The 288358-nt window shown below is 40.1% G+C and overlaps 3 protein-coding genes across 7 annotated transcripts; 1 reads left to right on the forward strand and 2 right to left on the reverse strand.

The window, feature by feature from the left end:
- Positions 1-1515: 1515 nt before the first annotated feature.
- On the reverse strand, positions 1516-39762 carry MOSPD2 (motile sperm domain containing 2). 2 transcript variants are annotated; one of them, XM_054849893.1, is made up of 15 exons: positions 39564-39762; positions 39330-39396; positions 30468-30623; positions 29375-29461; positions 26769-26923; positions 21478-21538; positions 20221-20259; positions 19098-19222; positions 13742-13912; positions 10975-11087; positions 7426-7522; positions 6534-6630; positions 5823-5952; positions 4130-4232; positions 1516-3614 (listed from the first exon to the last, which is right to left on the reverse strand). In XM_054849893.1, the coding sequence occupies exons 1-15, from the start codon at positions 39570-39572 to the stop codon at positions 3468-3470; spliced, it is 1557 nt and encodes a 518-aa protein (XP_054705868.1). In that variant the 5' UTR covers positions 39573-39762; the 3' UTR covers positions 1516-3467. The 2 variants fall into 2 exon arrangements, with proteins under 2 accessions (XP_054705868.1, XP_054705879.1); XM_054849904.1 differs by having other exon boundaries at positions 39330-39393; positions 39564-39756.
- Positions 39763-39833: 71 nt separating this feature from the next.
- FANCB (FA complementation group B) lies at positions 39834-55334 on the forward strand. 2 transcript variants are annotated; one of them, XM_054813441.1, is made up of 9 exons: positions 39834-39967; positions 40895-41937; positions 42936-43088; positions 43609-43701; positions 47962-48090; positions 48973-49139; positions 51159-51613; positions 52436-52673; positions 54914-55334. In XM_054813441.1, exons 2-9 carry the CDS (start codon positions 41002-41004, stop codon positions 55332-55334), a joined length of 2592 nt encoding a protein of 863 aa, XP_054669416.1. In that variant the 5' UTR covers positions 39834-39967; positions 40895-41001. The 2 variants fall into 2 exon arrangements, with proteins under 2 accessions (XP_054669416.1, XP_054669415.1); XM_054813440.1 differs by lacking the exon at positions 39834-39967 and adding an exon at positions 40226-40342.
- A 37286-nt stretch (positions 55335-92620) lies between these two features.
- On the reverse strand, positions 92621-226878 carry GLRA2 (glycine receptor alpha 2). 3 transcript variants are annotated; one of them, XM_054838929.1, is made up of 9 exons: positions 226096-226878; positions 223812-223945; positions 203311-203378; positions 196019-196242; positions 181763-181845; positions 180438-180575; positions 177597-177811; positions 125730-125879; positions 92621-94017 (listed from the first exon to the last, which is right to left on the reverse strand). In XM_054838929.1, the coding sequence occupies exons 1-9, from the start codon at positions 226161-226163 to the stop codon at positions 93739-93741; spliced, it is 1359 nt and encodes a 452-aa protein (XP_054694904.1). In that variant the 5' UTR covers positions 226164-226878; the 3' UTR covers positions 92621-93738. The 3 variants fall into 3 exon arrangements, with proteins under 3 accessions (XP_054694904.1, XP_054694915.1, XP_054694925.1); XM_054838940.1 differs by lacking the exon at positions 203311-203378 and having other exon boundaries at positions 226096-226807; XM_054838950.1 differs by lacking the exons at positions 223812-223945; positions 226096-226878 and adding an exon at positions 223044-223122.
- Between the last annotated feature and the right edge of the window lie 61480 nt (positions 226879-288358).

Raw genomic sequence — 288358 nt, forward strand, 5'->3', positions numbered from 1 at the left:
TACGCTGCCAGTCCAGCTAGAGAGAAAGGACAAGGATCCCCAAGACAGCACAGTGACTTCAAATGCTCTCTACAAAACCCCACACAGTCCACTAGTACCATATAAAACAACACCTGGAAGCAGGGACAAATGTTTGAGAGAACTCGAACGCAGACATTAGAGACAATTCAGTTATGGCAGGGAATCACTGATAAAATAGAAAGGCAATTAAAAAGCCCTGTTCCTGGCTCTGTCTTTTTTTTTTTTTTTTTTTAACAAAATTTCTAAAATATATTATGCTCCTCTGTGTCTGTTTCTAAAGAAGTGGGAAAATTATGTGATATGTTAAAATATTATAATCAAGATTTTTTTTCCAAATAAGCCTACTCCAATGTGCTTTTTCCAAGATACTTAGTTTTGCATCTAATTAAAAAACCTCAATATGACTCTGTCCTTACGCAAAAATTCCTGTTTTCACTATTAAAAAACCAGGATGCCGATGCGAATGATGTCCTGGAGCACCACCTACCCCTACAGTAAGGCTCTGCAAGTAGAGAAGAGGTGATGAACAACGCACTAGCTATTGAGGTCTTGAGTCTAATCTTTTACTTTATTAAGTAAAAAACTGAACCTAAGTATAGGGCACAAAAACTGCTTGCTAGGAAAAAAGTATGTGCTCTTTTGAAGTACAAATTGCAAATTTTTAGGATTCTGTCTCTTAATTGACTGTAAAAGCCAAGATTAACTGCTAATCTACAATGAGGGAAAGGAAAAATAAATTTTTTGTCTTGATGGTTTACATAGTGTATAAAGCTGGGGCATTTTATAACTTGGACAATTCACAAAATAGGATTTGACTGAGTTTCATGTACTGTGAAACAAATAAAAATTGAAAACAATCTTTTGTCTATTCTCTCAATTTTGGGTGTCATGTGAAAGTCACATTACTGCTATGCACTGTAACATCAGTGTGTTCGACACAAAACCTTCCAAAACGGACTGGCTGAAATGTGTGTTTGCACATTGTTGCAAACAAGCCTGAACCTACTAACAACTGAAGACTGGGAAAATACTGATTGGTCACCATGTTTTGCAATGATAGAAACGATGAAGTTCTCTCAGAAGAAAAATACAAAATAGACTACTGTCAATTTCTATTTAAGTAAAATGCTGTTACTTTGCCTTTTCTTTTTTAGCTTTTATATATATATATTTCCATTTACTGTGTGATGTTTAAATAATAGTTTTACCAAAATATACATATATATTTGTATTGTGTGGATTTGCAGTATTTGTGCCACAGTAGTGTTTACATGCCAGTATTATGTGCTATCTTATTATGCTAGGTACTCTGCCTAAGAATTTATGATCATCTATTTTACATTTGTCTGACAAGTATCATCACAACTTCTATTACACAACAGGCTATGGGCCATTACCATATTGACCTCTCCTTCATATTAAGTATCCGCAGACTAACAAGAGAACCAAACCTCAGGAGATGTAGCTATTTTTAAAAGACTAAACATTCAAGACTACATATTTCCTCATATTTATTCTGTATCTGTATTCTTCTAAAACATATTAAAATAGAAAAGATGTTCATCTGATTCATCATACAAAGAAAATACCAACATAGTAATAAAATACTGAAAATATATGAAAGCACCCAAACATTAAAATATTCATATTGGCAAAGACTCTAAGAATATATTTCTTGCAATTTTACAGTAAAGTGCTATTCAATACACTCAAATTAAGGAATTGGCATTTTAATAGCATGGTTATTATTATCTTGAGGTTACAAATTACTTTGTTACCTTTCTCAACAAGAAGACAACTCATTTTGTTGGAAGCAAAGCATTTGAGTTGCATGCACATGAAAATAACCTAAGTAACACAGAAAGCGGTGAACAATGTAAGTTGCCAACTCATGAAGAAAACAAAATACTGAGAAGCAAACTGAACACAAATGAGATAGTGAAAAATTAAGCAAATGTAGACATGGCAAAACATTGTATAAATTAAGAAAGGACAGAAGACTGTGCACCAAACAGTTCTGTAGAGTTGCCTTTTACATGGTAATTTTTTTTAGTAATCAGATTGAAATATATGCTACTTTATTAATCAGTTTACTAATGCGTTTTTGAAACTGCCCTTTTCTATTTCCTACTAGTGATACTACACCTACACCTCAGTGAAGAGATACTGTAAGCAAAAAGACAGAAAAGAGTATGACCTTTACTTTTCTTCAATAATCTCTTTTTACCTATTTAAGTCAGACGAAACTAAATGATCTGTTACAAAGCCAATCTGTAGCAAAAATTAATTCTGGTAAAGAAATTATTTTAAATTTTTAGACCTTATCAAGAGTGAAAATTTTAAATGTATGAAAGATACCATCAGTCTCCTTTTAAGTGTTTATCATTTTAATATAAATATTTACAGTAATGAGTACAAAGAATCTTTGTTAGCAGAAGTTCTCACTAGCTTCATACACCATTTCTACAAGTTTCTGAGAAATGGCAGATATAACACTTTTACATTCCCTTCAACAATATTTAATCTTGCTGACTTGACTTGCTTTTCTCAGACTCCTCTGTAATTTACGCATATTGCACATCTCAAAATAAGTTCTTACTTATTTACTATTTATCAGCCTTTTTATGAACCAGTAATAGGTCATCAAAAGTCAACTCTTATGCTTCTTCCACAATTTGAGTAAGAGTTGCTTAAAAAAAATAAAAAAGGAAAGAATAGGAATAGTGTCTCGTCGTGATTATTTCATTACTATCTTTGGAATCAAACAAGGGTTATATTCCTGGTCAATATGGCTGTGTCTATGTTATTTGGTAGGAAATATTTAAAATAACTTTGCGTTCAGGAAAAGCACAAAAAGAAAGGAATTTAACCAATGAAAGCAATGAGCTTGAATTAACAAAATAATTACTAACATCAAATATCTTCCTTTATATGTCCATGTACATAGATTATATAAAAAAAAAATCTACCGGTACTACATAATTTCCATAAATTTTCCTGAATGAACAAGTTAAGCTTTAGAATACACTTAAGGCCTGCTTGCACCTTCCATGAGAATAATTCCGGATGTAAGAATGAATACGATGAAAAAGAAACGAAATATTGTATTTAAAGTAGTTGAATAGAGGGGAAAAAACACTACACAGTTTTAAATTATGTCATTGTATTTGGTTTCCTCCTTCCAGTTCAGTAGTATTTATGGAGTTGAACAGTGAAAATAGGTCCTAGCTCTAACATCTTCCTCATGCACTGTTTTAAGTGTCAACTTTTGGCAATTTCCTTTGCTGGTCATTCATTTCTTCTTTGATTTCAGCAAATTATATCCTTGTTCATTGTTGTGGGCTCACAAACCTCATTTTGACAGTTCCAGGATCCAAGCACAGCACTGCAATCTCTTCCACTCCAACCAACCATGATAGGCAGCATATCCAGGGCAAAATAATTTTTTAGTGTCTCTGGGTATACACCAGGTAGAAGCAGAAGGCAACAACAGTAAGTGACAGTAATGATAAAACAACTGACAACTGCTGGAACCAGAGGCAACGATCAATCTGCTCTTGAAGTCTTTTATTAATTTGCAGTAAATGAGTTAGCTGAAAATAGAAATAGCTTCATTAAATTAGAATTACTAAACATGAAAGTACTTGTTAATTTACAGCTATTTAGTCAATAACTAAACACCGTAAAAGGAAAAAAAAAAAAAAAAAAGAAAAAAGACTTCAAGTGATGCCTTTTCTATCACTACATACTTAAGGAAACTGTTCCACTAAAGAAGCTTTGAATCTTTAAGAGTTATGCATAGCCTATATTGCCTATATCAAGCAGGTGACATCTTTACACTAGGAAGCAAAAGATATCACTGAGGCTCATTGATACCTCGTATCTGTAATACGCACAAGAGGAATGAGCAAACTGCATTGCAAGTAGTATTTTATTAAACATTCAACAAAATAATGAAATCACTGTCACTGAAATGTTACTTTCAACTGCTAAGCTTTTCAAATAGTGTAATTTGTGAAGTACTAAAGAGGTTTAGTACAAATTCTTTTGATCTCTATCATATCTTATACTTTTGTTCACTATTCAGCACAAAGGAATAAACTATTACCTGTATATGTAAATCTTCATTGGTTTTTGCTGGAATATTAAATGCATTCTCTTTTAACGTCAGAGAAGAAGGCTTACTACTTTCTACAACATGACACCTGAGCCTGTGAAAGGGGAAAAAAATTACGCACCAAAATTTGTAAATTTAATGTAACATTGTATAATTAATAGTAAACAGTCATATGCACTTTATAATCTGTTCTGGTTTAGTAATTTTCTAAATGACTATTAAAAATCACAGAATTATAGAATTATTTTGGTTGGAAGGGACCTTAAAAGGTCACCTAGTCCAATCCCCCCCTGCAATGAGCAAGGACTATTGCAATGATAGTCTGAAAAAGCTTCGTCAGTCCATCAATTACATTTTGACAGCTTTTGATATAGAAAGTAAATCAAAATTATCTGCATGCTCAGTTAAAATACATCTTCATTTTTAATTCATAGCACAGGATCCACTGGATTATTCAGTTGAATACTTACTACCAAAGATGCAATAATCTATTGAAAAGCAAAACAAAATCTAAAGGTTTTCTTTCCATTTTAAACCTTAGCAACAATGTTTTTCACGTACTCCACCTCTTCCACAGTTGAATATGCAGGAACAGAATTTCAAGCCACAATTGAAGGTAGTGGAATCCTACACAATTTATAAAGTACAGCAGAAGCTCCTTTGATAACATGCAAATCAATTAGTGTGCGAAAGAATTTATTTGCTAAAGAAATGGTTAAAATAGAAAAATACCACAGCCTCAAGGAAAGAGAAATGCTAAGACAAAACAAGAAAGGGACAATTGAGTATAATAAAATCCGAGTAGATTCCTCAGATAAAACACTTGCACATATAATATTAAAGAGAATTATATTTTCCACTACTTTTAATCTAGGTTTAGTAAAAAATAAAGGTCAGTTTTGTATTGATCAGTAACATATATAACATGGCAGACTTTCCAGGTGATAAATTTAATGTAATAAAATAATCTCTCCCTATTGTTCCAGGGTCTATCTTAAAAAGAAACAATCCAATATTTATGCAAGGAAGCTTATAGTCACTCACATGATGTAGATTTTGTTTAATAGGGAAGTAAGGGATATGCATTTGAAGCAAAGACAGAGCAAGACTTAGGCATCAAGTCTCAAAAATACTTTTTCCATGTTATTTTTGGCCATGTGAGGGTAAAGGCAGCTCCAAAAGAAAAAAAAAAAGGAACAATCTAAAGTAAAAATACAGTTAAATTACATTTGTTTAAAGATGAAACAGCATCTTGATATCATGACTAAGACTTCTAGATGAAGGAGAACTCCAATGAACTTCTAGAAATGTATAGTGATAGAACTAGATGTGAACAGGTAATAGAGAAGAGTAACAAGTATATTTAAAAGAGTGTATTGGGTGATATATTTTTCTAGTAGTATTTTTTCACCATTAAATATGAAATGCACATGTTTGAACATGTGATAGGTTTTACAGAAATCTTCTACAAAATTAGGATTTTCTGTAGGTGTCTTTTATACATTAAGAACACCTCTCATCAGTTAAAACAGAGTGGAGGCCTCAGCAATATACTTCAGTCAGTAAACACACAATTGGGTTTGAAGAGCCCTTCACTAATTATGAAGTGCAAGTGCTATATAAATCAGCTAAATAATAATGGCTAACCTCACCCCCCCCCATCAACAGAAAACCATATGCTCACCTATGTTCCATCACTTTGGTCCTAGGGACTTCTTTCCAAAACTGAGTCAGTTCTGGTACACCTGCTGCAGAAGACTGGTCCATTTCTGCTGCCATTATAAGGAAACGATCCTGCAGGGAAGCTGCAAAACCTGCCCTCAAAGAAAAAACAAAAGTATGCATGGATAAAGTGACAATATTACAAAGTATGTAGAAGCATTTTTGAACAAAAGTGTTTTAAAATGGGAGCTTGTTTATTGCAGGACATCGGACACTGACTTACTAGAAATAAAAATAATGAAATCATTCTCATCTTGAAGGACAACCCAGAATTTTGTAAAGAATGCATTCACCAAATTCACTTGTCCTTGCAACAATTTAGAAAACCTGATTTTCTCCCACTGTAACAGAGCACCAGTGAGACAGCTGCCACTACAACTTTTTTTTTTAAGACAAGAAACAGAATGGGCTGCAGACAACAGCTGCTTATACTTAAGTGGAGTAGTAAATCAGTATGGGCAGTTACTCAAATGCTGTCTGACATGCTTTTTTTTTTTTTTTTTTTTTTTTTTTTTTTTTTTTACAAATAGTAACACACTCATGCAACAGTCAAGCAGACATGGGTGTCAGTCTTACACCTCAGCAAGCACATACAATGGTTAGTATCTAAAGCAGTCAGCCTGTTAATAAAACCTGTCCAGACTTAAAAATTCTATTGTAAGATTTTACTTACCACCATGAAGAGAGACTATTATATCTAATGATGTGCCAGGTTCACAGCTGCTGTTACTGGGTTTAACTCTATATTTTTCAGGAGCAGTTGTTCTCACCTATAAACAAGAAATACCAAGCAATCATATAGCAAATACATGCATAAACTATGATTGTTTCATAACCTCCCTCATTCTGCAATAACTAAAATCCCCAAAACCTTAAATATTTAAGGACATGGTAATACATGCAGTCTTTGAAATCCTTTATTTTATAGAAGTCATCAGACCCTAGTATTTCACTTTTTCCTCTCTCTCAACCACTTCTTTTCCAGCATACATGATTTTTCTCTCTTATATATGTACATAAAAAGAGCCAAGAATATCAAACAGACTACTTTTTAAAACTCATAGAAGTATGGAAACTTTAGCTATTTGTGTGTGCAAAGAACACAAAAGATGTGGTGGAAAACCAAATCAAGATGCAAGTCAACTCAGTATTTCTAAAACAAACATAACTGCATTCATTCCTTTGATGGTGACATTTGCAGATGGAGCTGCATCGTTTTGGTGTGCTACTAACTTGTTCCCAGCCAAGATTTAACAAGGAGAAAAATTCTAGAGATCACTTTTCAATGCTCAAGCCTTTCTTTTTCAGGAAGTATTAGATTTTCACTAAAGAACTAACTATCCCCATAGCTCTTTTTCAGTCAGATTTCTATTACTGATTTTCCCCTTTGGGATGGCACATAATAGGCATAAATTCAGCTAGAAGATTTATTTGATCTGCTTCAAACATCACAGGACAATAAAAAATTTAGACTGAAAAGTGGGTTTCATAGTATTTCTTCCTCCTTACCCAAAACAAGGAAGAGTTACACATTTAGTAAACCAGGCCACACATAAAATACTCACCTTAAAAGCCACTATGTTTTTAGTGACATTTGTGAGAGCTATCAAACATTTTTTCTCTCCAGTTTCTTTGGATCCAAAATATAGTTCTTCTGCTGGGCTAATAAGAAATTTAAAAAGAATTAGTTTATTCAAATTATCTTTACAGCATGTCATAGAAAAAACCTGACCTCACCTACAGGAAAACAATACTTTCAACCCTGCCACTGCAGTCACTATAATCGGTTTTCCATCAAAAAAGCTGTGAAAACAAAATGCAGAAATTTTGCGGTGAAGCTCAGGGTTGACTCATGACCACAAGTGGACCTAGCTGTATCAGCTGATTACTACCCTTGACTTTTTCCATCTGGAAGACCACAATTACCTGCAACAGCAGAAAAAGCCAACGGATATATATACTCACTTCAGCCACTGCTCTTATAATGGTATGTTAAGGAAAAGCATTATTAATTTTAATTTACGCTAATATTGAAGACCATAAGGTGATACAGACAGTAATTTCCACCTCATACATCTGTTCTTGTAATGGGTATAGTGCACACATAAGAGAAGCAGGCATATATCTGGGTGGCAATAATTTCAACTACTAAATTCACTTGTAGTTATGAATCAGTCTTCACATACTTCTGGAGACACATGCATAAAGTTTTTGCTTGTTTTTAATATTCTTGTGCAATTAACAAATCCATGCATGAAAGTTTTTAAACCATATCAAACTAAGCATTGGAATAAGCATTCAAATGAACACTACTAGAAAAAAAGTACGGCATGCTCATATACTACAAGTTGAGAGGAAACTCAAGTAACAAGTGAAGAACTGTTTTCTTTCAACATCCCATTAGGAGCACACAAAGAAGCACCACACTACGAAGTACTACAGAACTGCATAACCTTTTGACAGGAAGCTTTTTAAAAAAGTTACATTTTATTTTCCCCCCCTTCTCCCCTTTTTAGAATGCAAATTTCACCTTAGTTTGACCTCCTCCTCAAAAGACCTCTTTTCATAGTACCATTTCTTTCTTCTCTTACTTAAACCAGTGTTAATTGCAGAGAAAAAAATCCTTGGTGCTGTAGGGCAAGCCTGAACACCCATGCTAGAAGCAGAGTCCAGCAGTGACTGTGTGTGCGGGAGGGTGCCTATTATTTTACAATGCATTAGACAGTCCGCATGACTACAATTTTTTTTTTCTTTTTGGTGGGGAAGAAGTAAGTGTGCTAAGTGAAGTAGAAAGCAAGAAAATGATGGGTTTAAAACAGATAAGGTAACTGTATGCCCTTCTCAGCTTTTTTCCTGTTCCCAAATTCTCACCTTAAGTAAACAATAGTAGAGAAAGGAAGGATTGTAATTACAAGGCATTTTGGTTATCTTAATACTGTACTACTGCAGATGTGGTGGGTTAAAGCAATTACAAGATGAATCATAAATGAGATGGGAAAGCATTAATTAGCATCAAAACAAGCCCTACAAAGAGCTCAAGGAAAGGAACATTCTGCCAGAGCCTGATCTTTCTTGTTCCACCACCAACTGTGGCTACCAACAGACACAAAAAAATTAAAATGGACCTTGAAGGCCACTGCTGTGTGCCTGTCATCTGTGAAATCAACTAGTCCCATACAGCTGGGGGTGGGTGGCATGTAGCTGTTGGGCAGGTGGGGTGTTTTATTTTAAATGAGTATCCAAGCTTTTTACGGAAACACTACTTCTACTACCCTGATGTGTGTGGGGTAACCACCTTGGCTTGTACTAGAAGTTCTTGTCTCTGAATACACTGAGCTAGTCTTCTGCCAGACAGTGCAAGTGAAGAGCTGCTTTTTGTCTTGCCAAATAAATTAATTTGTTAAGGATGAAGGTCAATAAAGACCCATCTTTCATAGCAAGATATGCAAGGCAAATGCAATGGTGGTCTAAAACAGGAAGACAGATGACTTGAGTATCCAGCTTTGGTCACAGACCAGAGCCAACAAGTACGAAGCAGTGACAGGTAAGGAATATCCCTTATGCAGTTCCGAAGGCACAGAAAGGCTCCTGGTTCTTGGTGATTTCACGGCGCCAGAGCTGCCGTGCCTCAGCTTCCCAGTCAGGCTCTAGGCTGCTCCCTTCACAGGGCAATGCTTGTATCAGCAAAAACACCAGTTAATTATACTGGCACAGCCAGTCTTTGAGATAGATGCCTGTGACTAGTTATAAACGGCACAATGTATTATTTAGTTCGATAGATTTCAGTTTAGTGTCTTGAAAAAGATTCCAGGGAAATAAAAACTAGTTCTAGCTTCTACAGAGTTACAGCATTAATGCAGATCAACAACTATGCACTCTCAAGAGCTGACTTAAAGAAAACCAAACAAACAGCTGACACCAGTACTTTATTTTCCAGGAGAGCAAGACTACAAGTATTAGCACCTCTATACTTGACAAAATTTACTCTTTCATGTAATTTACATGAACTCCAACACTTTTATTAAAAAAATTTCAAGTTCTACCATTGGAAGAGAAAAAGGTACCATTTGTGTGGTGTTTTGGTTGTTGGGGTTTTTTTTTAGTTGGTTGTTTTTGTTTGGGGTTTTTTAAGAAGTGGATAGAAGAACACAACTTTTGTCATGGGGACACAAAATTTTCAACATTCCTTTAAAAATCACAACTCTGCAGTCCATGCCTTTGTCCCACCATACAAGAAACTAAGTCTATACAGAGGAGGTTTTTGCACATAAAGGACTATAATTTTCATTTCAAACCCAGGAAAATTTGACACAAAAAATATTTATGCCAATGAGCATGTCATTATTCAAATTCATTCCAAAACTAATTCAGTATAGCACAAAATTAGCTAAGGAATTACCTATAAATTAGATATTTTCTTCATTCATCTAATAGCAAACTGGAAGTGAAAATAAAAGTAAACACCTAAATCAATTGCTAAACAAGCATCTTAACCTGAAAGGCAGTGAAAAGAAAAAGTTATATTGGCTAATCCTTTTTTTCTAGGTTAATGATAAAAAGCAGATTAACTGAAAGACATAAGCATCTTTGACAACAAAATTTTGAGCAGATATGCCATTTATGCAGAGCACTTCCCACACAAAATAAATTGGACCATTAAGTTTAATTGGTGCAAACCACTAATGTAGACATTTACACCATCTTAAGTTAAAAGAATTTAAGCAAGATTTAACGGTGAAAGCTGTCTTAAACACATTGGTTTTTAAGCCAATGAAATTAATGTCAAACCACTGCTCTCATTAGATAAGCACAGGTTTAACTAAAACCAATGATAGACAGTTTATCAATATAAATGAAACCATGTTTCTACAATTCTATGAAATATACACCTACTAATTAGTACAAAAAGCATGCCAATAGTGACACCAAAAGATTCACTAAAACACATAAAACCAGAAAAATTCTTTGATCTTTGTAAAAATAATTCTTAAAAGGATGTTTATAGCTATTGTTATCCTCTAATAGTCTGAAAAATAGTTTAGTTTGAAAGCTAACTAGTTCAGTACACAAGTGTCCAAGGCACATTGTAAAAAATAAAAGAATATTATTATTACCTGATATGTAATAAAGGTCCTTTAAAAGTGGTTAATGCTTTCTTTGCATTTTTTGGTTTGAATTCTGTTTTGTCAGTTTCCTCTGATTTGGAAATTTGTTCTATAGAATTCATCTGAGTAAAAATGATAGTTATAATGATTAACTAGAAACCTGGGTTACACGTGTTACAGAATCATGCAGGTATTTCAGAGAATACAAGGAGGCTTATTTCAACAATTTATATATTGCAGACCAAGCTTAAAACATATTAATTCCCTGAAGCTGCTTGAAGTCCACTGAATAGAATGATTTGTTCTAGAAGCTTAATATATTAAACATGCACAAAATTCCTGCTTCACTTTTTTCCATGTATTTTCCTGATGCCCAAGTTGTTTATTTTTGAAAACTCCAGACATATGGTTATAGTACTTCAAATATTTGAAGATTATAAAGCACTGATGCTATTCTTCCACTGCAAAACTTTTCAATTAAAACAGACACTCTAATACAATCACCGCAACATTGCGCAGAAAACACAGTAACAGTTCCACACTTTATTGTATTGCAGAGTTGCTAAACATATCTTCAACTGCTTTTAGATGGACCTCTGAAGTACGGAGAGCTTAAAAGAAACAATGCTGAATGAACTGGTGCATTCAAAACTGCAGATACCTTGGGTTCTGAGGGTTTTTCTCTATTACATTAAGAAAATACATGTCAGCAGATCTGGTCATCTTATAAAAAAAATTAAAGAACTCTGGAATTAAATGCAAAACAGAGGATGGGGAGGTTGATATAGAAGACTGAAAGAATTAGTGACATGACTCAAGATCAGCTAGCTGAACAATTTCCTTGCCTTGTTTTTATTCCACTTAAAATATAGAGAGAAGACATGAAGATAATTCAGTTTATGTAAATTTGAAGTATGGGAATGAAAGGAATACAAAATTTTATAGAAAATAGGTTTTATAAAAAGAAACCACACAGCAATTTGATTTTTTTTTAATGACAGTTATAGTAAAAGGTTACTATAGAAAAGGCACTAGTTATGTGTTGGGCTTTATTCTACATAAATCTAATTAGAATTACCAAGAAAATATTATTGTAATACACATTAAAGGTGGAGTCCTTCTTGCCATATGCAGGCATCTACAGGCCAGGCACTTACTAACCAAGTTTATTAATCATGGCTCTCTCCTGTGGAAAAAAACAGGCCCTTCTATGTGATAAGAAGAGGCATACATATGTAAAATAAATCAGATGAATCCTTAGTGATGACAAGAGTCTGCATATAAACAATAAAGAACAGTAAATAATAATGAAGACAACGATATCTCACAGATCACTTAGTTTGGAAGCTGGTCTTAAAGTATTTGAATAATTATATTTAGACAGTTATGTAAAAAATAATTAGCTTAGAAATAAGAAATGCCAACAATTCTGAGACAATAAGGGATATTACTGAAAAACACATTTTGGGAAAGGACATAACATTGAAGTGACAAACAATGGTGTACTTGCTGTGGAAGAAATAGCAAGTATTAATCTTAAATATATGAACAGAGGAATAGCAAGTTGAAGCAAAATAATAATCCACTTTTTACCAAAATAGTATCAACAACAGTGAGATATGGTCTGAAATTTTAGAAGTATGTTAAAGGTAAGGCCTTAAACATGCCTTAAAATTAATAAATACATGATAAGCATAGATGTCAATCTTAGCTCATTGGAAAGACTGAGTAGCAGCTTACACTGTATAAAACAGAACACATGAACCAAATCATTATTTTTAAGAGTTAAAAAAAAAAAGTAAAAACACCCAAACCATAAGTAGAAAGCTGAAGTCAGCCAAGCAAATCAAAAACAAACACTGAGGCTAAGAAGCACCAAAGCCAACTCACACACTGAACAGGAATTCTCCACATTTCCGTATCTGAGAATCAGAGCTTGGAAGATGTGCTACAACCAAAACAAGCTACTGAGTCTAATGCTCAGGAAGTCACCATGGTTATGTAATGATTCCTTTTTAAACACAAGCTTTGCAATACATATTCCAAAATTAAGTATGGCACTTATGTGGTAAACTTCCGATTTTTCCTGCTGTTTTCAAGAGTGATATCCCCACTGACTATCATTGCATATTCTTAAATATCACTTCATATGGACTTGTATAAAACAATGACATTATATTTCTCGCTAAACATCACTGCAGGAAAGTTATATTGTAAAACAGCATTGATGGATTAAGGAATACAATTTCTCCTGAGGATAAATGAAACCTCTTATATGTTGAAATTTTTATCAGTAATTTAAGAAAACAAATTAATATCCAGTAAAGTAAAATATTTAAACCGGTAACATTTTCTGATATGCATACCGACTTTAAAATACATTCATTCTCAGATGTATAAGATGTACAGTGCTAGATATCCCAAGATTAAAAATAAACCAACTAGAAAGACATAATCTTCAAAAACAAAACACAGAAACCTTTTAAATTTTACTGTACAATTCCTATATTCCAGAAAGATATTTAATATTTGGTGCACATTTTAATCATTCAGAAGCACGAAACTCGTCTTAACAGATTAAGCAGCAAGGTTCAAACTGCAAGGGTAATTCTCAGCTTTACTGGGTTCTTTTGTCAAACTAGAGGGAAGAAAAAATTAAGAGAAAAAAAAAATCAACACACAAAGTAAAAGCCTGACAAGAAACAAAAACTATACACCTCCTGTCCCACTTCGTAATGATTTAACTACTTTTACCTCAACCTTCAGAGTTAGATACCTTTTTCTGATTAAGATTTTGTTCTTCATTCAGCTCCCCAGTCTCCTTGGTGTCCGTATCTATCTCTTCTTTACTTTCATGCTCATCTTCACTAGTAATGGGCCCATTTTCACATAAAGGAGTTTGAAAATCATCATCAACCAATGGAGGATAACTGTACTTAAAAGAATCCTAAAACATAAGGAGAGTTTTAAAGGACCAGTTATTTAGGAGGATGAGAAGTGCCTTCTCTAGTATTTTTTAAAAATGAAAATACTATAAATTAGGGGGTTTTTTTTACCTGACTTGTTTCATTTATCCATTTTAAGTTGGACTCCTGTGCAGAAAGTTGACACTACCAATAGTTTTTATTTTATCATTAATAGACAAATATAGTCACCCAATGAAGCCACTGAATTGTAGCTACTGTTGTTATTTATAGTCACAGCAGAACTGTAGAATCTGGTCTATTGAGGATCAGCCTTCAGAGTCTTAATGCTGAAGTTTCGTTCTTAGTTCTAAGAAATCTGGTTTAAAACTTATGACAGCTATTTCTAAAGAATGTTCCAAGAGTGATGAAAAGCTTCAGTTGTTCTTTGTGCTTTAGCTTCATAATAGTCACAGTTTAAAAATCAAATCAAAAGCAAAGCCACAAAACAACCCAAACAATCCGTCAAGTTTAACCTAGTGTACGGACCTTTAACACGTCCTGCAACTCAGACCTCAGTCTTTGGAATGCCAAATCAATTTAAAGACGATATTCAAGACAGAGTAATGCAGAAGCAGCATATTTAAGTTCCTGCTGCTTCTACAATAAAGGTATCTTTTCTGTTGGAGGATGAGTAAAAAACTGTTTCTGCTAACTAGAAATACTCTTAACATTCTCAGAATATTTTTATTTAATAGTTTCTAACATTAGATGTAAACAGGGGTGTCTGTTCCTATTACAAACAGTTTTAAACCCCAAGTGAATTAGTTTGTCAGCTTTTCCAGTGGAGGAGGAAAATAACACAACTTAGACTCCTGTGACACAGACTTGCGCCATGTCCACAGTTCCCAAACTATGCTACCAGCAGGGAGTTTAAAAAGAAGTTTCAGGAGAGCTCTCCATAAGTAAGTATGCTTTCTCAAAACAAAAATGTGATGTTAGGAGAGGGAAAAAAAAAAAAAAAAAAAAGGAAAAACCTTAGAGCGAGCCATTTGAAGAAACCACAAGCAAAATAGCATACTTCCTACTAGTCTATAATCAAGAACAAATCTCTCCTATTCTTCAAGCTGAAGCAACAGTCACAGACCTTTAGGTGAATGAAACAGGTATCCACTGGCTCAAGCAATATCCTATTAAGGGCCTAAAGGACAAGCTTTAAGTATCAGTAACACATTGATTCACTATTAGAAGAAGAGACTCCAGACTTAGAAACATTGCAGTAGGCTTGCAGAATACTGACATCCTCCATTTGCAAATACAAGGCAGAAATAGCCAGCTTACCCTTAGCCACACTGAAAAAAGCCTTTTCAGTCCCTTCCAGCATATGACAAAGGGCATGTGACAAAGTGATCTTAATAATCAAGTGCTAATTTTGCTGCAGATTTCACTTGGCCACATTAATCCATGATGTTGGATAGATTCAGCTGCTGAGCAGAATCTCACCACTGGAAGAACTCAAAGTACCAGACTTCCCACCCACAGTCCCTAAGTTTCAGTGACATGGGCTTATCTAACAGGGTGAAAACCTCAGGTAAACAAGTCAGATTTATTCAATGGTTGATATATGATCCATTCTATAGACTAATGGCTTTCTTTTATAGCAGATGCAGAGACTTCACTACGTTTGGCAATTGTGGTAGAGACGCTTTAATCATGGTAGCAGTTCTAAGACTACATGTACACAGTGACCATGAAATTGCATGCAAAATGCCTAGTGATGTCTTGACTTCAGGTCGCTGACCTCTAAAAGGTCCTACCAAGAAAACAAGCTATGGGCTATCAATTCAGATATGTAAGTAAAGAGCACAGCATTCTAGTTGCACACATTATTCAGTATTGGCACCAGTGGAGGGAATCTTGGATTTAACAAGTATCAATTGTCCATCGCGTGACAAAGAAAAACGGGGCAAATACACAAATTAAAACCCTACCGTATGTATGTGTCTTTCATCAATGTATATACTATATGTACATCAATCTTGCACAAAATGTTATTGAAGAGGCAACGAATCTCCCTGGCCAGCCAGAAACATGTATGCCTTAAGATTTGGCCTGTCCCACCATTAATATCAACAGCTGCAACTGGCAGAATGCAGGATACAACAGAATGGGAATCCAGGAAGACACTGACATAGTATATACATTTATTATTAAACAAAAACATTTAGCAAGTGGCTTTTGAGCAGCTAATCCTCATTTTCCAGACCGCTTATTATAAGTTTGCTCCTAAATCTGTTTTGGGCAATTCCAACAAGTTGTCCAAGACAAATCTACTATGGAGAGGGACATCTGTGCAGTGTGGACAAGAACCACTCAAAGCCAGTCAGGTACATGGCATGCAATCCCTCTTGATTAGTAGTATGGCAACAGTCACAGCCACCAGGCACTGACGGGGACTTGAATGGAACTTATGTTTATATTCCAGAGTCCTGCAAAATCCAAGCTTCTGTTTTCCATAATTGGTTTTAATGCTTTTGATACTCTGGAAACACTGTTATCCACTGATTTTCTAAAACCAAGCAAGTTATTTTCCTCCTTTCACAGCTGGCTGACAGTTCATTGAAGGTTTTTCATGCTAAGGAAAACCTCAGATTCATCCTTTGAATGATCCTGAGCCACAGTAAAAACAAAACATACTTAAAGATAATTTCACTGAGATATTGAAGCTTCAAGGCCTCTGATGGAGACACAGAACAGTTCCCTTGATTAAGCAAAGTAATCACTGACTCCAAGTTCAACATTATTAATTCAATTTCAAAATGGATTTTTTCTTCATTCCAAAACTACTAACATTCTTCTTGGATACCTAGATTCCACTGCACTTACACTCTCTGTATCTCCCCTAAGTAACTAGCCAAATGACCTGCTCCACTAGTTATTTACACCTGGCAAAACCTGGCTCTTCCAAGATGGATCCTAATAGGGGACAGAGCAGAAAGAGGATGAGAGTCTACTTATGGCTACTGTATTGAGTACAAAGGCTGAACAGATATGCTGTGCTCTTTACCTGTATTATGCCAGTTGCAAATATGATTATCTCTTCCCAAATATGTGGGAAATCAGAGACAACAAAGAATTGGAAGGAGGCAAAAAAAACCCAAAACACTTCAGTGGACAGTGGAAGGAATTTATTTGTGCAAGTCAGACACTGCTTAAAAAATAACAGGTCTGACAACACTAATACTGGTGAAGTCCTCTATCTTCAGAGACTCCAGTTGCCTCAAGAGGAGCCAAAGTTAACCACATCAAGTAAAGTTAAGTTCTGAGAAAAGATCAGTAAGTCATCTGTCTTCTGGTTGAAAAAATTCCTTGCTGCCAGAGAGATGCAAAATCCTGCTTTACTGTATGCACTGAAGAAACCTTTGGAAGGAGTATCAGGAGCACAATTTTTAGCCTGAGTATTTGCTAACAATGCTTCGAGATGATGACAGTTCTGAGGTTAAAAGTTCAAAACACCCACCAAGTGGCTAAATACCAAAGAGACTCAGTAGTTAGACAAAACATCTGCTGGTTCAAAATACAGAGCTTTCAATATGCAGAGATATAGCTGTTTTTCTGAAATTGTCAAAACCCTTGGAGTCCTTGTCAAGCAAGCTTACTCCTATTCTACTAGTTTATTTCTGTCATGGCATCTTACTACCACAGACAAATGATTTGGATAAGCTGCCTCCATGATTATGGAACTTAATGCTCCTAGAAGATGGGCAACATGGAGCACACTTGGTCAACAATCACTAAGTGGCAACAAGACCTTGCAGGACCAAGGCAGGATGAAGGATAACTCTAAGATTGTGTGCTCAACCATGCACTTCAGGAGGATATTTAGCAATGCCACAAGCTTGCTTCTTTCTTTAAAGACGTAATTAGCTATCAGGTAAGACTGTCTAAAGCACAGACAGGATACACAGGTCTAAGAAGGCGAAAAAGAACTTCCCCTCTACTGCAACAATAGGACAACACCGTGGGAGCTAGGCCCAGAACCACTGCTATACCCCAATTCAGATCCTTACTGAAGCCACTTCAGACATCAGCCTTTCCCTCAATGCCCACTCCTGAAGTTCAGCAATTTCAGCTTTCTCTAACATGAGAAAGTTCTTACACGAGACTGGGGAGTTTGGGTAGCAATTTTCCACGGAGAAAGAGGGTATCGTCTTTTCTTCAAGCGTCTTACGCAGAAGCGCTTTTTAAAGCCTGCTACTTTCAGTTGAATTAAAAAAAAAAAAATACAAGGCAACTTAGTCTTTATGTTCCCAAAACGCTCTGGCTACCAGAACTCTACTTTGAGTTTATATATAAAGGAACATGCCCTCTCCTACTATTGCTGAATCAAAGTCTGTCTTCTCTATACTGTTACTGTCATAACACCAAAAACACTTCAAGAAAAAAAAATTAAAAAGAAAAAGTAAAAATAACTCCTCTACAGTGGGCTTATTCTACTACCATAAATAGTCTACAGAAATGTTAAAGGACAAACATCCTCTTTCTGCAAATTCTATTATAAATATTATGCAAATTGATTTACTAGTTTTGTGAAAAATGACATCTTTTGTACACGATACTTGTGCTGTTTAATTATTTAGATTGCACTAGAATAGGATCCAGTTTCTGTCAAAGTAATACTGGATTGTAGCATACTCTTTGGAGCTCTAATATGCTCTGAAAAAAGAATCTTCTACAGCCCTCTCAAAATGCAGCACTACAGACAAAGGAAAAATAATTGCAATATGATTGTCTTTACTGAATTATAGCTTTGGAGTGGGATGAAAAATCTCAGAAGGCCACAAAACCTATTTTCTGTTCACAGAACTTGTTTCATAAACCAGCACAATCTCTAATTCATCAGGTGGGAAAAAAAAGAGTACAAAGAAGAATGACACTTAAAAAGTTTTTTTTTGTTTATTTTTAAATGTCTGAAAACCAAAGTATTTTCTAATGACTTGAAAGCAGATGAATGATTCAGAAAAGTTATTTCTGTACTTAAGACTACCAGATATCAAATTCTCATGAAGTTAACCCATTTTATCTTATTGTGATTTATAAATTATCATTGGCAGAACAATTTCAAGACACTTCACATCCACGAAGTGCCAACTCTCAACCCCGTGTGTTAATTTATATAGCCATGTCTCAATCTATCACAAAAAGACCATGAACTGTTAATATACTTACAGTTCCACCCATGTGAGGTGGCAGATACTCTCCACTGATGTATTCCTGCACATCGCTCTTGTTCGTGAACTTTAACATGCTTATTGCATCTGGGCCAAGCCAACCCTTCACAATTTTAAAAGCAGCTTAAAAAAAAAAAAACCAACAGGTAGACATAAATTGTCAGGAAAGGTTTTTTTGCAGTGCATTGGTAAACCTTATGGAACACAAGTGAGCTACATCCCATAGGATATGGCAGGATCTGCTCTGAAAGTATCTATTATAATGGGGATAAACAGTGCAAGGAAAAGTGTTCTATTAACAGAGAAAGTGTTTTATGGGCACATACTTTTCTATAGACAAATGCAGATAGACCGCAGACTTTCATGGAAAGAGCATCTTTGATTTAATAAGTTACCATTTTGTTGTCTTGAAATTTAGCCCAGGAAGTACTGAGGGGGTAAAAGCAATTTTATTTCCAAATCTGAGTGATGGAGTTTGGGAGAGATATGTATACACTCCTATTATTAGAAGTGTTTTGCTGCCTTAAAGGACACTTGTTTGAAACTACTCTGTAGATCTAAACACCATAGTTCTTTCTGTGACAGTAAAACAAATATGCAGAAAAATATAAAGCCAGCATAAAAATATATATTCATATGGTAAATACAGGAACATGTTATCCTGTAGATTATAATTAAAGATAATTCTTGAAGTACACACATCAAAACATACATAACTATCAGTGTCAGGCATCTGTCTTAAGTTGTGTATTCTAGTTTTTGACTGGTTATGTATCCATCATTTGTTGATGATAGTATTCCTAAATCACAAACAGATCTAGCTTTGAAAGGATTACAGTTGGAAACATTCAAGGAAAAGACTATTTATCAAGGTATCCCAAGCTTTAAAGACAACAGGATGAATATGGACTCCATTTAAAGTGTGATTCAAAATACAATACTAGAAGGAAAACCATAAAGTATGCAACCTACAAACTGACAGATTTAAAGATGCATGGTTAACAAATTCCACCATTCAGGTGTGCCTGCACAGAGCAGAAAAACCACCTCCTATCAATGCTAGTATTTTTAAAAAGTTACCATGATCAAAAAACCCAAAACCAACAAACCAAACAACTCACCATTCATTATCCATGGCATTTCAAAGATCACTATCTTTGCTGAAAAGACAAAAAGAAAGGGAAATAATCTGAATATCAAGTGTTACATATTTCTCTGTTTAAGAGCAACTACAGCAATAATGGGCATGTAAAAGTGTGAATAGTTATTTTTAGAAACTTCCATGTTCACTTCCTTGTAGAAGCAATTTTGTATAATTGTTTTTAACATGTATAAACCTATTTCCATTAATTATAAAAACATTAGGTGTCCATTTTATTAACTGTTTTCCAAGCAAAGTTATATGCTGTTTATATACTTCTCTGGGATACTACTCTTCTGACATACTGTTAACAATAAGTAATCACCCCAAATAAGGTGGAGAAAGGTAAGATCTCAACTTGACCTAGAAAAGCAACTATTGAATGAAAAAAAGTTTAACACATATTCACCACCTCTTCTTCCCAAAGAAGCAAATAGCAAGAGTCTTTGTAAAGCTACATTTTTTCAAGCTTTCAGACTTCTTTGCTAAAACAGAGTTAGTACGACTCAGAAGAGTCCCAAAATTTTTCTCTTGAATGTCAAAAAAACAATACCATAATGTTGCACTTGCCTTTGTTTGATATTTGATCAGAGTTTTGAACTCTGATCAGCAAGCTGAAATCTAATATTCAGAGTTTAAGCAGTTGCTGTACAGAGTTTCAAGGTTCACAGACACATTTTCACCTAGAATTTTAAAGTCTGTGAGATAAGCTGGCAAAAACTATTCAGTGTTCGCCTATCCATAAAAAAATAGCAGGCAAGTATACAGGTTTTTCCAAGTGTGCACATAAACATGCCTTAATCTGTTCAGACTAAACCATTGCTCCCTATAATTTTCCGTAGCAATTCATTTTTTGTCCCCTGAAGACTCCTAAACGATACAGACTGTCAAGCAAGTCTGCAAAGCTCCTACCCAAGTAACAAGGAGCAAAAGAAACAAACCAGTTCAGCTCTACTAGATGTTTATATCCATTTTTAATCTGTAAAAACAGGTCTTAGATTCTTATTTCATGAAAAGACAGTTAATTTTTGATGAACATAAAGCTTATTTACAATACAAAGTTGTGCTGACTTATGAGCACAAAAATATTCTGAATCTGTAACGTCCATGTGTTCCATGTGGTTACCACATAAAGCATATGCAAAAAGACTTAAGGTCTCCCCCACAATCTGCAACTTTATTAAGTCATCTTATTACACAAATCTACAGTGCTTAAGATGCAATATACAATACTTACTGAGAAAGTTTGGGTAATAATCTGTAAAACAGTTGACAATAAACCGAACAAAATCCAAGTCCTAAAATAAAAGCACAGAGTAAATGCAATGTAAATCAAAAGATTAAAAATACAAGCTTAGTTAAGCTAAGGCATTTATTGAATAACACAAGATACTTATATTGTAATCCTCTATATTCAAATTTTACACAGACTACAAACATCATCCAAACTCAATGCAATGCTTTTCACTTCATTAAATGGCTGCAAGATTGTGGTCAAAACTTAGCTTTATGATGTAAGAAAGAAGTCAACAGACCTATTATCAATGCAGTAAGTTAAGTTTCTAAACTACTGCAGAGTATCAACAGGATATAAGCTGTAATGGAAAGAAATAGGAAAAATACACCGTTAACCCTAGAGAAGCTTGATATTATCTTAAAGCCTTACAAGAAAGAACACTAAACATACTGAAGTTTCCCTTCAGTAATTTGTCACACATATTGTTCAATATAATACCGCACCCAGGATCTTTGGGAGGAAAAAAGTTCCTTTTAAGATATTTGTTGGTTTTAGTATTAGTTTGTGGTACGCAGAGAAATTGCGGGCAGAGGCAGCACCCAAAGAGCTGCTTGCATACCACCCATTTTCAGGGTGCTTCCATCCAATAAGCAGCTGTACAGAAATAGTACAGCCAAGTCTCCACTGCAAAATCCAGGTATAACAGAACTGACTACACAGTAAAGGGCAAAAAAGACTTTTTATGAAACAAGTATAGATAAAGAGATACCTTAGCACAATAAAAGTACTTTGGTTAGGTGGGAAGCCTGCCACAAATACTCATACTTTCCCCAGTTCTTCTAGCAGGAGCGACCACTACTACAAAGGAGACTTTCAGAAATAGTACAAACTATATTGCTGACGGAGGATCCAAAGCCTGTCGTAACAGTTGAAACGCTATGGGGAACAGGCTCCTAAAGTGATGTAAACATGCTGTAACATTTGCAAATAGAGAGAAAAAACTAACACCTTGTATAAGAGGATTACTCACAACCTGAAAGCTTTATTAGTAGCTTCAGTAACTTGAGACTAACTGAAAGCTTGGTTATGTCCAGAGGCAGAAGGTAGCCTTTAATAGAAGGCATTTATCTCAACTAGCTGTTACTGGTATCAAATGCAGTATCTTTCATTTAATAGCATAAACATAGTGATAGATTTCCAAGCAGTGATTAGAATCTCCTGTGCATTAACAAGGACACTGCTCTTTATTCCACTGCCTAACCAAAAGCGGCACTGTCAGATATTAGGAGGATGGATCCATTATTTTGATGGAAGCCTGGAATTAGAAGTACAGATTTCAGCAGATCATTCAATAACTGAATCTATTCTAGTTACCTGAATTGGTGCAACAAGGCATAAGCTATCAGAATTACCTGGCTATATACCAGTAATAAAAGCTGACGTAGTACGTGACCATAGCGATGGAACAAATAAACGAGCCATGTTCTGCAAAAGGACTCAGAAATCCAAGTTCTTTTAGGATAAAATTTGTCACTTACTCTACATGGCTACAAACAGCCATTAAAAAAAATATTCCTGTTCTGTGATAAACATATTAACTACAAAGCAAGACTGCACAATGGGACCCTTAGGGATAGCACTTGCTGAGATTGTGTCTCTGGAGTCTCAAAGACACTGGAAAGAAGATGCTTCAGGATATGCTCCTTAAAAGCCAAATCAAGTTGCTCCTTCAAATCAAGGAAATTATTACAATCCTTTATTCTTGTTATATAAGACTATGGCTCCAGTACTATCTTTAGGAGTATGGATAGGCAGCTCTCAAGGCACAGGTAAGAGCACCAATCCTGCCTTGCAAAACTGAATTACACCATATTCATCTGTCAAAATATCTTCTCGAACGCTTGTGGCCCTGTACTGCACAGCTTCAAGGTCCTAATGCAACATCAACCATCTTGTCTGGAAAAGGAAGAAAACAAGCTTTTTTTTTTTTTTTTTTAAACTTATATTTAAATGCATTCCTGCCACACCACCAACAAAAAAACCCCAAACAAGATACAAGTTTTAGCCATTCCTGTAAGAATAACAGGACAGCATGGCATTTCCTAAGAAAAATTTCAATATTCTATAGAAATAAGGGGGGGGTTTTTTAACCTACAGACAATCTATGAGATTTTTAGTTATTAAACCTATAATATGTAACAATAGACAAGGTCTCCATCTTGTAATCTAAACCAGCCTAGATTCTTCTCCTGAAGGTAGGTGCTAAAAATGTACTGTTATCTGCTGAACTCAGCTGAGGAGAATGATTGAGAACTTCATAGATTTTCATCTACCTACATTAAAATTACTGAAACATCACCTCCACCCACCCCTCCAAAAAAAAAAAAATATCCTGATTTTAGGTTAAGTTGATGGTCAGTAAAAATGCAGGGGGTGATATTGTTCTAAACAAGCTTCTACAAAGCAAATCTCAAAGATACCTGTAGTAAACTATGGGTATGCATTTATGCTTTCCTTATAAAGTTACTAATAGGTAGAAAACCAGACCTAAAGGAAAAGATATAACAACATACATTCACTCTTAAATCTATGTAAGTTTAAAAAAGGCATTTCCAAATTTCAGAAGAGGACCTCAACTAATAGGTAAGCTGCAGCTTCATTCTCTGCCTTTAACCAGATCCAGTTCTACTGGTAGTGTTAGTGTATCATTCAGACTATATTAACAGCAACTGTAGATAAAGCTGTCCACAAGCTGATGCTCAGATTCATACCAAAAAGGATCACCCCCACCCCAACTTGCTGAATGTAAAGACTTATTGTAAAGATAACATAAAACAAAGATTGCACCTGGTACACTTAGTTCTAAGTAAATCTAGTGGTCCAGATATAGAGCAGAACTTCTGCCCTGTAACAGCAGCAGCTTTTGAACCAGGAGATTTTAATAAGACATAGCTAAATCCAACTAAGGAACAATCACAGTAGCAAAATGTGTATTAAAAAGTTTCTAGAAAATATACAAAAAGTCCAGATGACAGCATGCAACTAGTCGATGTACTGATGAGTTTTGAGAAGGGAAAAGAAAATATTGGCATCAAAAATTCCATGTCAAAGCAAGGGAAGTGAAAAGGAATTGCAAAAAAGAAAACCCACAGCATACAATTGACAATTCTGTCTTCAACAGCAATATATTTATAAAAACTCCACAAGGAGCAGTTTGTCATTTTGGTCCTCATTGATGTGCTGACACATATGACATGAATATCAATGGACATCAGCAAGAGATCCCTATTTTTTAAAGTAAATACTTAAGGGAACCAAATGTATTTCTTGTTTCATAGGTTAAAATCCATCATCTCAGAAAAACTGTTCACAAGGAATATGTACTAAGGCAATTGCTTGCCTCCTGAAACAAAAAAAATAGCATATTGAACAGAATCTCTAGCTCAGACTAAGAGAAACCTCACCCTACGTGCTACAATGTTGATGGTCTCACACTACCGACTCAATATAGTTTAGCATCTTTCAAAGAAATGCAGGTGTATGGATGCCAAGTTACAATGGGTTCGGATAGTGTGCAAGAATCACTGAAGCAAAAGCAAACATGGAGTGTCCTTGAACACTATGAAATTCCAGAGGTCATGTAAAAAGATACTTGTGTGCTTTGTGAAAGCTTTACTGAAAATGAAAGCTACTCAACTACCGGTTTTCTACAGTAAGAACATTCCATGGGGAGGAGTTTGGGGTAAAAGTTAACATTTTACAATGTCTTCAGTGTCAGTTATGACCAAAAAGGCAATATAAATAAAGTTTTGAAAATTCAAAACCCCACAAATCACATTCTTTAAATCTTCCATTTTTCCATATAGGCACAGAACTTGAGAACAGTTAAGGCCACCAATTCAGGAATAGTTCTTAAATACATTTAAGTTTCATGTTAACATATATGAACAATTCACTAAATTCCAATTAACATTTAAACTTAGACATTGCCTGAAGTTTACTTCAGGCAGGGAGTTAATCTAGTGTAAAACTACAATAAATCTCTAAGTAATTCTCAAAGTAGACTACTGACTTGACACATGACTAATTGGTATGGAATTAAGTTTTTTTTTTCCCCCATTTATTTCAAAATACCTAGAACATGGATTTTCAAGTACTTAATTCTGAAATGTTTTTTACATTAATGCAACTTTGAATTTTGTAAATTATTGTACAAGCAGGAAAATGTTTTTCAGAATAGTTTCCAAAACTAGTAATATTCCTCTTGGCCTCTTTAATGACTCAGTTCTACAATTATGTCCAAGGCAAAGGTGAAATCCTACTCTTAAAATCATTAGTTTTCTTATATAAATGTAACCTTTCGAATAATTATCACTTTTACAGAAGTGATTGAGCTACGCTGCTCCTCCTTGATTTTGCAGTCCTCAGGAACATCTAGAAATACATAAAAACTTCTGCTAAGAGAAACGTCTCCTCTTCTGAATGAAAAGTTGGAATCTCTCATTTATGTAAGGTCAAGCTTGGAGGGAGCAGTCTTCAGTAAAGCTGAAAGGTTGGGCAAGTAACTGAAAAAGGGGGCAAAGATATTATTCCTTAAGTATAAACTTGAATCTGATAGACTTCTGGCTTGTAGGCCTATATCACATCTGTTCAGACACACTCATTTTTTCTGTATCTCTACACAGCAACAAATACAGATTTCTTCACCATATTAGTCTCATCATTGTAATAACATGTTTTTTTACTAAAAGACAGACTTGGGCTACATTTGGTCAAGATGAATACTGGAAGCAATGTCTACTTGATGAACTGCTTTTTTGCATCCAGCTAACTTCTCTTCACAACAAAATTAAATGAGTTGAGAGAGATGCATGCAGGGACTTAAGAAATGAACACAATTTAAATATACAGCATACATAGCATAGAGGAGAGAGAGGCAGGACCAAGATCAGAATTGTCAACTGAAGATGCTGACTTGTCAGAACAGATCATCATTCTTAAAGATCTCAGCCACTGCATCTAAGGGTTTTAATGCTTCACCATCACCCCATTTTTCCATCCTTCAGTCACCAAACTAAAAGCAAGTTTTCAGGGTGCTGTACAAGACTTAAGTTTAATATGTAACAAAAAGTTTTGTAAACTGCTTATGTCACAGGAAGAAGCCCTACATATCACTGATGTAACTAATTGTTAACTAGATGTCAGGGACTGCACAAGGACTCCCTTTTTTCTGGGGACATAAGTTAAACAATTCCGAAAGCAAATCATAAAAACGGAATAAAAATACTTACTATGTGACTGATTCCAGTTTCAGCCATATCAAATACTACTGTTAAGGGCTTTCCATGATCTCTCTTGGCATAATGTTCTAACCAAAAAGCTACCAGTTTCTTTTTCTCAAGTTGCTGTTTAGGATCTCTTACATGATGTTTCACTCTGAACCAAACTTGTGAGAAGAAAGAAAAAACAAAACACACACAACATTTGAAACAACAGATTCAAATCAACAGAAAACATTATGCAAATAACCATACAGGATGAACTTAAATTTGTTAACACCTCTGAATTTCTCTTACATTTTTACTGATTTTGTGGCCACTGAACAGCCAGGAAAACAACTGCATACCTTTCCACACACTTACCTTTTTCCTTGCTCACATTTTTATACCAGAACTTTTTCAAAATTGAAAATACAAATAATTACAGCACAGAAGAAACAGTAGAGTAGAAAAAACACTTATGTATTTAAAGACTACTTATCTAGATTATCACTTCATAATTTCAAATTAAATCACATAGTCCTCATATGATATTATGTTCTGCATTATTGTAATTATTGTTGTGATTGTGAAATTTATGTTTCTTTTTCTACCTAGGTTTTCTAAAGCATTGTAATTGATGTGTTTTGAAAATTTACTTATACTTTTTATATAATTCATAATGTGTGTAACAGACCTTTCTAAAATAAAAGTAAAAATCCAGATGATGAGCAACATCATGCAAGTGAAAGCCCAATACATACCCTTCTGGAATAAGAAATGAGATATGCAGAGACAATTTTTCCATGAAAAGTATCATATTTCAAAATAACAGATTTTATAAAAAATGTCTGAAACCAAATTACTGATTATACAATGAAGTGATAAAAGTATTATTCGGGGCAGCAATATAAAAAGCAACCTTCATTTTGGGTACCTCCACAAAATCAAAGTTAGACAATCCCTGAAAATAATTGTAGATACACTCTAATGTTTTTCTCCCTGAAACCTGGAAAGTCTTACTAAAAAGAGATTTCTTCTCCATGTCTTTTATTTTTTTATTTGCAATTGGAAGTATTTTATTTCTTGTGTAAAGAAACAAAACCTTTTTTTTTTTTTTAAACATAGCATATTAACTAGATGCTCTAAGTTCAGAATTTCAAAAGAAATACCCCTGTTCAAACACAGGACTCTCATGAGAGTAACCAATAATTCTTGAAGAACTTCTTCATACTTTAAAAAGTATATTTTACATAATAGAGTATGGAGCATGTGGCCCAAGAAACACATTTCTCAGATGTTGACTAGCCAGGAACTCTTAACTAAAATACAATCTGAATTTGCATACCAAGTCAGATATTCTGACCCAATCAACATTCACAGAAGAAACACTTCAGGTATGGAAAAATGAGACATTAGTTATATTTCAGTGACAATAAAATCAGAAATCATTATTTGCCCAACTTACATGTTCTTGTCATGAAAATTGCATAATTTTCTCAGTCCAAGCACTGATGCAAGAAAGTACCCCCACCCTCAATCTCACTAAATTGAGCCACCCAGTATAATCATGCTCAGCTTTCTAAAGGCTATAAAGAGGCATCACCACTGCTCATCCCTGAATACTTACCTTGCAGGCTAGAAGAAAATCATGGAGCATAACAAAGCAACAATTTTTCATACAGCACTGATATCTTACAAGGATAAGAAAAGGAACAGTTTGAGAAAATACAGCCATAGAATAAAAGCTGTATTTTTCTGGTCAAGATTTTTTTTTTTTTATTAAAACTAGCACATTGGTGTTTAAAGCACAGTCATTTCAGTAAAAGATTGGATTGGTAGTGTATTTCTGGCAGTACAAACTAGCCCTTGTAAACTAAGGAAAAAGCAGAATTTCGGATTTAAATGTTTGGTTTTTTCCAAGGTTCAATATTGTTGTTTGGAAAGCCTCATGAGTGATTTGTTTTAAAAGCTTCTTTTGCCTCACAGGATTTAAGTAAATACATGAGATGTTATATCAGAATCATTTACAGAAAATAGCGCCCATCAATTACACACTGTTAAAGGACTTCAGGAGTATTTCAGGCAATATTTACTGTTTCCCTACAAATCTTGCTCTTTAGTTACTAAAAGTTAATTAGACAACTTGAGTTCATTCTCCAGCAATTCTTCGCTGTCCATGCTGTTACTGAACATTCCAATGACACCAGAAAAAAATAAAAAACCTAACACCAAAACAAGATAAGAAAGCCATTGCAGACATCCTATGAACCACTGCAAATATGCAAGAATGTGGGCTGCTAGAAAAGCCATGACAATGCACTGTAATAATGAACATTTATACTAGTCGTATACTCATCACAGTAGATACAGAAACAATGCAGTTCAACAGGAAAGTTAAAAACTGCATTATAATTAGGATAAAGGTTAATGATTCTTAAAAACTGCTGATAAAGTGTCCTCATTCCACTTCTGTGATCCAAAAAGATACTCAAAGTTACTTCTCATAATTTTTAGTAAAAACAGTTGCCAATATGTACCTACTATTTTTAAAATGTTTATTTTTCAAAACAGATGCTAAAATGCTGGAAACAAAATAATGATTGATGACTGAAAATAATATATTCTGTGTAACTTACATAATTTATAGCCCTCTTTATCATATCCATGCAGAAAGAGAGAACCATTTTCAAATAACCATTTTGGAAGGACAGATTCTGTCAAGTCTGCAAAGCCAAATGAAAGATTATTTCAGTAATCGTATTAATCACATGGTAACTTAACAGAAGTCACTAAAAATGCAGAAGTCTAGCAACAAAATACAAAAATGTCTTATAAACCACCTTCCAAGGCCTTTACTAAATGAATACAAATATTGAGCTCATTTGAAATCTTTACTATCTTCTTCCTCTCATGCTGTAGAGTAGGATCTATTTAGGAAGAAATAAGAATAAAATATTGATGTAAAAAATGCTGCAAATGTTTATTTTTGCTCATATCTGCAACCCCCCTTGCTCTATCCCTTAATTCAGATTGCTCACCTACAATATACAACAGGACAAGGGGTAATGGGTTTAAGCTGAAGGAGGGTCGATTTAGATGAGATGTTAGAAAGAAATTCTTCACTGTGAGGGTGGTGAGGCACTGGAACAGGTTGCCCAGAGAGGTTGTGGAGGCCCCCTCCCTGGAAGTGTTCAAGGCCAGGCTGGATGGGGCTTTGGGCAACGTGGTCTAGTGGAGGGTGTCCCTGCCCATGGCAGGGGGGTTGGAACTAGATGATCTTTGAGGTCCCTTCCAACCCAAACCATTCTATCATTCTATGATTGATTCTAAAACATTCTCATAGCACAAAACCCAGATCTATTCTACCTTGGGTGTCAGACCAGCACTACTATGATAAACAACAGAGCCCTGGTTTTTTGTGGGGTGTTTTTGTTGTTTGGTTTGAAGGACTCCATTCAAGTAAATGCACAAAGACAAAACAAGAGACAGCTGCCTGCCTTCCTGTTAAACAATCTTTCAATAGACATACAAACCACAACAAAACAGTGCGGCAGTGCTGGTCAACATAAAAAAAATTATAACTATTGCCTTTTAAGTGAATAGTAAAACTTTTTCTAAGCTCTCTGTTGTACCTACAAAAGGGGCTTAATGAAGCTACATATAGAAGTCTGGTTTAGATCAACAGGAAAGCAACAAACACCATCAAAATCATTATATAACATAGCTTACCATTAACTGTATACTCTTTCCTCCACTGAAAGCTTTCATCAATCATCTTTAATGTATCATCCACAACATCGTGACGCCAAATCAGGAAATTTTCAACCCATTTATCATCTTGCTGAAGTCTTTCCACATCTCTAGAATCGTATTTATCTGATTTATCTAGCAAATAAATTGTAAGAATATAGCATTTGCTATGAAAACACGAAAAATATTTGTCAGGTTTCAATATTAGCATCTACTAGGTACATAGGATTTCTTTTGCAGTCTCAAAGTTAAACAAAGCGTAGCATGAGAAATTGATTAAAAACATCCATCTACTGTGATGATATTTAAGAACACTACAAGATTACTCTCAAAAAAACATTTTATGTGATTCTTAGTCAAAGAAAAAACATTAGAAAACAGGAAGGTGTGTGTAGGGCAGGTGTAATTTGTCTAAAACCAGGTTTCTATAAATAACATAAATTAGCATATAGTCTAAGAAAAAGTATAGTGATGAATGTATATATTAAGCATCACTAGTTCAAGCTGGAGTTCTCAACTAATAGGTACCAGCATGCCAGACCATGAAATGTAAGAGAACACATGTTAAAATAACTGGGTTTGACCACACACTATCACAGCATTAAACAATTGTCTTCTTTAAAAAGGTTACATATTCTACACTTTTTATAAAGCATTACCTTACTAAACAAAAACTACATGCAACTCCAGAGCAGTACAAAACCCCCAAGCCTCAAACTCTTCTTGTATCAGGTTAGCAACAGGATAACAGGTTAACATCCTTTAGGAAGTACTTCAGATGAAACAGGACTGGCTGCTGCTCCTTTTTCTTTTTAATTATTTTTTTAAACAAGATAGTTTGTAAAATACAAATACCTAGTGGATCTATTTGTACTGTAGATATGCTTAAACAAGGCTCCATTTTTAGATCAATGCTCCTTTCTGAGAAATCTGCATTATGGGGATGTAAATCAAGTAAGACCCCATGATAGAAACAGGCTTCTGAAAGCAACAGACACTGATATACTTTTTTTTTTCTCCAAACTACTAAAAAACCATAAGTTCTTAAAACTATTCACTTGAATTTATTTGTGATTAGCATAAAAAAAAATAAGGCTGGTTGTTAATAAAAGTGTTAATTTTCACATCCTGACAGAGGAATAGTCTTTCCAGCAGCAATAAATTCAAAATAACTACTTTTAGGGCCACCATAATTAAAATAACTATTTAGAACTGTGACTGGATGGTTTAGGTATGCATATTTCAATCAGACCTCTGAACTGAGGAAGAAAAATACACTATTAAATTCTTCTAATATTATGAGTTTTACTGTCCTACATACAAAAATATAACTTATTTTACTTGTCTTTCAATTTATACTGTTTCCTGTCACAAATTAGTCAATATAACTGTAAGAATATATCCATTTTAAATGTGCCCATCCGCTATGAGTTACTATAGTTGCACTCCCCTAATGCAGCCCTTTGCATCCACGTGCTTCTCACATGCATTATCGACTCAGTTCCTTCACTGGGTTTCAAATTTCTCCTTCCTTTGATCCTGTCCCACTACCTTATCTTGTTCTTTAGCCAAGCCTACAGTCAAGTCCCACTTTCCTTAATCTTAGCCCCTACTAGCTCCTCTATGCCCACAAGCCTCCAATCTACTACAAACTCTGTTACTCTTTCAGTTCCTTCTCTCATCATTTCCATATTTGCAGACTGCTCATTCCCTATATTCTAAGCCCAGAAAAGTGAACACTCAGCACAAGACCAAAATGCTACTTAACTTCTCTGTAGCTCCAGGTCAACCACAGAGGGAACAAGTTGCAAAGATTGAGTATTAAGTTTTGTAAAATCTCAACTGCTGATTTGAAGTTTGATTATTCCCCCAATGATTTACAATTTGGACAGTTTTGGCTGAGAAATGCTAGCAGTACCTAGTTTCAAGTTAAAAATAAAAAAAAAAAAAATTAACATTGGAGAGGATTTCTGCAGGTTAATTCAGTCCTAACTCCTGCTCACAGCAAGACTAATTTCCAAGGTCAAACAGGTTGCTAAGTATCTTTTTCAGTCAAGTTTTGAAAACTCAAAAGGCCTCTCTGTGTAACACGCATTCCAACCCAAATCCCCTTCAGAGATACTGTCATGTACAGTAACTAAGCCGGCACATCCACAGTCTGCTAAAGTGAGAGAAAAGCACTGGATTCTCTTAGCCATCATATACCAGTTATTCTATGCTATGGATTATTCAATATGGCACAATGGCTATTCAAGCCATTTTAACTACTCATAGCCACAGCAAACTAGGACTTTGCAAGAGCAAAGATTTACTTCAACATCAGTATTGCATGTCTCTAGCACCTGAGCTACCTTACTTCAACTTGGTTTAATAGTCCCTAACACATACTAGCTTCCAGCTAAGCGGTTAATCAATCAGCCAAGTACTTCTCTGAAATCAATCCCATGTATATCCTATTGGTATAAGGGATTTGAGTATTGTGTCATTAAAGAGAAAAACCACACACCACGAGGTAAAAACTAACAGAAGAATGTTTCACACTGCTTTTTGAGGCTCTCTTTGCTCTCAACATGTATTTGAAAGCAGAACTGCCAGAATGACAGAACAGTGCATCTTGTATCAAACAATAATTTTAAAAAGTCACATACGTGGGACATACCTCAGAACACACATTTCTGGGCCACTAACAAGTTTTCCCAAATTCTGAACTTAAATTACTATTTTTTAAATAATATCTAACTTATTAATATTTTAAGGAAGAGAGGAATGGGAGAAAATGTTTTATCCAAACTTCCAACATCAATGAAAAGCAAGCTGGATTCAGAGATAGGGAAAGTTGAAGAAAATTAAAGTATTTTTCCTCTCTTCAGCAACTAAATTCTCAACAAGATGACACATGTAATCTAAATTCACATATATACTACAACACACACTAAACTGGGAACAATTAGTCAAATTCTGCCTCCACGGGCTCTTGCAGGATGCCAGTATTTCAATCTAACAAGACTGACAGAACAGGAGTACTGATTACTGTTTAAACCTTACCTGATTTATCCAATTCTTGCTACAAAATAAACCGTAGAATGAGATTGTGAACCCAAAAAAAGGTGTTTTCTCTCACACATACAAAGCAGAGTGATATGAAATTGCTGGAGTCCTCCCAATAATCCAGTCATTGAAAGTATATCAATTCAGAGGAAGAATTCCTCTTCAAATTTGTGCACTTCCCATAATTCTATGGACATCTGGAAACTTGTTTTCAAACTATGCTGTGAAATAATCTGAATGTTTCTAATTTTAAATCACTCGTGGAACACTTGACTGCAGTTACTGGATTATTAGAAGTTTCTGGAGTAAAACAGAGTTAGTCGAAAGAAATTAGACCTTTGAGGTTCTCAACACATAATTTAAATACATCCTGCACAACAATTAAGAAGCCAAAAGGAAACAGAAGTTGAGGGGCACCCAAATGGAAATTCAGCTGAAATTATACACTGAAGTATCTTACCTCAGTCTCCAAGCTTAACCACTTCAGATACCTCTAAACATATAGCGATGCTTTTCTCACTAGAAAATTAAGCACCTGTTTCTTCACACCTGCAGAACTGCCACTAAGATGGCGAGACCCCATCTACTCAGGGAGATGGACATCTCTATAATTAAGTCCATAACAAACAGAATTTCATAAGGTATTTGGAACACACCTCACTCCAAAAGTAACACAAGGAACAGCATTCACAGCTACTTCTGTTCAGAAAGAGCTAGTGAAAGCCACATATGTACCAGCAGTGCCACACTTTTGTGAAACAATTGTTAAGACAACTGTCCAGAAGCTAGGAAACCTGGTTCCTCCCTCAGCCCAAGAAATTAAAACCTTACTATAATCCCAGAATAGTTCCACAGCCAGAAGAAGAGGTGAAACTGGGACACTGCAAGTGTTTTCTATTGAATTGATAAGCTGTGTAGAAACTGAACAAAACTCAGACAAGCAAGAGAAAGCATAATCTGCCTAGCAAATTTGATATTTACCAGAGCGCATTAAAACCAAATTCTAAGTTATATATGAGGGAGTAACAGTGACAACAGCAAGGAGAAGATGCCAAAATTAGCTCTTCATTCCCACAGCTAAAAGGCATCCAGGAAAATCTGAGTGAGCAAAAAGAGTGAAACCTTCAAAGTTCTGTCTGAGATCTGGTCAAAGTTCATCATTTTATTTAACCTTATTTTTAAAATAGCTGCTTAAAGATACTTTCATTTCCTCATTGAACATTTGGGGTCAAGGGAAAAGACAGAAAAAGTTCTGTTTGAACAGCAGCTTCTTCCTATTACTTGCCTTCCTTTTCTTCTTGTGTAAATGAGGAATTCTGTTCTTTCTATGACCACGTTCTGTCCTATTAATAGTTGCCTTCTTCAAGCTGAGAAACTTATGGTGAAACTCTGACTTAATTACTGTCTTCCAACATAAAGCAACCTGAATAACATAGGACAACAAAAAACTAAACAAACACAAGTTTCATGCAACACTTTCAGTGGAAGAATTAATTAAATTCTTTGACGCATAAATTGTAACATCCCCTCTCTTCACATTTATTTTTTTTTCGGTGCTATCTACATTACCAGGAGATCAATGCTGTACTGCTGTGTTTTCTTCTGGCATTCACAGAAATTTGAGAATATTCAACAATAATATGGAAGACAGACTACAGGACTGGAAAACATGCAGCACAGCTAAGTCCTGCACTAAATTAATCCAAAGAAGTTCACAATTCACAACCTGTAAGAACGACTCCTCCCTTCAGGAAGAACTCTTATCTAGAAAAGAAACATTACAGAACAAGTCATACACAAAGCTAAGTAGAGATAGTAACTATATACTTGTGAATAGAGGAAAAAAACCCACTTCATTGTACAGAAAATTGGAAAAAAACAACTTAGCATGTCAAGTGTCAAAAGTCTCTCAATTTAACTACTGCCTTAAGCTATTTCAGCTAAGAAGTTTCAGTCTGAAACAGTCATAATTATAATCTGACCTTGGCTAGAAAGAGAAAAAAAACATTTTAATTGGCTGTTGATGCCTAACATGTTAAATTAAGTACTATAAGCATTCAGGTATGTGTCTTCAATTGTTAGATGAGGAACTTGGCAGGACTGAAAACAATTTAAGAAGGTCAGTAGCCATACAGGGAAAAAGGATGAAGAAAACAAAACTATACCACCCTACAAGGATTTATTATTTCAACAAAATCAAAAGACAATAAGCAAATAAACTATGTGTCTCTACAAGATGCAATAAATTTAAACTTTTCACAAAACTGAATACTCTCAGTGACAATAAACTACTTTCAACAGAAGCCTCCAACATCAATATCACATTGCTTTCTATAAAAGTATTTTTTTATCCTATCCATGTTTCCTCTCAGCCTGAAAGCCAAGAATCAGGGAAAACAGATTTTTCAGAGCATAAATAGACATAAGCAGGTATTCAAAACATTACCTTAAGAGTTTTCTACAATAATCATAGCATTATGGTTTTTTGAGGATGTCCCATATGTCTAAAGTTTTATTTGCAATTGGCCAATATGATTAACAAAACACATTTTGCTACTAGCTTAAAGTCATGATGAAATTTAATCTTTTAAATTGGAGTGGGAAACCTCTTTTGCAAAATCTTTTTCTGAAAATTAAGCTTTGCCTAAAGGAGAAAGGAAGAGGATGCAAATGAGGAGGGGCAGGGAATACAGGCAGTAAGAAATGGTAAATATGCAAAAGGAAGTGTAGAAAAGACTTGTTGCACAAAAAAAAGCATACCAATATTTGATTATAAATAATTTCCACTGTAACACCAAAATGGAAAGTAATGGCCCAGAAATAAAAGCTAATTTTAGAAATCATCTAAGGAATGAAAATGCACTGAAGAAAAAGGACAAGACTGTTTGCTAGAAAACATTGTTAGTACCAGTCAGTACTAGAAAATAATCTTTTGTTTTCATTGTTCCTGTCACCACCCAAACCATTTACATCACCAACTCTCACAAAGAATCCAAACAGACAAAACAGAAATTAGGCCCTAAACTGCAAAGATAAAGTGCTGTCTGCCTATCACATCAGACAATGTCTGCTAGTCTACTGGACTAACAGGAACTTTTAAAAGGTGTATTTCCAACCCTGAAATGCAAGCAGTTTAACTACTAGGGAATATACATTACTCATAAGAGCTGAAGTTGTCTTTCAAATGCAGCTAGAAAATTTACTGAAGAGGAAAAAACCACCACCACAAGATTTCAGTTAACTTCAGCAAGAAAGTTCTCGTGCAAACTTCAGGGAAATGAGCCATTAAAGTTCACTGACACTGTTTTCCAAATTGTATCTATTAAAACCGTTATTTGATTTAGTCACATAAGTGAAATAACTGGATACTTCAGAAAACAGATTTCTGGTGCTTTCAATTGCTGAACAAAACTTTTCCCATCCTACCTTGACAACTGTCAAGACTGTAATGTATTACTTGGTTGTAACTTTTATGTGAAACATTCCAACATGTATTAGATATCAGAGTAAATATTAGATTTTTTTTAACCAGTTATATACATTAATATATTTGTGTATATTCTCCTTTAATCTAAAAATTGTATTCTGACAGTAGATAATTTTAACCAAAATCAGGATTTCAAAGCCCTCTACATTTTCATTGCACAACAAAAATAAACATTACTGCAAGACCATCACAGCATTTGTAATTCTTATTGCATGGAAGGGAAACCATGTAACTATGAGTTCCATAATATGGAAGAATCCCTTCATAAACACAAACACCAAGTTTCTAGAATAATCAGGAATACTGTTTTCCTCGGAGGGAGAAAAAAATGGTGGCTGCTGCACCCCCCCAGTAACAAAACTGCGTGAAAATTTTACTCAAATTTATCTCACCTCTAAATTGAATTAGGCTCGTTCTGTAGAGGATCACAGTTCTACAACCACACTAAACTTTCACAGAAAGTATCAGTTTCTCAGTGTGCCTGACAGTGCCCTCAGTTTTGAAAGCAGACTAAAATTGCTGGATATGAAGAAATCACTTGTACCTTCACAACACAAAGTCACATGTCTGGGGGTGTCTACATACATGCACCTCTGCACCTCTTTTCAATTAAGCAGAAACAAAGTAATACATTTTAGAACATATAAAGTAAAGGCTTATGGACACGATAAAACTAAAACCTTGCGTTTTTCACGCTTGAAGTGCGCATGACAACATTACTTTGCTTGCAGCATTCCTAAAGTCAAGGGAGGGACTTAAGAATGTAAACTCAAAAAAAATCCTCATCCTATTTTCTCTAGAGGGCTAAAAGCCCTAAACCATGACCCAAAAATGAACTTACTGCAGGATTTTGAACACATTTTCTCAAACAGGATTACAGCGTACCTCGCAACAGTATTCAATTACTTTAATGGCTGTAACAACCAGCCCAACAGAGGTTTCATTACAACTAGAGAAACCTGTGGAATTCCAAGATCGTCAGGGATAGTTCAATTGAAAAGGTAATACACTCTTTCAACAGCAACTATCCCAAAACACTTCTAGGCCTTCCAAAATCATTTTTTATGAGTGTGGTTCTGGGATAATAGAATATAAAGCAAGATGAATTCCTATCATAGGAACTTCTATTTTCTATCATAGGAAAATATAGACACTAACCGAAAACATTAACAGCCAAAAGAATTTATAATTTACGATGATCCTCCACTCTCCTGAGCCTGAGCTTTAAGACTGCCAAAGACATCTTTAGTCACATAGAAATACTGAATGGTAAAATAAGCTCTCTCTTCTTCAGGATGCTATTCTAATAGTTTTGTCAGCTTGCCAGAAACACAGGTCATCTCTAACCATGGCCAAAGTAATTTCCTTTACAAAAGTTAGTAGGGCAACCATATAAAACAAAGTTGTACCATCCTCAAAGTTTGCAAGAAAAGTGCTATAGCCAATCACAAAGAAGTCATAGAAGCATGCAACCCTTAGCAAAAAGCTAGTAACTAGGTAAGCTCAATAATTCCCATCAGGAACAAAGCAAGGCATGTATTTGCAGGATTGAGGCTTATATTAAAGGAGATGCATGCAGCTTCTACTGTGCTCTTACTATATTTGCATTAAAAATTGCAAAGCAGTATGTTTTTAATAGAAAGTATTTAGACATTCATAATAAAACATCCTGCTTACGGCAGCTGTTAGCATACCTTACTACTATATATTCTTGTCATAAGCAATGCAAATCAAACTTGAAATGAAAGAAAACCCCTCTAGGCTTACCATGGTATTCCCTTTCCCATAGGCACCCCAGCACCTCCTGGCCCTCATTTACAAGTTTAAGAACATCTGCACTTAAGAACCGAGTTGGACACACAGCATAATTTTAATTAAGGACACAAATGCAAAGTGCAAGTTACTCTAGAAAAACAACTCTTTCTTTGACAAACTGGTTAAAGTCACAATTTTTTTTCTCCCCTCCATGTTTTATGTCCAAAAAGGACCAAGTACAGCAGCGTCCCAAACACCATGCTACATCAAACAAACGTAATTGAGAGTCAAAAGGACCCAGACCTCTGCCCAAGACAGCAACAGAGAAGAGCACCAAGAGCCAACACTGAAAACCTCCTGCTTTGAGCACCATATCCACCCGGTAGCATCAGCCACCTGAAGAAAAGGCAGAAACACCCACTCACTGGGCCAAGCGTAGATACAGGAAGCCCACAGGGGGAAAGCGACACCGGGCAAGCCCCAGAGACCACATCCACGGAGTCGGGCCCACGCTCCCAGCCCACCCCCGGCTCCGCCACAGACGCGCTCACCTGGTAGGTACTCCGCCTCGAAACGCCGCCTAGTCTCGCTTATCAGCACGGCCTTGTCCTGTCGCTGCTGAGGGAAAACGAGAAACGGGAGGGGCGTAAAAGGAAGGGACAGGCCGGTGCCTGAGACAGCCCCAGCCCCTCACCTGCACGGTGGGCCCGGACACCCTAACCGCCCGACCCACTATCAGTGGGCCAGCAGGCAGGCGGGTGGGTAGGAGAAGGGCAGGGACTCACCTCAGCCATGATCCGGCGAAGCCGCCCGCAACGGCCGCACAGCTACAGCAGGGCCCGCCAACGCGAGGGGCAGAGAGAAATGGGGATGGAGGCGTCGCGTGACCCCGGCGGAGCGCTGGGCGAGGGGGCGGGGACTGCTGGCCACCCGCCTCCCCCGCAGCAAGAGCGGAGGGGCCGGCGCGGCCAACCACCCCCCCCCACCGTCCTTCCGGCTCCGCCCCATTCCCGGAGCTTAGTCCCTGACCCCGCCCCCGTACCAGCTCCGTTCGCGCTCTCTCCTCCGCTTCCTCTCCCGTCGTGCTCTCTGTGGCGGGAGTTTCGGACCAGGAGGCCGCTCCTTTCCCTTCCTTCTTCCCCCCGCCTACCCTCAAGCCGGGGCGGGAGCGGGGTGGCTGCGGAGCCGGGTAAGGCCTTGCCGGTGCGGAGCCTGCCAGCGCTGTTCCTCTCTGGGCCAGCTCTCTCCGCAGGAGCTTGTTCGGACCCGCGCCGCCTCTGCCGGGCCGGGTGGGGAGGGCGTTAATGACTGTCAACGGCTTTCAGAGGCGGAAGCCGTGCTGGGGCCCGCTGCGGCCTCGGCCCTTGGGCCGCCGCCGTGGGAGCCGCCCAGCCCGGGGAAGGGTGTGGGGAGGCCCGGCTGAGGCTGTGAGGGGTGCGGGGCCACTGCTGCGCCGCCTCAGCTGCCCGGGCCCCCTCAGCCGGCCGAGGGGGGCTGCCCTGCCGGGGGTGTCTGAGCCAGGCGAGGGGCGTCGCTTCGGACCCCAGAAGTTGAGTGACGCTTGGTGAGGCGGCTGCGGTTCGCGCTGGGTCCCCGGGGTCTTCTCTGGGGGAGGGAGGGAGCCTTGGCGGCAAAACGACTGGGCTTCAGATAATTTTTTCCTTAAAGAGACTTTATATTTTTTACAAGAGTTAATTATATTTATTAATAAAGTCTACACCTGAGGGAAGGCTCTTAAATTTGATAATTCAAAGCACCGTTGCTTTCCTGTCCACTGAGTATATTTGTGAAGCTGACGTCTTGAATTCAGTCACACAAAGAGTGTGTGTGGATTGGCTTCTTTTCTTTTAATTTATGTTATGCTATGTAGCACTTGATAAGCAGTGAATTCATGCTTTGGTAAATAAATGCTAGAATACATTTCTGAAATATGTTTCTATTACTTATGTCTCTCAGTACAAAGTTGCTTAAATTCATTTTGATCTGTGAGATTAAAGCACGTACTGACCTCATATTCTCAAATTAGTCTGTCATTGCTTGCAACATACAGATTTTCTTAAGGATCAGTTCAGCAAGTCCCAGAACAATTTATCTTCTTTGTTGTTCAATTTTGTAGATGGAAAACATCCAGATTGGTTAAAATTTCTGCAGAGAAATAATCCTGACAAAAATGGAGTTGCATACGGTTTTCTCATAGAGGAATATACATAAGGATAAATAAAGATGCTTCTAGGAGAGGAAGAACAATTCTTGTCCTACAATGGAGAAGTCCTTATATTTCATCTGTCAAAAACAAAACATGTGGAGGGAGTAGCTGATAAAACAACGAACTTATGTGTCAGAAGAATGGTATTCGATAGAGACACTAAGCTATTTGTTCAGAAATCTTCTGGAGTATTCAACATGCGTGCCAGTCACTTAAAAATTGAAATAGTTTGTTGTAGCTGCACAATGGATTCCAGAACAGGGATTATTCTTCCCTGCATTTTGATGAAAAAGAAAAAACGGAATAATGTTGTTAAATATCTTCTATTGTTGCTTCACAGCTCAAATCAATTTGAGCAGTCCTTTCATTTTAAATTGGATTATGAGATGAAAGAAGACATCAGGTTGTTTACTGGCCCTTCAGTCTTGTGGAGGCATGCCAGCAAGTTGTTCTACATCTCTTCCGATACTTGCACAGTTCTAAGTGCTCCTGTTCAGCTTTCTTCTGTTGTGTGGACAGGTGAAATTGAGGATGAAGGCACTGTTGTCTTAGGGATAAGAACTGCTTGCCTGCCAGAGAGTGAAGATGAGGATGAGTTTTCCACTTCAGACAGAGCCATCTGGGGTAGAGAATTCTTTGGATACGCAGTTGAAACACAAAAAATGCTAACTGGCACATGCTTTATGCCTCATGCTTACAGCAGAGTGGTATCTTCTGTCTATGTCTGCAAGAATGAAATATTGAAAAAACAGCTCCGAATATCACTTGTTGCCATAACTCACAAGAATCAGCTTATTTGGTTCCAAGATGGTCTCCCTAAAGGTGTTTGTGAGCTTCCTTATGAGAAACCGTGTTCAGTAAAAACAGCTGTAACCAGTAGCAATGGTTTGCTATTTATTGTGTCTTTTGCCTCCGGAAATATCTGTGTTGTACAGAGGAGAGACAGCTTACAGGTATTTGTGGCTTTAAACAGGTCCCTTTTACTACTGTATCTTTCTTTTTCTGTATACATTGTCTAATTGGAAGTTTCTGCAACTGAAAAGCTACATGTTTAAGTTCTATAGATTTTTTTTTTTGTTATTGTTTCTGTTGAAATACTGTCTAAAGTATGAGATTGTTTTGCTTTCATTGCTTGCTTATGTATCTGAAAATAAACCCTGGATTCTATTATTTAAGTAATACATTTTATGAATCTGAGCCAAAACTTCTGTTGCTAATTGAAAACTTCCATAGTATGAGAACTTGAAGTTGTAAGATAGTTAAGAGTGTGCCTACATAATTTGTGTTAAAGTGAAAGTAAACTGATATCATTGCAAAGCCTAAACTTCTCATTGGAATTCAAAAGCCTTTTGAGTGTCCCTTCCTAGTAACAAAAAGTATTGTTTGATGGAAACAAGAAGAAGAGGCATCACTTTTGTTGCCTAAAGTCAGGAGAGACAAAGTTAACTGCTAGGGTTAACTGATGGGATCTGTCAAGAACATGTAAGTAACTTGGGAAATGAAAGTGTGTCCTGTTTAGAAGTCAGCATTATTGTACAAATTTGTCTTTACCTTTCAAACATATTTAAGTGTGCAATGCAACAAAGACATTTCTGAATGTCAAAGGACATTTCTGAATGTCAAAGGTATAATGTCTTTAACTGATCTGCAAGTATTACTGGTTCTAAATAAACGTTACAGCATTCAGTTGTTTTGAGTATGCTGAAAAGCTGTCATCATCTCTGCAACCTGTATTCTGGAAAGTGATCTTTAAAGACAAATGGCTAGTTTTTCCCCAAGTTACATAGGCTTTAAATGATGGAGTAAGAGTGAGAGCTTGAAACTTGTTAAAATACTGTATTCCACACACCTGAATAGGATACCTCTTTATAAAAAGCAAGCTTCACCAAAACGAAATCTCAAATACCAGATTTATTGAAACGTATGTATTTTAAAACCTCTTCTACTGTAGGTGGCTTCCAAATGGCAAAAAGTTAAGTCTGTTCTGGTGGATGATTTTATTGGCTCTGGAAGTGAGCAACTGTTACTGCTTTTTAAGGATGACTCCAATACAGACGTGTTAAGTACATTCAGAATAACGGATCTTGGAGAGGTCAACTATGCAGTAAGTTCAGCTTGCCTTTTCTCAGCTACGCAGTCTGTGCTTACTAAGTTAAGAGAACCTCAACAAATCATTAAAGTATTGGTGCAAAATGAAACTGGATCTGTGCTGTGAAATGCCCTGAAGTTTGAATACAATATTCCTCACTGTAATCATAAAATAAGTTATCCGAAGAGATTATTCTACTTCCTTGATAGCATCAACATTCTTTTGGGAAATTAAACTAATACAGTTGAAAATGCTTCACATATGTAACAGGTTTGCTACAATGCTTACCTTTTGGCTAAGAACTCTTGATTAAAAAGGCCATAGTGCTTGTTAATTATATTCTCATAATTGAGTCTTTCCATTATGTACTATCGAACTAATTGCTTTCAGAAGATAAGATTTTTCTTTTAAAATGCATATTGTGATTCTGCTGCTTTTCTGTATTTTCCCCCAGATTTTTATAATGCTGTATAATTACTTTCAGCTTTCTCATTAATTCTGGGGTTTATTTTGTTTGGCTTGTGTTTTTTTTTAGAGTGATATTAATTATAAACGTGATGTTCCTACTGTAGAAGGCTTGCAAGAGAATGGTTTGCTAACTGTCCAAGCCCTTGAAACAAGATTACAGGTTTGTACTCAATAGTTCTGCCTCCATATTTTGTCCAAATTACTTTTCTGTATCATCACATTATCCAAAGGGTGAGGTTAATGATACTGTTTTTTATTGGAGAAGTGGTTCAGAAAGTAGACAACATTAGAATCATAGAATGGTTTGGGTTGAAAGGGACCTCAAAGACCATCAAGTTCCAGCCCCCCTGCCATGGGCAGGGACACCCTCCACTAGACCACATTGCCCAAAGCCCCATCCAACCTGGCCTTGAACACTTCCAGGGACGGGGCATCCACAGCTTCTCTGGGCAACGAGTTCCAGTGCCTCACCACTCTAACAGTGAAGCATTTTTTCCTAATATTTGATCTAAATCTACTTTCCTTCAGCTTAGGGCCATTACCATTTGTCCTATCACTACTTGCCCTTGTTTGTTTGCTAAGAGTGCTTTAAGTGTGAGATAGGAGGTAATTATTCCCATCATTTGAGAATTAGTGAAAACTTAATTAGGATATTGTGGCAGTTTTACCTTTAAAAATGAAGCAAATTAACTGGTAAAAGTTTAGTACTGGAAGAAAAGGAGGACTATGACCCATTAGGAAAAGACTGAAAAAGACAAGACTTTTCTAGTTCTAATTACAAAAGAGATGTTTAAAGAGATTATACATCTTCCAAAAGATAAAAGCTGTTGTTTGGAGAACACTGGACAAGAGTTTTTTCTTTTTTCCTTCCTGGAAAGCATAAGAAGGTCGAAGTTGGATTAATTTTGAGGGCCTCTTGAGGTCCCTTCCAATCCTGCATTTTTACAGTTCTTCAGTTTGCACGTTGGAGGCCTATTAGCTTTTACATGCCAATGTACAAGCTTCCTTCCAAATGCATTTTTTTCTGGTTTTGGATTCTTTTGGGTAGTCATATATTTTAAAACAGATTTCTTTGCTGCTGCATTCTTTCCCTACTCATTACATTACTTTCCTCGTCTACAAAACAGAAATCACTTTCAATCTCTCTTATTTGTTGCTCCTTCCATGGTTATAATGAAGATTATCCACCCTGCTATTGACAGCTATATGTCCTATGTAACTATGTTCTATGATATTGTTCTTTTAATACACTACAGCTGTCTTTCAGCCGTACAGCTCTGTGACTGTGTTAGGATCAAATGAATAGTCTGTTTTGCACATTCTACTGGTTCTGCTGGAAACAAGCTCACTGGATGGAGATTTCATGTATCCTCTGCTGATAAAGTTCTTACAGACACAGAATCCTTCTAAGACATTATTTTTTTATATATTAAGGTCTTTTTAATCTCTAATTTTCAAAGCACATGCTAGCACAAACATTGTAAGCAAGTTTAAAATCTTCCTATGTTTTAATGCTGTAAATCTTTGACATTGTAACGCTGATGAATTTGGAAGTAGGTAGAGATATTTCTTTCTAACCTTACTGTTACTTCCTTGTTGAGATCTCCATTGTTCTGTATGTTTCCCTGAACAGTGAAGTGCTCTTGCTGGTTTTTGTCATCTGATGATTGATTTGATGCAGTAGTGCATGGATCCTGCTTAGCTTGGGAGTTTCCAAAGGTTATTTAGCCTTGGAGTGGTTCCTCTTGATATTTATCATCAACATTCAGGTCTTCTAGCAATTTGCAATCAAATCATGTTTTGACAGTCTCTATGGAATCTCGTCTTTTAGGGCAAAATGAAATAGCAGATGCAGCCCTTTTTCATACCTCTGTTGCTTACCTCTTATTTCGCATCTGTGTAGCTGTTTTCTAGCCACGTGAGAACTTCAGCAGGACTGAATTATGGTCTCTGCATATAAGTAGGCCGCATTTAAGTTATATACAGTAATACATATAAGTTGCATTTTGCAGGTAGTGAAATTGAAAAATGTATCAGTCTGTGCATTTTTTAAGCCTTCTATATTTATCTTGTAAACAGTCATTTGGACCTGAATCCAGCCTTTTCTCCTCTGAAGACTTTTTTTAATACTCGTTTTAGTATCTTCTGAAGAAGACTTCCTTTGGCAGAGTACTGCAGTTACATTACAACAGCTGAGGTTACAGGGTTTCTCATGGTTTTAGTTGGCTGTTCTGGCAGAAATACCACGAGTCAGAAATGTCTTTTTATGTCCACTGGCCTGTTCTCCCCCTAAGTATTTACCAGTTCTGTAAGGATTATAATGCCTATGATTAACTTGTTTCCTTTGACTTGTTTTGCCTGTTGTGGGGAAGGTATTTTTTTCAATCCTTACTGCTGATTTGTTGAATTGCTGCAATGTCTACTTGTTTTGTCCTCATTCTGATAATGCTGATTTGGTGGCAGGTAGAAAGTTATTTAAGAAAAGTTCTGTACATTCGATTTTTATTAGTATTTTTAGGGTAAGTTTTAAGTATTTATTTTCCTATCTGTTGCTGTAGATTGGCCCATTTTCTTTTTGATGTGTTTTCTAAGGGATTTTAGTCACTTGAAAAACATAGATCCAGTTATTTGCCATATGAGCAGCTTCAGCCTATATATCTCTAAATTATGTTTCCCCTCTGGCTTTTTTGTCTACTTTTTCCATTTTACCTTTGATTTTCCCAATATTTTTTAGTCTTATCAATCATGAATCTTCCTTTCTACTTTCTTTCCTTTGTAAAAGTGCCACAGTTCTTGGCTGAGTAGTTTTAACTCTGTATGTATGGGTATTTATTTATTTATTTATGAATACTGCAACTTTAATTGCAATATGTCAAAGCACTTGGCTGTTCTACTTACTACTCAGCCTCTGCCTTGATTTGCTTTGCTTTTGACAGTGATTGATCTGTTCTGCTGTTCATGCTGGATTTACTCACAGCTCTGTTGTGTTCGACTGTGGACTGCCTTGTTTTTATGTTGATGTTTATTTTCTATTTCAAGGTGATCTGGTTTTATTTTCTTAGTTTCACAGTGAAAAGTTTGTGACTTCTGTTGATGCTTGTTGGTCAGTGCATCTCTGCATATGGCAGAAAGGATGTCCATGTCACTTGTTCCAGAGAAAGTTGATGAGGGGCACTACCCAGTCTTGGGTTTGCCGTGTGGTACATTTCAGGTCTCTTTCTTGTGTTGCTTTATGAGGAAAGAGGGTTTGCAAAAGTCAGATTGGTCAGCAAGCATACATCAGTGAATCTTTGGCCATTTTAATTGCTTCTCAGTCTGTGCTTTCCTGTTTGCTTTCTGTTCCTCAGTTGTTTATTCGAGAGTTGCTCACCAGTGGGAGTAAGTAATGGTTTGGTATTCTCATGACCTCGATTAGGAAGTTATTATAGAAACATCTCTGTTCTAAACTCTTCTTTCTCCTGATCCAAGTCAGGCACTGGATTATTGCTTCGAATCTGGTACTTAACGATGCATGGTTTGATAGGTGGCAAATAATTTTTTTTTTTACAGAACTTATTATATGATGAGTGCTACTTGCTCTAAATGCCCTCTGTCATTGCAGCTTGAGCAGTGGGCATTGCTTTGCTTACATGAAGTGCTTTTTATTCAGGCTTGTCAGTTGGTTATGATTGATCCTGAATTGGTTTTTTTGTTTGTTGTGGGGGGTGGGGAGTGAAGTTTGGTTTTGCATTCCAATGGTAAGCATTGTTCTCTCTTTGGCAGCATTGGACTTCTCAGGATCTTGCTTTCCAGAGAATAGCTTTTGTGGAGCTTTCTTAAAATCTTAGAAACTGATGCTGGGATCCCCCCTTTTCCCCCCTTTTCCCCCCTTTTCCCCCCTTTTCCCCCCAATTTTCCCCCATTTTCCCCCCTTTTCCCCCATTTCCCCCCTTTCCCCCAATTTTCCCCCCAATTTCCCCCCTTTTCCCCCACTTTTCCCCCCTTTTCCCCCCTTTTCCCCCCTTCTTTTTCCCTGAGACTGGCTTGCTGTAAAACTGTCAACTCTTCAATATATTTACTTGACCAATAATCAATACAAGTCTTGAGAAGAAATCAAAACTAATATCTTCCAATGGAAGAGTAGAGAAGGAACAATAATGAAAGAGACAAATATGTACATAATTTGATAAAGTTAACCTTAGAAATTTATCTGAAACTCTAGGTTTAATATTAAGAGTCTAAGGCTTAGATTCATATTTTGGCAGCAGAATAGCCTGACGCAAACATTTTTTGGAAGCATTACTTGAGAAATGCCAGGATCTTGGTTTGTGATACTTGCATAAAAATGGAAAGCTGAAAAGATATCTTGGTAGCTTCAATGTAATTTCTTACTTGCAGTAGACCTAAGCATAAGTCTAATGATCATTTTTATCTTTTACAGGCTGGTTGCACCTCTGTTCGAGAACTACAGCAGCATTTAAGACTCAAAAAGAGGGTTATTCTTGAATCTTGCAGAGCATTAATAGATCTTGTTGAAGAAAGAACCCATATTCTACCAACTGCAAAAAAGGTAAAATGCAAAAGAGTACAGATCACTTCTGAATTCTGCTGAGCCATTTGTAGAGGGTGCTTTCCTCAACCACTTGTTATTTTCACTGGCAGGGGTTGCCACTATCAAAACTCATTAATCTGCTTTTTAATTCTGGTTCATTACCTTAACCTATCAGTGTAGGTAGATAAGAGTAAATTTAGTTGTCTTTACTTGAAATTGATTTGCATGATACTTCCTGACAACTGAGTTGTATGGAGGAGTAATCTCTAACAAAGAGTTAGTGACAAACAGTAAGGGGGAGTGTACAGTCTTAATTGGCACAGTTGCCTAGATATTGAATATCTGTCTGTGATCTGACACATTACAAAAAATGAGCTGTCATAGATCTGTGTAAGTAAAATTGATTTTATAATGGAGGCAGAGTGAACTGTGGGCTGAGAAGGTGATGGAGGTTGGGAAAATGTTATCTTAGTAAGTTGCTCAAAATAAGCCTCCTAATTTGTTTGAAATGGAGTTGATCTCCCTTTCAGTTAATGTTGTGGTCCCTTTCAAATCAGCCTGGTTTAGACAACAAAATTTCAAGCAATTAATGCAGTAATATAAAATAAATTCTAGTACCTTAAATCTTCTTTGGACAATTAATCATATGGCAGTTCAAGATGTATACACGTGATGTTTACAAGCAGAGAATGAGTTGTGCTTTTCACGATACCATGTGTTTTAAGAAAATGCAATTCTGTCTTTTTAATCTATGGTAGAGAATAAATTAGTTTATATAGATTTCATTTTAATTGTCTTAAAAGCAATTCTGGCAATCATTTGTGGTAGAACACAAAGTAATGCAGTATAAAAAGAACTAATATCTCCACTTAATTTATCTAAAAACCATTTTTCTGTAAGGAAGGTCTTGTGTCTCTATGGGATGATGTAGAAAATCCTCCTCATTCTCTTACTAAAGAGACATCGTTGGCGTCTAAAATCCCAGAGCACTTCATAGAGAAATTGTGGCAGCGTGTTGTGGGTGACAGCTTGGTAGTTGGAGTAAAACTGACTGAATCATTTTACTTGTAAGTATATGAATTTATCTAATAATTTCATTGAGTAGTTTTATTGAAACTGAATTTGCAGTTTAAGCTTTGCAGTAGCAAGAGTGGATTTTTGAGCTTTGAACTTTCTCATTTTGAACAGCTGTATGTAAAGTGTTTCGAGTGTGTATCTTATAAAAAGTCTCCAGTAATGATGTGGCTATGACAACAGAGTTTTCTTTGACAAAAAAAATGGTTGTTATAGACCATGTTGACATAGCTATGCTGACATCAGTATGTAGTGTAGGTAAAGCTCTGTCTTAGCTATACAGTTTCTGATGCCCTACTGTTAACATCTTGCCATTCCTAAAGAGTGATTTGTTTAAAGTGCAGAAGAAAACATTTTAAATTCTCTGATCAATTTAATAAATACTCCACTTTTGAATTGAACTATGCTACAGTCAAGTATCCAATCAAATAAAATTTTTGCTAAGCTTATGTATTGTGTAAATGATGTGGAACAATCAGCCATGCACTACTTTAACCTTCTTATTATTGTCTTTAAAAATATTTTTTTATGCTGTTCATTTTAATTGCTCAGTTCTAGTTGTAAATACTCCTTATGTCATTTCCCCCTTACAGGGAGGTAGCTAATTTGGAACACAGTTGGAAAAAAAATACACAGGGTGACACAAAACAAATTTATGATGTGCATTGTGTAATGTAAACTTTGGTGGAGTCAGAACTTACCTTTTGACCTATATTCCCACAAGCAGTGTAGCTGAGACTGTGTTAGGGTAAGCTTAAAGACTATTTATGCCACTGAAAATCATTCAAGTGGTTGTGAGGGAGCTGACCTGTTACGCCCTTTGGCTATTCCGCTGGAGCTGCGGGTATATTATTTCTCAACTGCCAGATTGCTATAACTTTACAAGAAAGTTGACCTCATCTTCTTGACAGCCTCTGTTAAGAGCCACTGAGGCAAGAGATTGTTTTTGCCTTTCTAGTGTTTATTCTTTTAGCTTTGATGATGATGACTTTGTTTTTGAAAATGAAATACTGAATTCCTGTATAGCTTCAGAAATCCTCAGAAGATTTGGAGCCATTCTTTAAAAACCAGCAGCGTTAGTGCCCTGTTGCCCATTTTTATAGTAGAGAAAAGATCTGTGAAGATGAAGTCATTTGTCAAGGGTTACCTGGTAGGCTAGCAGCAGAACCTAGCTCTTCTGAGCTGCAGTTGAGTACTATATACAACCACCTGTGGGTTTGGGGAAGAGGGTTTGCTTTGTCTCTACCCCCAACACTGTAAGTCTTTATTGATTATTTTTGTGCTTCCTACTAATGCAAGATTGCAGTGATGTTTTAGATTGCGTTGTGAGGTGGTGATAATTCTCCGCACAGAAAATTAGACATTCATAAGACTTTGAGATGTCAGTGACATCCTGAGACTGAATTGATTGACAGCATAAAATATTCATTAAGAAAGGATCTGAAATAGTAATATTAGGATTTCATTGAAAGAACCCTGTGTGGAATAAAGTACTTCATACATTTCAGGAAATTACTGCATGTTTAAGGTTTAATTTTAAACCTTTTATTTTACTCTCTACATTCAATTTTGTTTGAATATCTATAAAACAATATAGAACATCAGAAGAGCTTTTAGTCCTCAAAGATAGCAGAATTGATTCTTTCTGGGTTTTGTTATTAAAAGAAAGTTAAATCTTTAAAAATGTCATAGAGTTATCTGCATGGGTTATGTGGAATTTTCAGCATTTTCTGGGTGAATTAGACATCCAAATTCTTTCAGTTGAAATGAGGCATCTACCTCCTAGAAGCTCTTAGAAAATTCAGTGCACATTTTGAAAATCTTAATACTAAGCTTAGATGAAATAGTCATTTGAAGGACTTATACTCTTTGCACAATCTATGACTTAACCTGGAATGATATTGGAGTTTGTGGTAGTCTTAAATGTTTGTATATATCTGCAAAGTTCTGGTTATTTGTCAGAAGGCAAAATACAAACTGGGAGTGCAGTCATCTTGTATGGATTTTCACAGGTCCCTGAGTGATGTCAGTTTATCTTTAGTGATGGATCAAGACTTTTCTTTGATTTCTCCGATTATCAAGTGTCGAAATAAAATCATTAAGCTGAACAAAGCCTTCTCAGCATTGTCTGTATCCTCATGCCAAATTGAGCCTCCTCCAAAAAAGATGAAATTGGACTTGCATAGCAAGAATGATCTGAAAAAAGAGTTTCCTAAGAGATGTTCGAGAGTTCGGCTGGACGGAGCAAAGACAGTCATTGCTGTTACCAACCTTTCACCATTATTGGCATTTCATCATGTATGTTGCATAGTTCTTCTACATGCAAAGAAACAAAATCGTCAGAATGATAGTTTACAGGAGAGCAAAAAGATTACTGTACTCTGTGGAAAAATTTTATTAAATCTGGAAGATATATCAAATGAAAAATATTCAATAAAGATGCTAAGGGATAATAATTACTTTACAGGTAAATGGATTGATATAATTTGGATTCATAAATATATGATTGATTCTTCTGTTTACTCTTAAGTGATGCCAAACTAAGTTTTCAAGATGTAATCACATCTGTCTCTGAACACAAACTGCATAGACCTGTTGTGAATTAAAAGCGGGGTGAAATACAAGATGGAACAAGATGGAAAAAGTGTTAAGTGAGTTGCTCTAAGGTTTTGTGCTAGCATTGGTGCTGAAGTGTATCTGGAAAGGTTAATTTTGAAGATAAGTCTGAGTACAGAATGCTGAAGCCTGCATTTTTTCTATAAATAACATATTTACTGTTGATTAGATATGTACATTTTTTTTCTGACATAGTATTACCTCTTAAATAATACCAAAGTAATTGAAGCTTTTCCTCATGTACATGTCTATTAAGGTCATTTATTTTCCTTTCTTTTAATATTCCTGATTGAATGGATTTTGAACCGAGCATCTGCTCATGTAATGAAATGTCATTTGATTGTTTGCAGTGAATTTTAATTTCTTTCTTCCTTTAATGCAGCATCATTGGCTAAAGCCAACATGTCATCCTGCTATCACAGGAGACTTTTTTTGGCAAAGTGACTTTTCTCTTTAGAGCTTTCGCTATATAGGCGGGGCTATCAGCTATTTTGCTTGACAGAAGTAGGTATAAGAATTTATGTGAGAAGAAAATTCCCAAAGAATCCCTGAATGCAGGTGCAGAATCTTAAAGTAAAACTGAGAGTGCGAACCAAAAATCTAAGCACGTTTAATGCATGCAACATGATGAAAATATTTAGGTCAAATATCCTTTTACCATATTTTCTTGTAGGTTCCTTGGAAGATATAGTTGCTGTCCTTGCAGTATCTGTCAGATTCTCCTTTCAGATTATGTCTTCTGACTGCACGCTGACTCCAGTAAATTCATGGTTACTGGGAGAAATGGAGTGCATACCATTTAAGGAATGCCATGATAACATGTTCTGTCATAAAGCAGGAAATGTGTATGGTACAGTTTTTAACTGGACCCTGAAAAATCCATTTGAAGGAGTGCTAACGTTGTTTTGCAGGTAAAATTGCTGAACAAGTGTAGAGTATATTTATCTTGCATACACGTTTTATCTTTACGCTATTTCTTACTGGTACCATAAACAAGGGCCAAAATTGTAACCAGTATGATTCTAATATTATGATATGATAACCATCAGCAATAACAGAATTATTTTCAAATCAGAACTATGGCAGAACCTGAAATGCATTGTTTATTTTTGTCTAGGCTAGAACATTGAATTACAAATAAGTCTAGTATCCATTAATATCTGCTTGGTACTATTTCTTTTGTTCATTTCATTGCATCATAACTTTATATTAATTTTTCTTAGATTATTCATAGTATAATATATATTTTTTCTTTAACATTTGTTGATTTAAAAAGGTAGTCCTTAAGGGGATGTTAAAAAAAAACCCAAACAACAACAAACCCTAAGTTATACTAAATTTAAATTAATTTCTATGTCATTTTGTAGTTAGTACTGCAACATAAATTTAGTCTAATTTTGTACATATTTCTGATATATTTATTTCCTATCTTCCATGACTTTGAAAAGGAAATGATCTGAAGAGTCTCGGTTATTTCCTTTTCTTATGTAGATTCTTGGACAAATGTCTATAAAATTTCCTGAACCAGGCTAAACAAGTTAGTAATACTGCCATAATTTATGATTTAGCTGGATAAGGCTCACAACATAAAAAGTACTTCTCAAGTATTGAGAATATTGCCTGTCCTGAAGCATTCAAGCTAAAAAAAAAAAAAAAAAAGTATGTATATCTCTTAAGAGTCTCTAATTTATAGTGAGGTGCAATCTTTTACTCAAATTAGGAGTTGATTTCCTTCTTTTAGGACAGGGGGTAATGGGCTTAAGCTAAAGGAGGGTCAATTTAGATTAGATGTTAGAAAGAAATTCTTCACTGTGAGGGTGGTGAGGCACTGGAACAGGTTGCCCAGAGAGGTTGTGGAGGCCCCATCCCTGGAAGTGTTCAAGGCCAGGTTGGATGGGGCTTTGGGCAACGTGGTCTAGTGGAGGGTGTCCCTGCCCATGGCAGGGGGGTTGGAACCAGATGGTCTTTAAGGTCCCTTCCAACCCAAACCATTCTATGATTCTTTTATGTAAAAGGAAAGGCTGAAGTATTTAAGAAATCAATCATTAAAATTTTAAGCTTCAAGACTTTTGGTTCCTTTTGAAAAGTTAGGTTACTTGATACTATTCACTTTTGATCCAATTTTGCATTAATAGTTAGTGAGCTGCATGTTTATGGTGTAACTATGATTGTATTTTCTGTATCTTTTTTTTTCCCCATCTTTGGATTGATCTTTTATCCAGCTAGGATATTTCTGTGATAGGTGGGAGCTACAGACTAATTTTTTTCACAGCCTTTCAGAACCAAAATAAATTATCTAAGTAGTGGAATGTTAAGATAACTAAATTGAAGTAGAAATACTGTAAGTAAAAATGCCTTTCTGATTTGTGTGAGAAAACTGGCTACTTAAGGATGCTTGTGGGGTTTTTTAGTTATTTTTTGTTTGGTTTTGGTGGGTTGGGGTTTTTTTCCTCAGATTTTTGGGTGTTTTTTCCATCAAAAGACATCTTCCAAGGAGTTTATCTGGCCAAACACTGGAAATAAGACTTTGGGCAAACTCTATATTGCTCTTAGAATCACAAATGTGTCACTGTGTCATATATGCTACACTGGTATCCAGGAGAGTAGGTTCCCTGATGATTGTTTTTCAGTAATTTTGAATGTCTGATTTTTAAGTGCAACTTTCCCTCTCCAGTGAGCATTTAAAAAAGACAAGCTGCGGGCCACCTAATAGCCATGCTGTACATACCTATTGATAGTGACAATCTATGAAAATAAGTGACTTTTCTGCCCCTAAATGTAGACCAGACAACATGTTTCCTTTGTGCTATTACATGTGACCTTCATATACAATGAAATGCTTCTTAAAGAAACAAGTGATGCATATGTAACCCTAAGCAGGAACATATATTTTAGCATAGAATATTTATGTTGCGGAAGTTTGCTTAGTGTCAGTTCTTTTGATGTACAGTGGCCAGTGTGCGCGCCACTAGAAAGCCCTTGTTTATTCTTATATGTACAGTACACATAATAGTTAAAGCCATAATCAGCCTAAGTTTTTGCCTGTTTGATATCAAGTAGCTTTGTTTTATTTTCCACTATAGAATTTATAGTAGGTAGCTTTAACAGCAACGATAATAATAATCATAATCATCGTCATCTTATTTTACAGAAATCTGACTGTCTTGTTCCAGTGCCTTCATAGCCTTACTAGATTTCTCCCACCAAGGTGCGATGTAAAACTCCTGAGATCTGGAAGCAAAGGTGTGCTTACTGAACAGTTAGCACTGGCTTTGGAAAAAGAAATTCTCACCTTGAGGAGTTCTTTCTTCTCAAAAGAAAGTAAAGCTGAAAACAGTCTGACATGGGGGAATGAGCCTGGCAAGAAAATCAGTGATTCTCCTGTGGCTTCTTTACTTGACAGTGAGGAAGGAGTTCAGCAATTCAGAAAGAAGCTTCAGAATGAACGGGAAGAGTGTGTGCTAAGTATGAATCAAACAATGAATGGTGCCCTTTACCAGAAAATTGCTTTCAAAATAGCAGAAGCTCAGCTGAGTTCAGATATGATTGTGTGGAGACTGATCAAGTCCTAGAAACTATTCACTAAATTTATTTTGAATAAAGTTTTATCAAAATTATACTATTAAATAATATTTATATTTTCATGAGTGCTTATATTACTTTTTATTCTACAGCTCAGGTATTTCTACAGATGAATACTGATTTTTTGTTTGATGACTTGGAGCTGGTTTGGCAAGACTTTAATACTAACAATAGCTGAGGTTTGAGAGGTCTGTTCCCACCTGGAATCCAGTGGTAGGGCTAATCTCATTGGTAAATGCTGGAGGAAACTGTCCTTCCTTGGATGTTAACCTGGCTTCAATGTCAGAAGATTTGGTGGTTGTTTCCCTGGGTCATAAATGATTGCTGATACTAGCTGCTCAGTGCTATCAAGTTTTCTTTAAACAATGGGCAACTCTTTGCCTATTCTTCCCTTCTCTGGTTTGAACGAGATATCGCCTATGCATCCAAGAAGAGAACTGCCTGTGATTGTACAGGTACTACTTGCTGAAGTAGTTACTTTTTAATAATTTTTTCCCACCATTTTTCAGCTTCATGAGTGGCAGAAAGCTTAGAAAAAACCCAAATCACAATATTTTGCTTCTTTTTGTCTCTGCTTTATGTAAGCAAAACATTCCTTGTGTTTGTCACCATTTTTCTAAAGTTGTCAAAATTTTGCTTTTCAGTTTTCCCGTAAACAAAGTTTTAATAGTTAACATCTGCAGCATGCACTCTGGCAGTAAAAGCGTGGTAGCGAGAATGGAAGATATTTATTGACTCAAAGGAACACTGACACTTCAGAATAATTCTGTATCTTTTTCTCATCAGAAAGTTCAACTTCTGTATGTATGTCCTCCAGAAGTGTTAGAGCAGTGGTGTTTTTCAGTCTGAGGCATCTTCTGATATTGACAACAGGAGTAAAACAATGTGCATCTAAAGGCAAAATGCTAGCTAAAAAACCAGTGAGAGAACACTGCTTTATAAGTTCAACCCAGTTTAGTGATGTAGTCTCACTTCTGAGATACTCAAAGTATTAAATGTCTCTATATAGAAGGGAAATCTTGCATGAAGATGTCAAGAATGCTTTAAGAAATTCTTACGGGTATTTTAAACTCATTATGTACTGGATGAGAAAGAATTGTTAAAAAAACCCTTTCTTTGTTAACCCACAGTTCTGTTCAGCCAAAGCTTGGGAGCTCATTGTCAGGGCTTGGCAGCCAGTTGTCAATGGAATTTCCAGAAGAAAGTTCCTGATTATAAACGCTTAAATGAAGCAAAAAATCTCAAAAGTGCAATCCTGTAGCTTGCAGCTAAGGCCAAGACCTTGGTAAACTAGCTGAGCAGAAACTTTCAGAGCTACAAAGCTACTATTCAGCTCAGGGCACTTGAAGGAGTTTATGCAAAGCAGCGTAAACAGGCCAGCAGTTGATTTTTATTAGCACTGCTATAGCAGCCTGGTGGCATGTAGTGAATCATCACGCATGTCTGTCTTTAAAGAGAAACTTCCACTTGTGTTTGCATCCCTTTACTGAACTAGTAGAGTGGGACAAATGAAGAGAAGCTGCTAAGGACAGAAGTTTCCCGTTTCTAATTCCATGGAGTTGTTACTTAGCATTATTTAAAAGCAGCAAACAGAAATCACAGGAGTGTGCAAGCGTAATTAGTAGAGTAGAATAATAACACATACAACATGTTCCTACTAAAGAGTCCTTCCAGAGGCATGAATGCTTACTTTGCAGATCATCAGATGAGATCATTGAAAGCTTTCCTAACAGCTCTAAGATTCCTGGGAGTAGTTCTTCAGCTGACTAGTAATGTATAATGACGTGGCACAACTTTCAGTAGTAGTGATGCAATTGGTAGGTGTGTTGCATATGCAAGTGCATTGCATATGCACTTTTATCTGCCAAAATTTAAAGGTCTGCTGGAAATACTTAGAAGGTTTATGCTGGTATGGGGTTTTTTGGCCAGGATTCATGTAAAAACGGAGCAGATTTGAACAAAAGTTCGGGCTTTCTAGAATCTTATCTTCAAGTGGCAGCAACAGGAATTTTGTTTAGAGATAGTTGCTTTCCTAAATTTGCCTTTCAGAAGTAAAAGCAGCTAAAAGTGTTAGCTTTCAGTTTATTTAGTCTGTCGTGATGGTTAATATCAGCACATGCTGGTGTCCAAATGGAGAATCCAAATTGCACTGACTAGGAAAACTGGTTAGGTTGGTTCACTGTGTTTCTGTCATGAACAGTTGGAGTCTCATTTTCTGGACTTCCAAGAAAGTCTTGGAAGTGCGTTCTGCAAGTTCTTTTTTGGGCAAATCATTTGAGAAATGAAATCAGTGGCAGCAGCAGTCCTAGTTACTGGGGATTGGTATTGCCAAGAAATAACTGATAAAATAGTTGGATGCTTGATTCTGTAAATTCCCTTATCCATGATAGCAGATCAAGTTGGGAGGAATACAGATCACAACCAACGGAGGGCTTTTTTGTAACTGAAGCTGTTACTAATAGCAGATAACTATTCACACAACACATTCACTTACACACAGTTACTCTGTAGAAGCCACAAGTGGGAAGCCAATCCCAAGCCCTGGGACCTCCAGCTCCTAGGTAGGTAGTTTAGAAAGTCCTTCAAAGAGCCCTTTGCTTCATCAGGTGTGTATCTGCAATTCTGTAGTTTTTTGTCTGCATATAGCAACCACTACCTGCTTACACGCGATCCAAGTTACGCAACCTGTGGTTGATACTAGTGTGGGTAGTGGCTTTGCACACAGCCAGCAGGCTCTTGTGTTCTTAATTTATCAGTTGTGGTGGATTTAACAAGTCAACTGGTCTCCAGAGATGACCAGTTCCTGGGAGACTTTCACATGCTACTTCTCACCATATAGTTTTCTTCTCAGCCTGCTGCCTGCTGGTAACCATTCCTCTACCCAGAGCTGTAGAACCCCTTCACAGAAACTCGCACAGAAGGGGCCTTTATCACATATAAACTTTTGACAAGGTAGTAAAATTATGCCTGGAACTAGTTTGTCTTGACCCCAAAGGGTCAAGAAAACAGTTTTGATTTCTGAAAAACAGCAGACATTGTGGTTTCTGGCAGGTATCTACAGGAGTGGTTCCAGTTCTCTGGCCAGGGCAGTGATGAGCATGTAGACATGTGCCTTGCCTCTTACCACCTGTTTCAAAAGCCTGGGATGCAAAAGCAAAGCCTGGCATAGGAAGCATGAGCTGTCATGCCTAAATGCACTCTTATGTCTGGCTTAGCACTTCTAAAGGCAGTGTGATTTAAGGCCCTAATAAGAAGGACTGTGTGTCAAAGAACTCTCTTTTTTTCAGCCAAGTTGATATAATAAATAAAATTATTTATTATAGTGATTTTCTATATCGTTCTCAGGCAGGAGAAACCTGTCTGCTCTAGAGTAGTCTCTGTTGGACAGTAATACTTCCTTTTTAGGTTTGTGTGTGTGCTTATGTATGCATTTTAGAGCAACCAACAGGCTGCTGGGTTGTTCGTGGCAGTGAGAGTTAAGCCTTCTCTCAGTTACTAATTTTTGTTTTCCCATGGCTTTTGACAATTTGGAAACTGTGACAGTCTTATGACTGCTCTTTTCTGAATCATGCTGACTCTGCTAAGACAAAATAATAATGCTTGCATGTTTATCCCTGAGTTATTCATCAGAGACTATTAACAAAGATGATAGGGTCAGCGAAAGGACTGTCCAACTGGTGGTACTTTTCTTCTCCTCCCTTCACTACTTCCCAGGGAGAGAGGAAGTTTTAAACAAGTGGAAGGTAAGTGTCGATGCAAGGATTTAAAATCTTGAATGGATGTAAAGGCATGGGTTTGAGCATTTTGTTGTCATCGTTTTTAGTTTCTTTTGGGTTTTGGTTGGTTTTTTTCAGTACTCTCTTCTCTGCACTCTAGGCATGCCCCTGGTAGGAACAAGGTGATCATCTTGATCAGTACGTAGTAGGAGTTTCCAGCCAAGAGAAAAGCTGTCCCAAATCCTCCCAGGGGAAAGGCGAAAGAGTGGGAGGTTTAATACTGCTGCTTAGTCATATTAATTATTGCTTTAAGGCGGTGATACTACCTTGGTCTTTTCTGTGACCTCAGGTCTCTGGTATGTGACACTTTACCCCTTGAATGTATTGAGAAATTCATAGTTCATAGGTGCAAGACAGCAGCTGCATGTTTATAGATCACCTGGTTAGGGCAAAGACTGCCCAAGCGTCAGGTTTGTATCAGTCCAGATCCTGCCTGAAGTCCTACATTCACAAAACCCTGTTGCTTAACTGTGGTATTTAGGTCAGATCCACCACCGGTTGGTAAAGCAGTTTCAGGTTAACTAATCCTCCTCCTTATTGTCTAAATGGAGAGGTAGTGAATCATTTGCCCGGCCGCCATCCTTGCCTACGCAGAGAGGTATAAAGGTGAGTGCTTTGTAACGAGTCCTTCAAAGCAGCGTGCGCTGCCGCTGCACCTGCCCCCTCTCCCCTCCCCGGAGCCCCGCTTACAGTTTCGAACCTAACACGTGATGTCTTCTTTTGTAATCCTGCCTTTGAAATGTTCTCGAGCGTGAGGGGAAAAGCAGAAGCTGCCAAAAAATTTCCAAAATTCAAGGTTGGTGGGAGTCTGCTGTTTCTGTACGGTCTGTACTACTCCCTCCCCGCAGGCTCTGCCCATGGTGCATTTTGAGGTCCTTCGTGCATCCCTCCCCCTCCTGCCCCAGTGATCAAATACTGAAGACCGAAAAGGCAATCACTTCTAGAATGCAAAAATTAACTTTGCCATGCTTTATTATGTACGAAACAGGTATATTTTCTTTTCCAAGGGATATAACTCTACTAAATCAGATAATCTGCAGATAAAAGTCAGGTCCCTGATGCAAAGAGCACCTTGATGAAGCTTTCAAGTGCCTGGGGCACTTGAGCAAGGAATTGTGTAACAGAAAAAACATTTCCTCTCCACACCCCCGACACTCCACACCCCCCCAGCTGAGTACTTCGTGACTGTTTATGATAATAAGCTGCTGGATTTTTTTTTTTTTTTTTTAGATTTCTGCAATTAAGGCTCATTCTTAATTCAACTCTACTTATTGGAAGTGGATTTTAATGCTGCCTACAACATTTTAAACCTTTGCTTTGATTTTGCCTCTTCTCAAGCTCTTTTAAGAAAATTCAGCACTCGTCGGATGTGTTAGTATGCTACTACAATTTTTAATCTATATTTGGATGTGAATTCTTAATACAAAATCTTTGTAGAAATCCACAGAGGAGTGAATTTCTGGGGGGTTTGGCAGAATCCTTCTCCTTTTCTTTTTCCAAAGTAGTATGAAATTTCTTAATGATCAAATCGTCCGGGTGTCTCCAAATGCAGATAACATGTACCAGCTTCTTTAATCCCCTCCCACCCCCTGAATGGGTTGCACAAGATAGTTACATCAGAGCATTCAGAGTAAATCGTGTAGCATTGTAGATATGTGTATTTTTCAACACAACTGTAAGAAGAAATTATACAAGACAGTCAGACCAGTTCAGCACTCTTCCCTGTTTCTCAGCTTTTTTTTTTTTCATTTGTCAACATAGTCTAAAATAATCATCAAGAGCAGCTGTTTGATTTGAAGATCCCATGAACTTTCTTAGAATATGCAGCGCGGATAAGAATTAATTCATATTTGCGATCACATTAATTAGATTATGAATTCTTACCCATGCAGCATAGTCAGTGTCATATCGTATGTAAAAGAGGTGTTGTTTTTCACCATCCCATCCAAAGGCTGTCCGTGAATTAATGTCAGGAAGATAAATACAACCACCATCCTATGAATAACAGTAATTGCCACCTCAGCAGGAACAGAGCCAAAATTACAGGTTCCAGCAGGGGATAATCACCTATCACCTAATGATGATGGTTTCACTGGGATTATTTTTCCCTAATGATGTCCCTAACTTTCTCAAAGTACATGATTTATATTTAGTTACCCAAGCACAGCATTTCAGTTGTGATTATTTAACTAAAACGCTCACGAATTTATAATTTCCGTTTACTACATGTGGTTAAAAGTCATGTGCACTGCAGCATACTTCACCTGCCGCTTGGCCGGAGGAATGCCTGTGTAAAGGCAGAAATGAAAAAAAAATATATTCCTGAGGTAATATCTTAGAGTTTCCATCTCACTGCAAAACTAAGTGAGCTATTCCAATGCAAAGTACCTCAGTAGTGCACGACACCTTCTCAATAATCGTGAGGTTTTTTAGCTAGAGGTCAGCATTTAGTAATTTCATGGAAAGAATGTATCAGTTTCATTCTTTTCAAAGTAGCTCACTTTTTTAAAATGAGCTCTGAAAGCATATATTATTACCTGATGAATGATACATTTCACCCAGAGTCTGTAAAAAATATGATACTTTATTACTGGGGTGTTTTACTTCAGAAATAAATTGCTAATTTAAAACATTTTCTTTTTTTTTTTTTTTTTTTTTTAGGATTGGACAATGAAACAGACTTGGCAGAAATAATCAAAGAAGATGAATAAATGATCCCTGTTTATTGCATTTTCCCCAAACTCGAATATATTGTCTTCTGAAGTTGTAACTAGATAATCCACTGAAATAATATAAACTGTATAGTTTTCACTGGGGGGGGGGGGGGGGAAGTACTGAAAAGGCTTGGGGAAGGAATAAATCCCTACTCTATTTTCCTGCCAAAGAGAGTGGAATTGGTACAAACTAGTGTATTTTCTTGATAAATTGACATGTTGAAGGCAAAAAGAGGATGAAGAACAGAGGAGTCCTACATTTTGAAATGGAGTCTGTCTACGCTAGGTGCTCTTTCTTACTGGCTATTGCAAACACTTGGAGTAAATTGGATTCTTTAAAAATCCACATTAACCTTCTCTAAATTAGTAGCATCTGAACAGTAGCACATTAATGGTATCAATGATCCAGAATTTGAATGTATTAAGTGACTGTGTGTTGCCTGAGGTTATAATAATGACGACTTTAACACCATCTGAAGTGCATTTTTTTTTAAGTTACTTTAATTTGTGGCATATTAGACAGCTCATGCACGTGTAAATCTACCCTAGTAGTACAGCTAATCTGGGGAGAACTTGCTTCTCACACAGCCATGTGCTATTCGTGGGCCATCACCTTGCCCAGTGCTATTTCTAATGCCCTTAGCATGGGTTGTTCAATCCATCCCACGTACTTCGGATGCTAGCATTGCAGCTGTGGGGTTTAATTTTTGCTATATGCTTAAAAATAAGAATCTTTGCTTTAAAAAAAAATAAAAAATCACAAAACCTTTGACACATCTGTATTTTGTTTTCATATGGCCGGGAGGTGGCAATTCATCCGTGTACAGCTGTAACTCTCCTTCCCCCCCTGAATATCAATGTTTAAATCTCTTGGGATCCAACACAACGCCTTCTTTTCTCCACTGCCTCCCCTTTCCCCATCCTGAACTCCTTTTTAGACCTCGTACACTCTTTGGGTTAAATTCTGGCCTCATCCAAGACAACATCAAGGCTTTCTGAGAGTTTCCAAGGTCTGGACATCCCCGTCATGATTCAGAACCCACTTTTCATCTCAGCAGGGGGGATCAGTGGGTTTCACAGACCCAGCTTTACAAATATTCCAGCCCTTGCCCAGGTTTTTATCAGCAGTTAGTGTAATTTTTTAGTAGGTACAACTTAGCTGAATTTCCAAAGTTAAAGGCAGAGAACTGAGAAATTATAAACACAGCAATAAATTTAGACTTGCATTTATTTTGCAGTCACTTTTTATTTGAGTCTCTGTTCTTACTTATTTTTTATTTACACTGGCAACAGATGTGATGTTTCAATTTTATTTGAAATCGTTGGTAATAAAGCTGGCCAATAACGTGCTCATATTCAACAAGGTAACAATACGGCTTGTTGTAGTCATTGGTAATGGTATTTCAGGTTGTAAATCTTCATGGCAAACCACACATTTTGAGGGTTGAATGAACAAATATTAAAGTACATGTGCTTTGACTAGCAAAGGTGTGCCAGAAAAGAAAACCAGATTTCAGTCATGAACTATGAGAAATCATTAAAGTTACATATAATTTCAGGGCAAGCAAACACCATTCCTTTTTCAAGTTATAGTAGAAATACTATATAGTGTTTTTTCCTTTTAGGTTCAAGTTCTTTTAATATCACAGCAAAAGAATAAAGATACGCTTAGGAGTTCAGAGAAGTTTCCAACTTCTAACATAAAGTTTTAGAGACACAAAGAGTAATTCAGAAACTAAATAGTCCTTACTGTTATTTGACTAAACATCTCCAGAAGGAATTATCAAATTGTTTTGTTTTGAGTGTGCCAACCAAAATATAAGGAGTTTTCTGGGCATTACCCTCCTACTCAAAAAATCATGCAACTTCCCTGTGACAGTTACTATTAAGTGAAATATTGTATTGGAATAATTAATGTAGTTAAACTATTTCTCGTATGAGCTTGAAAGATGAAGAACACAAGCATTAGGCCACCAGCGAGCTACCAGTGGAGTACTCTGAGGTGATTTTGGTGATTTGCGAGACTGCAATTTGGGACCCAGCTCGCTTGCATTGAAGCATTCTTTATATACCTCTGTGGTCCTGTCTAGATAGTGATGTTAGTACAGAACCTGTTATTTATCTTAAGAAGCTTCTACAAGACAGCAATCGTGATAAAATGCTTCGAAGACATCTGTTGGTGCTAAACAACATTGTTACCTTATATCACTTACTGAAAAAAAAGCAGCATACAAATTACTCAGCTGTTTCTTATACATTTAAACAGGGTTTATCTTTTTCCTTTTCAGTTTACAAGTCTTATCTTTATTGCAGGTGATGTGCATTGATTTACCTCACCTTTGCACTGGAATCCCTTATCAATCTATTCTGAATCAGAGCAAATCTTACCTCGGTAAACTGTGTTCAGCTTCTCCATTTGTAACATACTTCAGTTACAAAACCATTTGCAAATTTGTGTTTTCCAAGGAAAAAAAAAAACAGAGTTGAATTTGTTTTGTCTTAAAAACAAGACTGTATCACGGAAGAAAGAATAGTGAGGTTCGTTTGGTACTTGAAAAATGAAGTATTACTTCCAAAAGAAAAAGTGATTTCAATATATTATCTGAAGTTGGCAAAATATGGCCCTTCAAATAGGGAAGAAATAAAACCATATTTAAATCTTCCTGTGACATTTACTTGAATTTAGCCTACAGCATATCTACTGATTAATAATCAATGGTAGAATTAAGATGCTGTTTCCTGAAAGCACGAGTGTCTGCAGTTGGCCTTTGTGGATACGTAACATAGGAGATGATGCCATAAGTGAGGTTATTTGTGTCTATATACAGTCGATGTCTTTCTTAACACTACACAGAGAATTTTTAAGATGACCTTTTGTGGCTGCATTTATTGGTGGGGCAAGCAGGAAGTTTCACATCACCACGAAACCACTTCCCACATCTCAGCTTGCGGGCACGATCTTGCTGCGCTCCCCCTGCGGAGCTGGTGCTCTGCTAGGGAGGGGGTGGTCGGTGCCGGGAGCACCTTGCAGTCACTCCCCGGCGGGCGAGGTTGGAGGAGAAGGCTCCCCGGGATCCCCAGCCATGGGGACGGTGCTTGTCCAGGGTTGAGCATGGGTCAACGCTTCCCTGCACGGTTTTGGCCAAGGTTTTGGGTGCTCCTCACCCGTGGTCCCAGGGCATGGGTTGGGGGGACTGAGGGCCAGTCCCGGGGTGCAGTTTAGCTGCGGCTCTGCCAGCCTGGGAGGAAGAGGGCTTATCGATGCAGAAGCAAGAGGAAGCCGTGGGCCTGTCCTGGTTAGCATTGACACGGTCTGCGTTGTCGGAGGTGGTTCGCTCTGGCGCGGCATGCAACCAAAGCACTTTCAGTGACTGGCAGACCTAGGGTGACCTCTCTCTGTGGTTCCTGTTTGCTTTGCCCAATAAGTGTTTTGCAAGCTGCCAAAGGAGCAGGCAGGATGGCTTCAAAAGGAAATCAAGTGCAATGCTGGCGGGGCTGAGATCTCTGCCCTGAGCAAGCAATGTTTCTGGAGTGCCTCACTGCTGGACTCGAGCTGGAGGGTACCGTAGGGCCGGGAGTACCGACTACTGAGCACCCAGTTGCTTCTCTGCACCCTTCCAACCCCTGCCTAAAAGGTCAATGAAAATAAAGTTGTTATGGAGTGATCACAGCAGAAATCGGGGAGGAGCGTTCCACCTGGGGCTTGTCGAACCTTGACAGGCTTTGTCAGCCCAAGCCTTTTTGCATCCTCCCTTCTCTGGGACAGAGTCCCCGTGATTTTGGACTTGGTGGCACTGGGGATGCTCTGTACTTCCCCAGCAGCTGCCACAGGCTGCATAGCCTGGAGTGCTCCCTTGTCCCCAGCCCGCAGAGAGGTGGCTCTCACTGCGGCTGCGACATCACGGCTGGAGGTAACACTTCGGGAATGTGGTGGCGGAAATAGTGCTCTCGTGCATATAAATAGCTCCGTGTACTGCTAAAGTGACAGTGGCAGTGTACTATACCACTGGTTTATTTATATCTCTGGAAACACCATGAGCTTGGTAACAGAGCATCAGGTTTGTGCTGTGAGTTATTTTTATTCTTTTTCCCCTCAATACAATCCAATTCATAAAAATCCTTGGTTTTCTCCATCAGTCTCAGTTTCTTGCCTGCAGTGACAGCTACCAAAAAAAGTTTGCCAAATTAATGGGCAGATCCCAGTTTGGGAGTACTTTACTGGTGGCCCGAGTAAAAGCTGTATTCATCTGTTTACACAGGGAGGGCAGGGATGCACAAGCCCGTGTAGCCCCGGCACGCTCGTGCTTTTCAGCTGCTGCTGGGCTGGGAATGACCCAGCTAAGAGATGTCGTGATTCCAACCTGAAGCAAAATCATTTTGTATGAGGCAAGTGATTAGGTGTCACTCTGCAATCCTGAAAAATAAACATCTCCATTTCCAGTTTGAACACAAAGTGCCACCATCTGACTTTCTGTTCCCAGCACTAATTGACGGACCCATTTCCAAAGTACTCTGCTGGCGGTGGGTGGATGCAGGCGGCAGACCGAAGAGCAAACACACCGGGAAGGGACTATTTCTGACATGGTGGCTGGAGATTGGCAGTGTGTGTGTGATGATTAGGATGCAGATGAGGAATCATTTGCGGTGAGTAGGTTAATGCATTAGTCTCATGCAGCTGTCTCACCTTTAGATAGACCTCATGTTTCAATTCTTGCTTTTTGCTAGAGAAAGAGGCCAGCGTGAGGGAGGTGAGGCAGTGTGTAGCAAATCACCGCAATTCTGCAGCTTCCCTAATCCAACAATTAGTGTTTGTGGTCCTGACGGCACGTTTATGAGCCTTTGGGAAAAGGGGTGCAACACTGACAGGGGCAGAGGAAATAAATGGCTCAATGAAAGGCTTGTAAGCCAGACTTTTTCTGAGAAACAGCCTCCTCCTCAGATATAAAATATGTTCCTTTATAACATGTGCATTATGGAGATAATATTTCTGATGGAAACCAACAGAGAGGCTGCTCTCTTAAAGCATACTAATAAAGTCTAGTATTTGCTCAGGTGAATAAATACACCGTGACTTAATTTGCCTACACCCAGTAGTTCATTTATTTGCTTCAGATTTTTTTCAAATATTGGGAAAAGGGACATCTCAACCATCATATGTCTACAGATGACTGTATAGGGAAATAACTGGTGTGACCTATGTACTTTTATGTCTTTGCTAGTACTTTGCTGCTCAGCAAAAAATCAAGAGGCTTCCATATTAGAGATGAGGGAGGGACTCGGTACATTTGTGTGTAGGAAAATGTTTCTTTCCCTCATAGCATTTTATTTGCCCAAATCTTTTTCTCTAATGTTTCACAATTTTATTATAAAGCATGCTTGTTTTTTCCTGGTAAGAACTGCACACATTGCCAGACTGGCATTTAAATCAAAAAAATTCCCAGCCCCTCATATGTGCCCAGGTAGTGTATGTCTAGAAGTAATTCTAGAAGCAAAGGTGAGGAGACAGTTTGTAATCAGTTTTTCTACTTCCCAAAGGGCAGACTAAACATTATTTTTCTTGCCAAAAGATTGTTTTCCTCCTTGATCGTGTCCTTTGAATGACAAACAAAACATTGACCTCTTTCTGGATGGTCTTTTTAATCCTTTGCTGGAACTGGAAGGCAACAGCGTTAGCAGAAGATTTGAAATGCATGTTCTCTTCAGCTGACAGCAAAGCTGTGCCCAAGGCACCTCTTAACACAATGAATTCACACGGCCACAGACCACGAGGACTCAGCAACACTTACATCTCTGTCAGTACGAAGCACTGATTTGTACAACAGAAGGGAGGAGAGGAACTTGCTGCCTGGCTGCTTCCTAACTAGCGGGGCCTGCTTCACTCTCATCTTCCTGGATTTGGTGAGACAACTATATTTTGGCGAGGCATGACCCAGCTGGGTGCGCACCTGCCTGGAAGGAGGGACACCTGCACGGGAGCAGCAGCGCAGACTGACGCAGCCGCCCTGGTGCGCTGGGGGTGCCCGGAGTCACCCCCGAGGGAGTCCAGTGGTTGTTTGCTTTCCCCTGTCTCACGTCAGCCAAGGGATGAGCCGAGCCACGTGCCTGGATCCCACCCGGCCCGTGTGGGCTGATGGCCGGGACACAGCCACAAGGCTAATTGTTACTATTCTCTCAATAACAAGCTTAACCTGAGTTAAGCCTTAACGCTACTTATCGTCAAGCATCTTACAGTAATCTTTAAGTATTTTAATGACCTATATATAGCTCATATGTGACCTTTCTAATATTTATTCTAGATTTTTTTATGAATCTATATCTAGCATCCATCCACATCCTCATTTCTGTCACAGAAATGTTGTTTACGTTTCATTACTCTGTATAAAATCCAGTACTCCATTTCATTTGACGTCCAAAATTGAACTCTTCCAACACAACCAAATGCCACCTAGTGATTACAGCAGGAATTGCACTTAATCCCTTAGACTGCTGTATTGCGTGCGACAGACTTGCTGCTAGAATAATTTTTAAAGACAGCTAATTTATCTTCATGATTAGAGAAGTCTGTTATACAATCAGTGTTTGCTGTGAGTAAATCAATTTGTTATCTCCTAATTAGAGCACTATATAGTTGTGAATCATCATTTAATTGTGGTGAGATGAATTTTCCCAAAGAAAATGTTTCCCACTTCATTTTAACTATAGTTTATATACATAATATATATTGTTAGCATTTCCCAAGATACCTCTTGACTGATTCAGTGCCATAGACAGGACAGAGGGACAGCTGGATAGTATGGGAGGTCTGTTTTGCCCCCTACATAAGTGACATTTTGCCACTTCTGAAAATCCACCCAGAGTTCTGTTATGGAAGACCATGACTTATCTGTTTGTGTATTCTTCAGTGTGTTGGGTTTGCGTGGCAAGGTTTTGGTAGCGGGGGGGCTACAGGGGTGGCTTCTGTGAGAAGCTGCTAGAAGCTCCCCCTGTGTCTGATAGAGCCAATGCCAGCCGGCTCCAAGACGGACCCGCTGCTGGCCAAGGCCAAGCCAATCAGCGCCTCTGTGATAACATATTTAAGAAGAAAAAAAAAAACAGTTAGAGAGAGCTTTTGCAGCCGGAGAGAGGAGTGAGATGTAAGAAACTCTGCAGACACCAAGGTCAGTGCAGAAGGAGGGGCAGGAGGTGCTCCAGGCCCCGGAGCAGAGATCCCCCTGCAGCCCGTGGTGAAGGCCATGGTGAGGCAGGCTGTCCCCCTGCAGCCCATGGAGGAAGGATGAGGGGGTGTAGAGATTCCACCTGCAGCCCGTGGAGGACCCCATCCTGGAGCAGGTGGAGGCACCTGAAGGAGTGGTGTGAGGCTGTGACCTGTGGGAAGCCCACGCTGGAGCAAGCTCCTGGCAGGACCTGTGGCCCCGTGGAGAGAGGAGCCCACGCCAGGGGAGGTTTGCTGGCAGGACTTGTGACCCCGTGGGGGATCCCACGCTGGAGCAGTTTGCTCCTGAAGGTCTGCACCCCGTGAGAGGGACTCCATGCTGGAGCAGTTTGTGAAGGACTGTCTCCCGTGAGAGGGACTCCATGCTGGAGCAGGGGAACGATGAGAGGAGTCCTCCCCCTGAGGATGAAGAAGCGGCAGAAACAACATGCGATGAACTGACCGTAACCCCCATTCCCCGTCCCCCTGTGCCGCTGGGAGGGGGGCGGAGGTAGAAGCCAGGAGTGAAGTTGAGCCTGGGAAGATGGGAGGGGTGGGGGGAGGTGTTTTAAGAGTTGATTTTATTTCTCATTCCTCTACTCTGTTTTGCTTAGTAATAACTTAGATGAATTCCCTCTCTCAGTTCGGTCTATTTTGCTCGTGATGATAATTAGTGAGTGATCTCTCCCTGTCCTTATCTCGACCTACAAGCATTTCGTTATGCCTTTTCTCCCCTGTCTAGTGAATGAGGGGAGTGAGAGAGCGGCTCTGGTGGGTACCTGGCCCCCAGCCAGGGTCAACCCACCACACTCAGTTATTTTTATGTTTTGAAAAGACATATTTATTCCAGTGTTGTGTCATTCTACTTGCAGAGATAAAGGGAAGACAGAACCCATTTTGTGGAGAGGAATTGCTTTGTTTTCCCTGTTAAGATTTCATACCAGGAGCTCTCCTCTTGCAGTCCCAAACCCTGCATTTTTTTACTGAAATCTCCCCTGTTGGATGGTACCCTCATGCCAGCTAAGAGCGTCTCCTGCAGGAAACAGCCTTGCAGGTTAGCCTGCCTTCACGGGGAGCAGCGTTTGTGCAGGGACCGGTCTGGATGCTCCTGCTGGGTGCTGAGCCTCCTCTTGGGACCGCTATGTATGGGCGTACTGTGTTGCTGTCAGCCCCGAGTGAGGCGGGACTGTGCAACCCAACACTTGGAGCCCCCCCTCCCCGCCTGGCAAAGCGTGCCCTGCAGTGTGGGGAGCGAGGCCCTGACCCTTGGAGAGCGGGCAAGGCACCGGGCGCTTCTGCCTGTGCCCCTGGGAAGGGTGCTGTGGGGAGCGGGCACAACGGCAGCGCTCCTCTGTGCTTGCTGGTGGTCGGTACCCTCTAGCACTGCCAGCACGTGGGGACAGTATTGCCCTGCTAAGGGAGGATTCCATCACGTCAGCGCAATGAGTGAGACAGATGATGCAATTTTTCCTCCCTTACATAGCTTTCTGCGATGCTTTACTAGTCACGACCTGACGCTCGCCCTTACTCAGCCTGGAAGACAAATTTCACGTGCGTACAGTGTGACTGCTGCGGTGCCAGCAAATCCAGCGCCTCTCCAGGCGTGAAATGGCATCGCTGGTCCTGGCTTGGCATGAGAAGTGTTTTTGAGAACTGTATCTGGTGGAACCTGACTCTTCACTTGCTCAGTCTCTCTTGATGCACCACAGTTCCTGATGCAATTTCCTATTGCTCTGCACTCACTTCTCTTGCATTGACCCACAGAACGATGTTAAGAAAGGGAATTGTTCATCCACCTTTGTATGAAATAGAGCTCTATGGTAAAGATTGCAAATAGAAATAGCTTCTGAAAATAAACTAGTACCCAGAATGCAATAGGCGGTCTCCACCCACAGAAGAAAACAGTGCCTGGTATGAAAGGTGTAAACTCCTAAAATAAACAGCACAACTTTTAACAGAGAAATACATGATTTTTTTTCAAACTAATTTTTAGATTTATATAATTATATTCACATAGAAAAGAGAGAAAAAAATAAATTGATTATTCTGTCCAAGCTCTTCTCTGTGCAACATCTCTGATGTGTGTGGAGTTACAGGAGGAGAGGGTTAGGCCTTTCATCTTGGTAGTGTGAATGTGCTAGAGCAGAAACAAAGAATTTATCAAAGCTGACCAGTACACTGTACATCTATTTATCTATTTTTTTGCTACCTTTGTTTTTAGTGAAGATATCGATACAGAAGATTGAAAGATGATTGTGATTAAGGTTTCTGAAATTCTGGTTTACTTTTAAAAGGTGCATTAAAAAGGCCAAGGGAAAAAAAAATCCTTTTTACAGGAACTGATAATCATTTATAAGGGAGCTGATCTCACCCAACAGACTTTGAAGTTGACAATTAACCAGAAACAAGAAGGTTCATCATTTGGTAATGAGCTGCCTACAAACCCATCTGATGAATAAAGGCTGTCAAACAAAATCTCTTGGCATGGCACATCCACCTGCAGGGCTTACTACAGATGGCATGACAGTGTCTGACCATCTGATTCAGTCCAGAGACGCCAATGAAAAAGCAGTGTGTGCTCCAGACAATATTTTCTAATTCTTCAAATGCTGCAGGAAGAAATTATAGAATTTCTATATCCTTGACCATGAATTTCAGGGTAGGAAAGGAAACATGGTCCCAGTCCAGTATTAGAAGCAAAACACAGCATAAAACAACAAAATTACATATGTATTATTTAACACCATTACTGGAGAGGATGCAGTGTTGGGGAAAAAGCTACTATAAGAGGATGAGATAGAATCCCAGAACATTTATAATATCCATCTTCCCTGTGGCACAGACTGGCATACATACAGCTAGCTGTTATTTGTTGCAATTTGCACAATTCAAAGCTGTTTTTCATCCCTTTTAAAAGGCCTACCCAGTAGTCTTTACTCAAAGGAAAACTGTAAATGATAGTTACTGAAGGATGGAGCTCCATTCATCTAATAATATAGAGCTGAGTTGTACAATGAAAACTGTCAGTTCTTTAATGCTGTGTTGCAGTGCTGTAGGCACCACAGATGTTAAAGCTTTATGGAGCTTATAGGGTACCATGCATGTGGATAACAGCTGATTGGATAGAAATATATGGTGATAAAGAAACGTACCTTCCCTGTCTCCAAACCAAAATGTGTCCTGGTCTTCATTCAACCACCGTCCTCATGGTGAAGAGCCTCATCAGCACTTAGCCCAAGATGAGTCGCTCAGAGCTAAGCCCAGGCAAGACGTAAGAATGAACAAAAAGCGCCCACCACAGCCATGTGCAGCGGCAGCTGGTGTGCAGCTGGCCACGTGGGTCTGCAGGAGCAAACATAGCTGTGCAGTTCCCAGCGCCAGCTTCTCCGCGCGGGAAGGGATCAGTGAGGGAGTTTCTTGGTGACCAGCCCAGGTCTCTCTGGTCAGCCACGGTGACCAAGGATCACGGGCCGCACCGTTCAGAGGGGACAGGGCAGTTGCTCTGCAGAGACGCCCTGCATTGCTAAGGCTCAGCATAGCTCATGGTGTATGAAATACCTGTAAGCACCCTCAGATTGCTTTCGATACAAAGTGCCTCCCAAAGAGCAGGCAGCACAAGCAAGGGTGTACCGCTCGCTGCCATTACCTGCAGATAGTGTTGCCTACATCATTTAGGCAAAACGGAAGCCAGGTATACAGCTGTGCCAGCCACCTCTGTGCATGCATCATACCTCATCTCAGGTAGGGAGTCTGCCAGGACCTCAAAGGTTGGGGATATTTGTTACAGAAACATTAAGATTGGTAGGAACAAAGTACGAAGGGAAGCAAGTGTGTGTGATTGAGCACCATAAGAACCAGCAGAACAAAGGATTAAATGCATAGATACTCCCCCCCAAAGACACCTTTTCCAGCAGTAAAATGGAGGCAAGAGTTGTTATACCAGGCCAAGAAGACCTGCACTATGAGAAGACCCCAGCCGACTCTCCAGCGGACCCTGCAGCCAAACAACAGGTGGGTGGCACCAGCATGGCAACATATAACATATAGCACACATGTTTTTTCCCATTAGCCCAGGAGGAAGACAGACATCTTTTCCAAACAAATAAAAACAAGCAATGGGCAGCAACCTTGCCTAAGAATTAGAGATCTGAAGCCAACACGATACTCAAACTAGGGACCGCTCCATAAAAGCTGATAGTTGCTAATGGATATGAGAGATCTGTGTCCAAAATGTCATTTTGTCTGGCCCTCAAGAGGAACCCCAGGGACAAATGGAGGATTTGGCAGCTGGTGTCCTTTGTTCTTGGTGTCATACACAAGAAGCAATCCAAGTCAGATCTGAGCACAGACGTCTTGGTGCTTGTGAGTATGTTGTATAAGAGAGTGAGCGAACAAAATGTATGAGGGAATGGCTGCGAACAGGTAAAATTGACTTTCCTGGAAATGTTTGTAATGAAATATCACCTGCCCCTCTATCATATTGTACACTGAGTTTTGTACCACTAACTTCCATCCAAGTAGACATATCTGGCCAGGTTTAATAACTCTAGCTGCCTCCCAGGCAAGCTGGATCAGGGTGACTCGTGCTTTGCCCAGCAGTAGGAACCAGGTGCTGGCAGACCCCGGGTGGCCCTGTGTGCGGTGAGCTTGGGTTTGGCAGGTTGGGTCCAGTCTGCACATCCAGCTGAAGCAGCATAGCTGTTTCCCAAGGCAGCCTTGGAAAAACATAGTTGTGTTCATACCTAATAAACCTGGCTCTACATGATCTGCCTCTGATGGAGGAAGCCTGTGCGTCACTGGTGCCAAGGGGTGGGTGATGTGGGACAGGATAAAATGCCTGTAAGTTTTCCCAGTGGGCTGATTAGCTGACCAGCAGAGGTTACTGGCATGTGGAAGGCAGGGACAGTGTGTGGTGTTCACGTTCCACATCTGTGGGATTTCCTAGAGAGGGTTATCAGTAACATGTTGACCTGCTGAAACACATAATGGTCTATAAATACAGATTAACCCCATACAGAGCAAACCAAGAATAGATTGACTGGTTGGTATTTGTTGGTTTGGTTTTTTTTGTAGATTCATTTCAAGGTAATTGAGACTAATGTTGCAGTGAGTAGAAAAAATATTTCCCATTCCCCCAGTGCCTGCACATACAAGACACATATGGCTGCTGTGGTGACACTGTCCATTCTGAATGTAATTTAACTCGTGGAATTTCATACGTGCAGCAGTAAACAATGTGCTGACTGTATTATTTGACTGAACTCACAAACCTTCATTTTAATTGTATTTTAAGATATTTTTTGACATTTTAGATATAGTTTAATTATGAAGGTTAGGAGCAGCTCCACAGGCAGAGTTAAAATTAATTTTGTACTCAAACAGTTTCATTTTCTTAGTATGTGCCCTTCCCAAATTACATCAATTGTATTTTCCAAGGCTTTACAAATTAAACATACTGATTAGAAATTAAAATTAATTCATATTAGTATGCCAGAGCACGTAACAACCAATGTATGATTTTTTTTGTGTGTGCGCCCTTTATCTCCCTAGCAAAAGCACACAGTGTTATCTCTTGCTTTGTACATGGCAGCAACATTACAAAGGAGCTGCCTCTTCCCCTTCCCCCCAGCTGAACTCAAAATGACTGTGTTTACTTGCAAGACACGAAGGCTGCAAGCTGCACAAACCCTGCTGCGTCACCTGGTCTCTGAAACGCCAAACCAGCACCACGCTGAAGGAGTTGCAAAGCACTTTGAGTTCCAACCTGCTATTTGGCTGCACAGAGCAGAGGGACACCTCACACCTATGGAAGCCTTATGCCAGTGTTAATTTCCGTATGAATGCCCTTTGGAAGGAGCAGTGATCATCTGCAGCTCCTCTTCCTCGTCACTGACCGTCCCTCAGACACCAGAGACGGTTGGTCACCATAGTTTGCCAAAACAGCTCTGCAGAGGACCTGTCCCCAGACGTCTGCCTCTGCGCTCAGCAGAGCTGAGGCCACGCAGCCCTAAGCGGGGGCCGTTTCCAGGAGCACATCTCCGGTGCCATGCTTTGGTCATGGCTAGAGAAAAGCCTCTGCAAGGGCTTGTATATACGACCAGGCAACAGATAAACTCACAAAAGCAAAGGCTGGTGAGGGGGAGAGGCGCGAGAGCCGGTTAGCCCCCTGCAGCTGCAACCACCAGGCTGACCCCACCGCCAAATCTGCCAGACCAGACTCCCATGGGGATGCCACCTCCGGGTCACCCTGGGGCGTTTCGTTCTCTCCAGGAGGCTGAGCAATTTCTTCTAACGACACACGGAATAAGAGGTTGCCTCTTCTGAAAAAAACCAGTTTTTCGTGGAAGATAATTTTCAAATGCGGAAATAATAAGGTCAAAATGAGTGTTCCAAAACACTTTCTGAAAATCACAAGATACTTGCTGTGTATCTCCTCTGGAGAAGAAGAAAAAGGGAAAAGAAAATTAGACTGTAGAAAAATGAGATGGGTACAGGAGAAGTTGAGAGGTGGTACGGCTTAACAGAAAGGTGTTTGGCAGGAGCGGTGGTATAAAGCCCCACATTGTCATGAGTTGCTCTGGGAAACCAGGCAGCTGTCTATCCACGTGGCCTTGTGGTTCCTGTTTCTTTAGCATTGATTTGAAATGCATGTTCTGGTTATTTATTTTTAATGTTTTCCCCTCAAGGTGTCACTGCAGGGTAGACGTAAGGCTATTTACAAGCGCCAGCTGTATATTTTCATTCCTAAAAGTGTTTGCCTTTCTTTGAAATGCAACCTTAACTACAAAAACCTTGGGTAAATAATGCATGGTTTGAAGGTAATGCAACGTCTCCATATAACGTCAGTCTCCCTTAAGTTACTCTTCTTCACTTTTTCATCTTTTTTTCCATCTTTGTGTGGTTGACCTGGGAAGAGGAAGAGTCGTGAATGGCTAAGGCATTGGGTCTAAGCCCATTGAATAGAAGCTCTTTTGCTGGTGCTACAGAAATGCTGCTCTGGGACACCATGTGTCCTTCCCGTCCCGGCGGTAAGGCTGCTACCCGCATTAGCGTACTATTGACAGCCCTTTCCAGCAGCCCTTTAGTTTTCTGTGCAAGTCTTGAATCCAAGGGGCTGTCAGCACCAGCTAACTCTTTACCTGGGATCTCAGGTGATCAAAGGCTTAGGGAGAACAACACCGTCTTACTTCAAGTGCTTGACGCTTTGTTGAACAGGAATTGAAGCATACTCCTTCTTTATTATTTACTCTCAAAGTGGTGCAATTGGTAGGAGCCTTCAGTAGTTTGTGAGAGGAAAAATCAGTTATTCCACTGGCAGTAGGAGAAAAAAAGTCTTATATTCCTAAGCCTTCCCTATTTTACTGTAATCCAAGTTGCCTTGTCTGGCCCCTGTGACACCTCCATCTAATTTGGATTTGTGAGGTCCACCTGCCACAGAGGGTGCCTGCATGCATAAAGGCAGGAGGGAGAATGTCACATCAAATGTGCTGATCGTCCAGCCAGCGGTTGTTAAAAAGAACGTGTAATGCCTGAAATCTGCCTGTCTTTCTGTCAGGAAGAAGAAGGGATTAAAGAAGGAATTAATTTTTTTTTTGTTTTTTTCCCCCTGAGAACTGGGTTTTCATATATCTTGTAGGGTGTTTTAAACATGTAACTTACATTTGTTTGCAGCTAGCCAACGAGCTCAAAAGTGATGGTTCATAAGCATTGTATTCTTAGGAGACTGTGGTGGGTTGACCCTGGCTGGGGGCCAGGTGCCCACCAGAGCCGCTCTATCACTCCCCTCGTTCACTAGACAGGGGAGAAAAGGCATAACGAAAAGCTTATGGGTCGAGATAAGGACAGGGAGACATGACTCACTAATTATCGTCACGAGCAAAACAGACTGAACTGAGAGAGGGAATTCATCTGATTTATTACTAAGCAAAACAGAATAGAGGAATGAGAAATAAAGTCAAATCTTAAAACACCTCCCCCCACCCCTCCCATCTTCCCGGGCTCGACTTCACTCCCGGCTTCAACCTGGGTGTCTGCAGAGTTTCTTACATCTTCTCACTCCTCTCTCCGGCTGCAAAAGCTCTCTCTAACTGTTTTTTTCCTTCTTAAATATGTTATCCCAGAGGCGCTGATTGGCTTGGCCTTGGCCAGCGGTGGGCCCGTCTTGGAGCCGGCTGGCATTGGCTCTATCAGACACATGGGGAGCTTCTAGCAGCTTCTCACAGAAGCCACCCCTGTAGCTCCCCCCCCCCCCCCCCCCCCCAAAACCTTGCCATGCAAACCCAACATGGAGACCAAGCTACTGGATAAAAAATACCTGGTAGATGAGCTAGGCAAGTTTATTCTACTGTGACTTGGATCCTGCAAGATCACTTACCTACTTGCTTATGCATGGGTTGTAGAAATGAGTGAGAAGATGAAACTGCTTATTTAAGCATCTTCTACAAAGGAGTTAGTACTTTCTATAGGCATGGAAGTGAATAGAGTGTCTACTAGCACTTGGGTTGGTTCCTGCCCTGCTCCCTGGTTATTCTGTGTCCTATATATAATGCACCCAGCTGCTAGTGACAAGTGTCTTCATCACAGATGATGCTTGCAAATAATGTTCACCTCAGTCTTAGCAGATACTGTGATGGAGCTGATGAGCCATGGAAACTGGTCCATCTTCTTAGCCTGGAGTGCCTCATGCACGTCAAGTTCAAACGTGTCTTGGTAGAAGAAGGTAGCTCTCACTGGTGGTCCTCATTCCACTTCTGTTTTGTAGATATTTTGACTCCAGACTTTCTTGAATTTTTTCCCCAGTCCCATCTGCTTAGCCCAGTACTTGGTCAAGCATCCCTACGATGGAATGTAAACACACAATGAGGATCAGCAAGTGGAGTCTAGCTTCTATCTCACCTCATCCCCCGACTGCATTTTGTCTTGTGCCCTTCATCTCTTTCTTGTGAGATTTTCCCATTGTTGAAAACAATAACATATTAACATTGCCACTTTTACTGTCAGTAGTAGCACATCAGAGCTACCTCTCAGAAAACTGATTGAGTCAACAGTGGGTAGTATGGGGAGAATCTGAATTAAAGCATGCCTGGCAGACACGTAGACAGATATGCAATTAGGGGCCATTAAGCTGAGCATCTCTACTTGTGATGCAGTTGTGATGATGTTTTAAGCCAGCCTCTGCAGTCTAATTACATTCACAAACTATATTAAGAGGGTGTTATAAGGGTGATAATTCAATCACTCAAAATTTAGAAAATACCAGCATTTAAGTTATATCTGTGATCCAAAGATCTGTGTGCATATTATACAACAGTCTCCAATTACTTTTAAATATATTTTTTAAATCCCCTTTAGAAAATGAAATTTGAACACAAGAAGAGGACTTGGGGTCTAGGTGTGGGCTAAAATCTTCCTTGTGGTTGCTACCCTAGCTTTGTAGGGTGTATGTGGTTTGCAAGAATTCGCTTGCAGCCTCCAGTTCACATCCCTGTCAGCTTTCAGATATCTCCAGCCACCTCTTTCCTCACCCTCTGCTGCTGCTGCTCTCTAAAATAGCATTGCTCTTTTCCAGCAGGACAGTGGTGCACTGAGCTCAACAGCCTCTTTACAGAAATCGGCTCCTACTTGCAGATTTCTGTTCCAGTAGATCCTAATCAGGATTTCTCCCTCCTGCCTTTAAGCATGCAGGCACCCTCTGTGGCAGGTGGACCTCACAGCCATCATTTAACACTGGGCGTTTGTGAAATTTGGTTGCTGTCTAGTAAAAGGATAAAAATGACGAGTGGAAAACCCATGATGTGCAGAGCCTGGGGCCTGGCTTGCTCAGAGTGACAAGTCTAGAAGGGCAGTCACCACCAGACCAAGGTGGCGGCAATGTGCAAATCATTCAGAGGAAAAATCATCACAGATTACTATCCCTGAACTCACAAATGTTATGTCTACATTGCAGCCACAGGTGCAATTGCTGTATATGCTGGCATATCCAAGCAGGCTTAACCGCACTAATTCAATAATAATAGCAAGTTCAAGCAATTCAATAACAGTACAAGCTCTATCACAGTAACAACAGCAGTGTAGATATAACAACATGAACTTCATTTCCCTGCTGTTTCCCAGGCAGCCAGGGTCTCAGATGACCTGGACAGCTTGAACATCAGCGCATAGGTTTCAGTACTTTGTTATTGTCATACCCGTCAACTAAATTAAAGCTAGTTTGTATGTGAACTACAGTCCATACCTTGGATTTTATCACAGGTATAAGAAACAGCATGATTTAAGAGTGGCATATACCATTTACCAGTCCCTGACTATGATTATGACAAATCAAATGTGAACACTGCTAAGCAATTAGATAAGTTGTGGTTTAATTTCTTCAGGCACAGTTAAGTGCCAGATTTCAGTAAGATACAACTATGTGAAACAATTGAGGAGTCTATACCATTACTTTATCAAGCTCATTAGAGCTAACTACTATGAAGTAATTATCACTGAATTTAAAAAAGAAAATAAATTAAAAATATTCTCTTGGAAACAGGAAAAACATCCTAACCCATGAAAACTCCATATGTCTCTGGAGAGAAACCGTGTTGTATTTTTAAATAAAGTCCCTCGGAGCAGCCCAGACTTAGACCGCAGGGATGCAAAGTAGGAATGCTTTTTCATTTCAGAAAATAAAGGCAGACCACTGAGTTACCCAGACCTGTTCAGCTCTTCAGCATTCATTAAGCTGCAAATGTTGAGGTTCAGAGAACACAGCAGTCACCTTGTAGTCTAGGATATATAATTGCTCTATCCAATTTTATTTGCCCTGCTTAATGCAGTATGTCAATTCCTGACATATTGATTCAACTTATAGAAGGTTTGTTTGGGGGTTTTTTTCCAGTTCATTTAAATTATAGTTTAGGCTGAACATGCTTGAAGGAGATGTCTATAAATTATGTCAGCTTTCAGTAAGTCTACATTCACAAATACAATTTAAATCAAAACTGCTAACTAATTTTGTTTAATTATTGATTTAAGCCTACTCTGCTTCTGGAAAATGTAATTACCAAAGTTTAATTTGGCCAGATCCACAGAGGATTATATGGATTCAAGTGGTAAAGGAAAGGATTCAGTCTCCTAGATCAATGATGGAAATGTGTCCTTTGATAGTGGCTCCAAAGTCCAACAGTGTTTCAGAGTGTCTGTTTGTCCTTCTAGCTATTCCCCAGAGTACAGCAAGTGTCAGAGAGTTTCTGGGTTCTTTCCAACATGGTTTCTCATCAAAATACTGACCAGGGTGATGCTGTTTGATTGAAAAGGAGGTCAGATTAGATATCGACATGAAATGAATGTCTGTGTATGTGTGCCTTATACACAAATTATACCTTCCCAACTCCGTATTTATCACCCTCAGAGGCTGTTTCACTTCTCCTGTACACCCCAGTATGAACTCCAGCAGAAGGACAGGAGGAGTCTTCTCAGGAGGCTCTCAAGAGAGAAGCATCTCCTGGAAGCATCTCCGCTAGCCTCAAACCTGTGAAGTAGAGAAGGGCAGAGTCCCGGGCCCTGGTGTGAGAGGAGGCCTTAAATGAGGATTGCAGTTTAAATTGTGATTATTCAAATGATTCCTGCAGGAGGTGACCCCCTGAGACTTTATATGCCTGGGAATCAAAGAGGTCCTTGGGAGGTGCTTTTTTGACCAAGTTGTTCCCATCCATAGTGTTTCCTATGAGATGATTTTGCCAGGCCACCAGGTTAAAAAGTTTTAAACTAAAAGTTTTTAATGTAACATTTTTGGACTACCAAAACATGAATTCAGTTGTCTTTAATGAATGCCATAGTACTCTTGAAGGTTAAATTTGTTAGTCCTAAAAGATTTCAGCGCTGATCAAATAAAAATCTTTTGCTGATACATTCCTGAAGGATAACATTACGTTTGTAGGAGGATTTGAAAGATTATGTGAGGGATTGTGAAACAATTTCAGGATAACCTCAAATTCAGGTTTTTGAATGACAGCAGCCTCAGTGCAGAAACCACGGTGGGATGCTTTCCTTTCATTACAAATGTTCAGCTCACTTTCTATCAGGAAAACGTGAGTCTCTGAAGGGCTTCTCTTTCCCAAATAATTTAGGTATGCTCGCAGTCCTCCCTCCAATAGAAACTGTTTGTTTTCCACTTGTTTGCACTGCTGAGCAATTTAACAGTTTGAGAAGTAAGTCAGGGCTGGCGAAGAACCCAGCTGCACTTGCTCTCCTCTGTCCGCTCAGCTTCCCCGACCCTTGCCAATCTCAGCAATCTTTTTGGCAGGGCACTGAGAAGATCAGGAATCTTTGGACAAGGATTCGAAGGTCGGCCAAGGAGAATTAGACTGGGAGCAAATGTCAGGCTGCAGAGATTATTTGCTGCTAAAGGAAGGCTCATATTTATTCAGGACTGACCAACGAACCCCGTGCTCCTTGCGAAGTCAAGAAGCTGGGATCTGGTTGGGTTTTTTTTCCAGGCTGTACATTTGATAACCTTTCCCTCTGTAAACCCTTGCCTCACGTAGTATCTACAGGAAAGAGATTCCTGTGAGGAGCTGAGATAAAGTTGATGCATCTCTGCCGGGACTTCCCTGCAAACAAAAAGCAAACACGTGCTATTGCCCCGCTCGGTCGGCGGCAGGGGAAGATGTCCCTGCTCACCAGGCAGCTGGGGTTACCTCCCTCCGAGCTCTCGGCCAAGAGGAAACAGCTTGCAGCCCATGTGGCACTTCAGCGCGAGCAGTAAACATCACATTAATGTTTGTAGGGACCCAGTGACCTGTCACTGCGGGTTTGGCAGCGCTGCCTGAACTGCCCCGGCATCTGCGAGCTGTGAGGCCGAGGCAGCTGGGAGCACTTAGGGACAGCTTGGGCCTGCTCCTGGGGGCTGCACGGGCTCAGGGAGGGGGCGCAGGGGGATCGCCCGTGGCCAAGCCGTCTCTGCACCCACCTTGCGAAGGAAAGCCAAAACTGAAATAAGAAGCGGCAGCCCCCGTGAGCTCAGCCTTGCCCTGGCCCAGGGAAGCTTGGACCAAAAGGGGGGATGTTGGTGTTACCGAATGTGCGCCCGTGGGCTGGGGCAGTAAGGAGGAGCAGGGGCAGATTGGGCAGGTCCTACGTAGCCATGGGCTGGCAACCCCCTCCCCGAAGCGCAGCGGAGACTAAAAGCCACTCCTGGCACTCCAGAGACTCGGTCTCTGTAAAGCTGCCCTGGGGCTGTAGCTTTGTAAAAATACGGGCTTTTACCCTTATTTCCTTTTTATTCATTCCTTCCATTCTTTTCTTAAAATAGGGACTCAGCGTCTTGCACAGGTGCGTGGGCTGGAAAACTGTTCAGCCAGAGGTCTGCTCAGAAACTACTCTTTGGGAGAAAAAAAACAAAGGAAGGAGTTACAAATCAATGACTGGGAAAAACTCCAGGTAAAAGTAGTTTGACCGTAATATTTAAGACCGAGATTTCCAAAAACACTTAATGGTTTTTGAGTGCCTCACTTCTTGGGTTTTCCACCAGAGAAGTCTTTGGAGGCCGTACAGTCAGAGAATAAGTGCTTGGCATTTCCTGAAAATTATGTCTCCGTTAACATATTTCAAGTGGTGCATGAAGAAAGGGAACTATTGAAAAATCACAAGGCCAAGATGTTCTTTAGTGACTTAAAATGGTCAGACAAAACACATTGTCATGCTGAGACACAGCTCTTCAAGGATTTTGAACATTTTTTCTGTTTCTCTGAGAGATTAAATAATAGTATATCTGAAATCTTACACTGCACTTCAGTTGTGTCATGAAAGATAGAATTCATATTTGATATTAATGGAGCAGGTGAAACGTGAAATGATATTTCTTTAATCTTTAATGAAATTTCTGGTTTTAGCATTTAGCTCATCTGTTCAATGACACAGAAGAGCTAATAATATCACTGTTTTTGAAGGATTCATTCACTACAGGCAGCCTGATTTTCTGAATCTGTAGGAGACTGCTTAGGTGCTCCAATGATGCATGAAAATAATAATAATAAAAAAAAATAATCCCATGTCCTTGAAGCCCAGTGAGCAGAGTTTGAAAGGTATAATTAAAAAAGAAAAAAAAAAATCTCCCAATAAGCCACCACCCTGGAACAGGCATGCAGTAGTTTAGAAAATAACAGTTCTCTGGGAATTAACAGGAGCAATGCGGTCTCAGGAAGTCTTCGACTGAGTATGCTCTATAGCTTGGATAAATACCTGTATATTCAACACTGGAAAGTTGAATGGTACACTCCGTAGCAAACTGTTTCTTTGCTGAATGACTTTGTTGATTTAAAATTTAATAATTGCTTCTGTAAAACCCCATGAAATTGGAAAAGTTACTAATGAAGCCGCAAATTTTTGTGGGGACAAACTGAATTTTTCTCACGAGGATGTATAAACAAGAAAACACTCTGCATGACAAAAAGTTTTCTATCAGTTTGTCTTTTGATGCTTCCCTCTTAATTTCTTTCCAGGTCCTAGCTGCTTATCCTTCACCAGATGGTAGTCCCAGGGCAGGGCAACTGGAAGAGCCTCTTGACTGAAGAATAAGACAGAGCAGAAGCAAGAGGAGGTTCCGGGGTGGGGGGCGGAGCAGGGGAAGGTCCCGTGGCTGCACGACCTGAGTGCTCACCATGGGCAGCGACCACGAAACAGGGAGTTACTGAGGCAAAAGCAAACGTACAACTTACTTCTTACAGTTCCCCAAAATCCCTCCCACAGACCCCTTCCAGTCTCCATGCTGAGTGATATACACCCAGTGTCCCCTCTCCAGGCCAGCCTCTTTGGGGCTGAAGTAGATTAGGCAATCTCTGAAGGTCATTCCCACCTTGATTTTCCATGATTTCAGCCTAGAAATTTTACTTTTTTTTTTTTTTTTTCTGAGGGGGCAGTGCTGACCTTCTTAAAACAGAGGAACTTTGGAGTTGTGTCCAATAGATGCAGTTATACTTCCAAAAATCAGAGATGCTCTCCAGTACCCATTAAAGCTAGCCGGTAATGGAGCTAATATAAACCTTGGCCATTCTCCCAGCTGACTGTCCTAATAATAGAAATTCCCCTCTGAGTGAGTAGCTGATACTGAGGATCTGCCAGGTGATTTCCATTAAAAAGAGCAATTGGTGACAATATCCTTGGTGGAGTCCTGCTTGTCTTCCTCAGAGCACCACTGGGATAAGCAAGAGGAGACCCTTTCTCCACTCCCTGTATTCACTTCTCCCTTTGTCATTTGCACTTTCCTGAAGTCTGTGCACTTTTTGAGGTCTCTCCAAGACCTGCTTCTCTTTGCTTTCCAGTTATACTTTTTTTGCATACATAACGTTTCAAACAAATTCACCCTCTCGACCTTGCACCAGCTCGTAGGGGACCTCCCATGCCTGCGTGGCCGAGCTGGGGCACGGTGCTGTGTGTGGTTCGGTGCTGGCAGGTGGGTTTTTACTCCATCTGTCTTATTGTACAGAGGACTTGGCTCACTTTTTCCATCCAGCCTGAAGGGAGAATAGCCAGTGAAGCTGGGAGGGCAGCTAGTAAATGCACCAGGTTGCAGTGACCAGAGGCGAGATGTGCATGAGGCAGTTGCAAAAGCCACCAGTGTGCAACCACATGGCCATTTAACCACAGCTTGAAAACACCAGTGGGAACATTAGGGCTTGGGCAACCGCGCAAAGACAATTTGACCAAGCTATGATGACAAGATTAAACCACCTGTAAAGTAGCCTTATCTTGGACTGCTCCAAAGATCAACATTGCTCACAGCTTAATCTAGATGACCCCAACCTGTCTGTTGCTGCAAGGCAGGACCCCCTGTGCCCTGTGGGAGGCCTGGGAGGTTGGGGTTGCTTTCCCAGGCACCGGTGCCATGGGGACCCTCCCCAGCTGCAGATGGGGCTTTTGGAGTCCTTCTGCATGGTTGTGCCTCTTCTGCCAGCACCATGCACAGGGAGAGGTTGAAGAGCTCTCCCCAGGCCTCTTAGTTCATGTTTCCCTTCTGATTTATTAATATCAACTCGCATTTTAATTTGCAGAAAAGATGTACCTCAGTAGTACCCACAATCACATTTTCTGCTAAAGTCTTCAGATGTGACCCAGAAACCTTATCAGAGAGCACCGGGCAGAGTGCCTGCTTAGCAAAACTCACCGCAGGTACATCTGAGTGCTGCCATTTGCAGGATGTCTGAGCTATGCCTCAGCTATTTCAGATGATATATATATATTTAATCCATGGCAGCATATTAGCAGATCAGACTTAGATTAATCAGGCTGAAGATAACTTTTGGATGTTTTCCACAACTAGGTCAGAGATAAATAAGGTAGATATTGTTCTGTGTTACAACACCAGCAAGCACTGGGTAGCAGGTGAAATTTTCAGGGACATCTGCCAAAGAAATATTGTAATAAGATTAAGGGAAGCAAAGTGAAAGGGGGGGGGGGGTGTCTGCATGTATGTGCACAAATGCAGTTCAGGCTTTTCAGTTTGCAGAAACTATTAATTGCCAGTGAAATTTTCTCTGCTGTTACAGCAGCAAATACGCAAATTTCCTTTATGCTAAAATATCCTCCTCTATTTCCTTAGTGTCATAACATCAGTCCTGCCCACTGATATTAATACAGAAAACTACAGCTAGAATAAAAGTGCAGCTGTTCAAAACCAAGGAAAACTCCCCACATGTCAGGAACAGGACTTACATTTTGAGGCTTGGTGATGCCTGGAATAAGTCAGCAAATGTGTGGGAATTAGTTCATTTAAAAATAGGATAGATCACATTTGGGATGTCTAAAGTAGTATGTGACTGTGGGTATTAATTGGACACTTTTCTGCAAATTAAAAATTAAGCTAATGTTAATAAATCAAAGGAAACTTAAAATGCTCCTTGGCCTCTACCAATGTCCTTTGGAAAAGGCCTCTGAAGCACTATTATATACACAGATTCTGATAACAGGAAAATTTGATTGAAATTCTAAATGATGTTTGGCAAATTCTTCATTTTTGTGCTCACTTACTGCACTTGCAACACCAGAAGGGTCAGTGATGAAATGTCTCATTACGGTAATTCAAGGAAACAAAGTCAATGGAAAAGTCCAAAGTGAAAAGCAGATGTGCCATAACAGCAGACAGCTGAGATGCAGGCTGAGATCTTGCCCATACTGAAGCTTTCACCATCACCTTGTAATGGCCCGGATTACATCCAAGGTCAGCATAAAAGTTTTTCTTGGTTTTTACTTGAGCTACTATAAGAAAAAAATTGTCAAGAAAAAGACGCTCTTTTTTTTGCTTTGCTCCCTTCATGGGTTAGAGGAAGATTCTGATATTCTTCCAAGCAGAGAACATACTTTCAGGGCCCTATTACAATGAACTAAATACACATGGAAGGGGAACCCAATTTCCTGCAGCAGGCAGCTCTTTCAGCTCTTGTTTTTTAAGCTAACAGCTCAGTAGCAGCCCTGCTCTTCACCCCTCCTCTGAAGAGCATTTTTGGCAACCCCTGTTAGGATCCACACTGGTGCTGTCCCACACCTCTCCCAGAGGACAGAGTTCATTGGCTTATTACAGGAAAAATGCGCTCACTCTGCTTTTCTAAAGGTTAATTAGCTCATTATAGACATTTGCCCATGCTGTTCTTGTTGGTCTCCCCCAAAACCAGCCATACACATCTCCCCTTCACACTCCAAGCAATGGCTAAGAGGACATCTTTAACCACACAGAAGCAGGCTTCTTCATTTCCAGACTCTTGTGCCTCTTCGTAACATCTCTGCCTGACAATGCAGAGAGAGGAGGAGGTAGTGTCTCCACTGTGAAATAAATGACTAGTGCTCTCATTTTCTCACTGGAAATCCTTGCTAAAGCCTCTCTCTTGTTCACACACATGCAACATTACAATTTCTTCCTGTTTGGAGCACGTGCCCTATCAAGTGTTTTGCAGTAGGGTCTTCATTTTTATTAGTAGGGTTGCACCCAGCAGACAAGACTGAAGATATTCTGTAAATACATATTTTAGATTTGACTCTTCTTTAATGAGTTCTCCCCGTTCATGTTAGTGTGATCTGGGGTGGGCTCTGCTCTTGGCCCCACCACTGCCTTGCTCTGTGGTCATTACCAGGCCACTTGCCACCCCTGGGGGTCCCCTTTCTCCGTTCCCCTTGGCGAGTCCTGCTCAGGGGCCCTGTGCTACGCACAGTGGGCTCTCACGTCAGGCCAGGCTTCCAGAGAAGCCCAAGACGGTGTCTGTGTTGGCTGGCCCACTCCCACATCTCCCCAGTGCCACCACCTTTGAGCTCCCTCTCTTCTTGCATCAGTCCTTGTGCTCCTCAAATCCCTCGCTGCACTCTTCTGGCACCTGGGTCGGAAAAAAACAGGCAATGCCCAGGCTACTGTGGGGACACATCCTCCCACAAGGGTCTTTAGCACTGCTGCAAGTACCAATAATTGGATTTAGTTTCTGTTGCTTGCATTGGCATAGCTCTCTTCTCTTTTTGGAGTAAAGGGAAAACAGAGAAGACATTTTCTGAGTGCTGCAGTGTTTCTCAAACAATTTCTGCAGCCACAGCTGCAACCCTATTGAACATCTCAGGGGGTGGGATAGGCTGAATGTGCCAGTAGAGAGGTCTCTGAGCAGCACTGGAACCAGGCTGAGCACCCACAACATGGTCAGCTTCAGGATGTGCTGTAAGCCTAAACTGTAAGCCCCAGAGGACCTTCCGGAGAGTACGTTCCAGGTTTGGGCTCTCGGGGGTGAGGAGAGGCATCCTTGCACACGTGGTCCTTCTCCCACACCAAGCACTGGTGGTGCATCCTCTCTTCTCTGCTCTTGCCTCCCTGCCTGGGAGCCATGGGGTGCTGTGTAATGACCATCAAAGCTGTTTTTCAAAGGCACGCCTGGCTTCCTGCGCTCCGGGGATCCTTTGTGGCAGGCAAAGAGGACTTGCAGCTGAGAGAAGGGAATTCTCCAGGCATCAAGGGGTAAAGATGCGATTTCCAGACATGCCCAGCCACAAGCCTGACCCTGTGATGTCAAGGGGTAACACTCTGCATCACCTTGGGGAAAATGGATCCATGCCAAAGCAAAGGGGAGGTGGAAATATGTGAATCCTTCAACCCCTCTGTGTAAATGCATTTTCACTAAGTGTTGCTAAGGAATATATTGCCCCTGTGCACCCTCAGGGGTCTTGCTGTTTTTCCCAGGCAGTGGAAAGAGGAGCAATGCATCCAGCTGACATCTTCCTGGCATGGCACACGCTGTCTGCCATCCCCAGCAACAGGAACCCACTCTGCTGAAAGTCAGATTCAGGTCTTATAGTAAGCTGAAAAAAATGGTTTTGAGGCAGTTATACAGCTGTTCAGATGACTAGAGAGGATTTTATATAATTTGTCCCAGTAAAATCCTAGTTTTTAGCACAAATAAAATGCTGTCAGTATCCCCAGGATTCACTGCTTTTTTATTAATGTTGCCTCACAGGGTTTCTCCATAGCAAAGATACGAATTTAGTATGTTTGTTTCGGTGGGAACTTGAAGAATTGAGTGTATGCATTTCACAAAGTCAGTTTTCCTAATTATTATCTGAGATGCTTATTTTGACTCAAGTTTCTATTCCTCCTTAGAGGATACTGAAGAGAGCTAATCTACTCTGAATATTTTTCCTCCCAGATTATTTCTAGTGCTTAGCATTGGAAACTTATCCTTCATTAGGGACTGATCTACAAGCTATTGAAGTCAATGAAATGCCTTTTTTTTTTTTTTTTCCTTCTGATTTCAGTGAGCACTGCATTGGAATTGGAAGTAAATTGGCTAGATGGGTTTGTCTGGAACTGGTGAAACTGCTCTTGTTCTGTAGCTTAGCCCTCAATGTGATGACATTTCACATTTCCCCTGCAAAAGTAGGAGAAGTATCTTCAAATGGCATAAATATCTTCTTTTTCTCTTCCTGTCAAACCAGAGAAGATTAATTTTTAAAGTAAAATCTGTAAGTGGCATTTATGGAGAAAGCGTGACTCTGCTTAGATTATCCTCCCAGTCAGAAGTTCCTGTAGGCAGCCTTGGTTTTGGTTTTCCACTTTTCCAAAACATTGTAAGACACGAACTTCTATGTCAAAAAGCATTATAATAAATTACTTTGAAAGTCTGGCAGAAGCTTATTTTTCACAGATACTGTATTATAGATAATGAAAATTAGTAGATTAATTAAAATTGTTTTCATACTGCTTTGTGCAAAGCTCATTCTACAGCTTTTGTTTCTTTGTTCCTGGCCCTGTTCTAATTTTAAAGGAATAAGGATTAGAAAGCTGTGCGTATACTTTTTACGCCTATACATCAAATACATTTCTTTCTATATTTAGAAATATATCTCTAAATATAGAAATGTCAATATTGTACTGTGTCAGATCTTTTGAATAAGTTCATAAAATGAGCCAAAGGCACCAATTCAGCCCCGAGAGAGCCCTTCCTGGGAAATGCCCGTGCCCGTACTCTCAAAGATTAGTTCCACATTCCTCCACTATGTTTTCAGTAATGTCAGCTACGTAAGACTGTAAGTTTTGGCTGGTACGTCACATTTGGTCAGCAGCTCCTGTGTCACCGATGTCAATGACAGGTTTACACAAAGATGAAGGGCTGTAGCAGTTTAGCCTGCAGTAGCCGAACATTATTTTTCCATCAGCTCTTCCCTCTTGCCTTCAGCATCTCATACTGGGGAAGAAGGGAAGCAGAGTGAGAAAGTTTCAACATCTGTGGATGAACGGGGTTGACCCTTACTCCTCAACTCTGTAGCATAAGAACCAGAGGCATCATGTATCTTGGAGTTGTCCCCCAGCAGTTATAAATTGCCACTATCTCATACTGGAGACTCCAAAAGCCTCTGTTGCTACACCACCTATCATCTGGGATTCAGTACATCACAAGTGATGGATCTGCCACCTGAAAAAATATGGAGAAAAAGAAACAGGAAAGAGGAACAAAAAGACATCTTTCATGTCATGTTGCACTTTTTATTCACTTTCCTATTGCAACAAGGTTTTTCTTAAAGATCTGTTTTATCGATTAGGCTTTATCACAGCACATGACAGCATCTATCTGGTGAGAGATAGCTAAACCTTTCTCTTGGAGCACTGAACCACTCAGGTCCAGCCTGTAACAACAGGATGCCAATGACCTGACCTGATACTGCATCCTTTAAAGACATGCTTAAAGCTTTTTAAGTTTTCTTGATAAATTAGAAGTCATTATAATTGTTTTATAGCTAAATGCAAGTAGTTTAAATGCCCTAGGGCTTCATTTTATTTTACCAGCTAAAATTGTAACCTGCAGGTTCTGGAAGCTCTTCAGAATTAATCCTGGGTCTCTTTCCTTCCATCCCACTGTGTCTCCTGCTTCACGAAGGCTATTTGTCTGGGACTTATTTTCTAAGCCATTCTTTTTCCTCTAGCAATAGTGTCTTGAAATGAAACTGCTTCACTATTTAATTCTGCTACTTCTCTGAGTGCAAGGTGACTGGTTTTTGTGTCTTGTTTCTCTGATAACCCTACCGAGCATTTGTTTAGGAATGTTGTGTCCTTCTGTAAGTCCAGCTAACCTTGTTATTTGACTTTTTATCTGCAGGCAATTTCTCAGCCAGTATACATCTTTCTGGTGCCAGCCATGTTCTTTGAGGAAAGGTTCTTTGATACCCGTCTGGTATCAAACGATCTCTGTGTGAGACGGTTCACAGACCACTGACCAGCGTGCTGAGAACTCTTCTGTACCATGTGGCCATTCCTAATTGCCATGCTTGGTGGGCCTTGTCCCTTTGCATGCATCATTTATGTCCCAAATTTAGTCAGATAATTTCAAGATTCACAGCTAATTGCCACCTAGCTACAAATTCTACGTCTCTTCAAAAAGAGAGAGACCTGTAAGGATTTTGTGCACAGATTACTCCCATGACTGGACCTAAGTTTATATACAAGGCAACGCAGAACAATCTTCCCATGGATACTGCCAGCATACCGCAAATGCGATCAGCAGAATATTTTAGCAAACTCTTTAGTCAATGCTAATAGCCAAGCACTGCAAAGCATGCAGGTGAATTTGTAATGTGGATGCTGGAGGCACATGAGCATACAAACATCCATCAGCTGAGAATAGTTTTGGGTTCCTATTGCAGTGGTCTGCGGTCATACAGGGGAGCTATGAGCAACGGGCTCTGACATTCATTAGCAACACGTCTGGGCACTGAGGATTAACAGTAATCCTAGCATTACACCTTCATTTAAAGCACAGTTTCTGGAACGAGGGGCTGGTAAAAGTGAGCAATGAACGTCTATGTACCAATGAAGGCTTCTAACTTCCCATACGAATGCAGCTTACAGCTGGGTATCCTCACCCTGCTGGAGCTTATGGGACAAGGACTGCACTGGGGTTTTCCTCTACTACATTATCCATTAATCAAATACTGTTCCACTTTGAATAGGAATAAAAGCAAATCTTATACTATAAAAGTTTCAAATATTGTGATATCTAAGTTTGAGTCAAAAGCTTATTTTGCAAAGCAAAATAATTTGGACAGTTGTCTTGAGTTCTTACTGGTTCCCCCTTCCAGGGCTGTTGGTCACGTCTGGATCATGGTCTCAAAGAGATGAAGATGACTGTTTCCAACTCCATCACAGGTGTAAGCGACAGGAGAGTCCACAGAGCTGAGAAAGGTATGGGTAGATAAAATGTACAACTGGCTTTTTACCATTAATTTACGTCACTGTTTGGGAATCAGATTTGTCAAGATCTTTGGATTCGCTCCCCAGTTCTGGGAGAGGAACAAAGCCTGGAAGTTACAGACAGCCGCGCGGAGAGGGATGGGGACACTGACACACACAGACACACGCTCACAGACACACAAATACAGGCTTGACCGGTCCGCGGTACCTGTATCCACAACCTCTCAGCAGGAGCTGGTCCAGGAGTCAAAGCGGACCATCTCACTAGGGAAGGGGGAAAAAATGTGTATGCTGGGCAGCCTCTCAGGGGAAAGGCAGTGAACTGGAGGCAATTTAATTTGCTTTTAAACCATCGGTCATTACAGTGTCTACATGAGGCACCTGGCGTAGGCCATCTCAGCATGTCCTTCAGCTCACCAAAGTGGCGAAGCTGTAAGAAAGTCAGGAGAACTTTAGGATACCGCCAAGGTGGGCACAGCACGTGTGAAGCTGAGGTGTGCTTCTTGCCGTGCATGGATGCTGTGAGCGGGTGGTGGCGTGTCTCCTCCCCCAGGCCTGGCTCCGCAAATGCAAATGTTCTGCAAATGCTCCTGTCATATCCCAGCCACGTGTCTGACACAGTGCTTGACATACTCCCAGGGGCTGCAGCAGCCCCTTTGCTGCAGGATAGACAGCAAAATTTGGCAGGCTAAGCCAGGTCAGCAGCACCCTCTTTCTGCTGTCAGAGCGGTGGAAGAGCTGGACCCTGGCACGAACAGCCCTGCTGCTGCAAATGAAGAAAAGAGTGAAGAAATGTTAGTACCACATTTAGCTTTATTGAAATTGAACAAATACCTTTTTTAATAAACTCTTTTACATCAAGTGTAAAATTTTAATGTTTGATTCATCTTATGTTACAGGTTGTCTTCTTCTGTGTAAGCAAAAATACCATCTTTTTTTTTTTTTTTTTAAATTTTTCTACTTTAAAACATGTAGCAAGGACTTGAATAACGCAGATCCGGCACCAAAAGGTAACAGGTTCTGAAAATCACAGTACAGTTTTAAAATTCTTAGGTTAATTAATGATATTTAAAATGATAGCCACTTTGAGTAAAGATATAAATTAGAGGTCTGTAAACAAGTTGTGTTTACCTATAGAGCTATTGATTGCAGCTACAATGAGAGCAGTAATAGAAACTCAATGCTAAACTGAGCTACACCTTTGAGGAAACAAGTTCTTACTAAGTAGTGTGGTACAGGGTAGCACAATAGGTAAAATACAGTTTGGCACCTCAAGTTGCATTTAAAATCAGGAGAAATAAAATGAAGTAAGTGCACTGTCTTCCAACAAAAATAAACCGGGCAGTTTCACTGTTTTTGGAGTGTCAACTATCAAATAAATCACACAACACACAAGTTCAACCCCAAAATCACAATTCTAGTAAAGCAAGATTATATTAAAATGCACACCCACAAGGATAGTAAAGTATAAATCTTTTTTTTTCTTTTTTTTTTTCTCTCCCCTATCAGTAGAAATAATTTACAACCCACAAAAGGACTCCTTGGTGAAACCACTAACTACAGACACGGTCATGGAATGTAGCTCAGTAGACTTGTTTCAAATAGAAAGGCAACATTATCCTGAAAAAGTTTGGTCCTCTTATAACTCACTGTACTGTAGCCACCACAGTCTCTTGGTAGATGTTTTAGGAGAATTGTTTGTTTTCTGATTCTCTTTTGTTTTGAAAGATAATATCTTGGTGATAAAGCTGGGTAAAATTTGACCCCATTTACAGATGTCTGATCAATGCTGAATCTGGAAGAACAACACTGAGAGTACATAGGGGAACCCTCATTGACTGGTCTCACGGCATATTTTTTCATGCAATCACTTTTCCTTCTATACTTCTTTTTGTCTTTGTTCATTTTTTCTTCAGTGTCCTGGGGGGGGGGGAAGAAACCCTTAGTCCAAATGACAGAAAGACATTTCACTGTTTATTTACATGTGTATCACTTTGGCTAAGAAGTCCTGGCAACCAGAGTTGCCTATTTCTTGTGAATGTCCTCATGCCGTATAATTTTGTATGTAATCCAGTAAAAGATGTTGAAAATGAGGAAGGCGAGTGGGAACGCAGCACGGGATATTGTATCAATCCTTTTTGCACGGTCAACAAACTTCTTTTTTATGGAATCTGAATCCTTTGGTGGTGCTGGAGGTGGGTTGGGTGGAGTAGCCTTGACTGCTGTGCCATCTTTGACTTGGAGGCAGTGACCCATGCCATAGCCACTGAAATTGAATCGACTGTCACGAGCAACTTCATCTTCCTGGGGGATAAAGAAGACAAATAAGACACACAATCAACTGTCTATCAAGCACACCATATACTTGAGTAGTTGAGGTGACCCCTTCCAAAGCACCTAAGCAAATTAACTTAGTCCAGGTTTCAAAGAGAAGCAAGCAATTAAAACTCACATAAAAAACCCTATGGAAATTAGGTGACTGCTAGTATTTGTGAATCAGAGCTTTAATTTTTCAAGCTATGACTAAATCGAGTGCCCCTGAGCAGCAGGCTGTATCCCAGCCCCATAGGGAAGAGATCTGACTCCAGCAGATCTCTCATTGGTCTCCTTGGGCTTGCTGTGGGGAGGAAACATGGCCATGTTGGCAGCAGGGAGTCTGCTCCGGCCAGGTTGAATTGCATGACCCAGAGACCCAGGGGCCCAAGCTCATGGCAATGTGTATCCTTGGCTCAATCTCACTGCAGCCTCGCACCTCTGTCTCCAAACAAGGATACAAGGGTAGATTGTGGTCCCTCCTTGCTCACAGGAGTGATCTGACAATCAATATTTCAAAGTGCACTGGGCGCTTGGATTTAGTGGGAACCGGGAGTTAGGTGCAATAGCGCAAGCTAATATAGTACCATCTTGCAGAAATCCATTCTCTCTCTTGTCTGAGTGGGTAATATTTGTTTTTGGAGAGGTGAGTAACTACCACTGAACTTTATCACTATGATAACTGTGTGATGAAAGGTTTGTGGCTGTGCTGGTAAATTCTCATTGCCATTTATCCTGTCTGATAGCACAATAATACACAAGTTAACAGTTGCTGGCAGCCCTCCATGAAGGATTCAAAACCAGCAAACAAACAGCTCTTTTCTTTTTCATTCCAGTAGGGATGAATTGTAGGTCCAGCATCTTGCCCTAGTTAAAGACCTTCTCTTCAATCGACAAATATTCCATTGTTGACTTAAAGTGACCACTTCTTGGGCTCACAAGTAGCCCACTCCCTCATATCTCTCACTAAACCACAGCTTTCTGATCTTAGCAGAGAATCAGAGACTGCAAGAAAAAAAATCTCAGCAGCAAGATATTAAATAAGGAGTACATTTCCTGAACTTGGGGGTGGGGAGGGAGGATAATTTACACCTATTCAGGATGTAAATCACTGCTCCTTCACAGAAGCACCTCTTTCAATAATTGCATTTTTCTCTCTCCCCAGCTCCAGCATTGGAATTGAATATATCACCAGACTTGCTCTCCTTACCTTGGAGCTGACACACAAACGTGAATAACCAGTAGTGTGATCCAAGGCTAACAAATGAGAAATAGTCACTCTGACTGCTTATGACATTGAGTGCTTGTGGAAGGAGGATGGGCAGTAAAGAGTGTTTTGGTGCCCCTGTCACTTCAGCCTGAGGACTATTCTACAGCGTACCTGTGAGCAGGTGGAAAATTACAGTATTGCAAGGCTGTTTGAACACTTATCCAGGGTTTATATCCCTGTCATTTCAAAAGCTCACCATCATTAAGAAAAAGAAGCATGGTCCTCTCCTTTTTCAATTTTATTTATTTACTGTTTGCAGTCCCTCTGTGAAAACTCTGAAATTCTGCTGTCCTAGTGATTATAAATATGTAAAGTATTTTAAAGATAAACCCACTGAGACCTAAGTTCTGGATAGTCTTATAGGCAAGGCTTCTCTTGCATGACTTAATAACACCACAAAGTCTCCCAATAATAAAGGGAGCTGCCTTCCTCACAGTGCTTTCCCTTTTGCTGAGATTGAAGGATAAAATGCATGCCTGGGACATGAGAGGTGATTAAAAAGGGTAACATATTTTCACCAGCTGTGTTGCCATATGTACTTCATTCATTTTTAAAAAATTTAATTTCTGTTACTCCTGAGGAATCTGTGGGAGGAAAAAAAATGTACTGAGCTCAATGCAGGACTTGGAGAGTCCCGACTTCCACTGCACCCTGCTGGGTTGCAGCTTTGTCATGTGGGGCTGAGCAATTCGTCTTCAGTGTCACAGTCCCGCTTTTGAGCTTACACTGTTGTAACTCCTGTGGGAAGTCATCTGAGATTAGGGACAGGGATGTTTAAATTGTATTTATTCAGCACCCAACCTTTAGCTGTGAGGAGCCTCTCATTTCCCAATGGGATTTAGAGCCCTGCTTTTCCCCCCCCAGACAGTTTGGCTGTGCCACTTGTTTCTCACAAAACCCAGAGGGAAGTGTGCCCGGTCCCCATGCTAGTTTTTTATTTAGGACTGCAGTAGATGCTGATTTATCCTGGATAAAAGAGGCACAGCATTCACCTGGGGTATGAAGAACATGTGCTCGGTTTCTTTCTTTGCTTGAGCAGATTTGAATCTCCTTCTCCCTTATAAATCTCTGGATCAGTTTGTTACCTGTTCTCCCACATGGAGCTGTTTGCTGGTTGCAAAAAACTATGTGTTTATGTAGCTTTTTTCCAACCTTCAAGAGAAAAACTTTTTTTCAAAGACTAAACAACTAATTAAGAGAATGGCACTGTGTTTCTACCCTGCCACTTGTTTCTATGTTTGATATTACACTCTTACAAAACCTTAGCACCGGAGACACTTAAGCTGTAGCTGTTGTGATCATCCAAGCACCACTGGAAGCAAGCAAAGCCACAGTCCTTACAGCCCCACCTCTAGCCCTGGATGTGACCCAGCTCCATGACCACCATGTGATTTTCAGCACTAAAATCCCCCAGGAGTCGAAGGGGCTTTGCAGCCTGGCACCTGCCTGCCGTCTGAGCACTGCCAGCATCTGCAGTCTTACAGGCAAGACCTGACCCCATCAGAGCTCTCCCACCAGACCAGACATCACCTGAAAGACCTCAGGGTGGTGAGGTCTCTGCCCTTGACAATGAAATTGGCCAATAGTGTTGTGAATTAACAACAAAACCCTGCAGAGATCAAGACCCACATGTCTGTGCTAGGAGGATACTTTCCCCATGAGACTGCACAGTCGGGCTTGTGTCCTGTTGGCCCCCTGAGCCCTTAAACTGGTTCCACCCAAAATGAAACAGTGGGGACAAAGAGACTTCCTCCCTGCTGCAAAGGGAGCCGGGGGTCAACTCAAGTGCTGGAACTTCATTATCCACACCACTTGTGGGTTAGCTCGCTCCGGCATGGACCATGCCAACAAGCTTTCTCCCAGATGAACCTGCTCCACTGGGGACTAACGCTACACACTGTGGTCATGAACCATGTGGGGATAGCTGGCCTCAGGAATAATAAAATACCTGGTGTGATTTACTTTAGCAGTACAGATGTAGTAAAAACCCCTGTCTTTCAAACGCCATAATCTTATAGCAAAACTACAGTCTGACATTTCAGTTTATCTTCCAACATTCTGTTACATGTAAAGGATTCTGGGGAATAGTCATGGAGATAGAAGACCAAATTTAGATTCTTTGACAAAGGGAATTCTTTTTTTCTCATGTTCCAAAATGTGAGATGAAGAACTGACCTCAAGTGCCTTCCCTTAGCATAGTGAATATATCTTCCTTTATCCTAGAGGCTTGGTGAACTACTCGGAAAACTACCTAGGGTACCTTCTAGTGGGGGTTGCAGAGTGACTCTTCATTCTCAAAGTCATATTCAGTTCATCCCATCTGACATAGCCTACCACGGAGAGCCTCATCTAAAGACAGTCTTCAATTTGTGCTGTTCACCAGCTTAGTCACTGGTAAAATAGTCCAAATGACTTGGCAAACATCTCTATAATTATTTAAATAAGATTACACATAAAACTTATTTATTTAAAACCAGATAGGATCTGACTTGCTTAAATCTCAAGCTAATGTGTTGGGTTTGCATGGCAAGGTTTTGGTAGCGAGGGGGCTACAGGGGTGGCTTCTGTGAGAAGCTGCTAGAAGCTCTCCCTGTGTCTGATAGAGCCAATGCCAGCCGGCTCTGAGACAGCTCTAAGACCAAAATCAAAGAGCAGCTGGAAGCCACTGGATATCAACTGGAGTGGCAGAATCCACAGCCATTGAAGTCATTGACTTTATCCTTCTAAAGGGTTGTGAAGTTAGTCTTGCATAACACATAGTCATAACTCAATCTGTCCTTAATAAAGACATAGGAAAAAGGGTCACAAACTAGGATGAGAAACAGAAAAAAAATGACTAGCAAGATGAAAGTGTTCTTTTGCTGGTTCACACTCCTGAGAATTTTAGAAGAATTATCCTTTGAAAACTAATTACATTTCCTGAGATTTGGGCAAATGCTTTCTACAGACACCTTTTCAACAGCATAAGTTTATCTGTATTATCTTATGGTGTCATAATGAACATGCTTAGGTGTTTACTTTTCATCAAACATGAACTACATTTTTTTCTCAATTTTTAATTTCCCTTTATGAATTTGGTAATTTTCTGTTCTTTATAAAGTAATGGCATTAGATTCTCTTAGCTTTACAGTAGGCAACATGTAAATCAAGGGGGTCATCTTCCATCTTTATAAAGTTTTTATTTCTACTCCGTCAGGTCTAGAATGTAATTCATACTACCAACTTCACACCAAAGCAGTGAAGAATGGGAAACAAAAACAACTTTAGAAAATCTAGACCATTGTGCTGGTTTTGGCTGGGATAGAGTTAATTTTCTCCATAGTAGCTAGTACAGGGCTGTGTTTTGGGTTTGTGCTGCGAACAGCGTTGCTAACACAGGGATGTTTTCGTTCCTGCTGAGCAGTGCTCACACAGAGCCAAGGCCTTTGCTGCTTCTCACACCACCCCACCAGTGAGTGGGCTGGGGGTGCACAAGGAGTTGGGAGGGGACACAGACAGGACAGCTGGCCCCAACTGACCAAAGGGATGTCCCATACCATATGATGTCATGCTCAGCATATAAAGCTGGGGGAAGAAGAAGGAAGAGTGGGGACATTTTTGGAGTGATGGCGTTTGTCTTCCCAAGTCCCCGTTAGGCGTGATGGAGCCCTGCTTTCCTGGGGATGGCTGAACCCCTGCCTGCCCATGGGAAGTGCTGAATGAATTCCTTGTCTTGCTTTGCTTGCCGGCTTTTGCTTTACCTATTAAACTGTCTTTATCTCAACCCACGAGTTTTCTCACTTTTACTCTTCTGGTTCTCTGCCCCATCCCACTGTGGGGGCAGCTGTGTGGGGCTGAGATGCTGACTCGGGTTAAACCACCGCATCCATTCAATGCCTTGCATGTACAGCTTTATGTACAATGCATTCTGAAGTGCTTTGTCCTGACCACTTTTAAATGCTTATCATCAGCATTGACTCAGTTTTACCAATGAGGAAAATGAGAGAGAGGCTGGCTTCAAACAGTGTATTTAATTTACTCTCCTATGTGATTTATTCATTTAATTTTGCTACTCTTTCTCCAACATATGGTGGGCAAACGATTTAAAAGACTATCTGGTTTAATTAAATTTCAAGGACATAGGAGATTAATTTTAGGTATAGAGTAGAGAAAATTAGAGAAATTTTCCTTTTGGCATTCATAAGCACAAAGTTAGAAACCCACAATAAATTCAAACTTGAATGCAAAATGGAATCAATAAGAATTAGACACCAAAATAGCTTTGGGGACTTAATTCCTAAATCATCTTTATGATTTTGAGACACCTCCCATCTCTCAGTACTTTACATAATTCATGGTGCGGTTTTGCAAAGACAGTCATGCTCTCATGGTTTCAGTTCTTGGGAGTCACTGAGTATCTAGATGAAGGTAGTTCAGCTGAGAAGCACGTTTGGACTTTCAAATCCATTCCCCATAGCAGGCTCTTACAAAGCTAAATTGTCAGGAGACGAGAGGGAAGGTCCTTTCACAGATTAACTGTTTAAAAGGCAGTAATGGAGTTTAGGAGTAAAAGATCGACTTTATAACTGAGGGATTCACTGAAGGGAATCCTCAAGAATCTGTGAGAGAACGAGTAACAAGGAAGAGATTTAGAAATGAGCTGGGACAAAGGTTCCCAAGGGAAGGTATGCAGGTGAAACACTCTATTCAAAGCGGACAAATCTAAACCAGGTTTTCCAGATGGATTTCTAAATGCTGAGTGACTAAGTAACAAAATGGCAGTAAATGAAAAACAGGGTTGATAAGTGCAAGGTGAAGCACATTGCAAAAGATAACCCTAATTACACATAGACAATAATGGGCTCAAAATTGGTTCCTTCCTGGGTGGGAGTTTGGGGAATTACCACATAGATGATTCTGACAACATTAGTCCTCTACTAAGCAGTAGTCAGGCAACGGGGAAACAAAACAGAAAACGTCATTCTGTCACGTTATCCGCTCAGAGTGTGATCAGTTTTTGAACACAAGGAGCACTTCTGGTCACTCAAACTCAGTAAAGACAAAGCAGAATCAGATAAAATACAAAGAGGAGCAGCAAGGATGATAAAAGACTTTCTGCATGAGGAGAAACAAAGTAGATTAGAACTCTTCATCTTAGAAAAGCTGTGTTTGGGGGACAATACCACAGAGATCATAAAATCATGGTGAAAATTAATAGATGGAAGGAAAAATTGTAGGTTATGTTTTTGGGGTGGTTGCTGTTGGGTTTGGGTTTTGGGTTTTGGTTTGTTTTGGGTTTTTTTTTTTTTTTAAATGCAGGAAATAGGATAAAATACAATAACACCATGAAGGAGAAAGGGAGAATTTATTTTTTTAAAAGGAAGTTGTCTTTCCTTTATGTGTATAAATCATTGTGTGAGAACATTTCAGACAATGAAAATAGCACAATGGCACACATTCATAGGTTCATGTGCACCTATTGAAAGTGCAACCTAGTTCATGCAAAAGTGCACCCTTGTTTGCTTATTTTCAGAAGACAGAAAAGTCCTTCTAGGTTTATCTTGGAGCTTTTAAATACAATTTGTCTCAATATCCATGCCTGACTAGTGCTTGGAGCAAGGATCCTGGAATACAGGCCATTCATTCTCACCAAGTATGGCATGTCCTGTGGGAGTTTAGGTTTTCCACTGCTTGATAGTATCATAGAATCACAGAACCACAGAATGGTTTGGGTTGGAAGGGACCTCAAAGACCAGCTAGTTCCAACCCCCCTGCCATGGGCAGGGACACCCTCCACTAGACCACGTTGCCCAAAGCCTCACATGCCAGGAGCTGGAGCCAATGTTGTAATGTCCTGCATTTCCCCTAGTTTTTAGTACTATGAGTGTCATGTTTTTCTTTTCACGTAGTTTTGCCTTCAGGCTAAATCCTGCTGGTTCAAAAAGAGGTGACTCTTGCATAGCAAAGCTATGTGTTCCAGTTTCTAAGATGGGGTAAAAGAGAAGGCGGAGCAAGCTCTGGTGGCATTTGCTAATAAAGAGGTCACTAACAAACTTCTCTGGTTTGTTCCACCCTCCTGAAGAGCTCTGGATCTCAGCTCACCTACGTCAGATGCCATTCCCACTCCTCCTTAATCCAGGCTTCGGAGGAGCAGAAGGTGACATAAAATTGTCACTTTCTCACCTCAATCCTGTCCAAAGTATAGATTAAACACTTCCCAGAATTTGGCCTAAGTATTGTTTTTCCTAAATATTCACCAAGATGTTTAATCAAAACCAGAGGCAGTCTCTGACCGATCCTACTGCATGATGCTGCTCCTTCAGGACCCACAGTTCTGTGTGTGTGACAATACCATTCACCCCTTTTATACCTCTCTTAACACAAATTTTCCTGCTCACTGAGGTTTGTTTTTTCTCTCATTTGCACATTCTTGCTTTATAAAATCTAAGTAAAACAGACCTTGTATTATAAATAGCACCGACATTTTAATTAATGGAAGATAAATTGGTCATTGTTATCTTTGGCAAGGGTTTCCAATGGACAAATTTTGGCTTGTTTTAGAAAGCTGTGTTTAATAATACCTCCTATCTCTGATAAACAGCAGACGATTCTCTGAAGCATGATTGATTTACTTACTCATTCTGTAAGAACAGCAAGTGAACTGTTGTTAATACAATAATGAAATGGTAGTTAATGTGGCTTTGCCCTCTTCGAGTAGGAATTGAACATTATCCAACTGAAAGAGTAACATAATTTAAACATGTCGTGGAGCAAAAATATTTTCCTGCCTTGAAAAAACTTCAAGTGGAATCTAAATTTTTCAAGGATTACTTTAATAATAAAGATTATACAGTCAGTAAGGGTGATCGGTTTGTTACAAAAAAAAATAATTTCATTTTTCTTTAGCAAAGCAAGATTTCCTTCTCTTAATCTTGCAAACACAATTAATGTAATTTCCTTATTCTACTTCATGTTTTATATATAATACAATTAATATTTCAATTCGGGGAGAGAGAGGGAGAACCAGATGAACTGCTATTTTGCAAAGCATCATAGATGTTATGATAGAGAGTTACAGGTCCTAAATAACAGCAGATCTATTGCTGACACACTGTCTTGGTTTCCCTTTGTTTTAAATGAAAATAATGCCTTAAAATATCCAGACACGGTGATCTGTGAGTGTCTTATAGACATAATTTGCCTGGATATTAAATCCTCTCAGGACAGTGAAGTCTGGAGACTTGACTGCTCTTGAATAACTCTTCTACCAGTCTCTCTCTGATGAAAGCAGAGGTTGGCCAGTTTATCAGTGGGAACGGCACATTAGTCTGTTTTACATCAGACAAATACATGTTAATGACCTAGATTTGAAGAATAATCTGCTCTGACCAGAAATCTGTCGGATACAGGGCAACTAACTTCTGTTCATGCTGTCTGCATGCAAGGCTGATCAAACTGCAAAGCTAGTGTTTAAATATGCGACTATTTCAGCTAGAACATTAATGGGCACATCAAAGCAAAATAATGTAAAGCAAGACTATACATGCTAAAATTTTAGAACCTCAAAAACCTAAAACACCAAGGGAAACATACCTAAAATTTACCTTTCCTGCTTTCTTTTGCTTTCTGCAAAACATCTGAGGTGAGATGAGATGGGACGGGGCACAAGCCGGCTCTCTCACCCGCCTGCTGTGGGCAGCGTTCAAGCCCCGGCCTCAGACTTCAGCGTCCTCCTGCCCTGAAACCTGCTGCAGGGCCAACAGTGCCCAGCAAGTCCCATCCCAGGACAGGGTGCGCGGTGTCCCCTGGCTGTCTGACAGGCTTGGGGAAAGTGCCACTGCAGCACCCGGGGCACCCAAGCTCACAGCCTCCAGTCATGGATGGGGATTTCTGAGTGCCTGCCTCCCCAGGGTTTTTTCTGTCAGGTTCTCTGGCACTTTTCTCCAAGCAGATTTAAATATTTTTGGGAAGATGGGTTTTATTGCACCTTCAGGAAATTTCTCACTGGCCTCTGCCTCAGCTGTAGATAACTTTGTTAGAGCACCCCATGCCCTGACTGTAGCATCTCAGGGTACCTCATTTGTCAAACAGTCAAAATTAAAAAAAAAGAAAGAAAAAGAAAAAAGGAAAAAGTATATATCTGCACACAGGGCCCATAAACGACACTCATGATTTGATTCATGCGGATTACCCTGGAGAACAATGTATTGCTGGGGATTTTTTCAGGCTCGGGTTTTGTTGCCCTCAGCTCCCCCAGTTTTCGGGGCCGATCTGCAGCCCACTCCATGGCAGGCTGGGGACAGCAGACGCCGTCCTCCCTGGCTGGGCCAGGGCTGGGGACGAAGCGCTGGGACCTGTGGCATCTGTGTCCCTTGCTGAGCACTGGCTGTCTGCCACTCGGTGCAGGGAAGGGGAAGGGAAAGGAAGAGGCTTTTTTCCTCTCTGTTGGTGGATTCTCTCCTTCAAGACATTTGCTACAACGAACACCCAGAACAAACCCCAACAAGTGCAGATGGAGATTACCAGAGCTTGCTCAGACATTCATGCATTTAATTTATGCAAATACTGCACAAAACGAATTAAATATTGCAAATTATATTAATAATTTACATTGTGTAGCTAAAAATAGTCAAGAATATCTGAATAATCTTCAAGTGTTCACATGCAAATTTTATAAGTTTTGTGTGGGTTGTTTTTTTCCTGAGGAGACAAGCCAACTGATAAATAAACGCCTTCCTTTTCCAGTTATCAGTTCTTAATATTAGACTTCCAATACATAATGTTTTGGGATGGGTTTTCTTTTCTTATCTTCTATTACACAAATTATCCTTTCTGGCTTTGCATATCATTTAGTTCTTGTTGTTAACCAAAGTCTCAATCTGGATTTCTATAGCTGTTTTTACATAGCTTTGAAGCATGATTGGGTTAAACAAAGTATTTGCCAGCTATCTACACTTCAAAGTTGTTTATAAAATTAAATTCTTGTATCTTAGAAACATCTTGACTGTTTGAATGTATTTGAAATTTACTACACAAATAGACTTCCCTATTTTCATTTTGATTTGATTCTATGAGGGTTGCTTTATAAAACTCTGATATTATTTATTTGCAGCAAAATAAACATTCATCATGAGGTGAAAATCAATCGCATTCAATGCTATAGCAACTTGATAGTGCAATCTTTACACGGAATTGTTGGGGGGTTTTTTCTCCCATCTGGTAAGTCATAAATCCACAAATCCTACAAGGTCATTGAAAGTATGCATACAATGGAAATGAAGTAAGGTTTCATTAAAAATGAATTTGATAGTTTTCTTTTACTGTATCTCACACACATACACATAAATATACACACTTACTCAGCCTGTATGCACCCACACATGTAGATATGTGTACATACTTTTAGATGTGGGCATCTACTTAATGTAGTCATCTAATGCCTTTTTATCTCCTAAAGGCATTTGTTAGTGGGAAAATCCACATAGTGAGAATTTTGTATTCCAGCTGAAGGCTAGGAGCTCTCTCCAGAGGCTTATCAAACTGCAAACTCCATTTTGAATAACTTCTCAAAATGCTAACTTTTCTGCTACCTTTTCCCCTTCAGATGGAAGGTGGTTCTGAGGAGCCGAGATACAGAATACACGGCAAGGATCATTAAACCTTCCCAATCCTCTCTGCCCATGAACAGGCTCTGTGGTGGGGTGCTGGCACCTCTCCAGGAGGACCATCTGCCCAGCCAGTAGCTAAGCAACAGATCACCTGGTGATGGACTTTTATTACTTGGCAAAACTGATTAACGGATAACCTGAAACCTTATAACCTTTAATACTATATAAGAAAAGTCAGTACTGAGAGGTACAGGCAGATGAAACGCAGAAGCATGGCTATAGCAATGGAAGAGGTATTCTTGGGAGAGGATCTCAGACGTTTATCTGAACTCAAGTTTTGCTCAAGAATATCAGGGAAAAAAGGAGAAGAAATGTCCGATTAATTTATCTAGAGGAGAGAGTGCAAGAAGAACACCAAAATAAAGGTTTGCTATGCCAGCAGCCTTCCTGAAATGTGCGTGTTGTATGTTTCATCTTCTATGTGTCTTGGTATAATTCTAAATCAGTGTTTGCAGCGCTGGAGCTCTGGAGAACATGTCCTTGGGTATACTGAAAAGGTCAGGACTCACTCCGAGGGCCTACGACCACCTGACCTTGAGGTCCTACTTTGGAGAGGGGATAACACATGGGGAAGGATTGTATTCAGAAAATATGCCCGCAGCAGGGGGGTTGGAACTAGATGATCTTTAAGGTCCCTTCCAACCCAAACCATTCTATGATTCTATGATTCTATGAAGACAGAGAATGAAGCAGTGCAGGAGCCCCCCAAGACAAAGTGAGACCCAGCAGCACAGATTTCTACCTCACTGGACATCCAACAGCCGCATGAGTACCAGCCAGGAGCACTCTACCGGATCAGACAAGATGATGGGTTTGGGGGCAGCCTAAATACTGCACAACAGGATATCACACACACTGTGCATTTATAATGAGTGGGCATTAACCTTATTTGTTTGTCCTCTGAGCTGGAAACATGAACAGGTCTTAAAAACACTTGCAAAACACAGGTGTCCTGGTTTTGGCTGAGACAATTTTCTTTCTAGTAGCCAGTATAATCTGTGGTTTGGATTTAGGATGAGAATCATGTTGATGATAACACACTGATGTGTTCAGTTGTTGCTGGGCAGTTGTAGTGCCTGCACTAAGTGAAGGACTTTTCAGCTTCTCATTCCCTGCCAGGTGCAGCAGAAGCTGGGAGAGCACAGCCAGGACAGCTGGCCCAGGCTGGCCACAGGGATATTCCCTGCCGTATAGCATCACGCTCCCTACAGAACTGGGGAAGCCAGCTGGGAGGCAGATTTGCTGCTCGGAAACAGACTGGGCATCGGGTTTTTGGTTTTTTTCCCTTTTGCATGCGGTGAGCAATTGCATTTGTGCATTACTTGTTATTGTTATCATTATCACTATCTTCCTTTGTTATCCTATTAAACTGTCTTCATCTCAACCCACAACTTTTTTTCTATTCTCCCCATCTCCTTGTAGGGGGAGAGGTGAGTGAGCAGCTGTGTGGAACTTAGTTACTGGCTGGGGTTACACCACGACAACAGGCAAATTGATTAGGGAAATGGTATTCAATACCTACTCTTAGTCCTTTTGCTTCTCTGTCTCCTTCCTTCTCCACCTATGTCTCTTCTTGACTCCTTTTCTACTTTTTTCTACCACACATTTTGCCTCACTAATTCCCAGTTCTGCTCTTGCCTACCTCCTCTTTGATGCTTTCATCCTCACATTCCAAATATGTGACCTCCACCTTCTGCTTGCAAAATTCGGTTTCTTCCTCAACCCCTATCTGCTCTTGCCCCTTTCTGCTGTTTGTGGCTAGTCTTCCTCCAAAGAACAGACAAATCATAAAAGTAGAGCTCCACCTTGCCAAGACTGAGAACACTCTCCCTGAACTAAGAGCTGTTATTCTGCCTTTTAAGAATAACCAGGAAATAGTTGGGGTTTTCTTAAATAAAAACCTTCAACTTTTGGATATCCACACAGCTCCTAATTGCTCAAAGACTTTCCAGTACCACAAAGCATTTTAAAATGTATTGCTTCTCATTTGCACTACTGTTCATGACATACAGCATGCCCCAGAAAGCTGAAGATCAGCACCGGCACTGGCCCATGGAGCAGTCTGTGCCTTTGTTCAGGCTGCCCGGAACCTGCATCACGAACCATTTGGAGGCTTTGGAAAATGAACACAATGAGCGCTGCAAAACCAGCAAATCAGATTTCATTTTTATTCTAAGTTCAAAGCTCAGCAAAAAGAGTTGTTGTATGTGCATAATACATCTTGTTCTAGTCTACTGAAAACTGAGTAACGTGGTAGTATATGCAAATAGTAATAGATGAAGGATTTGGCATGCTCTGGAATACTCCAATGACATGTCCAATCACAGCAGTACCATCTGCTTTTCCTTATATGTGCTAAATTTATAACACTCTGTTCATTTCTATATTAGTTGACACACCACCTTCAGGAAATTATACTTAACAGATAAGCAGTATTTGGGATTTGTGACTTATCTTTAGCAAACAGTTAGTAAATGTCTCTCCAATTACTCTCAACTCTCTTCTTACAGAAAGGAATTTAGAAATCAATAACATTGATTATGTTCTCTTTTTATCTCTGAAGGAATGGCAGTGACTTGCAATTCAGATGTTATTTCCCTAAGTTTCTGCTCATGCTAGAATTCTGACAGACCTAAAGGTGATCAGACTTTCCCCTGGAGCTTGGACACCAGTAAAACACAAAAAGCCTGATATTGTACAGCTAAATTAAAACGAACCCCTTCTGTATGGAGTAGAAATTTTACCAGATTGCTAACCATACCTTCCCTTCAGGTGGTGTTCAATCTGACGTTACAGAGAATACCACCTTACTGATCAGCGCCATAAACAAACTTACAAAACACATGGATACGTTCTGCCTGTAATTTGGAAAGAAAACAAAAGTAATGGAAGAAGACCCATGGAGTCTGCACAATACTGGCAATATCCCCCTCTTCATGCTTGCTCACTGACACTCTGAAGCACGGGAAGACAGAAGACCAGGCAAGGAAAGGCTCCTTTCAATGGCCATCTGGGGTTTCTATGAGTCTCTTGCCCTGTTGGCTTCGTGGCTGGATGGTTTACTGATGATCCCGGAGCTCATTTGCAGTGTCTCTGCATGACGCTGCGCTGAATGATTTCTCCCCACAGGATGAAAGGCTGAGTTATCCATTCTTTGGGTCTGAGGGGAGCAGGTATTTCAAAGCGCAAGACCATCGAACCATCACCTGAGGGGACAGCTGTCTAGAGGATATTTTAAACGTGTTTGACACATTTAAATAGATGGTTTCAGCTTGCCAGTCCAGTCTTGGAATGGCTCCTAAAATAAATGTCAATATAAAGAATAGGGCAATTTGTTTCAGATGATTAAGAGAACCTGGCTCATATATCCAAGGTGTGACAATTCCAATCACATCTTCATTTCAATTTACAGGAAAGAAATAAACTAGGCTTCATTATTGTTCATACTGCTGGTGCTATACATTTAACATGATAATCTACAGTATTAGTCAGTAAATTGACTCACTGGACTGCCCTTGATCATATGCTCCATTTTCCGCTCAGCAGGGCCCTCTCTAACAGCTATATATAACCAAGGAGAAAAAAAAAAAAAAGACAATTCTCTGTTAGATCATTACAAGATGATGTTGCGTTCAGTTTTCCTGTTGCTTCAAAGGTTATAAATGATGTGATCTTTTTACCATCACAGATAATATATGGCTGCTGTTTGTCTGACTTGTCAACTCCTCACACAGAAATCCAATACTCCCCACTTGTCACATATTCATTTCAGATGTGTGTTCTCTGGCAGGGCCCAAAATGAAACAGTCACTGTATTCCTATCTGCCAGTTTTCAAGTCTTGCCTTGTGTGTGGTCCGTCCTTGTCAAACCACAGTTGTCACGTTAGCAACCCACAGGAGTACTTTCAGCAAACGTTAAACTCTCCTGATCATAATTAAAATTCTGCATGCTTTTCTATTAAATAAAGAAAATCATCATGCATCTTAATCCATAGCTCTGCTCTTCTGCCACCGTTTTTTAAATGTCTGATTACTGAGCTAATTGCTCAGGCAGGTTGTTTTTAGACTGCATTTATGGGTTTTATATCACTGTCAAAATAAGTATTGCATTAATCCTGGCTCCTCATCTATGTGTTGAAAAATGGTTTCCTCAGTCCAGACAGAAGTTAAAATTAGGAGTAACCTCTAAAAGGGGCTATAGGGTGAAGGGCAGTTCTCAGTGCTAAGAAAGGATGAGAGCGCAGACTCAGAAAGCAGACAGCTCAGTAGGAGATTGGCACGAATTACAAAATACAAACTCGTGTAGCTGTATTTCAGCAGCATGTCTGCAGCTTTAACCTGTGCTGCTGCAGAAGGAAGGGGAACCAAAGAGCCTTAGGATACAAAGAACCTATTCCTATTCCTGTCCAGAATGGTAAATAATTGTTCAGAGACTTTTTTACTGACCTTTGTTCCAGGAGTACTTGCAAGTCAAGGAGAATTACAGGGTGTGAATCAGAAATACCCAACTGAGGGTCAGCACATCCACAAAGAGATATAATTCAGTTCACGGTCTCCCTGAGGAACAATCCCTCACAAATCTCTCTTAAACTCACTCCTGATGTATTAGGCACATTACAGAAGAAACTGTTTAAGAGCAGTGATTAATATTTTCAGCAACTGTAAATCTCCCAGCGTACTGCCTGGTGCCAGCTCTGCCAGCTGGCTCTCAGGGGCTCTTCTGGTCCTGCTCCCTGCCATCCTACAATTCTGTGTTTGTAGTTTGAAGAACAGAATAGAAATCAATAACGGTCCAGGCCAAACAGCTTTCTCTACCTTGTAATGCTTTAAACATGCAAAGAGGCTAAAGTCTAAGCCTCTTTGCTTCGAAGCTTCAAAAGCTGCTGTCAGAAAAGATCTCCAGATTCATGTGAATTTGGTACCAATTCCTAAGACATCTTCACTTTGATATGGAAGGTAAGACGAGAGGACTTGTGGGAAAAGAAAGGTCAAAATTCGCATCCCACCATGGCATGATGATTACCCTTCAGGCACCCCTCTACCCCTGGGGTACAGCGCTTTGGGAATGCAGGTGTCTGCCTCGGGCTAAGCCAGCCTGCAGCTCACACAAGGGATAAGTTATGGTACGCCCCCTAAAATACCTTTCTATCTCCCCTCAGATGAATAAGACCTCACTGCAGGAGAACTAGGTACTTGTTTCATAGCTGAAGGAGGTAAATATTGAGAGTCAGGTTGGGCAGCAAGGAACGTATAGCAGTGACAGAAAAAAAGTGATACTCTAAGAACACTGGCTGGGATGTCACATGCAATAAAACCATCTCTTAGACTCATGTGAGGTTTCAAAAACATTCAGAAAATAACAGCTATTCAGTTCAAATACAGTGTCTGATGAAAAAAATCTGTTGTCATGATATAAGTCTGATATTCAACACCATCTATGCAAATATCCACAAGATAATTCACCAAACAATGGGAAAAGTAGTAATAGAACAAAGAAGTGTGACAAAACCATCAGTCTTTGTGCATCAAAAAGCAAAATTCAAATAGATTATTTTTATAACAGAATAACACAGTATAAGCCACAAAGGAAAGTAAGCAAAGATCAAAGAGCAAATAAGAGACAGACAACACAAACAGGCATCCCCAGTATATAGAAGTAATAGAAGAACAGGAGCATACAGCACCAGAGCAGCTTTAAAGCGCTGTCGTGTATTTGGGGAAAAACATCCTTTGTGCAAACTTGGAAAAAAAAAGCCCCAAGTATTTACAGCTAGGGAGCAAGACAACATTTTCTGTGCCTGCAAAAAGCTACCCTCTCTGGACTTTTTATTGCTCTTTCTTCACAGTCCTGTTTGTATGAAAAAGCATAGTTTATATCTCCACCGCATGAACATCCAGCACAGGTAACAGTAAGGGCAGAATAATAAAAGACCAACCCATTAGCAAAAAATACAGAACTGACTTGTAGTTCATGACAGACAAATCTAGGACATCTCCAAAATAAGGAACAAAATGGCAGTGCTCAAAAACATTTAAAAAAAGAACTGTAACAGCTAGCTAATCAATTGCTTTTATGTAAGATCTGAAGTTGATGTGAAGGTGAAGATTTGGAACAGCAGCACTGACTTAGTGTTTCATGATTTTTTTTATTTTTTTTTTAAATTATGGGAGCAAATAATCGTGTTTTCCCCCATTGTTTTTGCTTCCTTGCTTGCATGGGCTAAATACCACCAGTAGCCCCCCAACCATCATCTGAGAAATCTGAAATGGCAGAATGAAGCTGACTTACGCTAAATCCTTAAATATGCTAAATTTGTTTCTGCTCTTGTTCATGTAATTGTACGAACCGAAATACCTCGTATCAGGAAACAAAACTAGCATAACTAGCTCTCCTCCTTTGTCTTTCAACCCTGCTCTCCTTGCAGGCACAGTCACTGAATTCGTATTACTTTGTTCGTGACAAATACCGAGCGAACTCTGTGAATATGCATTACAATTTGCAAAACCATTAGTCATCCTGTTTGCTTTCACCTAATACGTGGCATTGGTTATTTCTATTCCTTGATTAACCTCTCACAAGATCTTCCTCCACTTCCAGCAGCCTTTCACTCCCGAAGTGCACTCCTGGCAGCTCCAGTGGCCATATGTACTCCTAGTCCCACAAGTGCTGAGGAGCTCATACAGACAACTCATAGCAAGATTAAGAAAAGTGTTTTAATAATTTATAAATCATCACATTGAACTGACTGGTCTAAAAATAAATAATAAAGGATACTCATCACAAAAATACCACCTCTGGCTTAGAAAGTCCTTGAGCTGCAAAGTCCTGGAGCCCAGGAGGATGTATCGAGGTCATACTGCTGTCACAGAGAGCTTCCTGCGCTAGGCAGAGCCCTGGGCTAACACGGGACAGCCTTCTTGGGGTTTATCATCTCCAGATGGAGCTTCCCACAGTGAAGAGATGCAGCCAGTTGCTGAACAGCTGTCCCATGAATTTCAAAGCTACACTGGCTATTTAACTTCTAAGTTCGAATAATGACCAGAAGAAATGTTCCTACCAAGTACCTTTGCCTTCTGGTTATAATGAAGTATGTTTAGCTTAAACACATGACAAGTTCATTTTGCATAAGATGTAAACCTGTAAAGAAGAATCAAAATCCGGCATTATACTTTTCTCTAGGCATAACTAAAACAATTGTTTACAAGCATTTTTTTTAAAAATCTATAATAAGGAGCTATTATTTCAGATAGGAATCCAGTTTCATGGGGTCTGTGATAGAAATTTGACTATTGTTAGGTAGAAGGGTTAAGCTGAAAACAAATGCTACAGGAAGAACACATTGACTAGACTTAAAAGCCAAAAAATACATTTGCAAACTGGGTTGGAAGAGCAACTAAGCTCACGCTTGGTAGGTAAGGGTTGAAAAGTAGTTAAAAAAACCCTATGTACAGCAATAATTTTTAAGGTAGCAGATAAATCAGGAAACAACTAATCCTCTTTAGTTTTGCTAGGGAAATCATTAATAGAAATATTGGTGAGGCTACCTGGAATGAGAAGCATGATTCCCAAATGTAAAAGGCTCAGAGAGAGTACTGGAATTAATAAATTCAGAAAAGCTGAAGCCAAGACGTGGCAGGACATGCCTGAGAGCCTGGGGGAAACTGGCAATTAGTAGGTAGACAAGCACAAAAGAAATCCAGTGACCTATGTAGGAAATACAGTGTAAAGATAATGTAAGGAGAATAATAGTAGGGGGAATAATGTAGGGAGAATAATAACCTACAGAGGGTGGAAGCAATGGCAGGTGTCCTGGGAGGAATATAGAGAAATTGTCTGAGCAGCCAGGGATCAGGTTAGGAAAGCTGAAGCCCTGATAGAATTAAATCTGGCCAGGGACATCAAGGGCAGCAAGAAAAGCTTCTATAGTTAGATCAGTGATAAAAGGAAGACTAGGAAAAATGTGGGCACTCTCCAGAAGGAAATGGGAGACCTTATTACCCGGGATATGGAGAAGGCTGAGGTACTCAATGACTTTTTTGCCTCGGTCTTCACTGACAAGTGCTCTACCACACCGCCCAAGTCACAGAAGGCACAGGCAGGGACTAGGAAAATGAAGAACCGCCCACTGTAGGAGAATCATAGAATCATAGAATCATTTTGGTTGGAAAAGACCTTTAAGATCATCAGTTCCAACCGTTAACCTAGCACTGCCAAGTCCACCACTAAACGACGTCCCTAAGCACCACATTTACGTGTCTTTTAAATACCTCCAAGGATGGTCACTCAACCATTTCCCTGGGCAACCTGTTCCAGCACTTGACAACCCTCTTGGTGAAGAAATTTTTCCTAATATCCAGTCTAAACCTCCCCTGGTACTTGGGAAAAGAGACTAACACCCACCTGGCTACAACCTCCTTTCAGGCAGTTGTAGAGAGTGATAAGGTCTCCCCTCAGCCTCCTTTTCTCCAGGCTAAACAGCCTCGGTTCCCTCAGCGGCTCCTCATAAGACTTGTGCTCTAGACCTTTCACCAGCTTCGTCGCCCTTCTTTGGACAAGCTCCAGCACCTCAATGTCCTTCTTGTAGTGAGGTGCCAAAGCTGAACACAGCACTCGAGGTGTGGCCTCACCAGTGCTGAGTACAGGGGTATGATTATTTCCTTAGTCCTGCTGACCTGGAGAAGATCAAGTTTGAGATCATCTAAGAAACGTGAAGGTGTACAAGTCCATGAGACCTGATGAGATGCATCCTCAGGTCCTGAGGGAACAGGTGAGTGAAGTTGCTAAGCCACTATCCATCATATTTGAAAAGTCATTGCAGTCCAGTGAAGTTCTCACTGACTGGAAAAGGGGAAACATAACCTCCATTTTTAAAAAAGGAAAAAAGGGAGACCCAGGGAACTACAGGCCGGTCAGTCTCACCTCTGTGCCCAGCGAGATCATGGAGCAGATCCTCCTGGAAACTGTGCTAAGGCACACGGAAAATAAGGAGGTGATTGGTGACAGCCAACACGGCTTCATTATAGGGCCAATCATGCCTGACAAATTTGGTGGCCTTCTATGATGGGGTTACAGTGTTGATGGATAAGGGAAGAGCAACTGATGTCATCTACCTGGATTTGAGCAAAGCATTTGACACTGTCCCACACGACATCCTTGTCTTTAAATTGGAGACACATGGATTTGACAGAAGGATCACTTGGTGGATAAGAAATTGGCTGGATAGTCACACTCAGATTTGCTGTCAACAGCTCAATGTCCAAGTGGAGATCAGTGGATGAGTGGTGTTCCTCAGGAATCAGTACTGGGATCGGTGCTGTTTAGCATCTTTTTTGGTGACATGGACAGTGGGATTGAGAGCACCCACCCTCAGAAAGTTTGCTGAAGACACCGAGCTGTGTGGTGTGGTCAATACGCTGGAGGGAAGGGATACCATCCAGAGAGACCTTGACAGGCTTGAGAGATGGACCCATATGAACCTCATGAGGTTCAACTAGGCCAAGTGCAAGGTCCTGCACATGGTCCAGGGCAATCCCAAGCACAGCTATAGGCTGGGCAGAGAATGGATTGAAAGCAGCCCTGAGGAGGAGGACTTGGGTGTATTGATTGATGAAAAGCTCAACAGGAGCCAGCAATGTGCACTCACAGCCCAGAAAGCCAACCGTGTCCTGGGCTGCATCAAAAGAAGTGTGACTAGCAGGTCAAGGGAGGTACTGTGTCCAGCTCTGGGGGCCCCAGTACAGGAGAGACATGGAGCTGTTGGAGCGAGTCCAGAGGAGGGCCACAAAGATGATCAGAGGGCTGGAGCACCTCTCCTAATGAAGACAGGCTGAGAGAGCTGGGGTGCTTCAGCCTGGAGAAGAGAAGGTTCCGGGGAGACCTTATAGCGGCCTTACAGTACCTGAAGGGGCCTACAGGAAAGCTGGAGAGGGACTGTTTACAAGGGGATGCAGTGATAGGACAAGGGGTAATGGCCTTAAGCTGAAGGAGGGTCGATTTAGATGAGATGTTAGAAAGAAATTCTTCACTGTGAGGGTGGTGAGGCACTGGCACAGGTTGCCCAGAGAGGTTGTGGAGGCCCCATCCCTGGAAGTGTTCAAGGCCAGGCTGGATGGGGCTTTGGGCAACCTGGTCTAGTGGAGGGTGTCCCTGCCCATGGCAGAGGGGTTGGATTCTATCATTCTATGAATATCTAAAATATGTTATGCCTCCTCTGCTTTTTCATATTACACACACAAACACACACACACATACACGTACATGCACAAATACCCAAGGAGGGACCTGTCTGATGGAAGATTATCTGACATTATGGTCTAATAAGGAAAATGCAGTTGAATAGCTGCATAATTTTCTACTGTTCCTCTGTAAAGCATGGTGCAAGAACTTGAAAAACTTGCAGGAAAGGTAATTGTCTTCTGCAAGAGCCACTGTAAGGTTATAGGAAATACCTATATAGTCTGTTGGTAGGGCTGAAAAATTATTGAGTGGGAGCACAAAGTGATTTTCAGAAGATTTGAGTATCAACTCTTTAGTATAAATATCTGCAAACACAAGAATGTTCCTCAAATTTCCATGGGAAGTCCTGTGAAAATAGCAGGGTCACCAGCCTTTCAAAGTTCGGGCAGAGTACTTATGCAGTGTAAGCACCCATGCTGCACATACAATGAAACACATGGGACCAGACAAATACATCGTAATTCATCTAACTAGATATGTAATGGTGAAAAAAGAGTATTAGGACCTTGTGTGTCTTCCAGACAGAAGATACCAAGGACTCTAAAAGAGCATCCAGTGATGCACAAGTTCTCTCTATCTCACCAGCCTGTAGTGGCATCACACTTGATTAGACTTACTATAATTTCCCTTGCCTGCCATGCTCAGCACATAAAAAAGCCCACAAGATGAAAATTCTGCAGATGGGGCAAATGAGGAGACTTAGTGTCTGGTTCTACACCATGCTTTACAAAACCTGAAGACCTTGAATGTGGTAAAACTCTTTGGTTTTTTGCATAAATATGTGTTGTACAGCTCTTCCCTGTCACTTTGACAATAGAAACAAACCATACTAGAAAAGTGAGCCCTCCATGGAAGTGAAAAAGAAAGCTGGCATAAGTCAATAGTCGACAGATTAATTTCTCAGAAAGTTTGTGCCAGAGAGTATCAGGGCTGCTACATGCAAGCACCTTTAAGACTTTACATCCTGAAAAGGAAACGCACAACTTGCTTTCCTAGAATAGCATGCAAGATTTCACATTTGTGCAACTCAGATAATCTCTAACGAACAGGGTTTGTGATCTCCATTCTTAATTAGTTATTCTTTTGACAGATGAAGATTACAGAACACCTGAAGGCAAGTCTCTACCACCAGCAGGCTTGGGAAGGCTTAACAGAAAAATTAATGAGTAAGTTACAGGCAGAGCACTTCCACATGACTAGTAGAACGAGTTATCTCAGAAAACCACATGGAGAACCACTTGAATAGGGTGAGGTGAGGCATGAAAACAAAGGTGTCATGTCTCCTAGGAGTCTTGCCACGATATCACAGAGAAATTAAAACCTTGGCACCTTGGTAAAATAACTTGCACTTATGCAAGTGGATTATAAATGTGTGTGTATAAATGCACATGCAGTATCTGTATAAGAAATTACATACACGAGTTAGAAATTAAATGATTTGAAGTGCTATGCTATGTTCAGAGAGAAGTTACAGGCTCAATGCAGAAATTTGCAGGTAGGATTCTGGACTTCTGTCACTTCACATGTTTTGGCAACCACAGCAGCCTTTTCTGACCTTTCCAACCTGTTTCTCCAGGAGCTAAAAACACTCCGGCGCACTCAGTATGCCACTTACATTCAACCAGCCACTGGAAGACTGAGCTTTCCGATAGTAAGTCCTTCTTGACATTGATCCTGCCATAGTAAAGAAGTGTTGCGTGGGAAAAGCCAGGGCTGTGCCAGCTCTGAGATGCCATGGGGATAGTCCAGTCACAGAGAGTGGAAGTGGGTAAATTTTTAGTGACCTGTCGTTGGGCTTGGCAAGGAGTTTTCGGATGCTCCCAACTTGAAATATGTCTTTGTGAGGACTGTGGGAAGACTCAGCAACAAGCACTCAGAATATGTGGAGTTTCGAGGTGTTTATTCCTTCCGGTGTAACTATCCCTAGCCCCCTCATCATGCTGTAGCAAAGAAAATCTCCTTCCCCACCTATCCATCTACTCCCAGTTGGCCAATTGCTTCTTTTGCGCAAGAGATATTAGTGTTATTAAAAAAAAAAAAAAAAAAAATCCACTGCTCCAGCAGTGGATCAAGTGAAATAACTATGTCTGATCATTAAATCAAACTAAATGTGTCAGAATCAGGCTCTGACTGATCAGTTTGCCATAAGTAATGGCTGTTAACTTGAACAGGAATGACTAAACAATGTTGTTTTCCCTCTGGAAAAAAAGATAGAGAAACAAATGGCTTAAAACCCACTTTTTAAAAAGTACTATATAAACTGGATTTTACTGGAACCCATGAAGTTTTTCAGACCTTGAGACAGCATGAGATTTCAACAGTCTAGTTAATACAATTTGGTTTTGCACAATGTCATTTGGACAACATCATTACAGAATGCTTCACAATTAATTACATTCAAATAGCAGCTTCTATCCCCTGTGGAGAACGGGATTAATTGGGTCAGATGTAAATATGCATTTCATGGATCCTACTGAACACTTGCCCATCTCACCAATTTACCATGTAATTTGATACAACTGGTGTACTATGCTCTGGAGATGCGCAGGGCGAGCACAGTTGCCGGTTAGGGTAGAAATACACAGATAGAGCAGTGCTGGTACTCTCAGCCTGCGTCATGCTTGGCTCTAACTGCCCAACCCTTTCATTCTCTTGCAGAAATACTAATTTGTACTTATTCACGCTGAAATACTCTGCTGTTGAAAACGAGGCTTGGGACAGAACTCAGAACTGATAGGAAGCGTCGTGACGGACCCCTGGCAACGTGGGATCAGAAATTGTTCTTCTCCCAGGTGCCTTCACCCCCCTCATTGGAAAGAGGACCTGACTGTCACTGCTGTGAGAAACCCTGAGACCAGGGCCTTATTGGGTCCTGACTCTGGGTGGGGAAAGAGTAAAGATAAGCTACCTACAGGGAAAGAACAAAGGAGCCCGCTTTGGAGGAAAGTTGTTTCCTTGACCCCTTGTGCAGCCTAAGCCTAAATCTCCAGACTGGAATGGCTTTTCACTCTCCTTCTGGAGTCTTGGGGAGGGGCAGTTTAGGTTAAAGATACTCATCCTGAAGTCCTCTTTCTCCATTTTTGATCATGAAACACATATTAGCCAAATTTTTCACTGCCTTTTCTCCATGAAATAAGGTGGGCCAAAACACATCCAGCCAAAAAAATCACAATCTTCTAAAATAATCTGGAAAACAAAAGTTTGTGCCTGTGGCAGGTGGTTCTTGAAAAGCTACTTATTGATGCTTTAAAGTGTCAAAAATTAGAACACTGTTTCCTGGCTCTTTCTAGCTTCTTCTGCCCTATTTTCAGTTTGTACTCTCCCCTAGGTATAATAAAAAATGAGACATTTGCACCCAGCTGGAGAGTACCTTTCATGAGCTGGAAAACTGCAGAGTTCATTTCTGGCTTATTTCCTGCTGTTCATGAGTAACTACCAGGACAAACTCACTCGAGTGAAGTGCAAACTTCAGTCCCCAAGGCTTGTCAGTTCAGAGCTGATCTTTTCAGCCACTGCGTGCTGGGTAGGTACAAGAGAGGACTCGGAGTTTCTAAAGCAAAGTAACACTACTGAGCAAACAAACAAACAAAAAAAACCCTGTATCAGTTACTCCTGGCTTTTCCAGTCCTACCTGTCCCAGATGGTGCAGCATGCAGTCATTTCATCATCTCAGATCTGAAATATTGTAATATTATTGTTCTGTAGCCCCTTTAAACTTAGTTTTATAATGCTTATATCCTGTTCATGTCTTATTTAACATTAAGGAGTAATTTCCTAACGTATTTGCACACTGCCGAACATGAGTCATGATATCATGTCCTACTTGGTGCTTTGGTGCCGTGCCTGGTCCCGACGGTTGGATTATCTGTCCCCTGCTCCCACGGAGTACTCTGTGCTGCACGGCTCTAATCGCCTCAGCGAGTATAAAGATTCACCGTTCTGCAGCCTTACCAACTCCCCGTCAGTTCTCCACTTCTCTGGTTTCCACCACCTCTAGACTAGGCATTTTTTCCCTGTCCTCAATTTTTATTTTCTCTCTTTGCAGAACTATAAATTTTATTCTCCTGATTTTGTTCTCCTGGCTTTGCCTCTACTCTGGTACCTGGATTCCATTACTTCAGTTTGTGCGCTTGTACTTTACCAGCTTTAATTAATGCTTAGATATTTGGGACTTGATATTTGGAGGTCTTTCTCAGGAACTGGTATTGTATGTTCCATAAATTAGTCTGCCTTTGATTACAGAATGTTTAATGTGCCTGAATTTTTATTCGGTTTCCAGAATTCTATCTCTTGAAATGTAACTATCCCTTTTCTCTTCTGTTTCTTCGTTTGGGGTGAAAAATCCACCCCGTGTAGTCCATCATCTTATTGTGCCTGAGGCTGTAAAACACATGAAACACAGATACTTGTTTTGAGGGTTTTTACCTTCTCTCCTCCCGTAAGGGAGGGAAAAGCTTCCTTTTCACTTTTCATGACACTTGTAAACAGGCCCTCATAAAAACCAGTTTCTCTCTTCCACTACTTCTTTGTGTTTGCTTTTCACTGGAAAATCTGCATTTCCAGTAAGCTTAGTCTGTCCACCCGGACACACTGCTCTTAGATTTTTTTTGATCCATTGCTTGGATACCACCCTTATGGCTGAAATGAGTCTTTTCCTACAGGTTACTCTTTCTTTGGGGACTCCCGTCTCTCCTTAGACTTGTGCCTAGAGCTACACTAAGGATTTATATCAAGATGTTTTTCTAGTTTGAGGTGATGCTTTTGTTTAAATTTTAAAACTCACAGTAGTAAGTCCATTTAATAAACAATAAAGATACTTTGACCGGTGTTAACTAGGGCCGTTCCTAGCCTACTCATGTTCACAATAAAAAGAAAGACAAGGGCATTCAGATGAAGTCACGAGATGACACGGCAGCATGTTGAAATGTATTGTGTCTATTATTTGACTGGTTCTCTGCAGTCATATGCAGGACTGTAACTTCAAGCTAAATGATCGTTTTGGTGTATTTATCTTCTACTGGATTTTTTCTGCACAGTTACATTAAAGTGCTAATGCAATTGCCCTGCAGAAATAAAAGTAACCACAATATCTTGAGGGTGTTTATCTACAGCAGAAGATACGTGCTCCTTAATCCGTTAAGTAAACAAGATGCAAGAGAGACAGAGAAAGCCATTCAGACTCTGATTCCTGTTTTTCACAATGAAACTTGTGTGCTCGAGCTCGCTTGGTGAGTACTAAAAATAGCTCAGCAAAAAGGGCTTTCCTTGAGCACTTCCATTATTCACATGATGCGGCACCTTACATAACGCAAAGCGTGCACGTCATCCCACCGAGTGCGGTGGACACGGATGCTAGCGGGCAAAAATTTCCACTGGGGACAGTACCAAGTGTTTTAAAGGCAAAGTCAGGCTGAAGACGCTGGTTTTTTTCAATGGGCAAGTCTAGAAAATCTTAGAAAATGGTTTGTGAGGTCTGACAGAGGGATTTCAATATTATTAAAACAGCAGCGTTGGCCTTTGCAAGTCAGTGTTACTAAATGTGTACCTCTTCTCCTTTTTAAAGATGGAAATACTGTATTATCTTAACAGTCGCAGTGACTTTGTTTGGGCACTTGGGGTACCCGGCAGCTCCATCCGGAAACCAGCAGTTCTCTGAAGCACTCGACCAGGTCCTACCATCTTTGCTTAGTGGAGTTATCCTTTGCTGCTGTAATCACTTAGTCTCAGTCCCAGCTCTCTGTGCCTCCCTCTGCTAATCTGCATGCATGTGAACCCCCTTGGCTGCAGCATTGTTATTTGTATTGCTCTGTGTTCCCTGCACATGGGATTAAAGTCTGTCACAGCCTCCAGCTGCACAGTTTTTCGTTTGAGCTACAAAGTACTGCTTTTAACACTAACAGTCCCAAACTTAACCTCTATTCTTGGTCATAATAGCAGACATCACACGTATAATTTAGGAAGTCATCTCTGAGATGATGGTATGAATACTAGTGTACTGTGACTCATTTTGACTACTGATCATATAACATAATAATTGCTGTTTTCAAAAAGGGATGATTGAACCTATGTAAACAGACTTGTTCTGCTTCCCTGGAAACCCATCATTTTGAAAAATAAGCAAATCTTGTTTGATTATTGCAAATCATACGGTAAAAAGAAGTTATTTTCTTTCAGGTGATCTGGCACCATGAAAATTTATATCTTCATATAATGAAACTATACTACATCCTCAGTACCATCAAACTCACGGCTTCTGCAGCTTGTACTCCCTCTATGAAAAAGTAGTATCATGTTTTACAATAAATAGGCAACCATTTCTCTCAGCAGTGAAGTATTGCTACTGATGGGTGTATTTCACTGTAAGCAGGAAGACTACACGAATCTTTAGGACAAGCATTGAAAGCGTCCTCCAACAGAAACTGCATGGGGAAGGCAGACAGGTTGAAGCACTGATTGCCTGAGGATACAGGGATTTATTCTGTGTGGAAGATGGCAACAGGTCCTGATAGTGCAATCTTTTCTAATGCAATGTCAGGTCAATGGTTCAGCTGTAAATACAATTTCTGGACCATCAACAGTATAACTCAGATTTTCCTAGAGAAACATTAACCAGTATGATCTTTGGCTTAAGAGATCTGATGGTCTCTTAAGGTGTCTGGTGCTTTCATGCAATGCTCTGAGGGTTGTAGCACTAAGAAGCGCAAGACCCAGCAGAAGCAATAATGAAAGCAGTGACAGAGATACAGGCTTACAAAACTGACAACAGTATTTTTCTTGTTTTGTAGATCTATCTGCTAAATCCAGGAGTCTTGCTCAGGCTTGATTTAATACCTATTTTTTCTCTCCCTGGATTAGCACTGAATGATGTAGTATAAATATTCAATCACCTCTCTTTTACACTCTCTCCTCTTGACTATGACTTTTAGATTTGCATTCACCATAAACCCTTGGTTCAGTGAACAATACCTCAGCAAGTCAAGCTCCCTGCTTGTGAGGCTTCTAGTGGCACCACAGGCTATGTTCCTATGTTCTCCTCTGCACATAAATGTCCTTCTCTTGAGCAGAAAAGTACCGACCTGCAGCTATGGTAACATTGCCCCAGAAACCTCTGTCTTGGTATGTCTCCTCTGTCCACCTCTCAAGAGCACATCACTTCTGTGGTGGGAGTTCTCCAGGGGAAATCGATGTCGCTGCAGCCCCAGCTCTTAGGGCTCTGCAGCACAAGTACTGCAGTGACATGGCCCTTCTGTGTACTGCCCTGGCCATATATGCAATACACAGTATTCAAATGTAGAAGGGAGGTTTCTGCAAGCTCTCCTTAAAGAGAAGATAACAGGTCCTGAGATGAACCTTAGCTGGACTACTAGCACTTTGTGACAAGACATGCAATATTGAGTACTTACTTGGACTGGTTTTGTAGTAGTATGGCATCAGCTTTCCAGTGGCAGCATAGTAATATTGGTCATATCTTCTAGAGAGACCCTGATTTTTTTCTTTTTATGTTCAGTTTTATATATGTGTAAATATGATTACTTCTACAATAGAAAGTGTCCAGAAATGAAGGCTCTCTTCTACAGCTTGATATCATAGCTCTGAAAGTGAACAATTTATTGCATTGCAAACCCTCTATCCTAATTTTGTTGTATAACATGAACTGTGGTTTTTGTTTTGATTTTGAAAGCTACTAATTCCCTTTACAGTGTACAAAATCCACTGAAATCATCTGCATCTTATAATCACATAACTTTACAGAGCTTGATCAAAGTCAGAGGCCCATTACAGCTCAAAAGCTGCTCAGGCAATGTTTTTGTTCTGGGAAGTCAGGTCCTGAAAGATTTAAATCCTGGTGCCATTTTATTTAAATGAATACATTTCATTTCTCAGCCACCAGTACCAAGCAGTGAGCTGCACACTAAGCTCATTTCTCTCTCCATCACTGATTTTATTACCTCCACAACTCACCCATAATCTGGATCTATCAGCTGCTATCATATTGCTTCTGATCTGCTACATGTTACATTGTGTAAAAGATTTCAGCCCCATGGCTCTTCTTCAAGCAAATAAAAAGCCCCAATGAAATACATTTTTTCATTCATAGCTATTCATGCTCCACTAAGCAGGGCTCAGGACATCACGAGGAGGAACACTGCAGGTTGACCATACCAATAAAAATGCATTTCACTATACATACCAGATTTTGCTGGAATGCACTCAGCCGCAAGATGACACAATGCGGGATTTACTGCCTCAAGTAATTTCCTATGCTCCTGTCCCCCCATTCAGCCTATATTTATAGAGGACCAGGCTACCGAATATACATGCACTTTCCTTGGGAGGTTTGGAACAGGGGTGGCACAAGCCAACCATGGAAAAAAGCAGGCATAAGGATGGGCCACAAGAATATACAACATGAAACTGCTGTTCATGCTGGGGACAGTACTGTGTATTTTGTGGGAACATTTAGCAAAGAGAATACAAGAGACTACTAGTGATGCCATCAAAATCATCCATTTTGCTGATTTATGACATCATAGCACATACTAAAACTCTCTCTTGCTTTCTCTTTCTCACTACAGTTTTACCCTCAAACTTGAATTGCCGATCTGATTCACTGTCCCGTAAGCTGATGACTCTTTGTTCCGCAAGCCATTCATGCGCCGCATGGACTCGACGCTTTCATTCCCAACAGTCATAGTCTGTGCCTGTCCCCAGAGTGTCAGCATAGATAGCAGCAGCAAGAATGAGAATAGCACAGTGGTAACACGACGACACACATACACAACACGCAAAGAGAAGAATGGCTCAGTTAGAGAAGACCATCATGCAAAACAACATGTAGCACTTTCAAGGCAAAATAGATTGAGAAAATCATGAGAGACAAACTCAAGAGAAGCGGAAAACACCTCCTAAAGAGATGGCCTTAGTAACATTATTCCCTGTTTTCAAACTCATGCAACTAGAATCATAGGAAAAGTGAAAGCAAGCCTGTGCAAATGGATAGGTGTCTCTTACTCCAGCAGAATATTTCCTTGTATATAGTTAAGGCATTGCCCATTTTGCAAAGAATCCATGTAATGACTGGCTTTGGATAAACACAGGTCTTCTGGTGATTTGGCTTTAAATAACTCTTTTTATGGTCACCAGATGAATCATTCCCACAGCAGACCAATGACCAAATGGACCAAAACATCATAATTTTTGAGTGATGCCACTGGATACTGTTACTTACCAATGGTGGCTTCTTGCCTACTTGTTAATCTCTAAAGAAGACATCCTACCCAAACCTGAAATTACAGACCCCATACAGCAGCTTCTGCTGCTGCCATGCTGGTTTTGGAAACAAAGGCTTCCAGTAACAGTGCCTCTGGCATGTGTGCCTGCAGATGGGAAAGCATTTCTGCTCTCTCCTGTAATCTAATTTTAACAGGAATCTCAATTCACCTGGCAATAATATTAAACCAGTGAACAGCACTGGATTGCTTCCCAGAGCATCCATCAAATACTACATTAGCTACAGAACATTTATTAGACAGACCTGTCAAAACACAAATGCCCTGTGCCATTGTTGTCATCCCTCTTGTAAAGGAAACCATTATTTGTGGCTTGAAGCACTCACACTGCTCAAGCAAATATTTACTTCATGTAGGAAATGCATATATACAGCGTAAACCTAAATGTTTCTAAGGATACTGAAAACCAGTGACACAGAGGAAGGATGAAGCCTTTATAATTGTGAGAATGATCATAACTGAACTAAAATTCAATTTAATGTCTATTCTTGTCTTTCCATTTACCAAAGAAAAAACCAGAAAAGATGGACAGACTTCCTAAAAATATTTCTAGACTGACATCTAGGTTAAAAACAAGCCTCTCTACATTTCAGTCTCTGGTATAAAATTATGTTACAACAATACTCACAAACAGGTCCTTTGCTAAAAATTTGAAGTTAGCATCAGTAAAAAACTGTGAAATAGTAGAATGTAGAGAGGAAATTGTCCTAATCCTTCTCTTTTTTAAAGTGGCCATGCTTACTGGTTTCAGCTGGGAGAGACACCAGTGATCAGTGGTTTAGCAGTGAGTGCAGAGCTGCCGATCACTGCAACGGGCTACCCTAAGGAACCTCCATTTTATCATGACTAGCTAAGGTGGCACTAGAAAATACAGGTCTCAAGCGTATGCTAATGTCAGCATGTCTGGATGATGGCAAGGAAATAATATTGGTACTCTGTGTCATTGCTTCCAACTGTTCCATACCTGCTGGTGGGTGCCACATAGTAGCACAATATTTGTAAAGCTCAGCAGTTGCAAGAAAAGAATAAAATTATTGGAATCAGTGACCAATCAACTGACATTTATCGATAACATCATAAACTGCAAATAAACCCTGTGGCCAGCTGGGTTTTCAGCTCCTTATCAAGCAGCAAATCTCTCAAAAGGAAACTTCAGAGTGAGACTCTCCTGCAAGGGCAAGAACTGAGATGAGAAATTAACTGCACATCGGCGTGCCGTCAGGGCAGACTCAGTCACCCCAAGTAATGAGCAGCTGTACCTTGTTTTGTCGTCTTTGCCTTCTTCGAAGCCTCAGAAACTCCTTGTGCTGCCGTGAAACAAAGTTGACTGCTGCATATTCCAGTAATGCAGCGAAGACAAAGAGAAGGCACACGGCCATCCAGATGTCGATAGCTTTTACATAGGAGACCTAGAAAGAAATAGGACACAGCATGTCGTATTTCAAACTTCTTCATAAGGTGAAGATATTGATGTGAAAAAATAAACACATTTCTGCACGGCATGAGTTCCAGTTGTTCAGTGAGGTGGGTTTTTTCTGGTTTTCTGTTTTGGGGTTTTTTTTAGTTTATTGGCTTATACCAAATAGATAACCCAACTATTAACGGAAATGCATGTTCACAGAAAATACACAAATTATGAGCTACTACCTTTAGGAAAAGAATCAGGATTAGTCTAACAAAATACAAGTGGTCTTATAGTCACAATCACAGCTTATCAGAAATAATACAAATACAGGGTATGAGATAATATTGAAAAACAACTCTAGAAAGTTTATAGTTATCATCTTTTTAATCTTTTATGAACCAATTACCATATTGATTAATTAGCTATGTTTACCCAAAGTAAACTCAGGGTACTGTATTGTATTAGTTGATATGACTTTATTAATAGATGTGTTATTACATATTCGATCCTAGTTGCTTGACCTTTAACCAACAACTCTGTAAGAAAAATAAATCTTCAGAGATACTATCTATCTACTACAAATACCCAAATACCAGATGCCTTTGTTCCAGCAAAAGTCTATTCTGAGTTGAATTGACCGGTCCACAATAAAATCAGATAGATTACAGCACTGCAATGTCACAAGATTTTTATTATATTACCCACACTGGGCCAAACAGTAGCCAGTTAATGAGCTACACACTATGCATATCAAAGGTACGTTGCCCTCTATAGCTGCATTTGGTCTCTGCCTTTCTTTGTAGTCTTGCAGTTTTTAAGCAGAGATCTTATGATTAGGCAACAGCAGGTTCTTTTGTTTATCAGGTATTACATCCAGGGTGGAATTAAAATCATCTGACTTTTAATGTCTACAACGTACATGTAAGCTAGTTGCCTAAACTACTTTGATATAAATAAATAAGGAATGAAGAACAGGCATTTCTAGGATGCAATGCATCTGAACTGTTTTAGATGTCTTCTCTAGGATGAAATGAATAACACTCAAATAGTGCTTCTTCATCTTCATGTCTGTAAAGAGGAACTTAGAACCATTGTCTAAGCACAGACACATGAGGCTTTACTCAGTTGTCTAAATAAAAGCATCACATACTGACACATTGGGTACCTAGCCTCCATTTGCTAATCCATCAGAGCACAAATCTCCAGTATCGTGCTAAACAGTCCTCTGGAGATGTCTCAGATACGCAAGGTTATCTCAAATGGCACCACCATACAACTGAATCAAGATAAGCAAAATGGATCATATCCAACCCCTGAAAAATTATAATCAAAGTTATTTATCATCTGAATAATACCCTGCAGGCCAAACATTTCAATGCAGTCAAAACATACAGTGGTCTGAGAAGAGAGCAGAAAAGGATGTGTTGTGCATCTAACACTCTAATGTTTACGAGACCCAGTCACCACCTTGGAAAACTCCATCTCTACCCTTTGCACACACTATACAAAATGATCTTGTTCTTATGGTCGTGGTTACCATGTCATGATGAAGGGGAAGCACATCTATTTCAGTAGATCTTCTCCTATTTACCATGTTCTTGAGTAGCATCACGTCTCAAAGTCTGTAGAGCATTTTTTGTTAACATCAAACAGAATATACTGCACTATGTGCTCCAGCAAGCAATATTAGCAGAGGAACTGGCATTTAAAGCATGGTAGAAAGGATACAGAGGTCCATCCTGCAGATCCTGAACACTGGGCAGGACATTTTAGAGGAGCCAAGTGCTGTTATTCAGCCTGCATCACGGGAACATACATTTCAGTATCTGAGGCTATAGTGCAGCTCCGCACTGCAATGCCCACAACACAACATGCATAGGCTGAGATGGAAGAGGAGGATTTCGCAGGATAAGGTGACACTATGAGTCTGTGCCTTTCAATTAGATACACAGCAGGTATGCATTTCTCTCTCCCACACACACAAAAAAATCTTACAAGTTACATCTTTACTGGGCAGCTGTGAAACCCAGTGAAAACTCGACAATGTCCCAGACACTCTGTGCCACAGGCTGAGGCGCAGTAGGAATCAAGTCACTGTAATTTCTGTAAAATGTGGCTGAGTTGAGATTGTTTGTTACCTTCCTTGAAGGGACAGCTTGTTTTCCTTTAGAAATGCCCTTAGGAGATGTATTAGACATGCATAAACAGCTGGACTGTGCTTCCAGAGACAGCACAATGCAGGGAGCTGAAGCCACAAGAATCAGCATTTCTGACTGTGCAAATCCTGTCCTAGTGGGCTTAAAGCAGGGAGGGCAAAATAATAAAGGAAGCCCTGAGTTATCCTTCCTGCCACTTGCACAGTTCTGCCATAAATGGCATCCACACAACTGCTGAGCCAGCTGGATTATTTTAACTTCAGCCTGCTGGGCTGGAATCAGAGGATCACGATATACTTGGCAGGTACATAGCTTGTTTTATTGTTTAGCCATTGCCATACCATGGCACAGCTTTAAATAAGAAAACAGAAAGTAATTGCTTCCAACAATACATTAAAAATAAATGCAAAAGTCCTGCAATGAGTGAAAGCTGACCCTTTGGTTTTCAAATCACTTTATGTTATTTTACCTATGTATCTCCACTATGTACAGAATTATGCTGTTAAAAACTTAAAAGTCCATGCAATTTTCTGAAGCCAGACTTTTTTCTTGCCACCCCTATACATGGAAGATGATGTGGATCTATTATACTAAGCCTAGGAGGGCTTCACCTGGTACACGCTTCCAAAGAAGTCCTAAAGTAAGTGCCCAGATTTTAGACCAGCACTTTGGTATCTAAAGGATGCAATGCACAGTTTCAGTGGATTTTAGAGTCTCTGTCTGCTTTATCTTACTTTAACCTGTCTCTTTCTTCAAGTAGGAAATAGTCACATCTACCAGATCATAGACTGAAGTGGACCTGTCTCTACGAGCCCTGCTGAAGCTGTTCCACTTTGTACGAAAATACTTAAAAATACATTGGCTTGGGGACTGGGAACAGAGTGTCCCCTTCCTAGATGCAAATCTTCAGCAGTGGAATACGAAGTCATTCTCTGTCTCTGTGTCCCAAACACATGCAGGGACTGAGAAGGCCCTACCACAGAGTATTTCATGGTGCTTGAACCATTTCCTTAGTGAGACGAGCACAGAAAGGATGTGAATTTGATCTGCACATTCCAGGTGAGTGCCATAACCACTTGCCTACCAGATGCTGTAACTTCTTACTGCGATGTCTCACGAGTCAATGAAATGCCTTTTTCTAGAAGCTCCTCACCCATTTCCCACTTATCTCCACAGGAAACTCTGCACTCGACAGACTGTAGTGTGCATCTCCATTCTTAGGTGCTTATTTCTCCTTTGCACTGTACAAAGAACCTTTCACATCTAATATTCAGTTTAAAATATTGCCGAGTGACACGCTCATAGGAGCTGCGGTCTGCAAAATCTACTTTGTGATATTGTAGGCATATCCATTGCTTTGGGAGGTTCTTCCACCAACATAAAAAACCGGTGTTACCACCTTTTTTTTTTACCCCAGATCATAGTATAGCATGAAAACTCATATGTTTGCTCAACTAAAAGGAATACATCACCTGCTTTGGTAAGGACTCATCAAACAATACTGTATATCAAGCTTCCTTAACGACCATGTCCATGCTCTATACTCCATCGTCACTACTGTGTACATGTAGGACAGGATAGACCCTGATTTTTTGGAGAAAGTTTCATCTCACCTAACTTAAAACATGTTACGTGCATGTATTTAAAAAAAAAAAAAATTAATGGTAAGAAATAAGCATTTTCAGGACAAAATGCATCTAAGTGGAACATAATTATCTACACTATACTCAAACAAACTGTATGCTAAAAATACTGGTATCTCATTTTTGATCAAGACTGAAGTTTTGGATGACTATTTCAGGGAGAAGCGTCTGTAGATAGGCCTGCATTGGTTAGAAACAGCCTGTGAATCACGTTTATTAGTTAGTGTCTTGATATAATCCTAAACAGAATAGAGCAGAATAAAACAAGTTACCCACACGAGCCTATGTGATAGAGACCGTTACCTGAGCATTTGCCAACTTTCCTATAATTTCACTTGCAGGACAGAATGCAAGTTGTGCAGTAACACTACAAATTCATTATCAAGCTACCAAGTATAAAAGGAAAAAGTAGTAGTGACTGATGTTTTTTCAAAGGTAGACCTTGTAAAACTTTCTCTGAAAAGCCTGTAACCCCAACGGCACACTGCCTCCATTTACTTTGCAGTACTTTTAGAAGTGGATGTTTGCAACCTCTGCCTTGTTCAGCGTTATCATGTTGAGAAAGCACAATAAGATTTTATTGCCCTTTTTTTTCTTTAAATAGCTGCTCCACTTTTTCCTGCATGTTGCAGAGCTTCCTCTCTAATGTTGCTTGGGGGAAGGGGATTTAATGGCTCCCACCAATAAAACCGTAAATTATATCAATTATTCAGATGCTATGTAAATGTTTTAGGGCCAGCTAATGAGGGAAATTTTTCAGAGTGAGAGCTGCCTGCACCCAGAGCCAAGTATGATAAGACTGAGCACAGTAAATATGACAAAGCACCTCCTTTCCCTTTATAATTTTCCTCACTGGATGGGGCTTTGGGCAACGTGGTCTAGTGGAGGGTGCCCCTGCCCATGGCCGGGGCGTTGGAACTTGATGATCTTTGAGGCCCATTCCAACCCAACCCACTCTATGATTCTATAATTTGTTATTTGGCCATGTCCATTATGTATATAAAAGACCAGTTTATACAGAACTCTGTATAGCATCAATGACCACAGTGAAGTTCCTGGAAGTGAAAGTCCAAGGAGGATTACACTGTTCATGAAGGCCTTGCAAAGATTAAATCTTCCACTTTTCCATCTCTTTTTTTATTTTAGCACTGTGACTCTCTCACAGTTTCTGGGTACCTTTTGGCATATCGCCATGTGTCACCACCAGAACGAAGCATGCTTTTGTGGAGAGAAGCCGGGGGAAAACATGGTCATGGGTCCTGCAGTTGAGCAGCTGTTATTTGTTGCCATTTGTGAATCAACCCAAATGTGAGCTCTATTTCTGCTACAGCACCAGCCTCATGAGACTCCAGACAACTGCGTTATCTCTGATTCAGTTGAACTGGTGTAAAATGGAAATAAAGACACATCCATTCTCTCCCAGAGTTCTGCATTTTGAAAATAACTTCAATATGCAGTGCAACGTGCTCAGCCTGTGTTAAAACCATATATTCCCTTATTGTGGAGGATAGGATCTCATGAAAAAATATCTTTGACTTGTGATATGAAGCCCCTAACCTCTGCTTTTGCACACCACCACATTCTAGGCAAGATTTTTTTAAAGAAGAAAATTTTCAGCTACTGGGAAATTATACAATTTGAAATTAATTTCTCCTATGCATTAAAATAATCTATTGGGGGAAAAAGTTTCAGAGAATTTTTCAGATTGGAAATAAGACAAAGTAACATTTTAAATCAAAACAGAAATGAAAGTTATATAGAAGTGCCTTCCAGTACAAGGCATTGATGTTGCATTAAATTGTCCTTTATTTTTTTAAACCAAAACACTTACAGGAAATTCCGTTATCATAAAACTTACTGCTTGCTTTTTTTTTTTTTTTCAAATCTTGAATTCATAAAGAAATTGATAGCTCTTTCCTGCATAGCAGCTTTATATAGCTGAATCTGAAAGTACCAGTCCTAGTTTCATCACAATTTCCAGGCAGAGACGTTTCTGAATGAAGAACAAGCTGTCAGCTGCTATTACAAGGAAAGTATTTTCTTTTTGTCTCACTCTTACTCTGGATCTTTCTTTTCACCTGAGTGTTTCACTCCCATGAAATATCATCCTTCTACAACAAATTCATATCAGAAAATGCAAATTACTTTCCCAGCCCTAAACCCTCAGTCATTCTATACTATTCTGTTGTTGCAACACTTTCCAGTTAATTATCCCTCACACCACGCAATTTTAAAGGGTCATAGTCACTGTGTAAAACCTTGAGAGGTCAGGTCAACCAGACTTTTTAACTTAGTGGACAGTATGGCATAAAACAGTGTTTTAGATTCCACCAAGTTTAAAATTAATGGGATTGATCGCCTGATGAGGAAATCTTCACGAAGTGTTCAGGAGAGGGCAAGTAAAGCAACCATCCATCACAGATGGCTTTGGGCTTTCTCAAAGGGGGCTGCTTCTGCAGGGGAGGGAATGAGAATGAAAGCTTTCATCTTCCAGACTGTGGTAAATGTCCGTACTCTCTGCATAATGTACTTTGCAATGAAAAAGGTTAAGCTATCAGAACTAATATTCTGTTACTGGAAAATAAATGCTCAGAGTATGGGGCAGATTTTGACAGGAGATGGCTCATGGTGAATGAGTCCTGTGGAAGATGGAGGTGTCCTTCATCAGCTCACTTACTGCATTGCTAGCTGGCTCGTGAAGACAACCAGTGTGCCTGGTGACCTTCTTTCCTTCTGAGGTGAAATGGGGTTAAAATCAAGTCCCAAATGTCCCACTCGGGAACCAAGCTACTACCCTCGGAGTAACATGTCTGTTCTGAGATGATTCTGTGATGATCTTACTGATTTGGTTTGTTGGATGAATGAAAAAATGATGATATTTGATGAATGCGAAATACATTTTTTCCAGTTATTTTAATAAAAGAAGTCTATTTTTTAATTGACCAAAATATTTTGTTCAACTCTTTTTTTTTTCCAGAAACATCTACTTCATCTTCCATTTTTAAATGAAATGGGGGCAATTTTCAAAACAAAACAAGAAACGAGCAAGAAATGTTGAATTTAAAAATGCTGAAACAAACTCTCACACCCTCCCACCATTATTCAGACTGCATCTGAAAGTATCCACCTCGCTCAGCAGGGACTCACAAGTTATTCCAGTCACCCAAAATTGCCTTGTTCAGTGAATAAACTATTCATCCAAAATTTTTTGCTCTATTTCTATCACTGGTTCTGCCAAGTCATGAGATGCTAAACCTGCCACCCACTGCTGATGTAGAACTAAATGCTGACTACACTCAAGCCAGGAAAAGTATGGAAACCATTTATGGTTTGTTTTTCCTTCAAAGATGAAGGGAAATTTTCTTCAAGTCTTTGAAGATGATCAGGGAGTTATGGTATTTACAAAGATGCTCAGAGAGAGGCCCCTGGAGCAAGATGCTCCCCACCTTCAGAGGGGGGCTGGCCCCCAAGAAACTGCTGGTATTATCCAACACTGTGAACCTCTGCAACACATGGCTAAAACCTGATTCAGATGATGCAGGACTGTGTTATAGGACCTCCTGCAGGACATGGTGAAGCGAAGACAGAACAGTGCCTGCACAACGGACACTGGCATTTCTTTAAACTATGCAACTATATTCTACATGACACATTACAAAAAAAAGTAAACTTGTGTTCCAGGTAAAGGAAAGCCATCCTAGAGAAGCAAAGAAATATTTCTTTTTAGCATGGGCTGTCCCTATTCATACTTTATGATCTTTCTTCTCAAACAGCATATTTCCACCTTTGAAAAATGTATTCCCACAAATACGGAATCGGTTATCAGATTGGTGAAGCCAAGACTGTTTCTTTCCCCTTCCCAAGGGCATATGAAGTCTTGGCATGTTCGTTATGTGCCATTTTGTGCAATTGTATGGTGTAGTTGCCTTGTATTTCCCATTCCTGACAATTCATTCTTTCTGTACAGGAAATTTAGACAGTATGTACCATTTCCACTTCAAAAGCCCTTGACTTCCTTGAAAATAAAGTGACTATTTTTCAGACATAAAGAAAAAAAAATCTGAGCAATAGCTTAAGGCAGTTTTTCTAACCAAGCAGGTTACGGCTGAGAAAACAAAGGCTTGTGCTTTGGACAGATAATGGTGTTGGTTCTCAGCTTGGGAGCAAAGTGGTTGTTTTTATTATGCATTGATAATGCAGGGACGGGCGGACCTCTGCTACTGGGAATGAAGTGACACTAATTGAAATCGTAACCAGGGTCAAAAGCCCACTTTTGCAAACAGGTAGTCAACTGTGTGTTGTATCCCTTTACAGTAAGACAACAATAAAGTGGAAATGTCTCTTATATCTAGGCTAGGAGTTCAGGTCTAGCTCAGGCCACTACAGAAATACTTAACAAGATGGTAAAAAAAGGGAAATGCTGAATTATTTGGAAACAGGAGGTTCTGGTGACCCTGCCCAAGAACTGTGTTGAGTTCATGCCCTGTAAACAAGGGCAGAGTGGAATTAGGAATGAGCAGATCCGCATCAGGGTATGCAAAGTTTGGGCACACAGATGGACCAAATAATAAAGGGGCTAGTTATTTCTGTCTGATTGTCTCTTTTTAGCCCCCTACAGAAACAGATTTTGGGGAGAATCAAAACTATGAAAAAAAGAGAGGGCAAAAAATGCAAATTTGTCTGTTCATCATTAATTAGGACTTTGGCATCCACTAGGGCACTGCTGGCTTTTACTCATTGCCCTGATCCTGAAAAAATCACTCAGCAAGAACAGGTCAGAGAACACGACCACTCCCACCAGCTCGCCCATGTCCTCAACACTATATGGAAATAGGAAACTGTGGTTCTGTCACTCAAGCCTGGCTGTATCTCTCTGCCCTCTTGGTAAAAAGCCTGGCTTAACTGGCCAACAGAAACACGCTTTGCTGCAGTGTTGCAGATCAAGAGGCAGCAAACCCCACCCCGACCCAATATCATAGCCGGAGGTGGTATGGTTTTGTCAGATCTCAGACAAGCCAGTAAGATCCCCAGTTTGTGCTTGAGCTGTCTCAGAGAGAGACCTGCAACACCAAGCATCAGCTTCTCGCCACTGATATTCTGCAACTCTCTGCTCCTTATTTTGGTCTCACTTTCTGTTTTGTCTTCCGTCTTCAAGAAATTGGTCTTGCATAAGAGCTCACAACCATTTGACTAAGTCTTTTTCTTTTTTCCTTCAAAACCAACCAGACTTCTGATAAACTTTCTACAGCCAAAGGGAAAAACAATCCTCCTACCCCCACAAAAAAACAGAACTCCCTGTGCACATAGACTCCCCACAGGTTACTGCAGCATCTCAGCACCCCACCAATTAATCCTTTGGGTTTGGCTTGTGAATAAAGAAAAGCAGAAAAGCAAGCTCATGTTGGCAGAAATAAAATAAATAATACCAATATTTGTGACATTTCTTGTGTATGGACCAAAGAAAGTAATCAACAGATTGGTGGAACCATGGTGATCAGTTTATGAAGGTGACAAATAAAGATTGATATCCCTGCTACCAGGAAGCAGCTTCTTATTGTTAAGTAATTGAAAGACATTTATCACACAGAAACATCCCCATATCCAGCTGAGATCAGTGCAAATTGAGAATTACATGTAGCTGCGTTAAGACACGAGCAAATACGCATACAGGCAGCCTTTGTAGCTAGACGGCCATGTCAGTCTCGGTTCTCATTTACAATAGAAGTTTCTGGCTCTTCCTACCTTGTGAAATCAACAGGTAATATTTCTTTAAAGTCATTAAATGCCCACTTGACTACTTGGATTCTAAGTGGTAAATGCTTCAGTGGATGAGAGCTTAGATAAAAACAGTCACCAAGGAGAAAAAACTGAGGAAGATTAAATAGGAGCCACAAAACCATGATTGCATGATGGCTAACAAGAATTGCTGGCAGGATTTTGAAACAATGTCATTAAATTCACAAACAGAGTAAAATGCTGATACTTACCAAAGGAGCATTTATATTTAAGATTCAGTTGAAATAAGAAGCCAATGTGGTATGTATCTGAGTACAGCCAGAGTGCATGCTTCTAAAATGCCAAATTTTCCACTGTGATTATGGTTTTCTGAAATGTTCTTTTGTTTGTTTGGTTTTTTTTTTTTCAAACAGAGCATTAACTCAGGTTCAGAAAACCCTTTCTATTTCCTCTGTAGATCCAAAATGCCTCAGCCACCTCAGGTGAAAAGTAACCTTCATTCAGCTGAGCCACAGCCATGCCAGATGCAGTTATTACCTCTGCCACCTGGTTAGGAAGAATTACACCAAATTGCATTATGCTTTGACCTTTGAAGAGTTAACTGACTCAGTGCATGACTGTTATCAAATAACAAGTCAGGATTTTATTTTTGTAGCAATAGGAAAAATCTCCTCCTTTCATGTAAAACAGGTAAGAAGCACAGAACTGGCAGATGGCAGTGTAGCTACCATGATCAATACCAAGAACATTTGGACCTATACGTACAATTTTAGGTTTTATTTTTCCATTGGATAGCATGAAAATTGTGTTAAAGCTCAGGTGACTGCAGAACATTCTACAACATCCTCTCTGTGCTGTATTTCCTATTGTAGTCACAACTAAGTGAACCATTAAAAGTGATCCAATTCACTGAACCAAACAACAAAAACCTAAAATTAGAAGAAGGATGCCTAGGGCAATATGCCTTTTTTCTTTTACTCTTGGTCTCTGCTGTTTGTGAATAGAGAGTTGATTTTCTAATTCTTCCCTAAGATTATACTCCTGAATTATGGATTTCTTAGGATTTTCAGCAACATAATTTGGTGGGAAAAGGTATTTGTTTATTTTTATGACTGCCAGTCTCTGTAGGTTAGGGATGGGTAAATTAAATTAATCCTTTGGTCAGAGAAAACTGCCTTACCAATACTAAACATAACAGACTAAAACAACTGAGAATGGGATGGTTCATTACATTACTCTATCTCCATATGCTTCTTTCTTGACTTTTACTTGATCAGTTACTTACTATTCCTGAGCCACTTATTCTTAATTTTCTTCTGGCTCTGTATTCTGAATTGCTGCTTTCATCTGATTAAACTGAAAGGGAAAAAAAATGCTTTATTTGTGGATAATTTAAGCAATATGTAACTAACAATAATGGTGCAACAAACAGATCCATATACGCAGTCCCTCAAATTATTCTCTTTTGTATTTTGGGGAAAAAAAAAAAAAGGAGATTTTAAAATGAAAAATAAAAATGTCCCTTAAAAAAGATCCCAAAGCTGACATCAAAGAAAACATAGGTTCAGGAGGGATAACATGGTCCAATTCCAATTGTGAGTGAGTCATATTTCATGTACAGTAAAGCACTTAAGGAAATGCAGAATTGAAAGAGGATGTATAATGGGAATAATAGAATATGGCAAAGGTGAAAATGTACGTAGAAAGAAATTGATGGTCTGAATATTAATAAGCAGAAAGAAAGAAAATGAGATAAAGAAGGCAAGTTAAAGGAAAGAAAATGGAATTCAAATAAAGGCAAGTGAACAGCAGAATTTAGGAAGATTCATACAAAGATTTTTTTTTATTTTTCTTTTTTTTAAATTTAACCAGATCAGTTTCCCTATTCTAAAGGGATGAGAGCTGCCACACTAATGTAAATGTACCTATTTCACACCCAAATTAGCTCAAGCCCTTAGGTTCAGGACCTGGAATCAATGCTGTGTTTGGTGAAACACAGGTTGCATGCCTAGAGTGGTTTTTTTGTGGAAGGTCGCCTTGCTCAGTATGGTGCAGAAAGCCGAGTGCTTCTTCCTTTCCCATGGACTTCTCCGACCAAGGAGCCACCTGACCCACTCTGTAGGTCCCACTAACCAGCTCCAGAGCATCAACCTGCACCACCTCTTTGGAAGAAAAAGGCTGGAACTGAGGGCTCATATTGCACCAGCTTTTGTGATAGAGGCAGACCCACACAGCAGGTTTGAAGCTACTGGCAAGTACCTCCTTCCCTTTTTTTCCTGTTCACATTCTTTGAAATTTAATTATCCTTCTGTTCTCTTTTCTAAACTCATGTAGTACTTCCTAATCAAGACCTACCTGTCCTTTCCAGCCAGAGATGTCTGACCAATTAACATTTGTTAACTGAATTATGTTTTCGATCCACTTGTGGAAGACCAGCCATGGAACAAAAAAGCAGGAAAAACCAGCACAGGAACATATCATCGTAGGATCCCTTTTGTGTCCATATGGAACTGGCAGGAACACCTGCGAGGACTCATCAGGCTACTTGAGCACAGAAGAGACAGTGTCACCTTTCATGCTCATTTTCTGCTGCAGATTCTGATTATTTGTAATAGCTTACTGATGATCTGCTGGTAACACCGTAACTCAGAATGCAATTCTCTCATCCACAATTCAAGAGGCAAAATAATCTGTTGATTTATAGTAAAAATTGGGCCTCTCAAATTCTGAGACTTTGCTTCCAAGCAGTCTTGTACTAAGGTTTTGTTTGCAGGTATCATGTTTTTCACAGAATTTAATTTTCACCTGAGCTGTAAATCCAAGTACTTTCTGAATCATACTGTAACGTTAAATTGTCTCCAGGACTCTCATACTAAGAGCTTTGTTCAAAACAGTGCCATCACATAGCAAGTCTGAGTGAAGTAATTTTCAGCCACAACAGTTAGGAATCTAGTGCAAATATATAAAAAGCAATAGGTAAGAACATCATTGTTTCTCACTGAAGGATATTTGCGCTGAAGCCTTCTAGCCATGCAGTCTTGTGTTTGGAGAACATCCATATTCCCTGCTCAGCTTAACTTTGAGCCAAAGTACTGGACTTTCATAACAGGACAATCCTTTTCTGAGGGTTATTTGATTGCTTAGCCTAAAGTCCAATGTTTGCTCCTATAAACTGCTCTTTCTTCCTCATCCATTTTCTAATGCCAGAGTGGGTGCATTTGTTCTGTACTATCTGTAGCTGTAGTTAAAGCATCCAGAGACCCTCCAAAGGGTAGGAAATCAGAGCTGCACACGGCTGAGCACTAGCGGTGCCCACAACGCTCCCAGTACCAGTGACTGAAGCAGGCTAGGGTACAGATGGAGAGCTGTATGCAGGCACCTCTCAGAAAGGCTGCTGGTGGCCCTTGAGGTTCAAAGCGCTGCAACACAAGCAAGGGGAAAGGTTTTCAGGTCAGTCTGATGCGACGTGCTCAAGACTTGTTGAAGTCTGTTGCCCCGTAGTAAGCAAAAGCTTTCTGGCTGCTTGCAGGATGACTTTATGATACTGACAGATGAATGTTCACCTTACAAAAAGGCTGGAGAAATCCTGGAGGGAGCTAACAGTTCCGTATCTACTGAGCATATCACTGCTGCTCAGTAAATACTCACAGTGAAGATTGCTCATCTGTGCAGGAAGTTGGGAATAAATCACTTCTGGTTCTCTTACTTCAATTTGAAATTTTATAGGCTCTTGCATATGATGTATTGGGTTATATCCTTCCTGCAAGCATGCATTATAAATGATGGGATAGGTCCCTTTACATTTTGTGTGTGTGTGTTCCTAGTTTGTGACACATGCTGTGTCTGTAAAATAGTGATCAGGGAGGTTGAACCACCTACAAGGAGGTGAGACTGCTGTATCCTTGGGGAACTGCTAATTCTGTTAAAACGGAGAAGGTTCAAAAGACTTAATGATATGGGATCTGGAGAAACTGTACAGGGGAGAAGATAGACACGCCTCAGAGGTGATGGACACAATAATTTCCTAAGACCCAGAGGGGACAAAACTGTGTTTTCTGCCACTCGAAACCATTGGGATGGCTGGAATTGAGGACAGTAGGTAGAAGGAGGTCTGTGTATGAACCTTTGCATTTCTGCTTAGTCTTACCTAGTTGCTTTGAGTTTTCTTTATTAAAAAAAGAAGGAAAAAATCAACTTTTCTTGTTCTATTTATGTGCTGATGAAATGTGGGTAATCTCTAAGTTCAAAAAAGTTTTAATCTGTTGCAGCATCTCATTGTGAGACGAAGATACAGGCGCATCCACCTCAAAGCCCTGGCTGACACAGTGTCTTGACAGAGGCACCATTTTGCAGAACGAAGAGACTCTGTGCCTTTCAACCCACCGCCCAGCCTTTCATGTGTCAGACACAGAGCCAGCGGGCGTTTCCTCTGATACTCCTCTCTGTATTCCCCAGGGCTTCAGAGCAAGAAACAAAAGCCAACTTGTTCACCAAGAGCATAATTTACGGCTGCCCTGCAACGCCCCCGAAAAGGAGCAGCCGCATAGCGCACGGGGATCGTTCCTCTCGCGAGGTCACAGACCCGGGTGCTGCTGTCGCTCCGATGGCGGGGCCGCCTGGCACGGGCGCTGCACCAGCACCAGTTCTCCGGGTCGGGCACACACGTGTCAAAGGCGGGAGAGAAAGGGAACTGCTTTTCTGACTTTCGGGCAATTCTGACCTGCTCAGATGAGTCGTGTAACTTAAAAAGAAGCTGCAAAACTGAGCCAGCCTACGCAAGAGAAGACAACAGCCTATATATAAAAAACAACCTATATAACTTTTCCTCTGACAGTTCCATAAGTAGCTAGGAAAGAACAAATCTTTGAAGTGAGTCACGTTAACTCCCTTCTCTCTCTCTTTTTTTTTTTTCTAACTCTGAATGTTATAAGGAAGTTCTGAAAACACATTGGTCAGAATTATGAATCATAAAGATCGGGGTCAAATTATAACTGTTCCAGGAGATTTTAATTAACTACCTAAGCCAGTAATTCTATTTTCGTAATTGGGAATGAATAGGTATCTTCCTTGAATCATTTTTTAGGTATTTGTCTTACTGGTAAGTCTAGGGTAGTAATAGCTCACCACCAGCTTTCTTTCCAGCACTGCATATTCTTGCAACATCAGTCTGTTCCTGCTACTAACTTAAACACAGGAATGCACGCCTACATCTTTTATATCCACCTGGTTATTACAAGCTCCATTTCCATTATGAGTCAGCAGAATTAGCGCGTAATACACAGTTTTGACTCCTATTAGATCAAAAGAAGAGTCTGCTAGTCCTGTATAGAAGCCCACATTGTGCTGCCCTGTTACCCAGTATTCACATTCAACATTAATATATATATATCTCTTCAAAAGTCCGTAACTCTTAGTAACTCTGACCCCACCAGCAAGTTGCTGAGGAGAGTGACACATGGCTAGAAATACAAAGAGACACGATTCATATTGTATTTAAGAGCTATCTTTATGTCTGCTAAGTTATTAATAGATGTCAGAAATTTCAGTAACACTTGCTCTATCATTATTAATTAGAGCTGTGGGGAAGTACTTGCCTGGCTGGTGAACCCTGTTAAATGTTTCTCACATGATCTGACATTTACTCACTTATTATGTTGCAGATGAAAAAGAAAACAAACAAATAAAAAAAAATCAGAGAACTACTTTGCATGGAACAGTACATGTTAACAGAGAGTAGATTGCATCTAACGAGATGCAAAGACTACAAAAAAGGTCTCGGTATTTTTCTGCCTCTTTCCCCTGAAAGATCTTAATGAAGAGTCTTAAAGAAGCTAAGTCACCTTCTTCTCAAAGAGTATGTGCAATGCAGGGAAATATTACTAGCTCTGTTTTACAAACAGGGAAATCAAGGTGTGCATATGGCAAGTACGTTGTTCAGGGCTACAGGAGGAGCCAGTGGCAGAGCTGTGAACAAAGTCTTAACCTTTTGGCTAGCACATCCATGTTTTAGAGTCCAGATCATCCTTCCCACTTGGCTGTGAGAGGGAGCCACATTGCTGGCTGTTCCACAGAACTACCTAAATCCATGAGAGCTTTCCTGGGGAGACTCTGTATCACTACCACAATACAAATGGCATTTTGCAAAAAAATGCATATTTGTATCACTGTTAGACACATCAGGAGGAGAATGGGAGAGAGACAGGGAAAAAAGGTGCAATAATAGTACCCACTCCTTCTTGACTGTTGCTGTTAACTTGGTTTTGGACATAATAAGAAGCAGTGAAGAGAAATTAAAAGAGATTTGGCTTGTTCACTGTAGGTTATACTAATGGTTAAGTGGCGGGTTTTTTTCCAGCATATGCAGCTGCAAGAGAGATTTTGCTTAAATCGTCAATACAATGTTTATTTTGTAAACATATTTGTCAAGTTTGCAACACTTACTCTGCCTAAAGGGTACCTTGAACCTAATGTTATTCCAGCAGCCATGACTTTGATTGATTGCACATCAGAAAGCTTAAGTGCAGAAAACTCCTACACAAAATCACTTTAAAGCATGGAAATTAAAATTTAAAGGCTTCTTCTTTAACATGCTTTGTGTGCCAGAGCAGCCACAGCCCCAGTCTGAAATGTGGGGGCAGCAAGGAAGAAGGGGGGCGCAGCCATTCAGCCCTACTCCCACAGGACACGTCATGGGCACAAACATTATGTTAAGTGGTGCTAATGTGGGAGGGGAGCGAAGGAAAAGACCCTCTATAGCCTCCATAGCCTCCTGTTTCTAGCAAACCCACATCTGTTTAACATCCCTAGCTGCCAACTAACTGCAGAAGAGCACAGAAAAAGCCGCAAGCAGGACGTGGTTCTCCAACAAACATGCTCGCCATATCCTTTTCATGCGCATCCCATCAAAATCCATCATTGCCATCCAGTTGATATTAATATGCTTTTACCAGAGGAAGGGGTGCACACAGCATCATCAGCCAGAGGCTTCTTATCCTTAGTGAATATCTTCAGAGCTGCCCAGTATGTTCGACAACAGCCTTTCCGCACAGGATGGTCTCCACAGAGGATCTGCTGAGCTCTTGGGGACCTCTTTGCATTCTTATTTGAGGGATGTTATTTTTAGAGTACTCGTCAATATATCTTCAGGAAGGCTGCAAGTCAATGTTCCTGTTGGCACTGGTGTTGCAATGCCGCAGGTGCACTGGCACTGATTTTCCATTGCTACAATAAAACCTCACAGTCTCATTCCTGAGGAAAACGTCCCCCTTTCAAAGGGCAGGCGAGTTCTCATGGCTGAATTAGATCCAATCACCTGTGAAGGCATTTGCTATATCATACTACGTTCTTTCTTTCAGCTCACCTCAATGTTCCTAAGTATTTACTCTTTTCTTTTCCACCCAATGGCTGTACAAAGGAATAACAATTAGCTGGAGGGAAGCATTTAGTTCCTCTTTCCTCTCTGTCCGACATCGCTTTGATCATAAATACATAAAAGATCTGGGTGCTTAAGTCCAAACACTTTGCCCTTGTTCAGCTGCTGCTTAGCTCTGGAGATAATAAGTTCGGTAGGTCCTTCATTGTTTAACTTCAATGTTTTCCGGGCAGCTCAGTTCTGCTCATACCCAGAACATCTCCTTCTATGTGCAGGGCGGTATCTAGCTCCAGCCTGGGTCCAAACATGATTCAGGAGCTACAACGAGAACATACAGGGACTCTGCACAGGAGTTTATTCAGAGTCCACTAAGCACACACTGGCAGCCTCAGGTGCTTTTAAAAATGCCTTGGTGGCTGCAGGAATATTAAAAAAAATAATGCCAGCCTTTCTGTTGGAAGCTTTATGGTAAAGGCACTCACCAAGAAAGAGGAAAATACACCTTAAAAGCCTTCCCAAACCTGAGAGGATATCAGTGCATCTCTTCTACCTCCCACAAAGTCTGCATCAGGCCATGAGCAGGGCTGGGAGGAGGAGAGGCTTTAAAGCTCAAATGGGAGCTGCTCTGCTGCACAGAAAGGAAAGCAAGATTCATTAATTTTGTAGCAAGGGAGAGGAAAAAAAGAGCTGTGCCTTAGATGCCTCTGGTATATTGTCAGTCACTGGCTAGAATGAAGCAGCACCTTATCTGGTTGGTAAGTTATTAGCTCTCTGTCCAATTTGAAATAATGGTGCTACTGCTGTCAGAGGAACAGTCCTCAGCTATGTGAATGATAGGGGGAGGATTCAGCTCACCATCTGAACAGACAGGCATCTCCAGGGTAGACTTCATCCCGTCTGCTTTAGATGTTGATTTGCCATAGGGATGAATCGGCTCTCTGGAAGTATCAATTTCTGTCCACTGATGAGGGAACTAAGATAAAGAATACCTGCTCGCCAAATCGATCCGAAAAGCCAGGTTGGGCATTTGAAGGGAGGAGGAAGGGGAAGCTAGAAATATAAGGGAGAAGAATCCAATGAAATTAACTTGGGGTTCAAATCAGAAACTACAAAGATGTAGGATTTCCTGACTCATTCTGTCCTCTTTCTTGCTGTGAACAGTTTCCTAATTCAAAGAGAAGTCCCCATGTTTTATACTGATTTGTCTGTTTATCTTCAAGGCTTAACAGAGACAAACATGATTAAAAAGCCTTTCAACACTGCCATTTATTTTAAATATTATTGTTTAATCACCAATTTCCCTGTGGTAATTACGCTATGTTTAGGCTTTGGGTTTTTTAATCGGTGTTTTCCTGTGGCTTGGGTGTGATTTCTGCAGAAGCCTTGTAATAACCAAATAACTAGGACAGCCTAATCTAATAATTTGTGCATGCATATGATGTTCAGGGGGATTATTAAAGTTATTTTCTCACCAAAATGTTATCAGCTTAGAAAGCTGAGCTGTTCCAGGCCGATGGCTTTTTATTGCAAAAATGTTTAATACAGCCATATGTACCAGACTGCAGTTGCACATGCTGATGTCATTTATTCCATTGATTTTGCCTTTTGAAAGGAATCTTGGTGCTCTCCAACTTTTGCTTAAAAAATCTTAACAACCAAAATAATGTTGTTCAAATGGCAAATGTTTGCTGAAACTGAAAGCTGGGGTATTTGTCTAGACTAAAAGGGTTGGATATGCTTTAGTTTGACAGGACTTGTTATTAACTTAGGACATGAAGCCTTGAGAATTTTCTCCTACTTTAATAGCATTGCATTTCAGGCCCTGAGCACAACTAATTTAAATGGTTCCAGGGGTAGAACCTAATCAATTTTGCACACCGAGATAGAAGTCAGTCCCTTAGTACTAATTTCCCTGCAATGTAAAAACAGTGGTAACAAAGAAAGGCACAAAAATAAAATGAAATACCATGAATGCAAATAGCATTACTCAGACTTTTTTGTTCTGCTGGAGTAGTCTAAATTTCAAAGCCACCTCCCACACATACACTTATATATAACATTTTGAAATACAATACTTCCTCAGATGTTACATTCATTGTCATACAGTTTATTCCTAGATATGGACTATTTTGCTACAAAAAGCAAAACTACATCAGTATTTTTCTGCTCTAATGATTCATTCTGGGCACTGAAAGAAAGACCTGATATATAATAAAACAGGAACGCAAGTAAAGGGAAGCAGATAAAGATATGGGCAGACAAATGTCAAATATTATTCAGTTGCTTGGGCCATGATACACACAGTATGTCATGACTGCAGTCATACATGCCTCACATTTCTCATTCGAATGATAATTCTTCTTGGTGTAATTGTAGCAAATATAGCAACACTGCAATTAGCATTGTATCCATTATCCTTTCAGTGAATTATCTTAGATTTTTTTTTCAAGGTTTCAGAACCCACACTAGGAAGGCTTTGTTTAATCATCTAGAGACACCATAGCTCCAAACTGTGAGAAGCCTTTCTTAGAGACCCTAAGGAGGTGAAGGTTTAACCTGCTGTTTGTTGTTAGCTTGTTACTTAGCCTTGATTATTGCAGAAATAATATTTACTGCAGAAACGTTCAAATGAAGCATTGCTTTCTAAAGTTCAGTTGCATCAGAATATTGGCCCATTTTTTCAAGAGTGTTATGCAAAGCCTACCACTAGCAGATGTGACAGGGAAAATGAAGATATTGTCAGGTCCCTGGGAGTTCTGGCAAGGCTTGGTTGCCCTGACCAGTCTCACTTGAGCCCCCGCCCAAGCTCCCTCTGCCTGTAGGCCCATGAGTATCCTGGTTTGGGCTGTGTCATACATAGACTGTGTCCAGCCAGGTCTCCTCCATGGACCCTGGACCTGTGTTTGAGTTACTCCTACCACCAGCCTGGCTTCAAATTGTCCTCACTGGCTACCTGGGCTTCCTGAATCAACCCTGGCTGGATCTGGGATCTCTCTTCCTTGCCTCCAGTCCTGTCTCTCCTCCTGCTTGCACCCCAGCCCTTGCTTAACACCTCGCCTCATCTAGGACTGTCAGTGGATCACGTCGCTGTCACCACCCCAGCCCTGCCCAGATCCTGTGGGTCACTGCCTTAGCCCGGTCTGTGCTATAGATGCCCTTGACCCCTGGCTTCTTCTCCCTTATGGAGCAGCTTGGCTTATGCTACTCCCTGACAGATATCATTGGGCTATCACTGCTACTATTATAGTAATTTTATGACTTCATTTTTGTGAATCTTTCCCACTGCTATGGGTTTGGACTCTGAAAACATTTCAATATATGAAGAACAAAGTGCAATTCTTTACCTGTTATACTACATCAATAATTGACCTGGGTTTGGAAAGCTTGCTTCATCAGGGAAGCCAGTAGATGTGGGGTTTTTATTTATTTTAGTAAGGCTTTTAATACTGTCTCTCACCTATCCTTCTGGACAAAATGTTCAGCAATACAGCTAGACAAGTCCATAGTACGATGGATGAACAACTGGCTGAGGGGTCAGGCTCAAAGAATTTTAGTAAATGGGGTTACATCAGTCTGATGGCCACTCACAATGGGGTTCCCCTGGGCTGAATTTTAGGGCCAGTGCTCTTTAATGTTTTTATAAATGATCTGGATACAGGAATCGAATGTATATTAAGTAAGTTTGCTGATGATACTACACTAGGAGGAGCTGTGGACTCCCTTGAGGGTAGAGAGGCCTTACAGAGAGATCTGGATAGACTAGAGAGCTGGGCAATCACCAGCTGTGTGAAATTTAACAAGAGCAAGCATTGGATTCTCCACCTGGGGTGGGGTAATCCTGGTTATACGTACAAACTGGAGGTCGATAGGATGGAGATCAGCCCCATGGAAAGAGATCTGGGGGTTTGGGTTGATGGCAAGTTGAACATGAGTCAACAGTGTACCCTTGCAGCCAGAAGGGCCAGCTGTGTCCTGAGGTGCAACACGCACAGCACAGCTAGCCAGTTGAGGGAGGTGATTGTCCCGCTCTACACTGCATTGGTGGGACTCCACCTCGAGTTCTGTGTGCAGTTTTGGGTGCCTCAGTATAAGAGGGACATCAAACTATTAGTGTGTCCAGAGGAGGGCAACCAAGATGGTGAAATCCTCGAGGGCAAGACTTATGAGGAGAGGCTGAGGTCACTTGGTTTGTTCAGCTTGGAGAAGAGAAGGCTGAGGGGTGACCTCATCACAGTCTACAGCTTCCTCAAGGGGAGCAGCAGAGGGAGGGGTGCTGATCTCTCTGGTGACCAGCAACAGAACACAAGGAACTGGAATGAAGCTGCGGCAGGGGAAGTTCAGATCAGACATTAGGAAAAGGTTCTTTACCGAGAGGGTGCTCAGTCACTGGAACAGCACCAAGCCTGTCAGAGTTCAAGGAGTGTCTGGACGACGCTCAGTCATATGGTTTAGTTTTAGGTAGTCCTAGGAGGAGCAAGAAGTTGGACTCAATGATCCTTATGGACCCTTCCAACTCGAGATATTCTATGATTCTATGATCATGCAAATTATTATGCAAAATCAGGAATAAATATTATTATTGAATTTTTCTTTTTTTCTGTAGAAAAGTCTGTCAAAAATCAACATTTGGTCATTTAGTGTGCAAGAGTAGTTTTCTAGCAGAAGTATGAAAGCAAATAGTGATCATAGTGATCCTGGAGAGTCTCAAATCCACTGAAAACTTAATTTTGGACTTTAATATATATTTATATATGATCTTGTTTGAACTTATCAAACCTGATGAGGAAAGACTCAAAGGTAATAAATACATAATTCACAACAGGATGGCTAAAAGATGCTGATGCAAAATTATAAAGCTTCAAGACATCCTTCCCACTTTAGGTCTAGCCAGAAAGAAAAGATTTCACAGCAGCTACACAATAGCAAATGCTCTACAACGGAAACAGCTCGGGCAGCATCCCCAAACTTCTGTGCTGATGGGGCTTCTGGTAATGCATCTGCTTTTCTTAAGTTGTCTCTGGCCCTTCTTCACAGGTAGGAATGAGAGAGGACAGAAAAGCTTCTTGGGGGAAATTTCTGACTTTCTCTCCATGTGTGTCCTTGCTTTCTCTGTCTGAAAACAATGCGTGAATGGTTCCCTGCTTATAGGAAGCATAGTTTTCTCTACTTTTAATCTTCAGTAATCCAGAATCAAGTAAAACTTGAAAATAGTTTGCAGTTTGGGGAATTTTATCCTAGTCTTCCATGCCATTTTAGCAAAACCTGTCTTCAAATTATGACCCATTGGCTACACAAATTCATGTATTTGGATGCTCAAAACAAGGACATTCAAACCCTCATATGCTATAATTAATTGAGTTTTGTGGGGTTTAAGTCAGGCTGTATTGAAATCAGAATGAAATTCAAGAGAAGAAAAAAAGTGGTAGTAGAGATGATATGATTTTGACTCCTATAATGAAACATACAAGGAGTAGCAATGACCATTTATACCAAGTGAAATCATTGCTTTTATTGGGCAGTTCAACTGTATCACAAAAGAGGAATGTCAGCAATTTGTTAAGAATATGAACATCAGCTTTCTAAAAGTAGTCGTCACTCATGAATCTAGGGTAGAATATAAGAAGTCCCAAAATAGGGTGATTTTCAATCCTTATTTCTGTTTTCCAGTGACCTTATGGTCACAGAAACTTCTACTGCCAGGTAGGAACTCTCTTTTTTTACTTTTTTACTGAGCTCCTGCACAGCAGAGATTTTTTCCCTTGGCTCCTGTGAGCTTGACATAAAATGCATGTGTGAAAAGATGCCCTAATTGCAACTTTTAAGAATCTAATGTAGCTTCTTTACCTGACCTTACATTTTCTGGCAAAGGGCTAACCGAAGTTCACTTTTGATCAATGTCACTGTCATTTCAAGGCTTGTCTTCATTCATGAGTAATGGCAGAACCTCTTCTCTCCATTTCTACCCTTAGGTAATGGCATGATACCCACGATTTGTGGGTACTGACTGTTTCATACAAGACCACAGCCGACCACATTGAGAAGTGCAACATAATATGCAAATCACTTCTTTGGTCCTGCTAAGACAAGTGAACCAACATAATGCTACGCTGGCATCTGAGGAAGTCTGATGCTGTGGTCACCTGCCACATGAAGCATCCCTAGGAAGCCTCCTTATCTGCAGCAGATGGGAATCAACTCCAGCAACACACAGTCTCCACATAAACATTCATCGAAAGCTTGAGTCAGTGCCCAGCTGCACTGCAGGACTTCAGCTCCACAGTTCATATGCTCCAAATGAAATCAATGTGGGTAAATTTGGACAAAGGAGGAATACTCAGCACCTGATACGACAGACTCTAACTGAACCAGGAAGGTGACTTCTGACAAGTGGAAGTAACTGCAGTTTTCCCCTCATTATTATTTTACCTGCTTTCAATAAGTAATGCCATTCTGAGAATTTTAATTTACAGTTGCACATGTGTATGCAACTTCAAACCATTATAAACCTTCAAACCTTGTAAAACATGTAATTTCTCTGCCAAAAGAAGATATTAAGAGCTTGAATACCTTTTAATCTATATTTGGCCAGCAGCAGTACATGGTAAAACCCCTAATCACATCTTGTGTTTTACCAGGACCAGAGGTGAAGAGATGCTGTTTAACCTTCCTCAGCCCCCAGCTGGTTCCTTCTCATTCAAAGGGAACGATAATTCATTCAATGGATAAAGACCTCCAGGGCTACAAGAGAGCTTTGGTCCACTTTATACTCTGCACTGGGACCCCGAGGGATGGGGACGCAGAAGCCATCCAGTCTCGAGGACGCAGGAACTGTCCGTGTGTGTCTGGACAGTTTGGCCATTCCCAAACTTGCCTAAGCGCAGTAAAATTCCTGTGCCCATCCTCAAAGGTCTTCTATTCTCTCCCAAAATGAAGTCCAACACTTCGCTCTGATGCACTGGCAGCACAGGTCAGACTCGGGTACTGGCACCCAGGTTGTGCTGTCGGGGCGTAAAGAGCAGTCAGGGAGCAGGAGCACACCCTGTCTCCCCTGCTTACATCAAAATCAAGCAGGAGGGCAAACAGGATTCGCTTCTCACAAGCAGCTACTGGCAGTGAACACACAGATCACCCTTTTCTCTGTCTCTCAGAGCTGAGGACCTGGTGCTTATAAGCTGTGATCCTTTAAACTCTTCAGCCCCTGGAGGTGCAGCAGGCAAAGGCAGTGTGTTAAACTGCCTGTAAAATCCCCTTCTAGCCCAAGTCTGCATGCCGTAGCGAGCACAAGTGCCTACAAAATGCCACAATTTCACACTAGCAAGTTTCAGGAACCTGCATTTTCCCTTGGGGCGTGTGATTTTAAAACACTTGAAATATATTTGTATTGTGTTTATCCTCTCCATTTTCGCGTCAGGGAAACCTGCCCACAATTTGCTGTGGGGATAGGTAGAAGGGGAAATACCAGAAAATCGCCTGCCATCTTCATCAGCTTGATGCACAATCACACGTCAAGCCAAGCGCAGCTCGGTGGTGCTTACTCTCATGACAAGACAGAGCTTTAGTGTCAGCTCCTAAAGATACGTGTATATGGAGATAGCTGTGGCTGCACCATCTCGGCTTTCAGCCTTTCCCTTTTAGGCAATGTTAAACTAGCCAGGCAAACTGTAGAGCAGTTTTGTCACTTGGGAGTGGGCAAACCGGCTTCTGTGTGCCACAGATCTGACCCAGAGGTTTTCCAAGGGACTGTTCATTGCAGCCAGCAGTGCTTTAGAAACAAAGCCATGATTTTTAGTGGGATAGTGATGGAGGACTAGAAAATTCCTTCCCTTTCTCTTCACAAGGAACCACATGGAGAAGACAACGGGCAACAGGTAAAAGTTGTATCAGGAGAGGTTTAATCTCAATATAAGATTTTTTTTTTACAGTGAGAACAGTCATTCATTGGAACAACCTCCCCAGGAATGTAATAGAGTCCCCATCACTGTTGGTTTTCAAGATGTGATTGGACAGGGTGCTAGAAAATCTCATCTCGGCTTCCTTTCCCTTGAAAGATTGGACCAGATGATCTTTGGAGGCCGTATCCAACCTGACCTGTTCTATGATTCTAGGATTTTATTCCTAGATTCAATAGCTTTGGGGATTTGATATCTTTGAATTTTTGCCCTGCTGTCAAACGTCATTGAAATTGCTTGGTTTCTTCAAGTTTCTCTATTGAGAGGTGACAGAGATAGATATGCATGGGACAGCAGGAGGGTCATGTACAGCAATACAGATTATTTTCCTTAGAAATCAGGCTAAAAATTGAAAAGGCAAAATAGGGAAAAACCTGTTACAGGTGGTTTTGCTCCAGAAACTGGGACTTTAAAAGTTGCCATATATACAGTGAACTACTTCACCTTCATTCACATTCAAACATGTTGCACATTTTCACATAGTCAATAGTATGTTGATTAGGCTGGCCTCAAATGAATCTGTCAGTCTGAAACCTTATAACACACACAAGAGACATTAGAGAAAGACTTTGTACGTGCTTTCTTGATTAGACATCAGTTTTTCTTTAAATGAGGAAGCCAAAAATCAAATTAGCTAACAGGATGCTCTGCATGACTGACTTTTCTGAGGAACTTAACATCTAGTATCATGTCAGCTAATTATGATTAAATAGTTGACAGAGAGATAGCTCTTGTCAGTTAATGTTGAATGTTGCTGGCTAGTCAGTTGTGTCAGGTTAGTCACATCATTAAATTGTGATAAACCAGGTCCCATTTTCAGGAAGTCTGCGCAACAAACATGGGTGCTACCAAATGATGGAGCTGGCAGTCTATCTTCTGCCAAGGCAGAGTTAATGAGAGAGAACTGGAAACTGGCTTGTTATTGTAATGGTTATTTGAAGTGGATAAAAGATGTCATACATAACCATGTGACCATTTTTAGTCTTCTGGAATTTGACTAATGTTTTGTGATCCTTGCACAGACCCCTTTCCAGGGTCTGGCTATCTGCAAGGTACATAAAAGTCATGGCAGAGAAAGGCAGTGAGTAAATGTGATAACCAGCAAAATTACATCACATTATCATATGCAGGTTTTTACGTTGTTTTGGTTTAAATTCAGTATCTGAGCAGGGTAAAAATGTCATGATTTAAGCAAGGATTTCAGCTAGACATTTTTCAGAGAACAAAAAGCAATGAATCAGACATGTAAAGAGTAAATAAGCTGTTCTTCTTGCCCTTCTCAAGATATGAGTAACTAGTATTGGCCTGTTACTCTTATTTTTGTATGGAGATTATGGAGTTGGCATACTCATTCTCTTCCCACAACTCACCCACGTTGAATACATGGGTCATGCAAAAATACTTACACAAAATGCAACAAACATCTCACAAAGCCATTTGCAAATTATGTGTCAATGACACCATCATTGATCTTTTATTTCAGCATGTGTTCATGTAAAAAACCTAAAGGAATAGAAGGCCTGCTGTGAATCTTAATGTGATTACCCTTTTGTTAAAGAAAACAAAAGAAAGAACCTTAGTATTTCGAAGGTAGTTTAACATGAGTGCTATAAATTCATAAAACTCTTCTGAGCAATACTGCATGGGCACTTTTTTTTTTTATTGTCCTCACAATAACATGAAGCTTGTTTCGTGGGATGAATCCTTTGAAAATCTGAGTGATGTAAAGGCAGGAATAGAGCAAATTTAAACGAAGAGCGATCTCCTACACTTAAGAAAACAAACTGGCTGATATCACTGAGGTTTGAGTTTGTCCTGCTCCGTGGAGGAACAAAAAGGGAGGAATTTTCTCGTCTTCCATCACTATCCCACTAAAAATCATGGCTTTGTTTCTAAAGCACTGCTGGCTGCAATGAACAGTCCCTTGGAAAACCTCTGGGTCAGATCTGTGGCACACAGAAGCCGGTTTGCCCACTCCCAAGTGACAAAACTGCTCTACAGTTTGCCTGGCTAGTTTAACATTGCCTAAAAGGGAAAGGCTGAAAGCCGAGATGGTGCAGCCACAGCTATCTCCATATACACGTATCTTTAGGAGCTGACACTAAAGCTCTGTCTTGTCATGAGAGTAAGCACCACCGAGCTGCGCTTGGCTTGACGTGTGATTGTGCATCAAGCTGATGAAGATGGCAGGCGATTTTCTGGTATTTCCCCTTCTACCTATCCCCACAGCAAATTGTGGGCAGGTTTCCCTGACGCGAAAATGGAGAGGATAAACACAATACAAATATATTTCAAGTGTTTTAAAATCACACGCCCCAAGGGAAAATGCAGGTTCCTGAAACTTGCTAGTGTGAAATTGTGGCATTTTGTAGGCACTTGTGCTCGCTACGGCATGCAGACTTGGGCTAGAAGGGGATTTTACAGGCAGTTTAACACACTGCCTTTGCCTGCTGCACCTCCAGGGGCTGAAGGTGTCTCCCATCCCTTTTATCTCCATAGCTACTTCCTTGCCACAGGACTCCATGTATTAGAGGCTGCAATGTGAAAACATGGCAAGAGCGAACAAGGAAGTCCCATGTTTGATCTGTGTGTTGTGAATGTCCTGGGGAAACCTTCTCAACCCGATTTTGAAGCCTGGAAAATTGAAGAGTACAGAGTTTGGTGACTTGAACAGAACTACCTGGCCTGCAGCACTCAGAGATGGGTAGGACTGTCTCAACCAGAAGGATGGCTTTTTGCCAGAGCAGCCACAACAGATTTTATACAGCAGGCGCAGTGAGCCCACTGCCATGAGGCGCCCTCACTCAGCTGTGTGCCACAAATGTAAGAGGTCTGACATTTGCTCTATTGCCTATGGATGCTCTTGTAATCTGGCTGCTTGTGGACCTGAGCCATACGCTACAACCTCAGAGAAGCTGGGAGTAGAACTTGTATCTGAAAACTCTTAGTCCAAGGAGTCCTGGCATTGTCCCTCCTGGAAGCATCTGTACCTACTCTGTTTCCATGGTACCTCATACTGAAGAGAGGCCCTCAATTAGTGGCAGGATCCGAACAACATATTACTCTGAGCCCTGAACAGCAACCAACAGAAAAAGAAATTAATTGATAGGAATACACTGTAAGTACTCCTCAGTGCCCACCTTACAGACTGCTAGGTTCAGAGCCATTCCTTAGGAAGCATCTGTTCCTCACTGCCTGACCTGTGCTGAAGCACTTCTACTGTGCCTTTCTTCTCCCCCAATTAACTAATTAATTCCCACAACAGGGAGCAAATTGAATCAATCTGGGATCCACCGTGCCTCCCCCATCTGATCCCTGCACACATAACTAACTCCCTCTGCTGCCTCATCCTCTGCTCCCCACAGCCAGGCCCCTTCCCCAGTCTCTCCAGCCCATTTGCCAATTCCCTGCTGTGCACAGGCTCTGTTCAGAAAATGAAGAGTTCAGCACAAAAGCTCCTGGCTTTCCAAGGAGCAATACAGAATGAGCAGGGATTCCTCCAAATGTCATTTACACGCTGTCTCCTTCCAGCCCCAGCAGCTGAGAGTACACAATTGCCATTCTCATTTGGCTTCTCCTTCTATAATAACCTGCAGCAGATGTTTGATGTTTCACTTGGTACTAACTAGAGATGCATATTGTTTTATTTTCCATTAGTGAATCCCTGACACTTTCAAAGTATTTTTTTCATGTGTTTTAATACTCAGCTGATATTCAACACAAAATCTCCATCTCATGGAGGCTGTTCAAAATGCATACTGAAACATGGATTTTCTCTTTCTGAGAAAAAGTGATTAGACTGACCATGCAGCCTGCTGAAGGATTGCCTTGGCTGCACAGTTTTTTAATACAAAAACCTGCAGAAGATAATGATGGCAGAGCTTTGGTCAGAGCTGCTGCAGGATATTATTCCAGGAACATCCAGCAGGAATCCAGTCAACGTTGAGGAAGGACATAGCTGTGTGACTGAGTTTCCTAACACTGTTTTTAGCAGCTGAGACTTGAAATCTACAATTCAGCAGAATGCAAATAAATAACTGCAGAGGAGTTGTTGCAGCCATGATGGGCTACAGACTCAAAAGAAACACAGTTTGAGGAGATGAGTTCTCTCTTATTAGAGCAGATGATGCTCCTGGAAAAGCAGATTGGCTTGGGGACAAGAGACCTTTTATGAGCATAATGCTGACAGGAAGCATCACAACCCAATGAACCAGAAGAACTACAATAAAAGACACTGTTGAGCCCTTCTCCCTTTCCCTGACGTGATTCTCTGCTCTCACACCTCTCATACTATAAGTCTGACCTAGAAAGGCTCTGGTCCCTGTCTTGGAGACTGTCTCACCAGCACAGGTCTCAGGTGATCTTCTGTGATTATGAAGGTAAAGGCAGGGAGGAGGTCCCAAGGGCATGCAAGAAGCAGATGGAAAGGTGTACTGAGGTACAGGAGCCTGTGTCTTTCCCCAGTCTTGGTCTCTTGCAGTGCCTGTCCATCCTTGTGATGGCAACAGAGTCAAGTGGTCCTACATCCTCCCTACTCTAGCTTTGGCCAGAGACTGCTGTAAAGAGATGGCTATGGGGTGGCAAGATGCAGGTGCAAGGGTGGTCCAGAGAAGCTTCTGAGGTGAAATTGCAGGTTGTCAAGAAGGGAGCTGGCACCTTCAGTGAGGCAAAAGAGACCTCTACATGCAATTGCACCTTTTCTTTCACTCTTCCTCTTCCCCCGATTCCCATCTCAGCTGGAGCAAGGATGAGGAGAGGGGGAAAAGTTACGTGGCTGGACAGTGGATGGCATGGTAAAGAAAAGTCAGGGAGGGCTTCAAAAGGCTCTTTAAGATTTTAGACCAAATTGACTTTATCCTGATCAGGCATGCATAAAATTAATTTCCTTCCATTTAGTAATAGTAGTAAAAAGTAAATATTCAATATCTGCCAAAACATTGACAGCTATTTCCCTGATACACTGAGGTGAGTTAAGTTTCATTAATTATATCCTTTTCTTATAAAAGCACAAGTTCCTTCCTCCCATCCTCCCCCACAATGTTTGCTTGAATTTCTATCCCAAGGAAATAATATCTGTTCAGAAAACAATTTTCTCACCAAGAACTGTGTATTTGCCTTGAATAAGGAAATGGTCATAAAACGCTTCAGAGAAAGTCCCTTGCAATGGAAAGGGTTAAAAAATCCCAATTATTTGAGCTGCTGAACACTCTTCCTCCAAGAGAATTTCAGCACAGTAGCTGCTATGGCTCAGTGCTCCCCTGGCAATTTGGAAGGCTGTCACTCCCACTGCCCACCCCACTAGGTGCTTCTCCTGGACTCACACGCATGCAACATTTGGGCCTTTTCTTCTGGAGAGTGGAAGGGTAAGGGTTTGGGCAACCTGGTCTAGTGGAGGGTGTCCCTGCCTGCACCAGGGGGGTTGGAACTAAATCATCTTCAAGGTCTCTTCCAACCCAAACCATTCTATGATTCTATGATTCTATGATTTATTTTGGTTCTAAGTGTGTAAGAAAAGGCATGTATTGCTAAAAGCATTATTTGTAGTCGGGAAGGAATACTCTTTGTCCTTATAGGGCTTTTCTGTACTTAAGTCATGAACACAGAGGTAAATCAGCAGCAGTCTGGCTTCAGTTTGAGTTATTTCTTTAGGAGGGGGCCAAAGGGCAACTCACTTTTACTTTTCAGTTTTTATTAGGGCTTGCACACTTATAAAAAAATTCATGTGTGTTATTGTCCTAATGGTTCTGAGGAGCCATAAATCTGTCTGACAAACAGGAAGAGGCGAGCGATGCTGCTCATAATACTTATGTAAAATCCTGCCTCTCTGAGCGTGTTTTCTTTCTCAGTCCTTGCAGTTTGCTTCCATGAGTCTCAGATGTGGGAACTCAGCAGTTAACGTGCCTTATTTTCACACCTTTATAAAAGTCACAATCAAAAGCAGTAGGGCCTCTGCCCTGAGGGCAGGGAGGGGGACTGGCATGTGGCAAAATAGTTGTTCTTTTTGTCTAAAAGGTGAAGTCACCAATTATTCTTGTCCCTTCACACGGGGCCTCACTTGCTCAGTAAGTTTTAATTACTATAATCTAAACCTCATTTTCTTTTGTCATCCTAGCTACCTGCAGTAGATAAGTTGCTTTCTAAAGTATTTCATGTGAGTGGGCAGGACTGACTCCTTATACAGGCTAAAAATATTTGCTCTCTTAATGCCATGGTAGGTTCTATCCATAAGAGGATTAATTAAACCATGGCTGTGAATGTACAGATATCATGGTCACCAACCGCAGAGCGCATATGCACACACATTCAGTGAAATAAATTAATGCCTCCAGAGAACTGTGTGACTTGATCTACCAGCAGACTTCTCCATCTGGGCCCTGTTTGGCTGGCTTTGAAGTGGATACGAGGGACCTCATCCCAGCTTTGGGTCCTTTCAGGCAGGATTGAGTCCTAGCACACAGGAGACAGCAGGAAGTGCCCTAGACCTCTTCTCCTGCCTCTACACAGACCCAGTGGATGCAAAGAGATGTCTGTCAGGGACTCCCCAAACATAACCTACAGAAAGCTGCTTCCCCAAGGCCAGGATTAACCCACACTTCACCAAGAAATACCACAGATGACTTTACAAACCAGTCCTTGCAGAACTGAGGATGCCACCAGCTGTTCCCTGGGGGACAGGGTGTCTTTGTAACCTTATGATGTCATAACATGCTAATAGCAACAATATCTTTTTTTTTGAGATGGTCATGCAATAGCGGGCTGTCCAGAGCAGAGCAGAGAGCAGTTGGCTCACCTACTATATGTCAGCTTGTGACTATGTATTTCACTTGAATGGGTTTGGAGTTCACAAATAACCTTCTGTGATGCAGAACCTAATGTGGATCTAAGGTACGTCCAGAGCTGATCAGCCATTTTCCTAGTGAAGTTCAGGGCTCCTCACACCAGGGCAAGCCAAGGCTATCAGGTCCTAATGGTATCAATGATAACTACCTCAGTAATTTGAGACACCCTTCCCTTAAAAGGATGAAGTGACAAGAAAAGTGGGTCACAAATAGATTGTAGGACAAAAGGTTAAGGGATAATCTGATTCACTGAAATTATGCTACAGTGAATTTGCTGTTACATCTTGATTTAATTTTTTGCCTTGCTACAGAAGGAAGCATGGGCAGGGGCAGCAGGCCGTTAGTGCCTGAAGTTTCCAGGATTTGTTATTACAGGCATAGGTGCCGTTCATTTGTTGTTTGACACTTCAGGTGAACCCAGGGGGTTCATCATCCAATTCCGAGGTGCTCTGAGGCTGAGGGGTATCCTGTCCTGTCATCCTATGTCCTTCCATTTCCTGGGCAAAGCCAGCCATGCAAGGAGGTCTTCAGAAACCAAAATGAATTATGTCTAAGCTATTCAGGTATGAGGTACAGAGAAAATCAAAAAGGCTTAAACACCTAACTGTCTGCACTTGCTATGGACACAACTGGCCTGTCTTGGCTTCAGGGACTGAAACCTACTTCTTCTCTCAGCATATCATCCCAGAGAGAATCTGCCAACTGCCAGCAGTTGAGTAGTCTCCAACCTCACCCACATTCAGCAGTGGTGTGGCCACTGAAACTGATGGGTTCTGCTGTAGTTCAGACTGACAGCCAGGTAGGATACTGTACTTTTTTATATTACTGGGTAGGGGTAGGTGAAGGTTGAGCACCTGCTGAAGCAGGTACGAAGTCATGTTTGATACCATTCAGAGAAAAATAGGTACCAGCTGAGTGCCTGACCTCCCAGCTACTGCCTACTCTAGGAGATAGGAAGGGTGCCAAGAGATCAGGGGAAGGAAAAAGGGAGGAGAGGGAAAGAGAGAGGTTTTTCTCTACTGCATAAATAACAATAGACTTTTAATTAAACACATTTCAAGAAGAAGCTTCTTGTCTTTAGCTCTAGACAGAGCAAGAAGGTAATTCCAAATCTTTCATGCCCCTGAAGCATTGCTGGCACTAGGCCATGGCCATGTCTTGCCCCTCTCGGAAAATGCCTACAGCACATACTGGGCTGGAAAGACATACTGGCTCCGAGAGCTGCCTTCCAAGGCTTTGGCGTGAGCTAGGGTTCCTCAGTTCTCATCGGGTCAGGGGTGAGACTGGTGCTGAAACAGCATAGAGAGCTTAGACATTTAAAGGATTAAGCTGCCAGTAACGATGGGTGGGGGACCCTAAGTAGCAGGAACCATTTGCATTTGATTTTCAGATATCACTATGAAGTTTAGAATATGTCTACGTGGTATGAGGATGTCTTTTCAGAAGTGTAAATTAACCCTTAGCTGATTTACCAATATACATTTCCCATGTCTGCTTGCTTGCTGTCAGCACAAAACACTGCATTGTCAAGCAGTTTTCATAGGAAGTTGCTGGTGAAAGTTTTCTCCTACAGTTTAGAGGTTGCTATTGTCTACACTGCAAGGTCTGTGTGTCTACCTGACATAATGCATCAGCCCTTGCCTCATGGGACACTGAGCTCTTTTGGGGACCTATGAACAAAGAGTCTGCTTGATGCCGACCACCTGCTATCACCACAAGAACTGATGGGGTGGGTAGAGGGGGACACTGGCTGGGCATAATCTATCTGATTCACTCGTATCACTTTCCCATAGTCCACAGAGTTCACGTATAGCTTGGAGGCCCGTAAAGCAAGTCTGGATTAAGCACAGCACATGGACGTTTAATGCATTTTGCCACTGGCTCTTACCGTGCCGCCCTTGACAGTGTCCAAGACAGACGGTGTCAAGCTAATGCAGCTGAGCTGGGCACTGAGCTGGTGCATTGCTGGCACACCACAGGCAGCTAAGCAAACGGATTTGCTGTTAGGTAGTTTAGATTGGGAATTTATTTTTGGTTAATCAAAGACAAACTAGAGAAAATAGAAGTGAGATTCTTGAAAAGCAATTTAGCCACCCGGATCACATCTTATGACAAATAAAAAAGGAAGAAAACTTCAAAATATGTCCTTATCATTTTTGTCATTGCCTACGCTGTCATTTTCTGTATAAGTGGCGTGCATGTTTATAGATTGCAGCTACCTGCATGAATCTATTGGACCACGCTGAGCTTTATTGTAGAAGACGGCAGGACAATGTCAAAATATTTCACCACAGAATGTGGGAAAAGAGAATGCGAGAAGATGCCGGCAAACTCAGCAAAAAACAGTTGAGAGTAAAACCATATCCAGGACCATTACACAAAGAACACGATTTTTAGTTTTATAAAGTAGATAAGAGTTCTATCTTGCCTGTTCACATAAAAAAGGCAATATCCAAGTGTCAGTCATAAAAATGCTATATAAAGAGGTAAATTCATCTTTCCATTCCCATTCACGGCTGACACACCTATAGACCGGTAACCCTTTTCGCACAGCATCTACCAGTAGACCTTGTGTAATTTGTGTAATTGCTTGTCCACTGTAGCTTCTCAAACAGGCATTTACTGCTTTCCAGAACATATTTCCTGAAATGTGAGCCATACATGTGTAACAGCGTGAAAATAAAAATTCTGTCTTGGAAATACTTGGAGTTTGATTTTTGTGTTGCTGTTGTTTTGTTTTGTTCTACTATTTTAAAACAAAATGGTGATCTGTCTGTATTTTTCATAAGACACTGCAGAGGGAGAGGCTCATGAACTAAAATAGCCAGTAAAACTGTAGTTAGCACACTAGCAGCAGATACGTATGATGGCAGGGGGTCGTTTCATCTAACTGCAGCGTCTTTACAGCTCTAACATCTGACCTGTCGTTTCTACAATAAGGGGAGAGGAGCAGACGTCTCTGGGGTGTAATTCAGCTCATCTATTCAAGTCATTTCTATTTAGTCAGTGGAGTTAAGGTTTAGTTTACCATACTCAGAGTTAAAATCAGACCTGGTTTTAATCAGACTCAGAGATCTCAATTTCCCAGTTTTATGCTTCAGTCTGCTAGTTACCCTGGGATCATAAAACATCATCCTGACCCCAGGAAACTTTCTTGAATTTCACAAATCAGTATTTTCAAATAAAAAAATAAGATTGTGCTAAAAAAATCTCTCAATACGGTCAAAATCCCTATTCTTCAACAGACAGCTTGGGCACTTAGCTACACAAATACGAGTCCAGAGCATCACTTGAACCTCTGTGCGCTGCTGAAGGGTAGAGTAGTTGATGTCAGCACCTTCCTTGCTGCTTATCCAAGAGCCAGAAACACGGGGTAAACTGAGCGTGAATGATACACGGGAAGGAGCAGATCTCAAGAAGCGTATGCTCCAGTGTATTCTCACATATTCACGTGCTTCACCTGCAGAGCACTAATGGAGGTGCCTCCCATAACTCGTCTCTGATGCTTATCTCCTAAACCTGCCAAGGCAGCATGAAAACCCATCAAAGAGAGGCCCTCTCCAAAGCAATCACACTTCTGTACCTGGTCGCAGCTGGGAGCCCTGCAAAAACAACGTTTCTCACAGTATCCTGGCAACTCTGGATGGAGTGTGCTTATGTGGGAGGGAAGAGACGTAGGAGGGGGAAGGATGTGTGGCTGTTTGAAAACATTTGTATAAATACGTTCACTTCAAGTTCATTTCTACAAGTGACATGAACAGCACAAGGACAGATTGCTTTGTGCATTTTTTTTTTTTTTTCTAGCGCAGCTTTGGTTGTGTATGAAACCACCAGTTTGCAGATTTTCGGTCAAATTCATATCATCAGAAATGACAGTTAAAGGCAAAAAGGTTGCAAGATAATGACTTTCCTCCAATTCCATTCTAACACTCAAATCCCAGTTGCATTGCTCTTCTGTTACATCTGCCTGTTATTGCTGGGCATTAGTAGCAATGGTGAAATAGTTAAAGGCTTTTTGTGGTGTAGCGGTAAGCAGAAGTGTTGAACATGTACAATATCCTTGATAAAATTCTCAGAGGAGGGGAATGCTCTCTGCAGTTGGCAAAGCATGTGCTTATTTGTTAGATAAAATGTGATTTCACTTCTAGTTTAATCTCGTCACAGAATTCTTGCACTTTAATACATTTTTGAGAGTCTAAATTACGAAATATTATGCTTTTATCACCAAATCCATGTATAAAAAATGACATCTGAAAATTTAAATAATTGCATATGAAAAGTAAGGTGTCACATGACCACTGCTAGTTTTAGATCTAAACTGTTGCGCTGAAGGTTATGTAGTAGAATAAAAGAGGAGGAAACATTTTCACAAGATGAGCATACTGGGAACTGGTTGTGGTTTCACAGAACTCTTTTTCTTAATCAGCAAAACTTCCTGTTGTTTTAGGATCCTAGATTGTAGAAATGACCAAGAGACAACACCACAGGGAGATGACAAATCACATAAGCGGTTATGTGAACAGTGTTGAAATATTAATAGAAGCTGTCCTCTAATTGAGCACTGTAACTAGCAAGAGCACGCACAACAACATACATGTGTCCGCTTTCAAATTTGGAACAAATCAAAACCCATTCAGTAAGGAAGGGCTACCACATATTTGGTGGGCTATGGTTTAGCTCTTTGCTCTTCTGGGATCTCTGTGGGTTTTTCTTTCAGCTCAGACTGCATGTCCTGTGACACATTGTCTTGGAAGGAGCCAGTAGTGCATTATAGAAGGCAATAAAGAATCTGAGATGTCAGGGGAGGACACAGAAGAAAGGGGACTATGACACAAGTGATTCCCAGCTTTCCTGAAGCAATTGCAATAGTGATCCAAATGAAAACACCTCAAGCTTTTCTTGGATGTTTTTATTTTGAATCATCTGAAGAAAAAATCCCTAAATTTTCCATTAAAAGAAGATACTTAGTACAGAATGTAGATATTAAAAAAAATATTCTTCCATTAAAAATTAAATGTACTCAAACAAAGTGTGCAGTTAGCAAACTACCAGTTTTGGGTCAGTTTAAAGGAACTGAAGATTTAGTCTCCTCTCTGAAAAGCAGATCTCATGCTTACACCATGCATATGAGAAATCCACGGATCTGATAATACTGCAGAATTTATCCAGGAAAGCTCAGCTTTTTATTTTCTGTAAGATTTTAGAATCTCCCCATGTAGTCTGTTGGGCACACTAAAGCAAAGAACTCAATTAAATACTTTATATTAGATTCTGAGACACACCTGTTACCTTGTTCACGCACTAAACTCTAAATGCATTTACAAAAAAATATAGCAAATAAAATCTGACCCCAGTGACTAAGAAGCTCTGATATTATATACCAGACTCGACCATTGGTCCTCTGCACAGAGGGAAATACCTCCTGAGTCGGAGACTGGCGTGTGCCTTGCGTTTGCCTCTCCCTCCTTCAAACATGCAGAATCATAGTGACATCCACAAAGGGCTGAAAACCCAATACGTGAATAAAGGTAACCCAGAGCTCTCATAGAGTAAGAGGCATTATATAAATGATTTGTGCATGGCAGACCTATGGATAAATGGAAAAATGCCACTGGTATGTCACTCAAAATGATGTAAGAAAGAAAACCAATATTGGCTCCAGTCAGTATGCAATGTGACCATTTTATACGCAGGAGGATTTGATAAGGTTAGTTGATGACAATCCATTCTTGAAATGATTAAATTATTTTTATCTTGAAATGCTCGCATTGAAGAAATGACTAACTAATATAAGCCCTTTTCTCTGATATCTTCCTACAATGCACAAAATCATGTGCCAGTTTATGCTGAGAATTGATTTTTTTTAATCTACTGTGAAGTTACATACTGTTTCAATTATTTGTACTTTGTATGTATTCAATTTTCTTTTCTAATTTACAGCTCCAAGAGTCAAACTGAATCCTTGTGATCGTGCAGTTCTTTGCCTGTAAAACTGGTACTGGAGACAGAATTATGCCCTGTGGGCAGCCCCACTGGCTCTATACAGGGCCTTAAGAGTCACCTCCTGTAACCTACCTGTCTTAAAGATTAACAGATTTGTAGCAGACTGTAATGAAACAAGGATTTGGATACCACCTCATCCACAATTCATTCGCTCTAATCTGTGTTCGCACTGCATGTGAAAAAGAATGAGGAGGAAAAAATTCGCTTATTTTCCTAAGTACAACACGTTTTACTTAATCACACACAAATAGTAGATGTAGGTAAGAAGATTGTTATATAGCCACTTGCCTGGAGACAAAAAAAAAAATAGAGCTTAAAGTTTTTAATATTTCTGTATTATGATGCACATTTTACTGTTTTTCACAATGTGTGTTTGAGATTGGATTTACCTCACACCACTTCAGACATCTGACTTTCAGACTGGTTGCTCTGGCTTCCCTTGTCGGCACTTGAAACAAGCAGTTCAACCGACCTACCTTGTGTACCTGTCTGAGCATCAGAAGAATTTGGCAGTGGAGGTGTCTCCTTCCCTCTGTTGACTAGAAAGGCAGTCTAAAACAACTTTCAGCCACCTCAGTTTTGACAGTTGGATCTCACTGCAGGTTTACAAGTCCAATATTTACTTTCTGATTTAAAATTGCTTGTGAAATACAAATGCATATAATAAACTAGCCATCATTAATCTGAGTGAAAAGAATTGCTCTGGCTTTCTCAGAAAAACTTTAGAAATGCAAATGGGGTGCAATTTCTTTGCATTATGGGCTGTTTTACTCTTTCCTCACTCTGTTATTACAAACCGCAGCTGAAAAATAGTACTCTATCCATATTCTTCACATACAGCTACATATAAATATTTTCAGTGCATGTACATCACTAGCTGATTTTAAGCTATAACAATTAAGGGTCTTGTAATTTATTTCCTCCTTTCTCTTTCCCCTACCCCATATGTTAAACATGTTTAGTGGTCTTTTTTTTTTCTTTTTCCTGTGCTTTTTTATCTCGCATGGATGGAAAAGTAACTGTTTACATTATTGCTGTTCCTCAAATCCAAAAGCAAGTCTACATTTTTCAATTTTTACTGTTTTTAACGTTGTCTTTATTCACTTTAATTGATAATAGAAATTATTGCCTATATGGCTTTGCTTATGAAGAGCTTTTTCTCCTCTCAGGCTAATGTTGCCACTGGACCTCTGCTGTCTCACAATTAATGAAGCTTATAACCTTCTCTTTTATGTGTTTCATCTTAATCCCCATGGTTCCTATTTGATGCTGCACAGACTTGACTTCTTACCAGTTCTTACTCCTCCTCACCCATGCACCCAAACTGCCAACTGCTGGTCTGGCTGGGGACCTGGAAGGCTCTCAAGCCATCATGCCTCTCCCAGCTGCCCTAGACTCAATCACTATTTAACTGGCTAAATAGACATAAACTGCCATTTTTCCTTACACCGTCTGATACACCTTGCAAGTTACTACTCAATTTAATCTAATTTTTCAATTTTTATTTCAATTTAGTTCTCAGTATATCTTCTTATTCCACAAATGGCAAGAAAAGTCATGGAAACTTTAGGAGTTCTCCTTTTTGTCCTTATTCACACTCTGGTATGTCTTAAGCTATAGCTTTCTCTGTAAGTTTCCTCTCACTGAGAATTAACCATTTACAATCAGCTGGGTGTTCAGAAAGCAGTAACTTTGTCCTAACTTACATGGCATAAGCACAGATTGTCACAAATCTTTTCTTATTTACTAGCACTAATTATGTTACAACCAGGCAAGAGATTTTAATAACTGCAATTCCACGACCATTAAACAGGATAAATTTGGTTTATAAGTACCCTTTATGGCATTACAGGAGAAGCAGAAATAGTAATTTCTATTGAAAAAAAGCTAAAAAGGAAATACTCAAAAGCCAGGTAAAACTGGAAGAAAATGAGCACCAATGAATAGAAACAAAAAGTCCTGGAAAAATTAAGAAAAATATCAGAAGAAACAAGGAATGGTAGGACTATAAACAATGATATAATAAGGTATATAATGAAGTATAATTAGGATTACTGGGCACTTCCAAACCAAATGCTTGTGAAAAGAGCCCAGTGCCATGTCGCACCACTGGAGTCAAGCAGGGGGCCACATCTGTAGGCATGGCGGCTGTGCCACGCACCGCGGGTGCTACTGGAAGGGACGGACAATGAGCGTCGGCTGTGCAAAGCTGTGAGGAAAAGGTGAATAGAGCTACTGGGTCTATAAACAGAACAGAGAAGGAGGAGGAGGAGGAGGAGGAAGAAAGCTATATTAAGAGTTTCCACAGCAGCGTAGTTGTGGTTGCTGTATTTAAAAACATGATACTGGCACAGTGAGGAAGATACAAGATTGAAGACTGAAGAAGAAGTGTACAAGTGACAGACAAAAGAAACTCAATCTGTTTAGTTTACTAAAAAAGAGATCAAAAAGTTGCGCGGTTTCATCATAGGATTTCTTGAATGAGGAAAGACACTGGGTCTGGAAAGCATTTGTAGACCAGACAAGAAATGCATAATAAGGAACACTGGCTGGAAGGGAAAGCCGGCAAATCCCCAGTCTCTAAAAAACTTTCTCTTTAAGAGTGTGTGCGGGTAGTTATTCCAAACTTCATTTTCAAAACAAGAATGCACATTTTTAAGACTTGCTTAAGCCAAATATAGAGTATTTATAGAACACAACTGTAACAGCAATTGGAAGGCCACATTGTCCCTTCTGGACTTGGGGGCGGGGGAGGAATGAAAAAAAAAATATCTATGATTTATAGAAGTCACTAAGCCACATCAGAATAAAAACAACTGATAAAACTATGCTTCGATGACTTGAAGCTTCATATGTCGGCTACACCAAGCAGGGCTGGAGCTCGCTATGAGGCAGTTTGATTTTATTCTCTTCTCAGAGTGTTTCAGTGCCTGAGCTTGATCTTGTGCCTCCAATAAGGTTTTAATTAGAGCCATTTTTCTCTGAACTCTTAATATTATTTAAAGTTGGAAAGTGCCTACCAGTGTCTCAGTAAATGTTAGATCTGAGTGGGATGTGGTTTTTCCCTTCCCTGGAGATTTTTGACATTTCAGAAATATCTTCTAAATTAGAATAAAAAAGAAAATGTAAAAAAAGTCACAAATTACAAATTCAGGTTTTTTTAAATCATGTCAGTTGAACTATTTCCATCATTTCCATTTTCATGTAAAACGTTTCAGATATTTTTAGATTGATTAACTTTTGATTTCCAAGTTATCAACAAGCTAGTTTTAAAAATGAAAAAAGATGTCTTGGAGAAATCAGACAGTGGTGGTTGGAAGTCAACAGCAATGGTCTGGGAAATTTTTCCTATAAATGAGAACATTATTCTAAAGTACCCTTTGCATAGCTTCAATCACAGGACATATTTTTACAGAAAGCTGTTCCTCAGAGAAAATGCCTGACCCCATCTAAATTGTATATCACTGCTGGAGCACAGATCAAATACAATGTGCACTACACAGACAGATAGGAGTTAGGAAGAAATATTTATCTGATTTTAGCCGAAAACAGTATTTGGTGTTAGCTGAAAATATTGTAGCTAAAAAGTGATTTTCATTCTCTCTTCGGGGTGATTTTCAGTTGTCTTTCAGAAGAGCATCTCAAAAAGAGTATGAAGTACAAAAAAAGTTCATAATGAGGACAACAGCTAGCACTGGGAAGGATTTATTTTAAAAGTCTGTTTCACAGATGGCAGACAGAGGAGCTGGGTAAGATGCTTTTGAACTCTGCTGTGGTCAACAGCTGCTACTTAGGCTGCCTTTCCTTAACCAGGAGGGAAGTACATCTGGAGGAAGTCAGCCTAATCACAGAAATCATGAATGAAAGTGGCCAGATGAACTTGCCACGAAGTGCGGTTCCCATATTCAGGCAATCCACAGTCTTTTAATTAGATATGCCTTTCAATTTTGGAAAAGCTTTTACTGAAACCTCATTAATGTAAGAAGCTAATCAACTCTTATAGCTGCACTCACTGAGAGAGTTTTACCTTTAAACAATTCACCATGAAATCATTTGCCAAGCTACAAGTCTTGCCTGGAAGCATGTGCAGTACACACTTTTTTCACTTGTTGCAAAACATCTGTCTCCTGTTCCAGTTAATGTAGAAAAAGATAAGAAGTCACCTCTACACAGAGTGGTGTGGTTGGCACATAGCACTTCTAGTTTGAGCAATGCAGTGTTTATCCCCGTTCTAGCAGAGCACTGAAAAATTGTTAAAAAATAAAATTCTGATTTCTTATTTACCAAAAAAAGACAATGCTACCCAGTTAAAATCAATGCTACAACACTACTAAAGAATGACAAATGAACCAACTTCAGAGGCAAGAATTAGCCAATTAAGAGAATAATTATGTATTATTCTTCCCACTCACTGGATGGGACAGATAGAGAAAACAAGACATAAAAAAAGACCACATTGCTTCCTAAAGTAGTATTTTAGCCATTTTGAGATACATAAAAGCAAGGTTACTTTTGGTTTGATATCCAGCGGTAGGTATATGCATAACCGAGTTGTTCTCCGCTGTCGTATTTGTGGCATAACCCCATCACCCTTGGCTTTGGGGAGCCCTGGTAACAGTAACAGCAGCGGTAAAGCCTGAGCATCTCAACGCTTTAATTCAAGTCATTCCCAGTGACAGGATTTTGTTTCCATTTCGAGCAGATTCTGTTTCTGCTAGAAGGTTCAGGAGACAGCAAAATGCAGCCAACAAACTCATAAAATAGATCCTGTCAGACAACTATGGCTTCCTTAAAAAAGCGAGTGAGTAGTTTGATTGTTTGAATAAGAAAAAGCAACAGAACACCCTGTCTAAGAGTTTTTATTCTAATCCTGACATGTGGGCTGCCTCACTTTCCTAATTTTTTCTTTTTCTTTGTGAGTTCCATGCAAATTTAAACTCTTTTTAAGTCAGTTTTTGATGAGCAGAGCACACTCAAGCATAGAGTGGTGCACTCCAAGAAAGCGGTACTCTCATTGCTGTCTGTGACCATCTACGTGGTTCCCTGGAAAATTAAGAGGCATTTTTAAGTTGATCATGCCCTATAAAGTAGTGCTGTTCACACTGTTGTACAAATCTACCAATAAAGTGTTTTGACTGCCATTACGCACACAAGGGAAAATGTTCTTCTGCAGAAAAGAGACAATAAATGCAAACATTTATATCAATGAAATACTTTAAACTAATTTTTAGTTTCTCAGTAGACTATCTTGTAATAGAAATAGTTTCTCCTGTATGTGACAGATATTGATATGTTCTCATTATAATAGTGTCATTACCGATAATTATTTCTAACACAACCTGTACTATCTTTTCTATCAATACATGTAGTGAGGAACATTTGCTATGTGTTCTCCCTTTTTTGTAACTTGTATTTTCTGCTGTGATTTAGTCACTTAAGTTTCCCTCCAGACATACTGAGAGTTTGGGCTCAATTCTCCAGAGCTTTAACCTGTGGTAGAATAAGGAAAAACATGCTATGTCTATTTCTCACAGTCAGGGAGGCCTAACACCAGATACAAGCTACTGAGGAGCAAAACTCTTTGCTCTCATGCTCCCTTCTCTTTGAGGCAAGATATCTGTTATCTCCAAGCTTCTAGGAAGAAGAAATAAGGAGGAGAAGACACTACTTCACTGGGGTTTTAAACTTTACTACTAAGGATCTGAGAATAATGACACATTCTAGAGTTCATGACTACATTTCCATGCCTTAAAAACAATTTTTTTTTTTTCTTGCCAATGCCTAGTTTAGAATTGATTAATTTCCAAAGCTGATGTTACTACAACAAAGAATAGTGTGCCCCACTACTGGCAAATTAAAGTCATAGTCATGTCATATCATATCACAGATATTATATTTAAAAACAAGCCACTGATTTATTTCCTCCTCTTACAGAAGTTTGTTTGACATTTCCATGAAGAAAAGTAAATTGCCTCTCTCTGTTTTCTTGGGGGAGGAGGGGGAGAGGGAGAGGAGAGGAAGGGGTTAATACATCTAGGCATCAATATCAACTTTATTTTTTCTCCCAGAGAAATGTTTCCCAGAGGAAAAAAAAGACCTGTCATTCAAGTGATGGAGTTCATACGGTTGCGCTATAACCCAAAGACAACTTTTGGGGGAGCAAGATGTCAGCAGCCCAGCTGCCCTAACAGCCATGTGCAGTGTGCGCGGATGTTCGGACTGGAAGGTGGTAGCCTTAAGGTACACTGCAAATGAAAGTGGTTTTCCCAGACTCCAGGGGATCCCATCAACATTATTTCAAATGAAATATTAACAGAGGATATTCATAAGTAATACCCCTAGATGATCTAATAGAATCAAGGCTTGCAATTATTTGAAACGAATGAGCCACAACAGCCTATGTCGCTGCTTCAGATCGAGTTTGCAGTGCTTATGTGTGTGAAAGAGCGGCACGGAGCGCTCCTCAGAGAGCCACTAAAAGCCGCCAGAAGGTCCTGGAGGGTGCGACAACGCAGCCGGAGAGCCCCAGTACCGTGCCAGGGTTATGAAACAACCGGCAGACTGGTGTGCACAATAACTTCAGCTCTTCTCTGATGCTTGAAATAGGCTCCACTGAATGCCCGCCCTCCCAGATGACTGCATTATAAAACCTGCTGAGGAAGTGCCAGGAGTACTCAAACTACATCCCAGAGGTATTCAGACACATCTTAATGCATATTTTTAGCTGTCACGCATGGCAGCAACTACTGGTTGTGTAGTACAGTAAATACCACTGTCTTCACTATACAGAAAAGCAAACTTTAAAGTTTAGATTAGTACAGTCGAAAAAGTGACTGATTTACTCAGTGTTTTGTTTTATTTTTACTTTCATAGAGTAGAACTTGCTATAGAACCAAATGTATTAGTCTTTGTCCAGTCACTATCTTGTCAGTCAGCTTTGCACAGAATGAAGGGCAGCAAGAATTTCACTGCATAACCACTTCAAGACCCAAAGATTGACCAGGACACCTCATCTCAGTGGCCAAGCTAAACAGAATAATGTGGTGATTTCTAGGAACAGATTTAGGTGCTCTGTTTTACATCTGCACCCTTTCTCCTCCTGCTCTTCTCACAAGAAGCATGGATGCTGCTGGTTATGGTCTTCTTACCTGTGCAGCAGACCCAAATCTTCAGTTTTACAGAACTGGAAATGGTTGTACAATGGAAGAAAAAAAATTCTTCCTATAATGCATGCATGATCACAGCATATATAACTGTGCCAAAGCTCATCCAACATCACTTTAATTGAGATACTGCTCCCAGTGAAGTTGTAACTGCATAGACCAGCTGTGTAAGTATCTACCTAGATCTCAAAGGAGCAAGATTTGCAAGAAGGGAAAGTGTCTCTTACAAGACCAGCTGATGTAGGTGGAAGCAGCAGAGAAGCTTCTGGGCACCACACCTCCTTTTCATCTGGGCCAAGCATGTATTTTCAAGCTGGTATTAACATGGCTACTGTGCTATCGATACTTAAAGTGGCTAGAAAGTTATCTCTGATACATCACGTATCAGCTGATACATGTACCACATCTTCCACTGCAGTTCACTCTCTTGCCCTCAAGCACAAACACATTAATATCTTGCCTCAAAATCATTCATTAGAAAACATAAGTAAAGGGGGAAGAAATAAGAATAAAGAAATGGAATATGAAAAAGCTGTACAGCCGAATCAGAAAACACCTTTTTTAACTATAAGTTTTGAGCAGGTGTTTATAAAAAACTTGACAGGAATTTATTTTATGGTATTTTGTAGGATTGTTTATTTTATGCACAGAAGTCTATATTTAGTCACAATCATTTTGTACTTAAGTAATTGCTTTAATAAGTCACAGCAAGCAAACACACGCTCACTTATTTATGACCCTTGTTTTGTTTTGGAACTTTTTTTCTTGAAAAATAGGCTCACTTGATGTGACTTCCTTTGTTATGTAGTGTAGAACAGATGTCTGTATCCAGATTCAAATACTGTATGGAATGTAATAATGGGTATTGAAAACATTGTCTGAATACAAGATTTAGTTGTACCAAGCTTTACCAAGCTCAAAAAAAAAAAAAAAGAGCTAAAGTAAGTTTAATGATTCTCTTAATATAAGTAAAAGAAGGAATATATGTTATATGTTAAAACTATAAGGGGGAGGGAAAAGAAAATTATATAAGAATGTTGGAAATGAACAAGATAAGCGAGTGCTAAAACATTTCCATGTAGGCACATGACAAAAGAGTAGATCCTCGTGGTTACCTGACAGCGCAGCTTGACTTTCCAAGAGTTTGGACAGCGTGCCCACTTTTATTATGGTCAAGAAAACTGACAACCACTAGGATGTTTCCTTTTAAATCCACTCAAGGCCCCAGAACAAATTTTTTAAAAGTGGAAATTTGTTTTCAATTCCCCTATCAGAATACATAAATATGTGACATAGGGCAGGCATATTACATATCAAGGTAATGTTTTAGGACTATCAAGTCTCCAAGAGGAGATTGTAATCATCTAATAAAAATAGGGCTGGCTTAATTATTTAGGCAGTGTATGCAATGCTCAGATAACCATATAAGCCAAACTCCAATTAACATATCTCATGACTGATGAATTACTCCTATATTTCCTCTTTAGATCCTGAGGCTAGAGTAAAAGTAATTTGTCAAAAAACTGTTTTCATTCCAAGTTACTTTATTTTTATTTTTTTTTACCATAATGCTTCACCAAAATGTGTCATCTCTGTGTTTTGTTACATGGAAGAGTAGGCTATCATCTTAGGTGCTCTACTTCCTATGAGAACAAATGAACACAGAATAATACAATCTATGATAACAGCATCTATTCCTTATTCTTTATTGTTATTTCTCCTCACATCTTCCTTTTTTTCTAACTTTTGTTATTTTTTTAACCTTAATTCAAAATAAAAATATCCACTGTATTCTTGGAGCTTCTTTACTTGATAACTTTTGGCATTCGAAAAAGGAGAGGTTACTTTCTCAGACTGGTCTGCCAGAAGCCCAAGAATCTTGAAAGGTCTCCAAAAATGCTGAGGATAGTGGATGACACATAAAAGGGGTCATTTACTGCCAAAGGGAATAGACTTCATTGACTTTGGTTTTGTAAGTCTCTGCACCTATTAGAATATAATGCTTTTATTGCATTTGGTAATGCATTCAGTAATCCAAAGCAAAATGAAGTGAATGGAAGGACTCCCAGAGGTTTCAGTGAGCTTTGAATGAGACTTTTTTTCTGCACAGATTGCTCCCTGGGGAAGGAACATGCATTCATTAAGCACTGTGCATTAAAGTAACACAATATGAATGTTATGCAGCTGTGTAAAATACAGTTGCTATCACTTACATGACTTAAAGTATCCTCAAATGTTTTGCTTTGTGCCATTAAAAGTAATTCATTTTCTTGGACTGTTGCTAAGATTTGGTTTATGTGTTTTAAGAAGAAAGCAATCTGAAAAATATCCAATTACTAGCACTGCAGAGAACTCATTATTCTTTCAAATTCTTTTTTGAAAATGCTTTAAAACTTTTGATTCTGTTGATTCAACAAAAGGGAAGCTGTTTAAAAATAAATAGAATAGCAAGAGAATAGTCATTCAATGCTCTGAAGAACTGTTTTCTAACACTTCTCAATAATTCTGCACTATTGTACCTTGATATCCTCCCCTTTATTCCCCCAGCTTATACACAGCTGAGACCATAAAATATGTAAAGGCATATTCTATGTTTCTGTGCCCCTCATAACGCACAGATGTTCCTTAGTCCGTATTTTGATGAATGCATACTGCCGGTTTTGTGCCGTGGGTCTGAAGCTTCCAGAAGGCGTTGGATCTAAGCATGTGCTGAGTATTGCATGGATGTATGGTAGGTTACATCAGATTCCTGATTGGTGTGCCATAGAGTTTCTCTGCGTAGATGAAATCCAGCAAACTCTAGGTGCAAAGGATCTCCCAGGCTCGTGCACAGGACTCGCATAGAAAGCTCGTGGTTTCCTGAAGGTTTCATTGTGGATGTGTGGTCACGCTCATCACCCAGCTGGCAAGCAGGATTTCTGCTCAGCTGGCTGATCGGCAAGAGCTACTGTTGTAGCTGGGTGCACAAACATTTATCTAACTAAAGTTTCTAAGTGGAAAACAATGACACAACCAGAGGAATCTGGACACGGAGTATCAGACTTACACACATGAACATGTGGGAAGGAGAACTGATCATAGAAACTTTGCTATTTTGGATCACTGTTCCTGGGCATTGCAGTGCTGGATTAGTCAAACTGGAGAGTGGGCATTCAACCGCAGCTACCCAGATGAATGCCTTTCCATCCCCTAACACTGCCAGTAAGAGTAGCTCTGGTCACAAGACCCCTCGCTAGTCTTCTGTAACAAGCACAACATAATCTCATCACTATAAAAGAGGTTGACACCATGGTGAGTATTTCTCTGCAGATACTCCCTGTACAACAAATCATGTCCATGTTAGAAGCAGGACGCAGTATTGCTCAGCTTATGCTAAAACTGTAGAGGAAGAGAACCTTTCCGCTTTCTGAAACACTGCAGGTCTCCCTCCTAGAACAGCAGCTTTGTTGGGATGTAAACTCTCTCATGGTTTATTTTTACCTTTTGTAACAAAGAAATCAACTTTGTAGAAGAATATGGAAAAAAATGTATATTGATTTCTTTATTGCTATGCTGCTGATATTGGAATTTGACCCTATATTCTTAGCCAGAATTTCAAAATACTATGAAAATAATAATTCCACAGAAATACTACAAAATTTACCAAATAAATATAATTATATTTCATTTGGAAGAGGCTTTCTAGTTGTTTCTCTTACATGCAACAAACATGAGCCTCTGCTGGAATTAATTTAACTTTTCTCTTTTCTTTTCTTTTCTTTTCTTTTCTTTTCTTTTCTTTTCTTTTCTTTTCTTTTCTTTTTTCTTTTCTCTCCTCTCAATCTTATGTTTAATTTTCAATAACTGAATGCCTAATGTCTATGTTGCCATGACCCATCATTATGAAATCTGGGTATCAAAATGACTATTAGTTATTAATATGGAGGGGAAAAAAAAAAGTAGGTTTAAGCAAAGAGAATTGTCATATAATTTTATACCAGGGTTGAAAACAATATGTAGACATTTACTTCTAAACAGTATCACCTTCATCATTTAGATAGAAACTTCGAAACTGACAAAAAAAACCTAACCAGGAATCTTCTCATCACAGTTCTTGTTTGACTTTTTTAGGTAAAGGAATTATTCCCTTTAAAGTTGGCGAGGTTTGACACTTTGTTGTTTTTGTGGTAAACCTCTACTACAATAGAGAAGAATGAGAAGAAACTCTTGGCATGAGACATTGGGTAAATTAAAGGTGAAGTTGAGTTGTATAAATGTGTGTTAATAAGAATAGGACACAAAGGAGGATGGGGCAAAAAAATATCACTCGTATACAAATCTAGGCTGCTTTCACAAAGCATAGTTGCATCTATTTTTTTCAATACTCTTGAAAAAATAACCCTCCTGTCATGTCTTATTCTGTTAGATATTCATGCTTGGAGCAATTTTTAAATGGATGTTTTATTGACAGTCTAAGTTCCTGTGTTTTGGCAATATGTAGACAGGACTTAGAAAAGCACTACTTCTAAAGAGCCATTTTGGGACTTCAGATTTAACGCATTCGATTCACTTCTTTTCATATTTTTATTTCTAAATGCTGGCCAGATTTTATTAAGAAATACAATTTTGGTATTAAGATAGAGATGAGGTTTTAAAATAGCTCAGTGCCTGCAACAACAACAACAGCAAGAAAAAGTTGATTCTTCTTTGTGTGAGGAATCAGATACTGGTGATATGAGACCTGTATGGCTACACATGGCTATACAGCTACGTGTGCACACAAAGTCTCTTTTGAAGCACTTTGGTTTTGATCAGTCCTGTGTTTCTTCAGGCACCTGATTCATCCAAGGTGGGAGTCAGATGGCAGGTATGCTAACATTTACTTAGAATCACATTTTTAAGTCAACTGGCGCACCTTTAAAAGACCCCACGAGGATTAACTCACTTTATATAGAGACCAAAACTGTAAAGTACAGCTCAGCTGAAATACACAGTGGAATTGCAACAACCAGGTGTAGGCTGACTGAAATAAGTGTGCTAGGCTCTCTGGTGAGGTACTTTCCCCTAGTGCCTACCCTCTGGCAAAAGAACACAGCAGAAAATACTAGGAGAGGATGGAATAGAGCCAGAATATCACCATTCTCTGACAGCTGCTGAGTCAACATATTCTGGATTTTCCCATTTCCTCCACTCAGCAGAAACCCAGAAAATTATCCAGCAAATACTTTTCTACTCAAACGTGGCAGAATACAAAAGGGAGAAACATTTCAGTTGGATCAAGGGCATATGATGAAAAGTCTTTCTAAAGTGTTAGCATTTTGGGCATGCTAACACTGCAGAGCTTCTTGGCAGAGTATGTTTGCCCAGTTGGAAATGTGGGTGGAAATATCCACTACAATGATTGTACCATCTCTAATTCTCCAGCCAGTTAATTTGGAAGAAACTTGGAATATATCAGCATGGAATCATGTTGTACCATCTAGACACAGTCTTCAGTGACTGCAAACTTGCTATCTACAGAGCCTTTATGCTCCTTGCCAAGATTACCTCTTCGTTGACTTTCTTTTCAGAGTGTTCACTTGGTAATATTGACTGAATTGTCTGAACAAGTGTTTAAGAAATTATCCATTTGAAATTCTGAGTTAATATATGAAAGGTTTTCAGTTTGTATAGAAAATTATATGTTATTTCCAAGTGAACAAGTGAAGCTGAACCAAATGTTGTAGTCACCAGGTTTTTAAGTGATGCTTTCTCATTACCAACAGAAGAGTAACATAATCTATGAAGTTTTCGAAGTTGCCCTATGTATGCTTCATTTGAAGAAATTACCGTATTTGGAATGAGACTAAATATGATACTGAGGGTAAAGTGGAACAAAACACAACATGCTTTTTGGAATGGACTGTGATCTGTACAAACAGTCAAAATCTGTGCTTTCATTGCTACTAGAGCGGTTTTATGATCCCTGTGATGCTGGACTGCTGTAAAGAGGACCCTTCAGGGAGTGTATCATCTCATGACTCCTTAGACTATTGTAAACTGATCTACCTCTGAGCTCTCTTCCATAAAATTGTACAAAGCCTGAGCATGCACAGGACATTCTGCTGGGAATGCTATCAGCCGAAACATTCAGGCTGTGCCCATGCTGAAAAGAGCTGTCAGCCTGACTGAACAAAGAATCCAGCCTGTAATCTGTAATCCCATCTAAAGCATCTGGCCTGGATTAAAAAGACCACAAAATTCTAGTGAGAGGACATTTTTGTGCATAGACAGGATGGAGGACTGCAGACAACACTTGAACGACAACATTCAAGTTCTCACAAACTAATTTTGCCATGAAGCAAAGACATCAGCAGTTCCTCACTGAAAAGATTCTCCAGAGATACCTTCTAGGTGTATATGTGTTATATATATATGTGTATTTTATATATATATTTATATTTATATATACTTATATATCTATTGGACTAAGTGTCATATCTAGCAACATCAAGATATTTGAGAGTCTAACAGTCTGGAAAAGACCAGACAGAGTTTAAGAGGTCCTCAGTCAGACAGAATGTCAATTTTTCCTGGAAGTCCTTTTAGAAATCCAGTCAGGTACCTAAATACTTCAGAAAATCTGGCTCCTAAGTGCTGAAAGCTAAGTATCAAAACTAGCAGAAACTCATTAAAAATCCATACCTTTGAACCCTCTGGCCATCCTGTAAACCTGCCTTAACCCAAATGCAAGGGTATTGCAACAGTTTAACATCACACTGCTATCTCTTTTTCAAGTATTTTTATCAGATGCATATTTACACAGATCTTTCAGAAACTTCAAAATTAGTACAAATATTTCTTCTTAATAAGAAATGGGTGATACAAAATTATTTCCTTACTTTTGGGAGGGAAGCTCTCGATCCTGAACTTTGCGTGGTCATTGTCAAAACTGTAGTGATACCCAGTGCGACTCTGGCTGGAGCAGCATCCATGTTGATCCAGAAAGAAACCCAGGACAAAATGACAATCAGCAGGCTAGGAATGTACATCTGGATTAAATAGTATCCCATCTGACGCTCCAAATGAAACTTGACTTCAATGCATGTAAACTTTCCTAGAACACGAAATTACTTTCATAAATGCTTTTTGCACATTTTTATCTTGTTTTCTGAACATAAGTTAGATGCGTGGTCTGTTTCCTAATCTAAAGCTATAAGCAGGTCCTGATACACAAATGTGAGTCAGCCACTTGTTGCACGCTAGCTTGGGAGATGCATGGGACCCCAAAAGCAGAATGTGCCCAGTTCTTCACGTTAACTGAGAAAACGAATATTACCACAGTTGATTCACATCCAGAAAATATAATGTAATGTTTATTTTCTCAAATTTTAATAAGATTTTACTTTAGTCAAATATAATGTTTAGTATTAAAAGGGACAGCATTTTACTCTTTTAATTACATGAGATTAAGCAAATGTACTTAAACAGACAAACTGTAAACAATTAGTCTTACAGTCCTATGGTAGATCACACCCCTTCTCATTCTGGTCATGTCAATTGCTGTGTCAGTGGACTGTTTCTCACAGCAGAATCAACTCGAAGCCTACTTTGAATTCTGCCAAAATTCTAACTCCAGGAAACCGACAGCCATGTCTTGCGGGAGGTGGGTGATTCTCCAAACGACAGATAGCAGCTCCACAGGGGTAGCGGAGGACAGAAGTTCCGGATTGCCTGACGGTGGAGCTAGTCGTGCAGTGGGGGATGCAGAGTCCTGAGTTGCAAGAGTTCATCAGCTACTAATCCAATCGGTCTGTCTGCTGCTCTCCAAATTGCTATCCTGACTGTGGTTTAGGTACCGTGAAGGCTCTCACTCGAGGCAGGCTGAGCCAAGTACAAAAACATCTGTCCTTCCTGAGATTTCATGCTAACAGTTTCAAAGGACCCCTTTTGTGTTGATTGGTCAAATGCATGAAGATGCATTGCTCCTTGTTCATCCTTTCAGGTGAAATTAGATTTTTTGCTCCTTTTTGTGATGCATGCATAGTTTTTTGCTAGTCTGGAAAGCTGAATGGCGGGGCGCGAGAGTTAGCACAACGGCCAATGCAGAGGCTGTTTGTCAAAGAGAGGAGGGCAGAGGAGCTCAATAATATGTTTTGGCAGAACAGAAGCGCATCTATGAGTGGACTGACCTGTTGAGTGGCCTGACCTGTGACCCTGAAGACAGACTCTGAGACCTGGAGAGCGATTGATCCTGACCAGTCTGCCGGTGCAGAAGGGGACTAGCGCCTTGTGATGTGGGTAGGAGGAGAAGGCTGAATAATACAGCTTTTATCCACATTTCGATTTCGCAACAAACCTGAAGGAGCATGCTACAAAGAGAGCAATGCGGGTGCCTGTAGGCAAAGTTTTCTTTTGCTTGAATACTGCTTTTCAGTTCCACTGGCCGGGCCACACACTTTTAATTTTTGGTAGTTAGGCATTCATTTTGTTTAACTGCATGTAATGGAACTACTAATTGGCATTTTAATCCTTTGTGGGAAATCTTCATGGGTATACAGGGAAGCTACTGCTCATGCTCTCTCTCCTCTCTTTCTTTCAGTGTTTGACCCTACAAAATGTTTATCTGACAGTAATTAGAAAAGCAGATGAACTCACTTATTCAGAGTTTGAGTTATGTGCCACAAAATGGCTAAATTTTGTATCAGCCAAATTACAAATGGGTAAGCTCTGTCTATTGGAATTTATTCTTGATTGTTCCCGTTAAGTGTGAGAAAAGATAAGTCACCGCAGTCCCCCTTTCCACAAGTCTTGGACTGTGGAATCACCAAGTTTTCCTTCCTTGGCACTTTCAGCCCCAAAATAAGAAGCTGTATTTGTAAAAAATAAAATGAATAATTTTCTTCTCATAAGAAACGAATGTGACTTATTTTTGGCAGAGGCAGAACCGTTCATGTTGTGTTATTTCACAGAGTGAAACAAATGTATTTGATGCAACCAGATTGGCTTTTACGCTGAAATGATGAAAAAGCTATTTGAGATGAGAGGGATTATATCTAATCCCAGCAAGCACCCAGCAAACCATTCTCTAAATGCTGTCCCTATTAAATAAACTCCAAGCAGCTAAATCCAAATTTTAAGAGAGTTCTCTCTGCTCTGTAAAGCTAACAACAGAAAACACAACATTTGAAACTTCAAAATAGCAAATATAGGAAAAAGATTACAGTATTAAGCAAATATTTAATTTCCCAACATTTCATATCTGTAGACTATTCAGATCATCAATGAAAGTATTGTCTTTTCAAATACTGTATTTCATAAATTAGACCACATGTGAAACATGGTGAAAATTTGGTATTTTTCTTCACTGGTACTTTTATATGCTGGAGAAATAAATTAAGTTCAGAAAAATCAGTACTTTAAAAATTATGAATCAATATTTAAGAAAAAATTCAGTTTGGTAAAAAGGTTTCATTTTAAGGAAATCAAAACAACTAGATTTTTAAACTATTTTTAAGATTTTAAATTCCTTAATGATTTTAAGGATATTAGAATATCTTTAATGAAATTAACGGAAATTTGGAAACAAAATCCTTGACACAAACAAAAATAAAAGGGAGAATTTTTCATTTTTTCATATTTAAAAATATTTTTTTTTCATTTTACCCATCTTTTTCCTTTAAAAATTGACAACAGATACCATTGGAGCAATTAATAGAAAAAAAAAAAAGAATAATGCTCACCAGTGTTGTAATGTTTTGTGCAATAACCAAGTTCTTTATCTTCTTTCAAAATAAACTGTGGCAAGGTTAAACCCTCTGCAACTTGCACAGGTCCATCACTTAGCCACTCAAATATCAGATCATTCATAGTGTAGCCAACTACAATAAAGAAATCAGAGTTTGTTAGATGGTAACTGACTGCAAGACATCAAAAGCAAATATTATTATGTCTGAGAAGCATGTCTTTTATCACACTACATGTTATCTCAGTTATATTTCTAAACTGATTAAAAACAACACTACTGCTTTTCGTTACTAGTTACTATTATTGCACTATTACTCTATAAAGAGCAACAAATAACACCATTATGTTCTGAAATACTGCCCCAGTTTCCCACTAAATGTAATTTTGCTGGCCCATCAAAGATACCGTTTACAACTGAAATGACATTTCTCTGTGCCTATGTATCAGCCTGCATTTTGCTTTATTTTCATCATTCTTTCATGATGGAGTTGGTGGGCACCAACAAAACAAGGATTTCTAGACTGCAGAATGCTGGCCCTTACCCAGTTGTAACCTGTGAACCTACCACTGAGAGGTGTGGAGGGGAAAGACAGAGCCTTCAACTCACTGAAGTCTCTTTTTTTCTGCAATGGCTACATCTTTATGGGTAAATTTTACAAGCCGTGGCCACTTTCTGGCCACAAAGGCACGTGGTAGCCAGCAGCGCATACCCATACAGCTAAACCCGTTCTCCCCTCCCTGCAAAAAAACCAAGGTGGCCTGGTACCTACTGACTATTGGGAATGATCGCCGGCACATGCCATTATCCAAGCCACCCTTGGTTTTGTCTGGTTGTTACCCGGTACAGGTCAAAATGGTGCCACGGTGTGTGCTGACAGCTAGGCGGTACGGATGGGTGCATGCCGGTACCCGAGTCCTGTAGGACCTCTGCTTCATCGAATATGCTGCTTCCATTTTTCAAAAGACCATAGCATGTCTTGATCAGACATAGCTAATCCCTGGCTGCGTACTAATTGCTCTTACTTTCCTGAGATTTAATTTTTCCTGCACAGCATCACGGTGGTTGTCCCTGGAAGTGACTCAGCCCTGATGGGTGAGTCGATGTGCCCTGGGAGGGGAGAAGGGAAGAGGGCAGGAACAGCACAGCAGGACCCACACGGTATGGTGATGGACAGTTAAAGCACTGTTCCTCCATGATTTTCCCTTACAAAATAGGAATATTGAGTCTCACCACACAAATATGACAACATAGATACTATCTAATCACCAAAAGTTATCGTAAAATATTGGTCTTCACTAGATAAAGCAATTGGACACTCACAGCTCTCTAGCTGCATTGTGCATGTCTGTACATCCATAGGAAAATTCTTCAAGTCCATGGGACAGGATAAGGTTAAAGTAAGCCTAAAATTGGAGGGGAAAAGAAAAAGAAGCTATTAGTAGAAATCTACAGGTTTTATCCAAAACCTCATATTTAGAGTTTAAAGGATCAAGACCAAATCTTAACACCTCAGATTTTGGATCCTCTCTCCCCTCTGAGCTTTTACGGACATAAGAGCTGTGAAGACAGAGCGTGTAAGCAAACCAGGCGCTCGCTGGCTGCGTTGGCCGAGCAGAGCAGGGACAGAGAAGACAACATCAAGATTGCAAGAAATGCTCTCCACTAATGTACCGGTGAATGTTTTATGTATAATACTGAACCCAAATAATGCAAAAGCTGAAATGACTGATCATGGGACACACATTTTTAGCCTTTGTTTTGGAAAAGCAAAGGAAGGAAACAACAGTCACGAGGTTTTTTTCCAACAGAGAGTGCTTTTGTTGTGTATGAGGCCCATTTCCAACCCTTCATTCTTACTGCTTAGCCATTAAAAGAAAGAAAAAAACACCATACAGTAAAAGCTAGAATCACATAGCATTAAAAGATAAAGAGTGCAGACAGAACAAAGTAAGCCTAAAGGAACATTATCATACAAACTAAATTTCTTTTTTAATTTTTCAGTTGTTATTGTCCCAGATAATGCATAATTTTACTTGGATGGGAATATTCTTAATGTTTCTTTCTCTTTGTCTTTTTTTCTTTTTAGTTCACTTTTTCACATTTGATTGAAATCTGTTTCAAGATTTCTCCTCTGCCATATTTCTTTTCTTGTTTGTGTAGGGAGAAAAAAACGTTTTTAACAAACCAAGATACTGGGATGACATAATTACAAACAACTAACTGCTTTGAAAAAAAGAAGAATTGTTAAGATTTTGGGTTAAGTCATATAAAAAGAGTACATTTTTATTTCAAATTACCTTCAGCACAAAACCCACTTTGACACAAAGAAAGAAAATAAACAAAAACGTCTGCACCCATTTACTGTCAAGGACAAGAACTATATTGTCTGATTTGATGGTACACTGAAACATTAACACAGTACAATGAGAATAAATTTTTTAATTATGCCAGTGAACCCACAGGCCAGCTGCTAATCTAGAAAGTACATTGTCCCACAGACAAATGAGATCTGTATGGAGAAATATTTCACTAAGCTCTGTCTCCCATGGTTCTTTTGTGCTTCTCACCACATACAGCTGATTCAAGCTAATTCAGTCTTTTTCTTCATCCTGTGAATTTTTGGGGATGGCCTGACTGGGCCTTCTACTCCTACTGTCCTGCCGTCAAATCACTATAACAAGAAGATGATATTTAGGTAACTGAGATTAAAATGGCCTCAGCCTGACCAAAAACCTCATTCAATATCTCAACCATTGCCTTATGGTCTACATAGAAAAAAGTCACATTATTTTCCTCTTGACACAGGCTTCGGTGTACAAGAAGATCATATCGGGAAATTAGAGATTGGTTTTCTGTGGCAGTGAAGTGCACTGAGATGAAGAAAAGTTCCCAGTAATCTTCTCAATACCACCATAGTAAATGAACTCCCATTTAACCTTTGGGAGAAAGTAGCATAAGCATTAAAGAAAAAATTAGTCATCTAGAGAAAAAAATATATCTAGTAGACATATAAATGTCATTGGAAATCTGCCTTTTACTCATCTAAATATTGTAAGTGCCCTGCAAATGTTAACTAGTCTCATTTTTACTAGGTAATTTCCTGGATTAAAGATTGAGCTATTTAAATTGCTAATCTCCAGTATGAACAAAAGAGTGCTTCTGCCTTTTTTTCTGAAATGTTGATATATCAGACTCTCTTCCTTCTTTTCAGTCATCTTCTAAATATGGCTTAGATGTTTAAGTTCATTTCAAGCATGCCTCTACGCAAATGCAGCCTTTCTAAATATGTCATTTATTTGTACTCATTGAAGTAGGCATGGCCTATCTACCCCTCAGGTTTTACTGTGTGTATTGCGCGCTGACTATGCTTCCTTCCCCTTCATCCCTTTCTACTCCCCCAAATGCTCAAATGATCTGGGGGTTTGACTACATACATAGGCAGAAGGGTCTCTTTTATTAGTCTAATATCAAACCCATGAGAAAGTGAATACATCCAGTTGCAGCTTTCAAGCCTCCCAGGGATAAACTGATCTATCTATCTATCTCCACTGATGTTAGGTAGATATACCAATAATTTTTTTCTGGAGGTGAGCTGAGAAAATGCTCGTTATGTTGATTCACACTAAGGTTGACATCTCTTCTTTCTCTTCCTAAAAAAGGTGTCTTTCAGGAAGGTGCTGACCCTAAGAAATGGAAAATAATTTCTATTCACTATATTGATGAGTCTAGCTCAAGAGATCATGCCCTTCTAGCTTTACCTCTACTCGTTGTTCATCTCAGCAGAGTAGACATTCACAGTTAACATCTTTGCCTCTGTAATTCTTTTTACTAGGAGTAATGTAAGTATTGCACCCAAGGCTTATTGCCTGGTATTGTCCACAGATCCATTGATTTTCAACAAAATTACTACATGCTAAATGTTCAGCTGCTGGAGTCTGAAGTAGCTCCAATGAAGTCCATGGTGGTGGCTCAATTTATAGCAGTTGACTTTTTCAGTAAAGATGTGATCTTACAAGTGTTTTCAAAACCAGGTGTCATATCAGTACTTATATATTTACATTAATAAGGAAATAGGATCAGAAATTGAAAGCATTAGGCAGATATAGCTACCCACATTGCCTATAACAACAGCGTCATTGATAGAAAATGTTTCAGAAAAATGAATGTCTCACACTTCAAGAAGGGCCTCTGGAGATTTGGTGCAAAGCGCAAGTTGAACTGGCAATTACATTGATGAATACTTTAATCGTTAATAAAACAGAAGAAACTTCCATGGAACGATTATTTTATTTTTCAGGCACTCCGCCACCAATGCATTTGAGATGCATAAACAACAGATTTGGTGACGCAGTACCATAAAACACTAATGGGAACAGTTTAATGAACAATCTGTAAAGCTGAAAGAAGTAGCTGACCAAAGACTTGATTTTGTCTTCATTTACCTGGGCACCCTTTACCCCCTGTTAGCCACGCTCAGGTCGCGCAGCTCAGTCGGGGAGAGCTCTGGGGTTGGGCACATTATATTTTCCAGCAGAGCAGACAGAGGCCATGAGGGAGCAGGAGAGACACACATCTCCATCACCCCACCACTTCAGGGACAGCGCCAGGGCCAGCAAGCTGCCCTGCAGGAGAGGCAAAGTTGCTGTCTTCTTTCCCTCCCTGCTCCCTCACCCATCCCACAGTCAAGGAAGAATCGAGCCCTGGAATAGTGCTAATAGAGTACGGACAGAACAAAATGCAGAATCAGAGCCAGAAAACAAAGGATGAACAATTAGCCGGCACTGTGACAAAAATAATGAAAAAATAAATCAGTAATATTACTAAGCAACACTGTGGCAGAGGCAGAGATGTAATCAAAGTACTCCAGGGCCTGTCTAAAACTTTGGATCTTCTTCCTGAGCATTCCCTCGTACACTAGATAAGTCCTTCTGAGTCCTTTCTGATACTTTAAATGCCTTCAAATTGCAGTGGGCACTGCCAGGATTTCTTCAGTCTGCATCTCATTCAAACCCCCCTCTTTCACCCCTGGTTTCACTAGAATGTCCTGAGAAATCACTCAGACTTATGCTGTGGGCCTCTCTGCCCACCCCAGCTCAACATCTTTCATTTCTGGTCACCCCAGAACCCCCCTTACAGCATCCTTCAGAGGTCTGTATTCCCCACGTCTGCAGGCAGGAAGGCAAAAGTACTGCAGGCTGAGGCCTCCTTTGTCACAGAAGACAGAATAAGGCATCCCGTGCAAAAAAATAAATAGCGTGACAACGTGCTATTAATCAGAAACCTTCACGGTGGTGATCTTTAACACCTGAACACGTTGTTTTGCAATGTCAGTGTTTACTCCAGGTAGGAGCAGATGTGCCCTCAGACGGGCCAGCAACAGAGCTCAGCTCCGACATTATCGCTGCCCTAAATGTAGCTGCTGCAACCAGCCGTCGTCCTCCAAGGAAAAGTCAGCAGAGGGGGGGTTACAAACACGTGCAGCCAAGGGAGCTCAGAGGTATTTACATGCAGCGCAATCAAGTCCTGAACTCAGTGGCGGGGCTGAGACATCGTGCTTCCTATTCAACCTTCACCCTTTGCTGTCTTTGTCCTGGCCCTGAACATGTTTTCCCTACCTCCTCCTATGTCTGCCCATGTACCCTGCATCTCTCCCAGAGACACTTTGTCCTGGTTTCAGCTGAGAAAGAGTTAATTTTCTCCATAGTAGCTGGTACAGGGCTGTGTTTTGGGTTTGTGCTGGACACAGCGTTGCTAACACAGGGATGTTTTCGTTCCTGCTGAGCAGTGCTCACACAGAGCCAAGGCCTTTGCTGCTTCTCACACCACCCCACCAGCGAGTGGGCTGGGGGTGCACAAGGAGTTGGGAGGGGACACAGCCGGGACAGCTGACCCCAACTGACCCAAGGGATATCCCAGACCATATGACACCATGCTCAGCATATAAGGGGCTGGGGGAAGAAGAAGGGCGGGGGGGGGTGGGGGAGCAGGGAGTAGCAGTGTTTGGAGTGATGGCGTTTGTCTTCCCAAGTCATCGTTACACCTGATGGAGCCCTGCTTTCCTGGGGATGGCTGAACCCCTGCCTGCCCATGGGAAGTGGGGAATGAATTCCTTGTCTTGCTTTGCTTGTGTGCACGGTTTTTGCTTTACCTATTAAACTGTCTTTATCTCAACCCACAAGTTTTCTCATTTTTACCTTCTGATTCTCTCCCCCATCCTGCCAGGGCGGAGTGAGCGAGTGGCTGCATGGGGGTCAGCTGCTGGCTGGGGTTAAACCACGACACAGATACATAACCGAGAGCCCAGCCTCCTTCCCTTGCGTCCTAGTCTCTTCTCATACCCTTTCCCCCTCCCTTTCCTGTTGCCCAAATCCCACTGCCACCTCTCTTCGGGGTATGAAGCCTTGAGGCCAGTCCACTCTTAGACACCTAGTCCCCATAGTAGCACCATCAGTGGAGGGTAAGGTCCTTTAATTAAAAAAAAAAAAATAAAAATCAATAGGTGTGAAATGTTTGTAAACAGATTATTCTCAAAATTATCTCCAATCTCATTCTTTCTCTTAGGGGTTTTGAATTCTGGTGCTCATCACCATCATGCCACTTCTCTGATAATCTCACAATGCTACAAAAATGCTTCAGCATACTACACCAACATACTGCTTGTGAATGGTCTGCAGCACAAACCAGAAGAACTGCTAGTATTGCATTAAACCCTTAGGGAATTGGGTTTACAGATTACATAATCCAAGAATTTTTTTATATATTTAAGGGAATATCTAAATTTAACTAGGATTTGACGTATTGTCTAATCTGCAGCAACCATTAAACTGTATTCTAACCCACTTCTTTACAAGCAGCAATAATGCCATAGCCTGATGTGTTGCAACTCACCCAAAACTTCCCTTGATCTCAGCAATAACCAAAAGAGGACACTGATCTCACAAGAGAAGAACCCTGTGGATCACAGTACGAGGTGTCTGACCACAAGGGGAATATAATTTTCATTCATTATCCTGCAAGTGGGGTGGTTTGTAAATGGGCTACAGAACAACAGCATCCTCACACGGTTTTTTCAACTGAGAAATATTTAGGGTCAATCTTATTAAGTATAGAAGTACTGTTGGAAATTTAAATAGTCTTGAAGATAAGAGTACAAGTCACTTCCATCTCTAAAAAGAAGCGTTATTATCTCCTCATAAGCATGAATAGCAGCAAATGCCTCACCATGAGCAGGCATGGTATCAAAAATAGCATTTTGTTTCTATTCTTATCCTTTCATTCTTTCAAGCTACACCCATTTGCAGCTCAGCTGTTGGGACAGGAGATTTCACAGTCTAGGATTTTATGCTGCAAATACCAGAACACAAATAGTACATGCATGGTTACTGCTAACATTGGCTATGTGCCATTTTTATGAAAAAAGTCATATACCTGTGTATAACCCAAAGTGGTGTGTTTAGTGAGACAAGTGGGACTTTTTTTCCGTTATTCTCAGTTCTAAAGATGCTATCATAAATTGCAAGATTTCTGGTATTTTTCTTAAAGATCCAAGCTGACAATAAAGGTAAAAATATTTTTAGCGGTACTTTTATTTTTTTTTAAGATTAAATTCCTGATCCTCATAGCTGCTGAAATAACATTAAGATATTACCTAAGCACAAGCAGACAAAGTTCCCCATTAAACTGGCAGGGGAGATGGAGTTGCACAGCAACCATGACAGCATCGCATGACACAGGAACAAATGCCATTCAGGCTAGTGGCACTGAAACAGGGAGAAGAATCTAAAATCTACTTATATTCCTCCCAGCCCCCTCTCTTGGATGGTCTATGCCTGAAAGAAGGGCACACACACTGTTCATATATCAGAAGAACCAAAAAAAAAAAAAAAAAAAAAAAAAAAAAATTCCCAGTGACATTCTTCTTTTAAAGGGCTTTTCATTTTGTAGTCCATCTCATTATTTTTTCAGGGACCTGACTCATCATTTTGAATGTCAATTCTGGTAATTTTCACAGTCTACAGGCTTTGTCCTGTTAAATGGAACAGTCAAACTGTCTGTCTTTTCCCTTATGTTCTAGGAGTCCTGGAATTCCTCTCTAATATTTGTCATGTTCTGCAGCTTCATTTCTGTCAGACAGGAACGGGCTGAAGTCAAGCTTAGAGGAGACGTGAAGCCTTCTCTGCTATGGCAAAACGCGAGATGTAGGCTGGAGTTTCACGTACTGCTGTTTATGAGCGTGTTCTCACTCCCTCCAGTGCTTTGCTTTGCTTCATGTACTGCTTAACAACACAGGAGCTGGCACGGAGCGGGGTGGTGGATTTCTCATTACAGGCATCCCACTTCTCATTGTCATGCAATCATTGTCTGTAGATACACAATGCCAGCACATGAGCTGCCAGCAAATGATTTTCCAATTATTGCTTAAGCAAATCTATGAAATTAAATTCAAGTATGATTTCATGTAACAGTTAAATTCTGTAACCACCTGTTTCCTTTCCATGAAGAACAGTACTTCATCTCTCCTTTCTCCTCTGTCATTTTCCATCTTAATTTTCCTGCAGTGTGTGTTTAGTATGGTGTTGCTTTCCTCCTGGCATGATGACATCTCAGTTCTAAGCCATATATTGCGGTGCTATTGGCAAAAGACCTTCATCCCTGGACCATGTTCCAGGAAAACATGCTTTTTTGTACCATTTAGAAAGGACTCCCGCACCTACATCATTTTACACCTAACCTTTAACTGCTCCAGTGCAACTTAAATTGCAAGCACGGACAGGCATTGCCATCACCCATAAGGAGAGCAGGTACACAGACGTGTGTCTTGGCTATGCAACTATCACACTGGCATAGAAGTAACCACCTGCCAATATTTTTTGATCCTGTCATCCAGGAACAGCTTTATATATACAAATTGGTCTCCAGCAGCATTTCTGACTTTTTTACTTAAAACAAAGTCTTCCTTTTTATTTGAGACGCTGGAATATAGGGCTACAGAAGTGACAACCTGGGCCATCAAATCTGATCATCTCGTATCACACATAGTCACATCATCTTATCCCTTTCAACAATGATCAAGGTTCATTTAACGATACCTAGTTCCTTTCCCCGCCCCCTTCCCCCCCTCCCCCCCATGTCTGTTGGAATATTGTTCTAGAAATTCAATGTGTAGATGGCTGGAAAATTTATAATTTCCACTTTAAGTTTACTTATGGCCAGTTCAGAACCATTGGTTCTGGCAGCGTTGTCCTTCAGTCTAAGGCAGCTCTTCTGCTGTGTTTGTATTTACCTCGCCTCCAGTGCTCTTGTGTGTCAGCTGGAGACGTGCATGGCACTAGAGGAAGAAGTGAGGCAGTATGTGTTCAGGTATAATGCCCATATCCCTACTTTGCTTTAAATGCCTTATGAAGTGAAAAAGCGACTAATTTGGTGTCATTAAAATGTAAATTATTCTTTCCTTAAGCAGGATGTTCAATAGGGTTTTGACAATAGCTGTGCTAGTTGCATGACAAAGTACCCGCATTTGGCTTTGTTATTTATTTAGTAGCTTTTATTATTTGTTATGCAAAACAAGTACTTTAGACAATAGAAAAATAGAAGTATTGGACATCACGGGATAGATACTCAATCTGGATTTGTAGATTGGGAGTGAATGAGAAATAAGAGAGTGGGTGATGCGGGCGGGGGTGTGTGTGTGTGCGTGTGTGCAATTAAGAGAGTGTTAGGAAACCATCCCAATGGATGAGAAGAATCTCAGGCCATTTAATTGAAAGATCCCAAAAGGAAGGGGAGTGTGGGCGGAAGGAGAGGCAGGAGTAAGGGCAAGAAGGAAAGAAAAAGGACGGGTGAAAAGTGGGACCCAAGGACATATGGGTTCAGCCATAATGAGAACAGCTTCTTGTCCCACAAAAGGCTGCAATTTTTTAGCCTCTGAAACCATTGTTATTATTGCAACAATGCCTGTAGAAAGATGAAATTGTCAAATTCACTGGATTCACATAGCATGCAGCCACAGTTTTGGAAGTCACTGTGTCCCAGTGACATTGTGAAGTTTGATAAAGTCTAGTGATTCTAGCACTGTTTATACAATGTCTATAAGGCTTCCGCCTATAATATATAATAGCTGTCAAACCCAGAACTTCTTTAGATATGTGCTCTATTTCAGCTAGCATTTCTGCATTGATTAGTCTTCATTGGGTTTTGGATTCTTTTTTTAATATGGAAAAGTTACTTTAAGGTATATGAAGAAGTTTTATGCTGTTGGAAAGTCAGGGCAGTGACCATGGGACAGTGTGCAGTTTTCTTAACAGGATAACTACATAATTTTCTATGAAAATGTTCCTGTGCTGACTGAGATTAACTTCCAAGGGAAAACCCCCACCTTGTCAAGATCAGTATTATTCTGGTAGGAGCTGAGGTAATAAATATGATTATGTGAGGTCGAAGAGAGGGTTTCCTATGTAGTAAACAGCCATGTCAATCATGATAACAGTTTCTCTGCTCCCCCCTCTGCTAATCTGTCACATGGAAAGACAATGCTGCTAGTAAAGTCCAAATCCTCTTAAATCCCAACATTAGATTGTAAAATAAAATTGAAGTCATCAAATTAAAGTGTAGAATGCACACAGAACCATAGAACATAACATTTCCTACCACTCTGTTAGGCTAGACTGTGCCGTGCCATGGATGATTTACATGCAACAATGTCAGCAGCTATAAATGGACCTTCATTATTCTATAGCTGATAAGGTCTGTACCCCAAAATTGTTTTAGAAAACCCATGCCTGACTTTACTGTAACATGGCAACATATTCTGTAGTAGCCACGCTAAAGCTCTAACATCTGAAAGACAGTGGACTTTTTTCCCTATGAATAGTCCCAGAGGGACTACCAGTGTTACCTATGTATTTCTTTAATCTGCTTTCTATTTCCTTCCCATAGAGCAAAGAACACAGGTACAGAGGAGACTGAAAAAGTTTCAGTCAGAAAAGCTGAATTATAAAAGTGCTATAGGTTACTTCTGATGATTTATGTGAGGGATGTGGTAACCATAACTTGTACTATAACCCAAAATGATGTGTAGAGCGGTGGGAGTGCAGGGGGGAGTCAACTCAGTGCTCTGTCACTCAGCACTATGGCCACACTAGGAAGAGTTGATTTTGGAAGGTCCCGAGTAGCGGAGCTGGCACGGGAGATGATTTCATTGCAAATAAAGGTGCTGTTTTCACAGATACTCCTCTTTGGTTGCATAAGCAGGCGAGGGCTTTTTGATGTGCCACCTCATCCTGATGGCTACTTGTTGCCAAATGGAGGGGCTAGTGCCGGCCCTCAGAACAGCTGCACAAAGAGAGAGCGATCCAATAGCTTGGATTGCCTCCGTCTCGTGGTGCCCTATCCGCACAGTACTGCTCTCTAGCAGACACTCTGCCTTCGTCTGTAATCACATTTAACAATTAAATCTAGGTCAAGAGTTGAAACCATGAAGAACTAATTGTCTACGTAACTGTAAAATTTCTTGCACTGTGAGGATAAATGAAGACGGAAAACCAGATATTTTGAAAGACTTCAGGAAACTCTTCCAAGGTATTTCATTGTACTTTGAACAGGAATAACAAAAATGGGGGGAGAAATTTGTGAATTTGTGCAAATCTCCTCCCTAGAATTCCAAGTGTCTCGTTTGCCAAATTACGCAACAGCTTCTAAAATCTTTGCCTATTTTAAAAATATAATCTACTTCGTAACTCTTTCTGGCTAAATGCGCTGGCAGTATGTTACAGAGCAGAGCTCTACAACCTTATCAGGTGATTGGGACTGTTTTCTGGAGCAGCAGGCAAAAAAAAGAAGTTCGGTCCCTTTATCTTCCTGACCAATAAATTCTAGGATCAATGTCATGGATCGATATTACAACTGAGCAATATCACCTCCTGCATCGAGCTCATATGGCTGAGATGCACTGAAAATATTAAAAGTAGAGGGACACAATTAATGCAGAAAGAAAACCAAACCTTAAATAAAATCATTCCACTTTCTATCACTTTGCTAAAATAAGCTTTTTGGCAGATGTTAATATTCTGAGCTGGCTGGCAGCCTGAAATGAGTTTGCGGGAATCAGCACAAATGAGCGGCTCGGAGAGAATGTGAAGCCTCCTTGAGATTATTTACATTTTCCTGGTGTCCCAGGTGTCCACAATGGGCCAGAAAAGATACAATCCTTGCCCCCGGAACATAAAATCAGTACAGCAGTGTATACAATGCAAAATCCAGGTGTCACAGAATGTGACTGCCAGGAACAGGATTCTCGGTATCATCACACAGTGCTGCCGCTCTTTCTAAGTGCATAGCTCCCTACAAAATCCAGTCCACGCAGAGATCATTCAAGGGTCGGGAGCGGATGAGTCACAGGCGTCTGGGGGGTGACATTATGTGGGTTCTGATTTTAACTCTCATTGTGTATGTGTATGTATATAGAAAATATACACAACTTAATTTTACACAATTTTATTGAAGTGCTATAACAGTCCCCTCTTAGTTGACTGCTCTCTGCAGAGGGCTTTGAAATGAAAGTTATAGCTATTTAACTGTTTTGCAGCTCAAAGAGTGCAACTGAGACTGATCTTGACTACAGTGTAGTTGTTTGCTGAATATATCTTTGCCGTATCTCTTGACTTCTCAAAATACATGCACCTCTAAAAGCTGTTGTTACATCTCTAGTGGCAATAGCATATATTTACCATGGAATCATAGAATGGTTTGGGTTGGAAGGGACCTCAAAGACCATCTAGTTCCAACCCCCCTGCCAAGGGCAGGGACACCCTCCACTAGACCAGGTTGCCCAAAGCCTCATCCAATCTTAATATTTGAGGTATTGAGTAATGCTGGGTTTCCTCCACAAGGTTCTAGTTCCCTCTGCAATACCCAAGGTTTAAACCATTTACCCAGATGTAAATCCTCGGGCTGTACATAGCATATATAGCATGCTGTCTGAGATCAAAACAAATACCAAGGTAGTCATTTGAGCAAGCAGCAAATATCTAAAAATAGATTTGTACTCCTGAACTTACATGATTCATAGGTGGGTACATCAACCATCAACAAATCTGGCTTTATTTTCTATAACATCTCCCAGAGACTTAAATATAGATCTAGAAGTCTGCAAGCATGAGCACTGTAATTAATTATTATAAGGTAAACTATGATGAAAACCTACATCATGCCTACTATCACCAGTGAATGCAGGATGGCTTACCCCTCACTGAGAGAAGGATGAAGAGCCTCATGCTTACCACGAGGTGAGACAATTCCCAGAGCCAAGCACTGCAGTGGAGGTAACACACTGGCCAGACCCTCACTGACCCTCCCATGACTTATCTGAGCACTCATATCCTACCCCAAGTGTCTTGTTTTAGTAAAATATGGCCCATGAGATCTAGTTCCAGGTGACCTTCCAAACTCTTTTCAGAAAGGCCAGGATTGGCCTCCGAGAGCATTTAGCAGCATAAGCCATGTGTGCCTCCTGCGTAGCATATTTCCGCATTCTACGTGCAGTATGTAGGGAAGAAGAATACCACTGTCATATAATACACACACCTTGCTTCTTACTCATTAATTACCAGGAACAGTTCTAAACTCATTTTATGCAGAGAGTGGTTTATATTTATGTGAGATTAACTTGACCTTGATTTTATTAACTATGGAAATATGACAAAACAGTCTACACCACTGTCTCAGACGTGTTTGTGAAGTGGTTTAAACATTTACGGCACACTGAAAGCTGAATGTTGAATACGATGATGTCAGGCGAACTGCTGTTGGTGTGGTAGTGAAAACGGCAGCATTAAAACAATCCCAATGTACTGAAACCAATCACTAAAATATTCTTGTTTGTTTCCGCGTAGCACAGCTAAAAGCGACTGGCAACACACAGATGCATCTAGCCCAGTATCTAGAGAATAAAGACAAGTTTTTCTAATTACTTCTGACTTCAAGTTTCCATAGTCCAGAAAGTTTTCTTCACTGTAAAGTACTAAAAAATTACATGCCATGTTAGAGGCGCCAGGTAAGCCTCTATTACTGCTGTGCGACACAAATGAGAAACAATGACTTTTGCTTAGTACTCCATTGGAATACTGCTTACTCTGCTTCAAATTAATTTGCATTTAGGTGTGGGAATTTTACAAATGTGATATGACAGATCAAAATATTACTTTTCCCGCATGGACAAATGTCAGGAAAATTATCCATCTGCATTCAGAATAACACCCAACTGCACTCTTGCCTCCAATAAGATGGTGTCTGATGTCATTCAAACAAACAGATGCATTCATTTCTTTCCCAGGGTGAAACAAGAAATATTTGTAAGTGACAGCATATTTATCACTCTGCTAGTACTAGCTTCATCCTTGCATCCTATTATTTTTCTCAAACTGTTCAGGTACACCAATTTGAAACATTGCTCAACAAACATTTACTTTCTAACCTGCTTAATCCATCCAAATATTACAAGAGTCTTATCAAGGAATTTCCACAAGCATTAAGTAAAAGGAGGAAGTGCTGTGTTATTATTTGTTTATTTAACATCCTAAAGAACACAGCTGTCCTGAACCTCAATCCATAATAATTCCTTAATGAAAATACAGGTCACAAACACAATGCCCAGTCAGAAGAAACTACCTTCTAAACTAATCTGTGTTACAGATGAGTAAATTCACTAAACAGCCTGTTAAACAAATACTGTCATGTTTTCTTTCCACAATGCAAGAAAGGTAAGGGCTGAGAAGCATTCCCAGGAATGAGTAAAACACAATAATTACTTTTTTTTTTAAACAATTGTAAGAGCAATAATACAGTGCTTTGCATCTTTGGCTACCTATATTAAGCGATTAACGGTGCACAGTAAGCTGAATGACAAATAAATACTGCAGATTATTTGCTGCTGTTCATGCCTGCGCAATACAATTCTGATTCTCTGCATATGTCCCATTTCATCAGGTCATATCAAATCACATTTTGTCAGTGTCTATTAATTCAGCCTAAATCCAGTCACAGGACACACGTCAATGGACTTAGTATTAAAAAATGCTTTCCGTAATTCCAGTTATTTTTGAATGTGAATAGATACATCCAATTACCCAGTGATGTACACGTCAAGTTTATTGCATTGCAAGCATGTTTTTACTTAAGGTGTTGAGCAGCCATTTAAAATACTGTTCCCCTTTACTTTTAAATTGCAGCCCAGACACTATGAAGCCATTGATTTGCTCTCTTTGTGAGAGGAGTGACTTGAGCTAACGCTAATGGGAGTTATTGAGGCGTACCATTAAAGTTTTAGACAGCCTGAAGTTTCCAACAAGACTAAGAGGTACCGCTGTGCCACTTACAGACTACTTTGCAAAAAGTAAAAGCTTAGAAAGGAACATAGGCAAATTTTCCTTCTACCCTGCCACGATTAAGTCTCATTTCAGTTGTTCCCATGGGACGACAAAAAATTAAATATGTACATTATGTTCTGTAAGCATAGTTACCTCCAGAACAACAGGGAGTGAGGGGAAAGAAGAGGATGAAGAGAAAAAAAAACTGGTTTACCTGATACTGTACAACACTTTTCCAGTTTTAGAAATCCTCAGCAATTTGTTGTCTGTTGTGACATCATGGAAGTTTGCTCCCTTCTCATTGGCAAAGAATAAATCCGGCTTCCAAATAGAGTCCAACATAGAAGGATCCAAATCCAGGGAATCATCAGGATATTCACTGTAAGCCAGACGTGAGTCGTTCCACTGCTGTCTCAAAAAAATGTTCACTCTGTAGTCCTACAGAAATGCCATGTAAAAAGGTTACTAAGCCACTTACCAAAACTGGAAGCCCACTTTAGCTTTCTTTATGCTTTTAGACTTACTACAGTACCAGTGTTACAGCAAACATTTGTTATCCTTTGAACATAAGAGTTGCCATTTGAAAATAAAGCAGTCTAAATGCTGTATTGAACCAACCAAACACAAGTGGCATATTTTCCAAATCAAAATTGCTTCAGTGATGAAAAAAATACTAACTGCAACTTCCAATATTAAGTATAACCCTCTTTCAAATGCTATGGATTAACTCAGAGGTACTTAGAAAGTCAAAAAGCACTGCAGCTAGATAAATACAATTTTGACAAAGATTCTATAAAACTACTAATTTAAATAAATTGCTTCCAATATGTAAATCAATTATTTCTAATGTACTCATGAATAGTTGCTAATTCCAGTGAAGCCAGATTTGTATAGAAGAAATTAAATCAGCACTTCTTATTTACTGTTTGTATCCTTCTTCTATCTACCGTATGCTTTTCTCTGTATGTTCCTTCATTCACTCCTCCCTCTCTGCATCCCATTAAAATCGTTCTAATTGCATTCTTCTGCTCAGTGGTCTGCTAGTCACAACTGGGAAAGGCAGCAATTACTTAGAGGTTCATTTAGAACCAATATTAACACTGTGTCAAGAACTGGCTGTTAAAGGGGAGTGTGAAAAGAGCTTTTAGGGTCTAAACTCTCTGGAGGGAATGGAAAGAAGCTAATGCTTATTCTCCTTATCCTGGATTTCCAAAGTCAGCAAATAATAGCTTCATCTCCCCCAGCTTTCCCTGCTATTATAGCATATTTACCAGAAATTGCTACATTTAACTTGCTTGTGAACACTCTCTTAGAAATATATCTACTCTTCCTCTAAAAGGAAAAATTTTAATAATATTTATATTGATTATATTATCTGAAGGAATATATTATCAAATAATTCTGCCAACTGTAGAACCCCCTCACATTTAGGATTTGCTTTGTGGTAGCACTGTGCTTTTGACTTGGAAAATGTGTGAGCTGACCTGGGTTTAATTAGGCCACCGAACTGCATAGTCTAAAGAACTTATCATCCTTGAAATGTAAATAAATACTCTCACTCTGATTAGAGCTGCAGAAAGCAGCCTGCCCAATATGCACGCTCTGTGAATGAGCCCCCTCCAAGCTTCAGCATTTCCCAGCCTTCGGTCAGTAGGTTGGTGACAAGGTGTGCTGCTGCCCTGATGGAATATTTCTCACATCCAAACTGATGCAACTTTTTAACCCAATGGGATGATGCTTTACAATCTCACTAGGAATGTGATTTTTCTTGCTTTCTTTGTCATTTTCACTTTGCTGTTGGGTAGATGTGAGTCAAAACAGGAATGTCTACTAATCAGAGCAAGACAGACCTGAGAGAGATCTCAAGAACAGCACATTTATTAAAGAGACTTACAAAAGCCTCTATCTGTTTTTCACAAGCTGCTGTACTTTTTATGACGGTGTCATTTCATACAGTTAAAGATCAAATAGCTACTTGCGGTTCTGAGCTTCTAAAATGTCATCACATCTTATGAAGATACACTGCTGCTAAACATACTTTCCCTTGTTTCTTGGTCTTAGAAACTGAGAATGTCTTATAAGTTTATATGGGACAGTTTTATTTGGAAATCCAGGAAAGCACTTGATTTTCATTCTGCAGAAAAGATGGCAGGACCTGTCATCAGCAACTGCTGATAGAATAAAACTGCTGCAATTGGTTGTGCAACTGCCTTTAATTTTTCTTTGAAATAAGTAATGAAGTCTATGGAAAGCAGATGGATTTTTTCCCCCCCATGACATAGAAATCATAAATATATCAAATCAGTGAATTGTTTAGAAATATCTAAAAATAAATGTGCTTTCGTGAACTTCAATAGTTGATGATTTAGATAAGAAAAAACTGTCTGAAAAATCCTTATTCATAGAAGAGCTTGCATATGATGATATATATTATACCAAAAACATAAATAATGCCAATAGGATTACACTACATTTTTCAATATGTACCTTCATAAATATATCAGAGCCTTCACACCAATACACTTAGAAATGGTTTCTCTCTGCAAGCTTTCTTGTCAGAAGCAAAACAGCACTGAGATCTTTGTTTATGTCTCAAAAGCATTGCATATAAATATATATGTATGTATAGATATTTTAATAAGAAATAAAAATGGAAATATAACACGCAAATCACAAAACCATCATTACTTTTTTCTCCTGTGCTTGCAGTATAAGCAGTTGAGAGGGATGTGTGTTTACAGAAGTCAGACCTAATCATGTGTAGAATTTTGAATTTATTCTTCCTGTGCTAACATTGTAACTATCTTCTGAAGAAAAATTCTCCTGAGAACAGTATCACAACATGGAGCTCAGGCAGACTACAGTGTGTATTTTGCAAATTCCTGAGGGTAGAAGTGGGTGGACTGTAGTAATGCACTCCTACACAACCACGAGTACACCTGCTCCACAAATTCTTTCTGACAGCACCACTGCTCTGAACGAGGATTGTGGACCTGAAGATTCAATCTCAGTTGCAGCACCGATGCCAGCAATAGCTCAAGGCAACTCAGATGAAGAGTTTTCCTCTGTTCTCAAGCCATAAGATCAGAGTAATACTAACATACTGAAGGAATATCCATCTGATTAGTTTTAGTAGATTTATCTGAAGATTTAGGGACTCAGTCCACAGATATTATTAATTTGTGTTACAGGAATCTAGATAGAAATGGTCTTTCAGTAAATCCATGGTCACCAGATCCACCGCCCAGAGCTTCAGCAAAGCTCTGGGTCCCTTTGGTCTCTCTTTCACTGTCATGGCACTGCCCCGCTCCCTCTTCAGTACTCCTTTCTGTCTCTGAACCGACGTTGATCTTAGATCTTAGCCTTCCTCCCATCTTCCCCTCCAACAGCGTTGATCATCCAGGTTTTGAGTCAGATGTCTGAGGGAAACAGCAGACTTAGCTGGCTTTCCATGCATAGGAGGGGCTTGCCAAAGAGACTACTCTCTAAATCCTAAATATGAATGCTAACTGAAAAGTAGTGGTTTAATGGCCTATTTCAAGGCCATGTGACAGAAAAGCACTTGGTTACCTATGTACCTAAGCATGCAAGGTGTCCCCAAGGGCTTCAGTGGGAGTCTCTTATGCATTAAAACCATATTTGTGGATTAATCAGGATCTAACGAGCTGGTTTGTAATTATGTTTTTTTTCTGGTGGGAAGATAATATCATACAGCCAGTCACAGCCAAGCTTTATTGCTCCTAAAATTTTAAAAGGAATGGCAAATATTTCTGCTAACATAAGTATTCAAAACACAACTGGAGTTTGATGCATTTACCCCAACAGAAAACCTGCTGCATAGCGTCAGTCATTGATTATAGGGCATAACGATAATAATGATGTCCTCACCGCTAGTCATTTCTGTAATTAACAATTAGCTTGTCAATGTACAAACTGGTCTTAGCTTCTCCTACAGCTGATAGCTAAAAAATCCTGGTCATTAGCAGCACTGAACATCTGAATTCTTTGGGACTCTGCCCAGCCTGATGTAGATTACTCATCTGTGACACTCAACTGCAGTCATGCTGTACAGTGAATTTTCTGCTGAATACTGCATGTGTGAATGCTTCCAAAAATAGATACAGAGCTTACTGGCATAACTGCTTTATTCAGTGAAGTTACTCAGGAACGTATTTTTCTCTTTCTCTGCAAGTTAGGGCTTAAATGAAAGACAAGTGAATCAATGAAGAAAATTTCCTATGATTCCATCCTGACTCTGGGCTTTTTTTACCGGTTTTATTTTGGTATAATATATATCATTATAATATGGAAGAAAACCATCTCTTCTGGAGGAAAAAAAAAATCGATTGTGATACTGTCCCATATGTGCATTATAATGCAGAAAGTCTAATACATATGCATTTTGTTTCCCTAGATCTTTGGGAACAAAACTCGTGAAGACTCTATGGGATTCATCTGCTTGGAGAGAACCAGCACAAAATCCTGTTTTATTTCTGAATGAAAGGTTTTAGTTTTTAGAAGGATATACTGAATAGAAGAGTTGTGCTGGCCTTTAACATGGGGATGAGTTTCATCCTGGCATCTGTCCTAATCAGAAAACAGAAGCTACTCCTGCTAATGTTATTGAGAACCTGGTTTACTGAATTTAGTAGGTCTGGGACTGTAATCCTGTTTGCCATATTCATTTCTCCTACTGAAAGCTTCTCTAAACAAGTTTTCATCTCCCAACTTTCCAGTGAGCTGCTGTAGACCATCCAAGTTATATTCTGTTAACGTCCCTTCGGTACATACACATGGTTTCACTAAGCATTCCTGTCCTCTGAGACAGGAATGTCTCCATTGAATTTACAATCCAGCGGTTTAAGTGAATCTTTTAGTTTTATCTCAAAACCATCAAGAACATTTTATAGGGGAAAAAAAGAATCCTAGGAGTCAAACAAAATTCATTATTTATCACGAGGGACGCCAACATTTTTACCACACGATTGCATCTATTTCAGAAAGACAAAGTAGATGTCTGCCTCTCAGAGCAGTTTTAAAACATCCTAAAACTAGTCACACTAGTCATTAAAGAAGTGACAGCATTAAGAAAATCAATATCAAACCATTGAACAGCATCTAAGAGAAATCTTTCCACACTTTTGACAGGTATTATGAACAAAGCAAAATAAGAAAGCCAATAGTCTTTGTTTTCATCTACTTGAATGTTTGGCTGTTTTCAGCAGAATGTGTTAATGAACATTGGAAAGGTACACATTAACATATTTGATAGAAGGTAAAATGCAATGAGGGGATTCAATCAAAGCAATGAAGGAGTCTAATTAATGCAATCAGCATTAGGTCGTGCAAATATTTTCATTGAATGCCATCTTGTAAAGCCAGTGACGTGCAGGGGTTTTGCTACTCAACACTATGCTGATGTCTTTACACGCTAGGATCAACAGACATGGCTGGGTAGAAAAGGTCACAGTCATAGCTATCTTCTCAGAATCCTTTCAACATAGGAAAACAAATGAAGTTTTCAAAAACACTGAAAAATGAGTCTGTTGACAATTATCTGACATAAAGCCATGCTTTTTCCTGTCATTTTTAACTTGATTGTAGTTTTCTTTTAAGGTCTTTTTAAAATATTTCAGATACATACACTAAAGCAATAACTTATCTGTTTCCCACACCATTTAAGAAAGCAACTTGCCCTAGCAATAATTTGCCCTTTATCTCTAGAAAACATTAAATAACAGGGTAGTTTTTAACATAAAAATATTTAGGAGCAGAAGATTTGTATTCCTACATTCCTTTGGCGCCATTTTCCAAAAATGATGGCATGGATTTCAATTGAATTTAAATGAAGCATTTGAATATTAAATAAAATAGTTCAGTTGGGCTATATATCTGCTCTTCCTTCATAATGCAAGGATTGCAAGGCAGTATCTATCCAATTTTATTAAAAAAAAAAAAAAATAATTCTTTGGTATACCTTAAGTCCTTTTGTGGGTAGCAAGTTCATTTTTAGTTACCAAAAATTCAGTCCTACAGGATGCTAATCACCTTTATTGCCTCTGGATGTAGCAAATACAGAAAGACCTGGACACTGTGTAGGAATCCCCAGAAAAGAGAGTTGTGAAACTACGTTGTAATTCCTTCAGAAGTGTCCATAGTGTCCTGAGGCAATGAGATTAACTCTTGCAAAATTTCAATGAAGGTGAGAGCACCCATTTTCAGTTTATTTTGCGGCAGCAGTGACTGGAAGAGTTGAAAGTCAAGCTGCAATTTGTCACTAGACCCTTTCTAGAATGAGTTTAACCCCCTTCTTGTATAGGAGCACCTGATAATTATTATAGGTTTATCACAGTATTATAAGAAAGCCATCAAAAATATCTCTCTGGACTAACTCCAGTAGTCAGGTGTATGCATGCTTGAATAAATAACTGATCTTTTTTGTTCATTGTTTGAAAAAGAAGACTGAAAAACTCAGTCTTTTTAAATAGACTCAGAAAAAATATTTTTCATTTTTCTCACCAAATCTTAAAAAAAAAAAAACACTTCTAGACTAAAAAAGAAAAATGTTGGACTAAAATTTCCATTTCCAATTTTTTAGCTTGATTTTGTTAATCCTAAATTTTGGCAATTTTTAAATGAAAAATCTCATCTTGAAATGGTACTATTTATTTCATATATATATCAAAATTAAAACTCTGACATTTTCACCTTGTTTTTTTGACTGATAACGTTTTTTGAATTCAGCCAAAATATACATTTTAGCCAGCTGGTATCCCATCATTTCCTAGTACCAACTTAACCCTCAAAATACCCAAGTCTCCTTAACAGCCCCATATTTCACTCGTTTGATTCAAGTTATGCATTCACTTCAGTTACTGATGTGCCTGCAATTCACAGAGATTTAGCTAAGTTAAACAAACAAGACCGTTCTGGTAGCTCTGTCAGCACAGTCTGCAGCAGCATATAATTCAGCATGTGGTGTAAGACCCACTCAAAATATGGAGTACTTGGCAGGGAGCCCCACAGCTAAGCTCTAGCCATTCCTCTGCCTCTTTCCTGCGAATAAAACCTGAGAAAGCCGGTTTGCACACACCGATATTTGCTGCCGTCACGGTCACCGCAGGCTATGGTGCAGTCACCGCGTGTGTATGTTTAGACTTTGCGGCTGAGTTTAATAATTTATGTATCTCTTTATATAGTTATTTTATATTTATTTTATTTTAATTCAGGCAGGGTTTTGGTAGCTTAGTAACTTAGTAAACGTCCCCACGTCCTGAGCATCTCTATTCTACATTACATCCCACTCCTTCACAAGATGGCTTCAATGACCAGTCCCACTCACCATTGTAGTTTCTGCTATTGAACCAAAGCTGTTGATAAATATGTTGCAGGTAACATTTACAGGAGGACCTGCAAGTTGAACAATAAATAGAAAAATTGACAGGTTGTGTTCATGACATATATTAAGTATTGTTGTTCGCTTGCCAATGGCATCATAGCACTTACCATTGTGGTTTCTGTGACTGATCCAAAACTGTTGATAAAAATATTGCAAGTAACGTTTACTGGAGGACCTGTGGAATGCAATAAAAACGTTGCAATATACATTGAAACAAAATTACAGATCCCTCAGCCTCCGTACAATCTGGTACAGATGTGGCTGAAAACAAGTAGAAAGTGAGTTTTCCCAAGCAGATCATGTAAATAACGATCGAAAGAAAAACATTATCAACAATAATTTAATTAAACCAGTTTCACTGGAAGTTGTTGTATAACTACGCAGAGCTACATCCTTCCATTTAAGGGTTTATGAGGAGAGCTGAGTAAGGGCATGAGCGCAACAGCTGCTTCTTTGTCTGCAGTACCAGCGCAGAACATGCTTTAGCACTGCAACCACTCCGCTGTCCCTTCCTTCTCAGACTTAAAATTAAAAGATTCCCTCTCCACACCTATTCCACTCTGTATGCAAAGGCTGGCCACTGAAATTCCCGGCAAGGGCCACTTTTCACATTGACTCCGGTCCACTGAAAATGGACTTAGACAAGCAGCGCTTCATGCACCCGATCTGGAGATGTCTGCCTTGCCATAAACAAATATTTTAGCAATATCTGTTCTGGCGTGATACAGCTTTCATTAAACAGCTATTTGTAATCTCTTCCCTCCCACCTCCTTTCCTGCTATTCAGCAGTCACTGACGTGTGGCAGAATGAATGGGGACTTAATATTTAATTAGCTGTCTATTAGCCTCCTAGGTTTTTTAGGTGCAATAAAATAAACAGGAGTTCTCAACTGAATCAAAAAGGATTAATGCTAAATGCCTGAATTTCAGTGACACAAAAGTTGATACAAGCATTGAGTATCAAGTACTTTCTTCTCATTATTATTTTTAATCACATAATTTTCCTTATTTTGAAAAAAAGTCAGTGCACAGAATATAAATACCTGCATTTGGTGTCATATTTAGATCTGAAATTGCTTTATAAAAGATGGAAACATTATTACTTTCTTTTTTGAAAAATGGAAGGATAAAGTAATGTGCCTAGTGAAATCCAGTATACTATCAGCTTCCTGAGTGGTAGACCACCTACCTTTGAGGAAACAAATAAGTTGGGTTTGGGAAGAAAAACTATGAGGGTAATATGTTTTGAGGCTGTGAAATTCCAGTGAAGTGTGTTGTTCAACTCAGTTTTTGTAAACAATTGTTTAAAAAAACCTATTTCCTTTTTACATTGTAACTGCGTTTTCACTTTAGCATCAAGCTAAAACAAGCCAAATAGTCTGCTATTCTCCCTCTATAGTATCTTTTTTTTCTTCCTTTTTACTTGATGATATTTCTACTAGCTGGGTAGCTTGACCAACATATTTCTCTACATCTAAACAAACAGAATCACTGAATTATTGAAGTTGGAAGGAACCTCTGGAGATCACCCAGTCCCCCTAGTCCATCCAGTCCCAGAGCAGGGTCAGCTAAAGCAGGTTGCCCAGGACCATGCCCCATCAAGTTTTGAATATCTCCAGGGATGGAGACTCCACAGCTTGTCTGGGCAACCTGTGGCAGTGCTTAGTCATCCTCACAGTAAAAGGTTTTTCTAACGTGGAATGTCCTGCATGTCAGTTTCTGCCCACTGCCTCTTGTCCTGTAACTAGGCACCACCGAGAAGAATCTGGCTCCATCTTCTTTACTTATCCCCCATCAGTTATTTATGCATGTGGATAAGAGCACCCTGAACCTTCTTTTCTCCAGGCTGAGCAGCCCCAGCAATATCAGCCTCTTCCTGTATGACAGATTCTCCAGTCCTTTAATCACCTTTGTGACCATTTACTGGGCCCATACTAGTAAGTCCACATCTCTCTTGTACTGGGGAGCCCAGAGCTGGACCCAGCACTCCAGGTGTGTATCACCAGCACTGAGCAGACTGAAAGATTCCCCCCCCGCAACCTGATGGCAATGCTTTGGCCAGCAGGCTATTAGCCTTCTTTGCTGCAAGGGCACATTGCTGGCTCATGTTCAACTTGGTGTCCACCAGGACCCCCATGGCCTTTTCTGCAAAGCTGCATTCCAGCTGGTCATTTCCCAGATTGTTCCTCCCCAGGTGCAGGACTGCATTTCCCCTTGCTGAACATCATGAGGCTCCTGTTGGCCCATTTCTGACGCCTACCCAGGTCCATTTGAATGGCAGCACAACCCTCTAGGGCATCAACCATTCCTCCCAGTCTTGTATCTCCTGCAAACTTGTCGAGGGTGAACTCTGTCCCATCATCCAGGTAATTAATGAAGATATTAAAGAGTACTAGCCTAGCATCGACTGCTGCAGTACATCAGTAGTGACTGGCCTCCAGCTGGACTTTGTGCTGCTGATCAGAACCCTTTGAGCATGGCAATTCAGCCAGTTTTCCATGTACCTCACTGTCCATTTTGCTAGTCTGTTCCAACAGTTTGCCTATGAGGATGTTGTGAGAGACAGTGCCAAAAGCCTTGCTAAAGTTGAGATGAACAACATCCACTGCTCCCCCCTCATCCATGAAGCCAGTCAAGTCATCACAGAAGGCTATTAGCATGATCAGGAATTATTTCCTCTTTATAAATCCATGCTGATGACCCCCAGTCATCTTCCTGACCTTCATATTTGGAAATGACTTCAAGGAGGATTTGGTCCCGGCTTTGAGGTAAGGCTGGCCGGCCTATAGTTCCTGGATCCTCCTCCTTGTCCTTCTTGAAGATAGGAGTAACATTTTTTTTTTCCTCTGTGATGAGGAACCTCCTCCAGTCACCATGACCTTTCAAAGATAATTAAGAATGGCCTCACAATGCCATCAGCCAGCTCCCTCAGCACTTGTGGGTGCTTCCTATGTGGTCCCATGGACTTGTCCATGTCCAGTTTGCCTAAATGCCCTGTAGTCTGGTTCTTCTCCACTGAGTTTTCCTTGATCTGGACTTTCCCACAGGTCTCAGGGGCATGGGATTCCTGAAGACCGGTCTTATCAGTAAAGGCTGAGGTGAAGGAGGCATTGAGTGCCTTGGCATTTTCCCATGCTCTTTGCCAACTTTTCTTTAATCTCATGGTATTGTCTTGCAAAAGCTGCATATGTGAGCACCACAGCTTTCAATTCCTGCGTGCCAGAAGAACCTAGTAAACATGCTTACCTATGTTAGGAAAACATGCTTACCTGTGTCAGGAAATACACGACTGCACCACAGACTGCAGTTCAGCTGTACACTGAGTAGATACATGCTAGAGCACTGTATCTTACAACAAAGCAAGTATCTCCCTCCATTTCTCTACTCAGTTGTATAACATCTTTTACTTGCCTTCTGCTGGCAAGATGTGGAATAGTATAGAAACTCAGTAAACCTAAGTACTGCCAGAAAAACTGGTCACATTCTCTTCACCATCAGAGTTTTCTGGAAAGAGCTTTATTGGTGAGATATCACCGATTCAATTTTTTTTTTCTGATAATTTATATTTGTTTATAAACATCGAAATTGTAATGCAAGATTTGCAACCAAATGAGGACAGAAGAGGCTTATCAGACAATCTTAAAAACTAACATTTGATAATATAGCTTACAGAGTCTAAGCTAAAAGTCCAACTTTCTCTTAAACTCAATCTGCTAGTAATGGGGTTTCTAAATATGCATAGGAAACGCAAGCCAAGTGAAGGAGATAAGAAAAAGGTAACTACCTGAGGACTGAAGTTTGCAATGCTTTTATTCTTTTTTAAGTTATCTTAATATCAATATATTGATATTATTCCAGTATGGAGGGGGTGTATAGGTGTTGTAAATCTTAAGGAAGTGCACTTTAAAAAGTGAAACTTCACTTTTTCCAATGAAACATTTCACACGTTCCATCCTATAAGATTTTTCTAATCTAATAGTAAATTTAAAATGAAAGCAGTAAACTTCTGTGAAGTATAGCCAAGGTTTGAGAACAAACTCTAAAACTCTTCAAAGGCAATGGAAACATTTAATTTGACTTTACCGCCTCTAAAAAATTGAGCAAAGTATACTTTATAATGAAATCCCTTTTTCCCGGTAGTTTTTCTTTTGCCACCTCCAATGCAACAAGGTAACAACCCAGGTGCCTTTCAGGCATATTCAAGATAATCAAAGTGATTTTCAAGTCATAAGAAAAATGTCTGTTTCTTGAAAGAACTCAGGCAGAAAAACAAACAAACAAACAAACAAACAAACCCCCAAAAAACCCACACACCAAAAAACCAAACCCAAACCAGGTAGCTAGTGCTCAAATCCATCAGAAAGTAGATGTCCAGTATTCTGGCAAACAGCTAAGACATTGCTTCTGTTCCTGCAGCTCCCATCCCCCCTGCTTCCCCAGCGAGGACGCTGCTGCTGCTGCCAGCTGACGGGACTCCCCAATACACTGCCTTCTTGAAAAGCCATGACATTATAAAGTCATACACCTCCTATGACTTCAGGGCACTCATCACGTACAGAAAGTCCTCAGCACTCATCTGCTCACCTTACCCACAAGAAACCCGAATATACCGAACGTTCCCCTACGTTTGCTGTGGCATATTGCCTCATAGCTCCTGTGCCAAAGGTGGCTGTGACCTTGCCACCATCTAACTAGAAAGTGAATCCTTTCCCTGTCAGCTGCCAGAGGGGGTGAACGCATCCCAACGCGTGCGGGAGTCCCCAAGTTGAGTGATGAGCGCTGAAAGGTGTGCGCAGAGTCCCGCCCAGCTGCTAGCTGCAGCTTTTGCTGAATATTCTCCAGTATTGATAATACACAGGCCCAAAGCTTTTTTCATTTGGTAGGTTCTTGAGAAGATTTACTTGTACTCTTGCCCTGGAGATCATGCTAACTGCAACTAATAATATCTATTCTCACATCCATCCCAACTCTGCCTTTTTGGTGCAGTTTCCAGGCTCCACCTGGCAGCCTTTTTCTCTTCAGATTAATTTCAGCCATATGGCTAAAATGTCCTTAGTGGGAATATTATAATCATACAAGAGATTTAAAATTATACCTGTGCACTTGCCAATTTCCTTTGATATGTCTATTTATTAAGGGATTTTGTAAGACAAACTAAATCACGGTACACGCACAGAGAACTGTGGGCAAAGCAGAGAGATGTGGAAGCAAAAATGAGAGATAATGAGGCAGAATCACCTCATGGAATGACAGTAAAAATATTGGCAAGATATTTACAGATCTGTGAAGAATCTTGTGTCTTTCTCTATACGTAGTATTTTTGGTCCACCTTCTGACTTTGGCACATGTGCCAATGGAAAGATCTTTTTCGCACCATCTCAGATGGTTTATTTTGTTCTGTATAAGGGAAGAAAGGTGAACTGAACTGTCTTTTTCCCCTTACCACAGAGAGCAGGATAAGCATCAGGACTGTTTTAAAAGACTAAAATCAGTTCTGCCTGAGTGTGGAGACAGAGCAGAGATCAAGGAGCAGGACCAAGAGGCAAAGTGAGGAGGCAGTGATCCCACTAGGGACTGAGCATCCCTTCATCTGTGGAGCAAGGATTTCATATCCGAGCTCAAACGAGGAAGGGAATCAAAATGTGGGTGAGGGCAGGACAAACACCCACATGCTGACCTAAGCACTGGTAACACAGACCCCAGGACAGCAGGGTAGGGTAGCAGACCTTGTTGGAGACGGTTTATTAATTGCTACTTCTGGAGGCAGCTGGGGTTGTAGCAACCATTTCTCCTCAACCAAACTGAACAGCCTCCAACATCCAATACAGACCTTGTAAGACCTGAAAACAGAGCTAACCACTACAGACGACTCGGCTTTTGCAGCTGCAGTACTACGGGTACCTGAATTACCACTTCAAGAGCTTGCCAACACATCTTTTCATGGCCCTGCAGGCACATCCCTGTAAGTCAGGCAGCAAGGCTGAACTGCTGCTGGGACACCTCAGCTGGCCATGGTCATTAGGCAGGAGCAAGTTGTTTATCATCCGAGCTTCCTCCCTGCTCAGAGTGAGGCGGGCAAGGTAAGGACTGGAGAAGGGCTATCAAAGGCAGCTCAGCCAGTCCTGTGGCCAGGGACCATGGATATTGGGCCAGGGAGAGAAAGGCAGCTTTGATGCACTGGAAAAGTTCCTCTGAGCCACGGGGAGCCTGCAGCTACTCCACAAGCAGTGCAGCTTGCACACTTGTTTTCAAGCATCTGTATAATGCATAGTCCAACCCTTGATGAGAAAATTCACATGATTTAACAAGTTTGCTTAACATTCTGGTAAGGAAGCAGGAGGTAGACCACAGATAGTCTTTATTGCAAGTACTTAGGTAAGCCTTCTCTCTTTCCCCATCATTCTGCTTTTGGGTAAAAACCAATGTTTTCCTCCATTTAAACATCATCATCACCTCATCGGAGTGTTAAAAGCAAGGGAAACACATCAGTCATGGGAGGCAAAATTACTGACACTAGGACAACATAGTTACCCTAAGGCTTACAAATGAAGACATTTCTTGTTGGGGAGTGATGCCTTTTATTTATGAGGTTGTCTTTCTATGGGATTTCTGTGGAGTGCATCACCCTGATTCCATAAGTATAATCATGCCCAGTAAACAGAGTTTTCCTTTTTCTTTAGAAGTATTCAGCACAATCCAATGTACCACAGAAATTATTATGTTTATGTCACTTTTATTATTCATTTATGACAATTCTACCTACTAAACAAACAAATAAACAAACTCCAAATGCAAAAAAAAAAAAAAAAATCCACAAGGGCAGAGATCTCAGGAACCTCTGAAATACAGTAATTGTATGGTACTTTGCACTGATGCAACTTGGTGGAAAAATCAAATAAAGACAAAATTACTGTTCTGCTTCATCAAGCTAAAACCACCAACCTCTAAAAGTTCATCTCTCGTATATAATAACTTAGTTTGCTGAGAATGCCATATCTGCTGGTAGGAATGTGGCAACAGTTTTGGGTGCTTACTGTTGCATCTGAGACTCAGAATCATATTCTGTCATATCAATATACATTTATGATCAACAGAATAAGGCTAAGAGCCAGAGTAAGACTTGCAGAGATATTTAGGCATCTAAATCTTTTTTAGGACTCTTATTCCCACTGATATCACTGAGCCCAAATACTACCAAGTATCTGAGGAATATATGTGAGCAACAGCACTTATGGCAATGGTATTTACAGAGGAGAAGACATGACGTGCCCTACCCAAAGCAGGCGAGAGATAGAGGCAACACTGAATGGAATCAGCAGGAAAGCATTACAGGTAGAGGAAAGTACAATTTTTCCCTAGTTCCAGATGCCTGTTTCCAGAAGTGCACATGCAGGCACACAAACAAATATGAACAAACAAAATGGCATCAAGAAAACTCTTCTCTTACATCAAGATTTATGCTGCTTCTCTTCACTTGGTTAACTTGAGAAAACATCTGAGCAAAAATGCAGACTTATGACTTGACCTGGATATAAAAAGGACATGTCACATTCCAAAATTGAAAGCTCTTCCTAAGCAGAATACCACTGAGGAGTCACAAGGCAAATACTCCAGTGATTGTCAGATCCAGGTGATTACAGAATGAGTCACAGAAAGAAAATGTCTCTGGAGTAAGTACAGCTAAAGTGATCTATATATATACATTGATATAGTCTGAGGTCAAACAGTGAATAATCAATTTCTGAAGTGGTATGTGAGCTTTCAGCTGTGTGACTACTGCTGAACGTAACAGGAGTCATGCTGGTAAAATCCTATCAACGTTTCACGGAAGGAGAATCCCTGCTAAGATGGACTTTTTTGTGCCTTAAAGTGCTTGTGAAAATTGTTGGATTGGCATGCTTCACATTCAGTGAATGCCTTTGTCCACAGACCCAGCTCTGGAAGAGGAAGGTAAAAGTCTCACACTACAAAACCTCTTTGGTTCTGCATTTGGCATTACAGGATAGTCCATATGACGTGTTCATTCTTCCCTGCCTCTTTCTGCTGAGGCTGATAACAGAAACATATTACTGTCAGCTCTGGGGTGCAGTGGGCTATTTCCACATAGGTTATCTAATAGACACCGCACAAGAACAATTTTCCGGCACTATTTTATTTCACTCCACAAACCAGGAGCAGAGAAATGAAAAGCCCTTTAAAACAGTTGACATGCTCCTGATTTACCCAACTAACCTGAGCTAGTCTACAAAGAATGTATAGCCATAGCAGTCACAACAGATTGTATAAATGCACTGGAGCTGGTTTTCACATAGGTAGTTTGAGGGCTGCTACTGATATAGTCATGACAGGCTGGAATTCACTGGAGGCCATTAACCTCAGGCATTATAGCTTGTGCTGAGCTCTGTATCATCTCGGTGTGGCGCAAAGCACCTCTGAGCAAATTACTTGAAAGCTAACTCAGGTATTTCTACACAAGCCTCAGTCACACTTGTGACTGAGTGCAGCCAGTCCCAGAGCTAAAGCCTTCCATGTGCAAATGAGTCTGTGGAAATAAATCTAAAAAACAGTGAAGCAGAAATCTTACATCCGGAAACTTCCCTTTGGAACTACAAGCCTACAGTGCAAAGTTACTTAGTACTTACATCAACTTTGAAAATATTCAAATAAATGCTTTAATTCTTCATATGCCCATCAAACTATTTTTTTTTCTCTGAGCTCTCCACTATTCTTTCAAATCTTTCCATTCTAAGTCATGACAGGCACCTTCCTGCAAGGCATCTCTTTCTGAATTCTTCCTTCCTCCAATGCAATAGAGCAATGGGTAGTATTTGGGGAAATTGAGTTGTTTGCTTTTCTTATGACATGAAAAGATCCAGGCACCTACTTATTTTCTTATCACAAAACACTGCTCACTGAAGTGAGCAAATGGAAAGGCAGAGGCTCTCGGCCTCAGTGGGAGCAGGTAGCAGAGATGCTCCTTGCACCTGATTCTGAGAAACTGCTCGGTTGCTTTGCATTAATGAAGACAGAGCTCTCTGCTGCTGATTGGCATGTGAACTGCATAATGCGTGCAGAGGCCTGGGACACTCCTGAATGTGATTAAAAAAAAAAGATGGTATTACATCTCTAGTCATGAAATCTGCACTCCAGCATAGGGTCAATCAAACTCATCCTGGGTAATCTTATTTTTAATAATGTTTTACAAAGTCAGTGTAGCCAACTCATCTAAGAGACCGCATGGAACCACAAGATAAAAAAAATGTTCACTGAGAAGAGAAGGCAGGAGGGAAGATCTACTTAATAAAAAAAAAAGTATTAATAATAATATTGAAATGTTGTCAACCAGTCTAGGCTTCTATTTTTCAGTCAGAATGAACTGCTTCATTCTGCTTGCCATAATCACCTCAAAACATTTATTTAAAAAAAAAAAGTGCTTTGTTCCTTTTTGTCTAAATATTTCTTACTTTGTTCTTCCTCTGTGATTCTGATCTTGTGCTGCAGAAATTAAGGAAAGCTCAGTTATAAGCATCAATAGATACAGTCTCAAATACAGGGCTTGGTCAATACCTCTCTCTGTGGCCACAGAGGGGTCTCAGAATCAATTTTAATTCCTTTTTTTTTTTTTTTTTTTGTTCCTCTGAGCTCAGACATTCACTTTATTTCAGAATTCTGCCAGCTTTTCCTTTAATATCTCCATAATGCTGCTTGCTTTACTGTCAGAAGGCATATGCAAGACTTGAAGAAAAAGAGCAGTTTGGGTGACTAACATTACTGAGCAGACATTGATTTATGGCTGCTAGGGAATTACACACCAAATGATACATGGGACACAGATGAACAACAATGGGATTTAGACAAATAGGATGGCACAGGCATAGGGACAAATGACAACAGAAATAGTCGGGAGTTGGTATAGATGGCAATCTGCAACTGGTCAGAGACACACTGACCCATATACTCACCACATCTAGCACTAACAAAATAAAATCTTCCTTTTATTTTGAAACCTCTGCCATTTTTCACCTCCTTATAATTCAACTCACTTCCATACAATCTGTGGAGACTGTTACTTTGAAATTAATTCCTCCCTCCTGACTCTCAGCATCAATGATCCCATCAGCCGATCTGTTGCATGTTTAGCTCAGCCTCCTACCCCTCCCCTTCACATATTCCCTCTACCTTTGGGAACCTACTATGTGGTCTCCCACATCCTGAATATCAGAAATGATCTGTCTTTTACCTGCAAGACATCCTTAAGGCACTTCTTGGGTGTCTTTCACTAGCAATTTTTTTCAGCCATCAATTCTTCCTATATATAAAATGGCTGGAAGAATTGGAGAGGGAATGAGAACTCTTCTCCAGCCTAGAAAATAAGCATCTTATAAACTGACTGGGTTACTTTTTTATCAATACTAAACCAGCTCTTTGATACAGGATGCTCACTGCATTGCCGTGAGCAGCATCACATGGCTTTCACACAGGCTCAGAGCTCTGCTGACAGAAAGCGTGTTGCAGGGTCAGGGCTTCTGGTCTTTTTCTGGTTTCTACCACCAATAGTCATGCTGAGTAGGAGTCTTCTACCAAGTCATCCGAATGAGACTGTATCCACACTAAGGAGCTTATTGGCCTGAATTGAATCTGTCCCTAATTATTTATGTTTGAAAAGTTGAAGTTCATTTATTTTATTTAAAAAAAAAAAAAAGTTATAATCTTTTTTTAGCAGATTGTGTATGCTTTCCCTCACACAAAACACACCTCAGAAGTGTGACAAAACCAAAATTCTCAGGGGTATGAAGCCAAAGAGCTGCAAAATTCTCCCAGATGCTTATTTGTAGAATGTCTCTTGTAACCAGACTGACCAAAGGCTTTTACCACCTCAGACTGTTCCATCTGATGGGATATCACTGTCTGGAAAGGAAAACTGCTGCAGTCTGAAACTCTTACGTGGAGTGGCCACATATTAGTTTGGCATAGGGGAGAGTATGTGCACGTGCTTACGCACAGGCAACAGGCTACATCCACATCTGGCAAAAAAAGTTTTTACATATGCTCCTGGTTTGGCCCCATGCGTCTAATTTGCATGCATCTCTTCAACAACTGCTTTAAATTGCAGCGTGAGAGTTTATAGCAGCATTCCAGCCAAAATGTTACTGTTATTTTATTTATTATTTAGGACTAATTCTTTATTAGACATAGTAAACAGCACAAGGAGAAAGAGTAATCCTGATAAGACAGTTTTATAGCCTAAAATGAAGACATAAAGACAGCACACATTGGGAATGTAGTCATTAGAGGCAGCCTGACAAAATGAGTATTGATCTGGTAAATTTTAATCCTAGGTTTTCTCTGACTAACTATGCTGGTTTAAGGAAAGCATTTAGCCTCTTAGCTGTATTTCCCCAAGTACAACTACAAGGGAGACAACCAATAGTTTTGTTCCCGGGATGGAGGAAAAAATGAGTTTGTTCATGCAGTGTGTGCCAACTGAGTATCAGTTACTATTCTTTAAGGGAAAATGCCCACAATTCAGCTAGTCGCAGATGTGCCCCATTACTTCCATGCATTCCTGGGCTTTGGAGACACAGAAACACACAGGTAGAGGTTATTAGCTTTTGGAGCAGAGCATCATACTGCTACCGTGCTTCCCTGGACAGCCCACTGTTTGCTATAGCCCAGAAAAATCTCAGCCTCATGACAGGTAGGAGTTGCAGTGTCTGATGCTTTGGTGCATAACACCCAGGTCCTCGAGGAGGAACCCTAAGGACCTTATACAGTCCATGGGCAGAGCACAATGCTTCAGCACAGTGGGGTACCATTTGCAGAGAACAAGTAATTCATAATGGGCTCTTTGAGGTCCTCCTGAAACCCTGCTTCTCAGCAAGGTTGAAGTACCTCATTCAGGATCCATTGCCCAGACCATTCTTCACCAAGTCAACACGTACAACTTTACTTTGAAAAATCAGTCAAGAATTTTAGTCTTTCCTTGTAAAACACAGCCAGTTTTGCAGCCAATAACAACATGTTGAGAGATTTCAAGCAGAAAAAGTCCTTTCTAGGATCTTCTATGCCTGCCTCAGATTGAAGGGATGCAAACTTGCATGTCCTAAGCTACAAGGCTATGGGCTTCTTGGAAAATGGGATGGGATATCTCTCATTGTATCCTACGCAGAGGAGATGGGATTCATCCTAAAGTGCAGCTATGGTCACTTTTTAAAATATTTAATAGGTGTGGATAGCCTACTGAACCCAGCAAGTTGTACAGCAAAGCACTTAAGATATAACATTTGGAGAAAGAAAGTGCACTCACGCATATTTGTATTTTAGCGATTGAGTCAATTATCAGGAAGAGTGAGAGAAGTGCTGGCTCTCAATCCTTGTTCTTACAACGTTTTCTGTAACAGTTACATCAGCCGCCCCTAAGATCTAATGGCTACAACAGTCACTTCTGTGCATCAGATCAAAATGGTCTAGAGTAAAGGCTCTGCCCTCTCAGACAAGCAGCTACATTTCAAGGTTGAAAAGCCATGTTCCCCTTGTATTTTCTCCCTGGCTTAGTGAAGTTTGAATTCTTTGCTGCAAAATTGGCCACTCAGAATCATTTCTAGTCCTTTGGATCAGAACACTTTAAGCTGAGGGGAAAATGGACCAAAAATCTTCAATGTAGAGGAAGGCAGGCCACCCACAGACACTGTTTTGTGTTTGTGGGTTGTTTTGGGTGTTTTTAAGTAATGACAGATCCACCCTGAGACAAATCCCTTTCCTGTGGAATATAAGGCAGGGTCTGAGACACCTGGTCCCTACAGGGAGATGGAGGTGGAGCAAGTGCCTCATCACAGAGCCTGGATTTGGCTTAGAGTAAGGTGGGTGCTAAGTGAGGCAGCCTGGGGCAGTTCTGGGCACACTCAGGAGCAGAACTGAAACAGTTTCAGGAAATTTAAAATAAAACAGTAATGCACTGCCAGCTTTACACAGTAGGTGGACAGGGGATTTCCAGGGGGTTTTGTTTGTTTGTGGACTTATATTCCATCTAAGTCCTGTTTTAAAAGCTTTTGTTCTTTTATTGGCTCATGGAGCCTTTATGCTTCCTCTCTCCCAGCTGCAGACATGTAGCTGAGGCATAAGGAGCAATGAATGTGTCTTCATGCCCTTGCAATACTTGGGGGTTGCTGGTCGCTGGCACAGTTCAGATAAGCCACGAGGCTGCTCTAATTTATCCCTTGTAAGTAACTGAATGCTTGGTGAATGGCACTTCTCTCTCATGAACTACGCTGCTCAGATCTTGCATGCTTTCCAGAATCAGAGCCTTTATATTTCTGTACATTTTTAATTTTAATCATGGGCTTGGTGTTTATGACACCCGCAGATCACTATTTATGCCAGACATTGTGTACCCTTCATCTTAGAGCTGTATCAGACTCTGTACGACCCTGTCTGCATCATTTTGGGGGGGCTCTTCTCTGCAGACTGTTAAAATCACTCATTTCTGTGAAAGATTGTGAAATGCATATTTGGAAGCTGAACTATCAAACATACATTTTCTGATGACTTAATCAGAGATTTATATTCATATTTCCAGAGGGGGAAGAAAAGATAATGAGTCTGTCTAATAAAACTGCACATTTCTGCTTTATGTATACATATTCCTGGTTACTGTATCACCACATGTAATAGATTTGCAGTTTATAAATGTGTATATTTATAGTAAATTAAGTGTACATGTTTTTATATACTCTATATAAAAATTGCATGTTTTCTAAGACAGCCAAAATACAACAAGACGCTTAATGAGTGACCCTAAGGCATTGACTTCAACTGTATAGAAAATTTAAATCTAAACATGACACTGGATGTGATGAAAACAATACAATTAAATTTGAACACAATCAGAACAATAGCCTCTCCTGCTTTGATATCGAAGATCTTTGGCTCTGCTTTGGCATTTGTTTCTCATAAATTCCCTTGGCGGTTTATGCAGCAGCAGACCAATATTCCATGATGACAGCCAAATCCATTGATATCTCTTAATTAAATCAGTGGTTCTCAATAAAGGCAACATACCAATATGATATGGATCACTGTGGCTAACCTTTTAAATATAAAAGAAGAGCAGGGACAGATCCTCAGCTTGGATGTCAAGCGTCACTGGTTGGCTTGTTCTTACACTGCTGCATGCTCGCAGCCTTTCTGACTCGCTTTGGAGGGAGCTGGCTGCAAGAAGCTCAGAAAGAGATGCAGGGAATGAGCAAACAGCTAAACAGCATAGATAATGGGGGGGCTGCTTGAGCTTGCTGTCTGGCCCCATTTGTCTAGAAGCCTAGACATAATCTAAGCAGCCATGCAACTCCCCCAGCTTACACATGTTCCGGGAAAGAATCTTAAATTAAAGAAAGCGGGACAAGAAGGACAAGTTCCGTAGCTTGCTCTACCAGCAATTTAAAAAGAAACACAATTAAAAGATTCTTTTGCGTAATTGTGATAAAAAGGTTTCTGCATGAAAACGTGCGTACCTAGGGCAGGGGCTGAACATCATTTCCTCAGCTACATTTTTGTAGTTGAAGAAAAATAAAACAAAACAAAAAAAACCCCAATATCCCATGAGTAAGGATCCTCATGCAGCATCTAACTGTGCAGTGAGATGTGCGTACACAGCTTCATCTGAAAAGAGCGTGAAGTTGTATATGTGTTTTAAGGCAGAAAATAAACCAGAAGAATACCTCCCTAATAATTGCATACGTCCCTAATGCTTGCACATCTCAGGCAACCTATATTAGGGAATGTAATGGCCTGGTCACATTCAAAAACTGGCCAGGTAGCCTCCCTCCTCCTACAATGAACCTTCAGCCCATGCCCTACAACGTGAATGCGCAGATAGCGTGCACTTCCTTACTACATGCTGTTGTGCCCGAATGGCGTTCGAGTCTCCATCGGACATGGCTCTTTGAGCCTTTGAACTGCATGGAAAATAGTCCAGTGCAGGATACTCACTGTATCTGACTTCATGGCCAGTAGTTGTTAGCAACTGAAATCTGGCTTTGGGAAGGCTGTTAACCACTGGAGAGCAAATCACTGCAGTCCCACAGCCTATCATCTAAGGTATGCTTTTCAACTTTTATATGTATTTACCGGTTGTTTTTCCAACAGGTATTTATTGTGAAGTGTCATGTTTAGATTAAGGTCGACTTCTGCAGACAGCTCCTCTTCCTAGCACGTACATAGAAGCTGCTTTTATTTATTAAGCCTGATGCTATTAATTTCACACTTAAATGTCATTCGGTGTTTTCCATTCATGCTTTTTTAAGCATTTCATTACTGGTCAACTCAGAGGCCAAATAAGTGAGCAATGGGCTTGAACATATGGGAAAAACTGACCCTTGCTGCCAAGGAGTTAAAGTATTAAAGTGCATAAGCCATTTCCTGTAACAGTTGTCAAGCTAATTTTCAGTAAATTACTTAGTCCATGTGTTTATTATTCAGACATAAACCCACTGACTCGGCCTGAAAATGACATTACACCGCTGTAATCACAGACTAATCTTTTATAACTACAGTCACTATACCCCCAAACTGCATCCATCTAACAAGACTTCTCTGAGTTCAGAAACAGCAGCTTTTGAGTAAGTTAATTCACACTGCACTGCATCATCCAGTGATGAGGGTAACATTAATGGGCACTGCTGCTGCACGCCTCCATGTAACTCCATAAAAATCAGAATATTCTTTAGGAAATAATGACTGAATTGGAAATAATGCACTTAAAACGTAGAATGAAATCCATTACAAGAGAAAAATCACTATCATCTTCATTGCAAACATTTTCTATACCAAAAGATAACACGCTTCTGGAGCTCTTGGCAACAAACTGCCCTTCTCTCCACCCAGTGCATGACAGCCAGTCTACTACTTAAAGTATTGGCATGAAGGATATAGTAGTGCCTATAGATAAATAGTTTTCTCTGTCTGATCATTTCTAGCTAATGTTTAGATTTTAAGTGGTTTCAGAAGATTAAGTTGTTAAAAACTGGAAATAATTTAGTAACATCTGAAGGCCAGCCCCTACTAGGAAATTTTAAATTCAAGCTGACTTTCCATTAGCCCCTCATCTCATGTCATGATTAAAGTGTAGATTGATCCCTTGTATCATGGCATTGCACACAGTGCTCTTGAGGGAGCAGAATACACATTAATCTAAGATACCACTTCCCCATCCCTGGTTTCTACCAGTGAGAGAGCACGTTCTTGGCTAGCATTATAACACAGGTGCCCTACACTGCTATTTCTGGTTTAGTTGAGGAAAGCAAAGTGAGCAGTGGAGAAAATACAAGATGTCACTCTGATTTGTTGTTGTTGGTTTTTACCATGAAAAATATAACATTAATATTAATCAGGTAAAAAGTACATTGTGCAGGTTTCACTTTTTATTACTTTACAGAAACCATGCTCAGCTGATGTTCAAATTGAAGAAGAAGCATCAAGTCGACTCACAGGACCATGAGCATATGTTTGCTGTCAACAGAAAGACTCTCAGGGGCTTCAATTAGTATTAGATTGCACTCTTCATATTTACATTTAAAAGTATTCCCCTCTGTGTCCTTATACAAATTATTAGCCTATTCATATTCAATAGAAGATAAGTTTAAGATGAAAAAGTATGTATCAAGTATCTGACAGACAGTGATTAAAGAGAGGCAATTTTGAGATCTGTCACTCTGGCACTTCTCTCTGGCTGTTCATCAGGGGGACGGTCCCCCTCAGTGCCTGGTCATTTTGTATCCGATCACTTGGTGTGTCGAGAAGAACCAGAAATCTGCTCCTCTGCTTTCAAATGATTGTATAAAACAGAAAGATACAAAAAAGAAAGGATCTTTCAGTATACAGTACTTCTGAAAAAAAAAACCAACAAGCAAACAAACAAAATACTGTTGTTGATGTCTAAACATTTATATATTCACCTGTTGCTCTCCAACTGTCTTCCTGAATTTTGTAATTCACAAGAGCAAGTTAGGGAAAAGCAGTAACTAATGATGAAATGCTTTATCTGGATAAAACACATTGTTCCACTAAGTAGCATTTTCCTCTCTCTTGAGAATGTGTAGCCTTTCTTCCACAAATTAATCAAATAGCTGCTGTTTTCCAGTAATTCAGACTAGTCATAAAAGTATATTTAATTATTGTATAATCAGGGTGTGTGGGGTCTGTCTGAGATGGAGTCAGCTGTCCCCACAGCAGCCCTCACAGCGCTGTGCTGTGTTTCGGCAGCCAGCAAGGTGTTGGTAACACACCAGGGTTTGGCTCCTGCTGAGCAGCGCTGGCACACACCAAGGCTTCTCTCCAACATTCACCCCCTCACCAGTGGGCTGGGGGTGGGCGAGACCCTGGGAGGGCACACAGCCAGGACAGCTGGCCCAAACTGACCGAAGGGACATTCCATACCACATGGCGTCTGCTCAGCAATGAGAGCTAAGGGAAAGCAGGAGGAAGGGGGAGGGGGCATTTTTTCTCTACAATGTTTGTCTTCTGGAGCAACTGCTATGTCTACTGAAGCCCTGCTTCCTGGAAAGTGGCTGGACATCACCTGCTGATGGGAAGTAGAGAATAAATCTTTTGTTTTCCTTTGCTTCCACGTGCGACCTTTGCTTTTGCTTTATTAAAATGGCTTTATCTTGACACACGAGTTTATTTACGTCTTATTTTCGCCCTCCCCCCCTCCTCCCCGGGCCCCATCCTGCTGAGGAGGGGAGTGATAGAGCAGCTTGGTGGGCACCTGGCATCCAGCCAAGGACAACCCACCACACAGTGGTATAAGATATATGGGTTCTACTCAGTTGCATGTGCATGAAATCACACTTTTCTGACTATTTAAAATGCCTACGGTGGACTCAGAGAAAGCACTGTAATTGGTCTAAAGCAGGAAAAGCTAGACAAATTCATGAGTAGTAGCACATCTATCTTCACCCACAATGCCTTTTGTAAAACACAGGAAACAAATATTCTTAGTTTAAACCATTGTTCCTGCAGACCTCTTTTATGCTTAAAAGTTCTTGCCTTAAAATACAAAAAGTGTTTTAAATTGGGTAGTCATTCAACATTTCATACACCCATCCTTTTACATGATTTAGAATATCAATATTGTATAATAACCCATATCCCCCAAAAGATCTCAGATTAATGAAAGTTAGAAACTGGAACAATTTGTATTGTGGTCACAATAAAGACTCAGTATAAAAATATCTTTATATACACCCTCTAGTGGAGGGTGTCCCTGCCCATGGCACGGGGGTTGGAACTAGATGATCTTTAAGGTCCCTTCCAACCCAAACCATTCCATGATTCTATGATACTTAACTCAATGCAAGAAAAAATATTTTTGCCTCTTTGCAGCTGTACTTCGTATTCTTTAAAAGGAAAAATATGCAGTATAGAACAGTATTTTCAATTTTTCTAAAAAAGTTAACAAGATTTGGGCAACTAGAACATGGGTGTGTGTCATATTGACTAACACAAATGACTATCAACTGGCAAGGTTTTGACTAGCGATGGAAAGTTCAAAACTGCATGACTTAACTCTCTAGTTCTGAATTCTGAGATACAAAATACCCTTCAAAGGAACATAGTGAAGAGCAAGAAAACCTTTCCAACCCCTCACCGGGAGACTGAGAGCTCTGGGAGAGGTCAGAGATGTGAAGTTATGAAAAAACACTGAAGATCTGTTTATTCGTTCAAACTGCTGCAAAGTACCGCCCTGCTCTTGAAAGTGACTTAATGTGAAAAAATCAAAACCAAGCAATGACAGATTCTTTGCCATTAAGGGCTCATAGGTGTCATCAGGCAGCAGCTGCCTTCTGGGAACATGAACAAACCATGGGACTTGGAAGAGAGCAGTGTCCGTCAAACAGCTCAACATGCACCACACAACATCGTGGACACCATACCTGCTCTACCTACTTGAACATCAGGGGAGCAAAGCTGTGAATCTGTCTCCTCTTGCCTTTTTCATAAAAATGTTTTAGACATGTACTGGGGAGAAATAAAGAGCTGCCTTTAAGTTGTCCTATATACAGGGACTGCTACTCTTACTGGTTGTATCTGAACTACAGGAGATGAAGCACAAGTCTTCTTTTAATGTCCAGACCATACAAATAATTTCTTAATAATTGCACCTTGCTCAGTTTCGGCAATTTCTACCTTCATTTGCATTCTCTAAAACTTCCCTGATACTTATGCACAAAATGAATGTGAGAGCCTAATGCAATATTACTTACTGCAAGCTAATGTGGACTCCAGTTCAGGAACTCAATAAACACTTTGAAAACTATTCTAAATTTAAAACTTAACACTTTCCTGACTAGAGATTTTTTAACTTGCCAGCTTCAAATCTTTGGATCTGAAGGCTGTACTGGGTTCCTCCTCACTCAGGCACAGGAAGCAGTCAAAAAAGACAGTTTGTTCCAAATCTTCTAATTTGTGCATGTGGAGCAGAGAAAAGAAACTGATCTTTGATCTAAATGTAATTAAACACTTTCCTCATTGACATTTGAGCTTCTTCTTTCCTAACAGTTCATTTAGTTCATTTGGCTAAGAAATGATTGTTTTTTTCTAGTCGTTATCAACTTTCACAGCACTGCTAACAAGGCTCAATACAGGAAAACATGCATTTCGGTCACCAGAGCCAATAGATATGAGTGCAAATGTACATTGGCATCAGATTTATTAAGGAAGGAAGGATTTTATCAAAGTAAAACCTCATTTTGAGCTTTAAATTGGCATAGAAGAGCCACTTTTTGTAGAATTATAGGGCTCTCTAAAAGGTCTAAATATTTACAAAGAAAACTTGTCTCCTGACTCTTTTCATTTGAAGCCGCAAGACATTCAGTGCTCACTTCTATAGGGATTTACAGGACTCCAGCAAGGAAAGCCTGCTGTGAATAGTCATGGTTGCAAAAGAGGCCTCCAGTCCACAGCCGCCTTTGTGCTGGAATGGTGGTGGTAATTCTCTGCAGCTCAGTCCAAATTTTGGAAGAAAAGGGGGGAGTCATGGAAGGGACAAACAAAATATGGTTTTTAAATTTTATAGGGATCCTGAGAAATTGGTTCTTATCGTTCAGTCAACATTCACAGGACAAAATCTGCTGTGTGCATACTTTGAGTCCTTTCTCCCCACTTTGAGGAAGAAGGTTTTACTTTCTCTGAGTTGAACAAAAGCATAGACCTTTTCTTCAAACACTGCTATAAAGAAGACAACCGTTCAGCATGGAAGTGTTAAAGATATTGTCTTCATGCCTTAAAAATTTCAGGAACAAGTAATGTCAATTGCTTTTAGTGTGGAACCTGGAATCCTATTTACTACATGGAATTAGTAAGGTCTTCAGAAGCAGCATCTGACAGCTAAACATTATTGTCATGTGACAAGAGGGTTTTAAAGCTCTGGACCCTTATTACCTGTGCTGCTTTCCTAGTCCTCCCCATGGATCAACTGATCTCCATTACACTATCACACTGGAAAACTGAAGTTATTGAAAAAAGAATCAGAACTCAGAGGTAAAACCCTCAAAACTACAATTTATCCAGAAGTGTAATCAATTAATTAATCAGAAGTTTTTAAAAAACTTACCTTTAAAATTTGGTCTGATTCTAGCATCATACCCCGATGTCCTTCCCATCAATTTGTCCAAAAAATCTGAAGGAGACAGGGTCTGTGAGGGGGATTTTCCAGATCTTGAATCATGTTCTTTACAGAAAGTCGTCCTAAATAAATTATTAGCCACCATTAGCTAATATTTAGTTTATATTGTATTCAAGTCATGGATAAATCATAGCACTAAATAAAATTGACTCAGTTCAGTGAATGTAGCAATTAATATTTTTATAAAACAATATAGTCAATTTTTCATCTGAAAACTTTATTCTACAAATAAAAATGAGCTTAAGGTAGTATGCATGGGCAGAGTTTGCTATTCAGAAAAAACCTCTCAGCTTTAAACATATTCATTACAGCGTTAAGACTTTAGAAGATTCAATTTACTCTTCATCTTAACATATAGAGCAATCTTACAGGGACTTTGATATCCTATTTCATATCTTCACTTTCATTACATGTATGCTGTTAAAACTGTATGTTAACATTGGTTTAAGGTGGTCTTAAACTTCCAAACAGTAGCTGGCAACACTCACCAAGCAATACTGAAAAATATTGGGTTTGTTAATGTTGGAAAGGATATAGCTGTAAAAAAAATGTTCTTTACAGATGCTACCCAGAAAGATCTAAATCATGCTAGGGAATGTCTGGATTCTTCCCCAACACGGCGAAAAAGGTTCCGGAGTCAGTCACATCTGATCTTAGGGTTTTCTTCACTGATGAACATTGAGTAATAAAATTTATCAGTATTATCACCAGCTGGTATTTATATGCAAGCTCTTGGAACACATCTCTGTTTTCAGGATTTAAGAGCAAACTTCTGGTACCATATCATGCCTGCAAAACGCTGTGTACATAGCATATTATGTATTGCAAGTACACTAAATATTGCAGAGAAAGAGAATTTAGGAGTTTCCCTAGGTTGTTCCCTAGGGAAAAAGCGACTAGAATGAAATTGTCATTTTGGGTTTGCAGAGCCACTGATTTCATCATAAACAGCATTATCTTGATTCCTAAATAACCAATTTCATTGTATCTATGTTTCAATACAATATTTGAGATATATCAAGAGCAATTCTATGACTGTGTCTTCTTAACCACTTTCTGTTTAAATATTTGCCCAAAGGCAACCACTCAGTTTCAGGAGTGTTCCTTGGGGGTTTTTTGTGCATCTATACACGAGTATAAACAAACTAGATATACACGTGAGCATCTGAAATGAGAAGCAGATATCAAATCCTTTATCCCTTTATAAAAGCATTGGAATTGTTAAAAGGCAAGGCGATAGTAAATTCTCTGTAATTCCCCGCGTTTTTTCAGGTGCCATTTACAGGGGGCGGTTGCTTCTTTTTGCTTTTGTCAATGACATGGTACCATTACAAAATATCTTTAATTTTTAATACATAAAGATTATATTCCCCAGTTAAATATTAAAACCATTCAGTTAAGATAATAAAATCTGGAAAAATAATCCAGTGCATTTATTTGGGATGTTCCTGTACAAATTACTTCTGGTTTCATTCAGAGCCCTAGTTATGAGTTGTGTTGTGATCCCAGACTCATGAATATAAACACTATTTCACTCTGTCGCTATATATATACCTCATTACTCATATAAAAACACTTCATATGTAGATACACAGCAGCGTACAGTATAATAGTGAATCTCAGATAAAATGGTGTTCTGGTTAATAAGACTGACCTGTTTGCTTTGTACCGCAAAAAGTCAATAGCTGAAGCAAAAGCCCATGAAACGTTAAAAAAATTTAGAAACAACAATCACTTGTACTGGTACTAGAAGCAAGCATAATACTGGTCTGATACAGGGTTTTCCCAAAATCAGAGGACAGGTTCTCTAATTTCAAATAACTACATCCCTGACAAAACTGGTTCAATCATTTCCAAAGCTTGAAGAGGAGGGAACCACAGCAACTTCCTAAACAAGCTCCAGTGGGAGCAGAGAATTTGCATTTCGGAGGAAAAACTGAAGAAAATGTCTTTAGCTATATTGATACTCATGAAAAAGCATGTTTTTGAATCAGAGAAATGGAAAATATATCACCCAAACTTGAGATTATTATTTTTTGTGTTTGTTACCAAGCAACGAGTCTCCAAATGTAAAAGGGATAGCCTATATAGAATGAACATGAAATACCCTCAAATATAGCAAACAAACTAGGTTAATGTGACGTAGTATCTTTACAGTTATGATTTCCACAACCTTTTGACAAATATCATCACACAGAGTTGTATCACCTACCTGAAGTGGTTTGTCTCTAAGAAAAATGCAAACAAGGTTGTCAAAATTTTCACTAGCTGCCGGTTCATTCCTCCTGCTTTCTGTGATGATTTGGAAAATATCCCAGAAATTATGCCAGAGAGATGCAGGGAAAAAGTAAGCTGGTGCTGCCTAGATTCCCAAATTCAGCAATAACTTAATTTTCTTGACAATCAGGAAGAGAAGGTCTGGATCTCTACAAACTGGGGGTAAAAAAGAAGTGCCAGTCCTTGGAATCATGGTCAGGTCAAGCCTAGGCTCATCTCCAGCAGCCAGCACAAAAGAGACAAAGCATCAGACCTGGTTGTTCTCCTGCCTCGCTTTTGGTGATGGAAGGGGGAAAAAAAAAAAAAAAAGGAAAGAAAGGAAAAAAAGAAAAAAGAAAAAAAGAAAGAAAAAAAAAAGGAAAGGAAAAGAAGAGGAAACCCAGCTACGCGAGGAGCATCACGCAAAAGGGAATAGTGCTGAGAGCAGTTCTGTTGCCGGTATGTTTTATTCCCCTTTCGCTTTGAAAATTGGTATTTATGAACGGTGGTGGGGCTACTGGGTCGGTCTGCTTTTCCCCTCTTTGGGCAGGGAGGCGTCGGCGCTGCCGGAGAGGGAGGGAGGGAAGAAGGGAGGGAGGGATGGAGGGACGGAGGGACGGAGGGGGCTGGAGCGGGCGGGGGCCGCGGGGAACCCCAGCGCCTGTGCCGGAATGAGGCGGGCGGGAGCGCACCGCGCTATAAATTCAGCGCTCGGACAGCTCCGCGCCCGCCGCTGCGCATGCGCCTGACGGCGGCGGCGGAGGGAGGGGGGCGAGTGCGCGCGTCCGTGTCCGCGCGTCCGTGCGTCCGTGTCCGCGTGTGCGCGTCCGGTGGGGGGGTGTCTGCGAGGTGTGGGGCGGTTGTGAGGGGGATGTGTGTGTGTGTGTGTGGGGGGGTGTCTCTGTGGGGCGTGTTTGCGGGGGAGGGGCGTGTTCCTGCGAGTGGAGATGTGTGAGTGTGTTTGCTGGGGGTGTTTCTGCGTGGGGTGGGGGTGTACCTGTATGTGGTGTGGCGAGCGGGGGGCGGTGTGTTGCGGGAGGGGGGTGTCTGCGAGGGGGTGTCTGTGCGTGTTGGGACGTGTGCGGGGTGCGGGGGATGTCTGCGTGGTGCGTTTGTGAGTGGGGGAGTCACTGGGGGGGGTGAGGGGGTGTCTGTGTGTGCGATGTCTCTGTCAGTGGGATCGCGCGTGTGGCTGGGGGGGGGGGGTGTGTGCGTGTGCGTGGGTGTGTGAGCGCTCACACGCCGCCGGCAGCGCTGCCCCCGCCCGGAGCCGGAGCCCGCCGCTGGGGACGGGCGCTGCCGCCACCCGCGGGCCCCTCGCCCGGCCGCCGCCGCTTCCCCCCCAGCTGCCGCCGTCCCCAGCGGTGGGCAGGAGGGTACCCCCTTTCCCCCGGGTGAATGTGGCGAGGCAGGGGGGGAAGGCTTCCCCTTCGTGGTGGGGAGGCGGAGGAAGGAACCCCGTCACCCCGTGGCCGAGGAATGAGTGCGGGGAAGGATGGGCCCCGCGACAGGAGCTGGCCCCTCTCTTGGAGCTACTCCATAAAAACTTGAGTGGGTGTGAGGGGGAGGAGGGGGAGTAGAGAGCCGTCTGTGGGGAGTTTGCAGAGAAACCAGAGGGGGAAGGTTGCGTAGTTTCCATTTCCAGTTGGTTTTATTGCTTTCCTCCACGGTGCAGAGAAGATAACGACACGCAGCTTACTAGGGGATGTTTCCCATCTCCAGCCCCCGGCACGCTGGAAGGAAACGCTTCTCTTTTTGTACAGGGGGAGGTGAAACTTGGGATGCAGTTACTCGAAACCCTGCAGACGGCCAGTGACAGAGCAGGGGTGAGGCCCAGCTTTGCTGTTCTCCACAATCCCGTGTCCTTCCCCCAACGCTTCCCACAACTTGAATTGCTCAGTTACAGGTCCTCATGTTAAGCCCAAGCTGTCACTGAGGGGTCAGTCATTCAGGAGGAGGAGGAAAAGAATACCTTGCCCCCCCAAAGCACATACAGTGACTGATGGAAGCTCTGCTCAACACGCTACAACCCTTAAAGCATTTTGGTAACATGGTTTTAAATGGGCAGCCGGGGAATCTCATCTAGCAATGTTCAGGGAATATGAAATGCTTTTTTCTCTGCTACCACTGTGGTTTTCCCTCTCTCTTTCCCTCCTTTGCTCCCACCACTGGTTACTTTCTGGTTCTGTGTACTCTGCAACACCCTGAGAAGAGGCTGGATGCTTCCCTACCAGTTCAGTTGGTTCCCACTGGAAAATTCTAAATTTTGTGTAAATCAGAATCAAATCTGTTTCCACAATCTGAAAACCGATTCCTGCAAAGAAGGTGTCTTTTTTACCCATCCTGCACTCCCAAAATAAACAAATTACTGTTCTTTCTTCAGTTTTAGGTCCAGCTGTATTCTCCCGCCACAGAACCAGTCCACCTGAACACTGCTTCACTTCCATGAAAATACTAACACACACAGACACACACTTCTCATATTTCCAAGTAAGAACCTACCACTTCATGACAGATACTCTTACCAGGTTTGTAGTCATCTTCAAAAATTGCTTCAGAAAAGTAGTTGTTCTGTTCCCACATTAGTGAGAGATCAAAGCCACTTACTGTTTGTTAAATGAAACTCAGCTGTTGCATTTTGTTTGTTTATTTTAGTTTAATACTGTAGGACATATCTGAAAGAAACCTACCTTACTACCTTTTCATAGATGCAAATGCTAGATAATACATCTTATGCACATAAGGTTGAAATAACTGAAAAAAGCAGTCCAAATATGCAAACGTAAGTTAAATCCTTTATGCCTTACCTGCCGAGTCTATGTCAGTAACATAAATGGAGGTCCAGCAGAAGAAAGGACACAGAATTTGTTTTTATTAAAACTATCAATGTTTAACAGTAAACATTGAGGGCTGATGCTGAATCACTGCACTGTAACATGCTCTAACCTCTTCAGAAGATAGGTCCTCCTGCTGACATATTAAAGAAGAGAGGTCATGTTATGTCTCTTACTGCAGTGTCTCGTACTGAGAAATAAAGCTTGCAAAGCTGCAACTGGAAATAATGGAACAGTTTTGAGTCAACAAAGACGTACCTTTCAAAGTTTGTGCCTGTTCCCATCTAAATAGGAACCCAATAACACTGCTATACATTATTATCATGGGTTAAGATAGATGGAGAAATTGGAAAGCAACAATTTCTATCAGCTGCAGGAAAAATCTATGTCTCTTTAACCTACACTGCCACCTGCTTAAAAGTGTGGGGAATCTCAGGACTGCTTGCAGAGTTCCTAATGCAGAAATCACTGAATACGGCAGGTATCTTTCCAATGAGGCTGTTCACATGGGTTTTGTGACATGACATGCTTTTAAAGATCTATAGAAGTTCATTACCTTTTCTAGTGGAAAAAAAGTAACAACATTTTTTTTAAGTTTTCTAACTAGAGAAAACCTACTTGAAATTCTGCTTTCCAAGATTTAGCTGCTAGCGGCCATTTTCTGCACTTCATGGCTATTTGAAATGCTAAATAACTATATCTCTAAGTGAAATAAAAGTTGCAGGAAGGTCTTCAAAATAACCTATCCCTTAATTGGGATGGGGGTTGTAAAAACATGGTGAGAGGTGTAATAAGGAAAATTTTGAGTGTCTATTCCACCACTCTTTATACTTCCAAATGCCTAGAGGCTTCAGTGACAACATTACTCAGCATGGTGGTTACATGGAAGTGCCAAACAAAACTTAATTATTAAGGGTTGAAAATAGTGCGTTACTGATACTAACTTCAGTAACAGATACATTCACTTGAATAGCTCCTTTCTCGAAAATCTGAGGGCTTGAAGCAACCATTTTCTCTGATCAGAGGGTGCCAGGTCATGCTGGATGTACACTGGGTGTGTGTGTGGGGGGGTGTGTGTAGATTTCATTGCATCCTTCACCTCTTTGCAATGAATTGACACATGAAAAAGCCTTGCTTTCAGTCACTCTTGCAACACAGTCTCTCCTCATCCTCCTCCCACTAAAAAATAAAATAAAATAGCTGTTTGTAGTTTGAGTACTGTAAATCTCTAAGTTGTCATTCATCCACAATTGAATGGTGTCTATAAAATGCACAGCCACTGGTGAGGGGTGATTCACAGCTCTGCAGAGCAGGGGGTGTGCCTGGATGTACACGGCGCTTCCCGGTGTCCCCTTCTTGTGCAGGAGCCAGAGTAGCGAGGAGTGCGACCATTGATGTGCAGCAGCTTCTGGATAAGCTGTACACATCTAGTTGCACAGATGTGATTCCTTCCAGTGTCACTCGTTCATTATCTCTCACAACACGTTTCTGACAGTGGAAGTGTGGCAAATGGGTGGGAGTCCTTGACTCCCAAGTGGGATGAGATGTGGAGGCTTGCAGTAAAATGGCGTGGGGATGTGAAGGAAGGTGAGAGGAAAATGCTGTTCTTCCGGTGAAGAGGCTAAATAACGCATCCCTGCAGTTCCCCAGGCATATACCAAAGATTAATGCTCGTACTAAATATGATAGATTATGTCAAATAGGAACTAATTTACTCATTTCTCTATTCCACCTGGGTTTCTTGAGCACTAACTGCTGGGCAGAATATAGAATCATAGAATCACAGAATGGTTTGGGTTGGAAGGGACCTCAAAGACCATCTAGTTCCAACCCCCCTGCCATGGGCAGGGACACCCTCCACTAGACCACGTTGCCCAAAGCCTCATCCAACCTGGTCTTAAATACTTCCAGGGAGGGGGCAGCCACAACCTCTCTGGGCAACCTGTTCCAGTGCCTCACCACACTCACGGTGAAGAAGTTTTTCCTAATATCTCATCTAAATCGACCCTCCTTCAGCTTAAGGCGATTACCCCTTTTCCTATCACTACATGCCCTTGTAAACAGTCCCTCTCCATCTTTCCTGTAGGCCCCTTCAGGTACCCGAAGGCCACAATTAGATCTCCCCGGAGCCTTCTCTTCTCCAGGCTGAACAACCCCAACTCTCTCAGCCTGTCCTCATAGGAGAGGTGCTCCAGCCCTCTGGTCATCTTTGTGGCCCTCCTCAGTAGGACAGAATCACGCTGTTTCCATGTAAATGGTTTTATAACAGTTAGTTGATGGCACATGATTTATGTTTGTTTGCACTCTGTATGCATTTTTGGAAACCTAAGAAATGGAAGAAATAAGGTCATACCACTTTCTCAAATTATGATAAATAAGTGATCCAGAAGCATGCTTCTGAGGAAACAAAATCCATCACTTCAAATATGCAATTAGTGTCTATAAGAAGAGAAAATTCAATATAACTTTCAAAATGGTATGTCAGATTATCATAGTTGTTGGATGTTTGTTAACAATGCCAAGTGTATTTCAATATACTGCCAAATATAAATGAATAAAGACTACAGTCTATGTAAAAGGTCCAATTATAGTGAAGGAAAAAAAGCCAAAACAAAAACCTGGAGGTAATCTAACACGACTGCATGATGAGCTAAGGATAAGAAAGTAACTGGCCTGTTTTTTGAACTGTGCCATAACAAATTATGTAAAGGATCAAAATATGTAAACAAAATTGTCTTTAATTTTGAGACCTGTGTTAATAAGAAATCTCTTTCACTAAATGACAGTGATAGTCCTAGTTATGTTAGGATAATGCAATAGGTAGCTCTTTAGCTAGGCAACAGGCCATTCGTGTCTTAGAATTTGATAGCCAAATTCAATGTCTGGCCAACATTCATTCAGCTTTAGTATTTCAATTTGTTTAAGGTCTGACAGAAACAGCAGCAAGAAAAAACTATACAAAAGATTTATCTAATGTATGTCTGACAGGATGACTAACAAAGAATTCTCTTATGTTAAGATGATTTATCTAGTGAACACTTGCTTCCAATATATATAGATATATACATGAAAATTCTGTCACACTTCTTGATTTCATTTGCAGTAATTATTTTGTTACAGATGTTATATATTAACCCAATGAACAAAATATCTTACTTCTACTGTAGACTAGAGACTTTGGCAGCAGCAGAATTGTATAGTAACGATGACTAATGCTGTGCCTTGTAATCAGTTTAATCATGTCTTCCCTTAATGCTTGTAAGCTGAACTCGCTTCTATTCTGATGGTATTATTTTGTAAATTTTGGTCTTTGATATTTAATCAAGTATGCATTCTTTCTGGCTTGCAACAAAACAATTTTTTACCCCATTTAATGTTCATCAAGCTTATTCAAAATAACATTTTTCTATAGACTTTGCAGTATGGCATCTGATCTAGCCGTAAGGATGTTGAGATCTGGAGTGGTGTAATCATGTATGCAGACTGAAGAAAAGCTGTAAAGCTTTATTTATTTATCAATGGATTACAAGAGTTTCTTTAAACTCATCTTTTAATTTTATGTGCTTGTTGAAGAACGTGATGAAAACAATCATAGTACAAAATATAGATGATTTAGATAAGTATGTGTGTCCTGCTTGTGCTGGTTCTACCTTACCAGGATTAACCAGCCCCTAGCAAATCCAAAATACAGACACATACTCATTTTCAGTACTGTTAACAAATGTAAAACAAAACAGAACAAAACAAAAACCACACACAAAAACCACACACACACCCCAAAAAAAACCCCCAAACAAACAAACAAACAAAAACCAGAATAGAAAGGGAAAAATACTTTGTCCCAGGTGATACTTGGACACTTACTTGTGGCATTTGCACTACAAAGTTCTTTCGTCACAGAACAACATGCTGTCACTGTAGCGTGGCGTGTGCAATAAGGCAGCAACATTGTAAAACAAATACTAACGTGTGCTCCGAGAAGTTCAGTTTGTGGTTTTCCACACTGTAAAAGTGTCTCTTCTATTTCATTTGTTTTCTCTAGCTTTTACTAGAGAGGAGTATCAAGAGCCAACGTGTGAATGTGTGGGTGCATAAATGCTCTCCCTCTCTCTGTTCCACAGTTCTAGCTCCTGGGAGGGAAAGTGCTTTTTCTGCCTCATCTGACAATCTCTTTGGTTTCTGTGGTGCAGCGTAGCGAGGGAGGGATCTCAGTTTCTGCATTCCAGTGACTCACTGCAGCCGCCTGGTAGCAGGCAGAATTTGGGTATTCCTGTCATAAGGAGTCTACTAAACTTCAAAAGCAGAGGAAAGACCTGAAGATGTGTTGATTCCAGACTCACAGGCTACATGTTATTGGTATGCACATTCATAATCAGTTTTCTCTATGAACAGAGGTATCTGCAAGGTATCTTCTCGGTCTTTAGCAATATTAGAGCTATGAGTGTTTCTTAACTTTAGAGCATCTGTTTGCCTATGGCAGTCACACGTCCTGTGGCAGGATGCTTGGAACCTAGAGGAATTAAAATTCTGCTGAGTTATGTCTCAGTCACCCATAAGGCTGTCTGAGATCCAAGTACGAACGGTGTTCCAGGAAGGGTGATTTGTTTGTAAATTTATTGAGCAACATTAGCATGCTATGTGATCTTATATAAAAGACTTTCTTGAATTCTTCCTAGCATACACTGAATAACAGATAGCACTAGAAAAATTGCATAAACCGGTATTTAAAACTTGTTGAAGAAAATTGTATTATTCAAGAAGCAGTGTATGATCATATAATTAAAGGCTATAACATAATGCATTATTCATTATGGGGTAAAATGAAGACCTTTCCTGACTGGAATGCTTAACCATGCAGGTTTGCATTCTCTCACCTTGCTTTTTGTATGAAATTTTTATTAATCCAATGTTTAAATGATCTTCTCACATCTGGTGGTATTCACTGATAAAACCAGTGCTGAGTGATAGAGAGATAATACAAAGAAAAAATTTATTACAAAACATATCTTTTTGCTAAACTCTTTTCTCTTTGGAAAGTAATTAAAGAAGTTTCTGTTAAACATTTTTTATTGCCACTGCCCTGATAGGAATTTGATTAATGCTTATTAACTCACTGCATTGAACAGTGGTCTATAGAAGAGTTGTAATAAGATTTTATGAAGAGTTACCAATTTAAAATTTCTGTTCCCTCCCAGTGCATGTACATAATTACTATCGACACCAGTGTGAGTTACACATTCATTACACAGTATGTACTGAGAGGAGAAAAAGGCTCCTACAGAGAATGCGGATCTGTTCATATCTATCTCTCGATTGTTTACACTCTAGGGAATAAGCAAAGGTCATTCTCCCAGGCTTTTCTCCTTTCCTGCCAAAGTATGAGCCAAATTAAAGTCAATTGGAGTTTCACTGGAGCTTTCAGACATTGTAAGTATTCAGCTTGTTAAACAGGTTTGCTTCAAAGCTCTTAATAAGCAAGAAAAAAAAAAGCCTGCTTTGTTTTCAAGGAAATTCAGTAAAGGCTGCTTATGCCAAGGTTTCAGTCATCTCTACAGTTATATTTTATAGTTAGGTAGTTACTGCCTCTTCTAAAATCATCTGGGTGGTAGTGTATCCTAACAACACCACTCCAGAACCTGCTATTCATAAAGGAATGTATTTTAGCAAAATTGGAGTGTTCAGCTTTTGCTGCTTCAATAATCATTAGCATACAACAGGAGACAAAACAAAACAAAAATCAACAAACCCAAAGCCTTCCTAACAACATCATCTTAAAATACTGAGATTGTCTTGCAGCCGTTGATATCTGCGTCAAGAAAGACAAGAACAGCACTGATTTTCTAAAAGAAAGATATTAACCACCCACTAGTTAAAGTTGCGGTGTTGTAGAATTAATCCTGATAGCAAGCTAAAGACTGACACCAATATAGAAAGACAGCTTTCGAGTTTATTTAAGCAAATATAGATCCAGGAGTAATCAGCACCCAAAGAAAAGCTACAGACCCTCAGTGATACACTTAGACAGTTTCCATGGTCCAGTTAGAGGCACAGGGACCCTGGATTGCCAGCATCCTCATTTTTGTCCTTTTCTCTTAAACATGAGGTCTTCCAAGGTAAAACATGCAATTTTCTGTCTGATGTTGAGTGCCTCAGTCATATGAATTACACAGGGCTTTAAAATCATGGGAACACATTTTTAGAATAAAACAAAACAAACCCTATAAATCACAGTTTTGTAAAATACACTGAGAAGAAGGGGCCATTTAAAAAATTACCGAGCCTGGATTATTTCTTTTTTTTCTTTTTTCCTTTTTTTTTTTTTTAAGGAAAATCCTCCCTATAGCATGAATAGAAGTTCCAGTACAGTGCAGAATGCCCTCCAAATTTGATCTGGTAAAACAGGATGCAGAAAAACTTTGAAGCCTGTGAAGCTTTCACTGAGACTCAGAAAGCAGCACGTTATCACCCAGGAAAAGGTAGCAACTATCTTACGTCCTCTAACCTCTCTCTGTTGGTGCAAGCCAAGGCAGCTCTCGCGCCTGGCTGCCAGATCTGATACTTCAACAGTTCGTCAGCACTTCTAACTCTGCTCTCTTGGATGCCAACCAAAAATTAGCTAGGAGCAGAGTCAAGAAAAAGAATATTTTTACTATAAATGCAGAGGAAATACCACCACCACCACCACAGCAAATATGTAGTTCTTACATAGCATCTCCTTGATGTGTCAATTTTCACAGTATTTAAGCTCAGAATTGCAATTCACTTGCATGTGAAGCCTCTGGAGACCTGAAGACAGGCTTCTAGAAAACCTTCAGATAACTTGTTAGCATCACCCTGCCTTACCCTCTCCCACCTAAGCCATTACAAAACAGTGAATTCCAGCTGCGTTACATGAATCCTCATGCGCTCCAAGGTGCAGAAAGCTCAGCCGAAAGTGTATGTGTTCTACAGACAGCTGCTGCCTTGGAGCTGTGGGCCTGGAAATCCACCATATTTCTTGAGAAAGCAATTCGTGTCTTTGAATGAAACCAAAAGCTCATGTGTTTCAGTTAACTGTCTATCCCTTCTTTAAGAAAATTTTGCTAGGATGCTGAGGTATTCCTTGTGACAGCATGATTGTTTGGAATATTTTAATGTGGGGATATCCTCCGATATTTGTTGTGGGGATAACGCAAAGTAACTGGAACATGAAAAAATAAAATAAAAATCATGAAGTTAAGAGAAATGATAATGAGTGCATAATCAATGAATCATCTTCCTTATTGTGTTTGACCCAGGAGCATAATCAAACGTGTTTCAGGCCAAACTAAAGTGTGATATCATGTATCAAGTCCTGCTAGCAGGTAGGTAAGTTGCTTGCAGATTTTTAAAAATCTAAATTTATTTATCTAGCGGACCTAACTGGTCCCTTTAGAATACTACTGAAGATGTTTCTATGAATTATTCATACAACCTGGTTTTAGTATTTGAAGGCTTATAGTATATCATTGATGGTGCTTTTTGTAAATAAGCAGTGCAGAGAATTTAAAAGATTTACTTTATGTATACTCTGACCACATCCTTCTGTTACATTGCTACCTAATTTCAATGCTGGAAATGGAAACTACCATCAGTTCACAAGGGAAGTTTTACACAGTTAAATTCACTTACATATTCCATATTCAGCTCATGAATGTTGGTCTATATCAATGTTGCTTTTTCTTTCTTTTATTTAGAAACACTGCAAAGAATGTATTTTCTATTTACTTGTTTTGGCGTTTTTAATCTAAATTCTCTTCCTTGATCTGCATCACTGATTTCCACATGTCTTCATGCTGTTGGAGCGAGTCCAGAGGAGGCCACAAAGCTGATCAGAGGGCTGGAGCACCTCTCCTGTGAGGACAGGCTGAGAGAGTTGGGGTTGTTCAGCCTGGAGAAGAGAAGGCTCCGGGGAGATCTAATTGCGGCCTGCCAGTACCTGAAGGGGCCTACAGGAAAGCTGGGGAGGGACTGTTTATCAGGGAGTGTAGTGACAGGACAAGGGGCAATGGGTTCAAGCTGAAGGAGGATCGATTTAGATTAGCTGTTAGAAAGAAATTCTTTACTGTGAGGGTGGTGAGGCACTGGAACAGGTTGCCCAGAGAGGTTGTGGATGCCCCATCCCTGGAAGTGTTCAAGGCCAGGTTGGATGAGGCTTTGGGCAATGTGGTCTAGTGGAGGGTGTCCCTGCGTGTAGCAGGGGGGTTGGAACTAGATGGTCTTTGAGGTCCCTTCCAACCCAAACCATTCTATGATTCTATTCTATGATTCATATAGAACTCATACTGATATCAAGAGGAACTGTGACTACTTAAGACTTGATTTACCTCCTAATGCAATCAAAACAAGTCTGTGTTATGACTTCAATTAGAACTCATGTTCATTGGGAGAAACTGAATAAATATGCAGAGAAAGGAAAAGGATAGTTCAGAACTTTGTTTCCTTTTTTATTATAATTGCTTTTAAAGCAACTTTTTAGAAATGTAAAAATGATATCTCTTTAAATAAAAATGCTAGTCTTTTCCATTTAGCAAACATCAATCTTTTTGTCCTGTATTTTTGTTAGAGCACAATCTTCCTTCATTTAATTTCCTTTCTTGTGATGGAACATTATTCATGATGTCTCTGATCCCTCACAACAAATTCACAGAGCAGTCTAGTCTCTTCCACATATTATTTATTTGCTTTGATATTTTTAACATATGTCCCCAAAGTAACTTCCCACTTAGTCATATGCTAAACACTGGTTCAGTCCCACAAAAAGCACTGCTCCCTAAAATATCCTTCACAGGAAAGATTGCCCAATTCCTGCATGGCCATGAACTTCATCTAGGGCTTCCTGCCCTGCTACAAAATTCAGGACACACTGAAACCCTGTCTGAATCACTACATGATTGCAACAAGTGGCAAATACCTGTAATAAGAAATGCCCCTTTTCCCAACACAGAGCTATAAGACACTTTTTAGGATGACTCCTCATGGAGAGAAACCTAGAATTATTCTACAAGAAAAATAGCTTAAAACAAAGATGGTGTTCAAGCTAGAAGGGAGCAATCCTATTTGGTTAAACAAGGTTGTATCATTGACATGTGGGACGCTGTGTGCATCTGGGTAAAGATCTATAAGTTTTATTCAGATTATGTCATCACTAAGTCTGATGACCACAATCTGACTGAAGAGCAGTGCTTCCGGATCATCAGTGCAGTACTTCTCCAATAGAAATCTTGTTTTAGGATAGCTGCCTGGGAACACTGAGAAATTCAAACCTGCTATGTCCATACTACTTTGAGAGTCACTGAGGACTCCTCAGATACCACACTGCTGACTCTGAACTTTTAAATTCCAGCCAGAATTATGTCAGAATAATATCATTTCCCAATTAGCCATTTCTTCCAGAGGAAATCCAAAACCTGTATGATACAAGCAATATTTCCCTTTACAAACCACATTTCACCCACAAGACCAAATGAGTGTCTCTTCTTTCTTCCCTCCTTTCATCCCTTCCCACATTCAGATCTTCAGAGTCCAATATGTACAAGGTGGTAGAGAACATTACTGGGAACACTTACTGCAGAAGTGCAGCTGAGCAGCTGGTGAGCTCCAAGTCCATCAGCTTTGTTAAAAGTCATGAAGAGGAGAAGCTGTGGACCCCCATCTCCATTTAGAGGCCAGATTACGAAGGATCCCAGATACACTCCGTAGATCAAGATCATCAATCCTGGAGAGTGCGTCCGATTCTCCCATAATAATACTTGTGGGTCTTCACTGTTGATTCACATTTTGAGAATCTCTTTTCTAGCAGTGTTTTGCAAAGTTAAATATAGTCTAATACCATATGTGTTGGAAACAAAACCATATCATTCTAGATATTCAAAAGCATCAAGAAAATCCAGGCATTCACATCACACATTTGCATGACACAAACCCTTCATATGTGACCTGAAAATGGTATAATATTATAGCCGTGCTCAACAGAAGCATCTGATCCCCACGGTGGGATTGCCTCGATATCTGCTCTTACCGCACTGGCAATGCCAGGGTGCTCTGTTATCGGCTGCTCAGAGCCCAACCAGACTGCCCGGTGCCGGAGGGCTGCCACCTATGCAGAGTTTTCAGGACCCCAAAGCACCCCCAGCCTTCAGCCTTACTTGATTCCATGGGGGTCCATCTTAAAACTTAGCCTCTATGGCTAAAGAGAAAGTAAAAGAAACTTTTCCAATTTAGAGATGAATAGTTTTATTTCACTTTGCAGACACCTTCTGGATTCTCATGAACCCACTTATCATTTTAAACTTAGCCACAGTAGCAATACCCTGTTTTTTTCATCTAGTGGAAGTGATGAAACACCTCCCCTTTATCTCCATATCAAAAGATTACATATAGTCTTGACTGACTGACACTCCAACTGCAGAAATTTCTGTTTTACTTCCTCTCTCACCTGTGTGAGGAAGACACGAGAGTCACTGGGGACACTAGTGACTGAAGCACCATGGTCACCCAGGTCAACTACCTGACTCAGTCACCCAGACTAACAATGAAATGCGGGTCTAAGTTTCCATGGAAATGACACAAATGAGGCGAAAAATTATACATACCAATAAGTGGATTCCAGATTTGTTGAATCTTCTGTAGAGTTATAAAAATAAAATGAGCTTAATCAAATTTTTATTCATACTTTTTTTAAACAAGCTGACATTTACCACAAATATTTTGGATGTATTTGCCAGTTGTAATGTATTCAGTTCCACATCATCTAATAAAATGTCTCTGAGAATTGGAGGCGGGGGGAGTTAATACCACATTCAGAGTGGGAGGTAGTAAGATTCCTCATGAACCATTAGAGCTAATGAAATAAGTTTTAGATGAGTGATTATTAAGGACAAGATTTTTTCTAACTGATAAAACCTCATTTTCATTCTTAAAGATTAACCCTCATTAATCTAAAGCAAAACAGCAAGAAAACTTCTAAAATTTCATGTATGGTCTCTCTGTTTCCAGCTAGACATCTTAGTGACACTTGTGGTACTTCTAAAAAGGGGAGGGCTGTATAATCACTAATAGTACAGCTTGTCAAGAACTGTTCCATCCACCAAATCAATTTTTTTTTTGGCTCCTCATCGTATCTCTAGAACAATGAAGTGAATCTCATGTCCTTTATACCTATTTTTCATTAAAATGTAGCAGGAAACATAGATGCAGCAGGAAAAAGTTAACCACAAACATCTGACATATATAAGATAGATAAATTCATAGCCACATATGTTTCATGAGACGTGTTCATCTCAGAACAAATTAAGGTTTTTAAAAAAAATACACACATAAAAGTGTCTAGAAAGTAGTTTGATATTTATGTATTAAAGATTTGTTTCTCAAATAATATTGAATGTTTTGAAAAATTAGACCAGACATATTGCTTTTTTTATTTCTGTTTTTATTTTCTACTATGCCAGGTGCACTACTAGATGAATCCACATATTTACTGAGCTTATGACTTTTCCAGACTCCCAATTTCAAAACACTAACTTTGAGACCAAATACTGTTCTCTGTCAATAAGTGGAATCAAGCACTGAAATAACGAAGGAGAAAATGACTGGCTTGCTGAGGCACTTCAGACCATTCCCTGCCTCCAGACCGGTCTCCTGCGATGTCCCCTCTAAGGTCTTCGTCGCGTTGGGTGAGCAGCTTCACCTCCTGCCTCCTGGGCTCTCTGCTGCCCTGTCTTTTCTCTCCTGTCTCCCCAGTTGCCCCTCTCAGTGCTCTCCCCAGTAACAGCCTATGGCTCACTCTGCCCGTGTGTATATCTGAGAGTCAGATATCATATGGTCTTCCTCTTACCCGGACTCTGAAGTGATCTAGTAACTGGGTGCTTAATATTGCAGGAAAAATTAATCAAATTAATTACTACAGCTGATTGTATGAAAGGATCAAAATAGCCAAAAATCAACAGGAAAAAAAAAAAAAAGAGGGGAAAAAAAAAGTCTGCACCAGATTTTGGATCAAACAGCTTGAAATCATCGGTAAAGTTATTTCTGTGTGCAGAGAAAATAAACCTCCATAACATAAACTGAACTATAGTTGTAAATGCTAAGAATTTTCTTATTTGATGCTAAGTCCTGGAAGTTATCTTATCCACATTGCTGGTATAGGTATTTGAAAATGCCAACATTGTGACACATTTGTTCAGACTAAAATTTTAGTTTGCCTTTTGTACTCACAGGAGAAAGCAAGAGCTTTGTGATCTAGGTCTGTTTATATTAATGACTCCACAACTATAGTCCACGGCCCACTGGTGTCTGTGAAATGGTCAAAAAAAATTATATTTTCAGTTAAAAGTCTGAGACAAAGAATGCCCAGTGGTCCCTGAAAAGCTGAGAAAGTTGGCAGTAATATAGTGCAGGACTCTGAGGATCGCTGTAATAGACAACTCGTGTGATGAATGGGAGGCTTTGCTTTTGCCTCACAGTTCAGTAGGATGTGCCCAGTATCAGCACTCCTGCCGTTTGAGGGCTTTCCTGCTCTCCTTAGCACAGCTGCCCTCATCCGTATACCTTAGAAACAGCATGTACTTAAACGTAATATTGCGTGGCATATCTCATTTAGCTTAATAGCCACTTTCTGTCCTTCAGTTCTTTAAAGGAACGATAGGTCTGTATCTTTCCGACCAGGACTTATCAGACGTGCCCCATTCTGCCACAGGTCTCTTGCGGACTGGCCTCTCAATTCCCCCTGGTCTGTTTCCCTCATGGAAGAAAGCATCCAATGACTAATGGATTTGAAGGACAATACTATAGTATTTTTTTTTACTATAGTTTGAGGTACAAAGAGCTGAAAAAGGTTTCTATGAGGCATCATTATTTTACCTAATTTGAAGTGATCCATCCTGTGCATAGTACTCCTGAGAGATTCCTAGAAGCATTCATTTAAGTGTTCTGTTGGTAGGGAAGGCAGCATTTCAAGGCCTCCTCATTATTTCTAGCTGTCCCTCAGAATATGACTGTTAACAACTGTATTTAGTTGCAGAGGACATAGAATAAAAATTACAACGTAAAAAGCACAGTAGCTAATAAGGAAATCCAACCAGGTAATAGAACTGTGCTTTTTTTTTTTTTTTTAACTCCTCTGCAACAAGTAGGAAATTCAATGTAGCCTGTTGTTCTTTCTGATAACAGATGACAAAGCAACATCCAACATTTGCAATAATTAACTGAAAATACCTGCTAAGATATTATTACTTGGCTGTAAGTATCCATTGCTCCCCTTTCAGAAAAGGTCACATATTTCTCTAGGACAGGGAGGCGTATAGGAAAGTCCATGTTCACATTTTCCTTTGAAATACAGCCCTTCTGAGTACCACAGCATTCAAGCCAGTGGTCTCCTATAATTTCTGTTTGCTGCTGCAGACAGCTGTATCTCACCAAAAGATGTAATAATAGAAATGTGATAATTGAAAAATGTTTGAGAATTTTTAGAGTGAGGATCATGTTTTAAAATGCTTACAGCTGAAGGTGAGTCAGTGATATTGTGCTATTTTTATTTTTATTTTAAAATTGTATCATGATGTACAAAGAGGACCACCATTGCTGAAACAGTTCAAATAATCTCCATTCTCCTCAGCACTGGGAAGGGCTCACTTGTAGGACTGGGTCCAGGCTGGGGCTTTGTTTTCCTGAGATCCATGGGCTCATTAGGGAAGGTTCAAAGGAGATAAGAAGAATGATCAGAGGTCTGGTAGATGTCCTGTAGACTGAAGAAATCTAGGTTGCTTAGTCTAGGGAAAAGGAGCCCAAGGTGATGTACAGCTATCTTCAGCTATAGAAAAGGTAGCTGCAAAACAAATGATTAATGAACTCTTCTTCATCAGCACTGGGTCTAGGGCAAAATGTAATAGGCTTAAATTACATCAAGGAAGATCTAGATCTGATGTCAAGAAAAAGTTCCTAATAGTAAGAATAGTTGGACACTGGACAGATTTCTTGGAGGCGTAAAAATGTCCAGGCACAGAGAATATCTCCAATACTTCAGTCCTGAGAAACAGGAACAGGTGACATTGCACTGGGAGAGGAGGGACTAAATGGCCTCCTGAAGCCTTGTGAAGTGCAATTTTCTATGTTTTTTATGTTATAAAAATACACCTATGAAATCAAAGAGTAATTTACCCTGTAAGAGATCCCTGGAGGTCATCTGGTCCTATTCACCTTCTCAAACAATGCCAATTTATGTTGCAATTGCCATGTTTGGTCAGGTTGCTCAGGTCCCTCAGCACCCTATTTTTTTGCTATTGCTTGAAGAAGAAAGTATCCATTATGGTTTATATGTTTTTTTCCATGATAGTATTCTATCTCCTCTTGCTTTCATCCTTAATTCTTAATAACTCAAAACTTTGTGTACCCTTGAGTACTGGCCTTCCCATCTAAAGGACAGTCATCTTTCACAGTCCATGCACGTGGATACATCTTCAGATTCCCGTGTATGAAGAAACAGCAATGGACGCTATTGCATATGGAAGTAGAAAATGTATCAAAGCCCTATCAAGAGGATAGTTTGAATCCAATGATATGTGGAAGCAGTGTTTGAAATCAGTGCAATTCTGGATAATTATTTTTCTGAATACATCTCACTCTGTGTATCTTCAAACCAAAAACAAGGAGCAGCTCCAGTGACCAGTGACCAGTGAACTGCTTTTCCCAGAAGCATCAATTGCTTGATTAACAGGAATGGCTGAGGAGAGACCCATCCTGCTAAGTTTCAAACACAGGACAGAAAGCACTCCAGGAACACTTCTCCTAGTTTTCCCTGTATGAAATGTTAAATATCATTACAGCCAATAGAGATAATACAGGTATCATAACTTTCCTTCACAAATGCAAAAACTGTAAGTAATAATTTCACCAACCTAAATGGTCAACTGGATTGGAGCCTGGAACTTAAGAGCACAATAATATGCACAGCTGCCATCCAGAACTAAACGTTTTCCTTAGAGTTTTCCTGTTCCTTTTCAATAATCTCTGCAATGTAAATATTAAGAACACCGCAAAAAATAAATGTTCAGCTATGGGGATTTTCCAATTTGCAATGAGAGCATGAAGTGTATGAGAATTATTTCTAGTTGGATAACATCTTTATGTGTCAAAGATTAGTTGGATTAGGAATTGAAACTTGGCATCTTACCTTTCACCTTGAGAAACATAATGTCCTGATTTTCAGTATGAAAACAAAAGTCACCATTGCCTTCGTTGCAGTTTCTAGGCACTTAGCACTTTTGGGACTCAGTTTAAACCAAGTTAGTTCAGCAACATGTTTGTCCTAGATGGCACCTGGGCAATAATCTCCATTCTTAAAAGAGATCTGGAGGTAAGCACTGCTACAGATTGCCTTGAAGTCTTCTTCATTAGATTTGGGTGTAGGCAAGATAAATGTCAGCTAGGAATGACAAAAGGTGAAAACTTTCTCCTTGTTCTTTGGGAGAGGGATTTGACTTCCTGCCCTTTAAGTCTTTGATGATATTCTCAATGCATACAAATTTATGTAATCTGATATTTGCTTCCTTTGCCTCATAGAAATAATAAAAAAAAATAATAAATTTATGTTATTGTGGAATTTTCAGCTTCCTAATTTGATGTGTATTCTTGGAGTAGCTCTTCAAAGTAGTCTACCGCTAATATTGTACCTATTGCAGAATTATAATCCAGTCCCAAAGAGGCAGAATAAATTTGAATGTATTTTTTTTCTTTTTTAATATACAGAACACTGAATTTATGTAGAACAGTTTTTGTATTTTTAAGGAACTGGATGTATGCCAACACTACTGCTATTAAGATTTTTTTTCCTAATTACAGTGTTGAACATGGTTAATTTCTTACCACCAGTCATAAGATTTTACAATAGGTTGTGATATATTGTGAACCTACACTTCCACATTATATCAGAATCAGAAATGATAATTGCATTGTATCATCCTACAATAATGGTCCAATTAACCTATCATACCTTGCTCTAGTAGATCCCATTTTGATGCAGTAGCTTTGTTTAGTTATAGATTAGGTTCACTCCAGGCATTAAAGAACTAGATAATTCCCCACTTCCTATGCTAGAAATATCATTAAGTCCTAAATGAAATGACTACTTTTCTCCTATAATTTGGGTTATCCAAGGAAGGGTACCCTGGGGTATCGTGGAGTATCACCAACAAAGATCTGTCTGCAATGAAGATGAAGTAATTAAGCAGAAAAGTCATGCTGGAAGCCTTCTCTATTAGTCTAAAGTTCATACTGAAGAAAATATGTTGAGTTTCTACAGCTGCTACAAACATCTTGATTTTGGGTCTCAATTCCTCCACTGAAAGCTTATTTCCATAGACCAATTTCTTGGAATTTTCCTGTTTCCTTGCCATATATTTTACTTTTGGGATTTCTGAAGTGCACTTACATTTCAGATGAACTTATACTAACATGAAGTTCCCACAATCTGCCAGAAGCTCACAGTGAATCATGTGCAACGTGGCTACCATGAGGGCACCCTTTCATCAATGCTCCCACATTCATTTATAGCTACACCTAAATGAGTATTTGTTGAGCATGTCCCTTACATGAAATTATCTTTTCACTCAGGAACCTGGTCCTACACCCATGTTAGAGCTCCCACAGGTAAATAGAAGAGGTAGAACTTTGGAACATCTTTTCCAATGGATAAACATAGAATGAGAGAACCAAAACAATTCAGTTCATGAGGAAAAATGGATTTGAATTTATATAAAGCCATTTCACACTGAGGAAGTCACGATCAACAAATATCCGTACAGTGTGGCACGAGAGTAGTGAGGAGGAGTGTCCTTTCTGTGATTTCCCTTCCTCAGTTCAATCCAAGGTTAAACTTAAAGCTATCCTACTTGACTTGCAACTGTTGTAACGGTTATATTATAACCCACTCCTGTCTCCATGAGTGGGATAATTTCAAGGAAAGGCTTCAAAAGCATTGACTCTTTTTCCAAAAGGGAGCTGCAGGAAGGAATTCATTCTTCTGCTGGTGGGATGCTGTGGATGACTTTCACTGAAACCAGCTTTTTAAATGGTTCTTGATATAAATTTGGATCTTCTGGGCTTGGTTAAGGGCCATTATTTGTTGTTGTTGTTGTTCTGTCCCAAAACTTAGTGGAACTGTAGGAACTGATACTTGGACATAATTGCCATAAAAGGGGTGAGAAATCAGTAGGGGAAGATGAGGGCTTCTACAGGGGCAGAATAATGAAAAATAAAACTGGCATGCACTGAAATTATTTTCAGGACAAGTTAACAGATAAGACAGAAATAAAAGAGGAAATATTTAAGAATTAAGAGTGACTCAAAAGTAGGTAAATTAAGATATTATAATAAAAGAGAGAGTCAAAAGACAAAAACAGTAGCATTTATGCTTGACAAATGCATGCTGACTTGAAATGTGGAAAATGTTTTCTGCAAAATCGAGATGATAAATTTGTTTTTCTTATTACTGTCATTAAACAATATCTAAACGCAAGTTTGCAGATTATAATTGGCAGATTTCCATTTATGCCAGTTTCTTGTTTCCTTCACATTTCTGTTCCTCGCATCAGCAAAAAGAAGTGTTAATTAACCTTAGTGGAAAAGCAATGTAAGACCATGCTCTGAATTCAGAACATCTTCTGACAGGATACTGCAATCCGCAGTAAATTGTAAGTAATGCTGGCCTGTCAATTAAACAGGACAAGAGAGGGAAAGAGGGTAGAAGATCTTCATATTGTTTTCTTGAACTGAAAAGATCAACAACTCAGTCAGTCAGAAATAATTGTCTGCATTACCGCCTGCAATTACTTTTAATGGGACTGTGATAATATCTGTGTGCTGTGCCAATACAGTACTTGCGAGCCAGAGAGATGAAACAGTGTTTGTTCAGCTTTTTGAAAGAGGCAGATCAAGGAGAGATGTTTCACTGCAAAATTGTAAGTGTGTTTCAGAAAGCAATGCACAGAACAATGACGTTCCATACGTTGTCTGGAAACAAGCACAACAAACTTCTGAAACGGGCCAGAATTATTCAGACTGTTATATTAGGCTTGGATAACAACAGCAATGCTGTGCATGGGCTGGCCAAATAAAACTAACTTAATTCAAGACACTTCTGTGTAATTGGCTTTTTTTAATTTTTGTAATCATAACTGTTCTTATGTTCTTTGAGCAGCTACCCAAATTCTAGGAAAGGTGGCATCATGCATAAGAAGCACTGCCTTTCCACGCAGGAAAAATTTCAATTCCAGTGCAAAACTTTTGATAAGGTGGATGAAAACTGACAAAGACATGTATGTTTCTTACCTGTTGTTTACTTAGTAGAAACGTATTTTGACTGGTTTTTGTTTTGGGGTTTTGTTTTGGGTTTGTTTTTTTTTTAAGGAAAACATTTTTCTTGATCCTCTTATAGTTTTTAACATTTTTTTTCATATTTCATTAAGTTTTTATGTGTTTTCATAAGCAGCCAATGTTTGCTTGTTTGTCACGTGCTCTTACAATGTTCATACCAATCAGGAAATGGAAAAATAACATTTCTAGAAATATGGTTCAAAATTCCAATGATATTTTCAATATGTGCAGTCAAGAATGACTAGGGAAGGTGAGAGGTATTTTGTTTGTCTGTCTGGAGTAAATAAGCATTTAATTATAAGTTTGTTAATTTATCAAATTAAATACACAATAATTAAAATTTAACAGCAAGCTAGAAAAGATGATAAACACTAGAGGCCTTCTTAGTTTTCTAATAATGAAAGTTTCACATACACAAACTAAATTTTATTAAAAAACACATGCACGAAAGGGTACATACTTCTCCATGGATTAAATAAAAAAGTCATAATGAATTTCAACAGATTTATAAATGTTTTTCCTGTGGTATTTTCCTCTTTATTTTACTGAGGTCTTCTTGCTTATAGAATCTACTGCTTGTTATCCAAAGCATATCATAATTTTGCTAATTAATAATAAAAATATTTCTTTGTGCCAGTAATGGGAAGAATTTCAGTTCTGAAGCTGAAAATTATTAGTCTCAGTTCTATAGAGACATGTTACTCCAAAAAATTAAAAAAATTCCCATTTACTGACCAATGATGTATAAACACAGCCTGCATAACATCTGTGCACTGAATTTAAGATTTCTACTAAGAAAAAAGATCCAAGACCCCTTGTACTCTTTGACTACTGCCAAAAACAAACTCTGTTTTTCGTTATCAAGGCCCTACCTCCGGGTTCATATTAGAATTATGAAGAGAAATTCTTTGCCATACATTAGCTGCAAATAAATGCCTTCTGGCATTCATATGATCACCCCAATATCGTACCTTTCAGAAACAATTTGCTCACCCATTTTGCAAGAGCAAGGAAGCATGAAATGACTTGTCCCTAGCATCATAGCAATGTCAGGAGAGTTCCCACCTTCTGCTAGATCTATCATTTGTATTTCTAATTTAAGCAGCTGAATTCCAACCCCATCAACTCTTCCCCTGAAATTATTTACAATTGCCTGCAAACACTTGTGGTTTTTTCTCACTCTTAACACAAAGGTGGACATTCTGCTTAATATCATTTCCAAGTTGCAAGTACTGCCCTGTTTCTCCAGTCACTAGGATGCCATCCAAATAATACTGTGCAGCAGCTGCTCTACAGTGATTTGAAAAAATACAGTGCTGCACTCCTGCATCCCATGGCAACAAGTTACACTGGAATAATCCTTTTAATAACCCATGGCAAGGCAGGGTGACCAGCCAGCACCACCTTCTGGTAAGCGGGGACCGAGCTCGGTGAACCCCTGTCCCTCCTGTGACGCACCGAGTGAAGGAGGCATTGATCCATGTCTGAGGAAAGATTAATTGCTACTTTATAATCCTCATGAACTGGTACACCGCCATCTGTTTTCACTACAGTACACATATAGCAGGGGAGATTATCCCTTCATTTTCTACCTCCGTGCACTGCTGTTTCACAAAGACTCTTCTTTTGGAATCTTTTGGGGAGCTTTTGTATGGATTGCAGAACCGCTCTGCTTTCGGACTTGACTGCTAACGGAGCCTGCTCCTAAGGCAAGCACAGACACTTGCTCAACGAGCAGATCCCTACTGACCGAGCACGCTGCCCAGCGCCCGACCTCTCAGCTTCTGAGTCCCGTTTGTGTAGCAGACTCCCATAAACCTCCAGACCCGCACCTACTGCGATTGCCTAATGCCCCCGTATCTGTCTGCTGGCAGACCGGCACACGAGGGTACCCGAAGGCCCCAGTCTAACGCAGTCGTGTACGTGCACCCAGCTTCGCCCAGGTATTTAGCTCCGCCGAATCCCGCAGGGTTGTACTGACCGTGGTGGTAGCACCGATGTGCCAAAGCATGCTGAAGGTGCATACTTTTATCCAATACCTTCAGGCATGAAAGTGCTAAGAATACTCCATTTTCTGTCCTACTTTATTGCTACTAACTGAACTATGATGACCGATTTTTGAAATGAAGAGCATGGATAACACATTTTTTTTAAAGAACTGAAAAGCAAGAGTAGCATCAAAGAATCAAGTATCACAAATACTGAGATTTTCTTAAATTAAAAACCCCAGATGGTGTGGCAAACTCTTTGGTAGTTATGCCTTTGCTCTGGCTAACTGAGAAACTGATTAAATGGCACATGTTTAATGATATTCTTATTTTCAAATCACAGTTCTAATGTTTTTCAGGGTGGTAACAGACTGTGCAATTCATTTTAGCTACAACAGTAAGTAAGGAGTTGTTTGTTTTGATATACCTAGAGGTCTCATGAACTCTATTAATAGAAAGCATCTCTAGCATTGAAATAAAAGCAGCAAACTTTCAGAGTGTCTCATTGTGTTCAGGTATTTTATTTTCAAGTTAGCTGTTCACACCAAACAGAGATGACATTTAGTTACAATTAACTTAAAAAAACCCCAGAAGATAAAAAACAGCAACCCAAAGCAGATAGGTCTTCAACTTGTGTGTGCCTCAAGTAAGTAGAAGACATAGACAATCCATACAATCTTTCACAGTAAAATATACAAATATACAGACACTAGAACAAGCATTGCCTACTTAACACAAAATAAAATGGAAAATAATACAAAATTAGGAGTGGTAACTCAGAAAAACATTTGCAAAAGGCTTTAACAACTCACTTTCAACACACTTGATTACTAATACTGCATTTATTTGATGGCCACTGATGCAAGCAGCAGCAGTCAGTACAACGTCCAACAGGGAAGGCCAACTTTTAGGAATTTTTAGGTGAGAAAAAGGATCCTTTAGCACAAGCTACCCTCTATCCTGACCTTTGTACTTTTGATGCTCTCTTTTCATTTTGTTCTCTTTTCAGCTATTAACTTATCCCTGAAAAAATTCATCTTTACAGAGAAATTCACTATTTTTCATGATCTCCTAGATTTGAATATTGGTGACACTTGTCCTGCAGCAGCATCTGACTCCAGACATCTCTATTGTACTTCCATAGCACTCAACAGCAGCCTCAGGAGCTTCCTGTTCGCCATCAGCTAGTTCAGCCCTTAAGGCATCTATACGGACTTCCCCGAAATCTCATCTTGTGCTACCTCCCCTTATCCCAGTGGTGAACCCAGCGGGGCCTTTGTGAGGTGATCTGACTCTTTTTCCTGTGGCAATGTCCTTGCACAGACATGATAGCTCGTGGGGAAGGTTAGAAGGGGGAATATGAGCTATCTATACATTTTATTTGTTACCAGCAAAATCCTTTAAAACAGCACTATCTCCATGCCATATAGATAAGTGCTCTGGCTTACTCTTCTCTGAACTAGACAGTTGTCTATTAAGCAACACGAGCAGTCCACATCTACCCCAGCCCATTTTCAGCTGAGTCACAGAACAGCTTGCATCCCTACACCTAAGCTTTCCACCCCACAAAACCAGAACAGCCGTATCCACATAATCTATTAGGAATGGTCCATGGCCTCTGCTCTTACCTAAGGCACCTTTGCCCTTGCATGAAGAGCACTTGTTGACCACTAAAACTCAACCAGAGAAAGTTCTAACGATTTGACAGGATTTGGGTCTGCTTACCTGCACCATGCCCTTACTTAATGGACACCACACCCTACCACGGACGTAACCAAATGGACCCCAAGATCATGAAGTCCAGCAGCTGCCAGAATACAGCAATTGCTTTTACAGGGCTCTTATTAAACTAATTGGTCTCCACTTTAAAACTAGTGTGGGCTTTTCTCCCTCTGATGCTGAAATGGACAGAGACCTGGAGTAGAAAAACTGTTGTTGTCTTCTCAAAGTGAGCATACCACAAGGCTTCCAAGCTCTACAATTTATGACCAGATAGCTCTTTAAGGTGGAAAATTCAAACCACAAAAGTCTGAAAACAAGCCTACAGTCAGCCCATAAGGAGAAGGCACGTCCTTCCTTTCAATCCTGCTTTCCCAGCCAGCAGTATTTTGTGGCTTCTGGGCTGCAACAAAACTCTGGCATCCAAATTTCTTTCTTTCACCATCCTTGAGACCTGTTTGTGAGTCTGTTCCTTGCAGAAAGCACACTCTTGCTTCTGTCTTGCAGTCTGTCCCTGTGCTACAGGCTCTCTGCCTGCTGTGCCTCCTCCTCCAACCCCACCTGCCACATCTTAGTTCCAAAAGTTTCTCCTGACTGAGTCAGCCCAGCAGCGCTCAGGGTAGAGGCAACGTCCTCTTCTCTGCAACAGCTTTGTCAACCAGGATGGGACAACTAAGCAGTCTTCCACCTGCTGCCTACCCATGTGCTTTTTAAGAAACTACATAATATAAGTACTAACAGAGTAAACAACCATAGCCTCTGCTGCCTACACCCATGTCTCATCTGCAAGGCTGCTCCAGAACCTCACTGCTTTCCTAATTAATTGAGTTCTACTGATCTGCCTAAGATTAATTCTTGGTGCATTCACATCCACTTGGTTTTGTGCCAATATTATGGTGGCGCATAAGGGCCAGCCACTGGACAAAACTCATCCCCTGGAGTCTCACATTGCCATGAAAATCTCTGGATGCTGAGGAACAGTTGCATTGGTTCCTGGCCATTTTCCAACCAATCTCTCTGAATTGAAATGGACCTCATTTTTTGGTGAGGTCCTCCAAATCTGTCATTGGCAGAGATACTTCAGGGCCCACAAACAGCGTCAGCTGCTAGGCATGAGCCTGTGAGCTATGGCAAAGCCCACTGCAGAGGGCACCTATGGACAAAAGGCTAAAAACTTGGTCTGGGAAATCCACAGTGTGGATCCACACAGATTTGTCAGCTTGGACCCGTTTTTGCATAATTCGGTACCCAGCTAATGCAACCTTCCCTGGATTATTAGACTGGGGAAGAAGTGGTGAATATGCCCTCCGCTTCCAGGGCTGAGCTATTTCCATGCTGCGCTGCCCACTGACTCTGCTATGCCCTAGATGGCCACAAGCAGCGGCAAGAACCACCTTGTCTTTTCTCCAAGACCAAGCAAGAACAGGTGACCAGACCAAATGATTCATCCTTCCATCTCTTCAGGTTAACTAGACAACTGACTCTTCATCAGCTAACACAGTAAGTGTTGATACCATTTATGAAAGGTTGTGAAAGCTGGAGGGGGATGAATTTAAGAATTTCAGTGTGAAATAGAAAAAGATCTGTCTATAGTGATCTACTGGAAGAAGAAATGGCACTGAAAATTCTTTCTCATGCCTCTGCATGCTGTCATAAATCAATGCACAATGAAAGGCATTCAGAGTCAGCTTTTAAATGATTTTAAGCTTTATTTCATATTCCCCTAAAGATACCTTAGGATGACATGGCATAAGTTTGTTGCCGATGACATTTATTTTAATTCCTACAACATGACAGCTTGCCATAGTGTCTGCAGTGTGATTCAAGAATGGAACAAAGTGCAAACAAATGTTAATGTGCCATACGCAAACAACATTTGAATATGCTGTTGGCAGCATAATTTGAAGCATTATTCAGAAAACTTCCAGTCGTGACCCTTATTAAAAATGTTAGTCTGCAGTGAAGTACTTGCATGTATATGGAAAGAAATAAATCTGCAGGCTTTTTAAAATTAACTTTGATTGCGATATTTTTTGGGGTTGTGGTTTTTTTTACTTATTGCTACTGACACCAGCATACACCTTCTAATATTGGCAAAACCTACCTTTATTAATAAAGTATTGAATCATATACTTTATATTGTGAACAAGATGGGCTTCATCCACTACAATAGTTTAAGGACAAGAATGTTAATTTTTCTTTTAATTGCAGAATTTTACATCAAAATTGAGAAAAGTTAGCTCAAAAAAAGAGAGACTGAAAGTAAGTTTAGCCACAATCCATGTCATCACTTTATGATAAAAGGACTTTTTGTCCAGGAAATATCACCTAAACCAACACACTGCTGTAAGATGTCTGATTTCTGATGAAAGTCTGTTCCAGGAGAAAACTTGTTGCAACTGCAAAATACATCTTGAAGTAGAAGACAGACCTGATATGTTACTGTAGCCTGCAGAATATATGCTCTTAAATGCTTTCTAATAAGACTGAAGCAATTCATTCTGATTACCTCAAATAACAATATAAATCAAAGTCCACAGTGTTCAATGTACTGAATGCTAAACTAATAAGGCAGATTCCTGGGGAAACTGTGAGGGAGGATGATCCATCAGTTGTAGCCTTCTTTTCATGCCAAGCAGCAACCAAGAGGTCCCCAAAATGCTCAGCCCTGTCTCTCTATCGGTGAGGGTATCACCACAGCCCTAACATGTATTCTGCTAACTGTAACTGTTGTAACACGCTGCGCTGGTGAGCCCACCCCTAGCTATCAGTGTGACAGTGCTGCCCTGCCTGGTCCCTTCTGCGAGCGCCTGCACATCACTCAGCTTTCAGGCCACTGAGAGGAGCTTTGAACAAGCTTTAGCCTTTGAAGCCTTGCGCAGGAACTGGAGGGAGTGTCAGTGAAAAGAAAGTAGCGTGACCTCCTTCAGACTCTCTCACCCTGTGGGCATCGGGCCAGAACGCGCATTAGCCTTACGACGTATTGAATTGATTTGTCCAATTGCGGCTCATAATGATTGCATGGTGCTTTATGTACACTGTTCTTGAGATGCCCTGAAACAACAAATGTTCTAGCATAATATGTGCTTTTAAAGACAGTTTCAAGAGCCTGCGGTATATCAGCTCTCTGTTGTTCCAGTTACACAGTTAAGAACAGATGGCAGAAGCTTGCAGGAGTTCCCTATTGTCTTTTACCCAAGCAATGCGTATCAGATGTCACCATTTATATTATAGCAACAAACTGTTCATAGAATGATAGAATGGTTTGGGTTGGAAGGGACCTTAAAAATCTTCTAGTTCCAACCCCCCTGCTGTGGGCAGGGACACCCTCCACTAGACCACGCTGCCCAAAGCCCCATCCAACCTGGTCTTAAACACTTTCAGGGACAGGGCATCCACAACCTCTTTGGGCAACCTGTGTCACAGAGCACAAATGCCTTTGATGTCTGTAACTTCTAAGTTTATTAAAATAGGTGAAGAATAAAAAACAATTAGCCAAATTCCAACTCAGGTATCTGGCTGCCGTGAGAGGTCTTATATCTCATGGTACGTCATTTTTCTAAGTGATCTGAGACCCCTACACACATGAAACATGCCTGTTCTGCGATTCCCCAGGCTTTGGGAAGGCTGTTCAAGCAATCTTTGGACTTTCATTTGCATGGTGTGGTAAGCAAAGTAGGGTGTGTGGATAGTCATCTTCCATTATGCAAAGAGAGTAGATGCTTCCCGTTCAGTGGGTGGCATCCTTCCTGTTCATCTCTCACAGAGCTCACCTCAAGACCTGTGGGAGCTGCAGGCGCTGGAGGCTGTTCCCATCACCACAGGTGGGTGTCTCTTCACCTCTTTAGATGAGGCCCGCATGGACTGGAAGACAAGTGGCCTGGATCACATTTTCACTGGCCATATTTGTGTTTTGTTCAGACTTTGTACTTCATGCAAGTGCTGTTGTTCGTTTGTTTTTAACACAGCCCAGTGATTTTTTTGTTGCGTTTCCTTTGAACTTCACATCGAACCAACTCCTTGTGCACACATTTTTATCTTCAGTTTTTTCCCACAGGATGTATAAACTGGTGGATCGACCAAGGATCAAAATGGCACCTGATTTTTCTGACTAGGGACAGAAAAAGACCCTTGAAATACTCACCTTTTCACCAGGTTTTTTTTTAAAAAAAAGGCAGAAAACAACCTTTTGGTTAATGAAGCTGGGGAAACAATTAACAGAACCGATGAAAACAGTGGAAAACTATTTCTATGGACAACTGTCTCTTTGCACAACTTCTCATAAAACTTTTCAATACACTTATTTTTGTGGCCATGAAGGAAAAGGTGGAGGTCCAAAGCTTTCTTCTCACACTAGAGGATATGTTGTAGAAAGGAAAAAAATCTCTGCTTCTCACTTACTTAGTTCAAGTCAACTGTTTTGAAAAGCCTGGCTTTGGATTTCTGATTAAAGCCTACCTAAAGTTCTTAATCAGTCTGAATCTTTTTTTCTTCTTGAGTTGCAGTTACTGTTCTCCTTATTTAAAGGAAATTTATTTAACATTACTCCATCATTTCACAAAAAAAAAAAAAAAAAGAATCTGAGGTTTTGGAGATCAAATACCTGAAGTGAAATCCTGCTTCTAAGTCAGTAGGAATTCTGCTGAGGTACAAAAGTTACCATAAACAGAAAAATTGGAAAGGTTACTTTGCAACTCATCCTTCAAAGATATCCAGAGGAGCCCTCTTCTGGGCCTGCTTTTCAGCCTTCAACTTCAGGAATAGAGGCTGATACCCTCAGACACAGAATATTTCAATTTTCTTTAAGTGAATATGATGGGAAGAGAAAATACCTTCTGAACGCTGTGTCTGAACATATGCAGATATTTGTTATTCCCATTCTAGTTAGTCTGGGATTACAGGTTGCACTCTTTAATCTTGCTTGGTTCAATTTTTGTTACTTACACCAAAACTGTTGCCAAAATAACCTACCATAAAAATTCCTTTGTCTTATTTCTGAGTCTTGTTATCATTCTTGTTTATCTGTCTGTTCCCTTCTGAGGAAGATGATGCATTTTATCTCCATTAAATCTGAACAATGACTCAAACTTCAATGACAACACAAAGCTAGGAAATGATTTCTGAACCCCATCCTCAATATCGTATGCAATGGAGAGGTCTCTACTAGCTGTCAGAAGACAAGAGCACAGAGAAGCTGATTCCCCTGGCAGTCAGAGGACTGGGCTGCCACTGTTTCCAAGTTGATTCCTATTTAACTACAAAATGCTTTCTAAAAAAAGAAATTCTACCAAAATTAAATAATATAAACTTTAACACAAAGCTAAAGATGATCTGTTTATGACATCTCTTCCATTTCCTTTCCAGCATGCCCTGGGGTTTTGGCCCTTGGTTTCATAATGTTGTCAGCCTGCATGTTTTCCTTTTCACTCTCCAAAAGAGAAAGTTTGTCATCAGCATCAATCAAAAGATAATTTGAGCTATTGTATCCTCCCTCTTTAAAACATATCCAATCAAATATACACAACCCAGCACCATTTTTTTTTTCATTTTCCTGAATTTCCTCTATCACCCACGAACATTTTTAAACATCTTAAATTACGTTATATTTGATAATGACTATGAGCTTCCCCTTTTGGTGATACTCCAACAACAGGATCCTAAATCTAATTTGAGTTTCTTGCCTCATCCAAGCATCTTGTAAACAATCAGTTTCTTCTCATGGGAAATCAGCTTAAAAGGAGCAACTGCAGAGAAGTTCATTTTGGATGTGTAGGAAGGTGTTCTGCAGAAAGACGACAGTAACCTCACTTTTCTCTTCTCTTAGCTGGAAGGTAGTGGAGTTTGCAATGCATGAATAAAGTGCTTGTGAAGGTTCAGCCAACCGAACTCGGATTCTCTCCTTCGCAGTTATGGCTGTGTCTGAGGGAAACCAGGTCAGCTCCCTCCCTTCCTCTGGCAGGTGAACAACTTGTTCCCTCCTTTTTCTGTTGTTTGTTTGGAAATCAAAAGGAATGATTTTCGGAGAGGAAGCTGGTTGTATATGCATTAATCATAGCTGTTTGTGGGGGAATCTCCTCTGAGGCCTGACAAGGAAAGGAAAAGCAAGCACCTGCTTCAGGAAGCAAGCCCTTAGGGAGACACTACAAAGACAAGTCAAGGCAAACAGTTGCCTTGCTGGTGAGGGTAGGCTGAGGAAGACCTTTCTGTAATGCACACCAGCAGTGGGATGTGGAGGAAGCTATGTAGGGCAGACTTTTCAGAATATTTGAACACATAAAAATCCAATCAGGGGCCACTGGGATTTTCCAAAGCATTGGAACAACTCAGGTGCTTTACACCCGCTTATTGGAAATCCCTGTCGGGTTCTTCTGGTACTTCGGTGCTTGCAAATCTGGCTGATCATCTGAGCATTGCGTACCCACAAATGCTCAGAGCTAAGTGGGAAAGAGATGGTCCTAGAAACCTTCCTTACAAGTAGAGCCAAGTTAACAGGCCAAGTTGCAGCAGCAGCAGCAAGGCAGCCCCCTCAGCCAGGAGCATCTTCGGAACCCATTGCCCCATCTTTCTATGTTGTGGCAGGTGAGGGGACAGGTTGAGAGGATTTGGAGAAATCCTTTCAGTCCCTGCAGAAAGTGAAGGGAGGGCACAGCTCCAGAAGAAATGTAGGTCTTGAGTAGATATCAGCAACCTGCAAGTTAAAAATTGAAGCTAAATTAAAATTAAAATCTCAGTATGCCTCTCTAAGCTCAAGAGGTCTGGGCATCCTACTCTTTCACAGGTCACACACAAGCGTAGTCTCATATTTTCTAACATCAGAGGATACCTAAGTGGTGACAGCCTTATTTTTGATCACTGGAACATAATTTTTCCATTGACTCTTCCATATTTCTATTATATCACTTTTGCTTACCTTTGTTTTACCCTTTGGCCAGAAGACCTTAAGCTTTACCTAAGGCCAGAAGACCTTAAGCTTAGAATAATGTAGTGAATAGTATTAAGGTTAGGGGCTGGTAAAATGATGGTTCAAAATATGTTCTCTGGAAGCAGGACGAAGTGTATTGTCTGCCGTCATCATAACTGACAATGACCGTCACAGCAAAACTCCTGACTACTGACAGGGATGCAACCATATTACGCACTGTGCAGTCCCCTTCCCACCACCCTACACCAACCGTAATGGAGCACCGTGCAGCACTGCTGCCAAACAACACAGATCTGGTTTTCACTTGGATTTCAAAATACCTTTAGTCCATCACAGCTGCAGCCTGGAACTCAGAGCAAGTCAGGAAACATCTCAGGCACTCTCACTTTTAAGACAATTTCATGTCGCTTCATTTTTCTTTCTTTTTTTTTTTTATTTTTTTTTATTTTTTTTTAAGAAATGTGTTTGAAGGTGCCCTTGTAATTGTGCGTGGTCACATATAACCACTGTTGCAAGATTGCTGTGGTTTCATATTACCATTAATCAATGCAACACATATTAACTAAGTACTTCGTTCTGCTCTTGCATGATTTATTAGGTCTTCCTTCATTAATGTGTTTGATCAGAAAACTAATTAAACAATGAACTGTGTCAGCAACACATACTTTGCATCAATTATTAAAAACAGGTTTCTTGGAATAAAAATGTGGTAATGAATACTTGAGTTACCATGGGTTACACTTTATGTCAAATTATCTGAACTGTTACTAGCACTAATCCTTGGCTTTCCCATTTATGAGCAAACTAGATATGACAGTGTTAAAGACAAGCATACTAAGTTTGTTTCCAACACTGATACTTTAAATATCGGCAAATAAGGAGCAAGTTCCTAGACTTGAATTAATCTACAGGTCTGTTATATATATTAACATCTGCTTTTCTGAAACAATGATGTAAGGCCTTGTTTGTCATCTTCATTAGCAGTCATTGAGTATACTCATACCGTATCTGGAATTTGCTATGTTGAGCACCAAAGATATTAGTAATGTCTACATGAATAAAGCAAGATTTAGTTCCCCTACACAGAATTTTAACCTAACAAATTTCAAAGCTATTTTCTTACTTGTTCTTCAAAATGCATTCTTCCCACACCATTGTGGTTCTTTTCCCCATGGTTTATTAAGCCTGGTTTATGCCAGTCAGGTTACCTATGCTGTTAGTTATACAGGTCTTAGACAGAAGAGCCACTTACCTGCCTGAGCCTCATTCCTCTCACAGTCTGCATTCATATACGGAGAATTACAATCACGGCCATATTCCATATTTGTTTCCCTTGTGGTTATTTCTGAGGAGAGTGTCTCATACATTTGTTTAGTGGAAGAATAAAAAAAAAAAAAAGAGTAACCATCCCATATCCCTAAAGAGGGAAGCACTTAGTACCACTTTTCATTAAATGCCACACTGCTATTTAAAGCTCCCTCTCTCTGTCATAATTGAGGATTGAGAAAATAATCCAGCAACCACTTTATTTCATAAGCTTGATGGATTCCTCAAACCTGGGACCCAGATTGTTTTGAGAAATACCGCATCCCTGGAACCATACATTCATACTGGCCTTATTAAAATGTACAATTTTGAAAAGCATTTTCCCCTTTATTCCCTGTTAATCACACTCTAGCTTCAGCTTTCTGCACCATCATAAAGTACTTGGAGTGAATTTCCTCAGTGACAGTTTCAGATATTGCTCAGATCATCTCCCAGATGTGGCCGACCATGAGCTGATTAACTTCTCGACCAGCAGGACATTTGGAGGAATACATTTCTGTAATGGGTTTTAGCTTGTGCCAGGGGAAGCGAATATTTCCATGAGTGGGAGTTTACCGCCTTTCCTGAAATTGGCTTACAGCGTACCGTTGCCATCTGACTTACAAAAGGCACGCTCGCTTCCATCTGGATCAGTTAGTAAGTTATCTGCCTGCACCTATCCTTCGCTTCTAGCTGACAACCACACATTATGCAAATCCCTGCACTCTGATGAAGAACAAAGATGAGCAATAAGAAATCAGAGGTTTTCATAATCAGTGTACGTTTCTTACAAGTTCTGTGTTCCTGAACAGACCTCCAGCTTCCCCACTGCAGTCAGCTGAGCGTAGCAATGATCCTCCTCTAAATAACTACTTACTGCCTTAGTCTTGCCAGCTCCTTCTTTCCTTTCTTAAATTGGTGTCTCACTAACAGAAGGGTGGATCTGTCTTCTTTCTGCCTTATTCAGAAGCCAGAGCACAGATACCCTACGTGTGCAAGAAGTCCGTAAGAGCCCGTGCCTGCTTCTGTAGGTACTAAAACGAAACGGGCCGTCATTTTGAATAAGGGAAGGATTTTGAATTGAAATTGGTTTGAAATTCATTGATTCATTTTGGTGCTACTCCCATAAATGTTAAGCTTTTTCCTATTATGAATTTACAAATACGTATATTCCACGTATATTCCACATATATTTACAGTATAACATGAAAATTTTAACAAGGTGAAATCAATAACGCAGCTCAGCCTAATTTTCTTTACACTAAAACCAGGCTTTTATGCAGGATTCTCTAACAGATTTCACTGCATTAGACTACAGAGTGCAAGTATCAAGATGTTTTGGAGCATTCCAATGTTATACTATAAAATGCTTAACGTTTATGTTATGCACTGCCAGATAAAAACACTATTTCAGATAGAAAGAATCACTTTAATCAGCCTAACTCAGAGAATCTTCAGCCCACAGTATGGTAAATATATTATACAAGCTTTGTAGGCTGACCAGAGTTTGATAGAACCTCACAGCTCCCTGATTTTGCTTATTCTAGGAGTTGTCATTAATTGCGATGTAGCTAAAAGGACACTATTATCGGGGCGGGGGGGGGGGGGGAAGAAAACCAAACAAAACAAAACAGAACAAAACAAAAAAACCCCCCACAACAACAACCCAAAAAATCCCTAACATTTCTGCATGCAAAACACACAATCCTTTTACTCAAAGCAAGATAATTTAAGGACAGCACTAGCGTTTATCTGAGATAAAGACTTAAACGGTAAGCTGCTATAAAAAATTAAGCCTGATAAGTAGGCAGACACGCTTCTACCTGACCCACAGCACTCTCACTTGTTTCCCCTTCCCCACGATTTGCTGTGATGCTAACCCTCTTGTTCTGCGTTATCAGCTCCCAACCTCGGGCTGAGCTTTCAGGCTCTTGTCCCGTTTGAACACCGTTGGCATCATACTTCAAAAAGTTGCCTTCTGTTATCTCAGGCGTTTTGTGAAAGTCCGATTGTGGATGTTTTTCCCAAGTGAGTGCTGGAAACTGAATGCTTTGTTTTATCGTGTGCCAGCTTAGCTACAGCATGCACTCTCTGTGCAGCTCCCAGAAAGGGATTTTAGCTTGTTATACACTTTAGAGCTCATTCAGAGCTCAGGGGCCACAGATCTGCTCACTGTCCTACAGCTTGTGTTTCTGTTAGGGGCAATGCTGGAGTCCCCTTTAGGTGACATTTAAGTATTCATGCCTTTACTGCAATGCCCGTGTTGCCTTTACTGCAATCCGAGGCATGGACTTTCAAAGCCAAAGCAATTTCCTGAGCATTGCCCTGACATTGTCCAACCTTACTGAACTGTTAAAGCTTACAAAGTACTTCTAGCTGCCTTGGGATATGGTAGAACAAGGTGAAGAGTGTTTCAAGGGAAATTCCTAATGCTGAACATTTAGTGCTCTTTTTAGGATTTGGCAACAAATTCTCAAGCCACAGATGGGATGAAGAATGACATTTTATGGAGAAAAAAACAAAAATAGTCAGTTCAGAGAAGACCACACTTAGAGGTCAAGTAGTGGCAGAGTACTTCTGCCATGTCAGTTGCCCCAGGAGAACATTGGCTGCAGAAGCTTGTCTCCATGGCAGCATTTTCCTCTTCAAATTGTTGTAACTCAGTAGGTTTTTGTCCTAGATTTTTTATCTTTGCCAGTGCCCAAGCTGACTATGCAAGGGCTGAGCACTCAAAGCCACTAGAACAGATAATATATCCTGCCATTGTCCCAAAGAAAAGTCTCCAATTTGCTGATAGGAAACCAAAAGTGGAACTGCATTTTGCTAGTTACTGCAGCAAACTGAAGCTGTATGGCTGGTGAAACAGAGGAAAAAGGACTTTTAAGACCCATTCACTATGAAGAGTGGCTGGAGAGACAACTCATAAAATGAAAGAGCAGAAGCTGCTAGTTTGCTAGGCATTGCTTTTGGACAACTGCTTGATAAGTGCTTTTTTCCCCACAGCATTTGCCGAGGAGGTGTTTCTGCCAGTGATAACTCATCCCCTCATCTATGGGGGAGGCTACCTGGTGGCCCTCCAGGGTGCTCAATTATCCCTGAAGCTGAAGATCCATGGATCTCAAAGATCTCCCGTACTCTTCCTCTGCTATACGTAGCAGGAAGAAAGGGGAGTGTCCACACACTGTTTACTGCTTACCTGTGAGGCTAATTCCTTGCCTCTGGCAGCTCAAAACTTCAGTAGACTTGCTGCTTCTCGGAGTTACTCGTGTAGCAGCCTGGCCCTCAGTTAGCATCAGGGTGGCAGAGCAAATGTCTGTACTTTTTTTCCCTCTGATACAAAGTACTACTTGTGCACAGACAGCCTTCTGTTATCACACAGAAGACATCCAGGCTCACTTAAAAATAAAACACCCCCCCACACACAAATTTTGCATGGCACAGAGTTATTTGCGGGAACATGAAGATCCCATAGATATAACCCAACTGCTGTAAGTTGATATTTCAGCCTTCAAAGAACTCTTCTTTCTTCTGTATTGGGCCACTGTTATTGTGAAATCCCATGCTGGGAAGCTTTAGATGGATTACGTGCGCCTTTCCGGTGTCCCTTTAGTTCCCACACCCTAGTGTGCTACAGGAAGGAAAAAATTGTGCCAGTTTGGGGGTTTCTTGGGGGTTTTTAAAGGATTGAAAAAATCATGTTCTCCAAGAGCAGCATTTTCTCACACACTGAATTATGCTGAAGCATTTGTACTGCCAACATGACTCCAATTAGATCTCGTACTTTTCAAGTCATTACTTCTCCCTCGGGTCCCCAAGGCATTGAAGGAAAAAGGCAGACGTTGCTGAGTAGTGCCTGTGTTCTTGAACCCAGACTCGATCCCATCCTTCTTACCGTGGTGTAATCAAGAGTAATGTACGCTTTTGTCTCTCAAGTAAAAGTGCCAGCTGTCGTCCCAATGAACAGTGCCAAGATTCAAGCAAGTTTTTCTCAAGCTGACCATTTTATGAGCCATTTTTCAAAATGGAAAACAAACGATGAAAACAAAGCCTAGCACTGAGAAGCGAGTGTTATAGAAAGACCTATTAGACTAGAAGTAAACTCAGAAACCCAGAATAGTTTCTAAAGCCAAACTAACCAACCTCCCTTTCCCTGTCATTTCTGTGCGCTTCTGTAACATGCTTAGGTGGGTCTGTGTCCTAAAACACATATAAGTAAAATAGGTAAAATGCCATCACACAGTTGTTGGAATTATTCAGAGAACAGAGAATGAAAGGCCAAACTAAAAAGGACAAATTCCAGGCTGTGGAAACTGAAGTGTAAAGCATTTTAGACGGATATCCACTGCACGAAGAAACCTGGACCCTGATAACTGGTCTTTTTTGCCCTGCTGTTAATTTCTGAGGCTGACAACACCAAAGAGACATGCGTATTTTCTGGATCTGGTAGATCTGATTGGAGTTCCATATGTCCTGTCTGGTTCCAGGCAGGGTGATCACGTTTCTATCCAGATTTACTGGCTACAGATGAAACAACAGAGAGGATCAATGAACTGCACTTACTGCCACCCAGCAGCTGAGAAGAAGAGGGCCGTAAGGAAGACAGAGATATTTTCCCATGAGGTATTTTAGATCCGTGTGAGTTAAACACGTGAACGCAGAGTGCCTGTGTCTGAAAGCGATGCGGCCTCCTGGCACGGTGTGCAAGGGCAGGTCCAGCGCTCCTCATCATCATCCTCAGCCAGTCGTACGCTTCCGCAGCCCTACACACACCTGCGGTGCACCGGATGCGCGCAGGCTGCTCACCCAGAAGACTGTGATGTAAAAGTCATAAATGAACCTGCAAACTGCACGCAGCAAATTTTTTTCTTTCATGGTAATGTCAAAGGAGCTCTGCTGAGTAGAAGTTGAAAGGACAAGCCTGCTGAAATAGGCAACTGATCCCAAGCTTGCCGCTCAAAATGTTTTAATGTGTGCCTCCTTGTAAATTCCTTCCCTTCATTTTGGAAGAATTTGTATCATCACACAAACCCTCAATATTTTCTTTCTAAGTGTAGTGTAACTTTTCTTGAGTATATGGGAGGGTATAGCTTTGTTTCTGCTCCTGTATTTCATTGAGTTTGAATGACTAAATATTTCAAAGCAAATTTAAATTGCCTGAAAGCATTTGGCCAAATTATAGGGTTTTTTCCGTACATTCTTCTCATACTTTAAGGAAAAATATTGCTGATGTAAAATTTGCTCTAAAATTAACTACAGTTATCCTCACAAGGTACTTCCAAAAGGTACTTCAAATTTTCTTTAAAATCCCAAACTCAGACAATTATTTGCAAACATTCCAGGTGTCTCTTCACATTTAATGTTCAGGAAATCTGTATTTTCTGAGTGTTGTACTGGAGATATACCCCTGAAAGGAATTTGAGAGTCCTTACAGGTCTTCAGGTGTTTATGGTATCGTCAGTGCTACAAGGTTAAGTGCTGAAGTCTGAACATAGGCAGTAGCTGGAAAAAAGAAAAAAATTGAATATTTTTCTCACCATTTTCTTTGTTTGTACCTCTACCGTGAAAACGTTTTCATAAATTATTCTTTTTGGTTCTCTGTCCATTCCTTTTGTACTTATACTACAGTTACTATAACTATAGTTACTTTTGTAATTCACCAAAGAGCAATGCAAACACAAATCAAGAATAAAAGTTTCCAATGAATTGCAGCATCAAGAATTTCTCATGCAGGCTACTGCCAAAGGTAATTCTCAAGGCTTTTTTGTCAGTAAATGCTTCACAGCATAATAAAATGAAATCGTTTAAGGCAGGCAGTCACAGGCTGTAAAGGATATCACATATAACACAATGACATTTAAAGAGGCTTCAGAAGTTGTGTAAGTGCAACCTGTATCTAAGTCAAGGCATTATGTCTCAAACTTGCAGCTGTACGGTTTAATATTTTGTTTCAGTGTGACATTAACTCCCTCTGGCATCTTTCGAAATCATAAATCCATACAAATCAAAAGTTTAAATATTGTCAAGATAAATAAAAGTGTAGTGATGTGCCTGGAGGGACTCTTAAGGTCTTTGATTCCTTTTAGAAACTCTGTAACCAAGTTGAGGAGAGGTTGGCATGATTTTCCTGCTTCTGATGGAGATAACTCAGGGCTGAATACTGCCAGAACTGAAGCTGCAGGAGTGGGAAATGTGCTGCTGAGTTTACTGCCCTGCTTAGCTCAATGTACATCATTCTTCCACCACATTCATCTCAGGTGCTTTATATTATTTGAATATGAGCAGTTCTGCACAAGACAACAGGAAAAGGAATGGAAAACCTAAGGATGATATCTCCATATTATCCTCATAGTCTTGATTTCCCCTGTACCAAGCAACCACCTTGTAAGACTCAACAGGCTCAGACTTTCCTACCTCCTTACTCTTTCGTGATAAGGTGGAGGAGCCTCCTGCAGATCTGGAAACACTGCCAATACTATTGAGCCTGCAAGGTTTCCCCTGTTAACAGATCAAAAATCTAGATTCAGAATTGCAATTGTTCCTTCACTGAAATGCCCTTTTTTTTGTTTTGTTTTGATTTATTTCTATGAAAAGGTGGGACTTCTAAAGAAAATATCTTCACAAAAAGAAAAAAAAAAAAACAACACAGGGCAAAGGGGTTACTAATCAGCTCCAAAGTCATGCTCTTGCTCTAAGTGTGATGTTCTGTGGGAAAAAAGCTGCCTTCTGACTTATATGTAAAATACTTCATAAACTTTTCATGCTATATTGACAATTAATAAATAAAATTAATAATGACATACTGACAAGTCTAGTGCTTTTAATGTCTTAAAGTCTGCAGCTTTATTCCTGTGCCACTGTACTCAAGGGACACCAAACATATTTGTATCAGGCCATTAAATATTTTTGATTTTAAATGTAGATCAAATAGAACTAAGTCCTGCTCTGAGATAAAAAGTTCTAGGGTCTTGAAGGAGATACAGTCTTCTCTCTAGTATGGACCCTCTCACAGTATTAAAAAGGATGGGGAAGCACACAGGTGTGCCCACACATATGTACATCCATATACAACAGCATGCATTTTTTCTTCTGAATGTGAGAATTGAATTAAGAGAGAGGGAACTGTGAGTGAGTAAGAGCAAGTGAAAGTCTCCACCCTTGGAGATATTCAAAAGTCATCTGGACATGGTCTTGGAGAATCAGCTGTAGGTGACCCTGCTTGAGCAGGGGGTTTGGACCAGATGACCTCCTGAGGTTATTTCCTACCTCAGCCATCCTGTGACTCTGCGATTGTGTGAATTCTACAACTAGCAATAATAACAGTTGAAAAATCCCACTAAACCTTACTCTGTTGAAATACAAGGTAAAAATCAAATTTTGTTTCCTCATAGCCGTATTATTAGTTCAGGAGCATTAAGAAGAGTAAATGTGGTGCACAGAAAAAGTCTGTCTCTCCATCCATCCATCCATCCATCCATCCATCCACCAATCAAGAAAGTGCTCTGACAACACTTGTATCAGAACATGTTGGGATGTCAAGAAGATGTCTTTTTTGTATTGTTTTTCCTGCCTGTCCTTTACCCGCCCCCCAAGTTAGGATCTATCCCCAACCACGATTTAATGCATTGGTTTTGTTTCCGCTCTGCTTTTGTGCAAGTGGGAATTGAGTCCTTTGTCCCAAGCTGAAATGTCAGCCTTTCCATAGCTGCTGTGCATATCAGAGGAGTCTGCTGACTGCCAGTCATTTCAGTTATGTTTTATTTTGATGCCATAATTCTCATGAAATACTACATTGCAGAAGTAAAACTATTCTTTTTCAAGAGCATCTACATTTCTTCAAGTGAGTTTAAAATGTACTCAGTATCTGTCCACACCTTCAACAACGAAAAGTTCAATTGGCAACTTACCAACTCCAAGAAGAAAAGGATCTTAAACTGAAATAGGAAGATCCTCTGAGAGTGTCCTTGCAAATATCATGAAGTTTGTGGCACACAGCCACAAAGCTGAAGACTATGTAAACTTTAAGTGAACTCACCTGTAAACTAGGACTTTGTTAGCATGTCTCTTGGGCATGATTACTAAATATTCATGCCTTACCACCCCACAAAAAGAAAGGAAAAAAAGCATCTGCAGGAAAAGCAGATGAGCAAAAATAAGCAAAGGGCAGAATGGTGCACCAGTGATGCAGACAGCTGCTTGTGTTAAAGCATCAGAGAGAAAAAGGTCATGAGTGAGAATGAGGTCCCTCGGCCCCACCACCAAACTCAGCCTTATGCATCAACATTTCAGAAATAGGATGTTTGCTTTATCTTTCTTATGGTACCTAAAGGTTAGAGAATAATCAAGACTGTGTAGCGGACATGGATGGTTGAATACAGCGTGTAGGGATGGCCAAGCCTACCAGAGCTGTGATTCATCAACCTCAACATCCTATTTCCAAGAGCAGTCAATGTCAAAGGTTTCAGAGAATGCTACAAAAACAATCTGTCGTGGACAATTAAGGATACTAAATCTTCATGGATGGAATCATCTTTCAGGCCCTGGGTCTTAATCAACAGAACTGAGGACTGATCAGTAGATCCAGTCTCCTGCTATTTTAAGCAACCTGTTGTGGTTTAACCCCAGCCAGCAGCTAAGCCCCACAGAGCTGGTCACTCACTTCCCCACAGCAAGATGGGGAGAGAATCAGAAGGGTAAAAGTGAGAAAACTCATGGGTTGAGATAAAGACAGTTTAATAGGTAAAGCAAAAGCTGTGCATGCAACCAAAGTAAGACAAGAAATTCATTCAGCACTTCCCATGGGCAGGCAGGTGTTCAGCCATCTCCAGGAAAGCAGGGCTCCATCAAGCCTAATGGGTACTTGGGAAGACAAACGCCATCATTCTGAACATCCCCCCTTCCTTCTTCTTCCCCCAGCTTTATATGCTGAACATGACATCATATGGTATGGAATATCCCTTTGGTCAGTTGGGGTCAGCTGTCCCAGCGCAGAGTCTAGCTGGATGCTTGTAGCTAGTGTATCCCAGGGGTTAGTACTGGTTCCAGTCTTGTTCAACATATTCATCAGTGACCCTTACAGGGGGACAGAGTGTAACCTCAGCAAGTTTCCTGATGATACTAAACTGGGAGGAGTGACTGATAGACCAGAAGGCTGTGTTGCCATTCAGCAAGACCTGGACAGGTGAGAGGAACTTAGTGAAGTTCAACAAAGGTTCCTGTAGGGTCCTGCACCTAGGGAGGAATAACCCCATGCACCAGTATAGGTTAGGGGCTGACCTGCTGGGAAGCAGCACTGCGGAGAAGAACCTGAGAATCCTGGTTGACAAGCTCTCCATGAGCCAGCAGTGTACCCTGTCCTGGTTTTAGCTGAGAGGGTTGATTTTCTTCATAGTAGCTAGTGTGGGGATATGTTTTGGATTTGTGCTGGAGACAGCATTGATAATATAGAGATGTTTTTGTTCTATGGACTGATTGTTGAGCAGTGTTTACACAGGGCCAAGGCCTTTTCTGCTTCTTGCGCTGCCCTGCCAGTGGGATGGCTGGGGGTGCACAAGAAGTTGGGAGGAGACACAGACAGGACAGGTGACCCAAACTGACCAAAGGGATATTCCATACCATATGACGTCATGCTCAGTTTATAAGGAGCTTGGGGGAAGAGAGGAGGGGGGGCAGTGGCATTCGAAGCGATGGCGTTTGTCTTCCCAAGTAACTGTTACGCATGACAGAGCCCTGCTTTCCTGGGGATGGCTGAACCCCTGCCTGCCCATGGGAAGTGGTGAATGAATTCCTTGATTTGCTTTGCTTTGCTTGTGCGCGCGGCTGTTGCTTTACCTATTAAACTGTCTTCATCTCAACCCACGAGTTTTCTCACTTTAACTTTTCCAATTCTCTCCCCATCCCGATGCGGGGGGAGTGAGTGAGCAGCTGCATGGTGCTCAGCTGCCGGCTGGGGTAAAACCACGACAACCCTCATGGTCAAGAAGGCCAATGGTATTCTGGGGTGCATTAAGAAGAGCATGGCCAGAAGGTTGAGGGAGGTTATCCTCCCCCTCTACTCTGCCCTGGTGAGGCCACATCTGGAATCCTGTGTCCAGTTCTGGCCTCCCCAGTTCAAGACAGACAGGGAACTACTGGAGAGAGTCCAGCAGAGGGATACAAGGATGATGAGGGGACTGGAGCATCTCTTGCATGAGGAAAGGCTGAGAGAGCTGGGTCTGTTTAGTCTGGAGAAGACTGAGAGGGGATCTCATCAGTACTTATAAATATCTAAAGGGTGGATGTCAAGAGGAAGGGGCCAGACTCTTTTCAGTGGTGCCCAACAACGGGCCAAGGGGCAATGGGCACAAACTGGAACACCAAAAGTTCCATCTGAACATGAGGAAAAACTTCTTCACTGTGAGGGTGACCGAGCACTGGAACAGGCTGCCCAGAGAAGCTGTGCAGTCTCCTTCTCTGGAGATATTCAAAACCCACCTGGACGTGATCCTGTGCAACCTGCTCTAGGTGATCCTGCTTTAGCAGGGGGGTTGGACTAGATGATCTCCAGAGGTCCCTTCCAACCCCTACCCTTCTGTGATTCTGTGAGTCGTCTGTTTTGCCCCTAATGGTAATTGATGAATGATCTCCTGTGCTCATCTCAACCCACTTTTGTTATATTTTCTCTCCCAGCTGAGGAGGGGAATGATAGGGCAGCTTTGGTGGGCGCCTGGCATCCAGCCAGGGTCAACCCACCACATGCTGTTCAGTTGCCTCAACCACACTCAGTGTGTTTTTCTCAAACTGGCATTTTGGAACAGAGTAAAGTGTTTCTTGAATTATTGTGGCATTGACTTATGTGCCACAACATTTTCCATGCGTTACCTACAGATGCGAACATGCTGTTGGTGTGTCTAAGCCCAGCACTTGGAGGACCTGGATGGTGTTTAAGCTGTCGGTGGTTCCTTAGTGAGTGGCTGCCATTCATGCAAAATTCAGCACCATTTCTGTTAGCAACTCAAATGGCCAAAGATATCTAGCTTCTAGGGCAAGCTCTGCTTATTGGAAGTACTTAGAAGTTTAAAAGTAGGAAATGATAGCTAATTCCTAATGCATGTGCTTGATGTGGGTTATTTTATATTAAATGCTTGACAGTTTTAAGACTGAAAACTATATTCACTGAACTTTTCTTGATTTATTTGTCTCAGAGTTATGAAAATAATGATTACTGGTGCCTGAAATGTTTATTTTTAAGGGGTTTTTATTTGTTGAAGCACAACTATTAGAGAATCATATAAACACTCATATAACTCATTTGATTACACTCAGTTTATTTTAGAAATCTTTGCACTGAGCAGTCTGAAAGTGATAAATCATTAAAAAAAGAAAGTTTAGATAAGAAGCTAGAATCTATAACTAAATCTTTGAGTGTAAATTCATATCTTCTGTAGTGTATATGCGTACCCTTTACAACCCCATAATTTTCCTGAGAAGGGAATCCCTTGAATAGCACATTATAACAATGAGAGAGGTTTTAAAAAGTGAGTGGGTGGAGGGACTGCTGAGAAGAGAGTAGCAAGCTGTGTTGTGGGTCTGGAGTTCAAAAAGGTGATGAGTGTCTTGATCTGCACAGGTGTGTGGGGTTGAAAATTTCTGATTAATTTGTTTTCAGTATCCAATGGGGTTTTGACAAAATGTATGTTTTCCACTTAATAGAGAAATAATAGCAATACTGAATCGATTTGGAAATACCATTCTTCTAGTTCAGTCGTGTTGTGTCCTAGTTCTCCTCCACTGACTACCTTCACTGGCTCAACTTCATCTTCAAGCCATAGACATTCATGAAGAAAAAGGCCTTTCTCTCCCCAGAAAGGTGACTCTTTCTTCTGGTTATATGTAGTTTAACCAGAAGAGTCATCTATAGAGGAATGGAAATTTAAGGTAATCAAACTACAGCCTCCATGAGACACCATGGAATTACTTTCCATTTGAGGAGCTAGAAGCTCTTAGTATGAAAAATTTTTTTGGCCAAAATATTTAAATTTTTGCTTCAAAAAACATCAATGCTTTAAATTTTTGCAACATCTCAAAATGTGTATCAACAGTAACAGAAGCAATATGTGAGGCCCAACATCAGCCAAGTGCGGTAGCCACTCAGCTTTCTAAGTGCACCTTTTCTACATGAGACAGAAAAAGGTGTGGCCCTAAATAACTAAAAGTAGTAACTAATGAACAGTCATCCAAAGAACAGAGCTATAGCTATTGTAGCTATATGCTATATTGTGTTGTACTAACATGTAGCTCTAATAGCCCTGCCTCTAAGTAGCATCAAACGAACCAAGAAGAAACAAATTTTTCCGGCATTCACACTCAGTCACCCCGAGCACGTGTACACCCAGGGATCCAGGCAGATTTAGTGAAAGGGCTGAAGAGATCATCCTCCCAACCACCGGAAAGGCATCACACGGCTAGGGGTGGGACTGGGCTGCGAGATCGCACTTCTTTCACAGCTGCAGTCACTAGCAAGCTCTGCCGGGTTTACACTTGTCCAGAAGCACGAAGCAGCCGTCGGCCATGTTTATCTAGACAGGCTTGCAGTTGCTTGGTGTCACCAGAACGACGTGAACACGGGAATCAGCCCCAGCAAGTTACCTTTCTCACACTGTAGCAAAGAGTATAATGACTTTATTTGTATATGATTACAAAAGGTCACATTTCTTGCCCTTCACTGAAGAAAAGCATCATGAAGAAAATACACAGGCTCAGCTGGGGACCCAGCAGCACAACGTGGTTATTATGCAAACCCCATGAGAGGCACCTGGCTGCTCTGGCAAGTTTCTGAGGGTTTCTTAAACACAGAGCAAAGCAAGAGCCAACAGAGAAATTAAACAGTCTAAAGGAAGGTTCTTCCATTGTCATGCATTACATACGAAACTGAGGAGAGGGAGTGGTACAAGATTTTTTTCCCCCTCAGTCATGGTCCAGCCCCAAACTGACACAGCAGAGTTTTAAAGCCATTTCTGTTTACAATCCCTGAAGACTTGGGGCCTACAGCAATGGAAAGCGCATACATAATAAAAGTAACGAGGGTGTCACAGCTATAATATCTGTTCCTTTGGAAGCTGGGCAATTTTCTCAGCATGGAAACATCAAACTTGCAACCTCAGTTCACTGCAACCTTATGATCTCTTGGTTCATAAACCTGTCACTATGGCTTACTTCCATAAACTCAGATTGAAATTGCTTTAGTGCAATCATGTCTGGTCTATTAACTCACAAATTGTCTTGATCCTTTGAAGATGGCAGCAGTTGCACGTCCTCAACATAGAACAGTAAAATAAAATAAAAAAATCCTCTCTCTTTTTTCTTGCACACAAAATCCGTTAACCTACTGCACAGTATCTGATATGAACTCTGCAGCAGAGGGAAGGAAATCTGTGTTTGGTCTGTTCGGTAAATAAACCCAGAGCTCAGAGCATGCCTGAGCCACAGGGACAGGTTTATAAGTCAACAGATCATAAGGTTTCAGGGAACAGAGGTGCCAAGTCTGATGATTATCTGATGAGAAAATTGCTTTTGGAGAAAGAATTTAAATTTGCTTTAAGTGAATGTTTGAGCAAGTAAGTTTTAAATTCATTTTCCATAAATGCTTATGACAGAAAAAAATTAATCACATCTATCTACAGAAAGGGAAAACAAAAAAGATTATGAGAGGTTTTATCTGAAATTACAAGTTAAGAACCAAAAGCCCTCTTAGTAAATACTCTTATAAGTTTATTTTCTTCAGTAGTTACCGAAGACCTACTTGAAGGCATACAGTAGGCAAATAGGACAAATAAAGATGTTTACGTACACCTACACAGATCATTCAGCCACCATAACACAGAAGAAATCAAGCTATTACTTTCTATATTTTTCACTGCAAGTGCAATATTCACAACAGCAAACAAAAACAAGAGAGAACAATGACAAGTACAACATGGTAAATGAGATGAGGTATTACCAGAGGTAATACAAGAATATCAGGAAAATTTTAAAAATATTTTCTTCATCACAATTTCCAGAGGAGAAAGAAAACTGACCTATGCTCTCTCCTCCAGACTGATTCCTGTTGCTTGCTCCTGATATAACTGCTTTCCTGTGTATACCATGCTTAAAGAGAAATAAACCCTTCGTCTTGCTCCACAGCCCTGCAGACATTTTTACAATCGGTTCAACGCGGAGGAGAAACAAGAGGTTTTCACCTGTGACCGTGTTAGCTCGCCTTCCTGCCCTCGTGCCTCCCGGCAGGTGACCGAAGCACCAGACGGCACACGAACACCAGCACACAAAAACCTCCTCTGCACCCTCGCACGAAAACCTCCCGCACCCGCTCCTCGAGGGCGGTCACTCGGGTGGCTCCGGGCTGGCGAGGTTGCCCGCCAGCAGACCAGGGGGGAGCTGCACCGGGATCTCTGGACGTACAAGCAGAAAGACAAAGCTCAAAGCATCAACACAGATTAAACCTTACTGGGGCAGCTTGTCCATCAAGCAGGCTAGGTATTTAAAAATATAAGAAATGGCAAAGCTGTTCAGTGGAAAACAAACATTTAAAAGTTCAGACGGACATTAAAAGGTTAGATACATCCCTTTGTGGATCATTCTGCATGACTTTTAACAATAATATAATGTGCTCGCAGCTTTTAAAAAATGGGATGTAGGACTTGTCAGAAGTTCACTCATTCATTTCTCCATGGTCACTGTTTTCTCGACTGAGAATCTGACAATGGTGTCTGACACATAATATCCTTCCTTATATGTCTGGGAGATTAAATTTAAAAAAAAAAAAAGAAAATAAAAACAAGTTCTAAAAAGTTTTAAAACTTTTTGTTTGCTTGTTTCTCCAGTTGAAATACCCCAAAAATACTGGGCTTGAAGTTACACTGCAATCAAACTCAAAAAAGATATCATGGATAACATCACTACACCTTTAGGGACATCTATTGGCATAGCAGCCACTTAACTTACACCAGCTGAAGACAGAAGTGTTAAACTTTGTAGCAGCTAACTTAAACTGAAACAATCTTTGTCATCATATATAATAAGAAAGAACTTTCTTGTTTTTTTGAGTTCTCTTCTTTACCTGTATTTTCTTCTCTCCCAAAGCTTTGTCCAAAACACACGTCAAAGAGGGAGCCTGAGATAATGGATATCTGGCACAATTCTTCTCAGCACTTGCTACAGTTTTCCTAGCCTCTCCCAGTTGTTTCTTCCTGACCGTATTCATTAGATGCCTTCAAAGCATTTGCACAGACCTCCCTTCTCAGCAGGATCTAAGAGTTCTTACACAGCCTCCTCTGTGCACTGGCAAAATCTGCTCAGGACTGTCTTCACAAATTTGTGTGAGCAGCTTTGCCTCAATTCATACATTTCTTTGACAGTTTTGAAACTTAAACAGTAACTTTGGTTTATTCAGCATACAGGCATAATTAGTTCACTCCTGGGTCTTTTTTGCCTCCCATTTCCAAGTGGAAAATAATCATGCAGAGACACTCTTTGTTCTAATTTAAGAGCCAGGCTCTTCCAAATCACCTGGAGGAGTCGCACTGAGTCCCGATGAGACTGACTTGAAGAAAACCTTCCAGTTTTCTTTCAACCCATTGCCAACTTCATTCTCCATTCTTGGTTGTTTAAATGTGAATATTGACTGATTAACACCAATGCACCAGGGCTAAGTTCCCAGTTCATCATCGAGATGCTCAACCTTCACATGACACCTCCAACTTTCCCAGCCAGTCAGCCTTCCAGTGCATGATCAGACCAGCCATCACCACAAAGGAAAAGCCTCATGCAACTGCACTGCTCTTCACATTGGTTTGTACCTGTAAATCTGCTTGCCCAGCTGAGGAAAGCTGACAAACTTTTCTCAGGAAGCGTTTACTTATGCAAGTATGAGATGGGTTGCAGAGCAAAGTGCCTAGATGCAAAACCAGGGCTGCCATCTCACTTGTGATTGGAAAGGACATTGCTATGAGATTTTAGATGATGGAAGTGTGTGCAGTGCAGCAAAGCTCTTGGAATAAAAGATTTTGAAGAATTAATCAGCTTGTTTTGAGGCATGTTGATGGCAAAGAATTTGACTCGAGGCTACTCACGTCTGACATCCTTGTCTTTGCTTGCACTGAAACAATTCACAGGGAAAGCAGCGTTTTGTCCAGTGTAAGTAACTCACAAAGACAACCAAGACCAGGGTATCTCAGGCCGAATTCCCCTCACTCCTCCCACCTCCTCTGAATAAATGGACTTCCTTACATTCTGACAGACTAGGGAGATTAATTCAGAATGTGTGTGCACAGTACACCTGGCAGACACGATAAAGCCTGGCTCAAAGAGCTAAGATGAAACAAAGGCATAAATAATACCGGAGAAGGATTTGCAAAAGGACAAAATATGGGCAGCCATTTAGAGGTGACAGTAATTACTTAAGTAAATGTCAAAACTCTTCAAAGAAACAAGGGGGAAAATATTCATGAATATTTAAGGCTGAAACATGTGAGCATGTTGATTTGCCATTTGGAAGGTTATGTTCCTGTCTTATCTTCCCTGTGATAGCTATAGGAATGGATATTAAAATCTGTGGCAGGATGAACTTTTACTATTTGAAGGCCTATTGATTCCTAGATGTATTGAAACCAATGGTCTTTTAATTCACTCAAGGCACCTAAAAAAGGTTTATCCCATTCCTGAGCCTAGCCACAAGGATGAAAACAAGCCAATAACAGAAAGAACTCCAGATGCCTGTAACCACGTAGAGGCACTTTCCCTGCCATAGCGAGTATCTCCTGACCGCAGTGGGACAAAAGAAGTTCAGGAACTGACAGGTGATCATACAGCTAGCAATGGTGCCCAGTCAAAGATGGAGAGAAGTGCAGTGCTGCTCTGCCACAGGCTTTCCTCCACCATTAAATGCCTTTTCTGCAGAGCTCCCTACTGCCCGGCTATCACTGCCTGACTGTGAATGTGGACGTACATCAAGAACGCACTACACAGCTGCAACAAAAGTGCTTACAAAGGCCGAACAGCATCTATGAAGATACGCATTAGCTGTCAAGATTGACAGAAGGACCTTATAAAGTCAAATGATGGTAAATAAAAAGGCAGATGAAAATCCGTATATTGAATTCTATATTCAAGGGATGCAAAACCACTTATTATAACACTGTGCTTAAAACGATGGGCTCTGGGATGGCTGTTACAAAACAGGAGAAAAATCTTGAATTTATCATAGACAATTCCATGAAAACTTCAGTACAGTACCTACCAAAACAGCAAGTCAGTGTTAGAATTAATTAGAAAAGGAATAGAAAAAGGAGGAAAAAAAAGAAAAAAAAAAACCAAACAGAATATTATTATGCCCCTATGTAAAGGCATGGTTTGCTTGGTGCAGTCTTGGTTCTTGTATCTCAAAAGTGACAGAATATAATGAAAGAAGAGCTGAAGAAGGGCAAGAGGAAATAAGCAATGGCTTCTACATGATGAATGACTTTGTAAGCTAGAACTCTTAGCATAGTAAAGGGATGGATGAGGGGAATATGCTAGAGATCTACACAATCATGGTAGGAGAATAAGGGGGAAAGTGTTACATGCACCCATTTTCTTGCATGCTCCCCTGGATACCTGGTTTTGATTGACATTGGAAACAGATATGGGCTAGGAAGCTTGCATCTGATTTCATTCAGTCACTCTTAAGTTTTTACCTAACATTTTACATAAAATGTAGCAGCTATAGAAGTTACAGAGCTTAATACTGCACAACAGAATTATCCAGTGTTTAAATTTTGGTTTTCTGCCCATTTGATTAGTTCATATTTGAGTCACAAACAAGCCTACTCTACCTGAATCCAGAGAGCCACATGCAGAAGAAAAAGGGAAAGGCATCTTATATCACAGCTAGCCCAATCTCCGAGGCCATCCTTGACCGGTACAAGTGACATAATCCTCAGTATTCTCTCATTTGTGCTAAAGACAAAAGCAGCAGCCTCACAGATCCACAGTTAGAAGATAATTTTATCTCTCTGCTTCTTGTTGAATTGAGCGAAGCGCATACATATCTCCAATATGTCATGTTTCCCATAAAGGCGATCAGATGACCTTTAAATCCCAAAATTGTTTTAGACTCTTTTATATTGCAGACAATTTTTTAATGTGATATAGACAATGCTGACCACAGAGGTATCCAGCTAGTTTCATTTAATGCAGTGATTTGTGTCAGTTGCCACTTTTACCTAGACTAAAATTAGGCAATGAGCTAGCACTCATTCACTTGACATACCTTTAATATTCCCAGTAAATGCTGAACAGCAGGGCATAGGCTACTTGCAGTTAGCCAGAAGGTCTCTTCTTTTTTCTCACATCTGACTAATCTGAGTTTGATATCAAGGGAAATCGTTTAAGCTATTCCACATTGGAGAAAGAGACCCTATTTTAAGTAGAGGTAAGTGGGAGAATTTAATCTGATGACAGACTACTAAATCTTATAACCTGCAACAGAGAGCAACCCAAAGAATGTTTCACTCTGAAAAAACAATGAAATATTTTTATTCTAAATTATCACCAGTGATGAAGGATTGACCATGTTTAATTAACATCAGTAAACATAATGCTAGCTTAGGAAGTTACCAAGTCCAGTCAAATCCAGCAAGAATTTACATTTTTTTATATAAATTGGAAATACAAATTCTTCTACAGGAAGGAAAGGAATGGTATAGAGAAACCCTGATAACAGGCATTAAAATATTTGTCTGTACAAGTTATTTGCTCTAGTGTAATGCGCTATATCTCAGTGACATTCATAGGAACTCAGCACTAGAAGGGGCGGCCTGATCACCAATGACAAGGACAGTTTTCTGCAAGTGTCAACAACCATTAAGTACAAAAGAAATCACAGAGCATCTGCTGCCCCTAATGTCCTTATTGACACAACAACCCCACCAGCCTGTATTAAGCTGAAAGCCTTCTCACTCCTTGGCTGTCTTGTAAGTTGTCATTATGAAGAAGAAACATTATTCTTTAAAACAGTAGCAGGCTAGTGACAAGCATAGGAATAGGGGCAGTCTGAGTGCAGAAGAAAGCAAGCAGTAACTTTGAGAAGAAAATGTTTTGCTTTTCCCATTTTAAAAAGTCCACATTTGTAGCTGAGATGGCAAATGCCTTTGGGAATGAGAATTAAAGTCCAGCTCATATCCATCATAGAAGGACCAGAGGTTCAACTGCCAGTTCTGTGCCTGGCACCGCCTGCTGCTTCCACCTCTGACATAACTCATGGTGCTTTGTGGCAGTCTGGCAAGATCAAGCAGAAGGGCGATTATCCCAGTGATGCTGGGTGAATGGTGGCTTTGATCTCAGATATCCATAGTCCCAGGTTTTTCCTCCTTCTTTTTCTTATGCATTTATTGCCAGAAAAGAATAATCCATTAGGTTCATAGCCAGATGAGAATACTTGCTTAAAGTAAATGCTGCTTAGCTGCTTTCAGACAGAAACATTCCTTATTTCCTTAAGATAATGCAAAATCTGACCTCTTTACCGTACGGTTCCAGTCTGTATCTCAGGACGCATTATATCACTAATTATTTTATCTTTCACTTTCATTCAGAAAATTGCTATTCAGAATCCTCAGTCATAGTGGGGAAAAAAATAAAACAAATTTAGATGCCACCACCTATCCCCCCCAGCCCCCAGTCCAGTGCGAAGGACCCCAAGGAAACACACAGTCGTCATCTGGAATCACAGAGAATCACTGAATTACTTCTTTGTGTGCCTGGTCTCTTTTAACCCTAGAAGCTAAGCTTTTTTCAAAAAATCCATCCCAAAACAGAAGAGGGCTATTCATTCAGTGAATGAAGTGTGCAGATGTTAAGCACAACCCTGAGAGAAGTTGGAGTTCCCAGGAGACAGGTTTCCATGGAGGTACTAGGGCTATTAGGGCCTGCCTAGTCCTCTAAGTCCTTCTAAACTTCTGCTTCTCTAGCAACAAAGCCAAATATTGCTCCACAACACCAGAAAGTTTTCTGCACACGTAGAGCCAAACTGAGCTGAACCAGTGTCCTCCTTCCCAGCCGAGGTCTCTCATGCCTTCTGTTACCAGGTATTATTATTGTTAGTCCAATGTGCGTTTGTGTTTTCTACTAAGTACCCACCCATTCTATGATTCTATGATTTTGTTCCAGAAAATGTATTACTGTTACCTTGTCTTCTCTGCCATAAGCTGTAACCTCCAGCATGCTCTTCATATATGTATTTGGATGTGGGTAGTTTTTGTCCATGTTCATCTTATTCAATGAAAGATAGATGTGTTACTAATATTCTGCATATATGGTGACAGGTCCTTTCTCCATAGACCCTTAGAGGAACTGAATACTTCTACATGGCTTCTGCGGCTACTGTAGAGGCTCTACCAGCTGTAGTAGTTTAACAGACTATTGGATGGACTTACTGAAATTATACCATTAACACCTACTTATTCCATACTGCTTCATTTTACCTTCTCATTATAATAGGGCAGGACTAGGATCCTGCAGGCTGAAAAGCAGCATGTTAAATTCACCTATCACTACTTAGAGTAATAGCATTGTCATCACATTCAAAAGGAACTTAATTCTTCAGCTACATGAGATTACCATTTCTTTCACTCAACTGTCTCAGGCTGTACAGCCACCTCTGAAGAACACATCCAGCTTCCTTTCATGAGAACTACTTGTGCCTTTTCCTCTGTATGTGAAGCCATGCTCCAAGACATCCAATTCTGTAGGTCCCAAGGGCAACTGGTCCAAGGAAACATTACTCTCAGCTTCCTTAACTCCTGGTGCTAACAAGAAATCTAGTGTTGTTTATATTTACCCTTCATCTCACAATCACTTTCAAATGGCGAATTTCTGATAACTTACTTTTCCCATCGAGCATATTACAGACTTCCAACAGATGATCCATTTTGCATTAATATATATTTATTTGGTTTGCTTCTCTCTCAAAAAATGAAACTTGGTACTTTAACAAGAATCAAAACATCTACATTTAAAATCATGTTTACTCATCAGAATTTAATGAGCTTTTCTACTCTCTGATCTACGTATTGATTCCACCAACTCCTACAGCTTTGTTCACTTTTGCATTTTCTGCCCCCCTTTTTCATAGTAGGAATTAAAAATGTGTAAATCAGCTTTCTTTGAAATAGGAATATATTAAATTCTTTTTTTTATCATATTATGAAGCAGAAGAAATTCTCTAATACACTGTGCTTGCCATAACAAGCTGTCTTGTGATTTACACCATTCTTGAGAAGCTCTTGTAGTGCAAATACTATTCATGTATTTGCATAATACCTACCACACTCTAGCCATAGACTTGACGCATGCTGTGAGTAAAGAAAAGACAGTCACGTCTTCCATACTGTCTATGAAGGAACAGGATAGAAAGTTATCTTGCTAGTTTTCACACTAGGAATTAATCTACATTGCAAAAACCTCACATTCATTTTTTTCTCCATCCAGGTTAAAAACTCTGTGCTCATTTGTGAGGACTGTCGAAACCTCACCCTGCTGCATCTGTTTGACTTCCAGGTATGTAGACACTTCAGCTGCCACGCATCTTGATGTCCACCGTGGAACTGTGAGCTGCAGAGTGCAACTACGGGCCATCTCCAGTGCCCACCCAGCCAGCAGCACTCACTGAAATGGCAGCTCGTGGCCCCTGACCGCATGTTCGGGTGGTGTCCCTCATTTCCCTAGCCACTCGTGACTCAGAACTGTTACGGTGTGTAGGTACAGTCTCAGACTAATTCATTCATGTATTCTGGCCCTAGAAGGATGAGGCAAGCTCCTTGCACAGGTTCCTCAGAGGTATCCAGTTCCTCTGAGAGAAGTTTATAGACAGGATAAAATAGCATCTGTCTCTCCCAGGGTCTGCAGTCCTCTTCAGCCAGAAACACTGGGGCTCAAATGGAGATCAGTATTGGTCACAGCACAAGACATCTCAAGAAAGCCAAGTGGGATACTTCACTTGCCCTCTGTGGTCTAACACATCTTTCTCATTCCTAATAATAGGGGTAGTGCACTCACAAGGATGAACTCGTGTGGTCAGTAAAGGGCAGAGCTGCACAGCTGTTAATGGAAGGAGGTGTTTCTCAAAACAGCCGGCCCACCTCTAGGACCATTCAGTTCTGAATCTCAAGGATGACAGACAACTGAGACCCAAAGGATGAAACTGGAAACTCAGTTCAGCATTCCAATGGATATTTAAAATCATAGACACAAAAAGATTATTTTGGTACACTACTGTTTACCCCTACCCTCACCTCAGGTAACCTCTCACTTCCACTGGTGATAAATACCTGCTTTTCTTTTTGCCATGTCACAATGATTGAAAATATTAACTTTTCTTTCCCTTTCTAACATCTCTCTCTGCTCCAAAGGTGTCAATCATCCTTTTCTCTCAAATTTTATATGGATTAACGTAATTAACTTAAACTCAATTGTTCCCAACTAGCTGTTAGCTTGAAATGTGATGCTGCTCCTCCTTCAGAGCTCAAGAAGGGCTATTGTGTTCAAAAGGCCTGGGAAATTCAGCTGGGGAAAAAAAATACTACCTCTCTCTTCAAACTTTGCCTCTGTAAAGGCCTGAAAGTCTTTCAGCAACATGATAGTGACATGGCTGACCTTTTACCTGACTTCTCTGGCTCGGTCGTTGAGGACCTTCTCTTCTTGCCTATTTCACATTGCTACAAGCATATCAAAATACACTGCAGGGAGCTCATGTTGACAAAAGCAATGACAAGGGCTAAAGCAGCTTCTAAGATTGGTGTTCTAAGGTGGGAGTTGCTTAAGAAGGAGGAAAAAAAAAAAAGGATTTGAAGAATTTGTCTGACAACATCCCGCAGAAAAATTCCCAGAAAGACTCAGCTGTGTGTATCTCTCAGGAATTGGGGACACATCCCACAAGCACTGGTTCTGCACAACATTGTGTCAGGTATCGCGTGGGTACGGATAGGCTGTCTCCATACACATCACAAGAGCAGTGGGGACAGGTAGGGGTTAGGTCATATGGCATAAGGTTTAAGGTTAGTCAGCAGAGGAATAGATATATACCTGTACGAGTACAGTCCAAGAGATGGCTACCCAAGCAGTCCAGAAAGTGGCAAGAGTTTATGGTTTGTGTCAGGTCAATGGAACATGGAAGGGTGTGTGGCTGTTGGCAATAGCAGCGCTCGTCATTATGGGACTAACTTGTCTTTCAGTAGCTGTGAGAAAATAATGTAATAAGGAAAAGATGTTAAGAAACTGTGAACGCAGGTGTTAAACCCCATAATGGAATTAAAAATTATTATAGATGTAATTACAAAATAATACAAATTTGTAGTGACAGGCAGGATACCGTTATCTGCCCTTAAGGCTTGTCCTGGTGTCTGTGGCACATGTGAAGGCACAAGCAGAAGCGAGGAAACAAGAAATGTTTTCATTGTAGTCGAGGTTGGTACGTTCTGCACTGGGTCTGCGAATGCCATCAGATGTCTGAGTAGGGGATGAATGGGGATACATTTTCAAAACCACTACATTTGGCAAACCGTTTGAAAAGCTAAGTTTACACAATCAAAGCTGCCTGAAGCATAGTAGCAGATGGCATTACAGACAGATGCTAGGAAAAAAAATGTTATTTTCTGCAAACATACATAAGAACTAAAAAGCTGTTTAGATGAAAAGGTTACTCCCTCATGTACTAGTTGTTAGCTGCTTTTTCAAAAAAAGAGGCACAAATTTAAACTTTTCTTTTTCTTTGACAAATGGATAAGACAAAATAAAACCATGTTTAAATTTATGCACTCAAAGGATGTATTAAGAGAGAAAAATGAACAACTTGGGTTCGAGTTCCATCTTAGTTTCTCTCTCTCTCTTTTTTTAACCTTAAAATATCGCATCAGGAAGAAACACTGCCTTCCCAAGTTTAACAGTGCTAGCTTATGCCTTTCTTGAAGACTGCCAAGTATGTGAACACAAACAGATTAGAACTCTAACGTTGCAGAATATTTCTCATTCTGGGTAACAACCCCATCTGCTACAGAATTTTATTTACATGTAGAGCTGTTCATTGTTTCTCTCCTGAAACAAATCTTGAAATTAAAATCAAAATTTTCCACAGAATGAAAATCAGAATGCCCTCAGCCCAAAGTACCTAATTTCTTTTTTAAAAGTTGAAAGACTTCAACAATGATGTATTATACATATAAAATTATGTTCATGTGGTGTGTATTTCAAGTTTACTATTAACATACAGCATACAAACTGGATACTTTTTTCATTGAAAATGAAGTTGAAAGGAATTTATTTTCAAAACTTTCTTAATGAAATCCCTGTGAAATAGTCTTGATTTAACAATGTCCATTTTCTAATGGAAGACGGTTCCATAGAGTTTTCTGCTACACAAGATGAATACTTCATTGCAGTAATGTCATGGTTATTTTTTCACAGCCTTATTTAAAGACATTTACTCTTCTCATTTTCACTCTTCCCCACAAAACAGACCCAAAGAAAACCCCACCCAAAACAAAGAAGAGTATGTACAGAAAGAAATTGAATTAACATTAACTTATGCTGCTATCCAACCTCTGTTCAGGCAGCAGAGCATTTTTTTAAAAGTAATTCCTCCCATGAAATACATCTCTGACTTTCAGAAGAAATCACTACTATTTTTAACAGCCATGTCTTTAAGTACTTTAGTGAGTGATCTAGAGAAGGAGAGCTTTTGCAGCCGGAGAGAGGAGTGAGAAGATGTAAGAAACTCTGCAGACACCAAGGTCAGTGCAGAAGGAGGGGGAGGAGGTGCTCCAGGCCCCGGAGCAGAGATCCCCCTGCAGCCCGTGGTGAAGGCCATGGTGAAGCAGGCTGTCCCCCTGCAGCCCATGGAGGAAGGATGAGGGGGTGTAGAGATTCCACCTGCAGCCCGTGGAGGACCCCACGCCGGAGCAGGTGGAGGCACCCAAAGGAGGCTGTGGCCCGTGGGAAGCCCACGCTGGAGCAAGTTCCTGGCCGGACCGGTGGACCCGTGAAGAGGGGAGCCCACGCCAGGGCAGGTTTGCTGGCAGGACTGTAACCCCGTGGGGGACCCCACGCTGGAGCAGTTTGCTCCTGAAGGTCTGCACCCCGTGAGGGGGACTCCATGCTGGAGCAGGGGAACGATAAGAGGAGTCCTCCCCCTGAGGATGAAGAAGCGGCAGAAACAACGTGAGATGAACTGACCGTAACCCCCATTCCCCGTCCCCCTGTGCCGCTGAGGGGGGGAAGGTTGAAGCCGGGAGTGAAGTTGAGCCCGGGAAGATGGGAGGGGTGGGGGGAGGTGTTTTAAGAGTTGATTTTATTTTCTCATTCCTCTACTCTGTTTTGCCTAGTAATAAATTAGATGAATTCCCTCTCTAAGTTTGCTCTGTTTTGCTCATGATGATAATTAGTGAGTGATCTCTCCCTGTCCTTATCTCGACCCACAAGCATTTCGTTATGCCTTTTCTCCCCTGTCTAGTGAATGAGGGGAGTGAGAGAGCGGCTCTGGTGGGCACCTGGCCTCCAGCCTGGGTCAACCCACCACAACCTATAACTGGAGAGAACAATATTTTAGAGGAAATGCATGAAAACTTGGACCCCTCACTTTTAGGGTCTTGAGGGAGCAACCTTTCCCATCCTGCTGTTACTCTGTGTAAGCAATCAGCTATTGGCTAAAGGCTCTTACGTGACAAAAAAGACATCATGCATGTTTTAGTTTGTTTTTCAAGCTTCCTGTTTTAAAGCAGAATGATGACAATACTATGCCAGGTTCTTTCAGTGGGATGCTGATTTTAACACAGGCTGAAGCCGTATGGTTGAGTTTTCCGTGAAGTAACTAGGCAATTTAATTATAAAATGTATTAATTGTATTTTCTAGTCATAGTAAGTAGGAGAGATAAAGTAAAAACTTCAAGCAAGCTTAATACACTGTTAGGAAAGACAGAGGATAATAGTGCTTCTCATTAGTAACATGTATCACCATTCAGGGAATTAAGCTTTTTATTACAGCAGAAAAATCAGTCTGATCTTCACATTCGTCTACTCTATTAGTATATTTTAGTGTTTTCTTGTATATACCACTGCAAAAAGAAAATTTAAGGCAGTTTCAAATATGTGGGTAGTTTTAAATGGTCATTCCATCAACCAGTGCCTCTTACTCTGTTAGAAATCAACAGGAGATAAACTGGTCTTAAATCTTTCAGGGGTAAACATCTCTAAGCAATGGTCAAGAGGAATCAATTCCAGAACAATTAAGCAGAGAAATGCATTAGATTTACTCATTCTTGGAGAGAAGCAAGCCTCCTGGTTAATATGTGAAAGATGATTCAGAAACATAAAAGACGTTTTTAGAGCAAGTGACTTGTGCATGTTAAAAGTACAGTTCTTGAGAAGAGCTATGAGTTAAATGACAAACAACCATAAATTCAGTGTTAAAATATCAATACTCTTTTTTGTTAATTTACCTTAAGATACGTAGCAGCATATCAGAAACAGGTATTTTAAGGTACATATTTTAGCAACTCTATGGCAGATGTTTGGTTTCCATAAACCAAGCATATGGCTTACATTTACAATAAAGCAGGTGTGCTTCATGCACAGGCTAATTATACTGTAAAGCAAAACCAGCATGCTCCTCTACACAGAATTACCAAAGCCATCATCCTTGAACTAGGTCTGGCTACTTAATAGTGTTCATTAGTTGGGAACTGTTCCCAGAGCAGTCTATTAAGGCCATTTCCAAACCACCTTGTCCTAGATCGGGAAGGAAAATTAGCACATGTCCAAACAAAAGCTGCAACAATTTTTTTCTGTTCCCAGAAGAAGAATTAAACACACACACTTGAATTTTCTCGTACATGACATAAGAATACAGTACAAATATAATAAGTGAACAAATAAGAAAACAACAGCTTCATTGCCCATGAACTGTTCTGTATTGAACAGTTCCTTCCTTTGGTTTTATCAAATAGAGAACCTCAGCATAACCATTTTGCCACTGACTCTGTGTCAGTGTGACGACTAGAAGGAACAGTAGAGAAAAATGTGTTTAAATTTATTTTTATGAATAAAGGCGATTAAGTCACTTCATCAGGTTTTGTAACACAGTTTACTTGTTGTCAGGGAACATGTTTATGAGCAATCTCCACTTCGAGCAATCCTGAAGTGTGAAAGAACACCTTTCAGTTTCTAAGGCCAACATATATTTATGCAAGTGCTCACTAACAAAGTATCCATGCCTTGATGCACTCAAGCTTCCTCTCCTCTAGGCCACAAGTCATGTTGGAGTAGGGCAAGGAGCAAGTTTTCAGAGTAAATGTGGTAAGAACTCATATGCTGAAAGCCACACTCCTAAAATGCTATGTCAAACATGATGAGTTTTCATATTAGCACCTATGGCAGAGATAGGGGTCATCTTCTCTAACCTACAAAATACATTCTATGAATACATATACATGAACCTTCCTTCTCTCCTCTCTGCCCTGTCTTTTCAACCACAGGCCACTCACCTGAGAGGCGATTTAGACAGGAATCATCCAAATAGGCATAGGCTATCTGATGCCAATTAAGTCTTCCTAGATTCCCACTTGGACTACAGCTTTTTATCTAAAAGGGTACAGGTGTCCTGTAGGATCCATGAATTATCTGCAGCCTCATGAATGTCTCAGGTGCCCCAAGGCATCTCAAAAAGTACTAGACACTGATGCATAGGCACCTGAATACTACCCCACGATTTGCAAGGTAAAACTCTCAAGAGTAACATGAGAATGCTTTTTTGCAGGAACATCATCTTCAGGTTTTGGTTCCTCTCACCAATTGCTTTGTACTTTCAACTGTGTCAGTGCTCCGTGGCCAGGAGGAAAAAGAAAAAGAAAAAACGGCAATGGTCATACACATCCTCCATTTCTAAACCCTTTGTAAACTAAATTTCTAGCACAGACTCAGAGCAGCTCTTTCCAAATTGCACCCAACTGCAATTGTGCCAAAGGACTGCCATCCCGCACCCAAGTATTGTCACAATACAGAAACACCCTAGATTGGCTTCCTTTCTTTTAAGCCAAAAGTGCAATATTTCCCATATTATGATGCTGGTTGTGACCAGAAACAGTGCTGATAGCTTCCAGAAGGAGCAAAGCCAAATAACAGCAGCTTGAATTATGGAACAGAAATTACAGAAGCGGGAACTGAAGGTTACCTGATACTCTAAATGGAGCCCTAGAAACAGGAACAAAACAGTGCTCGTAGGAATCTTGGGAGCAGCACAAGGAAAACTGCATTGAAACAAGTGTCCCAGAATTTACTCCTGTAACCTTGCTCTTTGCTAAATTATTGCTTGCTGATAGGACAGCTCTTGTGCTTGATCCTCTAGATTGATCTGTTAAAGAGAGAATTATTTAAGAATTGTAATCAATGGTAAATAAAGGTGTGAATAAATGATAGCCTAGAGTTCACAAAACAGGATAGTATTTTTTCAGATAAAGGCCCTACACAACAAACCAGTAAAACATTTTTTTTTAACTTGAATAGACTTTTAAGCTGCATTTATATAAAATATGTGCTCTAGTGATAATTATAGCATACAAGCCTATCTGTATACCCCAATGAGCCAAACTGTTAGAAAAATGATGGATTGTGTTTACTGTAGGACTAATTTTCCAGGCCACATTTGCACTGTATCCTTCCTGCAATAGTGAATTATGAAAGTATTTAGCTCGATATTTTGAAATGCATTTGCTCATGCCAACTAGCACTGTGAATACAGATAATTTTAATCAAGTATCCATTGAAGTGGCAGCCTGTCAAGACAGATAGAATTCATCACTATTTTTTTGCTGAATGTACATACATACTCCTATGATTTCATCAGAGCTGTCAAATTACGTCAGTTTTAAAATTTGGAGTATTTCCTGGCTCCAGGTTGCCAGCATCAGAGCTCTCTTCCTTCCTCCTTCATGCTGCTTGGTCAATTTTATTACATCACCTGCTTCAGACTTGTTTGGTAGCAGGTGGAAGATATTGTCATATCTTTGT

The sequence above is a fragment of the Grus americana genome, chromosome 1, assembly GCF_028858705.1.
Source record: "Grus americana isolate bGruAme1 chromosome 1, bGruAme1.mat, whole genome shotgun sequence".
Lineage (NCBI taxonomy): Eukaryota > Metazoa > Chordata > Aves > Gruiformes > Gruidae > Grus > Grus americana.

Coding starts and splice junctions, on each gene's coding strand:
- GLRA2 (XM_054838929.1), bottom strand. CDS start 226,163: ATGAACCGGCAGCTAGTGAAAATTTTGACAACCTTGTTTGCATTTTTC. Junction 180,576..181,762: donor CACAATGCAGCTAGAGAGCT/GTGAGTGTCCAA, acceptor TCTTTATTGTAG/TTGGCTACACTATGAATGAT. Junction 94,018..125,729: donor GGCAAAGACGACAAAACAAG/GTACAGCTGCTC, acceptor TTTATCCCCCAG/GAAGATGAAGTTGCTCGTGA.
- MOSPD2 (XM_054849893.1), bottom strand. Junction 6,631..7,425: donor AAAACATAGTGGCTTTTAAG/GTGAGTATTTTA, acceptor TCTTGTTTATAG/GTGAGAACAACTGCTCCTGA. Junction 4,233..5,822: donor ACCAAAGTGATGGAACATAG/GTGAGCATATGG, acceptor CCCCTTTCACAG/GCTCAGGTGTCATGTTGTAG.
- FANCB (XM_054813441.1), top strand. CDS start 41,002: ATGCTTCTAGGAGAGGAAGAACAATTCTTGTCCTACAATGGAGAAGTC. Junction 41,938..42,935: donor AGAGGAGAGACAGCTTACAG/GTATTTGTGGCT, acceptor CTTCTACTGTAG/GTGGCTTCCAAATGGCAAAA. Junction 43,702..47,961: donor CCCTTGAAACAAGATTACAG/GTTTGTACTCAA, acceptor TATCTTTTACAG/GCTGGTTGCACCTCTGTTCG.